Source organism: Anolis carolinensis, chromosome 5, assembly GCF_035594765.1.
Source record: "Anolis carolinensis isolate JA03-04 chromosome 5, rAnoCar3.1.pri, whole genome shotgun sequence".
Lineage (NCBI taxonomy): Eukaryota > Metazoa > Chordata > Lepidosauria > Squamata > Dactyloidae > Anolis > Anolis carolinensis.
Window position 1 is genome coordinate 50834658 of NC_085845.1, and position 243368 is coordinate 51078025.

The 243368-nt window shown below is 40.2% G+C and overlaps 1 protein-coding gene and 2 long non-coding RNA genes across 6 annotated transcripts; 2 read left to right on the top strand and 1 right to left on the bottom strand.

The window, feature by feature from the left end:
• Positions 1–36960: 36960 nt before the first annotated feature.
• On the bottom strand, positions 36961–186824 carry dchs2 (dachsous cadherin-related 2). Of its 3 annotated transcripts, none has more exons than XM_062981158.1 (20): positions 184630–186824; positions 117749–117940; positions 109460–109691; positions 95436–95672; positions 92402–93421; positions 87761–87936; positions 86258–86357; positions 85352–85509; positions 82445–83285; positions 81597–81836; positions 78989–79123; positions 78455–78664; positions 76180–77037; positions 68330–68440; positions 61893–62104; positions 59453–59604; positions 57880–58010; positions 55246–55532; positions 55006–55144; positions 36961–43901 (listed from the first exon to the last, which is right to left on the bottom strand). In XM_062981158.1, the coding sequence occupies exons 1-20, from the start codon at positions 186394–186396 to the stop codon at positions 43873–43875; spliced, it is 7227 nt and encodes a 2408-aa protein (XP_062837228.1). In that variant the 5' UTR covers positions 186397–186824; the 3' UTR covers positions 36961–43872. The 3 variants fall into 3 exon arrangements, with proteins under 3 accessions (XP_062837228.1, XP_016849683.2, XP_016849570.2); XM_016994194.2 differs by lacking the exon at positions 36961–43901 and adding an exon at positions 47328–52629 and having other exon boundaries at positions 184630–186788; XM_016994081.2 differs by lacking the exons at positions 36961–43901; positions 55006–55144; positions 55246–55532; ... (2 more) ...; positions 61893–62104; positions 68330–68440 and having other exon boundaries at positions 76832–77037; positions 78455–78606.
• Positions 64542–75739, top strand: LOC134299171 (uncharacterized). Its single transcript, XR_010006325.1, has 3 exons — positions 64542–64638; positions 66506–66621; positions 75684–75739. It is a non-coding gene; the product is annotated as an uncharacterized LOC134299171 (long non-coding RNA).
• LOC134299170 (uncharacterized) lies at positions 186670–210978 on the top strand. 2 transcript variants are annotated; one of them, XR_010006324.1, is made up of 3 exons: positions 186670–186804; positions 194717–194804; positions 207094–210978. It is a non-coding gene; the product is annotated as an uncharacterized LOC134299170 (long non-coding RNA). The 2 variants fall into 2 exon arrangements; XR_010006323.1 differs by lacking the exon at positions 186670–186804 and having other exon boundaries at positions 188658–194804.
• Positions 210979–243368: the final 32390 nt, after the last annotated feature.

The following is a 243368-nucleotide window of genomic DNA, read 5'->3' on the forward strand; positions in this document are numbered from 1 at the left end:
GATTTGTTTTAATATTGAGTCATAGTTTTCATTGTCATTGAGATCAGCAACCAGATGGGGATTTACTTTGTGAAATTATTTTGTTCAGGTTTGACATAAACTGGATTCTCTCTGTCTCTTTGTATAAGAGACAAAGATGGATGAAACAGACAGCTTACTCGCTGCTTGCAATAATAAACTAATGAGACTTTCTGTCTTTCATATAAAATAATCTGTTGGTTTTCCTAGAAATGACAAATCTCTTTGAGCAAACCCTTTAAGAAGTGGTTAGGCATTCAGGATGCTTAGTTTTCATTTTATCTGGAAGAAACACGCGGTCAACTTCCCACCCCTATGATGACAAACAGCCACTTAGGCACAATGCCCGAGTGCCCAGTTCCAGTCTGAAACACAGAAGGTACAGAGAGGAGTTCAATCTATTTAATATTAGCTGGAACTGGGCAAGAATACTGGAAAACATAATGAATTATGGATTTCCTTTCAGTGGGAAGGGTAAACTGGGAATTATTTGGTCAGCTGTTTCCAGTGCTAACAACGATGCTTCCACAGAAAGCCAACAATTCCACCATTTTAAGGTGATTGATTATGGGTTTTTTTAAGGACATACATAGTAAAACATTGGAAAAAGACTGAATAAGTATATTGAGTTATCTCAGCAAGCCTTCTAGGAAGAGGAGAAAATCAACATGAAAGTCCCGTTTAAGATGATGGCTACATGAGTGTGGTTGCCAAACCACGGAAAGCAGGAGGACCAGAGCTGGTTGTATGAACATTTAGAACTTCAACTGAAATGCAAAATGTCTGATCATTTCAGCATAACTCAACTAGTGCTAATTTTAAAAATATTTTATTTGTTTGAATTATTTATCTGCTTAATGTACTTGTTTGAATTGTTTATTATTCTGAGATGTAATGAACTACAGCATCCTTATTATTTCTCAACGTGTGAGATTTAAAAAAATTGCTCAGGGTGAAGTAACCAGCTACTGTTGTGACTCTGCACGATCACAAACCTTCTGGTGGGTGAAAGTGATCATACTTGTCTTCTGAGTTGGCTGTAATAGTCAAGGGGGTGGTGGGGATGATGCACTGTTTAACCTGACAATATTACTGTTCTATTCTGTGTATTTCTAATTTGTTATCTTCAGACTTCCTCTTGAAATTTAAGTTTACAGGAAGTCACTCCACATGGTAGACTGCATATTTGGATGCTTTCCCATGTTTAACAACACAGGGAAAAGAGAAAAAAGGACCACCATCCCTCTAAGGCAATGGTTTTCAACCTGGGGTCCCCAGATGTTTTGACCTTCAACTCCCTGAAATCCTGACAGCTGGTAAACAGGCTGGGATTTCTGGGAGTTGTAGGCCAAAAACATCTGGGGACCCCAGGTTGAGAACCACTGCTCTAAAGGGCCAATCCAGACAGATCCATAATGTGGGATCTATCTTGGTATTACTGGAGGCATTCAGACAATGCTTTCAGTAAAACTGAATTAATTTGGAACAAACTAGGAATTCCCTGGTTTCTTCTGAATTAATTAAATACCTATTAAGATCTGAATCTAAAGGTAAGTTCTGGGTCTTACCAGGTGTGGGTTCTGTGTCGATTAGGCCTGAGGACCGCTTCACATGACCCCCGGGCCCAATCCACATAGCCATCTTAATTTTTCAAGCTCCAGGAGTCCAAAAAACCAAGAGGCCAATAAGTTAAAACTTATCTGGCTGCCATAACGTTCCTCCTCGCACCCTCCTGGCATGAGGAAATGATGTGCCAGGAGATGGGAGACAGAAGGGATTTTCCTCCTTGCACCCCCCCCCCCCCCCCGTGTCCTAGTGTATCATTCCCTCGTGCCAGGAGGGTGCAAGTCGCAAAGTTATGGCAGCCAGGTACATTTAGCTTTATTTTTTTGGGGTGCTTTGGGGTGGCTGCATACCATCCTGATTGTAATTGGGATGGCATGTAGCCACTCTCCCTGGGAAAGCCCTGTTTTTGGGGGCTTGTGTGAATGCAAAACCATGCCAAAGAGGGTTTTAAAAACCCGCTTTGGTGCGGATTTTTGTCCTTTGTGGAAGTGCCCGAAGTGTACCATGTCAGAGACAAATTTGAACTAAAACTTGTCCTTAAAAATAAGTGTCCCCTTCATGTTCACAGAGGAAGCACTTTATATGAAGGAGCATTCAATAATGTGATTTTCCCTTTACAATTTTGCTAAGGTTCTGCTTTGGCAATACATGGTCCCATAGTCATGTTTCCACCTCACCTGGCTAACTCTTTTACCAGTCTATGCCTTACCCATCATATGCATGCCTTTCAATTTTTATTTACTTTTGCCATGATTGTGCAGCTATGAAAAAATGATAAAATTAAAGAAAGACAAAGGAAAAATCTCATCCAGTTTGAGAATAGCAAGTGGGGAGGAGGGAAATCACACACACACCTCATTACTGCTGAAATATTGGAATTGCAGCGGAAGGAATTGCTTGCACTAGGGGTAGTTTTGGAACAGCAGTGTTAATGAAAAAATGCATTCCACTAATGACTAAAATGCAAAGCAGCAACAGGAGAGACACAACTCCATGATAAGTACCTGCTAAAAATGGAATTATCCTGCAGTAATTGTGCTTTTCTAGCCTTGATTGCTATTCTAAATCTCATCCATTTTAGTGTCTACTCTGAGCATAGATAATTTAATTAATACAGGGTAGCAACTGAAATCATCAGCATATCTTAAAATGGATAATGTATGTTAATTATGTTAATTTACATTTGGCTTGCATATTTGAAAGATTCAAGATGTGAAAGCCATGGGAGAAGCTAGCAGCTGCTTTAAAAAAAATCTTTCATCTGGTATCTCTTATTCACTGGCTTAACCTTGGTGTCAAGGAAGAGAACTTTCATCCATCATCTACTAACCATGTGTTGTGATGGCTGGAAAACCAGAGTCTTGAACTTTGGGTCTATTTGTAGTCTATCAGATAGCTGAGCTCAGTCTTACCATATAATTAATCTCCTTCTGAACCTCTACATTTTGAACATTATGTTGGCCTGTTTCATTTGTACATTGCATCATTATTCTTATCTGTTGCTTTTGTAGTGGATGGAACTTGTGAGTATACTGTTGTTTCATACAGTAATTTTTCCCAAACTACAGTGTTGCAAGGTTTGAAAGACACTCTGTTATTCAGCGTGGTATGAAATGGCAAAACAGTGACCATAGAACTCAATTCAGATTGAAATTTCGCAATTCAGAGAACATGCTTAGGTGTTTAGAGTTTCTGCATCTGTCCACTACCATCCAGTCATATGATTCATGGACTTGCATTTATTTTGTGATGCATACTTAAAATATGCTCATGTTGAGCCTGTCCATAATGGTCTACAGAGGGGATCTGAAACACAATGAAAAAGTAACTAATAAGACCAAATTATTTCAAAGAAAGTGATATAGGGTGAGTCTATGAAAAGCAGCTTTCCATTCAGAGCTACTAATTCAGTCTTGGCAACAATATGGTGGCCTTTAACTGTCACCCTGCAAAATGGAAATGTTCAACCAGCAAAATATAATTTAGGGTTTCGTCTGGCTAAAATCATGGAAGTGCAAAAATTGTTTTCAGTTTGTATTGCACAGCCAAGTGCCATCCCTTAGAGACTATCTAAAATAGGGCAGAGAGACAAAACTCTCCTACTTTATGAAGGTTCTTGATTTTATAATCAATTTCAGAGTCAGTTTATATTTAATTAAAGAAATAGGGATGGGAAAGGACAAAGGTGTTCTTCACAGTATCTCAGAAACTATTCAATCTTTCACTATAGCCATGGAATCAATTTTTTTGAAAAATGTATTTTTGTATTTTTGTACTCAGAGCTCAAAACTGAATGATATCTGTAGGTGTCAAGAAAGAATTTAAAACTTTATTAAAAGAAGAGATACCAGTTTGAGAAATATATATATATATATATATATATATATATATATATATCATTTTGGAAGAATAATGCATATTTTACATTTTCATGTAGACACAATGGCTAGAGCATTTGGTCCAAGTGTGAAATGTAATTTTTAGAAAAGGTCTCGGGGGACTGCATTTTAATAATCAGAAGAACCAAAGGCAAAGAGCGGGATCAAAAATACCAGCATATTTTAGCCTAGCATTCATACTAATACTTCTGTCCTTTCAAATGAGGAAGATGGACCATAGAAAAATTTGGAAGACACCAAAGGATGATATCATGGCCAAGGCAGTGATCATCTAAAGCAGTGATTCTCAACCTGTGGGTCTCCAGATGTTTTGGCCTTCAACTCCCAGAAATCCTAACAGCTGGCAAACTGGCTGGGATTTCTGGGAGTTGTAGGCCAAAACACCTGGGGACCCAAAGGTTGAGGACTACTGGTTTAAAGAATCCCAGGACATCCCAAGTCCTAAACTGCTCACCCTACCAACTGGTCTAATCTAAGCATGAGATGCTTTAAATCTTCTTTAAAATGCATTATAGAACTCTGGTGTTTTACATTCTGGCTTGATGTAAATATGTTTCACTTTCCGTGAATTGTTAGCTCTAAGTGTTTGAAACATCTTGACTCTTTCTCCTCCAACAAGCTTCCCATTTTTTAATGATTAGATTTGTACATGTGGCAATAATATATTACATTTTATAGAAGTTGATTTTCTTTCTCAATCTAGTGGAATTTGTCAGGTTTTCTGTAGAATAAAAAATTACACAACTAGGGGTATTGGGCATATACAGATATTATATGGTTGTTTTTCAGGCCCAGGTTGGAAATTTCTCTGTTTTGGCTTAGAAGGTTAAATACTTAATGTTTAATGTCACGTTAAAGTTCTGCTTTCATTTACAACAATTAATTTAAAATTAGCTTTATCAAAAAGAGGTATGTACAAGCAGTATGATCTTGTCTGGTTTGTATGAAAATTGTGCATAACTACAAAATAAAAAGACACCACAGCTACACTCAAGATGAGATCTAGCGCTAATCTTGGATTTCACTTTATACTACACCTACTTCATCTGCACATGGTTTGGTAACCACACAGTGGCAAACAGGAAGGTGCTTCAAAGGGTCACCACTACTGCACTAAGAGTCATTGAGTGTCTTCTCCCCTCTTTGGAGAAACTATATAGGTCTCACAGTCTTAAGGAAGCTCAGCGCTTTCTTAAGGATACATCTCACCCAGCATATTCCTTTTTTTGAATTATTGCCATCTAGCTGGTGGTACAGGGGGACAATGGCAAGAACAAACAGACTGAGAGATAGCTTTTATCCTAGAGCTGTAGCTATGTTGAACTCCATGGTTTTGCATTGATGTGGCAATGGGGCTGTGTGTTGGTGGTTGGGGTGTGAAGGGATGGGTGTGTTGTTTTGTGGTGTGCGCTGAGGAAGGCATTTAATTTTGTTGTGCAATAGCACAATGACAATAAAGCTATTCTGTTCCAATCTATTCTAAACTTTGGGGTGATATCTGTATTTTAAAGATAAAGAAGGGATTGTTATGAAATTTCACCTTCCCACCAATCCCTAGATGTTTGTAAGATTGCACATCTCCATAGGCATCAATCTTGGAACACATTACCCCTTTTTCAACAGGGATCTCAAGCATATCACTGACAAAACTTGGGCTGGGCTTCATAGCTGGTTAATCACCAGCTGCAATAAATCTTACCAGTTGAAAGGTTGGCAGTTCGAAGCCCAGCTTGAGCTGACTGTCCAACTTTCAGCCCAGCTCACTACTCACCTAGCAGTTTGAAAACAGTTGTGAGTAGATAAATTAGGTACCGTTTAACCAGAGAGGTACTTTACGGCACCATAAAAGAAAATACCAGAAAATGCCTGTGATCAAAAGAAAGGAGGAAGTCTGTGATCAGGGCTCTTTGATATGGAGGATGGAGCGACAGCACCCCCCTGTGTCCGGAATCGAGCACAACCTCCAGGACACCGAAGATGGAAAATGTCTATGTATACCTCTATCTGTTGTTTGTCCTGTCTGTATAATGGCATTGAATGTTTGCTGTATATGTGTTTGTGATCTGCCCTGAGTCCCCTTCAGGGATAAAGAGTGGAATATAAATGTTGTAAATAAATAAATAAAACTTGGAGAAGGGAACAATACAACTGATGAATTTTATTTGTATGGTAAATCCTCCCAGGCATACAGAGCAAACCTCTATTCTGCTTTCTTTTGACTAAATTCGTTTTCAAAATTCACCTTTGAAAATGAGTTGTGTATTTTGAGAAGCTGAATAAAAGTCTTCTATAAATGAAAGTGCCTTACCCATTCTAGAAGGGGTGGCTTTAGAGATGTGAGATCACTACGGAAAAGGCACTTCCTTAAAATACCTCCCCTCTGGATTTCTTTCAAAATGAGCCAGAGTTCTTCTACTCCGAAGGTGTTGCATGCTTATTAGTCCCAAATGTGCACAAAAATGGTTGGGATCTTAATCACAGTCTAAATATCAAGTTTGACCAAAACTGGTTCAGAAATGGGTGTTCTAGAGAAAAACTGCAGAAAGGTGTTTGTTCAGAAGGTACTCAGATGAATTGATGGCTGAGATCAATGAACTAACTGTACCAGATAACATGTTTGACCGACAGTTTAAGAAGCAGTGCTTTAAAGGAGTGGTCATATTCAGAGAGGAGAAGATTATCAACTAGTAATGAGGGCTATTCATTTCTTTCAATATCGCAGACAATATACCTATATTTTTCAATTTTTGGAGAGGTGAAACATGTGTGTGTGCATACATGTGCACATATGGGTGGGTCTAGTGCACTTATGTTTGGGACTTCTTACGGGCAACTGGCTGGCCCCTGTGGGAGAGGAATGGATAGATATTTGTTCTGACCCAGCGAGGTTTTTCTTACATTCTCTACTATTAAATTATTTTGCAAGCCCAGTCCAAAGTGAAATCAACATGTGAATTAGATGCTACATGTAATGACCAAGCTGCCATCTCCAAAAAAGTGGTTTTCCCCAGCAGTCACCATTATTGATATAGCTGCTTGCTTACCATGTGTATGAACATCTGATTCATAATGACATTCCCATACTGACATGTACAGTTGGACAAAATAGTGAAGAAAAGCCTTCCTGGGTCAAACCAAAGGTCCACTTAATCCATCAGCTTGATTCCTACATTAGCCAGCCAGCCATGAATTGGCTATTGACACAGCAATAGGCACATATCCTGGTTCTCTTTGGCTTTAACAGAATTGTAGCTTAAGCCCAAATAGACTGCTTTAGCTGCTTATGATCTTGGCTGACTTGGGACAATTTAGAAGATGCACTAGATCAGAAAAGGTGAGCACACCTTTATTCCCCAAAGAATGTCTTGAGACATGTATATTTCTCTTAGATAACTATTTCACCGTATGAGCCTATATATTTACCCACAGGAATAGGGTTCAACCAATTCTGGATGAAAGTGTAAATACTAGGGTTGGGCAAAAAATTTGAATACTTCTGATGTCGTATCAAATTCGTATGTTTTGTCACTTTTGAACCGTGTTTTGAAAAAGGTTATTCTGTCGTATGTACCCCACGATATCGAACCCTTGATTGCCAATTTTTCGAATGGTGTCGAATGTTTCGGAGGGGGCAAGCATTTGCAAAGGGCTCCTGGACTACTTGACTGCTTATGGGGCACTTTAATCCGCTTTGCAGAACGAGTGGAGAAAGGTCTGGGCGTCCTGGAGTGCTTGGCTGTTTGCAATGGGGCGCTTTAATCTGCTTTGCTGAACGAGCGGAGAGAGGTCTGGGTGTCCTGGAGTGCTTGGCTGTTTGCAATGGGGCGCTTTAATCCGCTTTGCAGAACGGGCAGAGAGAGGTCTGGGTGTCCTGGAGTGCTTGGCTGTTTGCAATGGGGCGCTTTAATCCGCTTTGCAGAACGAGCGGAGAGAGGTCTGGGCGTCCTGGAGTGCTTGGCTGTTTGCAATGGGGCGCTTTAATCCGCTTTGCAGAACGAGCGGAGAGAGGTCTGGGTGTCCTGGAGTGCTTGGCTGTTTGCAATGGGGCACTTTAATCCGCTTTGCAGAACGGGCGGAGAGAGGTCTGGGTGTCCTGGAGTGCTTGGCTGTTTGCAATGGGGCGCTTTAATCCGCTTTGCAGAACGAGCGGAGAGAGCTCTGGGTGTCCTGGAGTGCTTGGCTGTTTGCAATGGGGCACTTTAATCCGCTTTGCAGAACGAGCGGAGAGAGGTCTGGGCGTCCTGGAGTACTTGGCTGTTTGCAATGGGGCGCTTTAATCTGCTTTGCAGAACGAGCGGAGAGAGGTCTTGGTGTCCTGGAGTGCTTGGCTGTTTGCAATGGGGCGCTTTAATCCGCTTTGCAGAACGGGCAGAGAGAGGTCTGGGTGTCCTGGAGTGCTTGGCTGTTTGCAATGGGGCGCTTTAATCCGCTTTGCAGAACGAGCGGAGAGAGTTCTGGGCGTCCTGGAGTGCTTGGCTGTTTGCAATGGGGCGCTTTAATCCGCTTTGCAGAACGAGCGGAGAGAGGTCTGGGCGTCCTGGAGTACTTGGCTGTTTGCAATGGGGCGCTTTAATCTGCTTTGCAGAACGAGCGGAGAGAGGTCTGGGTGTCCTGGAGTGCTTGGCTGTTTGCAATGGGGCGCTTTAATCCGCTTTGCAGAACGGGCAGAGAGAGGTCTGGGTGTCCTGGAGTGCTTGGCTGTTTGCAATGGGGCGCTTTAATCCGCTTTGCAGAACGAGCGGAGAGAGGTCTGGGCATCCTGGAGTGCTTGGCTGTTTGCAATGGGGCACTTTAATCCGCTTTGCAGAACGGGCAGAGAGAGGTCTGGGTGTCCTGGAGTGCTTGGCTGTTTGCAATGGGGCACTTTAATCCGCTTTGCAGAACGAGCGGAGAGAGGTCTGGGTGTCCTGGAGTGCTTGGCTGTTTGCAATGGGGCACTTTAATCCGCTTTGCAGAACGGGCAGAGAGAGGTCTGGGTGTCCTGGAGTGCTTGGCTGTTTGCAATTGGGCGCTTTAATCCGCTTTGCAGAACGAGCGGAGAGAGTTCTGGGCGTCCTGGAGTGCTTGGCTGTTTGCAATGGGGCGCTTTAATCCGCTTTGCAGAACGGGCAGAGAGAGGTCTGGGTGTCCTGGAGTGCTTGGCTGTTGGCAATGGGGCGCTTTAATCCGCTTTGCAGAATGAGCGGAGAGAGGTCTGGGCGTCCTGGAGTGCTTGGCTGTTTGCAATGGGGCGCTTTAATCCGCTTTGCAGAACGAGCAGAGAGAGGTCTGGGCGTCCTGGAGTGCTTGGCTGTTTGCAATGGGGCGCTTTAATCTGCTTTGCAGAACGAGCTGAGAGAGGTCTGGGTGTCCTGGAGTGCTTGGCTGTTTGCAATGGGGCGCTTTAATCCGCTTTGCAGAACGAGCGGAGAGAGGTCTGGGCGTCCTGGAGTGCTTGGCTGTTTGCAATGGGGCGCTTTAATCCGCTTTGCAGAACGAGCGGAGAGAGGTCTGGGCGTCCTGGAGTGCTTGGCTGTTTGCAATGGGGCGCTTTAATCCGCTTTGCAGAACGAGCGGAGAGAGGTCTGGGCGTCCTGGAGTGCTTGGCTGTTTGCAATGGGGCGTTTTATCCGCTTTGGAGAACGAGCGGAGAGAGGTCTGGGCGTCCTGGAGTGCTTGGCTGTTTGCAATGGGGCGCTTTAATCTGCTTTGCAGAACGAGCGGAGAGAGGTCTGGGCGTCCTGGAGTGCTTGGCTGTTTGCAATGGGGCGCTTTAATCCGCTTTGCAGAACGAGCGGAGAGAGGTCTGGGCGTCCTGGAGTGCTTGGCTGTTTGCAATGGGGCACTTTAATCCGCTTTGCAGAACGGGCAGAGAGAGGTCTGGGCGTCCTGGAGTGCTTGGCTGTTTGCAATGGGGCGCTTTAATCCGCTTTGCAGAACGAGCGGAGAGAGGTCTGGGCGTCCTGGAGTGCTTGGCTGTTTGCAATGGGGCGCTTTAATCCGCTTTGCAGAACGAGCGGAGAGAGGTCTGGGCGTCCTGGAGTGCTTGGCTGTTTGCAATGGGGTGCTTTAATCCGCTTTGCAGAACGAGCGGAGAGAGGTCTGGGCGTCCTGGAGTGCTTGGCTGTTTGCAATGGGGCGCTTTAATCCGCTTTGTAGAACGAGCGGAGAGAGTTCTGGGCGTCCTGGAGTGCTTGGCTGTTTGCTATTGGGGCGCTTTAAACCTATATCCCAGGATCTAGTTTCAGATTATCTGATTTAAACTGGATTATATGAGTTCTCTCTGCAGATAATCTGGGATAAGAAGAAAAGTGATGGATCTGGACCAAGCTTGGCACACACCAGCTGTGAATCCTAGGGAGGGTTTTGGATGGTTGACCCAAGACTTTTGGGAATTGTAGTTCATCCATACATTTTCTCATGGGAGCATTCATAAAAAAAAAAAAAACAGAGAGAGACACCATGGTGTAATGTAGTGCAGGGGTTCATAGTCCCTCAGACTGTTGAGGGGCCAGACTGTGGTGAAATAGTCCAAAATTAGGATTGTTGTTGTTGTGTGCCTTCAAGTCATTTCAGACTTAAGTCAACCCTAAGTGTAAAGTTTAGGACAGGGGCCAGGTCAATGGCATTGGAGGGCCGCATCTGGCCAACGGCCCTTAGTTTGGGGACTCCTGGTGTAGTGCATTATGGTTTCCTGAGTCCACCAATTTAACAAAGTTTCAGCCACAAAAACAAAGTTTCTGAAGTAGAACAATGACTTTCAAAGTAAAGACAACCCAATGAAACAGGAAATAAGACTTCCAAACCAGGAACAGATTTCTGCAATTATTATAAAATGGTTTATTATAAAAGCTATAAAAATTCGTCAAAAATCAGAGGATAAGGGAAATGTTCTGAATGTTGGTGAGCTATCAGTGTTAAATGTGTTCTACCACTGTACCAAGTTTGAAGAAGATAGCTGAAAAAATGAGGGGCGGGAGAGACCTGTAAAGTCTCCCCCGTGCTTTTTTTTTGCCACTGCACATGCGCGTCCGCCATTAACGAATTACTTTTGAAATTAACAAATTTTCATTAAATTTCGAAATTTTGGAGGGGCAAAATTCGGAAACGACATCAGAAACGAAACGCTAGCGCCCCCTACTTTTGAAGCGAGTTTAGAATCAATTTTTTCATGGATCGCTCAAGCCTAGTAAATACTCTAAAGAAGGAGAATATGTGTGCCTATATGTGCTGTTGGACTGCAAATCCCATCAACAGTATGGCTAATGTTAAGTGATAACAGGTGATAGTTGGAAAGACACAACTCACCCACATACCAAAGGGTCACATCTGCAGTCTGAGAGTAATCCTAGATTTACCATTGCAGGACTGAATCTGCAACATCAGCTGGGAAATTGCCTATCAGCAGGGCACAGACAAGGTAGGTATTGTGTTGCTGGAGTGAAAGTGGGGAGGAAGAGAGAAGCCTTCTAGTACTTTGATACAGTGCTGTCTTCGTTCCCCTTTCTCTCCACAGGTTTACTTCAGGCAGTTCCGTTGAAATTGTCAGAAATGCTACAATCCCTATCATATGGAGGATATTACCTGCTAAGTAAACAATGAATTCTAGGAGGCTGGTGAAGGTTGATTGGAAGAAAGTAAACTGGGATTTACTGATAGATCTCAATCTGATCTGAAGTAAACCAGTTTTAGACTTTTAACAACAAAGGTCTTCCTCTACTCTCTCCCCATTCCATTAAACTGCTGTGATGAAAAATGCTTGAAGGAAAACAGAAGTTGCCTACTGCGGCTGTGTGAAAAGACTATAGGTGTCACTCTGCTAGTGGCATATATATGCTTCAGTGTGGCTTATGCCTATGTCTCTTTTCAATCAAGTGCAAAGGGTTGTTCTCTAAAGTAGGCCCACTGAAATAACTGGAATGATCAGTTTATTGAATCATCTTTCAACTGTTCATTCAGTGGGTCTGCTCCAAATGGGATTAACAAAGAGGGTTTAGGTATATAATTTAGATATAATTTAGAAATGGTTAGGTTAAACTAGACTTGTGTGGATTCCGTGCTGTATGGTCATGTTTTAGCAGTGATTCCGGCCATGAAAGGTTAATCCTTTTAGGAATTTCTGGGAATTCTGAGATGAACCGTTGTGTAAGATCAAGCCATTGAGTCTTCACATCTGTGAAAGTTATATTAATTTATATATATTTAGCAGAAATATTGTGTCTAATCCATTCTTTTGGGAGGGGGTTGATTTTTCAACAACAGTATTTCGGAATACCTTGGAGAGTATTAACACTACAGAGTTGTTAGCAATTCAGCAAACCACACATGCTCCACATTCTTTAAGCTGGAGTAATATCCATGCTCCAACTCTGTAAAGTCAGGAAAGTTTGACATTTTCATTGATGAGATAGCATTAAGCGCCAACAGTTTACTTTTCATGTCACTTCATAAGTGAACTGTAAATCTCACAACGCACCTTGTCAGTTTTTACAATGTTTGCACATCAGAACTGTCTCCTGATCCTGTGGTTATGCTTACCTGAGGCAATGTTGCATCCTACGCTCAAGCAAAATTATAGTATTAGTCTCACTATTCAAAGTCACAAGCAACATTAGGCCTGCAAATTAACAACAAAAATGTTCCATGCAGGCTTTAAAAATATGATGTGTGTTCCCATCATGACTTGTCATTTTGTTGAACTGCTGAACTTTCGGGCGTATGTGGTAGGGCTTGCAGATGAGCTAAGCAGCAAAATGTGGTAACATAGTAAGAGAGTGAAGTTTAACAAATATTATACAAAAGATAGTTGCAGGGCGTGATCTGAAGATAGGCAAGAGAAGAATCTTGTTAAGATAAGCAGGTCTGTGCTTGGATTGGGGACTGCTTGGGAGTCTCTCTCTGTGCAATGCTATCTCCATTGCCTAGGATTTTGCAATGGAAGAAAATATAAAAGTAGCCAAATGAATAAATTTTATATAAAAAACCCTATAATTTGGGGTTTATCTATATCTATAGGATGGTACCAGGGCTTTGCTGCTGCTCAGTCGTTTTTCTCTTCCTTTTCTCTTCCATTTTCCCCAGCATCGTGATCTTTTCCAAGCTTTCCTGTCTCCTCATGATGTGGCCAAAATACTTCAACTTTGCCTCTGATATCCTTCCCTCCAGTGAGCAGCCGGGCATTATTTCCTGGAGGATGGACTGGTTGGATCTTCTTGCGGTCCAAGGCACTCTTGGGATTTTTCTCCAGCACCAGAGTTCAAAAGCATCTATCTTCCTTCGCTCAGCCTTCCTTACGGTCCAGCTCTCGCATCCATAGGTTACTATGGGGAATACCATTGCTTTGACTATGTGGACCTTCATTGCCAGTGTGATGTCTCTGCTCTTCACTATTTTGTCAAGGTTGGCCATTGCTCTCCTCCCAAGAAGTAAATGTCTTCTGATTTCCTGGCTGCAGTCTGCATCTGCAGTGATCTTAGCGTCTAGAAATATAAAGTCTGTCACTGCCTCCACGTTTTCTCCCTCTATTTGCCTGTTATCAATAGGTGTAGTTGCCATGATCTTGGTTTTCTTGACGTTTAACTGCAACCCAGCTTTTGCACTTTCCTCTTTCACCAGGGCTTGGAAAAGTTAATTTTTACATGACAAAACCCTGAAAAAGTTGTATTCCAAAACCATAATTTTCTGAACTTTGATGTCTACTCGCTGCAAGATCCAATATGGATATGAGAGTTTTCTCTAAGGGCTATTTGTTCCAAAATTGTTTTTTTCTGAGAAAGAGACATAATGCTAAGGGACTGTGATCTATAGTCAAAGACATTTGAAGCCTGTAATCTTTGAGTATCTTTCAATCTTAATGATTCAACATGCTTAAATTCACGCTAGTGATGTTTTCCTTCTCCGTCAGTATTTTTTATGCATACTGACCTCTTATCTAAATGTCTAGCTATGTAAAATGCATCCAACATTCTAAATTTGTTGCAAACGAAAATAGACATCATTTTCCATGCTCATCCTTCCAAATAAGTACTTGAAACTGCAAAAAGCATAAGTTCTTTCTGGGCAACAACTGCCTTTTTTATGCTAATTAGTGCAAAGCTTAGGAAAATGGATCTTATTGGCATGGTCATCCTCAGTGTTCAGGCCAGTTTCAACAACCGATGTGGAAAGTTGGATGTTGTAGGTTCCTTATGAAAACTACTGCAAATTCCTGCTTGCATATCTTTCTAATTGGAGCTGCACACTTTCATAATACCTTGAGAAGTCTTATGACCCCAGATTCATGCTTTTCCATCTGTTTTATAAAATGCATTATAATTTCTGAGAAGCATCTTTAGAATTACAAATGGAGGAACTATGCAAATTAACTGTATTCTCATAACATTGTTGTTGTTGTTTATTCGTTCAGTCACTTCCAACTCTTCGTGACCTCATGGACCAGCCCACGCCAGAGCTCCCTGTCGGCCATTGCCACCCCCAGCTCCTTCACGGTCAAGCCAGTCACTTCAAGGATACCGTCCATCCATCTTGCTCTTGATTGACCCCTTTTCCTTTTTCCTTCCATTTTTCCCAGCATCATTCTCTTCTCCAAGCTTTCCTGTCTTCTCATGATGTGGCTAAAGTACTTGATCTTTGCCTCTAATATCCTTCCCTCCAGTGAGCAGCCGGGCATTATTTCCTAGAGTATGGACTGGTTGGAGCTTCTTGTGGTCCAAGGCACTCTAAGAAATTTCCTCCAACACCACAGTTGAAAAGTGTCTATCTTCCTTCGCTCAGCCTTCCTTAATGTCCAGCTCTGGCATCCATATGCTCCTACAAGAAATATCTTTAACTATGCGGACTTTCATTGCCAGTGTGATGTCTACTCTTCATTGTTTTATCAAGGTTGGCCATTGCTTTCCTCCCAAGAAGTAAATATCTTCTAATTTCCTGGCTGCAGTCTGCGTCTGCAGTAACCTTCGCACCTAGAAATAAAAAGTCTGTCACTGCCTCCACGTTTTCTCCCTCTATTTGCCAGTTATCAATCAGTCTGGTTGCCATCAAATTGGTTTTCTTGATGTTTAACTGCAACCCAGCTTTTGCACTTTCTTCTTTCACCTTGGTTATAAGGCTCTTCAGTTCCTCCTCACTTTCAGCCATCAAAGTGGTATCATCTGCATATCTAAGGTTGTTAATGTTTCTTCCAGCAATTTTAATTCCAGCCTTGGATTCATCAATCCCCACAAGATGCATGATGTGTTCTGCATACCAGTTGAATAGGTAGGGCGATAGTATACAGCCTTGCCGTACTCCTTTCCCAATCTTGAACCAGTCTGTTGTTCCATGGTCTGTTCTGACTGTAGCTACTTGGTCGTTATACAGATTCCTCAGGAGACAGACAAGGTGATTTGGTATCCCCATACCACCAAGAACATGCCACAATTTATTATGATCCACACAGTCAAAGGCTTTAGCATAGTCAATAAAACAGAAATAGATGTTTTTTTCTGAAACTCCCTGCCTTCCATTATTCAGCAGATATTGGCAATTTGGTCAGGACATAGGAATGAGAAAAAAAATTGCCAGAAATGGAAGAACATGTAAAAGTTGTTGTTGTTGTTGTTGTTGTTGTTGTTGTTGTTGTTGTGCGCCTTCAAGTAATTTCTGATTTACAGTGACCCTAGGGGAATCCATAATAGTGTTTCCTGGGCAAGATTTGTTCAGAGATTTGTTAGCCCTTATCTTCGCCTCATGCTGAGAGAATGTGATTTGCCATCCCATCACTAAAATAAGAAACCAAACAACAGTGTGGATTGAAGCATGAGCAACTTTTTAAAAAAATGCTACTTAAATTAACTTTATGTGACTTGCAACATGTAACTAAAGGGGCATGAACCTGGTGTGGATTTAAGCCGAGGTAGTGGCCCTCCATGATCTACCCCTTGGCTTAGTTGGACAAAACACCTGGATCCCCGGATATAGTAAACTTTAACGTTTCCAGGGTGACCCCTCAGGAAAACTTATGAAGAATTCTGCTCCAAATCCAAAGGATTTTATGAAGGCCAGAACTCGCCTTGTTTCAAGGCCATTTTCATTCGTCCTCACCCCAGTTACATAAACACAGGTGAGGGTTTCTGTTCCTGGCCTATGCCACAAAGGGGTGCCTTACTTACAAATGTAAACCTATGGCTGCTTTCCGTAGGCAAGCCTATTTAAAGGCTCATCAATCCCCATTTGACCTCACAAACAGTATAGGGTAGGTGAAAAAAACCCCTAGATTTGGGGGAGAAGGGAGGAAATACTACCCAGCCCCCATAGGTGACAAATATATTATACTGTTAATTATACCCTCTAAGGCAGCCACGCCCCCTAAAATAGTTCCTCCAGAACTATTTTCCAAATGGCTGGCCTCCCTTCAGCATGGATGGCAAAAGGCTTCCCCGCACCAGCTGCATGGGGCTTGGGAAGCAAATGGCCCAAGATCACCCAGTGAACTGGAACTATTTTCCATGGCTAAGTTGGGGTTTGGATTCAATGCTGTTATGCAGTGTCTTCTCTATGTTACCTACATAAAATCTAGCAGGTCTCTTTTTTTGTCTCTGAATTTGCACATTTCTGAAATGATATTATAGACAAATTCAATAATGTGGAACAATTCTAGTATAATTTATCATAGGTTGACAGAAATAAGAAAATTCTGGCTTCTATCTAGATCAAGTATGTGCCAGTTTCCTTCCCTGGGGTCATACTCAGGGAAGGTATGACCCCAGGAGTCACACTTTCCCTGTAACAGCAGAGGCAAAATTTATCTATTCTTCGGTAAAAACTAGATGCAGAAAAGGTACATACTATGTTTCTCAGGCAAAACGTGGTCCTGGAAGCTCCCCCAAAATATTAGGTGTTTTATAAATAAGATAAGCTTTCTTTTTATTTTAAAAAGGACAAATTGTGTCAATACTGCCACTCAGCAATAGGGATTAGGGGACTTCCCGGACAAAAGTGACTCGGGGTCCATTGGCTCATCCCTCCAAGTGGACAGCAAACTCACTCCTTCCCTGCAGCCAATCCAAGGAGCCACACCTGGTTTAAATAAGACCCCAAACATTTGGGATGGTGTGTAGTTATGCTAGTCTTCCTTCCTGTCTCTCTACAGCCTTCAGATGGAGGAAACAGTTTGAATTCCACACAAAAAACAAAAACCAGAAGCAAACAACAACAAAAGAAACACAAAGGTCAGAATATATCCTGGAGATGTAGGCCACCAAACTTTGATGTTTTGAAATAAATGGTAGGTTCCTTACCAGGAAACCACAAGCCATTTACTTTACAACCTTGAAATGGACTCTTGTTAACAAACATTTTAGGTCATACATTTTTCAAAAAACCATTTTTGTTTAATGACATTTCTTATGTTTAAAAGAAAAGGAAACAACCTCGCAGTGTATATAAACATTACCTAGCCCTACTTTCCGTACTTTTATATTTGCCTCACTTTTACAGGCAAATGTGTTTTTAAGCACAACCTCAAGAAATTTTGTTGCCTAATCTGCTGTTATACATCATTCATTGTGCTTCATTATTTGCTATTTTTTCATAGACGTCATCAATGCTATAATATGAAAACAGCCACCAAGTTCTCAATGGGAAGTAAACACATAAATAAATATGCTAGGATTCAACTTCATAAGCCTTCATTTCATGGCTAGGTTTGGTCATAACATTGAATAAAATGAGGCAAGTGCTTCAGGCTACAGATTTTGAGGTGTTAATAATTTTCATGATTTTTGTATTTTTATTGGTGGGAACTGGAAGACAATCTTATGGAATTCTCTGTGCACATAAAAAATGCCAACCTTATCTAGGCCAATGTGTTGTTGAAGACTTTCATGGCTGGAATCACTGGGTTGCTGTGAGTTTTCCACATCTATGGCAGGCATCCTCAGAGGTTGTGAGGTGTGTTGGAAACTAGGCAAAAAGTTATTTCCCCCAACCTGGACTTTCTACAGATATATAAACCCCATTTGCCTAGTTTCCAGCAATTGATGGCTCTTCATAACTGAGCAGCTACTAATAGCCAGGATCTTTAGATAGGGCATGAGGCATGATTCTTACATATGACTCATCCTCTACACTAATAGCAGAAAGGGCTGGAGATGCACTGAGGTGGAAGTATAGAATGTCTCATTAAATTAGGAATACTGTTTTGACTTCTTCCATATTTACAAAGCACTATTTACAAAGCAGTATTACAAAGCACTATTTACAAGAGCATGTGCTATAATTTTTACTTATTCTTGACTATAATGTGCAAAGTATAATATAAGGCAGAGCCAATGTGGTGTAGTGGTTTGAGTGTTGGACTATGACTCTGGGGACCAAGGTTCAAATCCCTGCTCAGTCTTGGTCAAGTCATTGGATTTGATGCTTTTTCTCTGATGTCTCAACCACCTACTCAGGCAGAAGATTCAAAAATATCATCTTATCCCTTCACAATGGTTCCCATCCACTCTGGTATCTCAGCTTTGTACATCAACTTCCTCAGCTGCATGAAAAACTGGTTTTAAAATACTGGGAACTTGTAAAGCCGGGGTGGGAAAGGCCTTTGACCCTGCAGTTGCCCCCACACCTACATCTATGATTTCTTCAGATTCCTTCTGCCTTACATGCATACTTTGGCTGAATGACATGTTAATTTTTCTGTTGATTATGGTGGCTCAATTTCTGTTGACTATGTGTACAAAAACTTCTATGCACCATGTCCAAAAAAGTAAGCAAAAGACTTCTCTCTGACAATTTGTTGTCACAGTTTAGTTAATTGAGCAATGGATTCAAACAACAGGAAAGGAGGATTTCACCTGAATAATAGGAAGCACTACCTGATGTTAACTACTTGGTTGCGGAATATGTTGCCTTGGAATGTGATGGAGTCTTCTTCTTTGGCTATTTTAAAACTGAGACTAGATGACCATATGACAGGAATGGATTCCTGCATGACAGGGGGTTGGAACGGATGGTCCTTGGGTCTCTTCCAAATTTATGATTCTATAATTCTTCCTGGGTAATTTGGGCAGTTCTTTGCACTACCAAACAAACATAATTGTGCAGTTATTTCAGCTTTTCTTTCTTATTGGTTTTCCATTGTAAGATAGAACATGGCAGAAGGAATGGCTGGAAAGCAAAGACCACTACAAAGTAGGCCACATTGTTAGGACCCATCACAAACAAACAAACAAAATAAGATAGGGTGGTTGCTCAATAAATAGCTTTTCTTGTAGCACATTTCTTTCTTTCTTTCTCTCCGACAAAGATTTTTTTTCAACTTTGGTCCTCCTGGTGGGATTGCATCACAGAGGTTTTTTTAAATTTTAGTGTATTTGCTTGGAATTGTCCCCATGTTAAGTTTGTGTCTGTGATGAGAATCATCAGCAAACTGACTACATTATATCACTGGTGGTGGGGTCCCTATGACTTTTTTTGTTCTTGAGCCTTCCAAACCCTGGCTGCTTTGAAAAATCAGTAACTAAAACAGATTCCAGAAGAACTGGTTTGGTTCCTTCTTTCATACTGCACAAATATAACACTTTGATTCTCCTTTAATAGCTATGTCTAGCCTCATCACACTGGAGCATGGATCCACTTTAAATCTGGTTTCTGCCTCCTGCAGAGTTCTGGGGTTTGTAGTTTAGTGAGGCCCAGAACCTTTTTGGCCGAACAGTTTAAGGCTTCTCCCTAAACTACAAGCCCCAGATTTCTGCAAGAAGCAGAAAATGGATTTAAAGTGGATCCATGCTCCAGTGTGATGAGGTCCGCATTTGTAATTTGGTGAAACATTAAAGCTCTTTGACATAGAATTCTAAATATCTCACATAACTACAAATTCAACATATTTTATCATATAACTATGGCAACTAAAGCAAGATTGAAGTGTAGACTTGTACAAGTGCAAAAGAGATCTTGGTCATAAAGTGACCATAATTTATTCCAGTCATTGACAGGAGAGCTGGTGCAGCCCACAAAGGGAACAGAAGATCGCAAAACAGTCTTGTTTAAGACATAGAAGTCATGGAGTGCAATACAAGTAGTATAATCCATGAAAAACCCATGAGAACAGTACCACCTCCTCCTCAATACTATGACTATTCCTCAGAATGAAATAGAAAGCAGATAAAAATCAAGAGCTTGGCATAAGCTCAATATTATATTTATAGCTAGATTCTAATCTTGGTCCTTGGAGTTTCCACTGAAAATTGTTGAATTTCATTTCAAATATTGTTTCCTTTTGCATTGGGCACTTTCATGCTGACAGGACTTATGTTCAGAATCCTAACCAAATTTTATAAAATTCAATATTCCTTCATATACTTTTCCCATGCACATAGTGACTGGGCCTGAAGAAATAATTTGTGAGGGAATGATGATAGACCTGCATTAAATCCCTTGAGGATCACTGCAGTTCAAATTCTGCGTGAAGCGTCTACATGGTGGCAGACTGTTATCTGCTTTGGCCTGTTCTTCCCTTGTGTGGATCAGATGGAGAGGGAATGTGATACACAGTCACCACTATACAAGCACCTCAGACATAAAAAGCAGAATTCACATCATATTTCATTGTAATTTTTATGTGAAACTGAACCAGGCAGAAGATATTAGAAGCAATGGAATAATGTTAGCCCTGTCTAGACACAATAAAAGGCATACACTATAGAACAGTATACATTTGATGACAGGGAGAAACAAAAGACCCAAAGACTCTCTGGTTAATATCTCGAAAACATCTGCAACATACCTTTGTGGACAGGCTTTGATTTACAGCTTGTGTGTGTTGGCCGGTGAGAACGTTCTTTCAGTTTTTGCTGCCATATTTGAAAATGAAAACAAGATTACCTCTTTATCCTGCTAACAATCCTGGCTGATCCAGTTTTTTCGGTGATGAGTGGGGTTAAGCATGCAATTTCCGGGACTAAGCAACTTCACATTTAGAGTTCCTTGACCTTCCATTCAGCCACTGCAGAGGCGGGAGACAACACAGCAAGCAGATGGATCGGACAAGGAAAATAACAAAAACAGGCATGTGCTTAGCTAGTTGGGATAGCATGAAATTATTTGGACCAAGCAATGGAACAAGTGGTGGCTAAATACCCATGGCCCTCAACGTTCACACATTTTCCATATCAGTTTTTGTTTATTATCCTTTTTTTTAAAAAAAAAATGTAGCCTTCCCAAAAGCTAATTGTATTTTGTGCTCATACAAAGAGCTTGAGAATTTGATTGGTATATCTGCTATGTTAACTGATGATGTTTTATTTTGTTATGTTTTTAAATAGTTCATTATGTTCAGCATAATTGATATCTCCAGATTTTATCCTGTTTTTATGGACTGCAAAATCTCCATTCAGTACTGGTATTATGTATATTATTCCTCTTTTTAGATCAAATAAACATTTTTAACAGTGCCAAACATAACTGGCAACTTCCCAATGGCTCTGCAAGTGTTCTGTAGTCTGAAGATCTAAATTATTCCTTGGGTAATGCTGCTAAAATGCCATTTTATCATCTTGACTTGTACTAATAAAGCTTGAACCAGGATGTTGTTTCTTCTACCATACCATGTAATCACCATTACATTGCATAATTGCAGTGCTTAGCATGTGCTGTAAATATAGTTCCATAATTAATGAAAAAAATGTGCCCAAGGAGTAAGTAGGGTGAATTATAACCATCCTTACTGAAAGAGCTTTAAATCAGTGGAGTTGCACTGACTATGACTATGCCCAATTATTCTTGCATTTGGAATTAATAGGCACTAGGTGCTAAATAAACTCACTCAATAAAAATAAAGTGCATAGCTAAGTATTCACATGAACTTTCACTGGAATGCCTATTTTATGAAGTGTATTAAAGTGCACAGTTAAGCAATGAGAAATACTAGCCAGTGTTTGTTGTATTCAAAAATGACGATGGTGTGATCAGATTTGTTGCCTGAGTACAAAATGAATGGAAATTACAGTGATAAGATCAGAGACAAAATGTAAATTTACGATGGTGTTAAACCTATGAAAAATTACCTGTTAGACCATGGATCTTATCACATTGCCTAAGTGTCCGACACCTGGCTTACCTACATTGTTTCAAAGACAATATGGGAAGTCTCCTGTGTTGCTGCAATGGTGGCGTATGCCACTTGCTCTACCTTTTTGGCATAAAGCCTGGGCAGAAATACACATTCGTTGTGTGCCGAAAGGGGGGAACAAGCAGCATACGATGGGTAAAAGTAGCCCATTTGATGAGGTTGGTACTCTGTAACCCTGCTGAGAGAACCTGAAACTAAGGGCCCTTCCACACAGCCATATAACCCAGAATATCAAGGCAGAAAATCCCACAATATCTACTTTGAAATGGGTTATCTGAATCCACGCTGCCCTATATGTGGAAGGGCCTAAGAAGTTCAAGTTGTTTTGCACATGGAAATAGCCCATGTCACTAAGGATAAAGTTCTCTTGGGTTGTCTATTCATTCTGCATAACTGAAGATGCCCTTTGTGTATGTATACATTACACAGTAACAGTATGCTGGTACCATTTCAGCTATTGTATTCTGCCTCCATCGTACAAAATACTGAGAGTTGTAATTTGGTGAAACATTACGAATATCTGCTGGAGAGAGCTCTAGAGCTGCAGTTCACAGGATTTACCAGCACTTCCTAGAAGAGAGTTCTGAATATTATATCAAACTAGAAATCACAGGATTCTGTAGTTGGAACAATCTGTTTTGTTGAAGTATAGTTAGCCCTTTTGTTGTTTCTTTGAGACCTCATGGACCAACCCACGCCAGAGCTCCCTGTCAGCCATTGCCATTCCCAGCTCCTTCAAGGTCAAGCCAGTCACTTCAAGGATACCATCTATCCATCTTGCCCTTGGTCGGCCTCTCTTCCTTTTCCCTTCCATTTTTCCCAGCATCATGATGTTTTCCAAGCTTTCCTGTCTTCTCATGATATGGCCAAAGTACTTCATCTTTGCCTGTAATATCCTTCCCTCCAGTGAGCAGCCGGGCATTATTTCCTGGAGGATGGACTGGTTGGATCTTCTTGCGGTCCAAGGCACTCTCAGGAGTTTCCTCCAACACTATAGTTCAAATGCACCTAACTTCCTTTGCTCAGCCTTCCTTATGGTCCAGCTCTCACATCCATAGGTTACTATGGGGAATACCATTGCTTTGACTATGCAGACCTTCATTGCCAAAGTGGCAAAGTGATCTTAAAATCACTTTGAGATATGGCAAGAAAGGGGCTGTCAAATTTGGCTCATTGTGTTTCATACTGTTTGAGTTCTAAATTATGTCACAACTGCTGAATCCCCTTAAAGTTGACAGCCTTGGAGAAAGCATTGACTGGGGAACTTTGGCTGTCTATATGTAGTCCAGTGTCATGGAACCCAGTTACAGGGCTTTGGTAATTCAGCTCTGTAACTGGGAGTCATAACATAAACAATCCCAGAAGCACCTGGCAGAAGAAGATAGAATACGCCTGGGAACTTGGGGCCGAAAGTATAAACAATTATGATTGGTTTAGTGTGTGAAAATGGTAGTAATGTGATATTGGAGGTGGGGCTTGATGATGATATTTACGTGTGGTGTTACGTAGCATCAAAAGTTATAAAAATAGTTGTATGTAAACATTGAGTCATTCCTGACTTTTCCAAAGTCATGTGTTCTTCAATAAAGATTGGATTTGAGAGCAGTTATCTCTAATCTGCGTTCAGACTGATCCTTTGAAGTGAGCAGGACAATTAAGTCAGGAATGCAGTTCTCACCCTCCTGCAAATCTGCAGTGAAGTGATAATGAGCAGGGAAGGAGATCAAAGCCATGACGGAGCAAAGGGGCCTCCGCTGGGAGATCGGCCGTTGGCGGAAGAGACATTGCAAGCCATAGCTTCCTCTACGGGGTACCCCAAGCCGGACGGTGTGACTCAGAGGATTCCCAGAGGGGGAAGAGGCGTTCCGGCGGCGGCAGAAACCAGCTGGGGATCTGGAGGAAGCATGCCGGAGACCGTGGCCCTGCGGTTATCCATCCTGGAAACAAATTTATCCAGGCTGTCGGAAACCGTGGGGAGGTTGGTGCCACTATTGGAAGAGAATCTCCAAAGGGAGCCCATCCAATATGGCGCCGAGAGAGAGCCAAGTAAAGAAGGAGATTGGAGCCAGAGGGGCCAGCGAGCGTCAACGCGGAGTCCCGTGGCGGCAAGGGACGAGGGGGACGAGGAATACTGGCAGGAACTGCAGTTCCGAGACAGAATGGCGCGCGAAGTGGAGCGCCAGCGAGCTCTGGGAACTCTGAGGCCGCCATCTCCAACAGAGCTCCCAACCCCCCGGATGGGCGTCGGGGTGGAAAGGCCACTGGGGCCAGGGATCGGGTCCAGTGGATTTGCAGACGGAGGCGGAGAGGAGCAGGGGATCCAGGAAGAGGAGGAGGATGTGCCGTACGACGAGGAAAGGCGTGATGAGGGAGCTACAGCGAGGCCAGTATGCGGATGGGCGGAAGGGCCGACAGCAGCGGCAGACTTTCGGGAGCCGCGCAGAATGACCACCGGAGTGGGGCGCGGCGTGTTCCAAGGAGCCACCCGAGGAAACCTGATGCAACCCTTCCCCATGCCTCCCAGACAGCATCAACGGGCCGCAGAATGGATGCCGAGAAGGGAAGATCTCAAACTGGAATACGGAGGGGAATCAGATGAACTGAACTTTTTTCTAATTAGCATCAGAGGATACATGGAAGACAATGCACACACATTCCCCTCCGAAGCAAGCAGGGTTCGAGCCATCGGCAACACACTAAAGCGAGGAGCAGCCAGCTGGTACGTACAACTCCATGCCAGACACGACCCATGTCTGAGGTCAGTACCCCGCTTCCTCGCCGCACTGGAAAACCGGTTCAGAGACCGGCTAGAACAATTGAGGGCTCGAGACCAGCTGAAAGGAATAAAGCAGAGAGACAGAACAGTACCCGAGTACGCAGAGGAATTCCTCCACCTCGCGGAAAGGGTACCAGAGTGGTCTGAAGTGACCAAAGTGGAGTTATTCAAAGAGGGACTACGCCCCGAGATTTTCAGCTGGGCAGCGCACAGAGATGACCCCGAAACGCTCCAGGGATGGATTCAACTAGCGGGGCGCGTCGAATCAACCCTGGCCCAAATAAAGCGCTTCAGAAGCAGCGGCGGCCAGCAAAGACCGGTGGCGAGAGGTCGAGGAGAAACGAGGAAGCAGGAAAGACCCGGAGGGAGACCGGGGATTCCCTCCAGAGGAGACGACAACAAACCTAAACCGGGATGCTTTGTATGTGGGAAGACGGGCCATCGAGCAGCAGAATGCTGGGCACGGAAGGGGGAGCCGCCAAAACCCCCAAAGCCCAAGCCAGCAACCGGGAGGCGCGCGGAAGAGGAGGTGCAGGCCCCAGAACCTTCAGAAAAATTGGTGAGTCGGGACAAACGCATGATAGTAGTGCCAATCTGCCTCTCGGGACTAGAGAATCAGGCCACCTGCAAGGCATTTGTGGATTGTGGTTGTTCTAGAAATATTATAACTCCGGAATTAGCAGGAGCGCTGAAATGCCAGCAGATGGCGCTTGACTCCCCAATTGCATTTTCGCAGCTAGATGGATCAGTCGCTGCTGGGGAAGTATCTACAAAGGAAATACGGGAGGTCCCATGTAAAATAGGCAAATGGGAAGGAAGAATATCCTTTGTAATAGCCCCTATTGCCACATACCACGTAATATTAGGGATACCATGGCTCGAACAGGCAAATCCTGAAGTAGATTGGAGAGGAAAGAGCTTAGCATTCAAAGAACAGCAGACGCAATGGGAGATAAGCAAAATTGCAGAAGAGGAGGACGAGGAAGATGAAGCAGGTGAGATAAACCCACAGCTATTGCCACCTGAATACAGGGACTTTGTGGATGTTTTCAATCAGAAAGAGGCCAGTAAATTGCCTCCCAAAAGGAATATAGAAGTAGAAATTGAAATAACCCCAGGAGCAGACTTACCAAAACCAAAAGTGTATCCCATGTCCGTGCAGGAGAAGGAGGAATTGAGGAAATATATTGATAAAAACCTGGCGCGAGGCTTCATTAAGCCATCCAACTCTCCTCTCGGAGCCCCAGTGTTATTTAGGAGAAAGAAAGACAACTCCCTACGATTGTGCATTGATTATCGAAATTTAAACGCAATTACTAAGGACAATAAATACCCTATGCCCTTAGTAAAGGATTTAATTACCGTATTGAAGAAAGGGAGCATATTTACTAAACTTGATTTAATTGAAGCGTACCATAAATTGAGAATAAAACCGGAGGATACTTGGAAAACTGCATTTTCCTGTGCATTCGGCCATTTTGAATATGAAATTTTGCCTTTCGGTTTAAAAAATGGAGGGGGTTGCTTTATGCAGCTTATAAATGAAATACTACACCCATTGTTGTACAGAGGGGTATTCATATTTCTTGATGATATCTTGATTGTGACTGAAGATAAGGAAAAGCACGTGAAATTGGTCCGGGAAGTTTTGCAGAGACTAAGGGAAGCAAAGCTGTACGCAAAACTGTCCAAATGTGAATTTAATAAAACTCAAATTGACTTTCTGGGGTATCGGATATCTCCAGAAGGGTTAGCTATGGATCCAGCTAAAGTATCAGATGTAAAAGAATGGGGAGTGCCTCAAACAAGGAGGCAATTGCAATCGTTTCTGGGGTTTGCAAATTTTTATAGATCCTTCATAAAAGGCTTCGCGCAAATAACCGCACCCCTTACTGAACTTTTAAAAACAAAAGGGAAAGGAGAGACAGCAAAAGTAAAAGCTCCTGGCGCCAAACTAAGTTGGACGCCAGAATGCCAAAAGGCATTTGAAACCCTAAAAGAATGCTTCACAGAAGGACCCATTCTAAAACACCCCGATATCAGGAGCCCTTTCATAATCCATTGCGATGCCTCAGACTGCGCGTATGGGGCAGTACTATTGCAAAAGGATCAAAATGGGAACTTAAAGCCCTGTGGATATTTGTCCCGGAAGTTCAGCGAAACTGAAAAGAGTTGGCCGATATGGGAAAAAGAGGCACTAGCCATATTAAAAGCCTTAGAATGCTGGCGACACTTTCTCGAAGGAAGCGGAATCCCATTTGAAATTTGGTCTGACCATAAGAACCTCCAGTATTTAAAGTCCCCTCGGAAATTGTCCCCCAAACAGATTAGATGGGCACAATACTTCAGCAGATTCGATTTCCAATTAAAGTTTTTTCAAGGGAAGCAGAATGTCTTGGCGGATGCTCTTTCACGCATGCCTCAACACGAAGGAGTACCCACAGCAAAAGAGGGAACAATATTCTCTGATAAACAATGGGGCTTAGCTGTCAGGACAAGAGCACAAACCCAAAAGGAGAACACTGCTATGGTTGAACTCGACGGAAAAGATAATTGGGGAAACGAACTGAAACAGTCTTATGAAGGAGACCAATGGATCGCGTCCAATGCAGAACAGGGGGAGCAGAAGGGGGGATTTTGGTTTGTGAACAAGAAACTGTATATCCCAGCAACATTAAGGATCAAGATTTTGCATCGTTTTCACAATAACCAGAGCGCTGGTCATACAGGGATTACAAAAACAACCAAAGCAATAGCAAAACATTGCTGGTGGCCAGGGATGAGGAAGGACATAAAAAATCATGTTGTTCAATGTGATGATTGTGCCAGAAATAAATCGAGAGGAGGGAAGCCAATGGGATTATTACAAACAGTAGCAGAACCTACCAGACCTTGGGAATGTGTAGCTATGGACTTTGTGGGGGAACTACCGGTTAGCAAAGGACATCGTTATATTTGGACAGTATTGGACCTGTTTTCTAAACAGGCCCACTTTATAGCACTGACGAAACTACCATCAGCCGAGAAACTAGCTGAATTGTACATAAACCACATTTACAAACTGCATGGATGTCCCAGTAGGGTAATCAGTGACAGAGGAGTACAATTCACAGCAAAATTTTGGGAAAAATTCCTGGAAATACTAGGAGCAGAAAGGAGTTTAAGTTCTGCTTTTCACCCCATGACAAATGGGGCGGTAGAACGTACTCAGCAGACACTTGGGCAGTTCCTTCGAATGTACTCTAACATGAGACAAAATGACTGGTCTCGGTGGTTGGCTTTTGCAGAACTAGCTTTTAATTCGACTATACATTCAGCAACAAATAAAACCCCCTTTGAAGTAGTTTACGGGTATGAAATACAGCCTCTACCCCGGATGCCAAGATGGACAGAGGATGAGGGAACAGAGGCGGGGAAATGGAAAACACAAATGGTGGAATGCTGGAGTCAAGTGACTGCATCATTAAAGGAAGCACATAAAAAGTATAAAGCGTTCGCAGATAAAAAGAGAGTGGAAGGTGATAAATTGGAGAAAGGAGATTTAGTGTGGTTAAGTACCCAAAACATCAAACTGGGGCTACCTTCGAAAAAATTGGGCCCTAAATATATTGGACCATTTAGAATACAGGGTGTTATCAACGAAGTGACTTTCCAGTTGGCATTGCCAAGAAGTTTGGGGAAAATACACCCTGTATTCCATCGTAGCTTACTGAAAAAATATATGGGTACTTTGGACAAAATGGACACATAGAATTATTGTTTTGTTTCAGGTTTGTGATGAAGGAAGAACTGAAGAGGAGGACGAAGAAAAGGAGGGCACCATGTCATGGAACCCAGTTACAGGGCTTTGGTAATTCAGCTCTGTAACTGGGAGTCATAACATAAACAATCCCAGAAGCACCTGGCAGAAGAAGATAGAATACGCCTGGGAACTTGGGGCCGAAAGTATAAACAATTATGATTGGTTTAGTGTGTGAAAATGGTAGTAATGTGATATTGGAGGTGGGGCTTGATGATGATATTTACGTGTGGTGTTACGTAGCATCAAAAGTTATAAAAATAGTTGTATGTAAACATTGAGTCATTCCTGACTTTTCCAAAGTCATGTGTTCTTCAATAAAGATTGGATTTGAGAGCAGTTATCTCTAATCTGCGTTCAGACTGATCCTTTGAAGTGAGCAGGACAGTCCAGGCCTACATATACTACACAGTTTATAGTAGGTAAAAGTAAAGGTTTTCCCCTTACATTAAGTCTAGTCATGTCCAACTCTGGGGTTTGGTGCTCATCTCCATTTCTAAGCCAAAGAGCCATGGTTGTCCATAGACACCTCCAAAGTCATGTGGCTGGCATGACTGCATGGAAAGTCATTACCTTCCCAACAGAGAGGTACCTATTGATCTACCCACATTTGCATGTTTTCAAACTGCTAGATTGGCAGCTAATAGCAGGAGCTCCCCCTGCTCCTTGGATTTGAACCACCGACCTTTCAGTCAGCAAGTTCAGTAGCTTAGTGATTTAACCCACTGTGCCACTGGGGTCTTCCCTAAAACTAGGTCTGCTTTGTCTTCATCAGAAGATGATCTTTCAAGCAGATGCATGACACTGAACCCCAAACCTCTGGACAACCTCTCACAGCATTGTATATATTGAATAACACAAGCGACAAAGCAAAGCCTTGAGGGACAGTACAGGCTTAGTAGCCAGGGTGAAAACACGGTCTTTGTTAAAATTGCCTCAATTGAAGCATTCAAGTCAGAATGCATCTGAACAATTTAATGTGAAAAATGCCATGCTAATTTATAGTAGTATTCCATAATTAAGGGAAAATGTGTAACCAAGGAATAAGTGGGTGAAATATAGCAGTCATTAATGTAATAACTTTAAATGGGTAAACTGACACCCACTAAGAGCAAATCATTCTTCCTTCTACCTAGTTTGAGTAAAATTTTACCCCATGATGTGGACTAGAGGTCTTGAAAACTTGCATAGATTTTTGCTTAACCGGATAAGGTTCTACAATAATATAGATTTTGATACTGAAAAAGGGTATACTGCCATTTTGATGTGGGACATCAAAGCTCATGGCAGAAAATTAATAACTGGATTATAACAATGCTTTCTACTCATGAGCAGGTCTCTAAAACTAAGATGGAAACCAGCCTGCTGCTTCATCTGCATAAACAAGCTGAGCGACTGGGCTCCCTTTGGAACTGGTATCAGATTACTTACAGATGGCTGGAGGTAGATGAAAGACCATACAAAGGTGTTCCTTATTTCATTCTTAAGTCCCCAGACTATTGGACTATGTGCTGACATTTGGATGCTTGTTTTACAATATCGTTTGACATGTGGGATTTATGTGTCAAAATTTCATTTAATGCCAAGAAAATGTCAGTGTAGGCAACCAGCAAAGAGGCTGTGTGTGAGAGTGTGTGTGTGAGAGAATGGTAAGAGGGCCAGAACTGTGGTCAGTGCCAAGTCTTTATAACCCACTACCATGCACACAGAAATATGACTTGACTGCCAGCAGACTCAGATTCCTCTGGTGTGCTCTGCTGAGATTTCATTTCTGCCTTTATCATTACGAAAATACTGTAATAAAAACTGTACCTTTTCTCTGACTCCATTAATACGATAAAGGTGTTGGTCAAGCTCCAAAACCACTGGAGCCACATTTAATTTGCTACTTTTTATGGATTTAAGACTTGGTACACTGGGATGTTTGGTAATATAATAGGAAATTGTAGCCGTATGTTTAAACAGAAGGCTTTGGGAGTGATCAAATGGCTTGTTTACATGGCGACCATCACTGGCATATACGGACAGTCCCCAAGTTATGAACAAGATAGGTTCTTGTTGGTCTGTAGGTTTGTTCTTCAGATGAATTTGTTTGTAAGTCAGAACAGGTACTTTTTAAAGTGTAACTCCAGCCAAAATATATATTTGTTAGTTTTTGATAGCATTGAGAAAGGGTGTTTGTTTTGCTGCCTGTGCCCCTAATTCAGAAGATTTCGCCTCCCTCTCTGTCCCTGTGATAATTGAATTTTGATTAATTTGGCCTGTTGTGGAAACAAGGATTAGAGATAAAGTTTCAGTGGAGACACCTTTTCCCTCATGATAACCTTTTCAGGAGTAACTGCCTATCATATTCAGAATTAAATATGCAACACACACAAAAGCATCAACAGTTGTATTAATGTATCTTTCTACTCTTTGCCTGGAAGTTATATTTTAAAACATTGTGTGTTTTGTACTATAACTCATAGAATCTCCTGACCTTGTTGACCAAGTATGCCAGACACATGTTTTGTGTAACTCACTGCACTCCTTTGTCTCCAAGTATAAAAGCCATTCTACTTAATATTTTATGAAACAATACAGATACTGTCCTATTAATGTGGACTGCTCCCCTTTTACACTAGCAAAAACATAACCCAACAGGATCCAATTTCCTACAAGTGAGGAACCATAATATGTACAGATGAACCATAGTATCAATTGGATGGAGTAGAGTCACTGGGCTTTTACATATTGAGTAATACCAGACCTTGAAAAGTTACCTTTTTGGACTACCATTCCCCATATTCCTCAGCCAACAAGGTCAAGTTCTTGACACGTACACACACACATCTAGATATATTGGAAGGGTGCTTTGCAATTGTGGACTCTGTCTGCCAAACAGCATTGAACTGAACGAACCAGAGGATTATCCTAGTGCAGAAATCACTCCAAGGCTTTACAGAGTTTAGGGTACATCTAAATTATTGCAGTTTGAGATCACATTAAGTGCCATGGTTCCTATGGATTCCTGAGAGTTGTACTGTGGAGATGTATCAACCTTCTTTGTGGTGGATCTGTCTTAAGTTGGAAACATTGGAGGCACAGAATAACATAGAAAAAATGAAATAAAACTGTCATACTCTTATAATCAATTTCTGAAATTTGATGAATAATAGGGAGAAGATTATATCTGAACTTATACAGACAACTAATTATATATACATTTATTTTTAAAGGGTTTCAAAAGACATCCAATTACACTTAGTCTGCAAGAAATCGCATATTATTTATCTTTGTTTCCCCTGTTTGTTCATGTTTCATCAGCATACAGCATTTTTAACGGTAAAGAAGCTAGTTCACTATTCAAAGATTGAAGTTCATATCAGAGTTTTCCCTGTCTTACCTTGTCAAAGAGTGATGCCATGCCATATATATGACATACGGATATGTTTTGTACCAAGGTTAATATCATTATGAATTAGATGGTTTATAACCATTCACATCAATTTGTTTTCAAAATGCTTTGGGTTTTAAGGTGATGGAGTTTTACAATTCCAGGCATGTTCAGGCCTGATTTTACTTTGGCTTCTCGTGGATAATAACATGTCAAATTTTATTCCTCTGATGCTTATAAAGCAGATGGTGGGAGGAACTATGGTCATCCAGATGTTCTACTAAAAATCCTATCCTGTGTCAGCCCTGTCTACATTGGTGAGGCTATTGGGAATTGCACTATAAGAACCAGGAGAACCAAAGTGCCCATCCTAGTTGTGTAGCTACTATTTGATATCAGCTAAACCGACACAATCTCATGTTTCCAAAGCAAAAAGAGAGGCTGCTTCAGGGGCTGCACCTGGAGCTTCTCTTTGAGGGACCTCATCTCTAATTTAATTGCCATGACTCAATGCTATGCAATGCTGGGATTTGTAGTTTGGTGAGACATCAGCATTCTTTGGCAGCCCCCATGACCCCATAGCATTGATTCATTCTACAGCATAGATGCACCCAACATTTTATTTTCCATTGCTGAAAGCTTTGGTGCTCTAACACCTTTGTTTTCAAAGAAGGAATTATAAGCAGACGGCCACTGTAGTGTTGTAATGGCCAAATTATAAAGAGTCCACTTTTTGGCACTGCACATTACATTTACCAATAAATACTTTTTTGGTTTCAGGGTTTTGAAAATTGAGGTGCGCATTAGATTTGATGGTGCAATAGACTTGAGTAACTGTAATTCAGCAATGTCATCAAAAGATGTGTCCACTCAGATGTCTTTTCCAGTCATCTGATGGTCACTTACTTTCACTCACTTCCAGGATGTTCGCTTCAGCTACATTCCTAACTAACATAATAAAAACTAGTGGAATATTCAAATCACCCTAACTGAATTATTTTCACAATCTCTTTCCAAGCCCATTGGACACTAGTCCAAGTTTCCTCTCAGTCTCTTCCATCATGGGATCCAGTCTCTGATATAAGGCCACCCAGATATACAAATCCCACCTCCTGTTCCAAATTCTTTCCATGGACAATATTTTCTATTTTCTGGGCTTCCACCCTTCCTTTGAACCATTTAATTTGAAGGAAGGCTTCCTCCTTCTCTAACAAACTTCTTGATTATGTTCCTCTTTATCCCCAGTGTCCAAGCACATACCATCTGCAAAGCAGAGATTGTTAACCAATTTAAATTGCAATTTTGTTTCTCTTTCTTCTTCATTTGGGGCCAGAATCACGGCGGCTACCATAATCAAATTAAATAGAAACAGAGGCAGAGTGCAATCCCATCTTACTCCAGCCTTGATCTTAAGTCATTTTGTCTGCACATAATCTGTCCTTTCTGCAATTGCAGACGTTTCATAAGTGTTTCCAAACTGAGCTCCTGGAACACAGTTCAGGGTTTTTTTTGTTTGTTTTTGTTTTTCATAAGCCCCTTTGTCAAACATTATCTAAGGCTTGTCTAGAAAGAATTTAATTTCAGGTTGCGGCTTCAGTTGCACCCTATGCATTTCCTTTTATCTTGTGATTTGCTTTAATCAGCTACTCTGTTCTGCTAAATGCTATCTCTTGTACACTTCTGTAGCATCTCCTCTACATATTTGTAAACTTTTCCACTTATCCATCTTCATAAACACCCCTAGAGGGGTCAGGTTATGGCAACAGAATTTGTATGTATTTTTGTATTGTCAAGTTGCCTGTTGATTTACGGTGACCTCATGAATTTCATAGGGTTTTAAAGGTAAGGAATACTCAGTGGTTTTGCCACAATTACTCTGAGATATACCCTAAGCACCTGGTATTCATTGATGGTCCCTAAGGTAACCTTATAATGCAACTCGAAGGTGACCCTCTCACAAGGTTGACTGACAATTCCTAGTATTGGGAATTGGCAGGAGACTTCTAAAAGTTATAGTCCAACTTATCCAAGAAGGGGGTTGGTATCATGGTATGGTACAGCAGAAAGTTCCAGGTAACACCAATGCATATCTAAGGGACTCAAACCAAAAACAAGGGTATACAAATCCAGAAGGAACAATTTAAAGCAAACAACAACAGCACATTGAAAACTGATACAAAAAGGAAGAAAGGAAAGTTGATTGCATATCCATTTTGCTAACACTACTGCGAACTCACACACAAATGCTGCAGTATGTATCAGATAGCAGACAGATGGCAATAAACAACCTATTTGCTAATGGTAAATTCGTGGTAACAACTCTACTGTTGTTACTATTCTTTTTAGCTTACATTCGACAAACTGATTCATCAAGGAAAAAGAGCAGAGAGCACTACAACATTATAACAAAGTGAAAAATGCAATATGTGTGTTTATATATCCTTCAGATAGCTCTCTGTAAAGCTTCCTAATGATGTTGTTTTGTGTTGGGCATGACAAAGCATGTAAAGTTGTTGGAATCACAGACGCCTTAAAGGGCCAGACTTAAAAGTGACTTCAAAACAGAGTCCAACACCGAACATGAAACAGGCAGCAGCAAGACTACATGAAACTTTCCCAATGCACAGCACATGAACGCACACCTTGCCTTCTGCAAAGACTCCTCATCCCTGAACCCACTTCTATCTACAAATCATCATCAGAAGATGAACTGACCACCGCCCCATCACCATCCCCCGCAGCTGCTCCCAGCTCTTCACGTGAATTCCCTTGACTCTCCCTCCATCTCCTGTCAAGACTTAGATCCCCCCAAGAATCAGTTGGATCCCGATTGACAGTCTTCACTCCCAGAGAACCCCATAAAGGTATCACTAGTTGTTGGTGCCTCACAAATAGCTTGCACTTCTCTTATCTTAGTCCAATCCATGGTGTCTCTTTCTTCTCCTTCACTCATTGACCCATCATCCCCAGAGAATCCCTCAAACGACTCTTCATCTGTAGATACTGTAAGTATGTCCCGGATCCTCTTTCTCTGCTGTTCATCATCAGATTCCTGCTCCCGAGTCACCCTTTTCCCCCTTTTGGCACCCATACTACTGTTTGTAACTTTACTCACAGGCTCTACTACAACAACAGTATTGGACCCACATTGACACTGGGCAGTAGAGAAAGCAAACTCCATACTGGTTGTCAAGATACGGGGTTGAGCTGAATAGAACTATGCACCCTTAGGATTATGTTTAGAAAATTGACACAACTCTGTTTATACAATTAGATCTCTTTTCAGATACAAGAAAATGTGTGCATACACTGACTATGTTCAAGTCCTCTGTGAATCAATGGAGGTTCTATGGCAGATGAAATATCATGAGTACAGCTTTGATTTTTCCCCACATCTAAGAATTTCCTTCTTGTCCCTATATGGCAGTGATTCTCAACCTGTGGGTCCCCATGTGTTTTGGCCTACAACTCCCAGAAATCACAGCCAGTTTACCAGCTGTTAGGATTTCTGGGAGTTGAAGGCCGAAACATCTGGGGACCCACAGGTTGAGAACCACTGCTATATGGTACAGAATGAGATCTCTGTGACATTTTATAAACATTTACTGTAAAATACAGGTACTAAGATCATGTTAAAAATAATCTCCATGGAAGGAAATCAATGCATTTGTTTGACAGAAGGGCCATGTAGTTAACAGTTTCCATGTGATGAACAGTTTGCTTGTATGACTGGCTACATTGACTACTTTGTTCCCAGGATTTGAACTATTACTTTCACTAGGAAGAATTCAATTGTGGAGGTAGTGGTTAGGACAAAGTAAATTGTTTGTTTGGTTCTTCCTTTGGTTCTTCACTCACCATGGATTTAATTGCAAAAACATGTGCCCACCCTATCTTTAATATACACTGGAATCTCAGAAAAGTAGGGTGTCTAGTTTATTGTGAGATGAATAGCATGTTACTTGATACATATAAAAAGGGTCTGAATTAAACTAGTTTTCATTTCTATCAATGTGCTTCTTTCCCATAAGTGTGCTTCGCATAATATACAGAAAGTTGATTTAATGAAATAATTCTATTTTGTAAAAAAAAATGTCATAAAATAACATGTCAGTTTTTGTTGGCCATCTTGAAATATATGTAGCCAATTCCATTGGATGCTGGCTGGGAATGATAAGAATTCTGGAAGGTTATAGTTTGGATTTCAACAATTTCAGGTGGAGGTTTTCACTATTGTCAAATAGCAAATACTCATTATTTGAAATGAGGAAAGAACATGGGTTCATTCATTCACAAGATGATAAGATGACCAGATCATGTCTGATCTTGATGCAAAGTGGGATCAGCTCTAGTTAATATTTGGATGACCACCAACAAATACCAGGTGCCGCAGACTCAATTTAGAGGAAGATACAGGCAAAAACACTTCTGAGTATTTTTTGCCTAAGAAACTCATGGGTTGTCATAAGTTGACAAGCTATTTGAAGGGGATATACACATATAGTGTTCCCTCACTTATCGTGGGGGTTACATTCCAGGACCACCTGCAATAAGTGAAAATCCGCAAAGTAGGGACACTATATTTATTTTAATATTTACACATTATATTAGTAGTTAGGTGGCCTTTCTCCCCTTCGCAAGCCTTCTTCATGTGCTTCTTCTTGGCGCCCCCCTCTCCGGCGCCTGCCAGTTCCCCTTTTGCGCATGCACCTACCTTTTGTCAGCATCCAGAGTGGCAGGCGCCACTGCCCAGAAAAAAACTGTGAAACAGTGAGGAGCGAAAAGTGAACCACAAAGTAGTGCGGGAACACTGTACAGCGAGACTACATATCTACTATGGAATATAAAAAGTACTTGTGACACAATTCTGCAGAGCTGTAAAGCTCTCCATAATTCCAGATGCTTTGGAACAAGAGTCTTGTGGTATTGCAGAATATGGGAAACAGAAGAGGAAAGAGCATGCTATAACTATTCTCTGATTTCTTTTGAGCATTTGTTGGAGGAGGGATACTTGGAAAGCAGGAAAATAACTAGATTCCCTTTTCTTATTATTTCAATCTGCCTTACCTGGAGCAAGATCCCAGCCTTAAGGCCTCATCCAGCATGCCCATTATGAGCTGGTAGGGGCCTAAACAGGATAGACAGTTTGCTTGTATTCTACCATCTCTCACTCTGCAACATTATCCTCAGTGTAGAATAAGAGATGTTCTTGCCTCCGCATAGAGTAACCTTCAGCTCTAGGAACATAATGTTCATGGATCCTTCCACTCCCTAAACTTTTGTCCAGTATGGATCCTAAATGCCAAACTAGTGTGATTGTAGTAACTGTATGAGGGAGTAACCTAGTAACTCTATGAAAGAGGGTTACAATACATACCCTCAACAATCAATAGTTCTAGCGGTCATTGAGGAAGATCCATTGAAGTCAAAAGTAGTCTATAGCAATTTGTGTAGCATAGATATGAGACTGTATGGTGTAGTGATTTTAGTGTTAGACTAGGACTCCAGGAGACTTCAGCCATGGAAACCCATTGGTTATTTGGTACATATTCTTTATCTTATTCCTAAAACCTTTGAAAGTGGCTTAAAACAAATGTGTCCATGTTTGCACCATTAAAACTTGGTACTATAAAGTCAACATCCTAGGGAAGCCAAAATACCACAGTTAACTCAATCAGAGAACTCATGACTTGCATTGGGTAAGTCACATTCGCTAGGCCTCAGAAAAATAATAGAATCATAGACTTGGAAGAGATAGTGAGACCCATCCAATCCAACTTCCTACCATGCAGGAGTACATAATCAAAGAATTACAGACACGTGACCATCCATCCTCTGTTTAAGAGGGATAAGGGGACTACACAACACTTCTAGGCAGCATATTCCACTGCTAAACAGCTCTTACTGTCAAGATGTATTTCCTAATATTTGGTAAACTCTAATGACATCAGTGTTTAGCCAAGAAAACCTCATGATAGGCCACTGTAAATCAGAAGCGATATGAAAGCATTTAACAAGTGTTGATATAACCAATGATCTCCTCTTGTTTGACAGGTCACATGTAGGTTATTTTATTTATTAAAATATTAATACCATGCCATATTTCAAGATATCTCAGGATGACTGAGGTTAAACAGGCTAAAAATAGTAAGATTACGTTAAATGAGCTACAAATTAAACAGCATGAGCTAAAAACAGATTTTTAAAAATTAAAAGTTTTTAACATTATAAAAACAATCTTTGAGTTGCATTAATGAGGCCCAAAAGCTTTGGTAAACAGCCAAGTTTTAACTTGGCTCTTAAATCATATGTGTTGGTGCCAGTTGGGCCTCCTAGGTGAGAGCATTCCACCCATCATTATCTGACCTCCAAATGGCATTTCCAATATCTTGGGATTGGCTTGTTTTGGAGAAGTGAGCCCAAAGAATTGCTACCATTATCCCCTCTCAAATAACAGTAAAATATGTTAAGTATATTCGGATATTTAGTTCGCATCACTTTGTGTTTATTCAATTTGATGAAACTTTTTTGCTCATGGATTAGTTTTCCGTGAATGAACATTGCACTTTATTTCAAAAGGTTATTTGGTACATATTTGAAAATTATTTAAAACAAGGACCTCATCACATGGATGAGGTCCCTCAGTATGATTCGCCAGCCTCCATGGTGAATCGGTGGGGCAGCGCAGCAATCCCCATGCCCCAACTCATCCACAGCTACACGTCCCCATCCCACATGGGGAAATGTCACCACTCGGCTTCTCTCCGTGCTGGCCCCACTGTTTTGAAGAGAACATGGGAAGCTTCCCGTGTTCTGAAGGAAGTGTCCTGCCACATTGTCAGGCTGTATGCTCCACGGAGCCATGCTGGAAGTTGCTGTATGTCATGTGATGGGTGGCATGGTGCTCTGAGGAGGAAGTGTCCAGACAGCACTAAAATCACCTTGTGTGATGAAATGGCAAATGTACCAATGCTTGCACCATTAACAGCTTAGTACTATAAAGTCCACATTCTAGGAAGGCCTAAAGATCCCACATTAATTCAATCAAAGAACTCATGGCATTGAGTTTGAAATACCTTCTGATGAATTGGACTTTTAGAGAGCTCTAATTTATATTACTGTCATAAATTGAAGCTAATTTGATGGCAAACAAGAACAAAAGTCTTGCATAGCAATCCATTCCTACTAAACATTTAGCTGGCAATGAAAGTATTTCCATCTCTGTTGTACCTACTTAGATTTTTGTGAAACCATTTCTCCTCTCTATAGTCAACCTCTGATACTGACTGGAAAGGAGCTAGGATTGATTTGAATCCTAAGGCACTAAGCACAGAAAGCTATTTTTCCTTATTAATTATTCTAGCAAACTGATTGACTGTCAAAACAACTTTCACCTATTATTATGAAGTGGTTAGAATTGGGTTTATGGGACATAAAGTGAAAATATTCTTATTAGTTGATGAGCATTGTATACTATACAAAAGGTATTGGAACGGGTCACTAGGTTTCTTCCCTGTTAACTTGCTTCCAGTAGAAGATAAGTAAATAGTGTTCTAACAATATTTTTTGTATAAACAATATTTTTAACAATGTTTGAACTATACAAAACACTGCAGAAACAAGAGGAGGAATCCTGGAGCCTATAAATCAGTGTTTGCTACAAACAAGAGACCTTTGCCAGAAATAAATGCTTTACTATGTGTTTCTAGATAAAGATTAAATAGGCCTACTAAATGTGAAGCTCATATAAACAATGTGAGCAAATCATCTACCATTGATGCTGACTATTTTATAATGGAGACAATAAGCATGAAAATCAAGATAATATACTGCATCGGTTTCACAGACAACACAGATTAGAAACAGAGAACTAACATAGTGTTTTAATTTGGTGGATAAAAATATTTCACTTGTCTCATAGAAACTCAAGTTTATTTTTAATAACAATCAGAATCCATTTCTATTCATCTTCTGAAAGAGTAGAGACATTCTTCATACTGACTGGGCTTCCTATGGCAAAAGAAGCAATTTTCTTAATATTAGAGGTGGTTATAGAAGGTATGCAAAAGCTTTTCTGCACCCAGATCAAATTTACATTTTCGTATCAATTGCTTGCCTTTGGCAAGCAGACTTAGGAAGTCACTGATGAAAGAAAAATAGGGTACACCATCTCCTTTTACCATCCTTGACTTCTCTTTTCTGTTACAGAATAATTATATCTCAAACAGAAACTGCCTCTGCAGACCTTCATTTCTATACATAGGCCCCAAAGTTAAAGATCTTTGTAGGATTTGACTTAAACCAAAACCTGCCATCAAACATCAATAGTTACAGACTCTTGGCAGTTTTTTCTTCTTTGGAATGTTTTAGCCATCTGTATAAACAAACAAAAATCTAACTGTGAATGGTTTTAGGGTATTGTTAAAATAAAATAATTATGGAGTGAAGCTAAAAGATCGACATTTATTTTAGTCCGATTTCATTGCTACAAGAATAAGCACTTTTTAATGCTATGTGGATTAAAAGCTTTTCTTGTCAAGGCTCAGTTTTAATCTATTTAAGGTGTTTTCTATATGCCCTAAAGTGATGGTGCAGATATTAAACTAGTCATCGTCACAAACTTTTTTGTTTCTACAGATGTATTATTTATAGTATCTTTTGTTGGAGACTATAAAGGATATATTCTGTTCTGATATATTAAGACCGTATGCACTAACAACCCCCTTTATGGATAAACAAAGGCAGAACATAGAACCAGTACAAAGAGAAAACTTGATGAAATGTATCTAAAAAAAATTTGCAACAGAAAGAAAGTTGTCCAGGACACACAGCAGAACAGTGGAGGATCCACGGAGACTCAGTGACTGTGACCTACATAAGTCATGCTAGCCTTCCAAAAGAGACAAAACTCTTCATAAAGTCATGACAGTCTTGTTTGGCTACATACTTTTTCCAGCTATATTTAATTCACCAAAAATTCCTCCTAAATTATCTGGCAGTAGATACCCATATCAGTGTCAACATTCCAGCGTTTTTCAATGATGTATCCCGAGGGCTGATTGCTAGAGTAGGACACTATGAAACTGAACTTTGTAAAATGCATGGTCCCTCAGTGTATACCTCTCAAAATCTAAGTATGACACATTTTTATTACAAAACTTTCATGTCCACAAACAGAGCTGATGGGTCTAGACAGTTTTGTAGGCTAAGCACAGAGCTGGCAACCATGAACCTCGAGGGTATAGCTCACATGCCTAGCTCTGATTTTCCCTATGACATATAGTATCTTCAAGTCAGCGTATTGACTACTCTCCGTTACTTTTAATCTATTTATGATTTTAACATTTACTGAGATTGCTCCTCCACCCCTATTTTCGATCGCCCTTATACCTTCTAGGAGCCCTATTCAGAGTTCTACACAATTTTACCCTCTGAATGTTTAGTTATTATTGTTCTGAGTTTTAACTTGTGCTGTTGGGCTTGTCCCCATGTGAGCCACTCCGAGTCCCTTTGGGAAGATAGAAGTGGAATACAAAAATAAAAAAATAATAATAAAAATAATAATAATAATTATTATTATTATTATTATGCCACTGTTCACCATACAAGTCAGTCAGAAGTACATTTACAACTACGCTTTTCTTACTTGCTTAAATAGTTTTATAATTTTCATTTCCTTTGGTGCTATATCTTCATACAACAGTTCTTCATACCACAATTTGTATGACAGGTCCGAAAGACAATGATGTTTGTAAACTTTTTATAAACTCTTATTGCTCGGTATCTCAGGCAAAAATAATAGAAAAACCCATCCAACATGTTTCTCCCAATCTTAGCTACATTTCTCCCAGGATTCATTATTTGTATGAGGTCAGACCTCAAGATGTTGTGCTTTACACACAAACATACACACAAATACGGCCAAGGAAGGGTTGCACAATCACTTGGATGAAGGTCGGTAGAAGGAATGCCTAAATTTCAGATCCCACAAAGGGCACAATAACTTTCACTAGTTCTTGTGTAACATTTCATGGAATAATATACTGTCAACATCTCTTTCTCTAGAGTATTTCTGTATCCTGACTTATAAGAGTTTGACTTGTATTGCCAGAAGGAATTGTAAAGATAACTATCACAAGGAATAACTTAATAGGACAAGCAATTGATTTTGCAGCACATTTGTACGAATGTTTAGGAATGGCATTGCTGGTACACTATGATTTCTCTTTGTTGAAGTAGGAGGGCTATTGTTGATATGCCAACGGCAACCCCATCTTAAGCTAATAGACTTTATATCATATTCCAGTGTGACTACTGTAAAATATTCAGTGTGGGCCTGCCTGATGCTTATGTGGGCCAAGGATGAAATTCAATTGACAGGCCAATTGGAATAGACTCCCCGAGATGCATATATGTATTGACGTATCATTAAGAATTGATTCGCTGGGTCTGATCCATTTATGAATAGCAATTGGGTTGAGGGCTGTCAGAACACCACATACAAACTACACTGAATGCATATTCACTTTCAAGCCGAGTTTGAGGTACCAAGGTTACGTGTATTGTAATTATGGCAATGAGAGCCTATCTACCATAAAAAAAACTCCAATAGCCACTCTAGTTGATCCTCCAGTGAGGTGAACAAGAATAAGAAATGTTGACATTCTAATGCTGCTTCCTTATATATCAAATGTCATCCTAGAAATATGGACATGGGCCCTTCTTTCAATAGACGCAAGCACATTTTTCTTTTAGTCTGCCTTTGAGTTGGTTTCAGTTCTTAATCTTGGCTTTATATTGTTTTAGGCCTTGGTGTTGGCTTTGAGTAGTCTATGTTAATGTATTTTATGATTTATTTTAGCTAATGTTTTACTGTTGGGATGTATTAAGCTGTTTACAGAATTTTAATGTGTTTTTGATGTGTGGTTTATGATATTTCATTAGTTATATTTTGTGGTTTGCAGGCTGCTATAAGGTTTTTTAAAAATTCTGAAACATAACACATTATCCTTAAAATAATAACCATCTACTCCAGTGGTTCTCAACATGTGGGTCCCCAGATGCTTTGGCCTTCAACTCCCAGAAATCCTAACAACTGGTCAACTGGCTGGGATTTCTGGGAGTTGTAGGCCGAAACACCTGGGGACCCACAGGTTGAGAATCACTGATCTACTCAAAGGTAAGTCCTGATGTGTTCTATATTCCATATTTTTGCATATACAATTTTGTAGACTTTTCAAGCATACAATGCACATTTTGAATGAAGAGACAATTTATGTTATGTCCTCAAAGTTCTATCTAAAGTATCTATTTCCACATGCTCCCACACTTTAATAATCAGCTATTACTTTGCTAAAAGGATGTCGAGCACTGAAATTCAAGCAAGAAATATATACCTGATTCTGGACTGATGAGCTTTTCGGAAAAGAAGACCAATCATAGCCCTGCCTTGAGTATATGGGGTTCATTTAAAGACTATAATAAGAGGCAAATTACCTCTGTGGCATCAGCTAAAAAGGACAGCTGAATGACAGATTAGAAGAGACAGAAAAGGAAATGAAGGAGTTGGAAGCAAAATAACCAAGGTCCCAAGTCTAAAAAGAGGAGGATCAAGTTACTGGAATTAAGGAAAGAATGCAATTTCCCAATTATATATGAAGAAAGACTTTTCTGCATAGTCACATAGCATTAAAAAAAATCTACCAAGCTAAAGAACTGCATAAAGTGGATCTAGGGTGTTTTTTATGGCACTTGCTTTGTACTCTTACAGAACATGCGTCGTCGTCGTCGTCGTCATCATCATCATCATCATCATCATAATCATCATCATCATCATCATCATGCGCATAGCCCTCATCCAAAAGCCGGGAAATCTCCCACTCCTAAGATAAACACATATACTCTGCATGTAATTTTATTTCCTAATGACCCAATCTGCCTGCTTTTGCATTTGCGTACAATAGTGGAGCCCTATACAAAAGGAATATTTGTAATCAGGCATTATTTATAATAGGATACCCTTTAGGCTCAATTGGGTGTCTACCTCCTTGCCTCTAACTTTAACTCCTGATTAAAAGCCTTCATTTATAAACAACCACAATAAGGGGTTCTTATTAAACCACAAGCCAACAAATGAGTCCCTCTGCTCAAGTATTGTGTCAGAAATGCCCCCCTCTGCTTGCATTCACATATACGCACACTTCCCTGTGTTAGATTCCAGGTTCTTGATGCCTCTCCCTCTATAACATATTCCCTACTGTTTTATATCCACCACATTGCAGGGGAATCAATTCACTCTTGCCAAATTACGTCACTGTTACTCCATTTCTTCCAGGTGCAGCGTATGGGCTGAATCCAACTCCTGCTGCAATCTGTGTTTGTCCTGGCAGAGTTGGTTTAAACCACAAGAGTATTCCATTTTCAAATTTAAATCAATCTTTCTTTGGGGAGATTTTTTTTTTGAGAAATATGGCCATTTACTAATAAAATAAGCTGAAATTGGGGAAAACGTTTTTTTTTTTGTAACACACAATTTTTGTCAAAGTTACGTTCCCATGTAATATGAAAAATCTTAATAACTGAGGACATTTATTGGAGAAGATAAGAGTCTCTTTTTCAATTTAACCACCCCTCCCCCCCAAAAGCCCCACTGAAACTCGAAGCTCAACCTTCTGCAAAAATTGCAAAATGGATAGCCAAGAAAATTCTGTTGAAACAGAGAAGCTAAGGGACGCAAATTAGGTCTTAATATACCATCAATAATATAACTAAAAAAGGTCTTACCAAACAAGCCGAAATGCTTAGGATGAATAAAAGCTATGCAGGTTCGGTTCTGTCTGGACTAGACCACGATCTGAGAATCCTAGTGGGGAATAGTCATCTATAGGGGCAATGATCCCTAGGTACAAACCCCAATGGAATTTCCCCCCATGGTTTTTGGGCCAAAAAAGTCCTGTTGCACTAAAGTACATGGCCTTTGAGCATGAAAGCTTTATTCAAGGAGCCACTATACTGAAATGATAATTTGTTCTATTGGACCATTTATGTTTTTGACTTTTTTATTGTGTCAGAAGCTAAATGAGGCAAGTTGCTTCTGGTGTGAGAGAATCGGCCGTCTACAAAGACATTGCCCAGGGGACACCCAGATGTGTTACCATCCAGCTAGGAGGCTTCTCTCATGTCCCCGCAAGGGAAACTAGGACTGGCAGACAGGAGCTCACCCCATCTCACAAATTCAATACGCCAACCTTTGGGTCAGCTATTCAGCCGGCACAAGGATTAAACCCATCATGCCACTGCGGCCTCCATATGTTTTCTTCTGATAACCCATCAACCAGGACCGTTTCCAAGAGACACCTTGTTCATAAAAACTAGTCTAGCTATTCTATTGTTTTGTAAAATGAATGTATACTGAAGATTCTCCAAGAGTGGTACTGCTCTATTGGTATCATATACAGCAGCCGTTCCCAACCTGTGGTTCATGGACCACCAGTGGTCCACAAGAACTAAAATATAGTCTGCAGTGTCACCACTACTACAGATAATAGCACAGCCCAACCAGAATTTTTTTCTTGTTGTCTTCATTTTTAGCCCTTTCCTGGGCTTATTTGGGGTGCTGATTCAGAAAATTGCATTAGATAGACCACACAGGGCTGTCACCGGGGGTGTGGGGGGTGTGTGTGTGCGTGTGTGGGGGGGTGTTAAGGGTTCAAACCCCAAAACCTGGTTTACTCATGAATTTTAACTGGCTAACCAATTTATGAGTAAACCAGGTTTTTGTAACCTGACACATTTGGGAGGGGTGTGAACTTTTAACCCCTCCCCCTCCTCCGGCTACGGCCCTGAGACCATATCAACTCTAAATGATTAAATATGGTTTTCTGTGGGCAAGCAGATGGTGACTACTGGATGGCACATGTTCTGTATCAGAAACTAGAACTGATGTGATCTATCCTGTGCAATTTTCTGAATCAGCACCCCAAATAACCAAACCGAATCTAAAGTTGGTCAAAAACTGATTTGTAACCCTTTTGGTACTAATATTGGAGAGTGGTCCCTGGTCAGAGTGATCCCTCGTCAAAAAAGAGAGTTTGGGACCACTGATACAAAATAAGGCCCCTCTATCCACAGGGGATTGTTCTTGGCCATACCATGGTTATCTGAAATTGTGGATACCAACAAACACCATTAAATTCCCTGCCTTTTGATACCAGTGGAAACACACCACAGAATCACCTGGGGGACTGAGCAAATTTCTAGAAACCATTTTTCTCAGGCTGTGGATGAATGAAATTGTGGATATTGGTTTCATGGTTATGGAATTGTTATTATATGGGACTTTTCATTATATAAGAAGTATCACGACTGAATTACATAACTGTATCCATTTGATAGAAGCTGTTCCTGAACAATATTCCAGAATAGAAATCTGTTTCCCTTTGCACTTGATATATAATTCCAATAAGAAGTCCCATTCTTCTATCACATATATACATTGAAATCACCCACCCTATATAATCAGTCAATAGACCTTTTAAGGCAAGTGAAAACTAAACCCACAATAACTTAAACAAATTATATTGTTTACACAGAGAATTTTTTAAAATGGAGGTGAAAAGAGCTGACATATGATTTACTGCAGGCTCGTTCCTTGTATATTCACATTTTTCAGTTCAGCTGCATATGAGACTGCAATACATCTGCTTAATGTAATTCACAGTTTTGGACACAGAATTAGTACATTTATATATATATATATATATTGAGAGGGGAAATGTAGGGGGAAAAGCTTTAACAAAACAACATTTCTTAAACCTGATTATCCCATGCAGAATTTGGCAAAAGGGGAACCAGCTTACAGCTAATGCTTTAGGAAAGACATACACTAGTAACTAGATCCACATTGAGCAGGCTGGCATGGGACAAAAAAAAATACTTGTTTGCTGATCTAGAAAATGGACTATTTTGTTATACAGTAAGGGTGTATAGACAGATACTCTTTTCGGGTTTGTTTCCTGCTTTATTCCCCAAATTAGGGTTGGACAACAGAGGGCACTCTACAAGTTGTTGGACTGCAAATCCCAGCATTCCTCTGTATTTGTTGTGTTGATTAGGGCTGATAAGATTTATAGTTCAACAACATCTGATGGGCCAGACTTTATTCAGTCCTTCCCAAGGCATTGATAACTTTGTAGGAACTTATGAAATTTCACCATGTGTCTTGCAGCAATCTATCATGGCTGGTACACACTTTTAAATGGAGAGTCAGTATGCATTTGCCTACAGAACAAGATGCACACAGTACTGAGTAAGGGCACACAGTAGTAAGTTTTAATGCCAAGATGTTAATTTTGGAAAATAAAATGAACATGGAAAGAAACAGTCATTCAAATGGCACATATGCATGCATAACAATTGTAAAAATGAACTGTGATATGATATGGCAGATTTACAACATCATATATAGGATGTAGGCCATGAGGTATTACATCTTCCGTGCAAAAGGACATGTTCAGTTTGAGTCTCAACTTCATGAGTTAAGTATGATGGGGAAGGTCTCAGTATGAGGGTTTAATGACAGAACACTTGACATAATTTTCAATCATATGTAGCAGAATAATTCAGCCTCCAAAGTTTATTACTTTCAGCTAATATCCTTTCAGATTTGCTGTGGATCCAACAGAAGCAATATTCAAAAGAGCAAAAGCAAGTGGGGATAGAGAAAACAGCACTTTAGCCAAAAGGAGACAGACAAAAGCCAAAGTAGGACTGATTTATTAGTAAATATTAACAATTATACAGCTGCCTGTTGTTTCTAATACTGTTTGGAGATGGGTGACTTAACTGGGTGATTAAATGTTATTATTGCTTCTGAACAAGAGCTCAAAATACCTTGGAATCTTTGTAAAAACAAATAAATTCTGCTTGTGTGTCCCCATCTTTCTTTGTTGATGGGTTGATTTACCTCTCTAGATGTGAATTACTTTCAGTTGAGAAGTCTAGAAAGTTGACTTTCAATTCTGTATATTCCACACCACTTTTCAAAGCCAACTGTCATCTTATTACACAAAATTGGGAGTATGTATAATATGTGTGTGTGTGTGCGTGTAACATATACATACTACAAAGTTACAGCAGTTTGATAACACATTAAATGTTATGGAATGTTGGGAAATTAGAGACATTCCTCCAAAGGATCAGTGCTCTCTGTTTGAATATTCTATGCATCTCACCAACAAAATACCAATACTATGGAAGTTAAAGTTGTCTGGGCTGGTTTAATGGATTAGTGTAGATTATCTCTACATTACTTCCTCCTCTGTTATTCTCTTTCAAGCCTCCTTCTTTTGGTAATCAAAACCATGAGGCCATGTACCACCGAGTTTTTCAGTTCAATATACTGAAAATAAGAGAAATATAACCAAGATTTCACAGTAAAAGAAAATACAAAAATTATATTTAAAATACCGTTACATTATTTAGTAATGCACTTCTATATATCATCTCCTACTGTTATGACCTTATAATTCTGGATGTATTTTTAATTTGAATGCATGTATACATACCTACATGCGCATACTTAAGCATATATATATATTTATTTTTCCAAATGCACAATCCATAAATTAATACTGCTCATTTGGCTTGTCTTCTTTCACAGCATGCAAAACACTGCTATGTGAGAAATTAGTGCAGTAGATCTTTATAAGCTTTGATAATCTTTCAAGCTTCCTGTAAGAAGCCAGAAGTACAACAAAATATCCTGGCTCAAATCCAAAGACATAGAAATGCAGCTGGATCTCATTGCGGTTGTGGAAAGTGAAGAACCAAATGTACAAGTTCTTCCACATCCAACGGTCAGAAAAGTCCTTGCTATATTCATAGGATTATTACCAGATTTCCTTTGACCTCTCGGAAAAATGTCTATGGCAAGGAGAAACTGAAAGAGGGTAACCCAGTGGTCAAGATATTTAAGGCAATCTCAGTGTAAACAAAGATAATATTGCCAGATCTATCAATCCAACTATCACACCAGCTCTCTTCATTAATAAGGAATGTACCTTTGCTTTGCCATCTTAGATGCCTTTTCAATTCTATTTTCTGGAAATGTTTTTTAAAAAATCCTCTCAACATTTTTACTTATGAGTACAAAAAATACAATTTAGACATGGATCCAGATAATCTAGATAGCATTTAGCACCATTCTTCTAACTGCACTAGAGAAAATGAGATATTACAGAGTTTTCTTCCTATTGTTTAGATAACAGTTCTAACTTACCCTGATTGAGGCAATAAAGGTATATTTAAATGCAGAAACATTTATGTTTATATCAAAACGAATAGGAAAACAAATGGAAAATATTGGCAAATATATGCTGCTTTGATACAACAAATGTGCACACTCCCAAATGTGTGTTCGTCAATAAGTATACTTCCATATGCATCGAATACTATATAGCACCAAGTTTTCATTTTCTTTTTTTGTTCCAGCTGAATTGTGCTTGGCTCAGGCATCAGTTTTAGGCAGAGAACAAAAGTGGCATTGTCTGCTCCTGACTGGTAGCACCAGAGTATGTGTTACACCCGCTAAAATACTTTCTCCATGTGCTTCATGGACATTCATCAATCCCATACATACTCTACAATTCACCTGAGTTTAAGAGTGAGCATTATGTGAAAGTTGTATTCCACCTGGGATTTCCCAATATATTTAAAGCATGCAGAATGCAAACATCTGTTGTTGGTTTTTGCAGAGAAAATGTGAGTTTTAGTGCCATTTGTTTAAAAAAATCATGAAAATGCCTGATTGGCCTAGGATGCATTTTTCAAAGAATTATTTAAGGAGTTAAATGCTTGGCTAAATAAGGAATTCTTAGCACATTAAAAAAAAGATACATGGCATGCTATGCTTTTTAAAGAAATATGGTAAATTATTTTAGCCAAAATGTCCAATTTATATTTTAAATCCATGATAAATAATCTATAGTTGAACTTCTTGCTCTGTTGAAAGTTCACGTGCCAGTCGACCAGGGCACATTCCCTTCAGACCAGACTGTGAGGTGACTGGAGACGTTGTTGGTGTCTGCATTGTAAGAAGAGACAGGGAAGGAGAAAAGCTGGGAGTCATCACAGATGAAGGGTATCTCAAGTGATGGATGAGGGGTGAGCGGGGGTATTTCTTAAATGCCTGGCCTGGCAACAGAGTAGGCATCCGTGGGGGAACTGTCTTTAAACCAGGCTGAGCTATTGAAGTAATCAATGGAGGAGGGAAAATGAATGATTTCTTCTCCTTAGGAAAACTGTGCAGTTTCATGCTTTCATCCTCCAGCTCTGCAATATCACTGAACACAGAAGCAAGGGGTTTAAATCTGGGTTCCCAATTTAGCAAGTAATCCCAGCTGCAACTGCCTCTAAGGTCCTCATCAGAGGCTGCCAGGGTGGCCAGAGAGCCGTAATGGGAATTCAGGCCACTGGGTACGAAGACATAGTCTCTTGTGATGTCTTTTTCCTTTATGCCCATCTCTTCAAGTGTTTGGGACAGCATCTTGTTGCAGAAAAGTTTGTCACAATCTCTTTCCTCTCCTCCACTTTCATTTTTGAAGGGGTGGTCTGCCTCTACACTTTGGGAAACCACCACTACATCCGTTTCTCCAGACTGGCATGAAAGCTGGTCAGAGTCTCTAGGGATCCCTGAGTCTGGTATCCGTGAGCCTCGGTCGCTTAAAACTGATCCAGAACCTTTCCTGCAAGGATGCTCATTGATCCTTTGGATCTCCTCATCTTCTGCAGTTTCTCCTTCTGCAGAGCCATGACCACTAGAGTCTGAATGTCTACAAGGATTGCCAATGTCCCTTCTCTCTCTGATGCCAACCAAACTAAGCCATTCAGCTATGTTCCCTGCGGGGAGGGTACTGGTCTCATGGATCTGGGATATATGGGCATCTTTAGGAGTATTCTTGTCACTGTCCAAGTTCAAGTCTCCAGCTAAGGGACATGGCACCTCTTTCTTCACACTTATATTTACTGTATCTTTCTGTCTACATCTAACAATAAGTACTGCAAGGATAATCGCCAGAAGCAAGAATGTTACAGTAGAGACAGCAATGCTGACAGAAACGGTTTGTGCTGGCAACATGGAAAAGCTCTCTGGAGTATTAGAAATGTTCACCAACACTGTGCATGTGCTGGATCTGGAGTTCAGTTTTGGACTATGAGCTTTTATGAGCAGTTCAAGAGTTTTGCCTGTTTTCTTTATGCTGTGTCTTTTCCTGTGAAAAGATCTAGTCAAATAGACAGACCCACTGCTATGGTTCACAGAAAAGAAGGCTGATGGTTTTATCAAAGTGTAGAGAATTGCACCATCTAATCCTCCATCATAGTCCGATGCTGTTACCTTGCCGACCAACTGGCCTGCTTCATTCTTTTCAGGAAAATCAAAAAAATACTGATCTTGGCTAAAAACAGGGTCAAATTCATCTGCACCTCTGACATTCACTTGAACAATAATCGTGGCTGTCAAATCACTTTTGTCTTTTGCTTGAACAATGAAACAATATTTATTCTGATGTTCAAAGTCAAGTGTGTGTTTGGTACAGATCTCCCCCTTCAGAGGATCCATGAAAAACATGTCCGGATCTCCATGATGTCCATGATCAGGTAAACATGATGACTGGATGGAGTATGAAAGGTGACCATTAGGCCCAGTATCAAAATCTAATGCAGAAATTGTGCACACAGAAGAAAAAGGGGGCAGATTTTCAGTCACTCCACAGTCCAGACTGGGAAAAACAAATATTGGGGCATAATCATTGACATCGAGGATGCTAATAAAAACAATGGCAAATGCCACATTTTTTACACCGACTCCTCCATCAGAAGCTCGAACTGTCAAAGTGAATTCCATCGTCTCCTCATAATCCAGAGCTCTGACAAGGTGAAGGGAGCCAGTTTTCTCTTCCAATCGAAAGTGCCCATTATCATTTCCAGACATTATATTGTAAGTGATAGCTGCATTGGATCCAGAATCATAATCACTTGCTGAAACTGAAATGATAGGACTACCTACTGGAAAATCTTCTTTGACATGAACATGATATTCCAAACTAGTAAATACAGGGGGGTTATCATTAGCATCCAATACAGTAATTAACACTGTGGCAGTGGCATTTAGAGGAGGAGTTCCATGATCAGATGCAAGAATTAACAATTGGTGAAATGAGCTTCTTTCTCGATCCAGAGAATTTCTCAAAACAAGATTTCCAACCACTTTATCTGGAGATTCTGGCCCAAGGACACAGTTTTCCACACTGAAAGTATTACTGCCATTACCACCAATAATCGAATATTCAACATAGGCATTTTGATGTGTTCTATCATAGTCAATGGCTGAAAATGTGAAAAGCTTCTCTCCAAGAGAGGCATTTTCATTTATGCTGAGTTCATACGTTGGCACTGTAAACTGAGGAGTATAATTATTCACATCCTGAATCTGTATGACCACCAGTGTAACAGCAGTCAAAGGTGTATTCCCATTGTCACTGGCTTCTATGAAGAGCCGAATAATAGGATTCTTGTCCTGGTACATCAATGGCTTAACAAGGAAGAGTGTTCCTAAAACAAAGAAAAAATATACTATTTTATATCAAACTTTAAGAAGCTAAACGTTAACTATAGTGGGCCCTTGTTGTTCACTTGGATTTGCTTTCAGATCTTATGATTTTCCTTTCTTTCTAAGAGGAAGAATGAATCATTATCTCAATTAAATGTATTTAGTTTGGAAGACTGCAAGAAATCAGGAGGATTTTCTCAGAGCAGACACATATAAGGTGATACTACAAATGTTAAAAAGACACTGACACTATAATGCAGCTTGGAACCATTTTGGAAGGAACCAGCTTTGCTGTGTGGGTGATAAGATTGACAGGTCTGGAACTGATTTGGGGCCAGGTGGGCAAGCCCATAGCCAAGGGGGAAGTTTAGGATTCAAACCACCCCTGAAAAATTTCAGGTAAAAAAAAAACCCTTGTGTTGCCAAAGGCTTTCATGGCTGGGATCACAAGGTTGTTGTATGTTTTCCGGGCTGTATGGCCATGTTCCAGAAGCATTCTCTCCTGATCTTTTGCCCACATCTATGGCAGGCATTTTCAGAGGTTGTGAGGTTCTCCATACCTCACAACCTCTGAGGATGTTTGCCATAGATGTGGGCGAAACATCAGGAGAGAATACTTCTGGAACATGGCCATACAGCCTGGAAAACATACAACAACCCCAAAAAAAAAGCCTTGCTAACTCATGAATTTTAACTGGTTAACCAAATCCCCCTGCCAAGTCTATGAGAAGCAAACATTAGAGATCCTCCAGAACTGCAAGCACTATCTCAACCAAATTTTGATTATTCACATGATCATTACCAACTTTCTACCAATTTACATTGCAATAGCAGCAATACCTAACATAGTGGAAGCAACCATAGTGGAAGCCCTGCCAAAGAAACATGGAACGGGACCAAAGAGAAGAAGCGGTGTCATTGGACTTTATATGAACAAGACTGTTTCTGATGAACAAGTGAAAACTCAATTAGTGCAAAATCCATGGACTACATTGCCAGGATATGTATTTCCTGTGGTTAAGAAGGAAATACATATCTGCCAAACTCAAATGGAGGAGTTTGGGTAAAAGTGGTTATTGGAAGCTTAATGCATAGGTTGTTAAACCATTTACGTGATGGAAAGATGCAATAGAAGTCTTCAATAGACACCAAAAAAAGAGTATGATCAAAACAACTTGTGCTTTGATGAAAACTTCTTGCTAATTCACAGTGGAAAACGTCTTGATGGAACCCATCACCATGCTAAAAGAAATAAGAAGAAAGCAGAAGAAAACAGAAACATCTGCCAATTGTGAAAATTGTCTTTTCTGGATGACAAGAACTGGCTTAAAGAGGGAGCAATGATTCAGGGAGAGATGTGCATAAGTGCTATTGAGGCATATGGGGTGAATAAAGGGAAAGCAACAGGTAAGAGTAGAGGTAATTAATTACCTTTCCAGGGGGAACAATTAGTCCCCTGATGTCCAGCCATGCCCATGGGCACTTTTCAGCAGCCCCATTTTGGAGTCTATAATATGCTTTAGTAGAGGTGGGTGTCCACAATGAGCCCCACATCTTCTGGGCTGATTTTCTCTGAATTTAGGATACTCTGGCGTCTGCTGCAATGCATTATTTGACTGAACTCAGACTGTCCGGTGACGTTTTTGTAATGTGCTGTATATTCTTAAATGTGCTGCACCGTGCATTGGTGGCGTGTGTTGCATGGTCACCAAAATTTCCTGTAATCTCGAAGCTACATTATAGTGTCAGTGCAAATGGAGCCAAAATTGTGTTTGCAGTATAAAATGTTAGTTCTGAGTAGGGAGGTGTATTTTTCCTGTTACACACACATATTTCAGTGGGAAATTAGACAGACAGACAAGCAAACAATGGTGGAGAGATGATATCTGACACGTTTTTATGATTTCGTAGAAGAACGATACATACTTTAACAATGCTGATTTTTATAACACTACAGTAACTGGAGATAAGGATAGGTGGTCAGAGGGGAGAAGGAGGTGTAAAGGGAATGCAATCAGTCTCAGAAAAAGATCTGTGTTCTACAAAGTTAAAATCTGGCAGATCTCTTTTCCTAGTTCTGTTCATTTAATACACGAAAGAGATATTTAAACTTAGCATGACTGCTGTCTTTATTCAAAATCAAGAAAAGGTAATATGGAAGTACAACATGTTCTGCCAATGGGAATCAATGGGATATATTCTCATTTCATGCTGACATGGAATCTTTTACCACACCACCCAATATACTTGATATTACGAGCATTAAGGATGATGAGTAAATGAAAATAAAACATAGGGCACCCCCAAAATATGTAAGTTTGAGGAGCAAACACATATTTTAGGTATGTTTTATTTTTCCAACTATTTTGTAAACTCACCATTGTATGGATCAAGGAAAAAAGAATCAGAAGGAGAAAGAATGTTGTAGGATATTTTTCCATTGTGTTCTGAATCTTTATCTGTGGCACACACAGTCAAGATGGCGGCATCTATTGACCTTAGCTCTGGAATCAACACCTGAAAGAAAGAAATTACCATAGCACCTCAAAAGAACCATGATTAGATGCTTTCGTAACAAAAAGCTTGGAATTATCTACAGTGATGCTATCTTTTCTAACCTGATATATATCCTGAGTAAATACTGGTGGATTGTCATTGACATCAGATACAAGGACTAGCAGTTGTTCTGTGGTTTGATGGACAGAGTCTGAAACTGTGATCAACAATTCAAGCTGAAAGTTTTCTTCAAAGTCTAATGGCTTCACCAACATGACAATTCCTTTGTGTTGGTCAACTGCAAATTTCATTCCAGGATTGCCATCCTCAGCAAAGCTGTAGTGAAGAGGAGGACCCAGATCTGCGTCCTCTGCCAATATTTGTGTAACTAAGAATCCAAGTGGAGCATCTGCAACAATCATGGTTGAAAATGAGCTTAGTCTATCACAGCTGTTTTTACACACTTAGTATAGCATTCACACATCTACAAACTATAGGCAAGACAGGCAAACAACTACAATAATACCTAGAGTTGCTAGAGGTGTTATGAACATGTTAAGCATAGAGCAACCCATGGTTTTGGTCCATGGACTGGCATTGATCAGAATTAGAATACTGTTCCTTGTACATTGGGTTAAGAAATTAAGCCACATCGGATAGCTTAAGAAGCAGTGATGACAGTGAACTAAAGAAGATATCAGTGAGATGCTGCTGTTAATTCCCAACATAAGCATGACCAAATCGCTGAAAACAAAATAAATTTGTTCATTTACTGAATGATGGATTCCCCTAGCTTTCTGAACACAGACAGAAAAAGAGCAGTTATCATCCCTCCCTATATGCTAGCCCTAATCAGACTGACCGTCACACAGGAGTGTAAAACTACACTGCAATCTGACACCATGTTAACTGCTATGGCTCAATGTTGTGGAATCAGAGTTGTACTTTTACAAAGTCTTTAACCTTTTCTGCCAAATAATGCTGGAGCTTCACCAAACCAACTTCCAAGATTCCATAGCATTGAGCCATGGTTGTTAAAGTGATGTCAAACTGCATCAATTCTATAGTGTGGTTGCATGCAAAGAAAATAAACTTTTAACTTTTCCAAATTGAGCCAAAACAAATATCTGAAATAAAATTACCATTGAAAAGCAGAAATGGTTGGGGGCTGCCAGAAATGAAAAATAAAAATGGGACCTAAAAGTTTACTGGATGATGCTATTGTTTCTGATGTCCGGATATTGTGAAGGAATATAATTTTGTCCAGACATTTTCTGATTTGTTTAAATTTGATGCTAGAGTGCCTTATTATTTGGCTTCCAGGTGAGACATATTAAAATCTTATATTCATTTTCCAGGCCACTATGTACCATCATGGTATGTTATTGAATATCTATATACCCGAGTGAAACTGTAAACTAGGAGGGGTTTATGTGCAAGCCAGATACAGATGCTCTGGGCTAGGCTACATCAGTGGCTCTGGTATCTTACTATTGTACCCTTTTGATGGATGAAAATAGAAGTGACACAAATTCCACTTCTGATTTAAATTCTTTGAGGATGATTTCTCAATGGTGGTAGAGTTTGAGTGGCTGCAAAAATGGGCCATGGGTTGTCAACTCGAAGTTGAGATTCTTTTCGAACCTATATCCACTTCGGGGAGCAATTTACTACATTTATTTATCTGTTTATTTAATCTATAGCCCGCATATCCTCCAAAAATTACATCTTTGAGGCAATAGTGAAGTGCAATTAAAAAATACAAACAAAATCAATTAGAAACATAATAACAACAGCACTCAACCAATTTAAACGCCCTTCCTTTGGGCAAAGGGAAAGCTTAAATGCCAAAAGCTTGTCTATAAATAAACATTTTTGCTGTCTGGCAGAAGAACAAGAAAAAAGAAGTCAACAAACCCTCCCTTGGCAGCAATGTTTCAGAGCCTCATAAATTTTTCTATGAGTGAAAAATTGAACATAGGAAGAAACCCTGGGGTACCTTCCCAGCACTATGTTCAGCAACATAGTAGCTTTTGGATTATGTCTCTTTCCTGTGCTGTTTTCTGATGGCAGCAGTTGAGGCCATATGGGAGCAGTAAATGTCCAAACTCCTTTTCATGCCAACTTTGCACCAGTTCCCAGGAGTGGAGATGCAGGCAGCAGAAGAAACAATAACACAGACTCATTCTATGTGACTTAAGCACAGCAATGATGGCTGTCCTACAACAGTTACCATGCCACAAAAGGTAATACTGGAAGAGATCTGAAGGTGCTGGAACAAGCCTCCTTCACATTCCAATACATATTCCATTCCAAAATCTTGAGCTGGTTCTTTGTGAGCTTACTTTGCAAAACATCAGAGCTATGTTCATCAACAATTGCTGCACTGTATAGTTTTGGCTTAAGAATTGTATTTCCCTCCTCACAAAGGAAATAAAAATTGAAACAAAATCTTAGGAATTTGACAGTGGGGTCTCAAACCACTGTCTTTTCACCAATGTTTGGGGATTTAAAGCAATATTGTAAAAGAAAGCTTTAAGTTACTCACAGTCACAAACAGGAGGCTCATAGTTGGCAGAAATGTGCTATAGGATACCTGTCATTCTAAACATTGCCATTTGAGCCAAAATTAATAGGAAATTCAGAAAGCCAGTCCAGTTCAGTATTTTAAAAAAAGGAAATGAAAGAACCATGAAACAACAACTGTCAGACATTTGTTTTGACAACTTTTTTATCCTGAGAGTTACAATACTTACTTTCAGGGAGTTCAACAATACCTAATGGATGAAGAATTGGCACATTGTCATTGATGTCCACCACCTGAATTTCTACTGTGCATGAAGAAGATAATCTGGGAGTTCCTCTGTCAGTAGCTTGCACAAGCAACCTGATGGGTTTTTTAAAACAAAAAAAAAAGAAAGAAAACATAGTCAAACTAGTTTCTTTCTGTCTCAAAAAGCTATGCTGGAAAATAGTTCCATGAGTCTGAATACAAATTTCAACATTTTTATCATGTCAGAAGTGATTTGCAATTCAGTTCTGGTGTGAGATAATTGGCCATCTACAGAGATGTTGCCCAGGGGATGCCCGGATGTGTTACTGGGAGGCTTCTCTCATGTCCCCGGAAGCTAGAGCTGACAGAAGGAAGCTCACCTTGTCTCGCGGACTCAAACAGCAACCTTCAGATCAGCAACCCAACTTTCAGATCAACAGTTCACAAGGTTTAACCCATTACGCCACTGTGGCTCATTATATATACCATTATATATTATCTAATTATTTTGGGGTTTTTTTACCATGTGAGGAACAACATGGGAAACTGAAAATTGCTTCTGGTGTGAGAGAATTGGCTGTCTGCAAGGACGTTGCCCAAGGGACACCTAATGTTTTACCATCCTTGTGGGAGACTTCTCTCATGTCCCCGCATAGAGAGCTGGAGCTGATAGAGGGAGCTCACTTGCTCTCCCCAGATTCAAACCACTGACCTGTCAGTCTTCAGTCTTGCCAGCACAAAAGTTTAACCCAATACACTACCAGAGGCGCCTAACATTTTGTGGTGGGAAAGGAATAGATAGATTAATAAATAATTAGATGGAAAACAAATATAGGCCCTAAGAATTAAGAAAAAAACAAACTCTTGTCTGGATTTTTATTTAATGTATAATAAACTTACATACCCTTTCTCCAACAGAAACATGAGCATAATAGTAGTGACTCACTTCCTTACCACCTGAGGCTCTTTCAGATGCAATGATGATATCCTATGGAATCTTGTGATTTATATATGGTAGGAATTTGGTTCAGAATTCTAAATAATGCTCCTAAAACTACAATCTTAGAATTCCATTAAGGTTAGAGTGGAATACAGCACTATAATTACATAGTGTGAAAGGCTCCTATGGAAAAAAATCAGTTGCCCTCAGACCAAAAACATCAACTCACATGAGAGTCCTATACAATTAATACTGAACATAATATTGTGTTCTGACACATCCAGTCATCCAGATTTTCATTAAAATATGGATAGAAGTTTTAGGAGGATAACTACATTGTAGAAACTAAGCAGACAACATAAGCATATAACAGGAGAACTCCAGAGAAGGGGAAATGGCTGCCAGGCAAGTTAATTTAATTTTTAAAAGGATTTTCTAAGGGGTTTTCTTTTATGTCCTGGTGGCCTGCTGGAAAGCCCAGCAGGGCATGTGGACAACCCCCAGAAAAGCATGCGCTTTCTGGGAGATGTCTGGACTTCAATGCAAGTGCAATCACATTTTTAAAACTCAATTGCATTTGCATGGAAATGTTGTCTGGAATTGTCCATAAACATACCTATATGATGAAATGTCTTCTCGATCTAGTATCGTATTTGTTGAGATAACTCCCTGTGCTGAATCGATGACAAACGCTTCATTTGTGTTACCAGATAAAATTGAATATTCAATTTCTCTGTTGAGTCCATTGTCAGAGTCTGTTGCATAGACCTGTGCAAAGACAAAATCATGAGTTATCAATGATATACTCTGACACAGAAAAGCTTCTGGGAAGAACCCAAATAGGTTGGTGACTTAAGTAAGATACCCAGAGGGCAGTGCTTTGTTTATTGAACTTCTTCACAGAAGAGATGAGAAGATGAGCCCACAAAATGAATATTTTGAAACATTTCATTTGGCTCCCCATTTGCTTGTTTCTGTGCTTCTCTAATGGTTACTATCACATTTTAATAGTTTTGTTATATTAATATGATTTTATAAGTCTTAATCTATGTTTAGTCTTGAGCAGACTTACTGAATCAATAACATCATGTAACATGATTTTTTTCTTGGATTATAAATGTCATTTCCTAATTGGTCCTGTCATAAAAACATGGAAAAAGTTTATTAAACTGCAAAAACTTTGTTTTTACGGGATATCCTACATCACATTTTGCTATAGTTTTTTAATGAATATTTGATAGAGTCTCCACAAATTCAACATAGTTTGTGGCAGCCACAAAAACTAAGTTTATGGAGTACAAGAAGTACTTTCAAAGTAAGTATTGCATAATTAAACAGGAAATAACATTTTCAAAGCAGGAACAGAAAAAAAATCGAATTTTGTTACATAGTGTAATTATACAAGTTTCACTGATACTTTGGGTCTTCTCCAGCTATGATCTGGATTCAGATCACTGTTGTGTTACTGATATTTACATTATAAATATTTTTCAATGGCTCTGTGTTCCTCTTTTGCGGTGAGAGTGTAAGAACTGTGAATGAATGGATACAGTAATAAATGGTGCCTTGCCAAGATGCTGCAGTTAGTCTAGTACTGGAGTTCTGGTTCCATTTATGGGTATTCCAGCGCATGAACATATTTCACTCACATATTAGAGAATTGATGTGTGTATAGTTCAGAAGTAAACCTCATCACAAGCGACCATTCCATTCCATCCTGTGTTTGATGTTGTTGAAAAGGCACATACAGCTTCCCATTGAAATGCGGCAAGCCTCTAATCATGGGTATTTATGAATCATGTGATTCTATGTCAGGAGAATGTATATCTGAGAAAGAAAGTGTGACAAGAGGTATACAATCCTCTGTCCTGTTCTCTAAGCTTATGATCTGGTTTGAATTCAAACCAAGTCCATAGTTTTTCATACATGTTTGACAGGGTTCTTTCTTCACTCCATAGTAGTCATACACCTTTTTGTTTTAATTCCAAATCCTTCAGTCTAAGGGCTGCATCTTAGTGCTACAGCTCATGGATAGGAATAAAATTGTGTATTTGTGTTCTTTTCAAATGTTGCATTTCCTACATTCATTCCCTTTCAAGTTGATTCATCCTTTTCATGAGGTGAAGATGCTCACTCAGTATAAAGGAGAGTGAATAAGGCGTGCCTTTATTTAGTCACTGAGTGGGTTAAATAACACAATATTTTCAAAAGATTCCACCATACCTGGTAGGAGAATTTAGGGCAAAAGTTCCTGGGGCAATCCTTTGTTAGGAGGTTAGCTGGCCCTAATTGATTCTTGTATGGAATTCCCCTGCTTTTCGAAACTTGCTCTTTATTTGCTGTTTTGATTTTAGTGTTTTTTAGTACTGGTAGCCAGATTTTGTTCATTTTCATTGTTTCCTCCTTTCTGTTGAAATTGTCCACATGCTTGTGGATTTCAATGGTTTCTCTGTATAGTCTGACATGGTAGTCAGACAATCCCCTCTCGATGGATTGTCACCTTGTTGTGGTGAGGGGGCTTGTGTGTTCCAATGAACCTGTGGGTGTAACCACCTGAGTCATGCACTCCCAGGAGGGGCCACGGGGGAGGTTCCAGACCAAGCACAATCCGAAGACCTGAAGACCTCAATGGCAGATCAGGTGGAAGATAACATGGTACATGTTACAATGGCTATGAAGGTGGAAGAAGGATGCAACAGTTTGGGAAGCCACCATCATCATGTCAACCACGCCACTGGTTGGGGCCCAACTCTGTGAAGACTGTGTGTTGATTGGCTTTGCACTGACCTCCACATTTAAAAAACCCATGCACAGGTGTCTTCCAAGAAGTAAGTAAGTAAGTAGTAGTCTGATATGGTAGTTATTGGAGTGGTCCAGCATTTCTGTGTTCTCAAATAATATGCTGTGTTATATTAAATAATATGTTTTGTTTTCAGCAATATTATAAAAATGGTGAAGCAAGGACTTTCAATACTGAGCCAACTGGGAAGTATTAGGTCTTTATTAGAACTAACCAAATAGAAAAAAATACATTTTTAACACAACCTTATGGTTACCTGCATGACGTATGTGTTGTAGGCCTGACCTTCCCAAATGGATGTGATGAAACAGTTTTGGACAAACTGAGGTGCATTATCGTTCACATCTTCTATCAAGACTGTCACCCCACATGCTGCTGAAGTTAAGCTGTTTTCTGCTACCACTGCGAAATGCACTTTTTTCCTGACTTCATAATCAAGAAATTCAGCTCTTTTAACTGTGATTTCACCTGTTCCATTTGATGAAAGCAAAGAGAAAAAACACACAAAATAATGATTACATGTTTGGAACCTACAAAGTGTTATATTTGTAATGCACAAACACATCAATAATGGTAAATTTCATATAGCCGGCAAATACAAACAAATAATAGGCAAATACATCTGCAACGAATAGAGAAAAGTAAACACCAATGTCGGTAAAATATTCTCTTTATAACCACTTGAAATTGTAAGTCGATAGAATACAGTCCCTCAACTCATTTTCTATATCAGCATGCAGAAATTAAAACCATAATGGCAATTTGGCAAACACAACCATTCAAAAAAATCTTAATAAAAGTAATCATACCAAGTAATCAACATGAAAGTGGAACAACATCTGCTCTTTATTAGGGCAACTTAAGAATCATAGCAGGCAAATAAAGTCTGATGAAGGGTATCCATATGAGTGCTTGTGGCATATTCTTTATCTTGGTCGATCATTACAACCCTGGTAACCAATATTTACAACGTTTTGCCACAAATATCTGTCTTCACCACTAGCAACAAGTTGACAACAGAATTCACTATCACGAAAGGTGCAATTCAGCTACAGAATTCCATAAATGTTGGATGGGGTTTTGTTTGGATGGACACTGGATTCATTGCAGGTTTTAAACCAGACTTTGAAGGAGTGATCCAAACTCTCTTCCCAAATGGGTGCAGCATACTGTTTACAAAAGCAGAAATGGATCCACTGCCCTGTTGACATTGGAGCCAACAACTGTAACTGGTTATGCTACAATATCCATGTCTGTTTCTTTCATTTTAGCCATAAGAAAGGCCTCTCTGTTAAGTAATTTCCTGGAGAATCAGTTGGTCCTCTCGTGTGCATGAAAACATGCATGGAGTAGGGGGTCTTAATTTTTAACCTGAAAAGATACTTTCTCCAGGACCATCTTATTTAAAGTCAAGCTGTAGAGTATTTGCTCTCTTGGAGTATATCTCTCCAAGTTTTTCCAGCCTTGTGCCCCAATTGAGAAAAACCTAATAGACACAACCATTAATATTTAAAAGCTGAAATACAAAGGATATGCAACTCCTCGTTGATTGAAAATTGTAATTTATGTGGCCTTTACTTGTATTTTCCCCACCATCAAAAACCTCTCAAGTAGTAGGGCTCAGTCCCCATGAATGGTCTCAGGTGCAGCCCCAAATACAGTTGTACAATCCAGATCAACTATCCTAGCTCTTGGTTGTACAGTTGGCCTTCCACATTTGCGGATTTAGGTTTTGTGGCTTTGAATATTCATGGATTTGATTAGTATGGTCTCTCTAAAAACCTCTAGGTTCTCTAATGTGAGTCTATGGTCAATTTCCATGGGAAACGCTGTACCAGAAGACCTAGGGCTCATCTATACTGACCTTATAACACAGTTTGAAGCTAGCTCAAAACTGTGGTGGTTGCTGATGCAGGTTTCAGCATTAAATTAAATAATTTAAAGTAATTTAGGAAAAGTCGGGGTATAATCCAAAATAAAAGTCTTAACGCAAACCATATTGCACGGTGAAACCAGCTCCACAGAATGTGAAACACATTGTAGATACCAGTCCATGTTGAAATATTTTTTTAAAAAAAATCAGAACATGGATTTGAACCAGCAACCATCAGGTCAGCAACTCAACCTTCAGGTCAGCAGTCCGGCTGGCAAAAGGGTTTAACCCACCACGCTATTGTGGCTCCTTGGTGCTGCATCCTATTCAAAGCTCCACAACACAATAAACCACAAGATGAGGTTGTGTACATGTGGTATATTCCGTAAACAGTGTAATCAAACACCCAGCTGATTGTATTCATACTGCAGAATAATAATAATAGCTGCCGTTGCTAAAAATATTTTTTCAGCCCCCTTCCTACTTCTCCCCATGGAATTGGCTCATTGGATGCTCATGAAAGAGGTCCTGATTACTCCATCAACAAAAAGAAGAACAAATACATTGTGTGTGTGTGTGTGTGTGTGTGTGTGTGTTTGTTTCTAATGTTGCTTGATTCAGTTCTATTAGGAATATGATTGCTGAAAGCATCATATGTAAACGTTCCCAAATGTGCTCATGATTTATATTAAACAAGACAGCCATGTTAATAAAATAATTGATTATTAAAAACATACTTGAGGTTTAACTAAGCAGTATATTTCTTTTTCTCTACAGCCAGAAGGAAGTTATGTTTTCAAGGAATCAGCTGGTACTCATTTAGCACACAGCAACTTTACTCATAAATATCAAAGTTATGGATGGTTTATATGAAAATCTTCTTAAAAGACACGCTTTTATGTTTCAATACATTTCCCACAAATAGAGAATATTTTTACAACCTTTTTCATAACAATATTTGTAACACTGAATATGAATATGTTTGATAATTAAAAAGTGATGTGAAGTTTATAATCAGTCTGCCTAATTGAATATACCTTCTGTCTAGCAGATTTTCTCTGAATATGATACTGAAAAGGATAACGAACTCAATCAACATGTTCTAACGTCCATTTTCTCATGGCTTGAGGTGGGTTACAACTTAGTTAAAAACACATAATCATTACATAAAATACACATATCAAAATGTGTAGTTCTACAAAATACATATATTAAAATACACAGAACAATTATTAAAATGGACACAAGACACAAGTTTAAAATTCATGACTAAAACTGACTGGGTAGGCTTGTTGGAAGAGATGGGTCTTCAATTGTGAATTAAATTCCAACAGCTGATCTAGATTTCAAAGCTCTTCCAGCAGATCATTCCAAACTTGGTACAAAGGTAGCCCAATGAAAAGAGCATTGAAGAAGTCCAACCCTGAGGTTACCAGTGTGTACACTATCACCTATAGGTTCTCCAAATCTAGGAACGGGTGCAGGTGGCATATCAGCCAAAGCTGGTAGTACGCACTCCTGACCATCACAGCTTAGTTATTCCTAAGCACTACCATCCGGAACCTGCCTGAGGTATGACCAGAACCACTACAGCACAGTGCCTCCTATTCTCAATCCAACCCACCCCCCATTCCAGAAGGATATCATGGTCGATGATATCAAAGCCACTTTAAGATCTAAAAACAACAAAAGGGACATATACCCCGTGTCAATGTTAGGGTGGAGACCATTTACTAAGGTGACCATAGCAGTCTCAACTCCATCTTCTGCTCTAATGCTGGTCTGAAATGGGACATGGAGGTGTGTATCATCCAAGACTGCCTGGAGTTGGAGGGCAACTGCCTTTTCAATCACCTTGCCCAAAAAAAGAAGATTAGACACTGGTCTGTAATTATAAAGTTCCAGGGGATCTAGGAAGGGCCTTTTCAGTAGCAGTCAAAACTATTGCTTCCTTTAAACAGGATGGAAAAGTCCCCTTTCTGAGAGATGCATTATTTGTTGAATTTGAGATCGAATTGCATCTCATCACTGGATGACCAGCCAGGAGGGGCAGGGATCAAGAAAGCAAGTTGTCCTCCTTACTTACTCCAGTAGCTTGTCCACATCAGCAGTGGACAAGCAGCTTGGCCCACATCTCAAATACCTCCTTGGGTATCTCTTTTCCATCACACTGTGAGCCGAAGTGCCCACTTAGGGAGTTTGCATGAGAAGATACTAAAACCACTGAGAATTCAAAAACCCTCCCAATAGGGTTTCTAGACAAGACAAAGGAACAAATATACAAATTTAAAACAAAATGGAATGAAACTGATAAGACACCTCCTAAACCTAGATGAGACAATCAAAGATTGGGAGACGATAAAGGGATAATTGTGGTCAATATAACTGGCTTTTATGGGATGGGTTGAAACAAAGGATTATTGACTGGAGGAAAAAGTAAGAGCCAGAAACAGATTTGATCAAATTTTAAAGTAGAAATTAGAAAAGGAGAAAGGCCTGATGGGTTTCATATACAAGAAATTAGTTGTAAAACCATGTAGTTTTTGATGCCTATCCTCATTTCAGGATTTTTCTACACAAAATAAGAAAATGCTTACAACTTCACCAAATCCAGAATGCATCGATAGGAATATCTCTATGTAATGAACTTGTTTACAACATTCTATAAAAAGGAAAGATGTATGAATGATAATTTAGGTTGTTTCTTAATTTGTGTGACATAACAATGCAAATTTGCCACTGTTTGCTTGAAGAAGATAGATTTCCAGGGGAGCACCGAGTAATTATTTTTCTGAAAAGAGGGCAGTAGGCCTAATAAGCTTGGGAACCTCGGTTTTAAACTATACCATTTTAATGAAGTGTGAGCCATTTTGGGCCCCTTATGGCGGAAAAGTGAGATATAAATCAAATCAACAATTGACAAAATATAGCAACAGTAACCCCATTAAATCAGATGCTAAAAGAAATGTATATTCTAATTAAGGTATTTTCCATAGCATTTCAACAGAAAGAAGTGTCTCAACAATCAAACATGAAAATGAAGCCACATTTACATCACAATGGCGAATAATAAAACAAAGCAATAAAGAGATGCTAAAGAAATGCTACAGAAGTAAGTAAAATCACATGCTATGCCAAACTGATATATTCCACCACTTGAAGAAGAACTACTTCTCTTAATGGGATTAACAGATTTGATCTGAGCCAGGGGAAAACAATGCTGCTCATATTGTAATAATTATGCAAAGAAAGCACTTGCAACTTTGTTGGATTGGAATTCTTCATTTTGAGGACATCTGAATGTTATGAATGCGGAGTCCACAGGGAATTTGCAAAACAACATCTTGTCCATTTCAAAATATTTCCTCGGTAGACTTTGAATACTTATGCCAGGGGGACAGAAAGACTGATTCCTAAGGACTAGTAGTTTAAATACTTTTCTCACTAGAATGAAGTTGAAAGAAAAAAAGAATTATTTTAAAGTATAACAACTCTTTGGAAGAATGCCAGCATGTGGTAGGGGTTCAAATGTTGGCCTAGGAAACTGACCGACCAGGATTCAACTCCCTGTGTGGCAACAGAAACCCACTAGATGATATTGAGCAAGTCACACTTTCTTGCTCAAAGAACTGGGGGCGGCAACGGCCGACAGGGAGCTCTGGCATGGACTGGTCCATGAGGTCACAAAGAGTCAGAAACGACTGTGTGATTGAGCAGCAGCACACGTTCTCAGCCTCAGTGGAAGGCAATGGCAAACCTCCTCTGACCCAAGGTTACTGAGGGCCCTTCCAGACAGGCCCCAAAATGCGGGGCATTCCAGGCTTTTACCTGAGGTGTCCAAATGACACTTCCAGTAAAAGCGAATTAATTTGGAAGAAAGCAGGTAAACCCTGCTTTCTCTCGAATTGATTTGATACCACATTAGATCCAGGTTTTCCTGAAAGTCTCGGGTCTAATGGGTTGTTGGGGCTTTGGGGACTCACACACGGGTGGTTACAGGACTACCTGGAACTACCCAGGGATGAGTAGCCATTTCCCATCTCACTTCTTTAAGCTTCCAAAAGCCCAGAGGAGCGAGATGGCACGCCCCTCTCCTCGCATCCACAAAGTCCTTAACTTGAAAGAAGGTACCACTGGAGTCTTCCTAGCACATAGGAAGACTGTGGAGTCTTCATGGCATATTGGAAGGGGGGGGGGATAGGAGCAATTTTGCTCCACACCCCCATCTCCTGGTGCATCATTTCTATGTGCCAAGAGGACTCCATCAGTACCTTAATGGTAGCCCAGTAAGTTATTACTTCTTTGAAGGGCTTGGGGAGTGGGTTGGGTGGTCCCATGCCATTCTGGTAGTTACCGGGATGGCATGGGGACACCCCACCAAGAAAGCCCAGTTTTCTTGGGGTGGGGAATTAAACCCACACCGAAGCTGGTTTATTAAACCTGCTTCAGCATGTGTTTAAGCCCTGTCCTGAAGTGCCTTGAGAAAACTGTCATAACAAAACTCCTGCAAACCTAGAATGACCGACTCATTGGCTAATTGGATTTTTTTTTCTTGCTGGGTTTATCTTGGTCTTCTGATTCATCTCAGGTCTGGCATCAGTATCACTGTGGAAGGAAACAATTCTTATCAAGGCTTCATTTTAGCAACACATCTTTGTTAGGTTTAAAGGCCAAAAGCCAGCTTCCCCAGGCACTTAAATAAACTAACACTAACCGCTGAAATAATGTTTATAGAAAGCAATCACAATTTCAGTGTGGAAAATATTTTACCAAAGCCTCAAATGGTTTTAGAACAGATGCAGATAAATAGGCTGTTTTACCCGTGATGGGATGGATGGAGAAAATATCTTCATGTTCACTGATGATTCGGTACTTTAAATTCTTTCCCATCAAACTGTGGTCATAAGCAGTTACAGTAAAAACAGACGTGCCTGAAAAAACAAGAATATATTTTGTAGTGACTAGAAGTTGGACATAAAGCAGCCATTTACTTTCATATATATCATGAAAGGTTGAACGATGAATGCTTAGCTAGCCATTTTCTAACCATTTCTTTTCACAGTGGTTATACGTACCTTGATTTAATATGAACATGCAGTATTATTGTCCATAACAATGCTAGAGAGACTAACAAAGTTTACTCATCAAACTAATTCTTTAGCATTTGCAATCTACATTTTGGCAAATAAGATTCTGGTTTAAAATTTTCACAAGACAAACAAGAGTAACAAAAATTACAAAAGGGTTTCTGATTAACTCCAAAGCATCAGGCGCATAAGTATGGTGGATCTCTATAGTCATCTTTTTGTTGTTCTGTGGGTTTGCTTGAAGAGGCATTCTGATGTACTTTCCTTCTAATTTAAAATTGATTAAGCACAGTCCCCACTGACTCCAATTTTTCTTTCTTTCCACATGTTCTTATTTTCTTATCTTTTACCTCTGTGCAAAATTGATCATTGGTGAAAGACAGCATGTACCATTAATAAGGATAGATGAGCATGAACATACGATTCATTTATTTATTTATAGTAGTATTTATATTCCACTCTTCTCACCGCGAAGGGTGTGAGAAGAGTGAAACACATATAGGGCAAACATTCAATGCTGACTATAACAATGACAAGACAGATAACAGATAGAGGTATATATAGGCTTTCCCATCTTTCAGCATCTTTGGATGCTGTGCATGGTTCCGGCCACCAGGGAGTGCTGTCGTTCCATCTCCTTGCTGAAGAACTTTCTTTGTTCATAAAATTCCTCTTTTTTCTGGTCAAATGGCGAGCCTAAATAACTCCCTGTTTTAATGCGGTTCCTATTTAGCTATTATTTATTTATTTATTTATTTATTTACCCTATTTATACCCTGCCTTTCTCTACCCCGAAGGGGACTCAAGGCAGTTTATATATGGCTTTTATTCAATGCCTTAAAAATACATATAAAACATGAGCTTAAAATATTTGCAAATTAAAAATGAATACAGATTGACAATTAAAAATATACATTCAATTAAAATCATGCCATCCAAAAAACGTAATCTAGAGCCGTTCCATGGTCATTGCACATATTACACATCTCTTATTGCACTGGGCTATTATTCAAAAGCTTGATCCCAGAGTCAGGTTTTTACTTTCCTTCTGAAGGCTAGGAGGGAGGGAGCTGATCTTATATCAAAAGGTGCACTCTTTGTAATATGCCCATTACAGTTACTGCCTGCTTAGAATTCCTTCTTTAAAAACAATTGTGTTGGAACACCAAAGCTTTCAGCAATGGAAAAGAAACCTTGGGGTGCATCTGTGCTGTAGAATGAATCCACTTTGACTGCCTTGGTTCTATGCTATGGAGGCATGGGAGTTGTACTTTTACAAGGCCTTGAGCTTTCTCTGCCAAAAGGTGTGGATGCCTCATCAAACTATTAATCTCAGGATTACATAGCATTGATCTATGACAATTTAATTACAGATGGCATTCCTCAAAGAGAAACTCCAGATGCTCCTGAAGCAGCTTCCGCTATTGCTTTGGCTCAGCACTAAGATTACTGTATTACACAAATCTAATGCACACCCTAATTTTGGCAAGGCAATTTAACCAAAAAAGGTGAGTGTTAGATTCGAGTACATACAGTAACCCGTACTCCACATGATTGGATTTAGACTATCCACACAATATTAGGCCACTTCTGGAGGGAACTGCAAAGTAAACCTGGTTTAACCACATATTGAGAAAAGTCATGAGATGCTCTGGAGTTTGCCTGAAACACTGAGCAACTCTGTGGTTTCTTGGCAGTGTGTAAAGCAGGATCAGGTCCAATTTGGACAGGTCCACTGTCCAGATGGGCAATGAGTGCAAGGAAAAGGGGATGGATTTGACTCGTGTACAGGTGCTCAGACACTGGCACCTGTACAACCAGGAAGAAGCAGGGAAGCTCCTCTGCTGATGTCAGTATGGGATGCTTGCAAAGGCCAGGAGTTCACAGTTTGACATTAGCAACCATGACACAGACAGTTGGGTGACAGTCCAGCAGAGCCAATGTAGTGTCGGTCCAGCTGGACTCTGGCCCACTGCCATTGTAGGTTCAGGACAATGTATGTGTGTACCTCCAGGGCTAGTGTGGGATCAACTGACTAGAGCAGATGAGCTTCCTAATTTATGGAACACATGGCAAATTGCTTTAAAAAAAATTAAAACCAGTGTGTGATGTGGTAATTGAGGCAGAGTTTCAGAATATCATTTTCATAGCCCACAAGTGCCAAAGCTCTGATTTAGAGTGAAAAGGGTGTTCAAACTGTTCAAAGAGAAAAGGTCAAAAATTCTACTAGTTATACTTTTCCAGTGTGGTAAGAATTAGCCTCGAGATGTTTCAAAGAGATAGGCACAGTTTGATACTAACATCAAAAGAAATATTCCATCCACAGAGATCCCTAAATTCATTATGAGAATTGATCTATCATTCCAAAAGCATGAAATAAACAACCATTTTGTTTGCTGTGCAAGTCGGAGCAATAAACAAAACATGAGACATTATGCTAACCAAACACACCACATTGAACTGTGATCAAGCTTTAAAAACATTTACCAAAATAGATTTCATCAAAATTTATCAAGATTAAAGCTTTGAAAAATTTAGTCAGTTGTGAAACCAATTTTGTAACATGGTAATTGATTTTAATCAGTTGTGATGGATTCAGGTTACTGTACATTGACCTTTTCCAAATGAGTTTTTGTTACGGTAAAACAAATATTCAGTAAATACAAACAGACTTACATTTTGAGGGCAGGAATATACTTTAGTTTGTAGCTGGTGTTAAACTGTTTTCCTATTTGCTTTAAGCTAGCAACATAAGCAATAATACCTATAATTGAAGTTACTGCAAAAATTCTGATGTTTAGGTGTGCATGTTACAACAGAAAATGTGGCTTATTTGAAGTGGTACATACCCAAAAATTGACAGGTATACAAACCAGCAAATTAAATATAGAATTATAGAGTTGGAAGAGACCTCTTGGCCCATGCAGTCCAACCCCCTGCCAAGAAACAGGAAAATCACATTCAAAGCACCTCTGACAGATGGCCACCCAGCCTTTGTTTGAAAGCCTCCAAAGAAGGAGCCTCCACCACACTCCGGGGCAGAGAGTTCCACTGCTGAACAGCTCTCACAATTAAAAAGTTCTTCCTAATGTTCAAGTGGAATCTCCTTTCTTGTAGTTTGAAGCCATTGTTTCACGTCCTAGTCTCCAAGGCAGCAGAAAACAAGCTCCCTCCTCCCTATGACTTCCCCTCATGTATTTATATATGGCCATCATGTCTCCTCTCAGCCTTCTCTTCTGCAGGCTAAACATGCCCAAGCCTCACAGGGCTTGTCCTCCAGACCCTTGATCATTTTAGTCACCCTCCTCTGGACACATTCCAGCTTGTCAACATCTCCTTTCATAACCTACAGAAGAGAAGGCTGAGAGGAGACATGATAGCCATGTATAAATATGTGAGGGGAAATCATAGGGAGGAGGGAGCAAGATTGTTTTCTGCTACCCTGGAGACTAGGACGTGGAACAATGGTTTCAAACTGCAGAAAAGGAGATTCCACTTGAACATTAGGAAGAACTTATGTTCTTCCTAATGTTCGGCACTGGAACTCTGCCCCGGAGTGTGGTTGAGGCTCCTTCTTTGGAGGCTTTTAAGCAGAGGCTGGACGACCATCTGTGGGGGGGTGGGGGTGGTTTGAATGTCACTTTCCTGCTTCTTGGCAGGGGATTGGACTGGATGGCCTGTGAGGTCTCCTCCAACAATATCATTCTATGATTCTATGAATCTAAGATAGCCTCAGCAAATATGTAGGGCTACAAGCTCCATCATCCACACCCAGCCCAACTAATATCCATGCTTACTGTGATGATGGATGGAAAGCAACACACTGAGCTATTGTAGATCCTATATTGCAGTAGTTCCCAACCTTTTTTTAACCAGGGACCACTTGACCATGGACCACTATCCAACATTAGTACCAAAAGGTTTATGAATCAGTTTTTGGTCAACTTTAGATTTGGTTTGGTTATTTGGGGGTGCTGAAAATGGCATTGGATAGACCACATCAGCTCTAGTTTCTGATACAGAACATATGCCATCCAGTAATCATCATCTGCTTGTCCACAGAAAATCATATTTAATAATCTAGAGCTGATGTAGTCTATCCAATGCAATTTTCTGAATCAGCACCTCAAATAATCCCAGGAACAGGCCTAAAAACGAAACAGGTGCCTCTGCTTCCAGGTGCCACATGGAATGGCTCCACTCTGGGAGAGGGAGGAGGAGGAGAAGCAGCAGTCAGGAAGCTTGTCACGTCTTTCATGGGTAGTCAGTCTTCCCCCGACATCCTCATTGCCTCTGCATTATAAGAGAGTTTAGCGAGACCAGTCGCTCACGTCGCAACGGTATAGTAACTGTGAGCTAGCGGACCATATTTTAGTTCTTGTGGACCACTGGTGGTCCATGGACCACAGGTTGGGAACCACTGCTATATAGCAGATAGTTGCTATACTAAGTCTCTTTCTATGTTAAAATATAAAAATGTTTTAACGTAGCAAGAATTATTATTTATCCCAAGAGTTCTTGTTTCACTTATTTATATTTATTACTGCTTAGAAACAAACTGTTTCAATTTTTTACCACAACTCCATTTTTATAATGTCAAGGCACAAACTTTACAAGATCTAATTTATAACAGACTGTTTCAGTATCAGATTAATTTACATAATGTTAATCACTGGGTGCTTATCTATGAAAAATCATGTACATAACATCATAAACAATGACGGGAGGTGAACTATTTGTGCAAAAAAGCTGCCATTATTAATGTTGGGAAAACACAACAGAATGTGATGAAAAACTATAAACCTGTGTAATAGAGCAAATAAAGTAGAAGAGGGAAAGAAAGAAGAAACGTCAAAAGCATCTTTGTTCAAATTCAAGGCAATCTTATATTCTTATACTAAGAGAAGCAAGAGGTAGGTTGAAGCAAAAATTGTGTTCAAGTTGTTTAATTGTAAAAGGTAAATGTTTCCCCTGACGTTAAGTCCAGTCGTGACAGACTCTGGGGGTTGGTGCTCATCTCCATTTCTAAACTGAAGAGCCGGTGTTGTCCATAGACATCTCCAAGGTCATGTGGCTGGCATGACTGCATGGAGCACCGTTACCTTCCCGCTGGAGCGGTACCTATTGATCTACTCACATTTGCATGTTTTCAAACTGCTAGGTTGGCAGGAGCTGGAGCTAACAGCGGGTGCTTATTCCACTCCTGGGATTTGAACCTGGGACCTTTTGGTCCGCAAGTTCAGCAGCTCAGCGCTTTAACACACTGTGCCACCAGGGGCCCCTAAACTTACATACTCTAGAGATAATAAAAAACTGGGTTGCTATGAGTTTTCCGGGCTGTATGACCATGTTGCAGAAGCCTTCTCTCCTGACATTTCGCCCACATCTATGGTAGGCATCCTCAGAGGTCTGAGATCTGTTGGAAATTGGGCAAGTGGAGTATATATATCTGTGGAAGGTCCAGGGTAGGAGAAAGAACTCTGGTCTGCCTGAGACAAGTGTGAATGTTGCAATTGGCCACCTTGATTAGCACTGAATGGCCTTGCAAAGTCTGACTGCTTCCTGCCTGGGGGAATCCTAAGAAAAGCTTTCACCAGCTGGTATTAATTATCATGAAGAAACACACAACCTTCAATTAAAACGGCAAAGGTGTGCTGTAAGTGGAAAGACACTGAACAGATAAATTGTTTTCCAAATTCCAACAAATTATGCAATTAAAAGAACCATAGAGTTGTACTTTATATCAGTGGGAGTATTTAAATAATACAAGACATGCAAACCTGCTGCCTGTTTTGTATGCTGAGAGTTTTGTAGCCCAATAAAATGCTAACCTTCAACAGAAAGGAGGAAACCATGAAAATGAACAAAATCTGGCTACCAGTATTAAAAATTCTAAAATCAGGACTGTAAATAAAGAACAACACTCTGAAAACAGGGTAATTCCAGACATGAAACCATCAGGGCCAGCTAACACCTCACAACAAAGGATTCTCCCAGGCAGGAATCAGCCAGGCCTTGAAGCTGCAAGAGAGAATGCTTCTGGAACATAGCCATACAGCCTGGAAAACGCACAGCAACCCAAATGTTAACCTTGTTTATCTAAAATACAAATTCAACTAGTAGTTTCAACTGAACTTCATCCCAAGAAGGCATCTTTACGACTGCAGCCTTTAAGAGCAATCCTAAGTGAAGTTGACAATGATGATATATAGCTAGCTACCAGTAGATAAAACCTGCAGAGCTTTCAGCAGGTATCCAGAAGTTGGAATCACACACTGTTGGCAAAGCACCTCACTATCCCATCTTAAGCACCACCAACCTGTGTACCTGTGAATTCAGATTGCTTTGTCGGCTTCTGTAACTTCGCCTTATAGTGGTCAGGAAGCCTTGCAAATCTATTACCTATGTTGTTTCTACAGAGTTGGAATTTAAGATATATCTATGCAAGTCAAACATGACAAATTATGTGCAACATAATGGTTAACTTGCCTCTGTGTGTGTCTCTCAGTCTCTGTTTGATGTGTTTATGGGCATTGAATGTTTGCCCTATGTGTGTTATAATGTGATCCGCCCTGAGTCCCCTTCGGGGTGAGAAGGGCGGAATATAAATACTGTAAATAAATAAATAAATAAACATATTTGCCATTGATCTGGATCTGAGCAGATGCCCAGGAATATACTTAAGCAACTAACAGAAACATGATTCAGTTTGGATGTTGTTTTGAGAACTCCAGGACAGTGCAAAAGTACATTTCTTCAGATTAAAAAAAATCTATGTGGTGGTAATATCTTTATTGGGCCAACTAAAACACCCCAAAATACTTTGGAAAGATTTTGAAACCAATATTTTCCCCATCAGACAAAAGACACTTATTTAAAAACCAAAACACTGCGGAGAAAGGGTGGAAAAAGGAAGAAATGGCCCAGAGTTACTTGGCTATACTCAGATGAGATAAGAGAAATTGACATGGTCTGTCAAATAAAGCCCCTATGGTCCTCAGCCAACTGGGATCATGAAAAGCCAAAAGGATGAGAAGGGGGAGAGGGGGGAAGTATTCCTATTCTAACCCTGCTACCTTCTTTCCAGAAAATCCAACAGCGCAGATCTGTAGAGGAGACTGGCCTTGCAAAAGAAATTCAAGGTAAGACCCTAACCTCTAATTTAGTCTGTCTTCCTTAAGAATATCTTTGTGACCTTTAACCACTTGCAATATCACAGACAATATACAGTGTTCCCTCACTACTTCACTTTTTGCAGATTCGCTTTCATGGTTTTTCAATAAACTCTAAAAGACTATTATAAATCATAAAAAATTACAATTTACAGCCTAAGGAAGGGAGGAAGGAGAAGCCGAAGTGAGTGAAAAGGAGCGCAAACGGCAACAGGAGGCGATTTATCAACACACGATTGGTTGATAAAGACTTAAAATAGTGTATAACTACTAAAATAATGTATATATATTAAAATAAATATAGCATCCCTACTTCGCGGATTTTCACTTATTGCGGGTGGTCCTGGAACATAACCTCCACGATACGTGAGGGAACACTGTTCTAAATACAAATGATGACTAACAACTCACCTTTTTTGCTATTTTCAGGGACCGTTACTTCGTACTGGGCACGGCTGAATGCAGTCATCTCTCTTTGTCCTTCAGAATGAACAGACAAAAGTGTGGTAGCTGTTTTTGCTGGGACACCTTGATCTGAAGCGGTGATCAATAAATGGGTAGTAAAACCTTCATGGAGTACAGGTTTTTGTAGAGAGATATCTCCTGTTTTTGGATCCAACTCAAACATAGTTTCTGGTGTCAGAAAAGTAAAAATTACAGCCCCGTTTAATCCAAGGTCTCTATCACTGGCTCTCATAGTTACTATTGTATGATTTGTAGGAATTTGTGTGGAAACATATAATTGGATAGGATTTTGTAGGAAAAAAGGACTGTTGTCATTGACATCATCAATATGCACAACAACACTGACACTTGTGCTCCTTGGTCCCAGGATACCAGAGTCTGTTGCAACAGCCTTAAGTATGTATTGAGATTTTATTTCTCGGTCCAGTGGTTTAGTAGTAATTATGGCTCCGGTAACTCTGTCAATAGCAAACATACCAAAGGTGCCATCAACAAGGGAGTATGTGACTTTGCCATTTGGACCCTCATCTGCATCCATCGCCAGTAATTCAAGAACGGTTGATCCTTCATCAATATCTTCGCTGACACTTGTATGATAATGGTTCTTCAAAAACAAGGGGCTGTTGTCATTTTCATCCAAGACTGTGATCTGAAGTTGGGTGACTGAGCTTCTTGGGGAAATGCCCAGGTCAACGCATTCAATAATCAAAGTGAAATTGCTGGCATTCTCTCTGTCTAAGCTGGAAGTGGTGAAGATATCTCCTGATGTCTCATGCATTGCAAAGTAGCCTCTAACGTTTCCACCTTCAAAACAGAAAAGAAAACATTTTTTAAAAATGCACACACAATTTCCCAGCCTGAGCACCCTCATTATGACAATGGTGAGGAATCTTTTTGGACGAGAGCCAACAAGCTGAAATTAAATCCAGACAAGACAGAGGTACTCCTGGTCAGTCATAAAGTGGATCAAAGCGGATCAAGGTGAACAAAATACAAGGCTATCTGGTTGAATATTGGCTCTTGGGAGTCTCACAGGGATCTTCATATTAAGTGACCTAATACCCTGTTTCCCAAAAAATAAGGCATCCCCTGAAAATAAGACCTAGTAGAGGTTTTGTGGAATTGGGCCTCCCCCAAAAGTAAGACCTAGTAAAGTTTTCGTTTGGAAGCATGCCCGCCAAAGAGAACACCAGAGCATGCAGGATTGGTAAATGCATGCACCATAGATATTGTACATGGAAATAATGGTAGTAACAAGAAATTATTGATGGGATTCACAGTTTGTTTATGCTGGATTGTGATGACAACTACTGTACAGTATATAATAAATGTTCATTTTTGTTCAACAATAAATGTGAATTCTTCTTCATGAGAAAACAAGACATCCCTTGAAAATAAGACCTAGTGCATCTTTGGGAGCGAAAATTAATATAAGACACCGTCTTATTTTCGGGGAAACGGTAACTGGAGAAATCAGGAACTAGAACCTTCTCAAAGCAAAGTCATATGTCCTGTCCTTGAGTTATCAGTATGGTCACAGTTCAAAGCATTTATAATAACTAAGATTAAGCTGAGATACACAAAGTGTCTGCAACCGAAGATCTGAAATTAGCTGCACTTTTGGTTGCAGTCCTTTATAAGTGGTCGGTAACAGGAAATCTATAATTCTGAATATGAAATCCCATGAAACAAAATCTTGCACCAACTCCTCCTTAAATCTCTGTTCAAAATAGTAAAAGTTAAAAATAAAGCTCAGAACATAATATAGCCTATTTTTTGAAAACTTCTAGATATTTTAAACTAGCATTTTTGATCTCTAGTCATGCTGAAGTCCAAACTATCAGAATTGTACCAGTCTGGGGAAGAATCGATTGAATGTTAAATTATTATGCTCACAGAATTTTTAAATATCATGAGAAATTAAAGAGGCAATAACATTTTTGAAGGGAAGAATAAGAATTTAACTTTGGAGAACTTTTACAAAGGCAAACCTATTTCTTGGTTTATAGGATAAATAATCACTTAGTTCAAAGTACTGGAGAATCCAAATGCTAAGTTTTGTAAATTTCTGTATGCTATTTATTCAACAGCTGTGGGTCTATGGACCATAATAAGGTTTGTGTGAAATGCTAAGATGGTAAGAGTAATTAAAATGGGTTGTCTTGCTAAGATAAGAAAATTCTAAGTTTCATTTTAAGTGACATAAAACTTTTCATCTTACCAATAATTCGGTATTGCACAGTTCCATTATTTGAAGCATCTTTATCCACAGCCAGCATTGTTGCAACAGTTGAAGGCTCTTGGTTTTCCATAATTTGCATGTCATAGTTTGGAAGGAGAAACTTGGGTGTATGATCATTTTCATCCAGTACTCTAAAGATGACAGATGTTATACTGGATAAAATGGGAGTTCCACTGTCTTGGACCAGCACTGAACAGGAAGGCACACATGAGAGCTAATTTATAACAGCAAGGATAGTGATGCTACCAATCAATCATATGAGAAAATCAAACTCTATATTCTATTCATTCTAAGACAAAATGCAACATTATATTTTCAAACAATATGTGCTTATTTTTTATTAATTTTGCTAATGTCCAATATATGTGGCTGACAATTTCTTCCATGCAGATTTCATTAAAATTTAATTTAAAAGCAGCATTCTCTCACTTGATACATGTAACATTATTAATCTCAAGTCAACAGATGCCTATGTAATGTAAAACTCCTTATGAAACTTCTCAACAGTTTTACCTTTAATAGTAAATAACTCTTTAATCTCCCTGTCAAGGGCAATGGCCGTTGTAATCTCCCCAGTCTTTGAATTTATTTGAAAATTCTCATATCCAGGTCCAGGCAAAATTTCATATTGAAGCAGGGAATTGGTTCCTTAAAATACAAAAGAAAACTCAATAGATTGTAAGAATATCATTAACAATATTAACAGCTTTGGTGCTTGTTTTCTAGATGGATTACTTATTTTCAGTACAAGCGTGACCAAGAATGAATTTTGATTGCTTTTGCAAAATTATTTATTGTCTTTTAGGTATTTCTCCAATTCATAGAATTATTGAATTATTGAGTTGGAAGAGACCTCATGGGCCATCCAGTCCTACCTCCTGCCAAGAGGCAGGAAAATTGCATTCAAAGCACCCCTGACAGATGGCCATCCAGCCTGTTTAAAGGCCTCCAAAGAAGAAGCCTCCACCACACTCCAGAGCAGAGAGTTCTACTGCTGAACAGCTCTCACAGTCAGGAAGTTCTTCCTAATGTTCAGATGGAATCTCCTTTCCTGTCTTTTGAAGCCGTAGTTACATATCCTAGTTTCCAGGACAACAGAAAACAAGCTTGCTCTCTCCTCCCTATGACTTCCTCTCACATATTTATAAATGGCCATCGTATCTCTTCTCAGCTTTCTCTTCTGCAAGCTAAACATGCCCAGCTCTTTAAGCCACTCCTCATAGCGCTTGTTCTCCAAACTATAATTCATGAATACACAAATCAGAAACAGTTACTCTATTATGGCACCAGAGCACCGTTCTCTTCTCTACCTATCAGGCAGGGAAATTTATATACTTGAAGAATTCCTTTTCCTGCTGTATTCCTACCCATTTTGGATATTTGAGGGAATTCTAAGCACATGTTCATTTGAACATGCCAGAAAAATCCCACTGGACAACTAATTCCTGTGTAATATTTGCATGTGCTTGCTATGGGAACAATTCACAAATGAGTCTTCTGGGGGAAGAGTAATGTTGACCACGAAATTGCTGTTTGACAGAAGATAAATAATGTCCCAGTCAAAACCTTTGATTTTGCCAAGACTGGCCCAAAAGTACAACTTCCAATGGGTGTTTCGGTTTGTTTTGTTGCAAATGAAGCTTTAATCACCAACTAGTTATTTTAAATTTTGATGAAGACGTAAATTCCATGAAAGTTAACGGGAAACTAGCAAACAGAACCCTTGCCTCAATTTGTTTGTGCATTTGTTGTTTGGCTTAGTAAATGTTTCATCTCATCTGACACTCTTTTCAGTTTTTGACCTTGGCATTTTGAAAGACCAAAAACACACTTCATTCTGCTACTTTTTATATTTGAAAAGTTCACATACTATCTAGTTCACAATCCTTCTCAGCTTTTCAGAGGAGGGAAAAAACACTGGGATTACAGTGCCCCACTCTGGCCAGATGAAATTAATACATGATTCACATTATTGCCATCGTTTTTTACTCAACCAGTTTTCAATATACATCAATAGCTCAGTACAAATATCCCCAAACAGTGAGAACACCATTACCACAAATACAGAGTGAAGAAAATGATGCTGTTTTGCCTTGCTGTTACACTGGCCAATACACATTTTGTTGCCTCAAATGTGCTTCCTTGCCACAACTTTGTGCTTCTACAATTTTAAAGTCGATCTTTATCTTTTATTGTTCCATGTGAATGTGCATTTATACGTTTTTTGTTATTTATAAAGTACATGTTCTTATTTAAACACACATAACAAAAAAAGGGTGGTTTCCACTTTCAGGTTTCCATTTTCCCTTAAATTGGCCCATGTTCTATGGTGCTTGACTACTGATTGGGATTACTGTCTATGTTTTAAGTTATTTTAACTTTTATAAGATGTGTTATTATACCGTGATTTTATTGTGTTACTGTTTTTATTGATGTAATACTGTTTTGGGCTTGTCCCAGTGTAAGCCGCCCCGAGTCCTTCAGGAGATGAGCGGGGTATAAATAAAGATGATCATGATGATGATGATGATGATTATTATTATTGTGGGGCTGGAATGGATTAATAGCATTTCAACAGGAAAATTGAGATAAAAAGGTTCAGACTTAAGAATATGGTCACGGAACGAATTAAATTCTTAAGTCAAGATATCACTGTATAGAAATTGTGCCTCTTTCAACATGCCATCTAAGCATGAATTTCCATTAGAGAAATGAAAATGTAATAATATGAACAAGGTAAATCACTGTAAAACATTGGCAAGGGTAATAATATAATAATAACAATAATAATAATTTTATTCTTGTATCCCGCCCCATCTCCCCGGGGGGACTTGGGGCGGCTCACATGGGGACCAGGCCCAACAATATACAATAAAATACAACAATATAAAATACATATCAATCACAGCAAAGTAATACATCAAAATTATAAAACACAACATCACAAAATAAAAGTGTAGCCAATGGCCTTGGGTGAGGGTACCTCTTTTAAATCTGCGTTCATTATTTGAGTAAAAAAAAAATCAACTTTGATCTTCAGAACCTGAAGCTATATATATCAATAAGGGAATGCAAGTTTGATTACTTTTGAAAAAAAATAAAAGTGACATTTGAAGGTTACCTGAATCTCTATCTGTGGCTTCAACTTTAATGATAACTCCTCCTGGATCTGTATTTTCACAGATAGATGCTTCATATACAGCTTTTGTAAACACTGGTGCCTCATCATTTACATCAAGGACAATTACTGTCAAACTCTGAGTTGCAGATAGTGCTGGAGTGCCATCATCAAGAGCAACAACTGTCAAATTGTAATATTCTTGGCATTCACGATTCAAAGCAAAGATGGTCACTAGCAATCCTGTTGAAAGAAGAGAAATGGACATTAGTTATCTAAGCAATACGCTACTATCATTAACTTCAAAGATGTCACGTGAAATCTATGAACTCCCAAAGCAGTTGCTATACTCCCAGCTCAAGAACAGGAAATGTAATGTTGGCAGACAGGAAGAGATTTAAAAATGGGCTTAAAGCCAACCTTAAAAACTGGGGCATAAACATCGGGAATTGGGAAGCCCTGGCCCTTGAGAGCTCCAACTAGAGGTCAGCTGGGACCAGCAGTGCTGCAGAATTCAAAGAGGCACAAATGGGGTGCTTAAGGGAGAAACATGCCAAGAGGAAGGCCAACCCTGACTGGGACCACCTTCCACCTGGAAACCGATGTCTTCACTGCAGAGGAACATGCGGGTCAAGAATAGGTATCCACCTACACATCTACCACCAAGACACTACATTTGGAGGGCCATCATCCTTGGGCTACAAGGGATCACCTAAGTAAAGTAAACACTCTTGCTCCCCTTGCAATATTAACAATCTATTTTCAGAGCTCAATCAAAAGGTGAGAAATAACTTAAATTCCAATTTGACAAATTTAGCTTTTTTATATACTGTGCATATAAAAAACTTTACCTGTGTTTTTATCTATAGCAAATCCCTGGCCTTTACTGTTGGATAGAAGATGGTATGTGACCTGCCCATTCCTTCCTTGGTCTGGATCCTGAGCAATTATGTGATGCACAAATGATCCCACTTCTGCATCTTCTCTAATGTACGAAACAGGAGATGAAACAAAGTGAGGAGTGTTGTCATTGACATCTAAAATGACAATTTTGGCTGTCAGGGAACTCTGCCTGCGATCAGTCAAATTTACAGCCTGATCCACTGCAAACACTGTCAAGACAATAGACTGTGTGATTTCTCGGTCAAGGGGAACTGCTGTAATTAAACTACCATAAGAAGGATGGATGAGAAATGGATTTTCAGTGAAGTCTTTCATGTGCATAGAATACTGAAGTTTACTGTTTAAAAAGCTGCCATCTTCATCTCTTGCATGAAATGTATACACCAAAGTACCAACAGGCACATTTTCTTCTATCCCAATTACAACAAAGTCATTCTGGAAAAAGGGTGAGTGGTCATTTTGATCTTCAACATCAATACTGAGAAAAACAGTATTATTCTGTGGAGGACTGTGTGGATAATTATTTACAACAACTCTAAAAAAGTAGTGAGATTGTGTTTCATAATCAAGTTCTTTGGATAGAAATAGATCCCCGGTAGTCCTGTCAATTTCAAACGGAATACTGTCATCTTCTTCAAAGATGGTGAAATGTTGTTTTTCACTGGAATATGGCTTCTGACCAGGCAGTCTTAGACAGCTTAGCATTTGAGCTGGTCTCAAATTTTCAGGTACAACCAAATGTCTGATGTTTGGGGTGAAAGATCTTCTTCGTTTAGGAAGTGGAATTACCTGAAATTAAAGAACAAGATTTGTTTTAAATATATATATTAATATTAGCAATTTTGTAATCTATTTTAATTTTTCTGGGTGAGGACTTTTGGACATGTAAAGGTCCTAAATCCAACTGCTAGTTTCATCTAGTGCAAACTTAAAGGGATTTACATAAGTGCTGACTAATCCGTTCAATTATTGACCTAGCGAATCTATAGACTACAATGCTGTACATATTTAAAGGCATATCTACAGATCACTAATGCTGGTCTTTCCAGCTATAGAATGTAGTGTTTTTTTCTTATCAAGCTGCAACTAAAGAGTCCTGTTCGTATTTTAAAGGTATGATCTTTTTTACAGGCAGGCCCCCAAATCCACTAGACTGCTTTTTGCTGGTACATTTACTCGTGTTCATCACTCTTGAATGTGTTTGTGGCATGTCTCAGTGCTCCAGCATAACTTCATGATACTTAGGCTGGAAGTTATGGCAATTATATGCTTAGGCCTCCAAGCGTCTATAGAAGCATCTGAGGAAATGAGGAGGTGATATGTGGCTGCGGCTAGCACAGCAGGTTAAAATGTCAAGCTACTGAAAATCTTGTTGACCAAGCCGCAGTTCCAAGCCGCAGGTCGGAGTGAGCTCCCACCATCAGCCCTAGCTTCTGTGTACCTAGCAGTTCGAAAGCAGCAATGTAAGTAGATAAAAAGGTACCGCTTTAGTGGGGAGGTTAAAAAGCACCCCCGAAAAACATGTTAGCTAATTTGATCAGGAATGGTGTTCATGGAAATTAGCCTCCTCTGTGTTTAAAATGAAACAACAGCACCTCCCCATGGCTGAATCAAGCAGAGCCTCCAGATGCCAGAGATGAAAAAGTGGGGAGCCTTGCCTCTATCTATGTATTGTCTGTCTGTGTTATTAATTGTGACAGCATTGAATGTTTGCCTTGTATGTATTCTGTAATCTGCTCCGAGTAGTCTCAGGGTGATAGAGCAGAATATAAATAAAGTATATTATATTATTACTATGTGGGAGTGAATCAGCAGCAGGTGAGTGGTAGTGGGACCCTTCCTGGCCAAGGAAGTGTTGTTTCCAAGCCTCTTTTAACTTTGAATCAAACCCTACATTTTCAACCTGCAGCCGACTACTTAAACTGAATGAGTTAAGTTTAAGTAGTCAACCATGGTATTAAAATATACTATCTGTAAGTATCCACAAATTATCTTGAAAAGTATCCCTTTGGATAAGGGGATCTTACTTATGAAATTATGTTCTCTGGTGAAACAGTATTATGGTTTGAAATACATCAAGTAAAATTATGTGCAACATAACACATTTAAGGATTCGGTCTTACTGTTGTTGGCTATTTTATTTGGCTTTTTAAAGAATGAAAGAACAAACCAATAGTCAGGATGCCAAGTGAATGCACTGAGATCAGCAATCAGATGAGAATCCAAACTCCCCCCCCCCCCGCCCCCCAAAAAAAAAATCTTATTGGGCCAGCAAGATCAGCAAAACAATAACTTGATAAAGGTACACACAGATACAGGGTTTGATTCAGATAACCCCATTTAAATGAGGACTCTTTACATTGATTTTAGAAGGACCTGAATATGTATGATGTAGTTTGGTTTACAGTTATTTTTCTGGTGGGTTCAGGTATGTTTACAGTCTATAATTATAAATTGTCCGCTATCTCTTAGTCCTGCTGTTGTTTAAGTCTGCTACTTTTAAGTCTGTTGTTTCCTTATGTGAAATCTGATAAAAAAACATTTTCTGTTTTCACAGAAAAATATTCCTCATGGGGGTACTCCATCTTTGTACCATCATTTACACAAGACGGCTTACCTCAAGAAAGTAATACCTGTTTAACTCAATACCTAAGGGGTCACAGTGGCACAATGGGTTAAACCCTTGTGCCAGGTGAACTGCTGACTGAAAAGGCAATTAACAGAATGGAGAATTACAGTCTGCACATGGGCATCCCCTGGGCAACGTCTCTGTAGATGGCCCATTCTCTTACACCAGAAGAGACTTGCAGTATGTTCTCAATTCGCTTCTGACACAATTTTTAAAAACTCAGTACCTCAACACTGATGGCTGTTTGTCCTTGAAGTGGAGGGATTCCCTGATCAACAGCAGTGACAACCATTTTATAGTTTGAACGCCAACTGTACATGAGAGCTTCGGTGGTTCTTAACTCACCACTGCTGCTGTCAATCTGAAAGTGACCTAAGCTTTCCCCTAGAAGACAGACATCATGGTTAACATAGCTGTGTATTAGGAAAGGATTACGCAAGCAAGAACATCTCTCTTTTTGTAGTGGCTCCCAGTTTACCTCCTGCTCTCTTATCCCATCCATTTTCCCCATGGTATATACTTTGCAGTGCAGAAACATTAACAAGACAGGAAAGAAAATATTACATTTCTAAGTGAGGCCTGCATTCCCATCATGCTGTTTGGCCTCCCATCTTCTCCTTGAAAGAATTCCCTTTAAAGAGCCACTTTAACATGATATCTATGGCTAACAGACAATATTACAAATAGTAATTCACCACAATTTCATCTTGAATGAATGGAAATCAAAAGGAGTCTTCTTTTTGTGGTGGCAACCTCTACATCACAAAGGTCATCTCTGAGAGCCATGGAATTCACTATTGAGACTTGGGTACCATCTGCATTCAAACTGCATTATACCGGCTGTTAGGAATTGTGGGAGTTGAAGTCCAAAACACCTGGAGGGCCGAAGTTTGCCCATGCCTGGTGCAGACTCATATAATGCAGTTAAACTACATTACCGGAATCTACACTACCTATATAATGCAGATTCAAAATGCATTACACAGCAGTGAAGATGGGAACTTGAATGAAGTGATAGTGACAGACACAGCCAAATTATACGTTTCTGCTATGATTGCAGGCTCCTTTCCGCCCAAGATATTTTGATATCATGCACTTTCTTATTTATATTCAACAAAGAAGAAACTTTCACCTGCAGACAGTGAGTAGAGCACTCTCCCATTGTTTCCGAAATCAAGGTCTTTTGCAATTATGGTGGCAACAAGTGTTCCTGCTGGTTGCCCTTCCAAAATCTAAAGACAAGGAGATCAATTAAAATTAGAATTTCCAAATTGCAAGGACAAACTAAATACAAAGTCGCTGTGCTTCAGCCTCACAAAACCTGTCATTTAGTAGTAACTAAATTGGCATAAAATTTAAATAGTTTTTTAAAATAAATATATTACTATTTCTATATTTCTTCATAAATCTATGGCTCTTACAGTCTATTCCTAATTTTCCTGCAAACCTAGCAGTGTGTAATTTAGAGTGTTTAAATTAAAGTCACACTCTGGATGATTTTCCATAGACATGTCAACGGCAGCGCAGAAAGTTGTAAAACTATAAATAAAGCCTTTTATTAAGAAAAGGCCAGAGTATAAGTAAAGTTACTAGAAAACTGGTAGCAAATGCCACACTCTCTTAACTGGAGGCAAGATAAACTTAATTTTAGTTTGCAAACAGATTTACCAACCACCCACATTGCCATAGTTCTATCCTATGGAATCCTGGGATTTATATTGTTGTGGTCTTAGCACTTTTTGACAAAGAATGGTAAATATCTCACCAGACTACAAATCCCAGAATTCCATTACATTGAGCCATGGCACTAAATGTGATGTCAAACCATTATAATTCACTGATTAATGCGTTCTAAATACAGTAGAGTCTCACTTAACCAACATAACGTTGGATAAGTGAAAATGTTGGATAATAAGGAGTGATTAAGGAAAAGCTTATTAAATGTCAAATTACGTTATGATTTTACAAATTAAGCACCAAAAATCATGTTTTACAACAAATAGACAGAAAAAGCAGTTCAGTACGTAGTAACGTTATGTATTAATTACTGTATTTACAAATTTAGCACCAAAACATTGCAGTGTATTGAAAACATTGACTACAAAAACATTGGCTACTAACAAATTGACTATAAACTAAGATAGAATTGCATATAATGAAGTTGCAGTAACAACATTGTCGGAAATTTAATGTGTAAAAAGTTCAGTCCTTGCTGTCTAGAGAAACAGCTGTGGATCCAGGCAGAAGGCAGACTGAATTGGATAATCCAGAATGTTGGATAAGCGAATGTTGGATAAGTGAGATTCTACTGTATGTGTCAACTTGTGCCTTTTAATGTGATTTCCAGTTTAAGCGTATTGCCACAAGATGGTGCTCCAAACAAAATTTAAAATTTATTGTATGCCGCAGCAACTAGAAATGGAGAAGGGTGTTTTCACGCACAAGGCTTAGCAGGCTTTTGCTTACGTTGGGACAGAGCATGAATTTAACACCTATATTGGGTGGAACATACATTCAAATGACTCCCTCTTCCACCCTATAGCTTGCAATAATATGTATGCATTTAATATAAAATTGGCAGAAATAACCTTTTTTTAAAAAAAAAATAATAATATTTACAACAGTTACTACAAACCTTGATATGCGGTGGAATCTGGGGAAAAGATGGGTGGTTGTCATTTAGGTCAGTCACTGTGATATAAGCATTTACGGTTGAATTATGTGGAGGGACTCCATGGTCAGTCACCAGAGCAGTCAGATGATGGTGAGCTTCCTGCTCATGATCCAATGCAACCCAGTTTATAATTTCACCTGGGATAATAAGGACAATGAACAGAATGGAGAATTACAGTCTGCACGCAATCAGTTTTACAAGATTCATACCATATGCCAGAAAGTTATTTCTGTCACTTGATAGGTGTGCTTCATGGAGCCAAGCAAGAGAGTGTCACTTAGTACTTGTGTGCCCTGGGGCCATTATAACTTCACTATCCTCCAAGTGACTTGACTTTATACACAAAAAGCTAACTTTAAAGCCACATGGCTGCTCTAAAGAAACCAAAATAGATTTCTATTCCCTGCCAGCAAAATAAAAGGCTGAAAGATATTTTAGTTGTTGGCCAGCTGGCTGAGACATCATATACTGTGGACTTTCTCAACACAGGACCTGTTGGCAAATACCAAGTAAGAGTTACTTTTTACAGACTTCATTGCAACAGAACTGTGGTATATTTCTTTGAACTCCTCCTTATCTCTTTTAGACCCATCTCTAAAGCCACTTTGCTTTAGTCATTTGCCAGATGGCAAATGATGCAGGCTTTGCGGACAGCAAGTCTCAGATTCCACATCTGTATAGTACAAAGGTTCTGCCAACTAGTTTCATCATTGCGGCTGATTTTCATTCCATATTCCCTTCTGATTGATTTTCAATATTTTATTGTATTGTGCTAAACTATCCTCCTTTATTTACCCTGGGTGATACACACACACACACACACACACTTACCACTAACCTATAGTCACTTGCCTACCCACCTCAGCATTCCAGCCTCCTGTAATGAGACAGACTTTGTATTTCTAGGTGCGAATATTACTGCAGATGAAGACTGCAACCAAGTAAATCAGAAGTTTACTTCTTGGAAGTAGAGCAATGATCATCAATCTCAATAGTGAAGAGTTGAGACATCACACTGGCACCGAAGATCCGCATAGTTAAAACAATGGTATTCCCCATAGTAACCTATGGAGAGCTGGACTATAAGGAAGGCTGAGTGAAGGAAGATAGGCACATTTGAACTGTGGTGTTGGAAGAAAATTCTGAGAGTGCCTTGGACCGCAAGAAGATCAAACCAATCCATCCTCCAGGAAATCAAGCCCGACTGCTCACTGGAGGGAAGGATATTAAAGGCAAAGGTGAAGTACTTTGGCCACATCATGAGAAGACAGGAAAGCTTGGAGAAGAGAATGATGCTGGGGAAAATGGAAGGAAAAAGGAAGAGGGGCCGACTAATGACAAGATGGATGGATGGTATCCTTGAAGTGACTGGCTTGATCTTGAAGGAGCAGGACGTGATGACGGTCAACAGGGAGCTCTGGCGTGGGCTGGTCCATGAGGTCACAAAGAGTCGGAAGCAACTGAATGAATAAACAACATCCACTTGAAGGCCCCAAATGTTAATCGGATATTCCATTTGCAATGTGACATAAGGTTACTTGGCATTTTAAGAAAACTGTCCTTAAAGCATACCCAAAACCACAAAGAGAAGAACATATACATAGTAATCTTGTACAACTCATCTTCTAACACTTCTAAGTTTGAATCAACCTCAGCTCTGTTGGCTGCCAGTGGAAAAACGGAAAGCAGACAAATAAAAATCAGTTGCAGAAGGAAAGCTAAAGAAGTCACGGAAAAGGTTGTGCTGATAAACCAAGGAAAAGTACAGTAAGAGTCCTGCAACTGCAAAACCAATATCCTCAGTTTCACTTTCCCGTACCTGAAGAAAAACAGTATTTCTAGGAATTTGCCAAATCTTCCAGATGATTCTATGGCGTGCATTCCCTAGAAGTTAACAAAGAGTTGTGTTGGAAGATCTAGAAAATTCATAGAGGAAAAATCTCTCTAGCACAAGCTAGATTGTACAATGTAACTCTGTAGTACACTGGGAGTGAAAATCAAAAATCAAATAATTTAATGGTGTTCAGCCATATCCACACTTTCAGGTAACAGTAGTCCAGTCAAGGATGTATTCTCTGCAGATATGGAATCTTATCTATATATATAAAAATGTAATGTGCTGGACCCAATCACACCAAATTTGGTCACAAAAGACATAATCATCTAAAATATGTCTTTCAAACAAAAAAACCTAGAAAAATAAAGTCCAAATTAGAGGACAAGGAAAAGCTGTTTTTTCCCCTTGCTGCCAGTCAGAAGGGTAGGCCCACCCACTTTGTCTCCTAGCAACCCACTAAGCCCCAAAGGCGCCTGGGCCTCTTCACTCAGGCCTCTTCCACACTGCCTATAAAATACAGATTATCTGATTTGAACTGGATTATCTTGAGTCCACATTGCCATATAATCCAGTTTAGTGTGGATTTTATACAGCTGAATAAAAGGGGCCCCATATAATACAGTTCTAAGCAGATAATACAGAACAATACAATCTCTAAAATCAGGACAGTAAATAAAGAGCAACACTCTGAAAGCAGGGGAATTCCAGACAGGAAACAACCAGGGCCAGCTAACACCTCTCAACAAAGGAATCCCCCAGGAAGGAAGCAGCCAGGCTTTGAAACTGCAAGGCCATTCAATGCTGATCAAGGTGACTAATTGCAGCATTCATGCTTACCACATGGAGACTACTCATTGCTATTCAACCTGGCCAACCAAGGATTCCACAAGGTAGAAAGTGGCCAGGTTTGCAAGCAGCAAGGCTATTCAGTGCTGTTCAACCTGGCCAACCATGATTTACCCTAGATAGAAAACCCCAGGCTTTGAAGCCACGAGGCTACTCCGTCCCATTCAACCTGGCCAACAAAAGATGCCCCTATGTAGAAAGCGGCCAGGCTTTGAAGCAGCGAGGCTATTCAGTGCTATTCACACTGGCCAAAAAAACATTTCCGCAGAACGCAAGTACCCAGCCTTCCAAGCAGCAAGCCTATTTCATTGTATTCCAGCTCACCAAACAAGGATTCCCATAAGAAGAAACCAGCCAGGCTTTGAGGCTGCAAGGCTATTCACTGCTATTCCACCTGGCCAAAAAACGATTCCCATAAGCCACAGCAACACGTGGCTGGGCACAGCTAGTTGTATTTATAAGAAACAAGAAGGGACTAAAGCAGATAGTTTCTATGATAGCCAAAGGAGGACACAGAAGGGAAATGATGAGTGTAAACATTCAAGGATGAACATGGGGAAGATGATATCAAATGCTTGTTCATAGCTGAGGTGGTCTGGCTATCATTTGACCTGAAAGATGCTTTCTCAGACCAGTGTTTATGTAACGTATATATAGGAATCTTGTACAACTCATCTTACACTTTACTTTGGCACAAGTTCAAAAACGACAAGTGACAGTGATTTATAATTATCCTTGCTGGTCGTTTTCAACTATATGTCTTGCAATGAATGTTTCATCAGTCTACAAGGAACATGCCTAACAGTATCCATAACTATCATTTTGGACTGTGTTGTAGTTGACTGTTTCTAAGTACCAGACAAAGAATAAACAAAAAGGAAGAGAGTCTGGTGATTCACAGGTGATAGTATCCATTGGTCTAACTATGTTTCATATATTGAGAATTCAATGCAAAAGGATGATCACAAGATCTGCTGTCCATGCCAGCCCAGTTACCATCATTGGCCACACAACCAATTCACACAACTCTGAGAATTTCAGTTGGCTTCTGTAAATTAATGTAGATGTTTATTCAAATTTCATATCATTATATAATTTTTGTCTGACTGCATTGGTTCAATTTATTGAGGTTAGGTTTAATTTACTGATGTTAGGTTTAATTTGAAGTTGGGGTAAGGTAAAGATTCCCCCTGACATTAAATCTAGTCATGTCCAACTCTGGGGGGTGGTGTTCATCTCCATTTCTAAGCCCAAGAGTGCACTGTTACATTCCCGTCAAAGTGGTACCTATTGATCTACTCACATTTCCATGTTTTCGAACTGCTAGGTTGGCAGAAGCTGAGGCTAACAGTGGGAGCTCACCCCTGCTCCATGGATACGAACTGCCGACCTTTCAGTCAGCAAATTCAGCAGCTCAGCGGTTTAACTCACTGCGCCACCAGGGGCTCCAATTTGATGTTAGGTTTTTCATATGTGGGGTTTTTCTGGGATTTTCTGGGATTTTCTGTTGGCATTTGTTTTATGGAGGTATTGAATGTTTGCCATTGTATGTTAGAATCTGCCTTGAGCCCCTCTGGGGAGATAGGGTGGAATACATATAAAGTTTTATTATTATTATTATTATTATTATTATTATTATTATTATTATTATTATTACTATTACTATTACTATTATTATTTTTGGTAGATAAATTCATTAATGGGAAAAAACAGTAATTTAGCTGTTCTTTGGACATCTGTAACTGCTCACTGCTTTCACCCCTGACTCTAGACAGACATTACATTAATATTCAGTCTCCATTTGTCTCAATCTCTATCTCTCTTTCTCACACACAGACATCAGGGTCATTGCATATTTCAATTGCTCTAGATAGCTGAAGGCTAAACATTCCACAAGGACTCTCAGTAAAATGTATTACCTGTATTGGAATTGATTTTAAAATATTTTCCATCTGATAAAAGGAAATAGGAGAGCTGTCCATTTCTTCCAGAGTCCTTGTCCACCGCTGAAATTGTACCAACAACACCTTGGGGCAATGAACTTTCCTCAATTTCAAAGAAATAGTCACCATGCATGAACACAGGAGAGTTGTCATTTTCGTCAACAACACTGATTATTATTGAAGTACTTGAATTCTGTCCTGACTTATCAAGTGGGTGATTAACAAAGGCTTTGAAATTATGTGTCTGCATGTTTTCATAGTCTAAAGGATGCCTTAGGTAAATCACACCTGTTTCAGGATCAATTCTAAATGACACAGAATCTATGCTGTGCTCCAGGGAATAAACAACATCCCCAAGGAAATGCTGATGATCTAGCTTCCGGGCCTGTATCTGCAGAATTCTAGTCCCAATTGAAGATGATTCATTAACGTCCACCTGATACACCAAATTTTCAAAACTGAATGCAGGACATCCCTTTTGTTCATCAATGAACACTCTTAGGATCAACAGAGAACTCAGGGGAGGACTTCCATGATCCTCTGCTTTAATGTGTGCCTCTGTGTCTTCAAGCTGCAAGTCTGCAGCCAGAGCTTTAGCAAGATAAAGCACGCCGAACACTGGATCAATGGTAAACACACTGGACGTATTGCTTACAACAGCGTAGTGGATTGCTCCATTTAGTCCACTGTCTTTGTCTTCTGCGTGAGCTATATAAAGAGCTGTGCCTGGTACTGTGTTTCGTGATATATTTATCTGATCGTGCTCCATCCCAAATACTGGAGGGTTGTCATTGACATCAATCACAGTTACATTGACCTGGGTAGTGCTGTAAACTGGTGAGCTTCCCAGCTGTGACTGCACCGTAAGAACTGTATGATCGTGGGTTTCATGGTCAAGCTTTTTCTTAGTGCGGATGATTCCATACTGTGAGTCAATGGAGAACCTTCCATAGGGATCACCGGAGGAAATTCTGTAAGAAATCACTTCCAAGAAATCTGTAAAAAGGATAAAACAAATCAGTATCAAACAGAAGATAACCAAAAGATGGAGAATGTTTGAGAAATATGTATCAGAACAGTATTTAGTGACTTGATAATGTAAAGCCTCTTTCAAAATGTCTGTCTTTTTCTTCTATAGATTCTACACCAAAGCAGAAAAATGATACTACACAGACTTAACATAAAGACACACTGCTCTATTTATGAGACATGCATTTTCACCTCATAGGTCTGATTAAACTTTATGATGAAATCAATATCATTTCTTCCATTTAAAATATACCACATCTAATACCTTGATATGACCCCTCTATGGCAGTGGTTCTCAACCTGTGGGTCCCCAGGTATTTTGGGCTACAACTCCCAGAAATCCCAGCTAGTTTACTAACTATTAGAATTTCAGAGAATTGAAGGCCAAAACATCTGGGGACCCACAGGTTGAGAACCCCTGCTCTATGGCTTATTCGAAGGACCATATCTTACTATATAAGCCAGCCTGAGCTTTAAGACCTGCAGGAGAGGCAATTTATCTTTGTCCTCCCAGTTTTACAAGTCCACTTGGTGAGAGTGTGGGAGAAGGCCTTCTCTGTGGTCTGCTCCCACACTTTGAAACGCCATCCCTAGGCAATTTAGAATGGTTCCTCCTTTGTGGTCCTTTAGGAGGCAGTCAAAACCTTTTGAAATTGATTTTAACAGAGGGGGTTTCATGGTGCTGTGCTGTTTTTAATTTGTGTTTTCAAGTAGGACTGTAAATGGTTTCAATCCTGTTGTTCTTTACTACTATTTTAATCTTAATTTTCATATGCTTTAACTATATATCTTTTATGACTTTTTGTAACTGTCTTTAGCCTCAGGCTGGGGAAAAAGCAAGATATAAAGTAATGGGTGGATTTATAGGATCTGGGAGGTGTGCAGAGATTTTCCATTTCATCTGATATCATTCATTATTTACTCTTCAACTCTTTGTGAAGAGATGGGTCAGATAAAAAGAAACAGGGCTCTACTGAATCTCTTACAGGCTTTATGTGTACTTGTGGTGCAAATTAATTGTGTCTAACAGGGTTGTGCTTTTGGGGTAAATCTTGACCCGTTTTGTGTCCTGGCTTTCAATGGGGGCCCCGATCCATTTTTGGGGAGCCTCGCAAAATCAGGAAGGCAGATATGTATTTTCTGCAGTACCAAAAGATCCGTTTTCTAATGGCCCATTATGGGGGGGGGGGCTTTCCAGGCTCCCCTTCCCAAACACTTTTAGGAGGCTTCTTTTTACCTGCTGTTTCTTTCTACTCTACAGGAGGCACTCGGTTTCAGACAGTGGCAGGTGCACACGATTTCTGGGCCTGCATGCCACACATGCACTCTCTTTGGAAAGGAGTGTGTGTGTGTAGCATGCAGGTCCAGAAAGCATGTGTGCCTACCAGTTCCTGCAGCTCAGTGCCTTCCCTAGAGTAAGAGGAGGCGCTCGGCTGCAGGCACTGGCAGGCCTGCACACTTTCTGGGCCTGCACACCACATGCACTTTTCAAGACAAGGAGGATCCTCTGCTCACAAAAAGCAGACAAGGAGCCGGGATAGGCTGCCACTTGCTTTTGTGATAAGCAGATTTTCGTACCTGGAGGGGGATTCCCATTACGTGCTCCCAAAGTACTGAAAGAAATGAAGAAAACTGGAGAGACAAATTCCGCACACAACTCTAGTGTCCAATATATCTTTTAAAGTTTGGCTAATATAATATAATTTCTATTTTTTTAAAAAACAACCTGATAATATCTCTGTATATGACTTTTAATGCTATCTCCCCACAAACACTCCATAGACATGTACTTTAATAAAACACTCTAACTTCATTCCACTTATATTTCCTAGATGGATCCAAAGTTTTTTGTGTTTCAGTATGTTTTGTGTATTGAAAGAATGAAATGACACTTAAAATAGTATTGGCTGCAGATGTGCAGAGCCTGCAACAAATCAAGACTGTGTTGGAATCTGCCTGAATAGATTCCAAAGTCACTTACTCAAAGGCTCCCTGGCTTTCACCGTCCCAACAGCAGTTCCTTCAGGGGCATCTTCAGGGATGGAAAAGGTGTAACGTGATCTCTCAAAGACAGTGGGCGCCACCGTACTCTGGAGGATCTTTAGTGTCACGACTGCATTCTGAACAGACCAAAGACCACCGCCATCCCGGGCAGAAACAGCCAGCTGTACACTGGAATGTTCCACATTAGTGAGAGATGATAGCAGATAAACAATTCCTGCAAAGAGGGGGGGAAAAGGTAGAGATTTTTTGAAGAGACATTTTCAAATGTAGGCCAGCGTGTGTCAATGTCAGGTTCTGAACTGGTGTGTTTTATTATTACTCTTCAAAGTTCAGTGAGCTGTTGTGAGAGCAGAAACTAAAGGGATAAAGAGAAACTGTAACCAGTCTATCTAGCTATCTGAGTAGATTTATAACACATCCACAAATCAATGGAATTTTTTTAATTACTTGCAGACTTTTTTTTAAAAAAAAAACTTATGGTGTGCCAACCTATTCATGTCCCAGAAATGAGCACTACTGAACACAACTAGATTCACTCCTGGCCTCTTTAGTTTATTTGCCTCATAAGGCAGATATACAGTTATTTTCACTTCCCATTAAAAGGAGTGATGACTTTTCCCCAAGGCCCTTTATAGCAACTCCAAGAATGAGTTCAGCTTTGAAAGGAGTTTTTTTTTTCCAAATCCCAACACTTACTGCATCCATGGAATCACATGAATGGATCTCATTCCATACATTCTCTCCTTGGAAGTATTTTGTTCAATAAATGCCAAAAAATCTATACTGCCAGACCATTCAGGAACAAATTAGCTTTAGGAAATGCTGATGTTATTTAGTTACATTCAATTATGAAATAACTTGCAGAGTTTGCTTCCATTTTGACACACAGAACTATTAACTTCACTGCAGACCAATGTCAGGGGAGTATCATACAGATCCCAAAAAGAATCAGCTTCAGCAAAGGCTGAAACTCCCCCTGTAAAAAAAAAAAAAAAAAAAGGAAAAAAAAGCGAATACTCTGGAAAACATCACAAGCACATTAATTGCTTCTTAACAGTTTCAGGATATTCAGTATCTATCTCACTTTTAAAAAATGATAATGGTTCACTCATGCTTGACTCCAGGAGGTACACTTTCAAGCCAAATGGACCCCCCTCTTCCAATTTAATTCAGATCAAATTAATATAGTTTTTCTATATTAGAAGATAATTGGGTTTATTCCAACAATATGGGAGAGGAGGGAAGGAAAAGAGCTGCTAGAGCTATTCTGTCAAGAGGTCACAAAGCACTCAAATATATAGGTTCTCCACCTGTTAGGCTCCTCCATGTGCAAAAGGACATGTAAGCAAACATCACCTCTCCCCCTAGGAGCCCCCAGGGGCACAGTGGGTTAAACCCTTGGGCTGGCAGGACTGACAACTTGAATATTGGGTTGCTGACCTGATGGTTGCCAGTTCGAATACAACCTGGGGAGAGTGAGGATGAGCTCCCTCTGTCAACTCCAGCTCCATGTGGGGACATAACAGAAGCCTCCCACAAGGACCGTAAAAATTCAAAACATCCGGGCGTCCCCTGGGCAATGTCCTTGCAGATGGCCAATTCTCTCACACCAGAAGAGACTTGCAGTTTCTCAGGTTATGCCTGACATGGAAAAAAAACCTCTCCCCCTTTTCTTGTGCAAGAGAGTGAGTAGCAGGGCCAGTCCTATGATTAGGTAGAATGAGGCATCTGCCTTGAGTAGCAAATATAGAAGGATGTGAAGCAGAGAGAGTTTTGTTGAAACATATGCCTGCTACCCTTAGGCAAAATTGAGGATCTTGTGCCTCTACAACATTAAATAAAGAATCAACCAGCAATCTTATCATCATTTGGACATAAAATGAGTGACTCATTATGTCTGCCATAGTTAGCAAAATTTCCTGGGAAGGCATAGTGAGTGGAGAATTCCTTCCATGCAAATTACTACTCACTATCTTTAATTCTCATCTACTTCAGAAGATACCATAGTCCACTCCTCTCTCTGAGTGTAAATAATGGGTATGTGGTCTAACATAAACAAAATACTGATGTGTGTTTTGGTTCAAATGCAAGGTTTAACTTTTCGACAGAGGTTTTTCAACAAAAGGCAAGGAAATTCAAAAAAGAACCACACACTAAATAAATAAAAGAGAGGGTTTTTTATCGTATCAGAAGTGACACGCTTTTGTGAGAATTGGCCGTCTACAAAGATATTGCCCAGGGGATGTTTTGATGCTGGGCGGCTTTTCTCATGTCCCCACAAGCTAAAGCTGACAGATGGGAGCTCACGCCTTCTCAAGGATTCAAACCGGCAACCTTCAGGTCAGCAACCCAACCTTCAGGTCAGCAGTCCAGCCAGCACAAGGGTTTAACCCACTGCACCACCGCGGCTCATAAGAGATAGGACAGATTCCTGAGTGCGTATTCAGTCTCCTTTATGTATTTTGTGAAAATCAAAATCAACTTGGATGAAGGGAAAATTTAAAAAATCTGACTCCAGCACAGTTGTTTCATCTGCTAAATTAGTAATGTGGGATAAATTGATAAGAAGGAAAATAGAAGACAGAAAGCTGCTTACACATAAAAAGATCTTCACTTATTTTTTCATTTGACTTTTACAAAAACAAAGGGCCTCTTAAGCCTTTTAAAAGTTAATTTAAAAGATTGTTTAGAATAAAAAAGACAAAAGATCTATGTGTATACCCAGCATGAAGACAAAAACAAAAATAACATGCAGCAATTCAACAGAGATTTTACCAAAAATGCATTATGGTCAGCAGATGCAGCTTCAGGAAAAAAAAAACAATGTATTGTGCCATTTTCCTCAAGCAAGGTTTTTGTTCAAAGTGCCAATGCTCCAAAGAATCCTGACCAGAGCCGGCCCTAGGAATTTTTCAAGTGTAGGCGAACAGAATTTAGGCGCTTCCCCCCCAAACCAATCACTGAAAAATAAAAGCGTTGGATAAGCGAAAATGTTGGATAATAAGGAGGGATTAAGGAAAAGCCTATTAAACATCAAATTACATTAAGATTTTACAAATTAAGCACTAAAACATCATGTTTTACAACAAATCAACAGAAAAAGCAGTTCAATACCTTGCGGAGGCAGGCTGCAGGAGACAGGAGTTGCCTCGATGGCGCCCCCCACAAGATGGCGCCACAGGCAACTGCCTAGTTGGCCTGGTGGTTGAACCGCCTCTGATCCTGACTTATCATTTGCAAGAGCTGTATTATTGCACACTGGAGAATCATTCCTGCCCGGACCCTATTATCAGTAATAGAAACTAAATGGACCAATCTAACATAAAATCTGAACCTCACTAGCTTGATGGTTTGCCATTTCCTTCTTCTGAAAAATAGCCTACAGCACCTGATATCAACTGATGGTCCCCCACTGAAGTTCCCCCAGAGGGCAGACTCTGCTTAGATTCCAGGATCAGATGGGACCTGATGCCTTTAAGTTATTTAGGCCTTTATTTTTATGTTGTAGGACAGATTACAATGAATTTTGTATTTTATACATAATGAATTGCTTCTAGCCTTTGTTATAGATGGACATGCATTTACCTGCTTATAAATCAGCTTATCTCCAGGTAAGTAAAATGCTGGTTGCTTCACCCAGTTAATTACTGTTAGGTTAACCTTTGAGCAAATGGAGAAGTCACAACCCACACAGTCAGATGTCAGCCAAAGGACAACATCTACAGTAATACTTGCAATCAGAATAATGAAGGTCATGGAACTTATTTCACAAATGATGAGTTTCTATCATTTATAAGGGTTTCTCAAGCTGCAAGAGCAGTGGTTCTCAACTTGTGGGTCCCCAGGTGTTTTGGCCTACAACTCCCAGAAATCCCAGACAGTTTACCAGCTATTAGAATTTCTGGGAGCTGAAGGCCAAAACATCTGGGGACCCACAGGTTGAGAACCACTGCACAAGAGGAAGGGCAAGAGTGGAGAACACCAGTACCCACCCTTGCACAAACATCATGACCAATGATTTAGTACAATGGAAACTGTAATCCAACAGCATAATAATAATAATAATAATAATAATAATAATAATAATAATACTTTATTTATACCCCGCCACCATCTCCCCAATGGGGACTCGGGGCGGCTTACATGGGGCCATGCTCGGGAAAAATACAATATAACAAAATATAAAAACAACATATCATAATACAATTACAACAATACAATAAAGGATCATATACAGTACAACACAAAATCCAAAAAGCAATATAACAGGGCGGACCGCATGAATACTCAGTTAAAACTCGGGGTGAGAAAAGGATAAGAATAAAACCACAGGGAACTAGGGAAAAGATAGCAGACAGTCTAGAGGATAAATAATGGGGGGCGTAACAAAAAAGCGTGTAACAGTTACTCTCCGAAAGCACATCGGAAGAGCCATGTTTTTAGATCTTTCCTAAAGTCTGAAAGAGTGGAGGCTTGCCTGATTTCAATGGGCAATGAGTTCCACAAACGGGGGGGCACAGCAGAAAAGGCCCTCTCCCTTGTTCCTACAAGGCGGGTCTGGGATAAAGGCAGTGGCGACAGGAGGGCCTCCCCTGACGATCGCAGAGATCGAGCAGGTTTATGGTAGGGGATACGGTCACGAAGGTAGGTGGGTCCCAAACCGTTTAGGGCTTTATATATGATGGTCTGCACCTTGAATTGGGATCGGAAAATGAACGGTAGCCAGTGGAGCTCCTTAAACAGGGGAGTAGATCTCTCCCTGTAATTCGCCCCGGTTATTAATCTGGCAGCCGAGCGTTGGACCAGTTGTAATTTCCGAGCCGTCTTCAAGGGAAGCCCCACGTAGAGCGCATTACAGTAGTCCAGTCTAGAGGTAACTAAGGCATGCACCACCGTGGTCAAGTCAGACTTCACGAGGTATGGTCGCAGTTGGCGCACAAGTTTGAGTTGTGCAAAAGCCCTCCCGGCCACCGCCGACACCTGAGCCTCAAGCGTCAACGCTGAATCCAGGAGGACCCCCAAACTGCGGACCTGTGACTTCAGGGGGAGTGCAACCCCGTCCAGCACAGGTTGCCACCCAATACCCCGATCCGACGAGCGACTGACCAGGAGGGCCTCTGTCTTATCAGGATTGATCCTCAGCTTGTTCCTCCTCATCCAGTCCGCCACAGCGGCCAGGCACTGGTTCAGCATCTGGGGGGCTTCCTTGGAGTTAGATGGGAACGAGTAGTGGATTTGTGTGTCATCTGCGTAGAGATGGCAACACCCTCCAAAACTCCGGATGACCTCTCCCAGCGGTTTCATGTAGATGTTAAATAGCATGGGGGATAGAATAGACCCTTGCGGGACCCCACAGGTCAATGGCCAGGGGTCCGAGCAGGTTTCCCCCAGCTTCACCATCTGGGAACGGCCCTCCAGGAAGGACCGAAGCCACAGCAGAACTGTGCCACCGAGTCCCATCCCGGCGAGCCTCCCCAGAAGGATACCATGGTCGATGGTATCGAAAGCCGCTGAGATGTCCAAGAGAACCAGCAGGGTCACACTCCCCCTGTCCAGCTCCCTGCGGAGGTCATCCACCAAGGCGACCAAAGCCGTCTCGGTGCTGTGTCCAGGCCTGAAGCCAGACTGCGAGCGGTCCAGAAAATCAGTGTCATCGAGGAACTCCTGGAGCTGCGTAGCAACCACCCGCTCCAGAACCTTGCCCAAAAATGGGAGGTTGGAAATTGGCCTGTAGTTGTTACATACAGATGGGTCTAACGAGGTCTTTTTTAATAATGGTTTTACTACCGCCTGCTTAAAGCAGGATGGAACTGACCCCTGAACCAGGGAGGCATTTATAATAGCCACAAACCAATCCAACAACCCATCTTTGGCTAGCTTCACCAGCCAAGAAGGACAAGGATCCAGAGCGCAGGTGGTCGCCCTCACAGACCCAAGAATCCCCTCCACGTCATCAGGAAGGACAGCATCTGAAGAGTAACAATTAGTCATGTGCATTTGGGACTTAGCTTGTTCCGTTTCATGTCCCGGCTTTTGGCAAGGCCATGATCCATCTTTATCTGACCTCCCAAAATCAGAAGGTATCTTCCATTCATCACTGCTTCCTAGTCCAGGAAGAAATAGTCAATAGCATACCAGAAGCACTACACTGAGTCTGATAGCAACTTTCTGCAAACATCAAAATCAACAGTATCTGCTCTCCCACCAACCCCCATCCACTAGTATATTCTAAGCATATGGGATTTAGCCCCCAAACCAACTGTACAGCCCACAACATTCAACCATGTTTCTACAGCTCTTAATCTGCTCTCTGGATAAATATTCAACATTTCTACATCCAGTTCTTTACTATGGATAGTTAAATGATGATCTGAGTATGCATTTGCTGGTGGTCAAAATTATGTGTGTGTGTTGTGTGTGAGAAGGAACAGTTAGGTCAGTTTATTCAAATTAGCTACGCGACTTTCCACCGAACTCAATAAAAGGCATTAATTTCTAGCCTATTCTAATTAGCAAATGCTGATAGTAGAACAAAACTATGACAAGAAATGGAAAAGAGGGGAGTAAAAAGGAGAAATATAAATTACCTATCTGGAAACACAACATCCAGATGGCTTCCCACTAATATAAAGCGACAGCCAACTCAGACAGCAGCCAGATGGCTAAAAAGGTATGTGCAGTTCATCACCCAAACTCACCTTCAGATCTGGCAGCTGAACCAACTTAACATTGAGGCAGGTCAATACTCATTTCCAGTGACCTATTCAGAATGTGCATGTTTCTCCTCTACAACCTGCCCAAGTTGTCAGGAGTTAAGTATAAGCCAGGAGTTAGGTAAAAATACTACAATCCCTTGGAAAAATGAGCAGAGAGAGCACCCTTTTGCCTGCCAGTAAGATGAAGCAAGTCCCATGTATTTGCTGCCAACTACCACATCATTTCCATTTTAATGTGCTTTTGAACAATAGATCAGTTTGTAATTTTACTGCCCAGTCTTAATTGTTATGCCCTGATCTCCAGCACTTTACTCCCACTCCTGATTTTACTGTCCTGCGGTTTGCACATGCTTGCCCCTTGTAATTTTTAATAGCCCCACCTTTCAGTTCAATACCCACTGATGTATTTTATGATGTTTTATCTTATTTTTCAACTGTTTTAGCTATACTGTTGTTTTAAATTTTATTGGTTTTGACCTCTGGGCTTGGTCCTCATGTGAGCTGCTCCAAGTCCCTTTGGGGAGATGGAGGTGGGTTATAAAAATAAAGTTGTTGTTGTTATTATTATTATTATTGACACAAAGACATAGTATGACACAGCAAACAAGATATATATACTGGATTTCGTATTACAAAATAAAAAGTTGAACACTTCACAAGTGTTAGGACTGTGTGATGTATTATTATTATTATTATTATTATTATTATTATTATTATTATTATTTAAGCTACTAGCTTGGAGACCTGGCAGTGCCCGGGTTATTAAAAGAAGGCATTGTTTGTTTTGGGATGTTAGGTAATCTCACTGAAGTTTGGTCCAGATCCATCATTGGCTGGGTTCAGTGCTGTCTGGATAAGGGTGAATTACAACTTCCAGATTCCAAGGACAATCATCCCCAAACTGTGCCACTATTTACAGTTGGCCATGTTGGCTCTGTGTGCCAAGTTTGGTCCAGATCTGACGTCAGCTGGGTTCAGTGCTTTCTGGATGCAGATAAACTCCAACTCCCAAAATCAAGGTATATTCCCCAAAACCCTTGCAGTATGTTCAGTTGGTCATGGACTTCTCTATGCCCAGTTTGGCCCCAGTCCATTGGTGGGGGCCACAGTTTCTCTGGATGTAGGTAAACTATAGCTACGATAATCAAGGTCCATTCCCACCAACCCCTGCAGTATGTTCAATTGGTCATGGGGCTTCTCTCTGCCCACTTTGGTCCCAGTTCATTGTTGGTGGGGGTCACAGAATCAGTGATGGTACTGCAAGTCCCATTATCCGTGGCAAGTTTGGTCCAGATCCATCATTGGTTGGATTAACAGTGCTCTCTGGATGTAGGTCAAGTTCAACTCTTGTAAATCATGGTGAATTCTCCCCAAATCTCTTGTTCAGTTGCTGATCAATTCCTCTGTTACTGTGTGCCATAGGAAAGGGTTAAGGTAGAGCAAATTAAGGAACCCTGGGATGACCATTGTGGAGGAAAAACAGAACATCTAGAATGAAATTGTCCCTGCTTTCACTTGGGTGGGGGACAGAATGGTGTTTGTGGAGGACACTGGCAGGGTTTGGGCTACATGCTCATGGCACTCACTGTAACTGGCATGTCAGTGGAGGGAGGGCCACTCATGTCTTCTGCTCAGTGGGAACTATAGCTGTTTGTGGTTTCTCACATAATATGCTGAGTCCAGGTAGGTTCATCAAATGCCCTACTATGTCTGACTTCTCTGGTTGAATTAGTCTGTAGTGCCTTTCATGTTGCTTGACTTCAGACTGAAGGCCAGGGTGATAATTTTGGTATTGAAGGCCAGGGTGATAATTTTAAGTTGGGGTATTATGTAGTATTCTACGATTTGGTTACAAAACACACACAGGCAAACAAGGTTATGTGGCAATTCAACATTCTAGCATAGCAAACAATAACAGCCAAAACTAGAAAAAGTTTAAGAAAACTGGAGCTATATAACAAGATGCAGTTCCAGTATAGTGAAATAGCCCCCAGTCACTGAGTTGTTGTGACTTCTCCACAGCCTGGAAAACTCACAGCAACCCAGTGATTCTGGCCATGAAAGCCTTCAACAACACAGCCTCCAGTCAACTGGACACACACACACTGTAGAAATTAAATACATTTGCCCTAACTTGTTATCATTTAGCATCTGCAATCTATATTACTATGCACAGTTACTGTAAATAAGATATGGAACAAATTACAAAAGTACAGAGAGGGTGCAAACTTAGCGTCAGAACTGCAAAGGCCCATCTGCCCTGATCTGATCCATCTCTAAATAAAAAAAATATGGCTATCCTCTCCAGTATCACTTCTGAGGGACCCTAAGTTTGAAGAAAACCAGAGATGTTCAACAGCACTTATCTGGTAACTAGTTTTGAGCTGTGATTCCAGCAGTCAGGGAGGTAAGCTGTTGGCTATTTAGAATAAGTTCCTCAACCTCAAAGGAACTCTACTGTTGGGTAGGTTTGGGCAAGATCAATGCAGTCCCCTACTAAGGACTTTATCACATGAGCCTACTATTTCACAAAAAGTGCATTAACATTGATAATGAATATATGCCAGATTAAGCAACTTCGATATCACACCTATGCTCATTAATGCAAGTCTACATAAGGACCACCAAATGCATTAATGCAATTACACCAATTTGTGGTCCTGCAATTGTAATTATTCATACCCTTATAACTCAGATTTCTTGCACAATTTCTGTTCCTTGTTTGTTTTAGTTTGTTTACAACATTTATAACCTTTAAAAAGCAAATACAGTGTTCCCTCACTTATCGCAGGAGTTAAGCTCCAGGACCACCCGTGAAAAGTAAAAATCCGTGAAGTAAGAATGCTATATTTGTGTTGTTTACAATCTCACTAGCAAATAGCGTCTCTGTCCCCTCCTCATCTCTCAAGCACGTGCATGCCTGCTTCAGCCTCTTTTTCTCTCCTTTCCGCCTCCCCCTTTCCTTCCTTCCTTCCTTCCTTCCTTCCTTCCTTCCTTCCTTCCTTCCTTCCTTCCTTCCTTCAGCTTCTCATTAGGAAGGAAGTAGAAAGAGGGATTTATAATATTATTTTATGATTTATACTATTATTTTCGTGTTTATTGAAAAAACGCGAAACAGTGAGGACGCGAAAATCGAACCGCAAAGTAAAAAAAAACCCTGTTTTACTCATGAATTTTAATGGATTAACCAAATCCCCATGAGTGTCCACTGAAGTTTATCTGTCTTGAGTGTCCACTGGAAGTTTATCGGTGGAGCCTGACTGCTAAATTATGTTGCATTATGGAACTACTCTTCATGAGTCGCTAAAATAAAGTTTCAAACCCCCCCCCCTCCAAATTTTTTTCTGGCTATGGCCCTGGGAACATTGTACGGTTGAGAGCTATTGATGGGTTTTAACTGTTCATAGCTAAGGACAGAAGAATCACAGGGAGGAGACAGACCAGCAGCAGAATGCATATAGCATTGGGAGATTAGGGACTGTCACCAGTTGCAATACCAGTTTGCCTGCATCATGAGATAAAGCCATTAGTCTCACAGGAAGAGTGCTCTGGATTTGGTCCAGGAACCTCTATTGCAAATTCCCAATGGAGCAATTTTAAACCCTAATTGTTTCCAGTCTTTTTCTTCATACCTTGAAATTGTTCCATTCAATCTTACTTACGTTAACGTTTGTGGTGCTTTTTAATGGAAACATGTATCCATTAGTGGCTAGGCTCAGACCACCGATAGGATTTCCTTTACCAAGTGTGTCCTAGTTCTCAAAAGGTTAAAGCCATACAGATTAACCTAGTCCCATTTACATTCAATGGTCTCAATGTGCTATCAATTACTTATGCAGATTGGATGAGAGAGAAAAACAAAAGGGTTTCTTTCTCTTTGAAAGGATGTGGTTTCAGAATGTTCCAAAATAAATTATTCCAATCTAGCAATCTGTCTTTACTCACATCAACTCTTTCATGTGTGCACTGATTTTATTACATACTACATAAAGATGCCACGTGTAGTTTTGAAATTAAATAAGATTAATTTTTCCTGTAATAAAAATAGAATGACTAACATTCACAATGAAATATCAGATTTTTTTCCCCCATTCATAGGAACATATGACATGCTGCAACCATATAAATGGTTATGTGGGAGAAAACCACACTGAAATCTATGAAACTTACTTCTGAGTAGACGCATCTACTCACGATTGCTTTATTAATGATATTTTATTGCTGCCATTTTCCCAAACTGCTACCATAATAGAACTTCTGCATTTACTATCTGACTTTGCTAAATGATTCAATGATATAACAGCCTGTTATTTTTACCTAAAATCCAGAATGCTTTACAACTCAAGTCACCAAAGCCCATTCTCAAACGACCCCAATTTAAATGACTGGTGAAGTTCAAGACTAATTGTGTCCTCATATGAGGAATTTCCTGTTACATGTAGGCGGTCATGACCCACATTCAAACATTTCCAGATAAATTAACTACTTTAGAGACTGCTAGCTTCAAAGCTAAAGTCCTTCAAACTATATTTGTCATATTAATGGCTGCACTCTTCATATTCTGTGTGTACTTTCGCAAGATCATTTTTACCACGTAGTACAGTTTCAGCAGACTGACAGTCTCCTCACAAAATCCAGCAGCCAAACAAGTTCGGTTTATATGTCACATAAAGCCACGGAAGGAGAAAGAGCAGATGTAAAACTTGTTTCCTTCAGCTAAGGAATCAATTTCTAGAGAGGTAGTAGCCATCTTAGTCAACAGAACAAAACGAAAGAATTGTGTGGAACCTGGAACACCTTATTGCAAGAATAGGCCACACTGAACACAATGGTATATAGTTCTGGTTAAAGAATAGTTTAGTTTCAACTATGTTTAACAGTTCAAGCATTGATTTATGTAGTACAATTATTACTGTTGTACAGAAATCTTTAAAAGAAGTCATTCTTTTCAAAATAGAGGGCAAGATCAGTAAGAGGAGAATCTATCATCTCTACCGTCAGTGAGAATACTGACAATAGGATGTCCCCAAATTTAGGCTGGATCTACACTGCCATATAATGCATTATATGGTCAGTGTAGACCAGGCATGGGCAAACTTTTTTGCCTTGGGGCCAAATCGTGGACCCAGCGAGGAGGGCCGGGCCGGGCTGGGCCAGGAGAGAGGAGGGCTGTTTTCGTGCTGGGCTGGGCAGGCCAGGCCTGTGAGGGGTAAGGCCTGTGAGGGAACAGGGCAGGCCCTGGATGATCCTCAGGTTGTCCTCCCAGCATAAGGACAAACCTGCTTGCCACATCCTTATGCTGTGAGGAAGGTGAGACAAACGGTTACTGCCCTGATCCTCCTCCCCTGATCCTTGGGCTGTCCTCTTGGCATTATGCCAGAAGGAAGGCAAGACAGGTGGCAGCTGAGAGTACTCTGGAGGGCTCTCAGCCACCATGCGCCTTCCTTGAGCTGTCCTCCTGGCATAAGGATGGGGCCACTCGCACCAGCCTTATGCCAGGAGGAGGGTGAGACACGCAGTGGCTGAGATTGCTCCAGAGGGCTCTCAGCTGCTGCGTGCCTGCCTCCCCCATCTTTTTGGCATAAGGATGCAGCCAAGAGCAACAAGGAAAATGAGGAAGACCTGAGGTAAGCACCCAGGGGGTCGCATCCAGACTCTGGGCCTTAGTTTGCCCATGCCTTGTATAGACCCATATAATTAACTGCATTGAACTTCATTATATGGGCACACCTTTTCCCCAGGATAAAAAAAAACATATGAATTGGTGGGAAAGTAGAATTTATGATACACCAAACTTATATTTTCCCTAAACTTGATTTATGGCTGAGGAACATACAATGCTTAATTCACAATGAACACAAAAATGTATTGTTGGGCATACTTTAACCATTTAAAAACATAAAAGCCTTGGGTTTGTAAAAGCAAAGCTGGGAGTATATTCTACACCAGTGGTTCTTAAAGTGTGCTCCACTGAAATACTATTACTAATACTAATACTATCCGTTAAAATTGTTCTTCATTTTAAGTATTGTATTGTTCTTTCTTTCCTTTTTTCTTTTTGCATTACGAGTGTGATATCTCAGTGTGCATAGGAATTTGTTTGGTTTTTTTTTCCAATTAGTTCACACAAACACTCTCCAGCCATCTGCCAATAGCCCAGCCCATCTGTAAAATTTTAAAATGCAATGCGTCAGAATGTTTGCTTATGCTTGATATATATATACTGCATTATATAATATATAATATAATGTATACACATTTCTTGGGGTTCTACGAGAAACCTTTGCTTCAAAAAGGGTTCCAGGGCTGAAAATATTTGAGAACTCCTGCTCTACACTACTAAGAAAACTACAAACTACACTAAGCTGCATCATTAAATGTATCTTAATTTTTGTTATTTGAAAAGTAATGAAAACAACCTTGAAAATAAAAGCCACAAAATTGTAATAAGCAAAATAAAGTATATTGTTCAGACAGAAACAGTCTCATGCAGTCGTGATCTCAAGACACTGATTGGTAGCATTTTTGTAAATCTAAAATTTAAGTAAGCACCAAAAATTTTGAAATCACCAATAGTGTATTACTATCATATAGTATAGTAATTGTGAACAAAACTGATCACATTTAAATATTAAACATATATTTGAAAATGACAGCACAAGAATCATTTCCAAAATATTTACTTTTGAATCTAAGCCTTCATTTTTGACATCATGAATTTCAGAACTTAAGACTTGCATAAATTACAAGCTTCCACTATATGTAGAAGAGGATTTTAGATTTCGACGTATACACAAGAACAATTGTTCTCTAATTATTTGCTAATCTTGCAAACTCTCTAACATACTAATCTTCACATTAAGCAATTCCTAAACAAAATCCTTGTCCCCAAGGATTCAATTTTCCCCCATTGGAAAAATGTTTTCAATTTTTTTCCACTGGAAAAAAAATCAAAAAAATATTTTTAGGAAACCAATGGGGGGAGCATGGTGCGGGAAGGAATGGTGGTATCCAACCTGCTACAGATATTAATAGATTTCGTGAAAGACATCCAGTAGCTTGAATCAAGTAGTTCACCCCATGAAGTGCCTGCTGGATTGTATTACCTACTACCTGCATGTAGTCTGTGCAGAAAGTAGGTTAGGTAATATGCAACTCTGCAGCAAAAGTTTCTAATTAGCACTCCAATTTTAGGTCTACATGAAAGTATTATATTCCCTGACTTGCAATAATAGTAAAAATCAGTGTGTAAGTTTAGACTACGTCACATGCACTTGCATTATACCTGTGGAAGAATCCACTGTGAAGAGAGAAGAGAGATCCCCTGGTAGAAGTTCATAAGTCACAACTCCAAATATCCCAGAATCCTTGTCTGTAGCCACAACGTTGATGATTTCTGTTCCTGGCTGTGTATGACTGCTGATACTTGCAATGTACGTTGATGGATGGAAGATGGGGTGATTGTCATTGATGTCTTCTATCTCTATGCGAACAAAAGCTTGGGCGCTTAATCCACCCTATGAAATAAATCAAAAAAATTCCAAGACAAAGGTCAACTATAATAAGGAACTCAGCACATACATTTTTCACTTTGCTAGGCAGGAAGACAGTGTGTTGGCTCAAAGGACCTTTGAGTTGCAATGTGAAACAAGTAGCCCGTGTAAAAATGAAACTTTAGCATATCCATGAAGAATGAATTCTTCACAGTTAGCATCTATGCATAGTCAACATTTTCTATTAAAATATAAACCAAGTAAATGGATCAGATTGCTACTGAAAATATCAATTTCTTTCCAACAAATCTTTTCTGTGAGGAACATCTGGAATGTCTGCTTGGAAAGAAAGAAAAGCAATAGATATTATTATTATTATTGCAATATTAGTTTTGGTTGGTGATGAGTGTGCAAAGTTACGTTCACTTATACACCTAACAAAATTATAAGCCAAACTGGCAAGAATATGCTGTAAGGAAATGAATGTACCAGGTTGAGAATCCCTTATCAGGAATTCCCAAAATCTGAAACTGTCCAAACATTTGATAGTACAATGTATACAAAAAAAAAAATCATGCACAATTGTATTTAAAATTTTATTGTGTAAAATTACCTTCTGGCTATGTACGTATATAAGGTCTCTATGAAGCATAAATAAAATTTCTTTTTAAGACTTGAGCCCCATCTCCAAGAAATTCTGGTGTGTGTGTGTGTGTGTATACACACACACACACATACATATATACATATATACATATACACACACATACATGCAAATATGGATTTTTCAAAATTTGAAATCCAAAGCACTTCTGGTCCCATGCATTTAAGATAAGGGATATTCCATCTACACATACATATAAGTTGGAGGGAAAGTGACAATATATTGACCCCAAAAGACTTTTACATGAGTCATATCTCTATCAATTGAAGCACTGTTTCCAGCCTTTTGGAACACAAGGGTGGAAAAATGATGATAGTGACAACGCTCTGCTGTGACTTCCTTTCTGGGCTGCTCAAAAGAGACAGGTAGTTTACCCACGAGTAAGCAAATGAAGGGTCACTCTACCCACACTTTGCACAGGACCCATTCCACCTCAGCCATTATTATTGTGTTGTGGCCATTACTGTCAACCTCTCCTCAACTGATGAGGTCTCCCACTTCTTCTGGTTCCTTCATTGTTTCTGGCAGTGGTGACACTTATTCTCTGGCCGATATAGCTACTCCAAATCTGCCACTGCTACCCTAACTTGGGAACACAGTTGCCATGACCTCTAGTTCTCAGGCCCACCATGGCTATCTTGCCATCTGGAAGCTGGATGAGAAGAGTGTGCTGCCACTGCCAGAGCTAGAGAAAGGAGCCAGAAAAGTAGTGTGAACGCAGACAAGGAGCAGAAGGCGGCAACAGCTGCAGCAATACATGACACAGGAAGCAGTCTGTGCAAAGACAAGAAGTGATCATTCACTTGCTCATGAGTAAACAACTCATCCTCACTTTGAACTGCCCAGAAGGAAAGGCCTACTCTAGTGAATATAAACATAGTTTGTAATCTAACTGTAACCAATTTGAAGCTCGCCATTCTCAAATGTGCACTTCTACAATGAGAAATAAAGGATTGAGTATAAAAGCACAACCTAGTATAAATGGCTTCATATACTTGGCAGATCAAGAATCATGGAGCCGTACTACATTACTTAGCCAGCAGGTTTCATACACAATCTGTTCAATCAAGTAGCATCACCCAAAAAATTATACTGGATCTTTTGTGTGGGGATTGTTGGGGAGCAGAAGCATCCATCAGCATTATCTCTCAATGATAATGCTTTCATTATTGCAACATTAGCTCATATTGCTGCACTGTCTGTTCAGCCTGGCACTGGGGCTGTCATACTGTAGTTATAAGGAAGCATCGTAAAATGCCTAGAAGAAAATAAAGAGAACTCAAATAAATGGTAACAATTTGAGTTTGTAACTGCTGGGCTGAGCACTGGATAAAAATCTGTTGTATGTGACCAGGAAAAAGAAAGTGAAGCGAAGCAAATACTAATGTTAAAGGGCAAGCAAATGCTAAAGGTTATAAAGATATTACTTCAGAATACATTTTATGCTCTTGTGGAGTTCCCCAAAGGAACTATCTTTTCCAGTCGCACTAACCATTTATAGATGAAGAGTTCAGTGTTAAAGAATGAAACAGGAAATGTGCATTCACCGTTCTTGAAAAATTTATATAATTTATATAATGCAAGTATTAATAAAAATAAAAAATATTTTAGCCACATTAATTAATATGAACATTTGATTTTTTATTTATTCTTTCAAAATGCATATATTTGAAATAGTGTTAACCAAAATATGGGCAACTGTTCGTTATGAAAGAAAAAAAAAGATGTCTTGCAAACCAATTCAAAGCTTGAAGTGGTATATTGGAATACTGGCGGAATGATGCACAATTACTTTTGGAATGGCCCAAATCATGTGGATTATGTGATTAACTGTGAATTTATTATTTTAAATGTTTTAACTGTTTTAATGTATTTTATAATTCTCTTTTCATGTACATTTGAATTGTACACTGTTTTTAAGGCATCAAATAGTTGCCTATTTCTAAAGAACTTTGAGTCCCCTCCGGGGGTTAGAAATGTTGTAAATAAATACATTCTCAAAAATATAATGAAAATATAATAAATATATCTTCATATTGCTATCAGATGTAATCTTTTTCTATGATTTTATGTAGTAGACTGAAAGAGGCCTTCCTGATAATAGAGGAATATTATCAGAGGCAGTAACAGAAGGTATCCCATTTCTTTTATTTTTCAGTTTATCAGAATTCTCTATAAGAAAACCAAAGCTCACCTCTCACACACATGAACACAAAATAAGCCTAATACAAATTTCATTTATTTAGCAATAAACCCAAATTGGTGAGTTTCGATCAGGAGCAGTGGAGCTTGGATAGCTTTAAAAGAACTATCCAAGGTGCTGAAGCCATTTGTGTGCTAGGATTCAGCAAACTAGATGAGTCCTTTGATACTTGGAATAAAATTTGTGGTGGATTCACCAGTCAGCTAACAGGGAAACCACCAGCCACCACTGAATAGCTTTTCCAGAAACTGTGTTTTTATGGGAAACTGGACAACTGCAGCTTCAGCCAAGTGTTGTGGTAAAGTTCTACTTGTTTGTATAATGGTATGTTCTCTGTCAAACTCAAAACCAGTTGGGAGTATGGCAGAGAACTTACCATTATATAAGAAAGCAGTTAAAATGCCTATCTTCATCAAAAGGTAATTGCAAAAGGGAGCAAAGGAAGTGGATAGTTAAGTTCCTATCAATCGACATTGACCATGATTTCTATATAGAGTATTATATTCCTTTCTTTTAATAGCTCATCATCCTTCATTCTATCTTTAGTACTAAAAAATAAAAATTACTTCAGGGATGAAGCAGACTTTATTGCTTCAAATTTCACGACAATAAAAAGCCCCTTCTCTCCTTTGTAAAGTTGGAGGAGAACCTATGGAGCTGGATTGGTAACTTTGTGGTCCAAGAGCAGCATATTAATTTTACGTGGTCCTTGGACTAATTTCATGCAATCTTAATTTAATATTGCCTGTAAAGATGGAGTGGCAGGGAGAGAAAGTACTAGAATACTCTGCCCCTTTGGTTCTGATTCCACCGATTGCCAGTTGCATCCTCCCACTGACTTTTCCCAATGGTTCTATAGCAATGGTTCTCAACCTGGAGTCCCCAGATGTTTTTAGCCTTCAACTCCCAGAAATCCTAACAGATGGTAAACTGGCTGGGATTTCTGGGAGATGTAGGCCAAAAACATCTGGGAACCCCAGGTTGAGAACCACTGTTCTATAGTTTTTCACAAGAAAAGACTTCTGCAACTTCCATCTAAGAGACATGATGCATGGTCAATAACAGAGTCAAATTGGACAAAATCACCTATGCCAAAATCAGCAATATTTCTGGTAAAGAACCTGTGGTTTCTTTTATGTATTTATTTATTTATTTATTTATTTATTTATTTATTTATAGTATTTATAACTCACCCTGAAGGAGACTCAGAACAGCACAATCCAATACTGTGTAAACATACATAAAAATAAACATATACATTAAAAACCATAAAGTTAAAACATCTAAACATTTAAAAACAATGACTAAAACTATACAATCCAAAACCATAATCCAGGAGCCATTCTAGTCATAATTGCACTTATTCCGTATCACTTATTGCACTGAATTTACTGTTCAAAGGCTTGGTCCCACAGCTACGTCCTTAGTTTCTTTCTAAAGGTCAGGAGGGAGGGGGCTGATCTGATTTCACTGGGAAGGGAGTTCCATAGTCGAAGGGTCACCACTAAGAAGGTCCTGTCTCTCGTCCCCAGCAATTGCACCTGCAAAGGAGGTGGGACCAAGAGCAGGGACTCCCCAGAAGATTTTAATCTCCGAGGTAGTTCCTAGAGGGAGACATGTTCAGACAGGTAAGATGGGCCATTGATATACATGCTTTCTTCCTGAAATGTAGAACAGACATTGTTCCATTAGGTTTCATACAAGGCTTCTGTTTGCCTCATAAGTCAACCAGGCATGAGAGCTTTCCCCTGTTCATGTCGACAGTCTGGGAATGAAAAGCGTTTTTCTCATTTTATACAGAGAAAGGCCTTGTCTTGAGGACAAAGAGCATTGACATCTCAAGAAAAGCATTGTGAAGCCCTGACTGTCTCATAAAGGCTGCTGGAACAGTTACTAAATAAATCTATGTAAAGTATGTTACCACTCTGAAACTCTATATAAGTGGCAATAATAAGTCTATCTAATATAAATATAGATAAAAACAGAAACTACTATAATTGCTAATATGAAACCTTTGGTTTTCATACAACAGTATTTGCACAAAGTTAACTTGGCAGGAGCAATTTGGGTAGATCTCTAGTTACAGGAAACAACAGCTGCTATTTCTGCTCTTATAATTGTGACAATAATACTCTGTATGCTGGAAGAAATAGAATAGATTTTTCCAGGATATTAATATCAATTTAGTCTGCAATTCTATACCTACTGCCTTGGGATTAAGGTCCACTAAATACAACAGGGCTTACTCCTGAGTAGATAAGTACAGCATTAGGAATACTTTTGCTTGCAACTGTAGCTATCACAAACTCTTTCAAACTCCAATTGCACATTTTTTTCTTTCTCCTTTAGAAATACCACATCCATCATTTTGTGTTTAAAGCCCAAGTAATTTTTATTCAATCGTTTTATTGATTCATAGAGCTATTAAAAAGAAGATGAAGGGAATAGAACTGAGTACAAATAGGAGTAATAAGAAAACCTTCCTCTTTGAGTTGAGTGCAAAGATCTTTCATTCTTCTAATGTTAGAAAACTGTGACTATAACTAATGATACTGAGTTGAGATTATAGTTCCCCGTGGTTTTTTCCTGTTCTTTACCTGCAACCAATTTGTATAACAAATGAGAAAGCGATGCGTTGCCTCTAAAATACCTTTTCGAATGGGGGGGAAATCTGATAAAACTGACTTAAGAAGTTAACATTTATGTGGACTTTATTTTCCCTCCCTCAAACACTGGTCTTCTCTTCTGTAAATCTAGTTATAAGTATCACATTTTCCATTACAACCATCACATTTGGAAGTGGAAATATTCCATTCTTCAAAACTGGCAAATAATAACTTTTTTTCCTGTTAACTGAAACTGAAGCATTTGGAAAATCAATGCACTGTGAAATTATTTCTATTTTAATAGTAATATAATATGGAGGGGAAAACACCTGCAATGTCCTATCATCTCTTCAGGACACAGCAGCTCTAATATTCACTGAAATAATAATAAGAATATTATCTCACCTTTTCCCAAGTGTAGAACTCAAGGTGGCTTACAAATGTTAAAACACACAGAGCTAAAAGCATTTCACTGGACAATAATATAATTAAATTATCAATACACACAGAAGTCTTTAAAATCAACCATTAAAAAGAAGAGCGTTGTCTTCTTTTGTTCTAAACAGGAACCCAATATGAGTAAAGATCAAGATTATTTGACAACATTTGAAAGAAATGATTAAAAAGTGTTTTTTCTCAAATACTGAGAAACTCTGACAAGAAGAATCTTGGGTTTAAGGTTCAGAAAGTTCTGAACAGACTCGGAAGTGGAGTGGGCAGATCAAAAAACAACCTGGCAAAATGGCACTACCTAGAAGAATCTTCCACCTTGTGCGACTGTGGAGCAGAACAACTTCGCATCTGTATGCTTGCCCACTTTGCTCTGCCTCATGCACAGAGGAAGAACTGGGTTTTTTTTTTCATTTCAGGAGGGACTTGAGAAACCCCTGGCTGCCCAGGGGACACCCAGATGTTTTGATGTTTTACCTTCCTTGTGGGAGGCTTCTCTCATGTCGCTGCATGGGGAGTTGGAGCTCATCTACGCTCTTCCCGGATTCGAACCGGCAACCTTCAGATCAGCAACCCAACCTTCAAGTTAGCAGTCCTGCCAGCACAAGGGTTTAACCCATTGTGCCATTGGGGGCTCCTGGAAGAATTGTTTAAAGCTACAGACAATGTAGTCGCTGTTGCCCGTTTTTGGTCTAAAACTATTTAGCTGCTTGTGATCCCTTTATTTTATCAGTTCTAAACTTATTTTTTTATACAATGCTTTTGACACGAAATAAATACATAATTAATGTTCAGGAATGATTCTTTAACCAACAACAGCATTTTCTGGGGAGATTTTCTATGTAGAAAATGCTGTTTTATGTGTCACAAAATCCTAAGATATAGTGTTTTCTGAATAAGAAACAGAATTTTATGCACAAGAAATTAATTATGTGCAGAAAATGTTGCTTTCCATATATAAACCCGCATACAAATATTGCAAAGAATAAGTCACCAACTATAAGATTTTGTGCAAAAGAAACAACCTTTTGTGTAATAGTATTCCTGTGAACAAAATCCATTTGCCAATCTTGTACAGGACAAATGCCAAACTGCTGAAGAGATTTTGAAAACATGCTATTTCCAAAGACTTTCTTACAGCAGGAAATGTGTATGAGAAAGAGAGGGGCACACCAGAACACTAGTATCTTCCATACTACAGAATTAAAATAAAGGTAAAGGTTTCCGCTTGACATTAAGTCTAGTCGTGTCTGACTCTGGGGATTGATGCTTATCTCCATTTATAAGCCGAAGAGTTGCCGTTGTCCGTAGACACCTCCAAGATCATGTGGTTGGCATGACTGCATTGACCACCATTACGTTCCCACTGGGGCAGTACCTATTAATCTACTCACATTTGCATGTTTTTGAACTGCTAGGTTGGCAGAAGCTGGGGCTAACAGTGGGAGCTCAACATTTCAGTCAGCAAGTTCAGCAGCTCAGCAGTTTAACCCGCTGTGCCACTGGGGACTCCAGAATTACAACACTTTAATTGACATGGTGCTACATCCTGGGAATCAGAGGAGCACTTTCAAATTCTAAATACCTTTTTTAAAAAAACACTCTTCATTACATAGGATAGTCCCATGGCAGTTATGGTGGTTCCAAAATCTTATATTTGTGCATTTTGAAAAGGGCTATGTCTGTTCCTTTGCACTGGTTTTGCTAATTTCATCTTCACAATAATCATGTAAAGTAAGGCCTTTTTAAGAAGTACATTTGGGGGACATTGATGCTTTATTGGCTTGTGTTTCATCCATTTCTGTGCTCTGGCCACCACTTGATTCTGCCACTGAATGAACGGATCTTTAGACCGAAAATAAAAAGGTTTTGTAGCACAGCCTGATAAAAGAATACCTGATCAATTTCAAAACTAATACTGCAAATTAAAGTTCCATTAAACTGTAATCATGTTGTTACAACTGAGCATATCTGCATTTTGTTTTTCCTGCCTATCTTTTTTAAAAAGTCACATTTTGAAGATATGGAATGTAGTACAGGATGTTTTCCTTGCCAAATATTTAGAGAGCCAGTGGAGAATGATGGTATCCTTACCTGTCAAGTTACAGAATAGGAACAAACATTTGCAAGAGTGTCATTATCCAAACACAAATCTTACCCCATCTGTAGCTTTCACCAAGAGATCATAAGCAGATGGATCCTGTTCCCTGTCAATGTCCCGAGACACACATATATGGCCGCTGCTCGCATTAATCTGGAATGCTTTGGATTTCTCAAAGCTATGGAAGCTATCATAAAGAGAGTACTCAATTTGGCCAAAAAGACCTGAATCTCGGTCTGTAGCTTTCACCTGCAATGACACAATGAAGAAAATCACATGAACTCTTCCATCATTATTAATGGAACACAAACACACACCATTAGTCAAATAATATGTACTTTTTCAATGGCTGAGTCTACCATTCAATACACATTTACATTTAAGTGCTTCCAATGAGAAATGCAATGGATTGCATTGTTAGTTTTCAAAATTGGCATGAAAAACTTTGGAAAAATATAAAAAGGATGAAGGGAGGGGCAGGGAAAAAGCACTTCTAGGACTAACAGGGGTTTTTTTTATTATATCATGAGATGTCGTTGATATAAACTTATTTCTTCAGATGCATTGCAGAGGGATATCAGTATAGGGTATTTGTGCCCTTTTGGTTGGCCTAATAAAGGTATTACACCAATAACTAACACAGATACATTTCCTTTTGAAAAACTAATGATTAGTATTAGAATCATTTTGGTATTTTGATCTGACACAAAAACAAATGATTATTTTAACAACTACAATACAAGTAGACCAAGAATGCTGAGAGTGCACTATCAATTGTGATATTCCTCACAGTGATTCCCCACAGTGCACTATCAATTGTGATATTCCTCCGTTACCAATCTCCCTTCCTCTGCACTGTAATCTTTATCCCTTAAAATAATTGCGAAAAGAAGCTTAAGTATGTGCAGTTAAAGGTAAGCAAAAGTATTCATGAGGCCAGAGCAAATTAAAAGCAAGTTAGTATAAATGGCAATAACCTTCACTGTTTTAGGCATATAAAACGACCTATCACTTTTATCTTTCACATTCATCAATATCAGATACGCAAAAATAGTTTTGCCTCTGGAAACTGATTTCTCACCAAAATCTTTTGAAATGTAATGAGCTAATACTCTGTTAGGTCCCTTTTCATTAAAAGGATTGAAAGTCAATCTAATAGTCTGGAAAAGCCACATGGTCCCCTGACATAGCACTGTATTATTTCATTATGCATAACAGCATCTCTTGTGGAAGAAAGTGTTTTGATAGAATTAGTATGTTTTTTATACTGTATGATTTTTAAGTTCATTCTATAAACTGCACACAGAAACTACAGACACTTAATAAATCATTCAGAAGTGATATAGTCCCAAGGCATATTCTGGTACATGTAATTTCCAAATCCAGGTAATGCTTCTTCTTCTTTTAGCCTCCCTGACTACAGCAACCACATGCTTTGATGTATTCTTGAGTTGCTGCTGCTGCTGCTGCTGCTGCTGCTGCTGTTGTTGTTGTTGTTGTTGTGTACCTTCATATCATTTATGGCTTACGGCAACCCTAGGGTCAACTGACTATGGGGGTTTCCTAGCAAATATTCATTCAGAGGGGGGGTTGCATTTGAATACCTTTGAGGTTGAGAAAGCAGGACTTGCCCAGGGTCACCCAGTGGGTTTCTATGGCTGAGTGGAGATTCTCCAGAATCATAGCCCAGTGTTCAAGCCACTACACCATGATGGATCTCTACATCCTTGAGATTCACCCCTACATTTATGAGACCGTGAAATATGTGCACAAAAACTGCAGACCGCTCTGCAAACTATCCCACAGCAGTCCCAAAATTTCAAAAATGAAACTACAAATAAATGGTCAGCACAATATCCCTAGGTAACATTTTCAGCCATGCGGAACATTTTAACTAAAAATTTATTTCTGCAGCTTTTGAAATCATGCAGATACACATTTAAGCCTTTCTAGTGTCTCTACAGAGAGCCACTGCAGGGAAAAGAAAATCTGCAACCTTACAGTTAAGAAATCTTAACAGTTAAGTTGTCGGCTTAAATGAATTTTAGATGCAAGATTTTTAAAGAACAATAGTAAGTAGCCATGGGGAGTCTTATCTTACAAGTGCAGCAGAACCGTAAGAACAGAGTTTGGACTGCAGATTGGGTCTGGCTGGGGTTATCTGCAGATACCAGAAAGGGTTAAGTCTATATCTACATGACTTACAAAGCTAGGGAAAATCATTCAGAGCTAAAACATTATGCACAGCTGCAAATGTTTCCTGGGGGTATTTTACTGACCATTTGGCCATTTATTTGTAGTTTTAGTTCTAACTTCTGGTACTGCATTGGAACATTTTTCACCTTATACTATAGTCCCTAAGTTGCAAACATCCAACTTACAAATGACTTATAGTTGCAGTTGATAGTCATGACAACAGGAAGTGAGAGAAATCTACGTCTTGGAGGAGAAATGAACACTTGTTATTATGGAGAAAAGGTGTATCTGCTGAAAATTTGTCACCTATTCTTGTTTCCTCAACAAGCCATTTTTTTTCAAAATCCAGTTATCACAGAGGCAAAAAGTGAGATGAAAAACAAACACCCTTTCTTATACTATCCAAAGCTCTTGTTCGTAACTTGGGGTCTGAATGTATATGAAACTGTTTGTCTTGGTATTTTTTAAAATAAAAAAACACGAAATCTTCTTGAACACTTGCCTAATTATGATACAGTGGATGGGATGGGGGAAAAAATCCTTAGCCATAAGAAACAATATAAAGAAAAATTTTAATAGCTGACAATTTGCAGTCTTTTCATGATACTCTGGCTAATGGAAGGGATCTCACTTTGCATAAATTTCACTTAATGTATGACCACTAAGATTGTATCCATATGGAATCATTATAGCTGTTTAGTACCATGTTAACAGCCATGGTGCTATCATGTAGGTTCCTAGCATTTGTGATTTGATGGAGTAATTGGAAGTCTATAGTTCACTTTTTGAACTATAGTACTAGTTTTCTGGCAGAAATTTCCTAGGACCTTTGAAAATGATAAATTCCTGGATTCCATAAGATGAAACCAAGTAAGTTTAAACTAAGTGTTAATAATAGTGTGATGTCTATACAGATCAATGTTTTCAATTGGCTCCAGACCATGCTGCAACAATATTCCAGATTTTCAGTTTGATATTTGGTTTTTCATGTAATCATTCATTCTTATTCACTCTGTATAAGTAATTCTTAATGCAAGTAGTTTGCCTTGCATTCTGCATAGTATTTATTTGGATGGACAACACCTGAGTGGAAAGATATAACGTTGTCTACACAAACCTATAAATAACAAAATGCCAATACCAAAGGTATCTACATCAGTATGTTATAATGTTGGCTATCAATTATGAATGAAGCTTTTGAACTCTAATTTACAGTAAAGACTCTAAGTCACAATTCTATTTCCTTAAGCAATAGGGTAAGTGCAGATATAATCCTCTTAACCATGTCTAAGAGACTGGCAGTAAGCCATGGGATCATCTACTTTGAATGGGCTGCCCAGTGTATCTTCTCTGAAAGATCTAACAGTTTTGTGTCTCATTTAGTACACTGAGCTAAAACACAAAATAACTGAGCCATACATATCATGTACCAAACTCTTGAGTGTTCACATACTAACAGCTCCTCCTCCTCTTTTGCATACAAAGGGAGAAAATGGAAAAGGTCTAAACCTAATATCAAATACCCAATTTTCCATTAAGTCTGCAAAGAGACACTCACGCCCATGCAAAAATAATATCTTATAGGAATAATAGTTTAGTTAAAAAAATGATTTCACAGAAAAACTATCACGCTAGTTTGAGATTTTGGAATACCTGTATTTGCATATACATACGTTCCCTTGTGCTTGATGATATGAGTATAAAAGAAGGGACTTCTTTGTCTTACTCTGGTGACCCAAGACTTTCATTTCAAAGTGCTATAAATTTGCAACACATCTTGGTAAAAATGAAGAAACAACATTTGATGATGATGATGATGATGATGATGATGATGATCTTTCTTGGTTTCTTCCTTACTTATCCCAATTTTTTTTAATGTTGTGCAGGAGTGACATGATTGAAACTCTGACATGGCTGCTGAATTTAAGTGGGATAATTAAAATGTTTTGCTTAAAAGAAGTGAAGCCATTCTTACAGTTAGAGGGTGATATATAATGCACTATATCTAATCATGTGTGAATTATACGCATTTCCTTCTGAAATGGCTCTGCATATTCTGAATACCAAGTAGGTTTCTGCTATATTGACATAAGCTGTTGGAACATGTTAGCCATTTATTTATTCAGTGCAATTCCTGAAGGAATATACAACCCATTTGCAAACACTACAAAGATCAATATTTAAGCAGATGCTAAGAACTTATGCTTATTAGCAATATATGCCAATTTCATGCTATCATTGAAAAATATAGACAGCCGTAAACAATCCCACAATTGCATGCTTTCCCTTTTTTGTGTGTATGTCAGGAGCGACTTGAGAAACTGCAAGTCACTTCTGGTGTGAGAGAATTGGCCGTCTGCAAGGACATTGCCCAGGGGACGTCCAGATATTTGATGTTTTACCATCCTGTGGGAGGCTACTCTAATGTCCCTGCATGGGAAGCTGGAGCTGATAGAGGGGAGCTCGGCCCACTCTCCCCGGATTCAAACCACCAATCTGTCAGTCAGCAGTCCTGCCAGCACAAGGATTTAACCCATTGCACCACCGGGGGCTCCATGCTTTCCTAATATTTATTTATTATGCTTTCCTAATATTTATCTATTCTACATATACAAATGAGAATTTGACTTTTCACACTCCAGTGATTCCACATCAAGTATACAAATATAGTGCATTTTCATAATTCTCATTCTACAACAAAAGCCTGTGGAATGTTTGAATTTGTGAATGGGGCAACGGGACAGGGAATCTAGCAGTAAACAAACAAAAACAACAGAAGTGGGGCAAAGGCATGGCTCACTGGCAGTGCACATTCTTCACCTAGGGAAAGTCTCAGGTTCAATCTCAGCCTTTGTAGATAGCATTGGGAAAGAATCACTGTCATAGAATCTTAGGGCTTGTCTACACTGGCCTTATAATCCATGTTGGCCCAGAAGTCACTTCTGGACATCCACACAATAACTAGGGAGTTCTGGTCCATAATATGGGGTAAAATGGGTTAATTCTGTTTTACTCTGGATTACGAGAAGTGGGGGAATACTTAAGCATTCCCCAACGGCAAAGCTGCCGCACACCTTGGAACTAGTGTGAACAGATGGAGTGGCTCTAATCTGAACCGGTAACATGTCCACAAGGCAAGATTTCCTTTCCTTTTCTTTGCACCACATAGTATAAGCAAAAAGTGGGTGGATTGGATCCTTGTTGTCCTCCTATCATTGCAGCAGACCTTTACAGAGCTTTGGAGAGCTCCTGGCTATTGCCTTTGCTGATGTTTACAAAGGTCAACAACGCTGCCCACACAACCAGTGAAAAGGAGAAGAGATTGCCTCCCTCCTTCTCCCTAGTCATACAGGAACCTTTGCTGATGTCAGCAAAGGTGTCAAGCAATGGCCAGCTTTCCAAATCTCCTTGGTGGTCCAGGTGTTGCAGCAGTGGACATCCAAAATAAAGTGACCATCCAGCAGTCCAACTGGACATACTGGAATATGTCCCACCACCACTACAAAACAGAGATGGGCAAAGCTAGCTGTACCTGGGGCCAGTCCATGATATTGCTATTCCAGACCAGCCTTGGATTAAGTGGCTTGGGTAGATGAGTCCTAAGAGTTGGAAGAGGTTATGAGGCCCATCTAGTCCTATACTCTGCCATGTAGAAATACACAAATACAGCACTCCTGAAAGATGTCCATTCAATCTCTGCATCAAGACCTTTGAAAATAAAAAAAGTTTCCTTCTTGCATGCAAATAGAAACTTATCTTCAGTGAAGCAAAGGAAGGGGAAGGACAGCAGGAGTCATCACCTTCTTGTATTGTGCAAAACTGGTTAAATGGCAGTTGAATTTATTTTACCACTCTAAGGTAAAGGTTTTCCCCTGACATGAAGTCCAGTTGTGTCCGACTCGTGTGGTTGGTGCTCATTTCCATTTCTAAGCCAAAGAGCTGCCGTCGTCCGTAGACACCTCCAAGGTCATGTGGCCAGCATGACTGCATGGAGCGCCGTTACCTTCCCGCCGGAGCGGTACCTATTGATCTCACATTTGCATGTTTTCGAACTGCTAGGTTGGCAGAAGCTGAGGCTAACAGCGGATGCTCACTCCACTCCCTGGATTCGAACCTGCGACCTTTCGGTCAGCAAGTTCAGCAGCTCAACGCTTTAACATGTTGCACCACCAAGGTTCCCTTTTTTTACCACTCTAGGCCATTATAAAAAGAAAAGAAGAGAGCAGGTTGCAACCTGCAGTAAAACCAGGTAAGTTGTAAAAATACAGAGTGTAAATCACAACCATAATTACACTGAAAAAACAGGAGTGTCACAAAGCTCAGGCTGTTTCGGTTAATCTTTTTTGACAGTGTGAACGGAAAATTCAAAACACAGCCAACCTCACAGCTTGTCTCATTTATGCAAACTGCTTTTTTTAAAAGCTCTCTCATTTTCTCAACATAAATAATGCTGCTGGCAAAGGCTATTTATTCCAAAACATCTTGGAATCATATAAATTCATTTTCCTTGGATCTTTCCTCCATGACAAACTTCACCTACCTTTGCCCTAGCCAAGCATCACGCACATTGTATCAAACAATGCAAGAGCTGTCAGCCTCATTTTAGAGATAGGCAGTTCTTCAGAACTGAGCTAATGAAGAAAGCATTGAATGTGTCACAAGGCCGTTCTTCCCTTCTGTTTGTAAATGAGGTTTATCTCTGTGGAGCTTCTTGTAACACACAAGAAACAGCTCTTAGATTCTCACGCTTGCACGGCAAGCATGCCTTTGGTGGAGCATGCTTTCAATAACATTAATGTGTGTGGCGCTTCTTTAGCACAACTGGAAAATTGTTTACTCAAGACAATTCAGATTAACTGAGGCTGAATGGGTTTACTGATGCATGCTGTCAGAATCCATTTGTTTAAAAAGAAAACATGAGAAACACTCAAATGGAATAATTACAGAGGTAGCGATGTTGGCCATACAGCAAAATGCAACAAAATCTGAAAGACACATTAAGGTGATACCTTTATTAAAATAACTGAAAGGCACAACATATGTCACACTAGCTCTTGAAGTACACTGGCTTATTTAAGGAAAGATTTTTTAAAAAAACAAACAAACCATAAAGTGGGGTAATATTGATGGTGTCAGTATTGTAGGTCTGCATCTTGCTTCAGATGTTTGCTTAGGAGTTGCTTAAGATAATCTCAATGAAGAATTGATGCAGATAGGAGCAAACCATCTGACTTGTATTAGGGGACTAGCGGCTGTGGAAGTCATGTATTTGTGGCTAGTTGAAGGAGGTGAGGGTCCCAATCCACTTGAAAAGCCCATTTACAGGTTGCAACTCTGTTCTGCAGGCGTTTCCAGGCAGCACCAAATTGCACATTTTAGTCAGGGGCAAAAAATCCCAGGACCTGAGATGAGGTCCACATACAGACCTGTTGGTCCTGGGATTTCTGTCTCCATCGTCAACACTTGCTACTTTGTCCTGGGATTTTGCAGACTCCAAGATGTCCACCATAGGACATCTGCTGGAAATTTCAGTGTTTTTTTTTTTATTAAAAAAACTTAAGATGTGAATATGCAAATCATGATATAAGGTCCATTCCTAGGTTATACAGGCTGTGTGGCCATTTGTGCAGACAAGTTTGTATTTGTGCCTGGGAACTATGGAGTGCTGTTCCTGGGTTATACATGTCTGTTCCTAATTGTATTTATCATAAAAACACAAGTTAATAACATGGCAAAATCTTTGTGTGTCACAAGCTTCATTAAGCGTGTGGAGGATGAAGTTTCTCTTGCCAGGATAAAGTCTCCGCCCCCTAGTCAACTGTTGCTATGTTTTTAGGATACAACCAATCAGGAACCAACATGTATAATCCGGGAACAAACCAACATTTTAAAAATCTCATATTTTCCAACTGTAGGGTCATACAAAGATTTGATTATCAACATTTTCCAGCCAGAACCAGGATATTCCCACAACTGAAAATCTCACGTTTTTAGCACTTTGTAGCAATTCCTCCCATGTTTTCAGGGGACGTCATTTGGCCACCCTTCATTTTGATGCGGGAGCTCCTAGGATAAAGGTGCTGTCTGGACAGGCCCTGGGACAGTTTTTCCTTCAGTGAGTGCCACTTTCCCAAAATTTCATGCACCTTTTTTGCAAGCTTCTCAGGAAAAAAAATCTATGCAAACCTGGAGGAGTAGGGATTTCTCTTTGCCAGAACAAACTAGACATACCCCTACCAGTTTACCTGTCCCTTCCATGATGCTTCCAAATCTAGCTACTGAAAAGTAAAATCTATCAATAGCTCCTTTCTATGTTCCTTCTACTTACCTTAGTATGATGGGTCCCTTCCATTTCTGTGCTGGTGTGGCAGCAGTAAAGTGACTACTTCAGGGAGAAGGATTCACTTCCTCTTTCCTATTCCCTCCCTATTCCCAACCTGGATGTTTTCTTTTTAATATATGTGCACACACACACACACACACACACATACACACACACCAAACATATATTTGCCCCCTTTTCAAATGCTAAAATTATGCAATTGCACTAAAATTAAAATAGTAATAACAAATAAAAAAACCACAGTAGTGAGGGAAGGAAGGGTTATGTGTGTTTAAGTATAATCATGGGGCCTCAGACAGGCAAACAGGTGCCAACTGCACTACTGAGAAGACATGCCATATCGAAGGTGCTCTATGTGGCATATATTCATTATCTATGCTAAGACATCTGTAGCAGGATGGTGGTTTGTTGTGCTATAAAGTCCTAGGACTCTGGTAGACCAGGGTTTGAATCCCAATTCAACCATGGAAACTCACTGGCTGACCTTGGGCAAACCACATTCTCTCAGACTCTGAGTCCCTTCTGAAAAATCTTGTCACAAACACCTTATGATAGGGTTCAGTGTATGTTAAGTTGGAAATGACATGAATGCACACACAAAAAACTGCATTTATACTTTTTTCAGGAATATAAAATTACACAGATTATCAAATAAAACCTGGTGGTAAGGTGGTAGGTTAGTGGCCATTGGTGTAACATGATATGCTCCCTATTTTAACTTCCCTTTGCGGACAGGCTTATGAAGTGACCTCAAGAAGCCACCCTCAGATTTAGCTTTTATTGCCATAAATAACACCTTTCTATACATGGTCTTTGTGAGAATAAACAATATACAGTAGAGTCTCACTTATCCAACATTCGCTTATCCAACTTTCTAGATTATCCAAAGCATTTTTGTAGTCAATGTTTTCAATACATCGTGATATTTTGGTGTTAAATTCGTAAATACAGTAATTACTACGTAGCATTACTGCATATTGAACTACTTTTTCTGTCAAATGTGTTGTATAACATGATGTTTTGGTGCTTAATTTGTAAAATCATAACCTAATGTGATGTTTAATAGGCTTCTCCTTAATCTCTCCTTATTATCCAACATATTCGCTTATCGAACATTCTGCCGGCCTGTTTATGTTGGATAAGTGAGACTCTACTGTATATATGAGAACTGGGCTGCTGTGAGTTTTCCAGGCTGTATGGCCATGTTGCAGAAGCCTTCTCTCCTGACGTTCCGCCCACATCTATGGCAGGCATCCTCAGAGGTTGTGAGGTCTGTTGAAAACTAGGCAAATTGGGTTTATATATCTGTGGAATGTCCAGGGTAGGAGTAAAAACTCTTGTCTGTTTGAGACAAGTGTGAATGTTGCAATTGGCCATCTTGATTAGTTTTGAATGGCCTTTCAGCTTCAAAACCTGGCTGCTTCCTGCCTGGGGAGATCTTTCGTTGGGAGGCTTTAAAGCTGAAAGGCCATTCAGTGCTAATCAAGGTGACCAACTGCAACATTCACACATGCCTCCAACAGACAGGAGTTCTTTCTCCCACCCTGGACATCCCACAGATATATAAACCCCACTTGCCTAAGTTTCCAACAGACCTCACAACCTCTGAAGATGCTTGCCACAGATGTAGGTGAAACATCAGAAGAGAATGCTTCTGGAACATGGCCATACAACCCAGAAAACTCACTGCAAGCCAGTGATTCTGGTTATAAAAGCCTTCAACAACATATATGAGGATTATTTTTATGTGATCTATCAGTGCTCTTATAGTGCAGTTTGCCTGCCCTATGAGATAAAGTCACTAATTCAACACTCAAATCACCAAACCACCCGATACTGCAAAAGTCACACAGTCTTAATGAGTTGTCTTGTTCCTGCTGGAAAAGAAATGTCTGCTCTAGAGTATTTGTTTTCAGATGCCACCTTGCACATTGCCACGTTGCATTATTTGAGCCTTGTCCCTTTCATCAGGGATAAGGTAACAAAGCCTGACAGACTTAAAACATTGTATATGATCAGTCAACACACAAAACTCATGGGATAGAATAAAGATTTCATTCAGATATATCAAACATCCACACCGAATGAAACAGGATCTGTACTAAAAAAAGAGCATCTTTGTAACCATTGTACCTTGGCAGCTGCTCAAATAAGTAGGATTGCCAAGTATCAAATGACTATTGCCAAAAAGGAGATTACAGTAATTACTGCATGGCTCACACTACAAGACTTGAAAAGCTTTATCAGCAAAATAAGAGTCTGATGCTTTTGTTTGCTGTTGAATCAAGCAGAGGAAGACAGAACCTTTTCTATTTCCAGGAAAGATATTTCTTAGAAATTAATTGAAGTGCTTTGAAAAGATATATGCTGTATATTAGATTAATTGAGATGAGATGAAGCATGACATCTCTGGATCCCTTGTAGGATGAATCAGAACCCAATGTGTCCTAAATTAGGCTCATAGACTGAAGGATCTACATTGCTTGCAAAGGCCCCTTCTACGCTGCCAGATAATCCAGGTTGTCAAAACAGAAAATCCACATTATCAGATTTGAACAGCTGTGTAGAAGTGGCCCAAGAAAGATGGTCAGGACTGGCTATTTTGTTCAGACCCATTACTTGCTGAATTTGCTTCGAAGCATTGGATTTAACTTTAAAATAAGACTTGCATGGCCCATACCTTCCAACTGCCCTGATGTATAATCCCATTTAATCCTCCATTGTTCAGCTTTTTTCAGATGCTTTCAAAACATCCCAATTTCTCTCCCTTCTTCTCATATTCTCTCTTTGGTCTCAGCTTACTTCAATTACTGGAAATGGAGTTCAAAGTGCAAAAGTAGTTTTTGTTCAAGTCAGCAAGGGGAAAGGAGAATCCCTTTCTTCCTCTTCCCACCAAAGAATACATTTCTTTCAGAGTACTGTATTAATCATTTCAATATTCAGGCTATATTGTTCTTTGCAAGAGTCCCTGTCACATTATATATAAACAAAGCAAAAAAAATTTCAAACTTGACTGGATAATATTTTAAGGTATTAAAATGGATAGCCTCCAACATTTCACAGATGAAAACCATTATGCCGGTACATGTATCCAAGCAACAAGAGTGGGCTTACGATGGCAAAAAAGGCCGGTTTGTAGCACAGATGGTTAATCGCAAGCAGCAATAGATCACTGCCTCTCGAAAGGTTGGCAAGTTGGAAATTTTATTAATTCGGATTGTTGGATTGAGCACCCGACCATTAGCCTAGCTTACTGTCCACCTATGCAGTTCTAAAACAGCTGAGAAAAATTAAGCACCGCTTAAAAATGCTGGCAATTAAAGAACAAGGAGAGAAAATTCTATGATCAAAAGGGCTCATCGTCATAGCGGATGAAGCGACAGCACCCCCTGTGGCCAGAATCGAGCATAACCTCCAGGCGCCGATGTTGGAAAATGCTGAAATACCTCTATCTGCCAGTCTGTCTTGTATGTCTAAAATGGCATTAACTGTTTGCCTGTATGTATGCATTGTGATATGCCCTGAGTCCACTTAGGGGTGAGAAGGGCGGAATATAAATACTGTAAATAAATAAATAAATATTGATAAGAAAGAACACACAAGCTGGAAGACTACAGCAGTTTGTGTTTGCCTGAGCCTACTTGGAAGATCAAGAGCCCAACCTCTCCTCTCTTCACCTTTCCTCCATGCTGAATTAACTGGACAATAAATGCTCTGGATTGGCCTTGGTGGAGGCCACACACACTCTGTTGTGTGTAGTCACATCCAAGACATGCACACAATGGCCAGGAGCTTGAATGAATCTCTGTGATCAGTAAGGACCTTGTAAGGCTACAACTCATACAATTTCATACAATTGAGTCACGGCAATTAAAGTGGTATCAAACTGTCAATTGTACACTACAGATGTATCTTTTGTAAGGCCATTATTGAGTTTGTGATCAGGTTGCATGTGTCTGATGGTGAAGGTGCTACTTCTCAGTGTATTGACAGAACTGTCCTCACACACATAATTACGATGTCTTCTTTTATTATTCCATAATTGTTTACTTTGCACAGGCTCACTATGCAGAGGTAAGATTCCAGACAAAAATATCTTTATGGAGAGGCCACTTGTCCATGAGTTGAGTACATAACTTGGGCCCCTTCCACACAACTGAATAAAATCCCACATTATCTGCTTTGAACTGGAATATATGGCAGTGTGGACTCAAATAACCCAATTCTGCCTTGACTTTCTGAGATATAGGGCTGTGTGGAAGGGCCCTTAGTATCTTTTTAAAAACTGCATAATATTGACTTATTTAACTAGCCTCAGAAGTGATGCAAACAATAACAGCATGAAAATGTATGATATATTAGGTGGTGTACATAAATAGATACATACATACAAAAGGAAGAGGGAGAGAGATGAAAGAATGAATAACAAAATAGATAGACAAAAACAAGAAAATTTTGCATCACACTTGGCTTTTCTTTCATGCTGTGTATTCCATACCTTTAACAACCTATTCACTACTTTGGGCACATGCATTTGCCAAATCGGTACCATAGTCAATTCTCTTAGACACGCACTGTTCACAAGTTTCAATAAATTATTTCAGCTGAATCTGACCTCAGAACTCAATTACGATTTAATCACACAGCCACCTGCTTCAAGCCCACAAGGGGTTCAGACAAAAGAAAAGAAAATAATTTGGTGGTGTCGGTGTGAAAAGAGACCTCCATTTTACAACAACAACAGCAACATCGTTTTCACGCACTTCTTTCTGAGAATTTGGTTAACATTCCAGATTTATATGAACAGCATTGACAACTCTACCATAAGAGTATGATGGATATAGTGCATTTTCCCAACCATTAAACTGACATAATAAAACAATACAGTAGAGTCTCGCTTATCCAACCTTTGCTCATCCAATGTTCTGTATGCAGTCTGCCTCCCACCCGGATCAACAGCTGTTTTTCTAGGCAGCAATTCTATCTTTAATTGTAGTCAATTTTTTGTAGTCAATTTTTTGTAGTCAATGTTTTCAATACACTGCGATGTTTTGGTGCTAAATTTGTAAATATAGCAATTACTACATAATGTTACTGTGTATTGAACTGCTTTTTCTGTCGATTTGTTGTAAAACATGATGTTTTGGTGCTTAATCATTTGGTGTAAAATCATAACGTAATTTCACATTGAATAGGCTTTTCCTTAATTCCTCCTTATTATTCAACATTTTCACTTATCCAATGTTCTGCCGGCCCGTTTATGTTGGATGAGCGAGACTCTACTGTATTACTTTAAACAGTTAATGTCTTAAAAGTAGTGGCTTTAATTGATGCTTTTGTCACATTATCTGAACTCCAGAGGAAACTGTGACAGATTTACCTTAAGGTCACCATAAGTCAGAAATAACTTAAAGACACACACATACAAAACTTTTATATTTCTTTTTGGCTAATCTGTTTTAAACTGGTACTGTAAGCTGTTTCAAATCCTGTTTGGAAGAAATGCAGAATAGAAATAAAATTAATCAATAAATTCAAAGCAAGACACTCAAAATATAAGTTAACAAAGAAAAAAAAACACTTTTTACCCAAAAACAAATGTATTGTATGGGGTCAGAGCAAAATGTTCTTTAAAGTCTTTGAAGCTTTTTGGACTCACTGTTGATTGCCAGTAAAGTGTTGGTGCATTTAGAGGTGATTAAGAAATGCTTCAAATAAATAAATAAAATGTATCAATATCAAATATCAAGCACAGTTGGTGGGGACGAGGGAGAGAGCTTTCTCAGTGGTGTCTCCTTGGTTCTGGGACTCCCTCCCAAGAGAAATTAGATTAACCCCACCTTGGCCTCCTTCCAGAAAGACCTGAACACTTGGTTATTTCAATGTGCCTTTGACTAATTCAGTTCCAACATGACTGAGTCTTTCCACCTCCACCTTATACCCAGCCTCTGCACTTTATTACTGGCCCATCTTACCAGTGCCTTGCAATATATTGCTCATATATCATTATTGCCCTGCCCAATTCTGAACATGCCCACTGTGCTTGGTGATTGGTTATTGGTTGTTGTTCAGCTTATGTTTTATGATGTTTTATATGTTTTTATGTATTAATTCATTGTAATTGGAATGTATTATTTTTGTACTATTGAGCTTGGTCCCCATGTAAGGGTCCCTGGGTCCCTTCAGGGAGATGGGGCGGGATATAAGAATAAAGTTATTATTATTATTTAAAAATATTCAGAATAAAAGGTAAGAAAATGGCCTGGTTTCAAAGCCATGGGAGCCAGAGATTTCTAAAACAATGTATCTTTGTGATCTTCATTATATTTCAGCTGTGAAAAGCCCCATTAGATGCCCAGGAGCTCTCCAAAATAGTATTGGTGGTAGCATGGGAAGAAACAGCTCCCAAATTGGGTGGAAGAACATTTCACTAGTACAGCTGTACAGCTGTAAAGTAGTTTGAAAGGTTTTGGATGACTCTCACTCTTCAGCCCATAGCAACTTCAGTGGAACTTTTTGAGAGCATGCAGTTACTATTCAGCATGATAACATACTTCTGTTCATACAATCTATATGAAAAGAAAAAAAGTAAAAACTTCCCTTGGGTTTATCTCAGTTCAAGAACTAGAATTACAAGACAATTCTTTTCCTGAATAGTGCTGGCAAACTTGCAAGCCACAAAGTGACTTCAAGTGAAAACAATGAATAATAAAGTACTTTTCAACCTAACAGATTTCTTCAGTTGTTTAACTATAATCAAGGGATATCAAACATTTTCAGAATTTGGTTCAAACCTAGGCATACATATAGTCAACATAGTAAGGAGTCTATGGACTGAGACCTAATCCAATTGCTAGTTCTAACTAAAGAGGATGCTCTGAATCAACTACTAAATTAGCATTGAACTGTTAAATAAATCCCACAGATTGAATAGGTTTGCTTTACTTGACACTAGCAATTAGATTTAAGCCTGAATTATTTTTCAGTTCACCATCAGTATTCACCAATACCTTCTTATCTGTTGCTAGTGAAAATGAGGCTCAAAGACTGCCATCTGTTTCCTAGTACAAGTGAGCATCTGTTTTCAAATACAAATTGAGCATCCCTTATTTGGAAATGTAAAATCCAAACTATTTCAACACCTGTAATTGTCCACATGGATGCTGTCTAATATTTCAGAGTACACAAACTGCATAAAATTATTAAACATATTATTAAAAAGTATTGGAAGCTAAGATAGGTCAGCTCTGGTTAGTGCTTGGATGGGAGACTCCAGGTGCTGTATATTTCAGAGGAAGGAACAAGTAAAACCACCCATGAGCATTGTATGTTCTATGGCAATAGCATTATGCCATGTCCCATTCCCAGGGCCATTCTTTGAGAAAGAAAAATGGCCTCTGGCCTTAATCTATCTCACAGAGCTATGGTGGAGACAATCTTGTATACCACGTTAAGTCATCTGGAGGAAAGCAATCTCTCATTCTTTCCTTCCTTCTCTCAGGCATGCTTACAATCAATAAGATAAGCAAGCAATCAAATGGAACTACGATGTACACCAAGTCACTTTCAGTCCCTGTAAGAGGTTGTAAAAGTTAGTTTCTAGATTACTTTTTGCAGATTTATCCTGGACTGGCCAGGGAGTCTGGGTGCTGTAATAAAAATGAGTTTTTTTCCAAATGTTGCACCTCTTCCCACCCACCACCCACCCCCTCCACCATTTGATAGATTCTCCTCTGTATTTCAAACTCTGATAATTTTGAGATGCCTTTGTAGATGGATGGTCAACTGTTTTCTATAATAATAAAAAGGCAATGTTTCCAAAGTGAGAACAGAAGCACAATAATAATCTGGGGGTGGGCAGATTGGAGAGTGACAGTTCATTATTTTTAGCACACACACAAAAAACCCCAGACACTTCAAGGAAAAAAACTGCTAAGTTAATGTGTATTAAAAAACCACACAGGTTGTGATCCGAAGAATCCATTTGTATGCTCAGCAGGAGGGCATGAATAGGCTGCATGTACAGACTGAAGAGTTTCTTGCTCAAGAAAACCTGTTGCCAAAGAGGCAAGCAACTATTTTCTTTTCAGCAAAAAAAAGCTCTTTATTGGACCCTTCTCTGCACACATATATCTCACTTCTTTGTGTCTTTCACAAAGCAAACCAGCTATAAATTACATGTTACATTAAATAGGCCACCCAACAGATCAACCAAAGAGGCTCTTTTCTATTAATAACTGAACAGGAGGAAGGGGTTAAGAAAAGAACCAGCTGAGGAGGAGGCTTGACAGCTCCCTTCTACGTATATGATCACAGAGGACACATTACATGCTATGTAATTAATATAATCTGTAATCTGGCCCTTATTTTACACCACTGTGGTTCTTTGTCTGGAACTGGTGGTAGTACCAGGCATGGATTATAATGATCTGAACCAGAAACTGGCACTATTGTCTGATCAGGTCACTTAAAAACCTGCTGCTCCAGAAAACGCAGAGGGCAGAGATATGCTGTATTAGGAACTTGTTGACACAGATTGCTTTTATCCTTAAAGAAAAATAATAATGATGATGATGACGTGCACAAAGTTAGCATTACTATATCGAGCTGCAACAATAAACAAATATTTGTATTCATAGTGAACTCTAAAATTATTTTGTCTATCAATTAGGGAAAATGCTGACACAAAGATAGGATTGTTTATGAAAATAGTGCTATTATTATGCTAAATTCTATACAATAGCATGATAGGCATGGTATTCAGTGCAATTTCAATAACAAAGTATATTTTCAATTATGAGCAAGTTATTTGCTCATAGTTATATGCCAACCTCAGTGAACGTTAAGTTTTGGAGTTCGATGCCATCTGTACACAGATGACGTTCAACTCTATCACTCCTTTCCACCTGCTACTAAGGAGGCTGTTCAGGTGCTGTGATGGTCTGGATGAGGGCGAACAAATTGAAATTGAATCCAGACAAGACAGAGGTACTCCTGGTCAGTCGCAAGGCTGAACAGGGTATACAGTTACAGTCTGTGTTGTGTTGGACAGGGTTACAGCTTGGTTCGCAGCTTGGGAGTTCTCTTAGACTCATTGCTGAGCCTGAAACCCCAGGTTTCGACAGTGGCCAGGAGAGCACTTGCACAATTAAAACTTGTGTGCCAGTTGCGCCCATACCTTGGGAAGTCAGACTTGGCTATAATAGTCCATGCTCTGGTTACATCCTGAATAGACTACTGCAACGTGCTCTACTTGAGGTTGCCTTTAAAGACTGCTCGGAAGCTTCAAACGGTCCAATGGGAGGCAACCAGATTGCTCACTGGAGTGGTGTACAGGGAGCATACAACCCTACTGTTATGACAGCACCACTGGCTGCCAGTCTGCTACCAAGCACAATTCAAAGTGCTGGCTTTAGCCTACAAAGCCCTAAATCAGGGGTCCTCAAACCTTTTAAGTGGAGGGCCAGTTCATGGTTCCTCAGATTGTTGGGGGGCTGGGATATGATGAATTAGTCCAAAATTAGGATTGTTGTTGTTGTGTGCCTTCAAGTCGTTTCAGACTTAGGTCAACCCTAAGTTTAAAGTTTAGGACAGGGGCCAGGTAAATGATCTTGGAAGGCCGCATCAGGCCCACGGGCCTTAGTTTGGAGAACCCTGCCGTAAACAGTTCTGGCCCAGCTTACCTGTCTGAACTTATCTCCCTCTATGAACCATCTCAGAGTTTAAGATCATCTGGGGAAGCCCTGCTCTCCTCCCGCCTTCCTCGCAAGAGCAATTGACAGGGACAAGAGACAGGGCCTTCTCAGTTGTGGCCCCCTCCGGCTGTAGAATTCCCTCCCCAGGGATATTAGATCAGCCCCTTCCCTTCTGATATTCCATAAGAGACTGAAAATGTGGCTTTGGGACAAAGCCTTTGGAGAATTGGTACAAGAGACATATATGGAATGATGTGCAACTACCATTGGAACTGCCCGGATTACGCTTGTGGATTACATGATTAACTGTGAATATAGTGTTTTAAATGTTTTAATTGTTTTAATGTATTTCATAATTCTCTTTTGATGCCCATTGAAATTGTACACTGTTTTTAAGGCATCAAATAGTTGTCTATGTGTAAAGCCACTTTGAGTCCCATCCGGGGTTGAGAAAGGTGGCCTAGAAATGTTGTAAATAAATAAATAAATAAGTCTTCAGGTGGCATGGGAAATTCAGTGGTAATGGAAAAGCAGCTGTTATATTTCTCAGACCCTTCCAAACCCTAATTTCACAGTGAGGTATCTTGTTTTACTACGAAAGCGGGTGCATGGTTTCCTCTTTCACAAAAGGACTTGACAAGTTTGCTTGGGAGCTGCCCAGATAAAAACCATTGGACACGCCACAGCTGCAGAGCTCCAGAAGACACTAAGTGGAATTCCATAATAAAAAAATAGCCCTTGATTCTTTTGCTGGCACAGAATTTTTATTTGTCAGGGATTATTCAGTAATTATTCCTTTGTGAGCCTGCACAGTCCATTTTTGGATATTTTACAGCAAGGAGAGGGATGGTTAGAGAAAAACGAGTAGTCTCTCTTTTCAAAATACTTCATCTTACAAAGCTAAGACAATGCAGCTCCTAGCTTCCAAATTTTGCTTTTAGCATTATGATGACTATGTGCCTGCTTTCACTGTTTTTACCAAAAGTGGTCAATATAAGATACATTCACATTTCACTATATATCATTACATCTCAAAGAAGTAGCCCAGACTGGGAATCATATGCCAGAAATCATCACCACCATTACAAACTGAGCAAGGCAGTTAAAAAAACATATTTAATGCCTATATTAAACATAGTTAAATACTTCATAGATTTTTAAAAGTAAGATAGTTAAGGTGCCTTGCCATTGGACATCTTGGGTGGGTTAACTTTCAAACTACCTGGAAGGCCAAAGCTTCCCCAGACCTCTTTTAAAGCAACAAGTGAACATATGGAGCTCATTCTCACACTCAAATTGTATTACCTCAAACTGCATATTTGAAAGCTGAGGATTAGCTTTGTATAATTCTGGACTGGAGTGTGATTTTCAAATAGTCCCACTGAGTTTAATATTCTGCTAGAACAAAGTGCTCTAATGTGTGATTAAAGCTATTCTGTTGGGTATCCATGAGATTAGAACAGAAATTGTGCTCAGTGTTTATGCTTCGTATGGTGTTTCACTTCTTACCAAGAACTCTAAGTAACACTTCTATTGCCTTAATCATCTGAGATGATACTTTAGCATAAACTGGGTGGGCTGAAACAGCAATCCTGTGTGTGTGTGTACAGTATTCAGAAAAAAGGGCATACTGACAAAAAAAGGCATGCTCACAAATAGGTGCTCATAGGTTTGCATCATAGATCAAGCTTGATTCCATGCTTTCTTGGCAGTTTTCCTTCTAGATGGGGCTTGACAAAGCAAGGACTTTATGAAGTCACAGAAATACTGTGGAATTAATTAAGATATTATCCTATAAACCAGCCTTCCTCATAGTAACCTATGGATGCGAGAGCTGGACCATAAGGAAGGCTGAGTGAAGGAAGACAGACGCTTTTAAACTGTGGTGTTGGAGGAAAATTCTGAGAGTGCCTTGAACCGCAAGAAGATCCAACCAGTCCATACTCCAGGAAATAATGCCCGGCTGCTCACTGGAGGCAAAGATGAAGTACTTTGGCCACATCATGAGAAGACAGGAAAGCTTAGAGAAGAGAATGATGCTGGGGAAAATGGAAGGAAAAAGGGAAAGGGGTCAACCAAGGGAAAGATGGATGGATGGTATCCTTGAAGTGACTGGCTTGACCTTGAAGGAACTGGGGGTGGTGACAGCCGACAGGGAGCTCTGGCATGGGCTGGTCCATGAGGTCACAAAGAGTCGGAAGTGATTGAATGAATAAATAACAACAAAAGCCTTCTTTACACCAATGCTTTTCTGTAGTGCAGACTGACTCCCATCTGTCTGGATGTGGCTGATGTAAGATACAGTCTCACACAAGACAAAGGTGTCAAATTGGAGAAAATTGCTGTAGACTTTTTAGCAATTCTGTCATACATACTGAAGATCAGGGAGGAAAGTGTTGGCAGAGAGATGCAGCTGGCAACGTCTGGTCTGTCATCAAAAGCAAAGTCTCCCCACAGACTTTTGATGGGCATCTACAAGATTGGAACTGAAACTGTGTTCAATATTTATGTTTCAGACAGTGTTTCAACCCTCACTGAGATGTCTAAGCAACTTCAATTTATCATTTGTTGGTGTTCAATGACCTGTTACAATCAGAGTTTCGGTTTCAGTAAAATAAACAGACACAAGACAGAATTTGCTGTACGGTAAAACCATTACGAAGTTTCATGGAAAATTATCCATTTTTGTGTTTTGTACATATTGTTTCCAATACATATTGTTTCCATATATACAATGCATTTTAATATACTCATTGTACTAAACCTGAACCTTCTGTTTTCTGTTTGACGAATGCCTCCATAATACAAGGGTGGATCAAAAGGTTTTGCCTCCTGTGTCATAAAAATGTTATGAATGAACATATAACAGCCGGAGTTGCTACAGATCATAGCCTGAACTATCCTCTACACAAAACTACAATTCAGGATTGTCACTGTTAATTTGTACACATTTGTGCCATAATTTAACCCATAATTTTAAAGCTGTTTTAAAACCATTGAAGTCATTGAATCTAAAACCACATAGGTTGTCTTTCAGATGTCCAAAAAGAAAACTTACATAGTTTCAGATTCAATGACCTAAGTTACATTAAAACAACTTTAAAATCGTGGGACACAAAGCAAAATCCTGAATTTTTCAAAATGCCTGGGTTAAACAATGGCTCAAATGTGCACAAATTGACGGTGACTATGTTGAATGGTAGTTTTGCGTAGAGGCTATGATCTGTAGCAACTTCTGCTGTTATATGTTCATTCGTAATATTTCTATGACACAGAAGGCAACACTTTTTGACCTAACCTTGTACTGACTTTAACGGTTTCCATTATTAAAAGCTTAGACTGCAAATAAGAATAAGACATTAGCCTTGATAATGTCTTAGAGGGTAAAGGATCAGATAAAAACAGCAGGGAAATACCTGAGAACAGAAGAGGATTTTTAAAGCCAGTTTCAAGAAAATTGATTTTTTTTCACTTTGGAAAGATAAAATGGTTTAACTCTACCTAAAATATCTAAAGGGAAGACCTTTATATAACACAGTGTACCAGATCAAATCACTGCAATTCCTGGTTTCGTCTTCTTTATTCTTTTCTAACAGAATAGAGTGTTTGATAATTTCTTGACACTATGGAGGACTGAAAGACACAAAATGATTCTCTTTCTTATGCTAATGGTGATAGTTTCTTACATTTTACTACTTTTTTCCCTTGCTACTCATACATTTGTAAAGCCAAAGAGGTTCCTTGTGGTTCTGATGTTCCTTACAGTTCAGAATCTTTAAGATCTATTTGCAACCAAAAAAAACATTTTAAAAGGAAATCCCACTTCTAATTATATTTTAATAGAAACTGTACTTTTAGTATTGTAGACAAAATGATTTTATGCAAAACCAAAATAGACTGAAAACATTATATCCTATTAAAGCAATGGTTCCCAACCTGTAGTCCATGGACCATCAGTGGTCCACAAGAACTAAAATATGGTCCACAGCCTCACCATTACTACTACAGATAATAACACAGCCCAACCAAAAACATTTTTTCTTTCTGCCTTCATTTTTAGGCCTGTTCCTGGGGTTATTTGGGGTGCTGATTCAGAAAATTGCATTGGATAGACCATATCAGCTCTAGATTATTAAATATGGTTTTCTGATCTGATGGTGATTACTGGATGGCATATGTTCTGTATCAGAAACTAGAGCTGATGTGGTCCATCCAATGCAATTTTCTGAATCACCATCCCAAATAACCATACTGAATCTAAAGTTGACCAAAAACTGATTCGTAATCCTTTTGGCACTAATGTTGGAGAGTGGTCCCTGGTCAAAGCGATCCCTGGCCAAGTGGTCCCTGATTAAAAAAAAAAAGGTTGACAAAACACTGTAATAAAGTATCAAAATTATTTTCACTATGTAAATGCCACACATTATTAGAAACGCTTGGCACCATAAGTGTTTTGAATTTTGGAATACAGGATCTGTATTTGCATACAGGTACTAAATGAGATACCTTGGAGATGGGACACAAGTCTAAATACAAAATTCATTTATGTTTCATATGCATCTTAAACACTTACTCCGGAGGTAAATATATACGCACTATTATAAATAATTAAGTTCATGAAACAAGGTTAGTGCACACTGAATCATCAGAAAGCAAAGGGATTGCTGCCTAGGCCACTCATGTGGACAATTTTGCATTTTGGAGTATTGTGGAATTCCTCATAAGGGATGTTCAACCTATACTCAGAATGCAGTTTTCAAGGCAAATGTTGAAAGAAGCTTTCCATTATGGTTTCTTAATTTCCAGAATATTTAGAACTCTGCAAGTATTCCATTCCTCCTCTGCCATAAGTTTCCACTCTCAAATTCTTTGGATACAGAATTCTTCCTGCTTTTGTGAAATGTTGATATGATGGATCCTAAAAGTGAATCCCAAGAGTTAGGAATGCAAAGTAAGGTTTTTGAAATATAAGTATGTGTGTCAAAATCTTTGGAATCTAAGATTCTCTTCTGTGAGTCGACCAGCTTTACTCTTTGGCTACTTACATATTGGAGAATACTGAAGCAGAGTCTTTTCAGACTACACAATTTGAGCACTATTATTCCACTGTAACTGATATGGTTTCATCCTATGGAGATAGGATTCATCATTCAAGAAAGACATTTAGAATTCTTAGGTTCCTTCTACACTGCCATATAAAATCCAGATTATCTGCTTTGAACTGGGTTATTTGGCAATGTAGACTTATATGCAGATTATCTGCTTTGATAATCTGGATTATATGGCGGTGTAGAAGGGGCCTAAATCAGAGAGCAATAGTGCCTTCCCAGACTACAAACCCCAAGAATGCATAGGATGGCTGATGGAGATTTTTTTTTATTGTGTCAGAAGTGGGCCGAAGGTACAAGTTGTAATGAATTTGAAAACACAAACAAAGATTCAAAAATCTTGGCATTATACTAAATGTCCTTTGACCAGTAGCTGGTCACTTGGAAGCGACTTGCAACATGCTGATGGAAATGAGAAGCACAAGCATTTTGCTATGGCACCTACATTGGGAAATGTTTTTGCCTGGGAAACCTGCTTGGCCCTGACACCAGTTTTCTGTTACTAGACTATGACCTGGGTGCATCTACACTGTAGAATTAATGTAGTTTGAACCTACCTTGGCTGCCTTTGGTCAATGCTATGGAATCATGGGAGTTGTAGCTTTACAAGGTCTTTAGACTTCTCTGCCAAAGAGCATCACCAAGCTACAACTCCCATGATTCTACAGCACTGACTCATGGCTATTAAAGTGGTGTCAAACTTCATTAATTCTATAGTGTAGATCAGGGCCATAGTCAGAAAAATAAGGGGAGGGGTGTTGAAACCTTTTTTTTAGCAAATCATGTTGTGCCGTCGCGCCTGGGGCTGTACTCTTAATGAAAGAGGCATGGACGTGACATCTTTCCCCAGGGGATTGCTTCTTGCCCTCCTTTAGGGAAACTGGAACTCCCAAAGACCAAAACACTGTAGATAACTCAAAAACTGGGTTTATTGTTCACAAAGGGGGTAAAAGAAAATATACATTACAGTCTTTGATTGTTTAAGTCCGTGGAGCTTCTCCGGTTCCCTCTTTCTCTGGCTGTGAATGCCGGAGCAAACTCAGCCTCAGTCCAATGACCTATATCTGAAGACAGAATCTTCCTCTATTGCCAAAGGACTGATGTGAAGGCGCTTGAGACTCCTCAACGTTGTTCAGGTTGGCCCTGAACATGAAGTGTGAGTCCCAAGGGTAAGAACCTCAGAATTGGTGCTGAGAGGTAATTTTTCAAGGGCTTTCTGAGCCAAGTCTCTCTCTCACGTCCATCTGGTAGAGAGCTTGCTGGTGGAATGAAAAGGAGGAAACACAGTCCTACTCTAGGAAGAGGTGGAGCCAAACAGTTTAGCTGAGTGAGCAATATAACAGGTACAAACAACATTGATTGACAGATATAAATAACCAATCCAACTACATTTACAGGGTAAGGGCAAAATCAGGCATGATACAATTCAAATCTTGCAACTTATAGTTCAACATATAGATGGCGCCACTCGCGCCGTCACACATGTAGTTTCAAAATGCAAAATAATTTCAAAATCAGGTTCCATTGATAAACTTCAGTGGACACTCATGAGAATTTGGTAAATCAGTTAAAATTCATGAGTAAACCAGGTTTTTTAAAAAATCTGAAAAATTTCGGGGGAGGGGATTGAACCCCTAACCACCACCACCCCCCAGGCTACAGCCCTCGTAGATGCACCCAGGAGTTTTCAGGGCTGTTTATTATATGGCTGTTAAAGTAGGGTCAAACTGCATTGATTGGCTTTTTTCTGATTAGGACTTTTTCTTTTCACTGTTCTGCTGAAAAGTTTAGATGATTATCAGTTACACTTCGACAACAAGTTGCACTCTGTTGTTCAGCTCTTGTTTGTTCTTTGTCCATATGTATGTTGTACTCATGCGTTCAAATGATAGGAATAACCCTTTTTTTTGGTCCCTCTACACTTCCCTGCAAGAGATGGATCTGTCAAAGCCCTTTTCTTATAGCCCAAATATCTTTTTTTATTGTTGTTTTGTCATTTTATCCCACTCCCACCCTCCCCTCCTCCCCTCCTTGTACATACTCTTTATACAACAAACTACAGAAGTTACATTTGAAATATCAATCTCAATCTTAATTTTTCCACTCCACATCTTAGTACATTCTCTAAATAGTTCTTAACTGGTTCCCACATCCCCTTGATTATTGCAATATTTTCAATTTTATCTATATTATTCCATTTGCAATTTGTGATTTCTACATTTAACATATCAACTATATACTTATACCAATTCGTCAGAGTCCATTTTGTTTTATCTTTCCAACCGCTCACTAAAACAATTTGTGCACATGCTATTAATTTGTCAATCATTTTTTCTTTTTGTATATTCTTCACTTCTGTTATCCTTGCATGTAGTACATTTCTATTAACTATTACTATTTGTAGATTTAGCATTCTATTGATTTCTCCTTCAATCATTCTCCAGTATTCTTGCACCCGATCGCACTCCCATATCATATGATTGAACACCCCTCTTTGTTCACAACCATATAGCCCAAATATCACTACAAGTGATATCAATATCGATCATGCAGATATACTTTCTTGGTTTCTTAATTAGATGGCTCACTGAATTGGCAACCCTTTAATAATGATTACATCTCACTGTTTTAACCTGTTTTTTATTGCTATCTTTAGTACTGCTAATGTGTATTTTGCTTTTTGTTTTTAATTTTTAGATTGTTCATTACTATTTGGAGGCTTTTCAGTACTGGCTGGGGAAAGTTAGTCATGTTTAAGTCCCCATAAAATCAATACATTAGTTATGATTCATTGTGCTCTTTAATGTCAATGGGATTAATTATGTCTGGATAGGTGCCACCATTTTGAGTCACACTTGTAAACTGTATTGCCAGCTTTTAGAACAGGAAGGGACATATAAAACTCTAACGACCTCATCACACGGAGTAATTTTCACATCCTAGCACACTGCCAAGACGCTTCTTCCACGGAGCCTGCTGGACGCCATCAGACGACATAAGGCAGCTTCCATCAGGGCTCAGTAGAGGAAGAGTCCTAGGAAGAGTCTTGGAAACATGCTAGGATGCTTCCCTGGTAACATGGGAGGCTTCCTGTGTTTCATAGGGAAGACCAAGGAGATACTCCCCTCTGTGGGGTAGGGTAAGGGGTGCAGCGGGCAATATGGAGTGCGGGGCAACAGTTTCCTCCCATTGCCCCACAGATTTGCCATACTGTGTGGCAAATCCCCCACACTACCCCAGAAATTCGGACCTCAATGTGATGAAGTACTTAAGGACTTACGTAAATAGCACTGCTTGGTGGGACAAAGCCCAGTAGTGAAAGACAGGAAAGAAGAAAGACTTCTCTTGCCTATTTCCCATGCTATCTTTCATGGACCAAAAAGGCTGTCATCTAGTCCAGTGGGTCTCAACCTATGGGTGACCAGATGTTTTGGCCTTCCAGAAATCCTAACAGCTGGTAATCTGGCTAGGATTTTTGGGAGTTGTAGGCCAAAACACCTGGGGACCCACAGGTTGAGAACAACTGATCTAACAAAATTCACATGGTTATCCCAATGAAGATCAGTTTGCCCACGAAAGCTATCTTTATTATGATTGGAATTTGTGAGAGAGGCGAACTGGCCTGATACAGGATAGATCACAAAAGGATAGTACTTATCGCACGCTGCACATCTTCCAAAAATCTTGAGCCCCATCTACATTGACAATTTAATGCAGTTCAGAGCAACCCTCAAACTGTGGTGGCTAGACAAATACACACAAAAGAAATCCCTTAATGTGCATCAGTCCTCTGTGGCTTGTGTAATCACGACTTTCTTCCAATACCAGTTTGAAACAGATTTAAGAGGTCAGTGTAGATGTGCCCAAGGAGGTGACTCTGTAGTGCAACCTACTGCTCTAGCAGTATGTGTACATCAAAATATTTTACATCAACACACATGGTTGGGTTGTTTCCATGACCACTGACTACTTTTATTGAAAAGAGGGTCTTTGAAATCTGTAATTTTGTTATGAACCATGCTTTAAACAAAGCAAAGCTTTACATTGGAACATATGCTTCCCAGATAATTGCTCACTCTTTCGCTTATGCTAAATTATTTGCATACGGAAAGGAAAACAGAACCTTCTTGTTCTAGAAAATTGCCACACTTTTTGGCAGTTACAAAAGTTCCATTTGAATCCCACAAATTTAAAACGGTTACAGCCACTAATGTCAAATACTGATAATATGTCTTTAATTATGCAGTCACTCAGGCAAAGACATACATTCAGCACCTAGACTTTGTTTAAAGCAGTGCATCTCAAGGTATCTGATATAGGTCACCCCCTCCCATATGCCAAAGATCACCACTAAATTTATGTCCACTTGGATGCAATTGTTTGTATTTCAAACATTTTCACCAGTGCCAAGGAGCCAACAGTTCAAGAATCTGAACCAATTCATGGATCACCAGTTTTATTAGCTTTGTTGTAGCACGTTGCTTCTTTTCCCCCAATATAATTTTTATTGGGAACCCTACCTCCTCCAAGGTGAACTGAACCACCTAAACTGGGCTCTACAGGCCAAAGGATACTCCACCACAGACATCAGAAGAGCTGCAAGACCAAGAACAAGCCACGAGAGTAAAGACAAAGATCCACCCAAAGCAAAAGGGTTCTTAACATACAGCAAGGGAAGCATTGACCATATAGGGAACCTGATGAAGAAACACAACCTACAAACTATCTACAGACCCACTAAGAAAATCCAACAACTGCTACGTTCAGCAAAAGACAAGAGGGATCCTCTCACCTCTACAGGAGTCTAACATATACCAGAGGATAAGTCTACACAAAGACCACTAAACGCAGAATTGCCCAAACATGAATCAAGGAACATGAAAGGCACTGCAGACTAATTCAGTCAGAGGAGTCAGCCACAGCAGAGCACCTGAGAATCAACCAGGACACAGCATATTATTTGAGGAGACAGAAATGCTGGTCCACTCTAACAACCACCATGTCAGACACAAAGAAGCCACTGAAATCCTCAAGCATGGGGACAATTTCAATAGAAAGGAGGAAACCATGAAAATGAACAAAATCTGGCTACCAGTATTTAAAAACTCAAAAATCAGGACAGTAAATAAAGAACACAATTCAGAAAACAGAGGGATTCCAGACATGAATCAATCAGGGTGAGCTAACACCTCCCAACAAAGGATTCCCCCAGGCAAGAAGGTTGCCAACTGCAACATTCACACCCTTCTCAAAGAGACAAGAGTTCTTTCTCCCACCCTGGACCTACTTGCCTTAGTTTCCAACAGACTTCACAACCTCTGAGGATGCCTGTCATGTGAGCGAAATGGCAGAAGAGAATGCTTCTGGAACATGGCCATACAGCCCGGAAAACTGACAACAACCCCATAATTTTATTATGAAGATATAGGATATAGTAAGGGGGTGTAACAATAGATATAGAGGAGGGCCTTTTTTCCCCAACAGCTACTCAACTAGCCCACTGCTTCTTAAACCATGGGTCCCAAGTCCAAATGGAGTCCCCTTACTTCAATGTTGGAGTCCTAAAAAGTTAGGCAACAATGAAAGTTTTCCGAATGTCACCTAGTAGCTGCTTGCGACATTTACATGAATCTGTTGTGCAGTATTTACAGTGGATTCTGCTGCAGCAGTACTTCATAAAAAGGAAGATCAGCCTGCTTTGCAAGCCTTGCAAACACTTATTTGTTATCAGTAAATGTTGGATTTTTATACCTATTTTAAAAACTTGAGGTCACGTAAACATTTCTTGAGCGTAAGGGGTCACAAGAGGGAAGGGTTATGAAGCCTGTTCTAGAGTATTGTTTTCAGTTATAGAATAAAATCAATTCTAAAGGAAAAACCATTGTAGCATATTAATTTAAGTTTAACATTTTCAGGTATCTCAAGTTCAGTATTATTGCAACTGTATGCTTGTACAAATCCTGTTCTTTTGTTATAATGATACCTGGGACATTTATAAGTGTGAAACATTTTTTAAAAAGCTGTTCTAAAAGATAACAGATAGCATCCAAGGCACAATGTGGTATGATTTCTACCATCAATACTGTTATTAAAGTGTCAGGAATATGTGGTTTCAACTCACCTATTTATTTATTTATTTATTTATTATATTTATATCCCGCCCTTCTCACCCAACAGGGGACTCAGGGTGGCTTACAATAAAACGCATATAAAAAAATTATACAGTGCAATATAAATCAGTTAAAATTATTATTTACTTATGTTGACCCCATGAATTTCATAAGATTTTCTCAGAAGTGGTTTTGTCAGGTCCTTCTTCTGAAAAATAGCCTACAGCACCTCATATTCATTGGCAGTTGCCAGTTTCCAGCCTCAGGACTTTCCACACAGCCATACAACCCAGAATATCAAGGCAGAAAATCCCACAAAATCTGCTTTGAACTGGAATATATGGCAGTGTGGACTCAGATAACCCAGTTCAGAGCAGATATTGTGGGTTATTCTGCCTTGATATTCTGGGTATATGACTGTGTGAAAGGGCCCTGAATCCACACTGCCATATATTCTAGATCAAAGCAGAAAATGTGGGGTTTTATTCAGCTGTGTGGTTCCAGACAGAAAGTCTGTGCCAACTTGGGTTTAAGAAATCCAGGTCGGGATGGACTGTATCCTTCACACTGCCCCAAAAGCTCGCGCTTTCCGCGGGCATTATCTACATATCGTCCCAGTACTTACTGGGAGAACAGGGAGACACTCAGACCATCTCCTCAAACCCCCTCCCCCAAACCCTTTAAAAATTAAAAGAACTTACCCGGCTGCCATTGGTGTGGTGCCAGAGTGAATTTTCTCCTCCCCCTTTCCTCTGACATGTTATTCCTATGCGCCAGGAGAGCTCCGGCACCACGCTAATGGCAGCCAGGTAAGTTCTTTTAGTTTTTAAAAGATTTTGGGAGGGTTTCGGAGGGGATTGGTTACCTCATTGTTTTCCAGGCTGAATCAGTCTTGAAAAACACAAGACGGATATTCGGATGACCCCCTCAGAAATCCCAGAACTTCTGAAGGAGCAGTCCAGACAGCGGAAATAGTGGGTTTGCCCGTGTCTTTCAAGAAGGTACAGAACAATCCCACTATCAAATAATCTTGACGCAAAGTAGAATTTTCCTGCTTTACGTCGAAAGCATTTGCAATTTCATGGGGCATCATCTGTATTTGCCCCGCAAATATCTGGGAGGGTGCTCATTTTGCGCCCTGTCTGGATGTGACCTAGAAGGGGCCACAAGCAAGGCTGATCTTGCTTAGCTTTCAGCATGGTACCTTTGGGGTATTAAAAACCTTCATGTGCAAGGCATCATTTGTGTATGTGTGTATGTATCTCTATCTCTATCTATATGAAGGTTTGGGTTGCTGTGAGTGTTTCAAGCTGTATGGCCATGTTCCAGAAGCTTTCTCTCCTGATGTTTCGCCCATATCTGTGGCAGGCATCCTCAGAGGCAACCCAGTGATTCCAGCCCTGAAAGCCTTCAACAATATATGAAAGATTCTTTTGGGCTTTATCATCATTTACTTATGTAGTATTAGAAAACTCTTGAAATTCTGCCAAGCAGAAACTAGAGTTCTGGGGAAGGGAATAGCAGAAAAAAACTCCTCATATTTCTCCAGACCCTAAAATATTCTACAAATTAGAACTACTGGTGTTTTATTGAGTTTCATCATTTTAATGTGTCACTTTCTATTGATTTATTACTAACATCAATACCCAGGTGTAGCTTTAGAATATCATAGTTAAGAAAACAAACTTAAGAATATCGTAGTTAAGAAAACATTGCCTGTGTCTGATGAGTTCAATCAATATCTTTTATTAATGCATTACACAGGCTACAGTAAAACACGGTCAATACAAGTTTTACTTAAGCCTTTCTTCTCATGCTGTAGTATGTTCTTTAAAACAATGCAATATAGCAAGTCCTTTCCTAAGTAAGGATATTGAACGAGATTTTGACAATCGCTTCTCATGTTGATTTTTTCCCACAACATATCAATCAGAGAATCATTGCATAAATGTAAAAACAACTTGAAGTAACTCATAGAATATTTTTCCTGCATGGTAGGGGGTTGGACTAGATAGCCCATGTGGTCTCTTCCAACTCTATTATTCTATGATTCTATTAAGAATACAAAGAGGTTTTATTTATGCAAGAAAACATGCTGAAAAGCAAGGTTGTGTTATGTATGGGAAACAGCAACTTCATCTCTCCAGCACTTAATTGAGGAAAAACAGGACACATACAGCCAAGCAATATCTGACTGTAGTCAAGATGGCAAAAGGTATTAATGTGTAAAGACATACAAGTTGAGAGAGGCTGATGCAGTTAACTTTCTTCAAAGCCTACTGGGAAGGGCAACACCTTTCCTCTCTTCACTACTAAATTAATGAACTTCTGTTATTCATTATACTCAGGACCCCTTCTACACTGCCACATTATCTGCTTTGAACTGGATTATATGAGTCTACACTACCAGAGAATTTGGTTCAAAGCAGATAATCTGAATTGTATATGGCAGTGTAGAAGGGGCCTCAGGACAGAAAATCCTACAATATCTGCTATGAACTGGGTTATCTGAGTCCACAGTGCCATATATTCCAGTTCAAGGCAAATAATATGGGATATTATCCAGCTATGTGGAAGGGACGTCAGTCTGTAACAAAATGAAGCTGAGGACAACAGGGGAAAATGGAAGAGAGAAATTGGAGCATTTTAAGAAGTGGGATGATCGAGAATTGAGATTATCTCTGCCACACTGGAACAGCTGGAGGGCATGCCACTTGACAATATTGGATATCTATATTCAAGTCATATTTATAATTTACAGTTATGTTTATAATCATTTTAAACATGCTAGATTAGTGGTTCTCAACCTGGGATCCCCAGATGTTTTTGGCCCTCAACTCCCAGAAATCCTAACAGCTGGTAAACTTGCTGGGATTTCTGGGAGTTGTAGGCCAAAAGTATCTGGAGACCCCACGTTGAGAACCACTGTGCTAAATGAAGGTGAAGTGTCATGTGAAATATCTTCACTCTCTTGTGCTGTATGATTCTCCACAGCCTATTACTAATTTGCTTGGCAGCTTCATGGAGAGAACTGGGATTTTCCAAGTATAACTCTGAAATAAATCTGACGGACATGCATTTTCCATATAGATTCTGCTGAGTATCTTGAAATGTATGTGAGAGTCTATCTGGTAATCCTAGGCTTGATCTACATTGCCCTATATCCCAGGATCTGATCCCAGATTATCTGCTTTGAATTGGATTATATGAGTTTACACAGTGTGAGATAATCTGGCACAAGAAGATAATCTAGGATCAGATCCTGGGATACAGAGCAGTGAAGATCGAACCTTAGATGATGATGATGGTGATGATGATATTATTATAAGTATGACAAGATAGATATGCTGGATTTTGTTTCACAAAATCACGAGTCGAACACTTCCCAAGTGTCTAGGACTGTGTGATATATTTTCGGATGATGCACGCAGATCCCAGTAGGGTGGCCTTTTGCAGTTGGCAGATCACAATTTTGTCAATGTCTATTGTTTCCAAATGATGGCTGAGATCTTTTGGCACGACACCCAGTGTGCCCATCACCACCGGGACCACCTGTACTGGTTTCTGCCAGTCTTTGAAGTTCAATCTTGAGGTCCTGATAGCAGCTGAGTTTTTCCTGTTGTTTTTCGTCAATGCGACTGTCACCTGGGATGGCAACATCAATGATCCAAACCTTTTCCTTTTCCACAACTGTGATGTCTGGTGTGTTGTGTTCCAGAACTTTGTCATTCTGGATTCAGAAGTCCCACAGTATCTTTGCGTGCTCATTTTCCAATACTTTTGCAGGTTTGTGATCCCACCAGTTCTTTACTGCTGGGAGGTGGTACTTGAGGCATAAGTTCCAATGAATCATTTGGGTCACATAGATGTGCCTCTGTCTGTAGTCTGTCTGTGCAGTTTTCTTACAGCAGCTGAGGATATGATCAATGGTTTCGTCGGTTTCCTTGCACAGTCTGCTTTATTTATAGGACGCCCTGTCTCCCCGCTGCTGATTTCAGCTACAACTCCAAAAAGCAGCAATACTGCAAGTAGGCCAGAAAAGTGCTTTTTAAAGATCCATAAGCAAGACTGCTCAATCATGTCCAAAATCCATAAAACAAAATTGCATTGAAGTCAGTCCATGGTTGTGTTGAGAACAGCAGTCTTATCAGACAGAGACACGTGTTTGTTCGTTCCATGTTGTGATTAAGTGCTTTGTGTGAAAACACCTCTAAATGCTATCGTATTTTTTTACTGCCATTGTAAAATGGCAACACCAAACAAATCACATACAGATTGAAGCTATAGTTTTAATTTAGAAAATCCATGGCACTCTCTTGTTTTTGACTTTGTAAATAGAAACCAAATGCTCCAGCAGCCTAGTAGCAGCACAAAATCATTATGAAGCTGTAGTGACGCAAAAATTATACTAAAAAATTGGGACTTCAAAGGCATCTTTTAAAGGGAAACGAATAAACAAAAAACGTTATCCCAGAACACAGAGTTTTGCCTCAAGGATAAGCAAAAGAGAACAAACAAAAGAAAAATTCTGACCAAATATATTTTGCTTTGCATAAATGTTTTGGTTTTGAGCCATTGCAAAAAGAAAAAAAAAAGCTCAAACACGGCTTCGAAGGAAATTATCTGTGTAAAATCAAACCAACAGACCAAAGCTTGAATTAGTTCCACTGTGTAGTTTTTTGGAAAATAATTTCTTTACTTTTTTCTTTTTTTTCCATTGATACATCAAGTTCCTACATGTTGGGAAAAATAGATCAGGTTTCTTTTTATTTGTCTGTGTTACTTCTTTTCTTTTACAGGCAGTAAGTCCCCAAATTATGAACAAGATATGTTCTGTAGGTTTGTTCTTAGTTGAATTTGTTCGTAAGTCAGAACAGGAACATTTTTAAGTGCAACTCCAGTGAAACACACACACAATATATATATATATATTAGGGCTGTACATAATTATTGTCATTCCTTGTAAGTCTGATAAAATTTGTTAAATTTGTACCTATGATGTGATATCTGCCATGTGGGCATGGCCGGCACCAAAAACATAAGAATCGAAACTTACCCAATATTTTTTCCTTTGAATTTTGTAAACGCCAGAAGCTTACCAAAGTCAGTTTCATTGTCAGTGCAAGCAAGCAATCAAAGCCAAAAAGGCTGTCTTTTCTCTTTATATTAAAGGCCTCATGCCAATAGGAGAGGGAAGCAGCAGGGAGAAAGCAGAGTTCTCTGGGAAAGAGACTGAGAAAAGACAGACTTCTGGGAAATGTAATTTGGGAAGGTGAGGAGCCCTATGCCAGATCATTCAAAAGGCCCTGCCCTAAACTATATTCCCCAGAATTTTGTTCAGCATCAGAAAGCCCCAATCAGGATAGGGAAAAGATTTGTCTCTCCGTAGCAGAAGCCAGCCAGAGTTCCAATAAACTGTTGAATCTGCAAAGAGGAGGACTGGACTGACTGATATTTCTAGTAAGTAAATCTCTATGCTGGGCTGGGAAGAAATCCCTACATGGAAATTCTATTGGTTAATATGAGAGACATTCAATGAGATTGCTATTGTGGTTTATTTGTTTTTAAAAAATGTTTTGTCAAAACTTTTTTTTAAAATCCCTAAAAATCAGTAGATACATTAATATTTCTGAATGCTGGGGAGAATGAGCCCCTCTTATCTCGTGTCATTATATAGGAAATTCAAGGGGATAGTTTGTGTAGTTTTAAAAATGTTGTTTATAAAGATTTTGAAAATTCCCAAAACTCCGTGGATAGTTGAACGTTCTGAAACTTGATGAGTCAACAGTGGTAAATGTCTTCTACCATTGTAGCAAGTTTCACTCCAAAAGCTGTAAAAATGAGGGAGAAATGAGCCCCCTACTTATGCAATTACGATAATGAAAAAGTAATGAAATTTTATTACTCTCATAATAATAATAATAATAATAATAATAATAATAATAATAATAATTTTATTCTTATATCCCGCCCCATCTCCCCGGAGGGACTCGGGGCGGCTTACATGGGGCCATGCCCAGACACGACAGCACAAATCAGATAAAACATTAAACCGAGCAGTAAAACTTCAACATGATTAAAAACAGTCATAAAAGTCAATATACACAATAATATTAAAATCCCGATTTGGGTCAAAAGATCCAGGCCAAGGTGCAAAGCAATATCAAGTTATCAGGGAGGGATAATTATACAGCAGGTGTAATACTTAAAGTGCTGAATGAATCCTAAAAACAATCCAGAGGGTCTACTGCTTAATAGGTAAATAACATGATCCCACAAGGATCAGTCAACGAAGGCCTTCTGGATAACAAAATTTATAACAAAATTTTCACTAATGATACTTTAGAAACGAAATGCCGGTGCCCCCTAGTTTGGTAATGAGTTCTGTTTCTCTACGTGAGTTTCTTTGATGTTTTGCCACAAGGTATGTCAGTCTGTCCATGTTTTGTATTTCTAAAATTTTAACTGTCCAATGTTCTATTCTAAGGATTTCATTTTGTTTCCACATTTTGGCGTAAGTAATTCTTGCAGCAGTTGTCATAAAAGTCAAGATTTTTTTCCCTATTCTTATCTAATTTCTGGTTAGTCATTCCCAACAGATAAATCTCCAGTTTCATCTGAAATTTTATATGCATTATTCTTTGAATGTTTTCGTGGATAATTTTCAAATATTCTCTTGCCTTCTCACATAACCACCACATGTGGAAAAATGTTCTGTCTTGTTCTCTACACTTACGGCAGCTTGAATTTACATTTTTATAACATTTTCCCAACTTGTGTGGTGTTATATACCATCTATACATCATCTTTAGCCAATTTTCTTTTAAATCGTATGTGTATGTGTACTTCAGTTTTTGATTCCAAATTTCTTCCCATTCTCCTATTTGAATTGATCTTCCAATATTCTTTGCCCATTTTATCAATCTTTTATCAGTTCCATTTTGGTATTCCATTCTAATAATTTTAATATATATATTAGTTATTGTCTTCCTTTCGGTTTGCATTATATTGTCCCAAAACGTTTCTTTTTCTGTAAATCCTATTTGTTTGTCTTTATTAAAAATTTATTTTAATTGTCTGTATTGGAACCATTAGATTTTTTGTATGTTATATTTATTTCTAGTTGTGGCTTTATGATGAATTCCCTACCCTATTTGTCCAATATCTCTTTGTATTTTGGCCATGTTTCCTCTCCTTTGTGAGGCTTCTAGAGGTGATATCCACATTGGTGTCTTGGCATAGAATCTCGTTTTATATTTTTCCCATGTTTTTATGATGGTCAACCTTACAAAATAGTTACCAAAATTCTTTTCGATCCTTGTCTTTCCATACCACAGGTCGGAATACCTGCCTGTCCTTAGGTCAATGCCTTCCAGGTTCAGTAATTTGATCTTTTCTAGTTTTGTCCAATCTTTAATCCAAATTAATGAGCTGGCCTCTTTGGGAAATCACCCTGGACTACTCAAGTCCAAATGTAGTTAGATAGATGATAGAGTTAGATTGAGGGAATCCTTTCCCTGTTTTCCAAAGCATGCCTAGACAGGCTTTACTGTGTTTCACTCTATCCTGTTTACGTCACATCCCTTACTTTGAAGTTAGTAGAAATGTGAATCTTTAGGGACACTAACTTCCCATTGGTCAGAATGTCTTTTATGGCCCCAATAAACTGGACCATGCGGTTGGAACCATTTTGGTTCTCTTTTTTCTCCCTTTGTTCTTCAAGCTAACAAGCAGCATCCTGCCATCTCTCCTGGCAAGATGTAACTATGTAGATGTTTGTTATTTTTCCTTTCTTATTTTTCCTTAGAATCCAGTCTATAGTAATCTAGACAGCTCCCAAGCCTTTCTATCTACAATGGAGTTCTTTTTACCTAAATAAATACTTTTTGAACTTTTATTGAGACTCTGCAGTCCATTACAATCCTAAAAAGGCTTCTCTTGCTCTCCAGTGTAAGTAACTGTTGCATTTGAAAGCTTTGCTTTTGCTACTCTGCTGTTTTTGGTGGAATCTCCCCCAGAGAGGGTTAAATTGAGTCTAACCGCTCAGAGATTACCACAACAGCCTCAAATAAAGATTTAGATCCAGCATGGCAAATCCTCCTCTTCTTCTTTCACCAGTCAAATTGTTGAATTTTATTCAGGGTTTGTTGCCTTGCCAGACAAATTTTGACAAGTCCCTTTTCTATTCTGTAAAGATCTTTTTATTTCTCACAATTGGTAGATTTTGGAAGAGATATAACATTTTAGGTACTGTGATCATCTTAATGGTTGATATTCTACCTAGTAGAGACAATTTTATCATGAATGAAAAATGCCATTTTGAGTGTCCCACCATAAAAAAAAGCACAGGGTGGGCAGAGGTAGGCTTTTCTCAGAGGTGGAACTCTTGATGCTGCAATATTTTTCCACATGGTCATGCTGAATAGGCTTGATAGGGCCCATAGGGTCAAAATGCCATGTGTGTTGAGTGTTTTGAACTGTTACTCACATAAAGTCTGCCCCCACTTCCAATGCCCAGAGACTATGGGACCTTCCAGATAGGGAGTAATTGGGGGGGGGGGGTCACTCACACCCCTCCGCCTCCTGATACACCATTTCTATGCTCCAGGAGTCCTAATGGCTGCCCAGTAAGTTTTCCCTTATTTTAAGGAATTTGGGCACACCCACCCAGAAAATCTTGAGCTTTCGGCAAGGGCATGAGGACAGCAATGTAGGCGAAAACAGGTTACTTTAACCTGTTTTCAGTTGCATTAAATTAATGTCTCGAAGTGCTCTATGGAAGATGCAGTGCAAAACATGTAGAAAGTGCTTATTATTTCTAACTCAAATCACTAGAGAGACAAATCATTTATCAGGTGTCACTCTCGCTGTTAATTGCTATTAATTCCAGTCCTTCAATGCTTCCCTTCCATCCTGTTCCCTGCACCGCATAATCAAAACGTGTCTGGCTTTGCAAAGGAGAATGGTAGACTTTTTAGCATGTATATTCTCCACTTCTCACTCATTCTTCACTCGCCTGATCCTGACTCCTGGGATCAATGCCTAACAATGGACCTTGCACATTCTCCTACTTCAGATATTCTGCAAGCAGCAAAGCGCACAAGAGATGGTTGCCAGGCAACCGTCCCAGATTTTTATACTCCCCCCAAATACGAAATGGGACCAATCATGCCATTAGATTGAAAGTGAGCATCAACACACCGCTCTGCATCTGCCTAGGTCTTTGCAACACAACCTCAAACCCTGAGCTATTCAGAGTTCAGTGCAATGACGGGGAAGGCTTTTGAACAATTCTATTTAGAGTTATCTGCTCTAAGATCTGGAAGTCTATTTTCCTGTTTACCGGCCCCTTCAAAGCCCTGAACATGCGGGAAGGTTGAATAAAAACAACCCAATGTATAACAGCTTTAAATAGTTTCTGAGCATGGAAATGTACATTGAGTACTTTGGAAATTACATTGAACCATATGCATTTGTTTTGATTGGTAAGAACAATAAAGCATACACAAGTTGTTTGTCTCAAGCATGTCGAGGAGGTTTAAATAACTGCCCTTCTCATCACCCTTTTCCAAGTACCAGATGTAAGTACTGTCAGTGGAAGTGGAGCAGACACAAGCATGACAATCCAATTCTTTGCATACAGGGGAAGAAAAATATGATCTAAGAGCCTTCCAAGGTCAACGCAGGAGACTGAGGCATCTGTCAGCACTGGAAATTCGTCCATTTGCCAGTTCTGTGTATAAAATACAGCCCTGATTCTATTAACAGTTTCATACTTAAAATAATCCAGACTTCAAAGAGAAGCGACGCTTCCAAGTATACAGGTCTAAAAATCTGACTTTTAAGTTTTTTAAAAAAGACATTCAGGCAAAAGAAATCTTAAGAATTAGCAAAAAACTTATTTTCAAAAATTGTTTTGCTTGGCCCACAAAAAGGAAGCAAGAGAGACAAGTCAATTGGAGCTGAATGGTCAAAATCATTTTTTGAATGAGAAACTTTGATAATGAACCAAAATAACGTGTTCCTTAAGAGGAAGCAGTTTTCAAAACTTGTGGTCTTAATTTGCTGGTACGAATCTCTACTGCTGTGATGAAGAAAACAAAGGACTTCCATATTTCTACTTTCAGAGTTTATTGAAACTCTAAGAGGCAAAAAATATGACATTAAAAAAAACCTTTTGGTGCTGGGAGGAAAAGAGGCCCGCTATAGTCAGCATGATACTATTAAGCAGTGGTTCTCAACCTTCCTAATGCCTCGACCCCTTATTACTGTTCCTCATGTTGTGGTGACCCCTATCCACAAAATTATTTTGTCGCTACTTCATAACTGTCATTTTGCTACTGTTATGAATTGTAATGTAATTATCTGATATGCAGGATGGATTTCCATTCACTGGACCAAATTTGGCACAAATACCCGATATGTCGAAATTTGAATACTGGTGAGTTTGGGGGGGTTGATTTTGTCATTTGGGAGTTGTAGTTGCTGGGATTTATAATTAACCTACAGTCAAAGAGGATTCTGAACTCCACCAATGATGGAATTGAACCCCCTTGGCCAGCAGAAAATACTGGAAGGGTTTGGTGGGCATTGACCTTGAGTTTTAGAGTTGTAGTTCACCTATATCCAAAGAGCATTGTGGACTGAAACAATGATGGATCTGGACCAAACTTGGCAAGAGTACTCAATATGCCCAAATGTGAACACTGGTGGAGTTTGGGGAACATTTGGGGGTTCTAGTTGCTGGGATTTATAATTCACCTACAAACAAAGAGCATTCTGAACTCCAACAACGATAGAAATGAACCAAACTTGGCACACAGAACCCTGATGAACAACAGAAAATACTGGGGAGATTTGGGAGGAATTGACAGTGATTAAGGGGAGATGTAGTTCACCTACCTCCAGAGAGCACTGTGAATAAATATGTATTTTCTTATAGTGTTTGGTGAACACTCTGACACCCCCTCGTGACCCCCAGGGGTCCCAACTCCCAGGTTAAGAAACACTGCTATAAGGGGAAAATATAAGATGCCTAGACAAAACAGCAATGCTAAATGTCATTGTCTACCCAGCTCCTATAGTCCAGCAACAAATAAATGTATTTGGAGCACTACTAACCACTGCCTCATCTGTCACACTAAACCTATCCATAATTCTTTGCACAACAAATGCCATTAACCGGCCTTCTAAAATACTCATGTCTGTTCTAAATCCGATAAAATAACAGTAACCAAATCCCCTAATCTCCATTATAAAATTTATGACCTCAATCCTGCTGCTAGTACCAACTAGAGTTAACCCACTGCATCAATGGGAACTTGTTAAGTCAATATAGGTACAAATCCCATTGGTTCAATTGATTTATTGTCACTTAAGACAAATAATAGGCCCATGTTACCAGGTTTTCTGTGCAGAAATTTGCAACACACATGCCACTGTACTACTTCACCATGCTTAGGGAAGTTTGGTTAATAATGTACCTTCAGTATTCCAAATTGCACTCAGAATCACTTCTATATAAAATATATAACAACCTAACTTCTACTAAATCAGGATATAGAAAAAAGTTCCAAGGTTACCTATTTCCAAGAAGAGATTTACCTGTTGAATTTTTTTTGTGCCATTGGAGCCAATTAGATAAAAAAAAAAGCCAGACACTTACTGTATATACCTGAGTATAAGCCTAGTTTTACAGCCCTCTTTTTAAGATTGAAAAAGCCCCCCTCGGCTTATACTCGGGTGAGGGTTCTGGTTGGCTTATATTTAGGTCAGCTTATACTCGAGAATATATGGTACATTTATTTTTCTCTATTATTATTGGTATTATTTATTATTGCATTTATTATTTTTCTCTATTATTGTTGCTACTATTACATTGATTTTACTCTATTTTATTATTAATATTAATACGTTTATTATTTTACTCTGATATTATTATTATTGCATTTATCATTTTACTCTATTTATTATTACTTATATTATTTTCCTGTATTTATTATTATTACATGTATTATTTTACTCTATTATTATTATTAAAAGGATACATAAGCACATTTACATTGAAGAAGATGAGAATAATGATTTGATCAGAGTTGGACAGTCTTATCTTAAATTTGAGCTTTATGTAAATATTCAAAAAACATTTAACCTACTGATGCCTCAATTAATGTAATTTTATTGGTATCTATTTTTATTTCTGAAATTTACCACCCTCGGCTTATACTGGAGTCAATGTTTTCCCAGTTTTCTTGTGGTAAAATTAGGTGCCTTGGGTTATATTCGGGTCGGCTTATACTTGAGTATATATGGTAATTCCCAGCAATCACTGGCTGAATAACATTGATGAATAACATCAACACTGGCTGATGTGCTAACCTGTGCAGAAACAGTACAATCCCAAACTGAGCACCAGTTTATTTGTCATCATTAGCCCTTTAGCCCAAGCCTCAGGACAGGACATCCACTGCCTGTCTGGATTTAGCAGAAAGGATGGCCAGATGTCATCAGCGTATCTGATAGCACTTCCTCTTCCAAGAAGAGCTGCAGTTGATAAAAAAAATGGAAGCCAATTGATGAGGCCAGCCATCAGATCAGCAGAACTGAGATTCAATATTCATCTGTGCTGAATCAAATAAAAATCAAGCAACATGATCTTATTATAGCTTGTTCTTTGAGGCAAATCTCAGCAAATACTTCACCCACCCCAAATACTACACACAGGAAGATCAGGGAGAAGAGATTCTGGGAGAGATGTGCCAAATGTTCCCCATGTTAATATTATTTGTGCAGTCAACTATTCTCCCAGTTCCAAAAACTCTCTGGCATGTAAAGACATTAGCGATAGTTTTTGTGAGTGGAAGGATTGTGACAAGTAGAAGAATTGAGCGCTCACCTGAAAAATCATATTAATTATAGAAATCCCATGTATTTCCTATCACAGTACAAGTTATCTGGAATTCCAAAAACTGAAAGTTTTTGGTACCAGCTCCTCATCCTTTCCCCACAGGGGTGAGAAAAGCAGTATATAAATGCAATCAATCAATCAATAAATAAATAAATAAATAAAAATATGCATGGGACTCAGATAGGGAAGGGCAGAATGCATTAGGCATGTGCGTTAAATTCATTCCTACCTTTTCTACCGTTTCTTATGTGTCTTCCATTTCCTTGGAAGCACAAAATGGGAAGTCCCCTTGCCATACAAAAATCTGCTCAACGCAAAAGCCTGCTTTCATGTGCAGCTGAACTTGCCTCCTTGCCTTGGAAAGAGTGTGTGTATGTTGCAGGCAGGCAGGCCCGGAGCTCGGCTAAAGGTGCTGTCTGCCTTCACACCCCACCACACGCACACTCTCTTTCCAAGGAAAGTGTGTGGTGGAGCGCACAGGCAGGCCCGGAAAGTATGCATCTGTCAGTGCCTACAGCCAAGCACCTCTTGCTCTAGAGTAGAAACAGCAGGTGTCAGGGAAGAACGTATGTCGGGAAGGGGAGCCAGTAGGTGGGAACCCTCCCCCCCCATAATGCTTTGATTTTTCGGGCCTCAAAACAAAAGAACCGAAAATAACCCTCCCAATTTCAGGAGGCTTACAAAAAAACGGATCAGAGCCCCCAACGAAAGCCAGGACAAAAAACAGGACAAGGTTTCCTCTGAATGCACATCCCTAGTATGCATCCCTTTCCGTGTACAAGAAAGAGGCAAGGGTGAGGCCAAAGCACCAAAGGGGGGGAACGATCTTGAGTCAAGCGTCTATACTCCTCCTCTGCCATAACCATTGAGGAGGAGGAGAAGGAAGAACAGGAAGAGGACTTGTTCTCTGTTTTCGTATCATGCTGCCGCTGAGAGGAGTCATCATTACCATTGCCATTTATACCTCTTTCCATGGGCTGGTGCCACTAAGATAAGGTAGTGTGGAAAGGTCTGGGGTTGTTCTGCACTGTCTAGCTTCCTGAAGGAATTCCTTGGCCAGGAGGCAAAATGGGAGCCAGAAGTAATGTGTGCCCCCCCCCCTTCCATCTGCTTACTCTCCTTTTACTCCTACTGTTCCCATGTCTGTGGCCCTACAGCTCCTTCATTCACAGGCTCATGGGGATCTCCTATTCAGCACAGGTACTGTGTTTTTTATATATTTGCAAATACAGTATTCCAAAATTAGAAAAATCCCAAATCTGAAAAGGTTCTAGTCACAAGCAGAAGACACTGAGGCCCCTTCTACATTGCCATATAATCTAGATCAGGGGTCCCCAAACTTTTTAAACAGGGGGCCCGTTCACAATCCTTCGGACCGTTGGAGGGCCAGACTATAGTTGGCCACCGAGCAATAATAATAACAACAACAACAACAACAATAATAATGATAATAATAAAGAGGGTTGGAAGAGACCCCTTGGGCCATTGAGTCCAATCCCCTTCTGCTTTTGTGTACTGAAAGCACAAGCAAAGCACCCCTGACAGATGGCCTCCCAGCCTCAATGTTAATAATAATAATAATAATAATAATAATAATAATAATAATAATAATAAAAAGAGGGTTGGAAGAGATCCTTTGGGCCATTGAGTCCAATCCCCTTCTGCCTTTGTGCACCGAAAACACAAGCAAAGCACCCCTGACAGATGGCCACCCAGCCTCAATGTTTAACAACAACAACAACAGCAATAATAATAATAATAATAATAATAATGAGGGTTGGAAAAGACCCCTTGGGCCATTGAGTCCAATCCTCTTCTGCTTTTGTGTACCGAAAGCACAAGCAAAGCACCCCTGACAGATGGCCACCCAGCCTCAATATTAATAATAACAATAACAATAATAATAATAATAATAATAAAGAGGGTTGGAAGAGACCTCTTGGGCCATTGAGTCCAACCCCCTTCTGCCTCTGTGCACCAAAAGCAGATGCAAAGAACCCCTGAGAGATGGCCACCCATCTATAATAATAATAATAATAATAATAATAATAATAATAATAATAATAATAATAATAATGGTTGTAAGATAAGAAGAGACCCCTTGGGTCATTTAGCCCAATCCCCTTCTGCCCTTGTGCCTTGGGGGCCGGATAAATGGCTTCGATGGGCCGCATCCGGCCCCCGGGCCTTAGTTTGGGGACCCCTGATCTAGATTATCAAATCAGTCCACATGTTCTACTTTGAACTGGATTATGATTCTACACTGTCATACAATCCAGTTCAAAGCAAATAATCTGGATTTTATATGGCAGTGTAAAGGGGGCCTGAGTAACCCTTATCTGAAATGCTTTGGACCTGAAGTATTTTGTATGCTTGTATGTTTACTATTACTACATTGCGTTTCTTCTGTAAGCCACCCAGAGTCCTTCAGGGGAGAAGGGAATATAAATAAAACTTATTATTATTTATTGTTATTTTAATTTTCATACTTTTTTTGGATTTTGGAATACCTCTATTTGCACAAAGGAACATAATGAAATATCTTGAAGATGCAACCAAAGTCTGAACACAAAATTCATTTATGTTTCAGCCAACTCAACAAAGATACACATTGGTCTGAATTTATATTTCAAGATGTGATAAGCCAACTGCTTTTGATTGCCTGTCTCATGGGGAAAGTAGAATGCAGGAAGACAAGCCTTTAAGTCAGTCGCATCGATCATACTTAAATAATTTTTCTTCTTTAAGACAAATGAAGCAGCACTGCCTATTGTCCATTAACCTGACATATTCGCTGCACAACAATAATCTGGAATCCCTCTGGGACCTTCATTTTCCTCCAAATGTTAACTATGAGAGACTCATCATACTTCCTACTCTTCACTTAATCAACTTTCCCTCCTCTTCCTTCAAAACTCTATTTCTAACCATAAATCAAGATTCACAAAGTCAGCAAAATGTTTAATTGACACTGAAAAACTTCATCTTTGGAATACAAATGATCACGTTTTGTAAATACGACACAGCAGCTCTTTGTTTCTGTTATCACAACAACAAAAACAAAAAAACCATCTTGGGAATTCCTTATAATGCTTTTCAACTCTAGAAAAAGATAAACAAAGATAGCAGAATATTCTCTAAAAAAAACCAAAAAGCTCTAAAGCACTTTGTATTCCAAGAAGCACACAAAAACAATAAGGAAGCAAATCAGGCATGTTACGGTATTCTAATACAGGGGTTGGAAAACTTGCGGGGCTAATTCAGACTGCAGGAAAACAGATTCCGCCTAAATAATAGAAAGAACTTCCTGATGGTAAGAGCTTTAGGTCAGTGGAATATTCTGCCAGAGGAAGGGAGGGTGGACTCTTCTTCTCCGGAGGGTTTTAAGCAAAGGCTGTCAATGGTGCTTTGACTGTGTGTGCCTGTCTAGCAGGGGGTAGGGCTGGATGACCCTTGTAGTCCGTCCCAGCTCAAACTGAGATGGGGTGGTGAATAAAAGCTGCGGCACAATGTCACTAGAAGTGAAGAAAGGGGTTTCTCAACCCAATAGTTGCATTCACTTCCCTCCATCTTCACACTTCCTTGGATAGAAATGAAAGAAGCCTCTACCTGCAAATGCCAGTTGTGAACACCAACTTCATATGCTGCTTGCCTTTCTAGATGAGAAAGAGACTAGCATGGAAGTGAATCTTTTCTGTTATCTCTGATTACCAACTAGAAACTACATTGAAGATTCCTCTCCATTGACTACAAAGAGTAAGCTTAAGGGAGAGGACACCTGGAAGCTGCATTCTGACAGTTCACAAACTGGAGTAGACTGGGATTTCTTGCCATTCTAGTATGATGAAAGACTAAATTTTGGTCTATTGAACAATACATATTGCTGTACACATTCACACTGATGTAGATAATTACAAAACTTCTATTCCAACCACTCTTCCTTCCCTCCTTATCCACAGAATTTACCCAGACATGGCATGTTATTTTTTCTATCACAACTCCGGCCCAAATGGAGGTGTCCACAAGACCTGTCTTTGGATTAGGGAAGTCATCTTAATCAATGAAAATGCCCCTGGAGTCTCCAACTTTATGTAAGTTAACTAAAATTCGCCACAAATTGTGTGGTGGCTCAATGGGTTAAACCCATGTGCTAGCTGGACTGCTGACCTGAATGTTGAGTTGCTGATCTGAAAGTTGCTGGTTCAAATCCTGAGATGGGGAGAGCTCCATCTGTCAGCTCTAGCTTGCGGGGACATGAGAAAAGCCTCCCAGCAGGATGGTAACACATCCGGGCATCCCCTGGGCAATGTCTCTGTACATGGCCAATTCTCTCAAACCAGAAGTGACTTGCAGTATGTTCTCAAGTCACTTCTGGCACGATAAAAAACCCACAAAAAAAATCCTAGCTCTAAGAAGTACATCGATCAAATTCCCAATGCCACATTTCATGTCCAAGGTTCATGATATTGGGAATCATGGTGGAAATGCGCATTAACTCCTTTATCAGTATATCACTATAAAGCCCCACTTATTCAATTCATACAGTTGCCAGCCATATGCCTATACCAATCCCACAAAGACATACGTGTATAATGTCACTCTCCCAGCAATTTATAATACATAGAAGTTTTTTTATATGAAAAAGCCCCCTATGCTATGGGGACTTTTAGAAATCAACAAGAACCACAATTTGGCATTAGCATGCAAATTGGTGACACTAGTTTATGGATATAGTATTCAAACATCTGCCAAAAATGAAGTTCTTTAGTTACATGGGCTTTTTACTATCTCTGAGTGTGTGTGTGCATGCTCACATGTATATATGTAATCTTCCAGTGCCAACAAAGTATTTTTGATGATACTGCAGAACTGAGCCCATTAAACTTTGATACCAACTCCTAGCAATTTGACATTTCCCCCAGCCCTTGATCTTAAGTCAGCTTAAGCAGTTTGTGGGCTAGAGCCAATATAATGCATCTATTCTCTCACAGAATTTATTATTCTTAAAATGAACTAAACCAATATTAAAATTCATGTACCATACAATATGCTTTAGTGTGGCCTTCATCCAAAAGCAGCCATATTGCTACATGCTTCATTAGAAGAGGTCTTACTGGCACAAGAGAAATGTGTTACTCTTCGTAGTGTCCCTTAAAAATGCATAGCCTAAACTGAAATGGATAAGATTTCAAATGGAAAATCATTAAAGTCATGTTATTAAGATTGTTCCACGCAGGACTATAGGAGGGGAGAGATTCACAGTGCAGTGCAAGAATTCCCTGGTGCTGCCTTGAATAAATAACCTGCAAGTGTGTGTTATTTAGTTCAAAATTCATTTATTCTAAATCATTCACTGGGTTTTTTTTGTTTTAAAGAAAGTAATCAAAATTGTTTGGTGCTTTGATTACTGTTTTAATTTGTTTGATTTGATACCCTCTTCATGAGCCCTCTGGGTTAAAAAGAAACTATAAATCAAATAAAGAAACTCAGGTTATTTAGACACTTGCATCATTAACAGCACATAGAGCCAGTGGATTGTAATAGTTTGGGTGTTGGAGAAGGATTCTCACAGTACCAGGTGCTCTTGGCTACATTTCAGAGGAAGGAACTGGCAAACCCGTCTCCTAATATTCCTTGCCTAAGAAAACCATATGAAATTCATAGGCTCTCCATAAACTGACAAATTGAAGGCACATACATACACACATAAGTAATTCCTTTTGGGTTTCTGGTCATGCTTTCAATAAACAACACATTTCCAAGATAAAAGGCGACTTATTAGCCCCATTGACATAATTGTTTTTATTAGAAATGTTAATAAGGTTGATTTGCTGTGTTTATGCATACCAACGAATGTCTGAGCTTTCAAAAGAACCAAAATTTTCTGCTCACATTTGGTGCCACTTCTATTTTTTTTTCGAATTCCTCCTTTTATTTCTATTTGTTTTCTTTCTAAAGTGCTGGATTCAATTTTCCTTCCCTGTTAATTCCTTGAGGATGCAACCACTGAGTTGCCAACCCCATTCACCAACTTACCATAGCTTATAACTGCATGTGAAATAGAAAAATGAAATGTTTCTCTGCTATACACAGTCAGCACAATGTGGGCACATGGTTGAATGCCACATTTAATGCTGACTCTTCAGGTAAATAATCTTGGTGTGCTGAAGGGATGAAAAAGACACAGAAGATCCTGAAGAGCTACGGTTGCATGGGGTGACACACAAGGTGTTGTAAATTACTATTATCCACATTAGATAATATCCCCCAGTGGCACAGTGGGTTAAACCACTGACTGCTGCACTTGCTGACTGAAAGGTCAGCGGTTCAAATCCAGGGAGCGGGGTGAGCTCCCACTGTTAGCCCCAGCTTCTGCCAACCTAGCAGTTTGCAAACATACAAATGTGAGTAGACCAATAGGTACCACATTGGCGGGAAGGTAACAACACTCCATGCTGTCATGCCAGCCACATGACCTGAGAGGTGTCTATGGACAACGCCAGCTCATCGACTTAGAAATGGAGATGAGCACCAACCCCCAAAGTCAGACATAACTAGACTTAGTCAGGGGAAAACCCTTACCTTTACCTACATTAGAACTACAGATTTCAGTCAGAATCAAAAATGAATTTTTCATTAACTGGAACTATTTCCAACTGTGGAACAAAAATTGGGGCAAATTCCCTATCCTTTGCACTCCACAGTCATCCCAAACCCTCAGGACCTGGACTAGGAAATGGCTCAAATCGGGTTTTCTGGTAACACACAGAAAGTTGTAAGAGAATGAAGAAGGTGAAAAAATCCTGCAGCCCTAGCATTCTGGCTCAAGCATAACTAACCCTGGATATGAAGATAAAGCAAGAACTTCAACAAACTTTCTTCTTGTACAGATCTCTTCTTCTTTCCATACGTTGGTACTTAAAGAAGAAAAATGCCTTCGACAACACAAGGTACAGTAGAGTCTCACTTATCCAAGCCTCGCTTATTCAAGCTTTTATGTTTCTTTGTCGAACAGTGCTGGTGCCTCACAAGAACGACATGTGTAGTGCCAAAACATATTTGAAGGATATGCTGACACTAATATAAAATCTTCTCATTGAAACACCACCAAGGTAGTTGGTGGCCCCTCTCTCAGAAGGTCAGTAAATCTATTCTGGGCTTTTGTCCAAACTTGAAAAGAGTCAGCAAGAAAAGAGCTGCACTTTATCCTACACATCGTTCCAGGACCTTGGATAGCTCCTTTCAAGTCTGGACACAGAACCATTGCACTCTACATCACAATGACTTACTAAATTTACCATTTCTACATTTAGAACAAAAATGGTGTGAAACAAATCCAACCATGGAAGTTTCAATCATCTTTGGCTAAAACAACAGGACCAGAGTCAGCAAAACATATAGATTTCTGTACGAAGGAATCAATGCAGTTGTTATTTAAATCTGAAATGCACTTTAACCTCAGGGGAAAAAAATGTTAAGTTGGCTGTCTTTTGGTTCCATTTTAAAATGTGTGTTTATCAGGACTGTGGTGACAAGAAAAGATTGGTTTGTAAGCAGAAAACAGAGTGCCCTTGCGAAGGTCATATTACTGCAGCAAATTGAACCTTAATTCAAGTCATGGACCAGGGAATTCAGTGAAATGCAAATGAGTGTGACACAGCATGGAATGAACAATCAGCAGACAGTCCATGTCCTCGCTGGAATCAACGCTGGCTCCTGGTTGCATTACGTTCACCAAGGAATAGGAATCCGGAATCAAGGAATGATGAATCCAATTACTATTCTTCATGGAAGAACAATGGTGGTGGGCTAGATGAATGGAATATGCAGCATTTACAATTAGTCCAAAAGGCTTCAATTTAAAAAGAAAACGGATGTGGGGCGAGAGAACTCCCAAGTGGAAGAAAAAACAAGACGCATCAGAAGAGCAATTTAAACATTATTGCACACATCTATATATATAAAAGAGTGATGTCATCAGGGCAGTGGACAAAACATCAAAAGTACAGGCCCCGCAACCTCGAAATTTGACAACACAACCCATCATCCATGCCTCCAGGTTGATACAACAAAAAGAAAAGAAAAATAAAGTCCTAATTAGAGGGAGAGCAATAATTTTTTTTATCCAATTGCTGCCAGTTTAGAGGGCTAATCTCTGCCCACTTGGTTGCCTAGCAACCAGCCAAGGGACAGCCAGGCTTCAGTTAGGGGACAGGCTGATTTAGGCCTCACTTAGACTTCTTCCACAGATTATCTGATTTTAACTGGATTATATGGCAGTGTAGACTCAAGGCCCTTCTACACAGCTCTATAACCCATTTATAATCTTATATTATCTGCTTTGCACTGGATTATCTTGACTCCACACTGCCATATAATCCACTTCAGTGTGCATTTTATCCAGCTGTGAAGAAGGGGCCTCATATAATCCAGTTCTAAGCAGATAATAGAAGATTATCAATATACAGTAGAGTCTCACTTATCCAACATAAACAGGCCGACAGGATAAGTGAATATGTTGGATAATAAGAAGGGATTCAGGAAAAGCCGATTAAACATCAAATTAGGTTTTACAAATTAAGCACCAAAACATCATATTATACAACAAATTTGACAGAAAAAGTAGTTCCATGCGCAGTAATGCTATGTAGTAATTACAGTAGAGTCTCACTTATCCAACACTCGCTTATCCAATGTTCTGGATTATCCAATGCATTTTTGTAGTCAATGTTTTCAATATATTGTGATATTTTGGTGCTAAATTCATAAATACAGTAATTACTACATAGCATTACTGTGTATTGAACTACTTTTTCTGCCAAATTTGTTGTCTAAGATGATATTTTGGTGCTTCATTTGTAAAATCATAACCTAATTTGATGTTTAATAGGCTTATCCTTAATGCCTCCTTATTATCCAACATATTCACTTATCCAATATTCTGCCAGCCTGTTTATGTTGGATAAGTGAGACTCTACTGTACTGTATTTACAAATTTACCACTACAATATCACAATGAATTTAAAACACTGACTACAAAAACATTGATTATGAAAAGGCAGACTGCGTTGGATAATCCAGAACATTATATAAGTGAATGTTGGATAAGTGAGATTCTACTTTAATATGAAATAATTACTGGGATAGAATAATGCAGAACAATATAATCTCTAAAACCAGGACAGTAAATAAACAGGGGAATTCCAGACAGGAAACAATCAGGGCCAGCTAACACCTCCCAACAAAGTATTCCCATCATCAAAGTCTGGCAAATCCTGTTTTCTCAGGGCCACAGACAGTAGACGCACATAAAATATGGCAAACAACACCACTCTGAAAACAAGGGAATTCCAGACAGGAAAGAATCAGGGCCAGCTAACACCTCCCAACAAAAAATTCACTCAGGGAGGAAGCAGCCAGGCTTTAAAACTGCAAGGCCATTACATCCTAATCATTTTTCCTAATTGCAGCATTCATACTTGCCTCCAACAGACAAAAAAACCAATCAGCAATATTGTATATTCACAACCTTTAGGAAATAATATCCCCTGATGGCGCAGCGTGTTAAAGCGCTGAGCTGCTGAACTTCTGGACCGAAAGGCTGCAGGTTTGAATTGGGGGAGTGGAGAGAGCCCCCACTGTTAGCCCCAGCTTCTGCCAACCCAGAAGTTCAAAAACATGCAAATGTGAGTGCATCAATAGGTACTGCTCCGGCGGGAAGGTCACGCCGCTCCATGTAGTCATCCCACATGACCTTGGAGGAGTCTACGGACAACGCCGGCTCTTCGGCTTAGAAATGGAGATGAGCACCAACCTCCAGAGTAAGACACGACTGGACTTAATGTCTGGGGAAAACCTTTACCCTTGACCTTAACTACCACCAATTCCTCAATACTTTATTTCCCATACCACCAGACTTCGCCACAGCAACGCGTGGCCGGGCACAGCTAGTGTCATATATAAGAGTTCTGAGGACATTTCACTAAAGCCCCCTCCCCTTAATATTTCCAAATCCTTCTCCTGCAGTATGTATGCATGATCATAACTGTAGGAGCAAAGAATTTTGAGTTATAGAGATATAAATGAAAGACAGGTTGTATCATCATCTGAATAATGAAATAAGTGCCGATTGATAAGCACACTGTTCTTGCTTTAAGGCTTAAACATTTCCACACATCTCACATAGAGCACTGCTTCTTAAACTGTAGGTCCTTACCCAAGTGAAATCCATTCATCTTAATGTTGGGATCACAAAAAATCTGGCAACAGTAGAAAGTTTTTGGATGCCACAGAAAGCAGCAATATGCAGGGTTTACGGTGGACTGTGCAGAAAATTCTTCAGCTGTGCTTCACAAAAAGGAAACCCAGTCTATTTCGCAAGCAAGCCTTGCAAAAGATGATTAATTTTCAGTAAATGTTTGATTTTATACCTATTTTATATATCTATATACCTTGGGTCACAGAAACATTTTTCTGGCAGAAATGGGTCACAAGTGGAAAGAGTCCAAGAAGCCTTAACATAAATGATTTGGGCAGGTACACAATCCTTAGAAATTATGACACAATTCCAACTTCACAGGAAACCCCACTTACTAGTACACCTACTAGATGGGCAAAGTACAGCTCCTAGCCCCCACTTGTGTGATCCCTAAAACCTTCCACTGGCACCTCAAATCCTCAATATTTTAAGAGAAGATTCTGCATGAGCTTTGGACCATTTTAACCCTCCCCCCCCCCCCCAAACCATGCAGAAAGCCCCCTGATAATGAGAAAGCATGCAAAAATACTGCTATCCTCCCTTAAACTCTATTCTACCCAATTTTTCCCTGAAGTATTTTTCAAAATGACAACAGGAAATGAAATCCATGAGACAGTCTGCAGTGGAAAATGGATGTATTATTGTTTGGCTGAGATATGCAGCCCTTGGAGGGAACCGACCCCAAGTCCCATGCAGTTGTCCATGGCTTTAGTTCTTTCCTAGCCTTCCATGTTCCCTGAAAACTAACCTTCCAGCTCTCCAAAGAATATTTTTGTCATATAGTTATTCCTCCCTTTCATTTCCACAAAGGTAAATGATGACAACCTGGCTACATGGAATAAGTACGTAGAGTATGATTAAAATCCGTATTTATTGTCATGCTTGAGAGATACCTGCTATGCAAAGTCACCTAGCACCATCTGCTTTCTGTCTGGAGAGGCAGAATTCAAAGGCATGGAAGAGTAAACTAACTGTAGCATCCCAAACTTGTTTGGTTCTTGTTGTTGTTGTTGTTTTTGCATCTCTTGTGTTTTGGAGTCATATTGCTTTTATCAGAACTGCTGATTTTGCTGTACAAGATACTTAGAGAAGGTGAAGATATAAATATTTAAATCAATAAACAACTGTGTTTGTGTGCTTTCAAGTCATTATAATGGGCACCCTAAGACACATGTATGAAATGCTAGGCCCATGGGGCAAATCCAGCACGCCATGTCATTTTACGTGACCCACAAGGCAACATTGTTAAATTTCTAGTCATACAATTACAAACAGCCCTTTGAAGACAACCATTAGGCTGATGTGGCTCTCAGTGAAAATGAATTTGACACCCCTGCACTAAGATGAAGCTTTCATTGGGTTTTCTTGGCAATAGTTGTTCAGATGAGATGCGTCTTTGCCCTCCTCTGAGACTAAGGTTTTCCCCATGGCTGAGTAAATATTCAGACTCAGGTCTCCAGAGCTATAGCCCATCTAGACCAAGTTGGTTTATAATCAAAACACTGCATACATAGAAAGCAGCATATGTTCAGTTGTAGAGTAATCATCCATCAAGAATCTCTATCTGCAATCTCCATAGGCTTTATTTAATTTTTAAAAAATACATTGGTGATTATTTTCTATTAGACTAGCCGGCTTTTTGCAGAGACACGATTTTTCAGCATACTGTGAAGTATGCCATGCTTAACGCTGAGGGCAGGAGAAAATGAAGGTAAGCTGCTTCTCCCAGCCGAGAGTTGCAGGGTTGAATTGCACTGACATCAGGTTCTGGTTTAAGAGGTAATAGCCGCAGGTATTCTAAGTGAACATGAGAGAATGTGAGCTGTCCTTGCACATTTGCTAAGAACATCCCAAAATAAGGTGATGCATCTCCCCCTGCAGTGCTTTTCTCTATCTTTGGCACAGATTACCCCTTCAATTGGACAAAATACAATCCATCGGCTTTGGACATTCAAAATAAATGTAATAAATGCAACACACAAACAATCCAAAGGTGTGCACCACCAATTAGAAGGTGGTTAAAAAGCATAACAGATCTGCAAACCTGGACTGAGATGAGGGTTGATTACTTATTTCCAGCAGTTTTCCTACAACCTACTCAATATTTTGCATCCTAAAATCCCCAGAAACTGTTGGCTTCCAAATCCCGTCATCTCTAACTGGCAGAAAACAAAGGTTGGAAATTATTTAGAGACCCAAGTTTGAGCCTGCTCTAATCTTATGATCCTTGGAAAAGGGCTTCCTTGCTGTCCCACCATCCTCAGAGGTCTATCCAGAAAGGACACATGAAAGGTTTCTTGGTGTCTGTCCCAGGATATGGAATTCTCTTCCCAAGGAAGCTAGACTGGCTCCTCTCTCCTCTCCTTTCACTGACAAGTAAAGATCGTTTCAGCCAAACAGGGATTCAGAGATTAATGGGTTGTGCAGAAGGGTTTTTACTGAGGTTTGTGTGCTTTGTTTTACCTTTACTGAGTTTGTAAGATCATTTCCTACTGCTTAAACTTTAAAGTATCCTTGTTATTACATGTTTTAAAAAAACTGTACTGTAAGACCACGGTTAAACCGCTGAGCTGCTGAACTTACTGACCAAAAGGTTTGCAGTTCAAATGCGGGGAGTGTGGTGAGCTCCCATTGTTAGCCCCAGCTTCTGCCAACCTAGCAGTTTGAAAACATGTAAATGTGAGTAGATCAATAGGTATTGCTCCGGTGGGAAGATAACAGTGCTCCATGCAGTCATGTCGGCCACATGACCTTGTCTATGGACAATGCCAGCTCTTCGGCTTAGAAATGGAGATAAGCACCAACCCTCAGAGTCATACACAACTAGATTTAATGTCAGGGGAAAACCTTTATCTTTACCTAAAACCATAATATCGGCGTGGGATACATTCCTAGCCAGGTTGTGGTTACCTGAACCCTCAGACACAACCAAACACTATTAAATTCTGAGTTGCTGTGAGTGTCTGGGCTGTATGGCCACGTTCCAGAAGCATTCTCTCCTGATGTTTCACCCACATCTATGATAGGCATCCTCAGAGGTTGTGAGGTCTGCTGGAAACTAGGCAAGTGGGGTTTATATATCTGTGGAATGTCCAGGGTGGGAAAAAGAACTCATGTCTGTTTGAGGCAAGTGTGAATGTTGCAATTGCCCACCTTGATTAGCAATGAATGGACTTGCAGCTTCAAAGCCTAGCTTCCAACAGACCTCACAACCTCTGAGGATGTCTGCCATAGATGTGGGCAAAGCATCAGGAGAGAATGCTTCTGGAACATAGCCATACAGCCTGTAAAACTCATAGCAACCCAGTGATTCCGGCCATGGAAGCCTTTGACAACACTATTAAATTCACTTACTTCCGCTTCTTTATATCATAGAGATATGTTGGATGACCTCTAGTGAGATATCCTCTTCAGGAATTTGGTAAGTCTTCCAATGCAACTCTATGATATTATACAATGACCTAGCAATTCATAGACAGATCATTTTTTCTGAGAATGGATAAGTGAAATGATGGTTTTGGGTTCTGCAGTTATGGGGACCTTACTGTATCTTGTTTTAACCTTGTTGAAAACTACTTTGGATCACATCTCAGGACACAGATGGAACATAATTAATTGAACAAATGAATGTACATTTTGTACAATTACCACACCTAACAGAACAAAACACAAAGACTGGTCATACTGTAATTCATTTCAGGCATTCATGCTGAATGCACACTTCTCTTCTTGAGTAGTCTGGATTGCTTGTTGCCTAGAATTCTCAATGCTATTTCCACTCTGAAATCTCAAGGGAGTGAGGCATATCTGTCATACTAATACTGCTGCTTCTACTGTTGCATCACATACTTCAGAATTTGCTGTACAAATTATTTTGTTTTATACACTTACCCACTTGGTTCTTTATGTATCATAACATCATACATTCTGTCTATATGTATCTATCGACATATAAATATTTGAAAAATATTTTTAAAGGATTTCTAATTTCCCGCATATCAATATTTTTTTTTATTATTCTATGGTGTCATCTTCACTATGTTGAACTATTTGATTTCAGGCTGAATGATTTTTTAAAGCTTTTGGATGTGTTTCAAATACAGAGAGAGAGATTGCAAATAGGATTTTCTGTAGGTGATTTCTACAGCACATCGATACCATGATGTTCATCCTGCCCTATTGAGCTACTGAGTCTTTCATTTGGTTTTGCTCCTTCACATTATTGATAACCTTGTTCTTTCTTGAGTACTTATTCACTGAAGGCACTTTCCAGTTCTCCATAAGCAATTGTGCCCCTAATAAATAAAACTGTATAAGACTTTTGTTTAAAGGTCTATGGTCCACAATTGCAAGGGGTCTTTTTTTACAAATTGCAAGGTTTTCTTGCATGATCTGTCAGTTAAAAATACCACTTTAGCAAGGTAGATTTGAGATGAATTTCTTGAATTCATCATACAATACAAGCATAAAAGACATATATACACATACACATAAGATCTGGGAGCATACCTTTTGTACCGTTTTTAAACTTTTGTACTGTTTTTATATTCTGATTTATTATGTTATTTTTATTATGTTTTGTTGTCATATGTCTTGTATGTATTTTATTCTATTTTATTGTAATTGCTTGGACTTGGCCCCATGTTAGCCGCCTTGAGTCCCTTTGGGGAGATGGAGGCAGGATACAAAAAGAAAGTTGTTGTTGTTGTTGTTGTTGTTACCTTTTGTTTGTATCATTGGTCACAAAGAAGGCAACTCTATAGATGTTTATATCCTGGACCGGCAATAAAGTCTGGAAATAGCAGATCTGAAGGCATGCAAGCCAGCAGTCCTGAAGATATTGCCTAGGCCAAGCATGGGCAAACTTGGACCCTCCAGGTGTTTTGGACTCCCACAATTCCTAACACCTGGTAAGCTGTTAGGAATTGTGGGAGTTGAAGTCCAAACATCTGGAGGGCCCATGTTTGCCCATATCTAGCCTAGGTAATCTCTATATTCCTAAATTCTGTCAGTGGCAACCTTTCCAAGATCAGCATCCAGACATGTTCTTACAAATTCCAGATAGAATACAGAGTCAAGGCAATCCAGCAATACTATCAGAGGCCAGGGTACTAGTGATATACCATTAAAATACTTGTGTGGGGGAGGGGGGCTAAGAAAGCTTGTTTATGCTTATCCTTCAGATTAGTGGTTCTCAACCTGTGGGTCCCCAAATGTTTTGGCCTTCAATTCCCAGAAATCCTAACAGCTGGTAAACTGGCTGGGATTTCTAGGAGCTGTAGGCCAAAACACCTGGAAACCCGTAGGTTGAGAACCACTACATGAGAGTAACTAGTAAAAAGGCCCTAATACTGTAACCCATACTATACCATAAACTCTATATTGACCTGATATTAATACTGAAAGCAGAAATTAAAAGCAGTTAAAGACAATCTTAACTTAATATTATACAGTTTTACTATTATTATAAAACCTAATTTTACTGTATTATAAAAATTGATTTTATTTTAATTTTTATTTCAAGTATTTTATTATTATTATTATTATTATTATTATTAAAATAGTTCTCACCTGCTCTACACTAGTAAACAGGAGGACAAGTGTAGTTTAGTGGTTAGAGTGACTGGCTAGGGCTCTGGGACACCAAGTTTCAAATCCCCACTCAGCTTTGGAAACCATTGGGGGATCCTGTGCATGTCACACATTTTCAGCGTCAGAGGAAGACAATGGTAAACCCCACACTGGTCACTTTTGGGTCATCATAAATCAAAAACAACTAGAATGTAATGTGTTGTCGAAGGCTTTCATGGCCGGAATCACTGGGTTGCTGTGAGTTTTTGGGGCTGTATGGCCATGTTCCAGAAGTATTCTCTCCTGACATTTCATCCAGGGTCTGTTGCAAACTAGGCAAATGGGGTTTATATATCTGTGGAAGGACCGGGATGGGAGAAAGAACTCTTGTCTGCTTGAGACAAGTGTGACTGTCGCAACTGGCCACCTTGATTAGCATTGAATGGCCTTACAGCTTCAAAGACTGGCTGCTTCCTGCCTGGGGGAATCCTTTGTTGGGAAGTGTTAGCTGGTACACTACAACAGCAAAGACAACAACCACATATTAGTAGATGCTTTTGAAGTTTTTATGGTGCTGTTTTCATTTTACTAATACTGTATTATTTTGATGTTTTTGTATGAAGGGTTTTGGATGGATCCAACAGTATCCAGAAAGGGAGATCCATGCCATGTATGTATCTGCAGAGGTCTTTTAAGGAGAACAGAGACATGGATCACCATCTTGGACTAAAGACACTGGTTGTTAAGCAGGGTGCCTAAGGCTAGAGTGATCTCCAGTGATTCCCAAAGGTTGTAAACACTCTGGGGCACAGAGCTGTCTTTTTAAAAATGAACTCTGCAAGCTGTTACTATCTGGACAGCACTGTGCAATTGAAAACAGGGCAGAAGTTAAAACATCTGGTTCTTTATATCAATTGCACATGAATCCGTTCTTGACCCCTTGAGACATAAAAGTGATTTCCAGCAGGTGCAGGCTACAGAAACACAACTGTTTCCTTATTAGTCCCACTCTAAGAAAGGATTGCCAGAGAAATGCTGGTGCAGGCACTGCACTACTGTGGGTAGAGTGGCTTACAGCATTATAAAATAGACTCTTGAAGCAGCAGATAGAACAGATTATAGGAAACACCCGAATGAATGACATAGGCGAGAGTGCAACTGAAAACTAATTTTCTGCTTGCTAATTTGCTGTTTTTTGAAGCACTTCTATAAAACAGCATTAATACAGGCTCTGGTAAGTTCCTGGAAACTATGAATATGCAATATATCTAGGTAATCCAAAGTAAGTAGTCCACGGAGGAAATCTTTGAAGGGTGTACTACTTAGGATTAATGTTACTTTTTGGTAAAATGAATTTTTATCAATATACTCAAAATTCAAAGAAGTTACATTTCCAGTGACAAAAACAGTACTAACACGTTAAAAATAGCTCCCTGCCAAAAAAATTGGGGGGAACATAGAGGAAAGGGTATGGTATTTCTTTTTCTATAAGCACGGTCAGCCCTTGGTATCCACGGATTGCATATCCATGGACTCAACTAACCGTGGCTTGAAAATATTTGGGAACAACATTCAAAAAACCAAACACTATGCTAATGTGTAGGGATACCTGCTGTAGCCTCTAGCTATTATACAGATCCTTAGACTCTCCCTGACACACTTTTGAGTTGTTTGTCATGCTACTATACCATTATATAGAACGAGACTTGAGAATCCATGGATTTTGGTGTCCACAGTGGGAGGGGGGTCCTGGAATCAAACCATACTGGATACTGAGGGACCACTTTATCTTTAATTTAAATATTTTTTTTTCTAAATTAAACTTCAAACTCTTACTCCACATGTTTTGGAGAGGGCATGGTCATAATGGACAGAGGCAGAAGGCAACAGCTGCTTGTCATGAGAAAGCAGGGGATCCGCATTGCATGAATAGGCTTCCGCTTGCAGTTCTCTGGATGTCAGCCATAATAGATCTATATCCATCTGATGAACCTCAATCAGGAAGGTTTATAGGTAATGGAACAAAACATACACTAATTGCATGAAATGTTGCACTAGAACAAAAACATCCTCTTCCTTTATTATACTTGTTTTCCTTTTAGTTCTGTATTGAATATATGATATTGCATTTTTCAAAGGCCAGCTTACAATAATGTCTTTCTTCTTCTGCTGGATAATCTGTCATAAGGCCTGCATGATATGTAACTTCATTCATTTTTTATATCACTGTCTCATACAGTTCTGCACAAATAGCAAAAGAAGAATTTGGAACAACAGGAGGATATACACAATATAAATAGTAGAATCATAGAGTTGGAGGAGACCTCATGGGCCATTCAGTCCAACCCCCTGCCAAGAAGCAGGAAAATCACATTCAAAGCACCCCCGACAGATGGCCAACCAGCCTCTGCTTAAAAGCCTCCAAAGAAGCAAAGTAGTAGGTAAACCCTAAAACAAGAAAACAGAGTTTGATCTAATACATACAACGCAATGGCTATATTTGTCCATATGGAGTCCATTGGTTAATTCAGGAAAGTCACAACCAACTCACTGGAAATCGAATGGGAGTTGTCAATATACACATAGAAAGTTTTAAAGGTTCTATAAGATTCTAAATTATGGAGGAAGGAGCGTCCATTTTTAGCATCTGCACTGCCCAAAGGGCAGCATTGACACACCCAACACAACTGGATTGGTTTCATTTTAATCAGTTTTGCAAGATATGTGAGTTTGGGGACCAATCTACCACATCTGGCAGCAGTTTTGAACAATTTTAGACTATATGTCATTTGGCTATGGGAAGGAAGTGTCCAGAAAGCCAAATCAGAGGAGACATATCTACAGATAAATCAAGCCAGCCTAAGTTCAGAAATCAAGAATCCCAAGAAATAACAAGAGCAAAGAGAACACTGGCAGTGGACTAGACTGAACAGTTGTGAACAAGAAGGACCCCAGCAGGTGATGGAAGAACTGTAGGTTGTGACTATGAATGCCACATGCTTGATATAGTCAATGTTTTCCATTTAAGAGATGTTGAGTCCTAGGACACTGTTCCTTCTCTATTTAACTGAAATCAAATAACAGGGGTATCTTTTCAGTGTCCACCTCAGTGGGTCCTTCAGTCAGTCACTTCTCAGATTCAGCAAAGAAGCTATCATCTGGAGCCTGAGGTTCTTCACAATGCTTTGTGCAAAGTTCCTCAGATTCTGGAAGATAAGCTATAACACTAGAACAGTGGTTCTCAACCTAGGGTCCCCAGATATTTTTGGCCTACAACTCCCAGAAATCCCACCCAGTTTACCAGCTATTAGGATTTCTGGGAGTTGAAGGCCAAAAACATCTGGGGACCCCAGGCTGAGAACCTCTGCGCTAGAAGCTTCCGGGGATCACCTAAGGGGTCGCCATCACCCACATACGGCTTGTCTGCTGCATGTTCACCATGTTTGGTCTAAAATATCTACAAAGCATGCTTGATGGCAAAAGGAGAGCGGAACTGGCTGGAGTACACAGAGGAAAATACAATATGTCAACAATTTACAGATAACTAGGAACAGTGCTAGACTGAAGAAAAACCAATTGTTCACAGGATCCACTGGGGACAAAACAAGAAGACTAAAATTAAATGAGTTAGATTTGGAGTGACTGGCAAAGAACACCCCACCACTAAAAACAACCGACCAAGCTTTTCTATTAAACAAAAGAATGCACATGATGATCCATGGTGGATTTTCATGGAAACTCTACATACAAAATACCAATTTCTTGAGGGAGAAGAAACAGGAGACAATTTTTCCAATTTTTCCCAAAACTTGAAGGTAGTTATGACAAATTCATTAAACCTGAGAACACATAGCTTTCAAGACTCTCGAACTCTGGAAAGTTTTAGTCTGTGGTGCTTCACTGCGAGACTTAAAAACTACACTTTAGTAAGAGTTCTTAAAATTAACATATTAAGGAAGTTTTTGTTACATAATTAACTACCTATTAGAGCTCTGAGGCCATACTTAATGACTATTTATTTATTGACATTACTTATGAAATTTGTTTCCATCTTTCCATAACATGGTGCCATGAATACCAAGAAGCCACACTGAGATATCTGAAAAATGCATAAAAATAGGCAGAATGTGGTTCAGAGATCAAACCTGTTATTCAAACTTTCTCCACACAACTAATGTGGTCTTCTATGGGAGAGATATTTCTTTTAGAGTGCATTGCTGGCTTGACTTTCTGCTGTGGCAATAACTCGCTTTAGTTTGGAGTCTCTCCAGTCACATTTATCTGCTCCATCCATGCTGTGGCTGATATAGTTTCTACTCTTATGTATTGATCGGGTGTCTGATGAACCTCTTGCCATCAACATGCTGAAAAGCACTGCCAAGAAGAATCTGCTAGCAAGAACTAAAAGGAAATTAAGGCAGCAGTTTTGTACTCACATGCCTGGAACTAGTAGATCAATGAGATTTCTATCTAAAGGGATAACATGTAAAGGATTACATTGCAATGACCAAGATTAAGAATGACTGTAGAAGGTGTACATAAACAAAAGCATGTCGTTATCATCAAAGCAACAGTAATTACATTTGTAGCCTGGGATGAAGTAAGGCACTTTACTGTCTGACACAGAACAACAAAAGGCTCACCAGCTTTGTAATTCTGGTACATGAGGCAGAACATTCCCCAAACATTTATTTCCAAAATAATAATAATAACCATAAGAAATGTGAATAATTAGTAACTTTGATTCCATTTTGATATGCAAAATTTTCCACCTGAGTAACCACATCACTCTATGAAATGGTACAAAAACCCAGTTAGGAGCAAATGCAGTTGCAACAAATGCACTCACAACATAGGCTTTACTTTCATCATTACAAACATACATGCAGAACTTATCTCTGTGTACCCAGTTTAACAACATAAGGCTCCTGCCTGGTCAATGTAGACTCACATTGCACCTTAACATGGTGATCTTATCCAATAAGTGCTAACTAATCTTCACTGCTAGTATTTTGATTGCCAAACTCAAGAGTGGACAGATGTGATGTGTACAGGAGTGAATTATAACAGGGGTTTCCTATAAATGTGGTACATCTACTCTGGACCACCAAAAAAGCAATGAGTGAATCTAACAGCAAATCAAGCTAACAAAACAGCAAATTAGTAAAACAAAAATGACTAACCTGAGGTTGTCAGACTTTGGACATACCATGAAACAATATGTTTCATTTTTTAAAAGGCCATACAGGCAGATGCTTCAGTCAAGGAAACCACAATTCTGGGTTTTTGAGTCCTGAGCATTCTATTTATAAAAGTGTCCCGCAGATTCGAACCACCAGCCTTCCAGTCAGAAAGTTCTGCAGCTTAGTGGTTTAACCCACTGTGCCACTGTGGCCCCTGTGGTGGAAAGTCACACTCAAATTGGAAAACTGGGTTTTGAGAGTCTGAGTGAAATCTAAAGAGCAAATAAAATTTCCAAAAAACCCACAAAGACTTCATGCAGCTCACAGGTCATATAATTCCCAAATTTGAGCTAGATAGTCAACCATGTCTCCCACAGTAGCTATCTGGTTTCCTAAAGTTGCCTGTAGGAAATTCACAAGAAGAGCATGATGACAGTAGCTATTTCCAAATGACACTCACAAACAACTAATATTCAAAAGCAGTTTCCAACTCTAAATTTGCCAGACACTGGGGTGAAGTATACTGTCTCAAAACTAACAGATCCTGGAGAAATATCCTAAGTGCATGAGGATACCAGCCCATAAGGGACTGCTCCCTTTGGCTGTATCATTCTCTTGCAATGATCCTCTCTTTTCCCAACATGGACCACCAAAAACTTGGTGCTATGAATGGCATCCCTCAACCATGTAATACAAGATGTTTAATACCCTCACCCAGCCAAACAACTTTGGCAGCTGAAGCAAAACATATTGCATGCACCACATCCTCTGTTTATAGTGATGATGAATTAAATAACTATACATTTGCAAACGTTTCATAACCACAAGCCAGGTAGTGCCAGAGACTACTTCACCTTAGTAGGGTCCTTCTTGTACTTCAAGGTTCTCAGTCTCCATATCATCAGAAAATATGTCATTCTGGCAATGGGGCTCCATTATCATGTTTCTTAAGATCTCCAATCTTTCTCAGCTTTTCCTAGCCAACAGCTATTTTTGTCTCGGGCACACCAACAGCCTCTGTTCAGCAGGCTAATAATAATACCTGTGATAAGGAATAATTCTGCTGACTTTCTACTTCTGTAACATTGTTGTCTCAATCCTTGTATTCCATAGGATGGCCCTTTTTCCATAGGGAGGTGTTGAGTGCTTGGCCCCTGGATCTGAGGGACATTTTGACAATGGGACCTGTCCACAGGACCAAACTCCATTGCTACCTCCATTCTTGGCTGGGCTCCTTTTTCACTCCAGTTTCTGCTGCCTCAAAGTACATCAGAAAAACACCAGCAGAGTAAATGATCATCATCATATTGCCTATGCTTGCCTACATTGATAGAACAGCACTGGCTGCCAGCCACAAAATTAATAAAGCATCCACAATAGACAAGATGATCAGTCTGAGATCTCATAAGCAGGCAGATACTACTTTCAAGCTGGATGTTTGCAATGCTGCCTAGAACCCAGAACAGTCTCTGGGAGTCAGCTATTCATGTGCAATTAATCAGCCTCAGCATTTTGTCGGCTGACACCTCAGAGACCAAGTTAACTATAAATACATCCAAAGGCAGAGACTGAATACAGTGGTTGACTGGGGAACTGTGAAAAAATTATGGTCACTGCTTTCCACACTAAATGATCAGATGGTCCGTCATACCCACAGATTCTGCATCCATGGATTCCACATCCACAGCTTGAAAATATTCCTCCTCCCCTCAAAAAAAAATCCTCAAACCACACTTTGCCATGTTGTATAGACATCATTTTACTACGTCATTGTATATAGTGGGACTTGACATCCACATATTTTGGTCTTCATAGTGAGATGCTTCTTAAAGAACTGGGTCTGTTTAGCCTGCAGAACAGAAGGCTGAGAGGAGACATGATCACCATGTTCAAATATGTGAAAGGATGCCATAAGGAAGAGGCTTATTTTCTGCTGCCCTGGAAACTAAAACTCAGAGCAATGGGTTCAAATTAGAGGAAAGGAGACTCCACTTGACTATTAGGAAGGACTTCCTGACCATAAGAGCTGTTCAACCATGGAAGTCACTGCCTGGAGGCTTCTGAACAGAGGCAGAGTGACCAACTTTCAGTGGGTTAGACTGTATGGCTCTTGTGGTCTCTTTCAACTCTGTGATTCTATGATGCCAGTTGAACTGCCATAACTCAATGGTGTGGCACTCTAGTAGATGTGCTTTTACAAGGTCTTTAACTTTCTCTGACAAAGAGTACTGGTGACTCTCCAAACTGCAACTCGCAGGATTCCATAACATTGATAACATTGAATCACAGCAGCTAAAGTGTGTCAAACTGCATGAGAATCACAGAATCCTAGAGTTGGAAGATGCCACAAGGGCCATCCAGCTCATCCTTTGCCATACATTCTCCAGTGTGGATCACATGTGTCAAACTCAAGGCCCACTGATTGAATTCAGCCACATGTCATTCCATGTGGCCCTCCAAATGCTGGACTACAACTTCTGTATTCCTCCTCCTTAGACATTATGATGAGAGCTGATGGAGGTTGCAATACAGGAACACCTGGAAAGCTGCAGTTGATTCTGTTTAGTGGGGTTTGAATTGAAATGCAAGACTTGTGGATATGATGTCCTTTAACCTTTCCTGAATTTCAGAATCGCAAGTGCTGTTGGGTTGCAATTCCCATTCCACTATGTAACACAGTTTTTGTTCCTGGGTTATAAAAGTCATTTCCTTGTTAGTTCTATCATTAAAATATGGGAAAAGATTATTAAATTGCATAAACTTTGTTTTGGCAGGACAACCTGCAGCACATTTTGCTATAGTTTCCCAATGAATATCTCACAGAGTCTCAACAGTAGTTTGTGGCAGCCACAGAAAGGAGGTTTTTAGAGTAATAACTACTACTTTCAAAGTAAGTATAGCACTGGGTTGCTGTGAGTTGTCTGGGCTGCATGGCCATGTTCCAGAAGGATTCTTTCCTGACATTTCGCCCACATCTATGGCAGGCATCCTCAGAGGTTGTGAGGACTGTTGGAAACTAGGCAAGTGGGCTTTTTTATCTGTGGGTTGTCCAACAGACAATAGTTCTTTCTCCCACCCTGGACCTTACACGGATATATAAACCTTGCCTTGTTTCCAACATACCTCACAACCTCTGAGGATGCCTGCCATAGATGTGGGCAAAACGTCAGGAGAGAAAGTTTCTGGAACATGGCCATACAGCCCGAAAGACTCACAGCAACACGAATATTTTTGAACCTAAAATTCTGACTCTGCAATCCTAAACCATCCTGAGGAATTGAAGCTTATGTAAGTTTCTGCTGGTTATGAAGTTTACTTCTGGTAGTCTGCTATACTTGAGCCTAACAGCTCAGATTCCCCAATAGTAATGTCAGGCCTGGGCAAACTTCGGCCCTCCGGGTGGTTTGGACTCCAACTCCCACAATTCCTAACAGCCTACCGGCTGTTAGGAATTGTGGGAGTTGGAGTCCAATCCACCCGGAGGGCCGAAATTTGCCCAGGCCTGCAATAGATGCAACAGAGAGCAGGTGGTGAAGCCTGTGGTTCAACAGACCGCTTGGGACTCACCTGGAGGAGGCACCTGCCCAGCGGGGCGTGCTCGGCGACGCTGCCGTTGTAGAAGCTGCGCTGGAAGCGGGGCTCGTTGTCGTTGGCGTCCTCCAGGCGGAGGCGGACCAGGCAGGAGCCCGAGAGCGGCGGCTCCCCGCGGTCCGTGGCCCACACGCGCAGCTCCACGGCCTGGTGGTGGGCCTCGCGGTCGAGGGCGGCGCGGGTGCTGAGGGCGCCGCTGACGGGGTCCAAGCGGAAGAGGCGGGAAGCGGGCTCCTCCAAGGCGTACCGCACCTCGGCGTTGCGGGAGCCGGGCTCGTCGGCGTCGTGGGCGCTGAGGCGAAGCACCACCGTCCCCGGCGAGGCGGCCTCGGACACGGAGGCGCGGAACAAAGCCTGCGCGAAGGCGGGCGCCTCGTCGTTGAGGTCGGAGACACGCATCGGGAGCGGGAGCGTCGCCGAAAGCGGCGGCAAACCCGAATCGACGGCGGAGAGGAGCAGCTCGTAGCTGGGACGCTTCTCTCTATCGAGGGGGCCTTCCACGCAGAGGAAAAACACGCCCGCGCTGGAGGGACGGAGAGAAAAGGCTCCTTCTCCGCCCTGGAGGCTGAGAGACACGTTTTCCGCGTCGTCTGCATCCGAGACGGAGAGCCGAGCCACGTAGTCCCCTATTTTGGCCCCTTCGGAAACGGAATCCCCGGATTCAGTGAGGAAGAGCACGTGGATCTCGGGGACGTTGTCATTAACGTCGAGGACCTCCAAGGCCACCAAAGCGGTGGCGATTTCAGGGTGAGCCCCTCCGTCGCGGGCTTCCACAGCCACCCGGTGCGAAGGGCGCGACTCCCGGTCCAGTCCTCGCTTCAAGCGGAGCAAACCCGTGTCTTCCTCGACGGCGAAGAACGAGGCTGCGGAGGAATCGCCTTGGCGGCTGCTGAGGCTGTAACGCACCTCGCCGTTTGCGCCGGAATCGGGGTCCGTGGCTAAAAGCTGGCACAAGGAACTGCCTACAGCCAAGTCCTCTCTCACGCGGACTCTGTACTCGCTTTGGCCGAAGGCGGGAGCGTTGTCGTTCTCGTCCAGGACGTGGATTTGGACCCTGAGGCGTCCGCTGAGGCGAGGACTCCCCGCGTCCCAAGCCTCGATGAGGAGTCGGTGCGTTTCGACTTTCTCCCGGTCCAGGCGGCGGAGGAGGACGAGATCCAAGGCTTCGGAAGGGATGGAGTAGCTCAGCTGGAAAAAGGGGCCCTCGTCGTCCCCGCCGCCCTCCTCCCACGGCAGCAAGGAGTAGCCCTGGACGCTGAAGGGCCCGGCGTCGGGGTCCTGCGCGGCGGGGATGCGGAAGACGCTGCCAAGCGGGCTGAGCTCGGAGGCGTCGAGGGTGGCTTCGGGGGAAGGGAAGCGAGGCGCGTGGTCGTTGACGTCCTCCACGGAGATCTCCACCTGCACCACCTCCCCGCGCAGGGTGGCCGCCGCGAAGCTGTACCGCGCCCGCTTCTCCCGGTCCAGAGGCCGCGCCGTGCGGATCAGACCCGTGTCCGTCCGCACGTGGAAGTCCGACAGCAGCGCGGAGTCGCCCCCGGCCTCCGAAAGGAAGAAGCCGCCCGGGTGGGAGGCGCCGGCGGGGAGGCCCGCGCTCAGGTCGCCCACCAGGGTCTCCGCGGGGAGGCCCTCGTCCACGGAGAGGCGCAGGTGGAAGAAGACCTGGCCCGGGACCGTCGCGGGAGAAGGCGAGGCGAAAAGGGCCAGGAGGCAGAGGCAGAGGGGCAGCCAAGGGGACGAAGGCATGACTGCCTTGGCCTAAATGGCGGCGTGGTGGAAGAAGCAGAGACCAACAACATTGAAGGGATGCTCCCCCGCCATCTACTCCGCACGTTGGTCTCCCAAAGCAGTTACTCTACTCCTAAATCAAGAACAGGAACGGTAATGTGGGCTCAAAGCCAACCTTAAAAACGGTGGGAAGCCCTGGCCCTTGAGGGCTCGAACTGGAGGTTAGCTGTGACTAGCAGTGCTGAGGCAGGAATGGAGGGTGAAAGGGAGAAACGTGCCCAGAGGAAGGCACTCAAGCCAACCCTGACAAGACCGCCTTCTGTCTGGAAACTGGGGGTCAAGAATAGATCTCCACAGCCACCTAGGCATCCACAGCCAAGCTACACTTGGAGGACCATCATCCTGGAGATACAGGGGATCCCTGAAGTAAGTATCCTTGCCGCTCTCCGCTCAGGGCTCCATCATTGGAGTTGCCTTCTCGGCAAGTCTAGTCTCCAATCCTTCGCCTCTGCCTCCTCCTCCTTGCAGCTGGACCCTTCTTCTCCCTCCTTGGAGCCTTCCCAGCCAAGGAGCCCTCCTCCTCCTTTGGAAAGTTGAGCTTGGAGAGGAGCAAGTGCTGCAGGAGGAGGAGGAGAAGGAGGCTCTCTGTCTCTCTCTGGCTCGCTTTCTCCGCTGCTGCTTCTGGCTGCTCTCCTCTGATGCCTGCCGTAGAGAGGAAGCTCGGCTGTTTCTCTGCCTCCCTCTCTCCCTGTCACGCACAAACACCTTTCCCGTGTGACAGCCCCAGTCAGAAAGCAGCAGCCGAGGAGCGGCGGCGCAGAAAGGGGTCTGCCTCCAAACACATTCATACATATGCCCCCCTCTTTTGCCTCCCTGGGATTGGCTGGACCGGAGGTTGAAATGGGCGGGGGCGGGGAAAACCCAAGACCCGACACGCACAGAAGGGGAAGGAGACGGTCCTTGTGCAAAAGGAAGGGATTTTTTTTAATTGGGGGGGGGGGGGGGGGGAGGATCCATAAGGCACCCGGACCTGAGAGCAAAGGTATCGGCGAGATGATGGCGGATTTCCATGTTTTGCACTGAAGGAAGGAAATTGCAGAGACTTAACCTCGAATGAGCCAAGAAATCCATCTCTCAGAGTGCCTTTACATTGTAGAATTAATGCACTTTTACACCACCTGGACCCCCATAGCTCAATGTTAAGTGGTTGTGGAAGTGGTAGTTTGTTGAGGCAACAGCATTCTTTGGCAAAGGAGGCGAACGAGTGGGTTGCTATGAGTTTTCCGGGCTGTCTGGCCATGTTCCAGAAGCATTCTCTCCTGATGTTTCGCCCACATCTATGGCAGGCATCCTCAGAGGTTGTGAGGTCTGTTGGAAAACTATGCAAGTGCGGTGTATATATCTGTGGAAGGTCCAGGGTGGGAGAAAAAAAATCTTGTCTGCTTGAGGCAAGTGTGAATGTTGCAATTGACCTCCTTGATTAGCCTTCAGTGGCCTTGCAGCTTCAAAGCCTGGCTGCTTCCTGCCTGGGGGAATCTTTTGTTGGGAGATGTTAGCTGGCCCAGATTGTTCCATGTCTGGAATTCCCCTGTTTTCTGAATGTTATTTCTTTATTTTCTGTCATGATTTTAGAGCTTTTAAATACTGGTAGCCAGATTTTATTCATTTTCATGGTTTCCTCCTTTTTGTTGAAATTGTCTACATGTTTGTGGATTTCAATGACTTCTCTGTGTAGCCTGACATGGTGGTAGGTGGAGTGGTCCAACTTTCCTGTGTTCTCAAATAATATGCTGTGTCCAGCTTGGTTCATCAAGTGCTCTGCTATGATTGGTTGAGTTAGTCTGCAGTGCCTTTCATATTCCTTGATTTGTGTTTGGGCAATGGTGGTCCCTATGTAGACTTGCCCACAGCTGCATTGTATATGATAGACTCCTGCAGAGGTGAGAGGATCCCTCTTGTCCTTTGCTGAACATAGCATTTGTTGGATTTTCTTCATCTGTCTGTAGATAGTCTGTAGGTTGTGTTTCTTCATCAACTTCCCTATGCGGTCAGTGGTTCCCATTGAAATCCACAAGCATGTGGACAACTTCAACAGAAAGGAGGAAACAATGAAAATGAACAAAACCTGGCTACTAGTATTTTTTTTTAAAAAAAACAACTCTAAAATCAGGATAGTAAATAACGAACAAAATTCAGAAGACAGGGAAATTCCAGACAAGAAACAATCATGGCCAGCTAACACCTCCCAACAAAGGATTCCCCCAGGCAGGAAGAAGTCAGGCTTTGAAGCTGCAAGGCCATTCAATGCTAATCAAGGTGACCAATTGCAACATTCACACCTGCCTCAAGCAGACAAGAGTTCTTTCTCCCATCCCGGTACGCTTACATTGTAGAATTAATGCAGTTTTACTCCACTTGGACTGCCATAGCTCAATGTTAAGTGGTCGTGGAAGTTGTAATTTGGTGAGGCGACAGCACCCTTTGGCAAAGAAGGCTAAAGACTTTGAAAGACTACAACTCCCACGATTCCATAGCAGTTAAAGTCATGGCTCCAATGCTATGTCAAACTGTATTAGTAATATAGTGTATATCTACTCTTAGAAGGAAATTGATTGAAGTGAAGTCACACAATACGTTGCCCTGCACATCTATTATTATTATTATTATTATTATTATTATTATTATTATTAATAATAATATTTATTTATTCTCCACTTTATCTCTTCCGAAGGAGACTCAGAGTGGTTTAACATAAAAGCATTCGCATACAATTTGAAATCTACAAATATGCAAACATTAAAACAAAATTAAATATAAATAATATTTAAAAATTCACAGGCTGGAGAATTGATACGGTTTGGCACACCACTTGAACTGCTATGGCTGTGTTGTGGAATATTTCATGTTGTTGTACAAAGGTTTCTGCTTTCTCTGCTAATGAGGGCTGGTACCTCACCAAACTACAGCTCCCAGGAGTCAGTAGCACTGAGTCATGGCAAGTAAAGTGATGTCCAACTGCATTCATTCTACAGTATGGATGCACTCCTCCTGCCCTTGAATATGTGAAAGGGCAAATGCCCAGCCAGGTGAATGCACACACAAAGGGGACCTGCCACCAAATTTGGCAACATGGAACAGATGAGGTGTGAAACACATGAGCCTTTATGTATCAGCCGTCTCTCTCCTCCCTTTTTTGACCACCATCCCCCAGCCATCAGGATATGACACCCGCTGAGTACAATAAATCCTATTATTAGTCCCGACTGGAGGACTTTAATCTCTTAGGATCTGTTGATGAGTGATAAATCAATACTTGGGACTGGCTTTGAATAGGACTGGGGAGGGGACTGGAGTTTGAATCCCTACGCAGACAAGCAAGTCACAGGGTTGCTGTGAGTTTTCCGGGATAAATGGCCATGCTCCAGAAGCATTCTCTCCTGAAGTTTCACCAACATCTATGGCAGGCATTCTCAGAAGTTGTGAGGTTTGTTAGAAACTAGGCAAATGGGGTTTGCATTTGGGGTCTACAAGGGATCGCCTAAGTAAGTATAACTTTATTGACAAACAACTCATCAAAACAATCCTTTGCATAATGAGTATGAAACACCATTGTGGAATCTGTGCTGCAACCTGTATTCATTCAGATTCATCACTGTGTGTATATCTGCCTTCACATCACCCATTAATTTATGATGGCCTCATAAATTTCATAGGATTTTCTTTGGCAAGGAATAATCACAGGACTCTATCATTAGCAGTTTAAACAAACAAATCAAACTGAAGACATTGTATATCAATCTACATTCTATTTATTGCTGTCTTTGAGATTTTTCAATGCTTTTCATTGCATAGGTGTTGTAGATCTGTGTTTTACACGATTGCTTTATACTTCTCTAAACAGTTTTGTTTACTGTTTATATGGTGATTTGTAAGAGGTTTAAATGATGAAAGGCGGATTATAAATCTAATAAATGAATGCAGGTATATCTTGTTTAATGGGGTAATTCTCTTCCTGGGTGTTCTTCTTAGCAGAAAATTTATTAGCAGAAGAAGAAATAACATGGAAAGAATAAGGATACGCTCCTTTCGTAACAAAAAAAGAACAGCTCAGCATGTTTCATCAGACTTTTATGCAGAACTAACAATATGCACATGTGAAATAAAAGATCCAGGTCAGGCAAGCCTTGTGTAAGTAGGAACACACACAGAGAGATACATATTTGAACCTTCTGGAGACTATTGTACTTAGGAGCATCTTCCAAAATGTGTCCAGGGATGACTTTTATTTCTTGAAGCAGCCTCCACTTTTCTTATGATTTACATTTTGGCACCCAGACTCTAAGACTGCATCTGCACTGTAGAATTAATGCAGCTTGACATCACTTTAACTGCCATGGTTCCAAGAAAAATACCAAGAATAAAATCAACTTCTGTGCGTGGCATTCATTGACCTTGCAAAGGCATTTGACACAGTGCTCTCTGGACTATCCTCCAAAAAACTGGGTGCATTGACAAATTTGTGAACATCCTGTGGCTCCTCCGCAACAACATGTCTTGGACAGCGATAGTTCCCAAAGTGACCCATACAAGGTGGAATCAGGTGTCAAACAGAGATGTGTTATGGCCCCAACCTTATTTTTCATCTTCATTGCTATGATACTTCATCTTGTTGATGGGAAGCTTCCCACCAGAGTGGAAATCATCTATTGGACCGATCGCAGGCTGTTTAACCTCAACAGACTGAAAGCCAAAACCAAGGTCACAACAACATCTGTTATAGAACTCCAATATGCAGATGATAACGTAGTCTCTGCACATTCAGAAGAAGACCTACAAGCCATTCTAAACACCTTTGCAGAAGCATACGAGAAGCTCGGCCTCTTATTGAACATCGAGAAAACCAAAGTGCTTTTCCAGCAGGCACCAGCCTAGTCCTCTGCAATGCCAGAAATACAGCTGAATGGTGTAATGTTAGGAAATGTGGACCATTTCCGTTCCCTTGGCAGTCACCTCTTCACAATAGTTAACATGGACACTGAAATACAACACCGTCTGAGCTCTGCGAGTGCAGCATTCTTCCAAATGAAGCAGAGAGTGTTTGAGGATCGGGACATCCGTAGGGAGACCAAGGTGCTTGTTTATAAAACTATTGTCCTCCCAACCCTATTATATGCCTGCGAAATGTGGACTGTCTACAGATGTCAGACTCAACTCCTGGAACAATTCTATCAGCATTGCCTCTGAAAAATCTTGCAAATCTCTTGGGAAGAGACAGGCAGACAAATGCCAGCATGCTAAAGAAGCAAAGGCCACTAGCATTGAAGCGATGTTTCTGTGCCATCAACTCCACTGAACTGGCCACATTGTCTGAATGCCCGATTACCATCTCCCAAAGCAGTTACTATACTCCCAACTCAAGAACAGAAAATGAAATGTTGGTGGACAGGAAAAGAGATTTAAAGATGGGTTTAAAGCTAACCTTAGAAATGGTGGCATAGACACCGAGAACTGGGAAGCCCTGGCCCTTGAGCGCTCTAGCTGGAGGTCAACTGTGACCAGCAGTGCTGTGGAAGAGGCACGAATTGAATAGAGGGCGAGAGGGAGAAACGAGGCAAGAGGAAGGTGCATCAAGCCAGCCCTGACCAGGACTGCCTCCTACCTGGAAACAGATGTCCTCACTGTGGAAGAACATGCAGGTCAAGAATAGAGCTCTACAGTCGCCTACATATCCACCGCCAAGACACTACACTTGGAAGGCCATCATATTTGGACAACGAGGGATCGCCTAAGTAAGTAAGTAACTGCCATGGTCCAGTCCTATGGAATCCAGGGAGTTGGAGTTCTACAAGGTTCATTCCAAAGAGACCTGGTACCTTAGCAAATGACAGCTCCCAGGATTCCATATATGGAGCCATTGGTTTCAAACTGTATGAATCCTACACACCCTTAGATATCTAGAGTAAAAGAAAAAAGAATGGTAGGATGAGCCAGTGAGGCAGGATTATCTTTTGCCCTCCTTTTTTCTGCATTGTGCTCTTCATGTACATTCATTAATAGATTCTGAAGGCAACTATTGTTTATCTTGCTATTGTAAACTGACACTCATAGCTACAATTGAATAAACTAGCATACAATCACATTCCCCCAATTTAAACCTTATTATATTGTTCACTTCAAATGTACTGCTGCAACACAACACTATGTTTCCCCAGCACTCTTTCACCCTCTTCCCAATGCTCAAAAACCTCTTCCAATTAGACAAAGAATAAGGAAAACTTTTGGGCACATAAAAATACTTTGTTAAAAAGAGGTACTTTGTCAGAGTCTGTATAATGGCTTTAAAGGTTCACATGTGTGACCTAGTTCTAATCTTCTTAGAACAACACTATAAGCTAAATCAGTGTTATTGTTTCCAGTATCACAGATGGGAAGAGAGGCTAGGAGAGGGATATGCCTAAGACCCTTTAATATACAGGTGGCTGACTGCAATGGGAGCCGTTTTTACCTCTGTAGCAGAATCCTGCATCTCTATATGTGAATGTGAATTGAAAATTATCAGAAATCAATTTCATCTTCTGTGGTTTCAAACTGATTTGAAACTGATGGATGCTTTATACAGATAATAAAAGTGAAAATTTGTTTGTGTGTATGTGGCTGGGGTGTCCACTTACACAGATTAAGCTCCCACTTACACAAACAACAACATTTTTATATCCCGCCTCCATCTCCCCACAGGGACTCGGGGCTGCTAACATGGGGCCAAGCCAAATAGACATAATAAAACAGAATAAAATACATACAAAACAAAATTATAGCTCGCACTACTCCCACTACTCAGGAGACACCAATGGCTCTCCCTACAGTGACATTGCAGGTTATAATGAGCACCAAGGACATGTCCAAGAGCCCTGCCAATGTCCTCCACAAACACCATACTGCCCACCATCCAAGTAAAGGCTTTCATACAGGGACAATTTCCTTCTCGATTTGATGTGTTTCCTCTACTACAGACATCCCAGTGTTCCTTTCTCTCTCCATTGGTGTGGAATTTGCATGACTGCCTCTTCCATAACCCTTCCTATTCTTTTCTATGGCACATAGCAAATAGAGGAATTAATCAGCAAATGAACACACTAGATAACTTTGGGGAGAATTCACCATGATTTATAGGAGTTGTAGGTACTGGGATGTATAGTTCATCTGCAATCTAAGAGCACTCTGAACTCCACCAATGATGGACCTGGAACTAACGTGGCACACAGAACCCCCTGACCAACAAAAAATACTGGCACTTTTTGGAGGGATTTATAGGCATTGTAGTTCACCTACATCCAGAGCGCACTATGAACCCAAACAATGATGGGACTGGACCAAACTTGGCATGCATACCCAATATGCTCAAATTTGAATATTGTTGAGTTTTGAGGGGAATTGGACTGGACATTTTGGAGTTGTAGATACTGGGATTTATAGTTCACCTACAATCAATAAGCACTCTGAGCTCCACCAAAAATGGAATTGGACCAAACTTGTCACACAGGGCTCCCATGACCAGCAAAAAATGCTGAAGGTCTTTGGGGAAAATCTACCTTGATTTGGGGGAGTTGTAGTTCACATACATCCAGAGAGGATTGTGAACCCAAACACCGATGGATCTGGACCAGAGTTGGTACACATACCTGATATGCTGAAATTTGATTACTTGAAGGATTTGAGGGGAACTGACCTTCCTTTCTGGAGTTGTAGTTCACCCACAACCAGAGAAACTGACCTCCACCAGTGATGGATAAGATGTGAGATGTAAAGCAGTTCCCTATTTTCCTGCATTAATGAATGTGAATTTCCTCCGAACCATGTTTGAATAATGCAGCTGAAGCAATGGATTATAATCTACAAAAACCCATGCTATTAATAAGCCTGTCAGTTTTAGTGATTCTTTGTTGTTCTACTACGAGGTAAATGATATTTTTCTCCTGAGTATGCATGCTAAAAATTACATTTTAGGCTAATGTGTCCTAATTTTTTTTTGTAAGATGAATCTTGGATAAAGCTCCTGTTGAGATGCTTAACTTGAAGGTGACTGAACACATGTAATGGATTGTATCCCTCCCCCCTCCCCATTATTTCACTTTATTGCAATGTTGCTGGTCCTATGATTTTTAATTCTACAAACTATCCATATACACAACGATAATGATCTTGCATTTTTAATAAAACCTCTCAGACACACTGAAGCCAAAGCACTTTACAAATTTTATTAAATCATTGTACAAAGCCATTAGCGGACAAAAACTGCAGCTTGCTCCTATAGTTAAGATCTCTCTTCCTTCCTTTCAAGTGATTAATGTGGCCCAGGTTGCCATGGTTTATTTATGAAAATCCTCGAAAGAAGAACCCATACTAAGCATTGGAAACTGCGCACTGAGGTAAGTGTGATGTAACAGAATTGTTAACTGAATAATAGTCCAAACCACATAAAGAGGATAAATGTTCCCCAGCTGGGATATTACAATACTTTAAAATGAGAGAAGCTCTTTAAAGAGGGGGTGGAGGTTTGCTTGCTTTTCCTCTTGGATGAATACACCATGGCAAAATTATGAATTCCAAAATACTTTTAAGCATCACGTCGCTGTTGTTGTAGGCACTGCTATACTTTTCTGTGACTAATACTTTATACTGGAAAGTTTAAGGATAGTTGTCTCCATCAGCTTTGTAACAGCCTTTGTGGTTGGTCCAACAACAACGGGAGGCTAAAGCTACTCTGCTGTGCCCATTTAAGAGCTAGGAAAGGCACAGAAAGGGAAAACTAACATTATCAAAGGGCTGGAGCAATTCTTCCCTGAGTGTATTCAGAAAAACATCCATGAAACATCCTTCCTCTATATGCTGAGCAAAACGACGGGCTTTCTTTGGTCTGTACCTGTCATGAATACAAAAGTTCTTTTTATTGCAATTTTCAGTGTGAGAGGGTATCAGAGCAACTTTTACACAAAGAACAACACTGGATAAACAGACATACAGATTCTATATAACTACACTGGATTCACAAACAACCTACAGTTCATTGGCTAACAAACAGAGAGGAATTACAGTTTTGCTCTGCATTCACATTACCCATATAAGCATTCATTCATCCTCATGCATACATCACCATTTCTCCTCCTGTCTCTTGGAGGAAAACATCACTTAGGCCAGACTGCTTCCTTTTTAAATTATATATTTTTCTTTCTTATTCTTGATTTTTATATGCTTTTTATATGTTTTTACAATAAACTGTTTGTTTATATATCAGGACGCTTGTGTGGTGCGGTGGTCATAGATGTGGAGTGCTGCATTTTCCACCATAACATGCACCAATTACAAATTGTAAATTAATGTACTTTTGAACCAAGATCATGGATTGTAATTTACACCAATCACAGTAAATGTCTGTTCTTTCTAATTGTATAAAATATCCATGCTTTTAACTGTGGTTTATGCCTGATCAGGGATATTTCCCCTGGCATCCTTCCTTGATTAACAAAGCAATAAATTGACTTCTGGACCTTCCCTCGGTCTTTGCGTGTCTCTATTAGAAATAAATTTGGTCCTGGCACGCTGGAAAAAATTTACCCTGAGATTTGGGACATCAGCAGGAAGAATTTCTTTGCCCTCTGGACTAAGTGCAATGAAAAACTGAGGGTTGGGGATACTGTAGATATACACAACATCTATGTCCAGGCCAGAACACCTGCAGACCTCAACCTTATCCCTCTCTCAAGTACATCAAGATGTCCATATACTAGAGCTAGGCAGTTCTCCAACCCTTAGCCTAACATAAGAATAGGATGTTCTTTCAGTTTTGGTGCAGTGGAAAAACCAACATATTTTACTGCCCAAAGCAGAGCAGCAATGGTGTTCCCCCTTCCCAATTCAGTGCCCAGTTCAGAAAGGAAGCCAGGCTCCCTCAGGTTCCTTTCCAGTTAAATATATAAAAAGAAATGAAACACCTAGCAGTTTTTCAGGGCACCCAAAAACAAATGGTAGAGCCAACCATGACTTTAAACACTTGTGCACCTGCAAATTAAAATGAGTGAAAAGACCAAGGTATCAACTCTACTTTTGTTTTAGCAGGTGTACATGTTTGATTATGGCATATATTGACATTTTAGCATGTACAAGCCTAACTCCATTAGCAATGTTTCCGGTAGTGAAGCTTCTTTTTCATAAAGGCTTTTCACATCCATCTAAAGCCCTCTCATTCCCTCTCTGGCTGGAAGATTTTAATCAGCATCAGCATTGGGAGAATAAACCAATGCAAGGTTTGGCCCTGCCTACATTGCCTGTTTAATGCAGTTTGCAGCTAGCTTTAAACTGTGGTGGCTAGACAACAAAAGCTCATGAAATGATGCCCTTAATGTGCATCGGTGCCCTGTGGTTTGTTTAGTTACCATCCATGCCACAAATTCCAGTATTTCCTAAGTAATCATCTGCATAATGAAACTAGGTTAAGTGGTCCGTGTAGAAATGAGCCTTTGGGTCTGGTAGCAGCAACATCTCTGCAGCAAAAGATGCAATAAAGAAAGCCAGAGATGGGAAAGGGTATGATTCTGCTCTAACCAATCCTACTGTTTGCCCACATAAAACAGGTAAAGTAAGCAGCAGCTTCCTCTGAAATCTCTTTCTGACTATGCCTGAATAGCAAAACAGAAAGAAAAAGAGGGAGCAGATAAGCCTTTCTTGCCAGGTTCCCCCAGTATGCTAAAAGCAGAGATCTATAAGTTTTCCTGCAAACGTAGATGTCATAAGGAAATATAGAATAAAAACATCCTCAGATACATTTTGGAAGAAGGTTCAACATGTTTCTTTATTTATGTTTACCTGACCTGTTTGCTTCATTTTATGTATGCATTTTTTAGTTTCAGATAAATCTTTTGTTGAAATATGTTGTTATAATAATAATAATAATAATAATAATAATAATAATAATAATAACAACGACAACAACAACAACATTTTATTTATATTTCACCCTATCTCTCCAAGGAGACTCAGGGCAGATCACAGTACATATACACAGTAAATATTCAATGCCATTTGGACAGACAGGACAGAACAGACAGAAAGGAGGTATGTTGTCTCAAAGTCCAGTTTCAAAGCCTTGGAGGTTAAGTTTGGATTCAGTCACAGGGGCGTGCTGTTGCTCCATTCTCTATGATGAAGAGACTTCCTCCTTCTACCTTCCTTTTGGTCATTGCATTTCTGCTTTTGTTCTTTATGGTGTCGTAAAATACGCTTCTGAATTTACTGACCAAAAGGTCGGCAGTTCGAATCCGGAAAGCAGAGTGAGCTCCTGCTGTTAGCCCCAGCTTCTGCCAACCAAGCAGTTCGAAAACATGCAAATATGAGTAGATCAATAGGTACCGGGTAGATAATGGCACTCCATGCAGTTATGCCAGCCACATGACCTTGGAGGTGTCTATGGACAACGCTGGCTCTTTGCCTTAGAAATGGAGATGAGCACCAGTCCCCAGAATCAGACATGACTAGACTTAATGTCGGTGGAAAACCTTACCTTAAAATACCTCCCTCACTAATTAGCGGTACCTAAGTTCTCTACTTGCAGCTCTAAGCTGTTTTTGAACTGCTTAGGTGAACAGTGAGCTGGGCTTGAAGGTCGAGTGCTCAACCCGACCAGGCTTCAAATGGCCACCTTTCAGTTGGTAGATTTTATTACTGCTGGTGACTTACTAGCTGTGCTAAAGCCCAGCCCTGTTGACCTGCTCTTGTGTTTTGTGATGTAGAAAGCTATCCCTATTCTTTCCCCATGTTATTTCTGTATTGTCGAAGAAGTAATGCCTAGCACACTTCTGCTTTATTAACTGAGGCATACCTGCATTGACCTTTCAGCAGCAACCCTCGGAGAAAGGAATTCACCATTCTGGGATAGATATCTGATTCACACCCACAAATACTTTAGTTCAGAATCTGTTATTTCTTTTCATAGAGACAGAGTGACTCTGTGGAGAACGCCCATTTTCTTGTCTATAGCACAAACACAGAGAGAAAACACATGTGACAATCCTCTAAGGAAGCAGCCAGATGCCCTTGCCATTTTTACTGTATTCCTAAATCACAGATGTTCGACAGCAAAGCATTTGGATCTCATGGCATCATTGGAGGAAAAAACCCCACATCCTGCTTCTTCCATAATCATTAAGGAAATCAGAGAAACATGTTTCATGTGAGATGTGATCACTACAAGCCTAAACGAAACCATCTGGAAGGCAATACAGGGAGTCTCTCAATAGGACTGGCCTACATTTTCATCTAATTAATACAAATGTAGTGGGTCGGTGCTGAGGAAATATGCTGAAAGGTTGGATTCGATAGATAATCCTGGGGTCCATTAGGACTGATCTTGGTTTTACTCTTACATACAAGTGTCTGGATACGTTTATGCACACCAAAAATCTTTAGGAGACGGAAGCTTTCTCTTAGAGCTGCACTTGGATCCAAGAAACCCAGGTGTGCCACAAAAAGGGGATCTCTCTCATATTGCTATCATCATTGCAACAGAAATTATCAGTGCAAATAGTGTTACCTTGACTTCATGGGATATATTAATTAACAAGAAATGGCAAACCATGGACAGACAAGCATTGGCAAGCTCTCATCATCTCCACTTACCCTCCCTCCTACTTCATTGACATGAGAGTCTGACAACAAACTGCAACCAGCCATTGTGTGTAAAATATCCAAACCAATAGGGAATGATACGGAAAGCACTAGAAATGTAGTAAATGTACTGAGCAAATACACAGACTTCTACTGTATGAACAAACATAAGCCTGAGTTCTACATTCATAATCCATTGTCAGCACTGATAAAAATGTTGACTCTGAGCCCAAGATAAATCAATTGAAGGAATGTCATGTAAAGCCCATTCTGTTCACAAGAGCTGCCAGACCCATAGTCCAGACTTTTTGTCATAAGATGGGTGTGGAAGAGGAGAGGAAACCTGCTTTCTTTGAATGCCTTTGGATGCAAGCCATGGTGACAACATCTGGTTGACACTGAATATTTTACTAGACAGGAAGCTGTTAGAAATTGTGATGACTTTAGTGGGGCATCCTTTAAAAGAATGTTATCGTAACATGTATTTCTTTTTTAAACTACAGTTGTTTCCTAATAATAGAACAATACTTCAAAATAGGGTTTTTAAAAATAATTTGGTGGTATTGTCTTACTGGAAGTCCATTTGCTCTGTAGGAACTGATTCTGATGCAATGTTTTTTTCTAATTACCTTTCTTAATGTCAAGAAGTTATATAAGAGTGAGTTGCTTGTTCACCTTTTTAAAAAACACAACTACCGTATATACTGGAGTATAAGCCTATCCAAATATAAGCCGAGGCACATAATTTTACCACAAAACAAACGGGAAAACTTATTGACTCGATTATAACATGAGGATAGGAAATGCAGCAGCTACTGGTAAATTTCAAAAATAAAATAGATACCAATAAAATTACATTAATTGAGGCATCAGTAGGATAAATGTTTTTGAATACTTACATAAAACCTAATTTAAGAAAATAATAAGACTTTAATCAGATAAGACTGTCCAACTCTGATTACCTATATACAGTAGAGTCTCGCTTATCCAACGTAAACGGACTAGTAAAACGCTGGATAAGCAAATATGTTGGATAATAAGGCGAGATTAAGGAAAAGCCTTTAAACATTAAATTAGGTTATAATTTTACAAATTAAGCACCAAAACATCATGTTATACAACAAATTTGACAGAGAAAGTAGTTCACTCCGCAGTAATGCTACATAGTAATTACTGTATTTATGAATTTAGCACCAAAATATCATGATGTATTGAAAACATTGACTACAAAAATGTGTTGGATAATCCAGAATGTTGGATAAGCGAGTGTTGGATAAGTGAGACTCTACTGTACTCAAGTATAAACCGACCCGAATATAAGCCGACCAGTACCCTTACTTGAGTATAAGCCAAGGGGAGATTTTTCAGCCCTAAAAAAGGCTGAAACCCCCAGCCTTTAGTCATGTATATACAGTAATCTCCTGAGTTCTTTCTGGGACAACATGCATGGATGAATTCATACATAACATGTGAGATTGTTCATTCTGGATCAGTTCAAGAATCATTGAATTGTATCAGAACTGGCTCAGAATCTGAACAAAATAAATTTGAAATAGCCACAAGTTAAGAATTTTTAAAATCTCTTTAACTAGACTTATGCAGCGGCTAGCACCGGATTAAACCTCCAGCTACAGAAGATCTTGTTGATCAGAAGGTTGGCAGTTCAAGCCCAGGTCAGAGTGAGCTTCTGCTGTCAGCCCTAGCTTCTGCTTACGTAGCAGTTCGAAAACAGCAATGTAAGTAGATAAATAGTCCCCTGAAAAACATGCTGGCAATTCAATCAGGAAGACATCCATGTATAACAGGCTCCTTGGCATGGAAAATGAAACAACAGGGAGATAGAGCGGAATATATAAATAAAGTAGATTATTATTATTATTATTATTATTAGTAGTAGTAGTAGTAGTAGTAGTAGCAGCAGCAGCAGCAGCAGCAGCAGCAGAGTCAAGTGAGAATGTCAATATTTCACCCTTTTCTCTCCTTTCCCCTTGCTCAATTAATTGAGCACAAACTACATTGAATTTTGAAATCAGTTTGTAGCAATGGATGTAAACTGAAGACAAAGGGGGAAAGGGAGATGAAGAGAGAAAAATTGGGACAATTTAAAAGTCGCTGGAAAAGTGGCTCAGCAGAAGACCCGTCTGGAGTATCCTTTCAAAATGGAACATTTGGTGGATATGAAATGAAAGAGGAAACAACTTCCAATCATTTTGGAAGTTCTTAGCCCTCTTCTGAGTCTAAAATGCCCTGGAGATATCTAAAAACATATAAAAATACCCCCTATATTCCTACAGGGCTTTTGAGGACATTTTGCTTAAAGGCGTTTATTTTATTTTATTTTATTTTGCAAAGAAGTACAATGTGATACTGGGAGTCTAATGCAGCATGCTGATTAGATTCTTGTCCATCCCTGAATTAAAGGAACATCGCTGGATGTTTTGCTACTCTGCTACTGAGTACGCATGCCCAGTATGGAATACATCTCACCACATTAAAACAGTGGATATGGCTCTTAATGAGACATGCTGCATTATCACAGAATGTCTATGCCCCATGCCACTGGAGAAATTATACTGTTTAGCCGGTATTGCACCACCTGACAACCATCGGGAAGTAGCAGCCTGTAATGAAAGGACCAAGGCAGTGACATTTCCAACTCATCCTCTGTTCAGATATCAGCAAGCAAGCCAACACCTTAAATCAAAAAATAGCTTCCTAAGATCTACAGAGACACTCACGGAAACACCTAAGCAAGCAAGAGTCCAAAAGTGGCAGCCATGATCTCAGCCATTGATTGATTGATTATAATCATGGTTTTAGTTCGCTTCTACCAGGACTCTTTAGTGACAACATTGCTGCTTTTTTTACCAAAGATCTGGAGCTGGGAACATTGACTAAAATTACTGACTTTGACAGATGCTAAAGAAAAATGAGATAACAGAGCACATGCTATCCTTTTAGGATTTTTGTTATATGCCTAAGTGCCTATAAATCTGTACTTTATTAAAAATTAGAATTATTTCTTCCTCTATGAAAATCTGCTCACTCATATAAATTGTAAATTTACTAGACCTTAAAATAGTGCTGGACCTATTAACAAGACATGTTAAATTTCAGGTTGGACTTCCTTAATTGTTTTCAAAGAAAAATGACCTTGGCCCTACTGAAGTTCAAGGTGTAAATAGTCTTCTTCTGACTCATTTTGAAAATTTGTTAGTAATCTCTCATTAACAGATGCTGGATTTGAAAGGAAGATCCCTATCCTACATTGTACCAAATCCCAATGGCTGCGGTACATATTTTGCAGATATCCAATAGCTAATTAATATTCACCCAACATCATTTGCAGTGGATAAAACCTAGCTAGGAAATTTGCTTCCTCTGTATTTCAAATAAGCTTGCCGACTGTTTTGAAGCTGGCTGAACTTTGACAAGAGCCATTCCTTTTTAATTGCCTGTACGCTTTGCAAGGCAGAATCTCATAGTCTTTGCATCTGGAGCTAATGGATGTTTCTTTGATTTGGGCTGCTGTCCAAATCATTCTTAATTCTGAAGGAAGGTCTGGCGCAATAAATGGGGCTAGCATCCAAGGAAATGTGTTGAGTATCAGGCTGCTTTTGAGGGCCAGGTAGCTGACGGATAAAAAAATTTGAAAATACAAATTGAACATCCCTTATCCAAAATTCCAAAGCCCCAAATACTCCAAAGTTGTCCACATCAGTACCAGAAATAGTGACACCTTGGCTTTCTGGTGGTTTAGCATACACACACATTGTACTATGTACAATGTTATTAAAATATGGAGTAAAATTATCTTTAGGCTGTGTGTATAAAGTATCTGTGAAGCATAAATGGATTTATTTTCTTAGACTTGAGTTCCATCTACAAGGTATCTATGTACAGTAGAGTCCAACACTCGCTTATCCAACATTCTGGTTTATCCAACCCATTTTTGTAGTCAAGGTTTTCAATACATCGTAATATTTTGGTGCTAAATTCGTAAATACAGTAATTACTACATAGCATTACTGTGTATTGAACTACTTTTTCTGTCAAATTTGTTGTATAACATGATGTTTTAGTGCTTAATTTGTAAAATCATAACCTAATTTAATGTTTAATAGGCTTTTCCTTAATCTTTCCTTATTATCCAACATATTCGCTTATCCAACATACTGCCGTCCCGTTTACATTGGATAAGCGAGACTCTACTGTACTTATATGCAGGATTTCTAATGCTGATCTTGCTGAATAAAAGGTTGGTGGTTCGAATCCGGGGAGCGGGGCAAGCTCCTGCTGTTAGCCCCAGCTTCTTCCAATCTAGCAGTTCAAAAACATGCAAATGTGAGTAGATCAATAGGTACAGCTCCGGCGGGAAGATAACAGCACTCTATGCAGTCATGCTGGCCACATGACCTTGGAGGTGTCTACAGACAATGCCAGCTCTTCAGCTTAGAAATGGAAATACCAACCCACAGAGTCGGACACGACTAGACTTAATGTCAGGGGAAAACCTTTACCTTTATCTATTCTAAAATCTGAAAAAAATCCCAGATCCAAAATACATCTAGTCCCAAGCATTTTGGATAGCGATATTCAATTCATATTGTAATACACAAAAGCACTTGCACTGTATCATTAGTGTTAATTAGGGTAAAAACCATCTTTTTAAAAATGTCTCCCAAAAGGAATTTAGGCATGAAAAGGTGAAAAGCAACTGTCTAAATTACTGTCGCTTGTTCACTCAGGAGAGCAAAGCAGGTGCTCATAGGCCTTGCTTGAAGTACAGACATACTCCTCTCAAATTAAATACTACTTCTGAATGTATATTTCTACTTTTTAAGGTTTTTTTTTAAATGTACACAATAGCCCTGTTTACTTTTCCCTGGGTATGACCATCTGTGCATGGTGTTATCCGATGTCTTTGCTGCTTTTAACACTTGGCTAACTGTGGAGACAGATGCTACTTTATATTATCTCCTCTTCAAGAGATCAGACTCATTTGTTATGTTATCGCAGCCAGTCAGGGTTATAATACAACTCCCCTTTCTCTTGAGAGCTATATATCATTTACTACTCCCACTGGATTCCCTTAGCTGGGTTCCTCTTGAGTGCTTTTGTTTTTAGTGATCAACATCTATGCTCTTGCAAGCTAAGCCATATTGCAACACCGAGTTTGAGAAATGAATACACAAAGATCATGGTACTATGATCACCAAGTATTCCCTGAAGTTTTTATCACTCGCTCTTATTACTTTCCCGATTGACCCAACCAGTGGTTTTGGACTACAACTTTGGATATCTGGGTTTGTATCCCCACTTGGCCATGGAAACCCGCTGGATGATCCTTGGCAAGTCACCCTGGGTAAGTCACACACTCTCAGTCTCAGAAACTATGATAGGTTTACCTTAGGGTCACTATAAGTCAGAAAATGAAATGAGTTGAAGGCACACAGCAATAACAATATTTTGTATACTACTCGTATATGGAAAAGTGGAAATGTGCAGCATGCAGTTACTCCACACAGACATCCATCCCAGCTTCATAGTCATGAACCATATATTATTCCCATATTCTCTCTCTCTCTCACACACACACACACAGAGAGAGAGAGAGAGAGAGAGAGAGAGAGACAGTATTACAAAGTACCTAATGTTTCCCTGGTTGAAACATTGGGTCAATGTCAAAAGCAGAAAACTCTGCAGAATTTTTAAAAAATCTGGCTATGCAGTCCTACTTGTGATGCAGGTCAGAAGCTTAGTAAAATTCAGATGGTTAAATTAAACAAGTCATTTTATTCACCACGGGGGAAGATAACAGATTCATTAGCATTATTTATTCCCTTTTTAGCTCATGCCTCCTTCAAGGAGTTCAGGGCAGTGTATTTGTCTTATCCCATATACATGCACTGTTATTCTTTCATTGCAATCATGAAAAATCCATTAAGGACAGCTGAGTTTGGGGGCAGAAGGAGAATTGCACTCCCCACCAGCTTTTGCACAAAAGGAAAATACCACTTCTTGACACTATGAGAAGTGTGCTCCTCTAAATAATTTCACTGAAGTAAGTTACACTGGAACTGGGCAAGACGGCTCTATCATTAGGCAGAGTGAGGTAAGTAATAGACATGTGCGCAAAATTAGTTCCTACCATTTCTACTGTTTTTTTCATGTCTTCCGTTTCTTCGGAAGCACAAAACGGGAAGCCCCCTTCCCACACAAAAATCTGCTCGACATGAAAGCCTGCTCTTGTATGCATCCAAACTTGCCTCCTTACCTTGGAAAGGTATCACGGGCATGCAGGCAGGCCTGGAAAGTGTGTGCGCCTGCCAGTGCCTACAATCTAGCGCCTCTTACACTAGACCAGTGGTTCTCAACCTGTGGGTCCCCAGGTGTTTTGACCTACAACTCCCAGAAATCCCAGCCAGTTTACCAGCTGTTAGGATTTCTGGAAATTGATAGGACCAAGATTCCCCTGAATGCACATGTCTAGTAACTAACTCAGGCAATGGATGTTGGGCACAGTCACATCCAGGCGTTATTCCTCTGCTGACCTTTTTGCTAGATTGGAGGATAGAATTGTATACACTGCAACCCCCATATCTGTGGGGGGTAAATTGGAACACACATACACCCTGTGGATACCTGAAACAATAGATAATAGCAAATACTATATTTTGACTACAGTGGGCCCTTGGTATTCACTGCACTTTGGTTCCAGCCTTCCCTTTTCACCAAAGAGATGAAAATCCATGGCTGTTCAAGTCCCATTGTATACAATAACAAAGAAAAATGCTGCCATTTGTATAAATTGAATAAAATCAAGTTTTGGTTTTTGGACTTTAAAAACTATTTTCAAGCTGTGGATGGTTGAATCTGTGGATACTGATGGCTAAGTGTACTTGAACCAGAGGAATACCATAAAATCACACAAGAAAACCTAGGTCTTACAAGCACTTCCAAGGATGATATTTTTGAAATGTGGATAAGTGAAACTGTAGATATTGAATCTATATAATACATATACTATATGTCACACAGTATATAAGGGGACACGTTGGCACTGCTAAGTTACAGAATTTGCTGACCGGAAGGTCAGCAGTTTGAATCTGCAGGACAGGATGAGCTCCCGTTGTTAGCCCCAGCTCCTGCCAACCTAGCAGTTCGAAAACATGCAAATGTTAGTAGATCAATAGGTATGGCTACAGTGGGAAGGCAATGGCACTTCATGAAGTCATGCTAGCCACATCACCCAGGAGGCATCTACTGACAATGCCAGCTCTTCGGTTTAGAAATGGAGATGAGCACCACCCCTCAGAGTCAGACTAGACTTAATGTCAAGGGGAAAGATTTACCTTATGTCACACTATGTCCTTGGTCCCCTAATTTAGCCTGTTATATCAGGTACAACAGTGGACACTATACTATACTATTATCATTATTGAAGTAAAACTGAACTGCTTAACCAGCAACCTATGCTTCTGAAATCAGGAAAGCTTTTAAAAGCAGTTTTAAAAATAGTCCACAAAAAACAGTCAATTCAAGCAGGATTTTAAAATCATCATCATCACCACCACTTCCATTATGATCACCTACTAGTGCAAGTTTTGGAAGTTGTTGCATGAGCCTTTATTAATCTGTGGATCTCCCTTGATGCATCTTGTGTTTATGGTTCAGAGAGACACATTATGCCTGATTACACACACATCGCACCACATCACCTCTGGGACCCGCAGTCTATTCACCAGTCCTCCATCTACTATGACAGATAGTTTCCTAGTATCTGAAAGTAAGTCATTCTTTTGACATGTTAGAAACAGCCATTTTATTATTTAATTCTCTGTGTGGCTTAAATTTAAACAATCTGGTATTTGAGGCTTTATTCTTATTAGTCTCTGCAGGCTGCCTTTTATGCCTTCTAACAACTTAGAGAAGATTTACATTTTAATGAGCCAAATTAGCCATTTTTATGTTGTTAATTGTGCCCTTGGAGATAATCCTCCCACCTACAGTGTCCCAGATAAAATTAACCAGTTCTTCCATTCACTTTTTCCACAGTTACCCCCCAAAGAATAAAACCAAGGGCAACAGAAATTTCCGAAGAAGGTGGCATTGGACTCAGTGATGGTTTATGTGATAATAGCTTCACTGTTATGAGCCTGAGGGCATTTATAGTGTGTTCTGGTTCTTTTATTAACCAACGTTTTAACATGTAGATTAGGAAAGTGCTAAATCTGAAATTTAAGGGAAACAGATATGATGACCAAGCACTTCTAAAAATAGATCTAGCATAAATACCTAATACGAAGTAGGCTGATTTAACATATTTTGGCTGGGATCTTTTTGATGTCTTATGAATGTCTATGTTCCCCAGTGAGGCAAGCTGGACATTTTTATGCAATGTGAATGTCTGCATTCAGTTCAAGGTCATGGAAATATAAATGTGTACATCTTGCCATTGTGAATGTTGATGTGAATTCTTGTCCGATGCCTACATGTCTGCCCCTGTTTGTTTGGATTTAAGACTGGTAAGTGTGCAAATGAGCACACCTACAGTCGACAGGAACTGGCAGGAAAAGCCAGGATGCCCAGCCCTTACAAAAGGTTGCAAGCAGAAGCATGGTCCTTGCAGTTCAAGGTTCAAAGTGAAAAAGTAATCCTGAGCAGAGTCGAAGGACAAGAAGGGAGTTGTCAGAAAGATCAGTCCGAACGTATGTGGACATTGAATTACTGGGCTTGGTCCCCATGTAAGCTGGCCCGAGTCTCTTCAGGAGATGGGGTGGAATATAAGAATAAAGGTATTAAAGTTATTATTATTGTGTGTGGAAAGTCAAAAATTAATGAAGGGAAAATTTTAAAAAATTGTGTCAGAAGCGACTTGAGAACATACTGCAAATCACTTCTGTGTGAGAGAATTGGCCGTCTACAGAGACATTGCCCGGGGGACATCCGGATGTGTTAGTTGGGAGGATTCTCTCATGCTAGAGCTGACAGATGGGAGCTCACTCCATCTCACAGATTTGAACTGGCAACCTTCAGGTCAGCAACCCAACCTTCAGGTCAGCAGTTCATCTGGCACAAGGGTTTAACCCATTGCGCCACTGTGGCGCCTAAGGGAGAATTGAAAGACAGGAATGCATGGGATTTTGGATCTGTTGTCTACAGCAATAAAACGGCTTCCATCAATCAATTCTTCTTTATTTATATTCCATCTTTCTTTCATAATGGGAACTTTAAAGTGTTTTACAAAATGGCCGAAAATACAACAAAACATTCAGGAGTACTTCAACTGTGCATTCCTGTATGGGTTGGACAAGATGGCATGATTTCCACAAGCTAGATGGCTAGACCAGTACCAACTGCTGAAATAGCATAACATCACATGACATTCAGCATTGCAAAAAATATTAACACATGGAGATTAACAAGCTCCATGCAGAGTAGCAAAATGGTGCAATATATATCAATGACTAGGTATCTTTGGCCAATGCACAATGCACAAAACATAAGTCACCACCACAATGCATAATATGCAATGCAGAACTGCAGTGCACAGTGCACAACCACAAACCTCAATGCATAATATGGAATGCACAATTGCCATTTACAATGCCAAGTCATAGAAAAACACAGTACCTGATTCACTAGGTAGGTGCCAGGCTGCTGTTAGGGATGGTGCAGAGTCATCTCAACATGTGTCAGTCCACTTCATGATGCTTCCTCCCTGGCCACCTCTTGCAGTGGAGAACTATTGATCTTTTGGACTTCAGCCAGTGAATGGATTTAAAACTGCACATGTTGTGTCCATTGGCTGGAAGGCAACCCACTCACTTGGCTAGAGTGACCCAGATATGGTCTCCACTCTGATCAAGTGACTCACCATTTAATTTCACACCAGATTGAACTCCAGAAAGAAATTCAGTTCATTCTGAGCTTCATCCCATCCACACTCCCTATGTCTTGTAATGTATTTTACATATTGTTAACTGCTGGTGGCGGTTTGTATAGGTCATGGATCCAACATTTGGTGACCAATGTACTACAGGCATTGGTTGGGTAGATGATTGCATCAGGGGAGTTCGGGGACTGTAGTCCAGAGAAGGGGGGCAAATGTTTGCCAGACATGATTGGCAGTTGAGAGACCAAGGTTAGGGTGACCCAGTGGTTACCTCTCATCAGGGCCATAGCCAGAAAAAAAATTCGGAGGGGGTTTTGAACATTTTGCCCCCCGCCCTCCCCCGACTACAAACCTGTCAATATCTGCTTGAGATAGTGCCTTGAGGGATCTGGCATCAGGGCAGATTTGTGGGCTCATTAACAAGCATGCTGGCCTATACCTCCATCCAGACCCGTGTGTGGGCCAACCCTTATCAACAGCTGCAACCAAATAAAATTGTGACTTTTTTACTCCAAGCTAGGGCATCTACTTTGGTCATTGGAGCAGCATGAGCAGCAGGCTATCAGCAAAATAAGCTCATGGCACAAGGGTGACTTTTTTGGTCCCATGTGCATAGAACAACGTGCACATTTCCAGAATGATTTATGAATTGGTTTATTCCTAATTGGATGGTGACAGCGGTACAATTTGCTGCTACACAATGAAGAGTGAACACATGATAACCAGCTACATTCACTAGTTGAACTGTACGCCACACATGAAATTCAGTTTGGACCTTGCCTCAGCAATTCAGAAAACATCCTGATTCAGCTTAGAATACTTCAAAGGCTGCTCAGTCAGATTCAGATTTGCACCAGAAAGTTGCTTCAGGAAATCTAGAGTTGTGATTCCCTGTTGACTATAACGGGGAAATAAAAACAAATAGCTAGGTTCATCTGCTGTTTTTGAGCACCTAAAGGAGTAATGGCCCTTTGTGAATGAGTCCAATCTTCCAAATTCCAGGCTATCTCTATTTATTTATTTATCTATCATCTATCTAACAATCTGTTTCCAAGTTATTTGTATCTGCTATGATTTGTCTTTTGAAAGCATAGTTGTCCTTTTATCGGAGACAAAATTGTCAAATTTCAAATACACGTACAGATATTTGGTACAAGACTGGGAGAGTTTTAAAAAGATTTGTGTATGCCCCTGTGTTTTAGTTGGCCATGTGAAGGAAAACTTCAACATTTAGGAAGTATCAGCTTTTTAAAATTTTTTCCGCAACTTTAAAGCCGATATGGGAATGGAACTAAACAGTATTGGCTTTCTCTCCATTTGTAGTTTAATGGGCACATTGGTAAGAGTACACCACAGAGCTGCCCCTGAATAACTAACCTGTAAAATTTGAGACGGAGACAGGCAGAAGTTAAGGAGTTGTGACGAATGAAGAACAGTTACAGGAAGGATGATTGTTTTGTTTTCTACACAGTTGACTTCACTAGAGTAAAGGAAACTATATACTTAATGGAATAGAAGGTATTTTTATTTGGTCCTGAGGGTATGATTAAAGCAACACATATGCAGGTTTTATTTACTTTTTAACTAAATAAAAATAGATTTTTTAAAAAATAAACTTTTATTTAAAATGTGAAAATTAATGTTTTATATTTTTAAATAAATTCATAGGGCCAAAATTAACTAACATATGATAAATCAACAAAGCTTGTTAAACATAATTCAGACAAAACAAATTTAGAACATGTGAAGTGGATGAAAGACTTAAGAACATACTGATGATCAATCTATTTGCCCCCAAGGAACTGGGAAGGCTTCTGTTTGATGCTTTGATGTTTTGTTTTTGTCCAATATAACAGGTTGCATTTTTTAAAATTTTAGTTGTTAAGTCATAATTTGTTTTTATAAGTTGGGTTGTCAATTTTCGTTATTATGGATGTATTGTTGTTGTGTTCAGGCACTGAATGTTTGCCTTTTATGTATGGAATCTGCCCTGAGTCCCTCCGGGGAGATAGGGTGGAATATAAATAAAGTTCATTATTGTTGTTGTTGTTGTTGTTGTTGTTGTTGTTGTTGTTATTATTATTATTGCAAATTGCTTCTGGTGTGAGAGAAATGGCCATCTACAGAGACGTTGCCCAAGGGACACCCGGATGGGTTACCATCTTGCTGGGAGGCTTCTCTCATGTCCCCGCAAGCTAGAGCTGACAGACGGGAGCTCACCCTGTCTCACGGATTTGAACATGCAATCTTCAGGTCAGTAACCCAACCTTCATGTCAGCAGTTCAGTTTCCATACTATATGCTGTGCATTCTGTAAAGTGTTAATCTTTCCAATGGAGTGAGGGGGATTTCCCATCCTGAAATCCCATTTTTGGGCAATTTCTTTGAAAAGCCATATTCTAGTACTTAGGGCAAAGTCCATAGGACATGCCAAAGCAAAGCATCAAAGAAAAGAAAGAAAGGTGAGAGATGCCATTTTCAGTAATTTGGACAGTGTCCCACCAAACCAGAGCAAGATTCACATGGCCCAATAGCTTTTCAGTCTGCAAAGCACAGCAAGTTCGTTGCAAAGTATTTAATGAAGATGCTTTGGGTGTCACATCTGGGCCATAGACTGGAGGTTCCCCATCTCTGTTTTGGGTGCATTAACATAACAGGTGAGATAGGCACAGCCAGGGATCATCAGGTATAGGGACATAGCTTGCTGGTGACGGGAAAGGGCTTTTAATAAGGAATTGTAGTTGTTATTTTAAATAGATAAAGATTTTCCCCTTGACATTAAGTCTAGTTGAATCTGACTCTCGGGGGTGGTGCTCATCTCCATTTATATGCCGAAGACCCGTCATTGTTTATAGATGCCTCCTAGGTCATGTGGCCGGCATGACTGCATGAAGCATTATTACCTTCCCGCTGGAGCGATATCTATTTATCTACTCACACTTGCATGTTTTCAAACTACTAGGTTGGCAGAAGCTGGGGCTATCCTGGGAGCTCACCCTGTCCTGTGGATTTGAACCACCAACCTTTCAGTCAGCAAGTTCAGCAGTTCAGTAGTTTAACCCGCTGAGCCATCGCGGCCCCTATTTTTTAAATAGCTATTTATAATCTTTGTTACTTTTAACAGGTATGTTTTAACATTCCTTTTAATTACATTGATAGTTTAATTGTGTTTTATCTGTTATATATCTTAATAATATGTAATTTTATCTGCACCTGTTTCAACTTTCTAAGCGCCTTGAATTTCATGGTTAGGAACAAGACAGGGTATAAAACAACTGCATCGAGTACAACTCATTAGAGGCACTCGCTGCTTTCATGGAAGTAATGTTTTAAATGGGCTTTTTCATTTTTGTTTCACAGCAAAGGAAGTTATTATAGAAAAGAATGTACTAAGTGCAGGTTATTGGGATACACATTATGCAAGGCAGGACAATAATTTAGGTTCAGCACCTTGGAGAATTCCTTGGGCATCTGAAATAAAACCCAGAGACAATTCACTACATCTCTGAAAATGATACTCACTAGCCACCCCGACTGAATTTGCAAAAGTCAAGCAAAGATGGCATGAGTCTTTGGGTTGATCCAGGACAAGAGAGAGAGATAGACTGATAAACTATTTTGGTTATACCCAGGGCTGCAAAAAAAATAGATGCACAGCTAGGGTGCATAATTGAAGGTTTCTCTCCATTTCCTTCTGACTGGAGAGCTTGGTAAGCCTCAGGCAACTACCTGTCCATTATTTGTTTTGAAGCACAGAGACCCCTTACTTGATTTATGCTGGAGGCATTATAAACACAACTGTCTGTATATTGTTTGAACTAGAGATTAAATGTAAGTGGGTTTGCTGTTGTATACCTTTAAATAGTTTCTAGTTTTCTGGGGCTAAGAGTGTGTGGTTTGCTCAAGGTCTCTCAGTAGTTTTCAAACCCTGGTCTTCAGAATTGTAGTCCAACACACAAACCACACTGGTGTAAGTAGAATTTGAGATTACAGAGAGCCATTTGAATTTAAATTATATTATATTGTAAGGGGTGATTTGGGCGTCCCCCAGACATTTATACATTACCCGAGTTCGCCAAGCCGCTATGAGACCACCACTCAAGAGCCCAAAATAGTTGAGGACAAAAACACCTTTATTAGGTAGCTACCGACAGACAGGGCAACATGGGCTGTTGCTGATCCAAACTGTCTGTCCAGAGCTAATCAGCCCCGGACAATATATACCCTACTTGTTTACTACATTTCTAGTTCCCCTTTCTGGACTAGATTTACTGGAAATCCCCCAGTTCAGTTTGTGGTTAGCTAGCTACATCCTGCCTTGTCAACAACTCCAGGATGTGCTAACCACAAGCTTTATCGAAACTGATTCCTGCTAAACTTAGAACACACGCTGCAAAACAGCAAGTTTTATCTTTAATTCAGAGGGGAGACTGATCTAGTTTCCAAGCAGACAAGCATTCTAAATTGGAGTCACTTTGGTGTCTCAGTGACCCCTTCATTCCCCCGTTTTTTCATGTAACCAAGAAAGACAATTTCTTGGTTGCACAGGTGTCCAATTACAGTGGGGTATTCCAAGGTATTCAGCTGTATGTAACATGTTGAACTTCTCTTCAAGCACGACCTGATACATGGCAAAAGAGACAAGGCAAAAATCATGATTAGCAACATGACAAATAATATTTTGATGAGGTCTCTCAGCCACCCAATCCACAAGGTAATCAGCGAACCTGTTCTAAATCCTTCTCCCTCAGTTAGATATCAGGATCATAGCCACGTTTTCATCATAAGCTCTTTTAGGCCTGTTTCACCGGTCTGTTGCCCAATGCCTGCAGGGGCTACTCTCGCGGGTGTATCTCAATATTGGTGGGGACTAGGGTACCAATGGTGCAAGTACCAACCCAAAGTGGAGGCAAGACTTTACCTCCCCACTTCCCACATATCCAGAAATACCCCGGAGGCAATCCTCCCATGGCATGGTTATCAAGCAAAATACCGGGCCTTGGCCTTTCAGGAATTTGGTATTCCATTGGGAAGCTTCCTTGTGTCCGGACCAGATCTTGTCGTGGTGGAGGCTTGCCTCCCGCCGCAGGTGGCTGAGTTGCTGCACGAGGCAGCTCCGACCCGGGCTTAACCACATATCGTGCCGAACGAGAAGGTGGTTTCTTACCATCACCCTCTGGCAAGGAAGCTTGCCTTCTTGATTTTTTTTTTCAGGTGACCATCTCTCTGTGGCTATTCAACTCTCATGAATATGTTGTCATAATATACAGGGAGAGTGAGATTACAATGAGGGTAATCTCCTACTTCTATGAGATTGGCTTGGGGGAAGTTTTTATGATCAATTTCTGAGATCCCATCTGTGAATCTTGCCAAACAAGCTGATGCAGTTGGTGCAGAATCATCATGGGCCAACATAAATTGAGCCGAATCAGTCAACCCCTCTTGGTCAGCATATGTCCAAGGGGTGAACAATTTCCATCCAGATACATCCAGCAGTGGCCCTGCTTTCATGACCCAACCCTCATATTGAGAGTGAGGGCTATGGGCACAAATCCAGCAGTCTTTAACCTCTGCTTCTTTACTATATCTTTAATTAGTTGGTGGAACGTGTTTCTGTCCCAACCCATCTGGGCCTGCACCAATGGCATCATGATCAATATTAAAAAGCATAATTGTGTCCTCATTTTCACACTTGTGTTTGTCCTCAATATTACAGCACAGAGCACAAAAACAGAATACAATACAACCCACAAATCCCCACACCCAAAACCCAGTGTCCATTCGGTCTTTTGGGACACTCTCGGAAGTGTACCCTCCTTCCTTCTTCAAGGCGGTTCTAGGTAACCTGACCTCTGGGGCTAGCTCTAGGTAGCTTCGGGCCCCTCCTCTTCAGGGCAGCTCTTGGTAGCTTGACCCTTAGGGTGTGTGAATTTGAGTGGATTGTCCTTACGCAGGTTTACCTTCCAGATGTCAGGGTCTTTGGTGGTGTAGTCCTTTTTTTTTTTTTTTAATGCAGGTGTAATGTACCCCCGGCTCCACATCGCTTAACTTCACAGTAGTAAGAGTTATTTGGACCACCTCCAGTGGTCGAACACCTCCAGTGGTTCCTTCCACCTTGGCCGAGGGGATCATACTTCCAATCTTTCAGGCAAACCTAGTCTCCTGGTGAGAAAAACATGTAGCGCAGTAACAGGGAAAGGGATAACGCAGCATTCCAGTAAGTTTATACAGTTTGTTTAACACCATATTCAGAATTTGGACCTCTTTCATCAATTCCTGTTTTCCCAATTCATGTATGTCTCATTGCAGAGGTCTAATTCTCAGAGAGGGTCTTCCATACAACAATTCATAAGGTTGGCAAAAGCCTGGTACTTTCATACATGTTGGTTAACAACCTGTCCAAAGATTGGACTTCTTTCCAGAGCCCTGTTCATTCTTTTACCCAAAGATTAGGGTCAATTACAATGCAATTTCCAAGCGGTGCCTCCCACCTGGGCTAGGCACCCAAGGACCTGGTGAACAAAGCCCGCGGGCCTCTGCCACCTGGTGACCAAATGACTGAGCCATTGTCACCCCAATGTGTAGAGCATCCCATGCCCAGGGATTGCATCCCTTGACAAAGCACGCCTGACCTCTACAACTCTTTCAGCGGTGGTTGGAATCCACCCTGAATACTCCAGACCCTTGGCATCTTCGGCGAAATCAACTACTAAGGACTCAAAAGATTTAAAGGGTGTTGTTTACAAATTTCACATCCTGGGGCAGCAGCTCCGGCCAAGGCCTGCAAGCCATCCACCCAGAGCTGCCCCTCCAAGAGTGAAGCTATTCCAATTGCACCTAAATGGGTTTGTCTACTAATTTCTTTAATAATTTCCATCCCAAAGCTTTTGGGACATAAATTTTCTCATTGGGTAAGATAAAAACCTTACCCTTCCATCTTTCCCCTTCTGCTAGGGCCCACTCCTTCTCTTGTGCAGAGTAAGTCATGGACTCTACTACGGGCGTAACATCCAATTGTAAAACTGCTTCTTCTGATGTGCTTTCATCTGCTGCTTTCCTAGCTTGTTGGTCTGCCAGACGATTTCCCTGTGTTACCTGATCCTCACCATACTGATGTCCTTTGCAATGCATGACTGCTATCTCTTTTGGTTCCCATACTGCATTTAAAAGTTGCAAAATTTCTGTTGCATTTTTGATCTGCTGTCCTGCAGAGGTCAGCAGTCCCCTTCCCTTATGAATGGCTCCGTGGGCATGCAAAGTGGTGAAGGCATATTTTGAGTCAGTATAAATGTTGACTCTTTTTCCTTTAGTCAATTGGGGGGGCTCTTATCAGAGCAATCTACTCGACCCGCTGTGCGGAAGTCCCCGGAGGCAACCCCTTTGCCTCTAGGGTCTCCCCATTGCTATTCACCACTGCATACCCCGCTCTCCTTTCGGAACCAACCACACGACTTGACCCATCTGTGAAAAGCACCCATTCCGGAGTTTGTAGTGGCAGATCTTTGAGATCTGGCCTACTTGAATACACTTCATCCATCACTTCTAAACAATCATGCTGCATCAATTCTCCTTCTTCCACTGGCATCAAGGTAGCTGGGTTCAAAGTGGCACACACTGTCAATTTAACCTGTGGATTGTCTACCAACATGCTCTCATACTTAAGCATTCGGCTATTGGTGAGCCAATGGTGTCCCCTTTGTTCCATTAAAGTCACTACTGCATGGGGACATTTTAAAATCACAGGCTGCCCTAAGGTCAGCTTGTTTACTTCTTCCACAAGAACCGCAGCAGCCGCTACAGCTCTCAAGCATGAAGGCCATCCACAGGCCACATTGTCTAATTGCTTAGACAAATAAGCCACCGGCTGAGTCAACACTCCTACAGCCACTCCTTTGCGTTCTCCTACATACATACATACATACATACAATGCTGGGGCAAACATCAAAGCTTTCTTCAATTGCTCAAACGCATCTTGCTGTTCAGTTCCCCATGCCAAGGGGTCTCCTGACTTCCCTTTGGTAGCCTCGTGGAGGGGTTTGGCATATAGTCCGAAGTTCGGAATCCATATACGACAAAACCCTGCCTCTCCCAGGAATTCTCTAACCTGTTTCCTAGTCCGGGGGGTAGGGATGGAGCAAATGGCTTCTTTGCATTCCACCTCTAGCCTCCGGAGACCTTTTTCCCAAACAAAATCCCATGCACTTAACACTGGCTGAGCCTTTTTTCCCAAAACCTTGTAACCTTTATCACAAAACAAAACTATAACAAAGCCTTAGTTCCTCTCAAACATTCTTCTCTACTATCTGTTCTAAGAACACGCAACAAACAAAGCATCTTAGGTTATAATGACACAAAACCACACTGGTCCCACAAAACTCACAAAACACACCTTGAGTCTGGATAGGGGAGGTCTTGCCTTCCCCTTTTCCTTTCCATTAGGATGCCAATTTCCATTTGGGAACCACCTGTAACTATAACTCTATTCCTTCCAGTCATCCCATTGTTTTCTGCCATACACTAACATTCTTCCACCCATTCTGGATCCTTTCGCACAACCTCACACAGATACACAAACTCTTAAAGTGTAAACAGGATCAAGTGAACCTTCGGAAAGTCACTGGGGAGTGAAGGGGAATGAGGGCCACTCTATCTCACGCGACACACGCAACTTGCATGCCTTTATTCCTTTCTATTATCCGCCTGCAAAGCTTCCAATAAGCTATAGTGTCATGCACTTTATGTTCTTCTCATACACACACAAATAACAGCCATATACATTTTCATACAATCATGCATTTTCACTCTTGTAGGGCACAATGCCCCAGCTCCCTTTCTGTTCATTTATATAGATATTCCTGGAAACTCAAATTCATCATCTTCTCTCAGAAAAACCAGCCCATGCTTCATCCAATGCAGGATCAACCAATCCAATTGCAACCGGACCCCTACTGGGCTGGTTAACAGCTCCACGGTTCTGTCTCCTTCCTTTCCAACTTCCACTCCCATTTTGCACTTTCCTATTCTGTCCTCCTCCAAGATCCACCTTACAATCCGCCGCCCAGTGCCTTTGCTTGTGGCACCGTGCGCATTTATTCTTTCCAAGCTCATGCCCTAACACAGCGGCTATAACCTTGGCCCTACGAGACACCGCTGCCTCTTTCCGTTTGGCTTGCACCACCTCCCGGGACAAATAAACCTGGTTTGCAATCTCCAAAATCCTTTCCAAAGTCAAGTGAGCCAAACCAGCATCTTTCTGTAACTTTCTCCGTATGTCTGGGCTGCACTGGCTAGAGAAAACACTCTTCAACACTATCTTTCCTGCCGCCTGATCCCTCTGATCATCCATGTCATATGGAGAAAACTTTTCGAATGCTTCCCTGAGCCTTTCTAGAAATGCTACTGGACTTTCATTCTGCTCCTGCTCCATCTGGTAGATCTTTCTCAAATTTGGAACTCTTGGAGTCCCTTTTTCCAGGGCACAAACATTCAGGTTCTGATACAGCCTCAATGAGTTTCTACCATTTGCTGTATTCAGATCCCCTTGAGGGTCTACTCTCACTGGGAACACTTTCTCTTGGTATACATCCACAACATCCAAACTTCCAAACAGTGCACCGAGCACAAACACAAACCAAATACAGCATCCAAACCTCCAAACACAAACCCAAACCAAACACAGCATCCAAACCTCCAAACAAGGCACCATTCCTGCCTCGGCTGTGTACTCCTTCAATTGCTCAAAGTTATTCAACATACATCGGAGGGGGGTCATTGGCCCTCCTGTCCCTTTCGATTCTTTCCCACCCATTGGGGTACGCGGATTTGACCCTGGCCCGCACAGCCGGAAGATCAACGGTCTTCCTCCGCTTTCCCACTGGACGTGAAAGATTATTTTCCTAGTGGAGTATGTCCCCAGACCGTGGTCGGACCATCCTTGCACGTCTTGCTACTAGGGCCTGCCTCCGGACCTGGTCGGATTCCCCTTGCAGGTCTTTCCCAGAGCTCTCTTCCCTTTGGGGTTCTCTTGGTTCCCAAGGGATTCCTACGGGACCCCGAACTGCTTCTACAATTTAAAACTCTCCCTCCCCGCAATGCTAAACAACAAGCGGTTTTAAGAGGTATACTTGCCTAATTTTCGTTCCGTCCCGCGGCGGCCGGCCGACTTTCCCAGCGGTGGTTGTCTCACAACTTCTGTTTTGGAGGAGAGCACGCCTTTCCTTCGCTCGGGTGCCGCGAAGGGAACCACCGGTCTTTACCTCTATTTAGAGGCCGTGCGCACGTCTCGGCGCGGACCGTACGCAGCACCCCGGAAGGGGAAGTGGACACGCCTTGCTCCCAAGAGCAGCTCTTGAGTGGGCTACAACGGAACCTTGGCAAAACACTAGAAATCCCAAAATTCCGAAATCCCGGACGAGCCCCCAGAAATGTAAGGGGTGATTTGGGCGTCCCCCAGACATTTATACATTACCCGAGTTCGCCAAGCCGCTATGAGACCACCACTCAAGAGCCCAAAATAGTTGAGGACAAAAACACCTTTATTAGGTAGCTACCGACAGACAGGGCAACATGGGCTGTTGCTGATCCAAACTGTCTGTCCAGAGCTAATCAGCCCCGGACAATATATACCCTACTTGTTTACTACATTTCTAGTTCCCCTTTCTGGACTAGATTTACTGGAAATCCCCCAGTTCAGTTTGTGGTTAGCTAGCTACATCCTGCCTTGTCAACAACTCCAGGATGTGCTAACCACAAGCTTTATCGAAACTGATTCCTGCTAAACTTAGAACACACGCTGCAAAACAGCAAGTTTTATCTTTAATTCAGAGGGGAGACTGATCTAGTTTCCAAGCAGACAAGCATTCTAAATTGGAGTCACTTTGGTGTCTCAGTGACCCCTTCATTATGTTCTTGTAAGGTGCCCCCAGTGGCGCAGCGTGTTAAAGCGCTGAGCTGCTGAACTTGTGGACCAAAAGGTCGCAGATTCTAATCCGAAGAGCGGAGTGAGTGCCCGCTGTTAGCCCCAGCTTCTGCCAATCTAGCAGTTCAAAAACATGCAAATGTGAGTAGATCAGTAGGTACCGTTCCGGTGGGAAGGTAATGGCGCTCAATGCAGTTATGCCGGCCACATGGCTTTGGAGGTGTCTATGGACAATGCTGGCTCTTTGGCTTAGAAATGGAGATGAATCCCAACTCCCAGAGTCAGACACGACTGGACTTAATGTCAGGGGAAAACCTTTACCTAACCTAACCTATATGCTCTTGTACATAACTGAAGTATTAATTTGGTGCAGGTCTTCTTGGATTTTGAAAGTTTTCATTGTCTGATGAAAAGGATTGTAGAAGCTATGTTAGAGTCAGGCCATTTTCCTAGCATTTTCAAAACTGTCTTGTAGCAGCCCTAGACTGGACCTGGCCCAGGAGTTTCTGCATGCAATGCACTAATGTCTTTAATTAATCAATTAATTAGCCACAGATGTTTAAAACACGCAAAGTTATTTAAAATCAGTTCTATGTACACCAACCACTCTTTCTTGTTTATATAATTTAATCATTTACAGTTTTACATCCCAGCTCAGCTAGAGAAGTATGCTTTTAATTTCCATTGATTTCAATGGACATGGGAAGTGCTGAAATTTGGCCGGATCATGTCCAGCATGAATGCATAAAGCAGACATTGACAAAGTCAACAGCTACAAATTCTCTTCTGAAGTACTGCCACCTTGTGTTAACTTTCAACAAATAAGTATGCAGGGTCAGATTTTTGTTTGGTTCTGATTGCTCTTTAATGCCTGACTTGGTTTTAAAGTATTTCCCTAGCATTTCGAAGCAATATTTTTTACTTGGAACTATTGATGTATGCCATTTCCTGACTGGTGGGTCAATTTACATACTCATGACATCCACAATGATACACCGATGCATGCACAGCTTTCCATGGAGATGAGTCAGCCTTCACAAAAAACAGAGCCTTTTTGGTCCTGGTCCCAAATGCTGGAATGGCTTTCAACAAAGACCATATGTATAAGGCTTTCATGGCTGGAATCACTGGTTTGTTGTGAGTCTTTCAGGCTTCATGGCCATGTTCCTTAAATTTGATGTGTTGTTGAAGGTTTTCATGGCCGGAATCACAGGGTTGTTGTGTGTTTTCTGGGCTGTATGGCCATGTTCCAGAAGCTTTCTCTCCTGACCTTTCATCCACCTCTGTGGCAGCCATCCTCAGAGGTTGTGAAGTATGTTGGAAACTAGGCAAGGGAGGTTTATATATCTGTGTAAGGACCAGGGTGGGAGAAAGAACTCTGTTGGAGGTAGGTGTGGATGTTGTGATTAATCACCTTGATTAGCATTTGATGGCCCTGTGGCCTCAAGGCCTGACTTCTTCCTGGGAGAATCCTTTGTTTGGAGGTGTTAGCTGTCCCTAATTGTTTCATGTGTGGAATTTCTCTTTTTTCAGAGTGTTGTTCTTTATTTACTGTTCCTCTTCCAAAGTGAACTAAACCACCTAAACTAGACTCTACAGGCCAATGGGTACTCCACCACAGATATCAGAAAAGCTGCAAGACCAAGAACAAGCCACGAGAGAAAAGACACAGATCAATCCAGAGGAAAAGTGTCCTTACCATACATCAAGGGAACCACTGACTTCATAGCGAAGCTGATGAAGAAATACAACCTACAAACTATCTACAGACCCACTAAGAAAATCCAACAAGTGCTAAGTTCAGCAAAGGACAAGAGAGATCCTCTCACCTCTGCAGGAGTCTACCGTATACCATGCAGCTGTGGACAAGTCTACATAGGGACCACCAAACGCAGCATTGCCCAAACACGAATCAAGGAACATGAAAGGCACTGCAGACTATTTCACCCAGAGAAGTCAGGCATAGCAGAGCACTTGATGAACCAACCTGGACACCGCATATTATTTGAGAACACAGAAATACTGGACCACTCTAACAACTACCAGATCAGAGTACACAGAGAAGCCATTGAAATCTACAAACATGTGGACAATTTCAACAGAAAGGAGGTAACCATGAAAATGAACAAAATCAAGCTACCAATATTTTTAAAAAACTCTAAAATCAGAACGGTAAATAAAGAACAACACTCTGAAAACAGAGAAACTCCATACATGAATCAATCAGGGACAGGTAACACCTCCAAACAAAGGATTCTCTGAGACAGGAAGAAGCCAGGCCTTGAGGCCACAGGACTATCAAATGCTATTCAAGGTGATTAAGTACAACATCCACACCTGCCTCCAGCAAACAAGAGTTCTTTCTCCCATCCTGGACCTTACACAGATATATCAAACACACTTGCCTAGTTTCCAACATACCTCACAACCTCTGAGGATATCTGCCACAGATGTGGGTGAAACGTCAGGAGAGAAAGCTTCTGGAACATGGTCATACAGCCCAAAAGATTCACAGAAACCCAAAGATCCATAAGACTTCCTTCTTGTTTGTCTTCAGGGAGGACAGTTAAGAATTTTAATTGCTTTATAGATTGGAGAAAAAAAAGTTAAGTGGGGACATGATATCATGTTTAATATATGAAAATATTTTTTAAAGTGCCCTGAGTGAGTTATGGGATATTGTATGCCATTGGGCAAACCATAGCTCTGGAGGATATGAGCCCAATGACATGGGAAATGCTTCACCCCAACGCATTGCACTGCTTTGAGCAACACATCAAGCTTTTATAGGTTGATAGCATTTCAGAGATAGGAAACTGTCTAAACTGCTCTGAGCATTCCTTGAAGAAGAAAAACCCTGTGAAATTCATGGAGTCACCATCAGTTGGCAGTTTGGACTCACATGCATACACAACAGCAGAGAGCTGGCAAAGGCTAGCAATTCTGTTTAAGAAGTAGAGAAAAAAGAGACTAAGCAAACAATCTAAAGTCATATTGTAACAATTTATTTATTTTCTGCCTTTCTCCTCATACAGGGACTCAAGGCAGTTAACAATAAATATCGGTGCAAACTATGTCTAAGGTTTTGAAGCTAACACTAAAGCAAGCCACTTTCACTTGGGGGAGATGTGAGGGAATAACAGAATGGGAAGAGACAAGCTGGAAAGATCTTTAAGCATATCAGGTCACATTTCAAAGGGGTTAGGATAGGTGGATAAAAAGCTATGAGGCTTTGGGTCTCTGAAAACTGCTTAACAGTATCCCTGCTGCTCCCTCTGAAGACATCTTTAACTCTTTAAGGAAGAGGTCCAGCAAATAAGAAGCAGACAAGAATTTTGTTCTACGGGAGTCTGTTAGCCACATGTTAGGAGTCAGGGAGATTTCCCACTAGAACTGCTGGATTGAAAACTGGTCAGGACTCCTATGTTTTTAAAAGCTGTGTAGAAGAGAGAATTTCAGTAGGTGCTGCTTCTCATGCAAGCAGGTAATAAGCAGCAGTCACTGATATTCCTTTTCTGTGTGCCTTCAAATTGCCTGTTGGCTTGTGGCAACACCATAAATTTCACAGGGTTTCTGTATGTAAGGAATACTCCGAGGTGGTCTTGCCAGTTCCTTCCTCTGTCTGACATGCAGCCTACAGCACTAGATATTCACTGGTGGTCTCCCATTCAAGTTCTAACCAGAGCTTGTGTGTACGTTCCTTCAACTACCCCGTTTCCCCTAAAATAAGACATTCCCAAAAAATAAGACCTAATAGAGGTTTTGCTGAATTGCTTAATATAAGGCCTCCCCCGAAAGTAAGACCTAGCAAAGTTTTTGTTTGGAAGCCCACCAAACAAAACACCATAGCATGAAGGATTGGTAAATGTACATACCAGTTGTATATGGAAATAATGGACGTAACAAGAAATTCTTTACAGAAGTCACAGTTTGTCTGGTTTGGTTATGTTGGTTTGTGATGACACCTACTGTATAAATATTCATTTTCTTGTTCAACAATAAATCTGAATTCTTCTTCATGAAAAAATAAGCCATCCCCTGAAAATAAGACCTAGCGCATCTTTGGGAGTAAAAAATAATATAAGACACTGTCTTATTTTTGGGGAAACACGGTACCCAGAGAATGAATGTTGAATCCCATAAGTTTCCTTGGCAAGAAATAGTCAGAGGAGGTTTTGCCAGTTCCTTCTTCTGAAGTATAGCCTAACAGAACCTTTTGTTGACTATTTCCCATCTAAGTGCTACTAACCACATCTGACCCTGCTTTGCTTCCAAGATCAGACCGGGTCTGGTGCCTTTAATGTACTTATGCTCTCTTCTACATCATCATTGTAGGTCCAAGAGCCTTTCTCAAGTTTTCATTCTCAAAACCCTACTTTCCATCCTTGTTCCTTCACAAGAAGATGCTATCAAGATCTATTCAAAACTATGATTCTTGCAGGGAAGGCAGTAATAGCTTGGGGCTGGAGAGACGAAAAAAAGTGGAATATGGTGAATTGGAATAACTATTTGCTTGACCAGGTCCAATCAGAAATTATTGCAAATGTAACCTCTGAGGATAAGAAGGAAGATAAAATGAGGAAAATTAAAGAGAAATGAACAATATATTCAGATTGGATAAAAAGTGGCAAAGCCAATGTAACTATTGTACAGAAATGGGAAAAGTTGTGCTCATGGATGGAGTTACATTTCTAATGGAATTGTAGTAAGGGGTAGGGGTGGGGGGAGTGGAGGGGGGGAGGGGGAGGGAAGGGGGGGAAATGAATAGAATGATGATATATTAGATATGTGAGTAGACAATATAGAAGGGAAGAGGATGGAGAAATGTGATAATAGATAAATGATGTGTAGATATGAACATTTGTATTAAATGTGCAATATACTCACAACATGAAATATAAGATAATATCAATAAAAATATATATTTTTAAAAAAGATGATGCTTTTTGGACCCCACTGTCTCCTGTGAGCTTCTTGAAGGCACAGAACTAAGATGAGTTTCCTCCAAGTTCACAAGAAGTCTAGCACTTTTCTATCTGTTGGGAGTGCTTTGATTTTATTTTCCTGCATAGCAGGGTGTTAGTCTAGATGCCCTTTGTAATCTCTTCCAACTTTATGACCCTATGATTCTAAGTACTTCAGTTACAATATGGACCCTTCTCTCTGTGCTGTCCCACTCCTGTCTGCTGAGTTTCCAGTGTCTGCCTGTTACCAGGCATCTGACTGCATATACTGCTGCCAGCATTTTTTTTCTCCTCCTCTCTGGCCAGTGGAGCAGCTGGAAGCTTCCCCAAATCACTAGAAGCAGCAGGAGAAGAAGATGACAGCATGGTGTTCCCTGTCACCACTTTACACTGGAACCAAAAAAACCAAGTATTCCTCTGAGCAAGGGGGACAATCTCTCAGTTTTTAAATGGAAAAATGTGACATGTGAAAAATGTGTAAAATGCAGGCATTTTACAACCCTACCGGTGACAATAAGATAATGTGACCCAGGCCCCATCTACACTGTCATATAATCCATTTTCTGAATCCAGATTATCTGTTTTGAACTGGATTATATGGCAGTGTAAACTCACATAAACCAGTTCAAATCATATAATCTGGATTCAGAAACTGGATTATATGACAATGTAGATCCAGCCCCAGTTCTGTATGGGATTCTGCAACAATTACCTCTAAAATATTCCATCCTGTTAACTATCTATTGCTTATTTCCCAAGACGAGCTCCATTTCATTCTCACAAGCAGTTGTGACCAGGAAAGATAAGCTTGTTCTTTCCTTGTAGAGCAGTGGTCCTCAACGTGTGAGTCCCCAGGTGTTTTGGCCTACAACTCCCAGAAATCGCAGCCAGTTTCAGGGAGCTGAAGTCACAGAAACCCGGGGGAGCACAGTTTTAGAAACACGGCTTTAAACCATCAAATATGAAGACTTACATGGCGACCATTGCAATAACTAAGCATGAGAGCTTTCCTTGACATTAATTATGGTGACGATCTAAATGCTCTTGTGACACCTCTGAGAATTTATGCAACTTCTGTCCTCAGTGGATACTACAAATTTATAGTCAATACTGTCACCACAGATACTTTGAATCCAACTCTCAGATAGATAGCATTTCTGAATATCAAAATTGTCTAAAAGCTACTATTTATGGAAGCTAAAATATATCAGATTTTAATTTGTTATACTTAAAATACTACATACACACATATTATTTCATCTCAAGTTAAATCAGACCCTTATCAACCATGCAGTTCAAACTCCCATCTCTCATTCCAACCTTAGTCTAACTCAGTGGTTCTCAACCTGTGGGTCCCCAGATATTTTGGCCTTCAACTCCCAGAAATCCTAACAGCTGGTAAACTGGCTGGGATTTCTGGGTGTTGTAGGCCAAAACACCTGAGGACCCACAGGTTGAGAATCACTGGTCTAATTCAACCCCTCTAAAATCCTTTATGCCCTGCACTCTTCTCATACCCTGGGCTAAATCCCAACTTCTATTCATCAGCTCTCATTCAGCAGAATCATAAAACACTCCACCAGTCAGTATTGACTACAAAACCTCACTCTTTTCTTTATCCCAATGACTCGCTATCTCGTGTTCCAATATGCAATTCATGAACCAAACATTTTCAAATTCAAACCCATGACATTACAGTCACCCAATAGGTTTCCATGGCTGAGCCATGTTCTCCCATAGTTTAAGACTCAACGCCCTACACCACCCTGTCATCTCAGATGCAATTCCAGTTGTATTCAGTGAGACATACTCCTAGGTGTGTGTGTGTGTGTGTGTGTGTAAGATTGCAGATTCAAACTCATCTTACACAGTTAATACATAGATGAATCAGAAGACTCTGCTGAATTGTGCAAAATCACCTCTTTAAGGCTTCTGCACAGATACAGCATACATTCACAAAGTGAGCAGTAAAGAGAAGCAGTGCAGTTTTCCACATTCTAGATTGCAGTTTGAGTGCTGAGAGTATGACTTTCCTGCAAAAATAAAAGGAAAAATGTCATCTAACTCTTTCTCCAGCAAATGGTTAACAGCTGCACATCTCCTGCCCAGGGACACAGTTAGACAGGTCCATAATTGGAGAGGACTCTAGAGATGACTTCAGGCCTGACATTATTTTTCAGCATTCTTTAAAATATCTTCAATTTCATGCAACCAGCTTTGAACAGTAATGTGGCAGATGCCAAACAATGACCCTCTATATCAGTAGTTTCCAACCACTGACTATCTAGATGCTTTGGATGTCAGTTACTGCGAGCCCCAGGCAGCATAGCCAATGACAGGGGAATGTTGGAATTAAACAAAATATATGGGTATCTAATAATTGAAATCCATTGCTAAATCAATTTGTCCGTTATCTCCCTATTCCTCCTACTGTGAACTCCCAGTTAACATGTAGCCCTTAACTCCACAAGACCCAGTATGTTCCTTAGCAACTACCCCTAGTCCTGAGTCCATGGATAATTTATATTTCTGCAATATAATTAATTTATATTTATATAAATATAAATGCAATATAAACACTGATGACCTTGGCTTAACAACACAAGGAAATAACTTTGAAACAGTCAAAAACCAACCTAAAAGATCTCTCCAGCTACTACAAAAATAACCACCTGAATCCTAACCCTGCCAAGACACAAGTGTGTGCTTTCCATCTACGTAATTGTGAAGCCAACAGGAAACTGAAGGCTACTTGGGAAGGCCAAGAGCTTGAACACTGTTCCCATTATAAATATCTCAGTGTCACCTTAGATCAAACACTAACATTTAGGAAACACTATGCATACACCAAGCGCAAGGTGGCTGCATGCAATAACATCCTGTGAAAACTTACTTGCGCATGGAGTGCAAACCCAAAATTAATAAGAACATCAGCCCTGGCCTTGTCTTACTCAACTGCTGAGTATGCCTGCCTCATCTGCAGAAATTTGCCCATGCAAAGCAGGTGAATATAGCACTGAATGAGACATGTAGAATAATCACAGTATGTCTTAAACCTACACCTGTTGATAAACTCTGCAAGCTAACTGGCATTGCTCCCACCTCCCAATGTGCGATGGGAAGTTGCTGCCAATTGTGAGAGAAATAAGGTTGAACACTGTGAAAGCCACCTGTTATATGGCTATCAGCCTTCTCCCAGTAGACTTAAATCAAGGAAAAGTGTCATGAGAAGCACCACTCCTCTAAATGTCCCTCCAGCAACAGCAATAATATCCCTGTGAGAAGCAAAATCAGATAAGCCCAACTGGATGGTCCCCACAAGGGTCTTCCTCTAGAGCAAACCAAAATTGGGCAACAGACTCAGAAGTGGAGTTGGCAGATCAAAAGGCAACCTGGAAAAATGGCACTACCTAAAAGAATCCTCCATCTTGTGCAACTGTGGAGCAGAACAAACAACACAGCCTCTGTGTGCTTGCCCACAATGCCCAGACTCATGCACAGAGGAAGAACAGTTGAAAGCTACAGACAATGCCCATTGTTGCCCATTTTTGGTCTAAAATTATTTAGTAGCTTGTGATCCCTTAAACATTTATTACGCAATACTTTTGACATGAAATAAATAAGAAAATTTTCTGCAATTCCATGACATTGTTGTCGAAGGCTTTCATGGCGGGAATCACAGGGTTGTTGTGTGTTTTCCAGGCTGTATGGCCATGTTCCAGAAGACATTTTACTAAAATTCCATGACATTTTACTAAAACCACTTAGCAATATGTTCACAATATATAAGCAAGTATATAAAGGCACCTATGCATATATGCACATATAAGTAAGAAACAGCATGCATTTCTCCTCACCAGTCTTTCTCAACATGGCCTCTGAAGGGCGTCAAGCAGGGAAGTGCTGAGAACTATACCAACACAGAGGATTTTATTTTTTAGCACAACACACTGTATGTGAGATTCAAAATTTACAAAGTCACTTTTTGGATCTTCGCCTCCAGAAACTTTCTTCTCCCCTGCGGAGGAGAGGTTTTGGAGATTCTGGGAGCTGAGATCCAAAAAAGTAACCTTTCCCAGACTCTGGAGAGTTATTCAAAAACTCCCAATCTGTTTGTATATTACTCTTTGGCTTTGCATAGAGCATACCAGTGGCGAGTGGAAAGGATGCTATAGCAATCCAGGCTGTGATACAAACATGGAAGTGTCTCTGTTACAGCATTCCTTTGGTTTCCAGTGTAGTGATGTGGATTAGATTAACAGACATTTAATAGGAGGGAACAATAGAGCTTCCCAGCTTCTCTCAAATGAGCATTTTAAAAGAGTCTGGTTTTTTTGAAAAACTAAAAGACTGTACTCCCCCATCTAAAAAAGTTATTGTGGAAAATGTCTGGAGCATTTTAATGGCTGAACTTACTGCTAACACTCTATGCTTATTAGGATATCAGTAACTGTTGGGGCAAGAGAGACCCATGATATCTAGGAATGTGGAACAGTACGGCCAGGTTCAGCTTTCATGTCCTTTTTAGCCTCAAGAGTTTCCACTGCCAGAAAGACAAAAGGAGCTCCTGGCTTCAGAAATGGATACTGTTGCAGGGAAAGCTGCAAACAAAAGCCAGGTGCAATTCTATCCCTTCCTTGGATCTCTGTTTCTAAATGTAATAATATTTTAAACCAAACACTACTCTGCCGAATTTGCCATAAGCACAGTGAAGAGAAGGAAGAATGTTCCTTTCCCTGAATGGGAACAGCTCACAGCACTGAACACCTCCAAGAAATATGCACATATAGTGATTTGCAGAACCCTTTTAACCCCAAAAAACTAATCCCAGGTGAGAAGCAAACTGTATATAGCAGTCAAACTATGAACTTTCGGCTATATTTCACCATAGTTTGGTTAGGAGGTTGAGGGACAGCTGGAACCACACCTTAATATAAGGCAGGGGAAAGTCAACAGGGAGTTCGGAAAAAGATTTAACAAGTGCATTCTTTTTTAATGCAGCATCTGCCTCAATTTGTACAAATAATAACAATAACAATAATATAAATTTTATTTATTAATCACCACTACCTATGGCTCAAGGTGGGCACAACATGTTTCAGGACAACTTACTCTTTTAAGCATCTGCAAAGCTCTGATTTTCCATACACACATATTCCTCTTACTTCGGGAAATTTTGATAGAAAGCAAATAGTCACAAACAGAAATTATTGTTTAGCTCGATATTTTATTATCTCATGTTTGGCGCTTTTGTTCAGATTTAACACATCAGAATTAATATAAAAATCAAAGGATTTTCAAAATGAGTTGACTTACAGACAGTATTTAAAACTGTTTTTATGTTGTTTGGTTTCTCTCATTAGTTGTCCTGCTTCCATCTTCTATTACACAGAAGAGACATTTTTATTTATTTTATTTATTGTGTCAGAAGCAAACCAAGGGTACAGTTGTAATGTATTTAAAAATGCAAACAAAGTTAAAAACTTGGCATTATACTAAATGTCCTTTGAGCAGTTGCTGGCCACTTGGAGTGCCTTTGGTGTTGCTATAAGAAGGTCCTCCATTGTGCATGTGGCAGGGCTCAGACTGCATTGTAATAGGTGGTCTGTGGTTTGCTCTTCTCCACACCTGCATGTCATGGACTCCACTTTGTGGTCCCATTTCTTAAGATTGGCTCTGAATCTCATGGTACCAGAGTGCAGTCTGTTCAATGTCTTCCAAGTCACCCAGTCTTCTGTGTGCCAGGGGGGAGTCTCTCATTCGGTATCGGCCTTGGCTTGAGGTTCCAGGTTTTAGCCTGCCACTTTTGGTCTCTCGCTTGCTGAGGTATTCCTGAGAAGAGGCATAACATGTTACAATATGGAGGTAATGCCAAAGAAGAACATTCTCACACAGAAAGCGAAATGGTAACAGCTGGTAAACTGGATGGGATTTATGGGAGTTGTAGGCCAAAATACCTGGGGACCCACAGATTGAAAACCACTGGTTTAACCCATTGTGCCACCACGGCTCCACCCATTAGTTGCTGTTGGGCCAATGGCAGTGGTTAGAGATTATTGGTGTTTTCCATGGGGTGATGAATCCAGGTTTCAGCTAGACTGTAAAGGCGCAATCAAAGCTATGGTAAGATATCCTAGATCCAGATTTGGGAAAAATAATATAGTATAATACAACACATGTTGCTGAATCCTATCCCCAGTAAAGGTTCAGCACCTTGGACAGATCCCTGAAATATGGAGTAAATCCTAGAGGAGATTGGGTGGCATAAGATCCTCCATCCATCAATAACAGGAGAAAGCAGCTGTCAGTGAATTTCCAGTAATCTAAGATGAAAATCAAGTGAACAGTGCAACTCTTAAAATAATTTATACACTCAAAGTCATAGAAGTAGTGTCACCTATTGTCAGACCACACCACACCATTATAAGATACTCTGCTATTCAATATTTTAGAAAGAGATGAGTTAGAAGAAGTATTTGAGGGAGGGGATGATGGATGGATATAACAATGCAATCCAATATATATTGAGTTCATGGATGCACCCAATCTTCTCCTCATAATGATACCTATTTTAGTTCAATGGGACTTATACCCGAGATAGCCATCGTAAGATTGTGGCTGTTACATATTCAAGTATTTATCTATGTAATCCTTCCACATGTATCAAACAATGAAACCACTGATAGACATTTTATTTTCTAACTGCTGAGCAGATGCTGTTTCTATTGGAGACAGAAAGACAGATTTTCTAAAGCCGAAGTCTAGCCATTATTTCATGCTCTTATTGGGGGGAAAAACCCTTGGAGAATTGAATTCATTTTGCCATATTCTGGTTGTATGATAATAACTGAAATGTGTTTTAGCACAGCCAGTCCTCTTCATTTTACTAATAACTGTATTTGGGAGGAAATTTCTTCAAACGATTAACTAGTCATTTTGTGAAATGTTGCTCTGGGTATTCTGAATGTCTGGACCTTATTAAACAGATAAATTATCATTCTGTCACCAAACTATTGTGGAGCTGTCTTTCTCGCTGCAAAAGAACATTAGAAAAACATGCTGTTCCATATTTAAAGACCACATAAAACCCATTTGAATGTAAAACTTGTTAAAGAAAACCACACAGAGAGCCTGCTAGACTGACACGTTACGACTGATCAAAAGTATATTTTTGCAGCTCAGGAAGTGAGACGGCAAAATCTGTCAGCAGTGAATTACAACAATTAGAGTAAACCTTACTCTTGAGCAGGATGGGGAAAACGTTATGCAGGTCTCCCAAATAAAATCTGTTTGTTTAGAAACAAAACTTTTGGAGACTTTTTTGTGATCTAGAGAAGCTGTCTCTTTGTTTGGTCAATGTATTTAAACCTTTTGCTTTCTTCTTACCTGTAATGGTTGCTTTTTTTCTTCTTCAAGAAGTTAGTATCTTGGTTCTCTTTGGGTACAAATATACTGTAGGACTAATGCAGTTTGATACCACTTTATCTGTCATGGCTCTGGATTTGTAGTTTGGTGAGGCTTTAGCATTATTTGGCAGAGAAGGTAAAATACTTCCTGAAACTGCAACTCCCATGATTCTGTAGCATTGAGCCATGGAAGTCAAAGTGGTGTCAAATGCATTAATTCTACAGTGTAGATCAGGCTGTTAGGAATGGTGAGAGTTGAAGTCCAAAACCCCTGGAGGGCCAAAGTTTGCCCATGCCTGGTGTAGATTAGAGATGTGTATTCATATAGAATTGCTGTTTGTTTTGTGTAGTTTCGTTCGTGTCATCTCATTTTCATATTTGTGTTCCACTAACAAAAATGGGCCACCTATACAACATGATTTTTGGTCTGGCTTATGAAAAAATGAAAATTTTCAGACCATTGGTTGCAATGGGAGGACTTCCAAGGCTCACCCCCCCCCCAGCTCGGTTTTTGGGCTACTGGGCTGAAAATTGCCACACATGGAGGGCATTTCGACCCATTTAACCCACCAACTTTTAAAAGGTTTGGGTCTTCCCCAGAGTACTATTGTTATTAATATTATTATTATCAAGACCCATTGATCCACATCGGATGTAATTGGGAGGCACTCCTCTCCCATGCTCAGCTTAGGGTGCCAGAATAATTGCTGTTCTTAATATTAATATAAATATTATCATCAATACCCATGGATCCACATCGGATGTAATTGGGAGGCACTTCTCTCCCAGGCTCAGCTTAGGGTGCCAGAATAATTGCTGTTCTTAATATTAATATAAATATTATCATCAATACCCATGGATCCACATCGGATGTAATTGGGAGGCACTTCTCTCCCAGGCTCAGCTTAGGGTGCCAGAATAATTGCTGTTCTTAATATTAATATAATCATCAATACCCATGGATCCACATTGGATGTAATTGGAAGGCACTCCTCTCTCAGACTCAGCTTAGGGTACCAGAGTAACTATCGTTATTTATATTAATATTATTATTAACACCCTTTGATAAACATCAGCAGTAATGAGAAAGCAGTCCTCTGTCAGTACCTGCTTATTGTTACAGGGCCAAAACGAAAAGAAAATGAAAGCAAGCATAATGATTGTGCAGCTTTTATTTCTGTGTTGCCTTTCATTTCCTACAGAAATGTTGTCATTCGTTTTGTGTAGACGAACGGTCAAAATGAAACTATAGCACGAAGGAAATGAAGGAAAAATTTTCGCGCACATCTCTAGTGTAGATGCTCTTTTGTCTTGAAAGGGGCAGCCATGAACCTCTAATTCCAATAATGGCTGGTTGCTTACATCCACCCATGAGAACCAGCTTAAAAACAAAATATATGGCTAACTTTCTTTGTCATGGATTTCCAGAGAAAATAAGCATTAACTTTTCTTTACTATATAATAGCATCCTGACTAATTATGCCTGTTTGTCCCATGAGTTCCAAATGCGCTGCTGCTATGTGCTTAATGTAGATAGCAAATATTTCTATTCTCTTCTGAGTTCACATACAGAAGCTGTCTGTCATTGTAAGTTGATTCTACTTGGAACAGCATGCCATGTTTTAACAGTAGGCTCATTTCAGGAACTTAGTACTTTGGAGGTATACTCTCCAACAGGAGAGAAACACATAGAAGCTAAGGAGGAGCTACCCGGAAATCACTTGCTGTCCCCAAGCAGCTGCTGCCTGGGTCAGCTATCTCACTTATGGCAGGGATGACCCCTTGAATGTAGTTCTCAGTTTTCTTTCTCACAAGAAACTCAATGGGATTTGCAACTGTCAGTCTTCAGATAACATTACTTCTATGTTGTAGGGTTTTGATTATGAGAACTGCACTGTAGAATGACTGCAGTTTGACACCATTTAAACCACAGTAACTCAATGTTATGGAATCATCCTAGTTACAATTTTGCATGTAGGCTTGTATATTTCAGCTGAACCTTAATCCGTTTCTGCTGTCTGGACACCGGTAGATGCTCATATCTATTTTCGTGCATCACCCTAAAACAGGAGATCAGATGGATGGAGTTTTCAGACCACAGCAGAAAAATACAGCTAGATCCAGCCCATTAGTGGCACCCCTTTTTGTCCTTTTAGGTAATGCCATTGTTTGTCCTTATATCCTTCATTGAGACCTGGATTAAAAAGCATCAGAGTTAAGATATCACTTTCTGTGATCCTTTCCCTTTGGTCTGTGGAGGAGACCTGGGTGTAATGCTTCATTAAAGCTGTTTCTACTCTAGAGGAGACAAGCGGCAGCTTCCCATTAAGGTACAGTAGAGTCTCACTTATCCAACATAAACGGGCTGGCAGAATGTTGGATAAGTGAATATGTTGGATAATAAGGAGGGATTAAAGAAAAGCCTATTAAACATCAAATTAGGTTATGATTGTACAAATTAAGCACCAAAACATCATGTTATACAACAAATTTGACTGAAAAAGTAGTTCAATACGCAGTAATGCTATGTAGTAATTACAGTATTTACAAATTTAGCACCAAAATATCATAATGTATTGACAGCATTAACTACAAAAATGTGTTGGATAATCCAGAATGTTGAATAAGTGAGTGTTGGATAAGTGAGACTCTACTGTATTTTAAGAAGGCTTCCCGCTTCCTGCTTCCCAGTTCCCACTGGGAAGGAAGAGTGATAATCTGGAGTATCCTCTGGGCTTCCTTTAAAAAGCCTTCTCTTTTGTCTTGAATTGCACTGCAGGCCCTGCCTGCTCCCCCCCCCCCCCCCCATGCCTCATGCCTTTCTGCATCAGGTTTAATGTTGCATCAGGTTAAAGCTGACATTTCACCCACATTTATTGCAGGCATCCTCAGAGGTTGTGAGGTATATTGGAAAACTAAGCAAGGGAGGTTTATATATCTGTGGAAGGTCCAGGGTGGGAGAAAGAACTCTTGCCTGTGGGAGGCAAATGTGAATGTTGCAATTAATCACCTTTATTAGCATTGAAAAGTCTTGCAGCTAAAAGGCCTGGCTGCTTCCTGCCTGGGGGAATCCTTTGTTCTGAGGGGGTTAGCTGCCCTGATTGATTCATGTCTAATTCCTCTGTTTTCAGAGTGTTGTTCTTTGTTCACAGTTCTGATTTTAGAGGGTTTTTTTTAATACTGGTAGTCAGATTTTGTTCATTTTCATGGTTTCCTCCTTTCTGTTGAAATTGTCCACATGCTTGTGGATTTCAATGGCTTCTCTGTGTAGTCTGACATAGTGGTCCAGCATTTCTGTGTTCTCAAATAATATACTGTGTCCTGGTTGGCTCATCAAGTCCTCTGCTATGACTGACGTCTCTGGTTGAGTTTGTCTGCAGTGCCTTTCATCTACGGACCCACTAAGAAAATCCAACAAATGCTACATTCAGCGAAGGACAAGAGGGATCCTCTCACATCTGCAGAAGTCTACTGTATACCATGCAACTGTGGACAAGTTTACATAGGGACCACCAAATGCAGCAATGCCCAAACACGAATCTAGGAACATGGAAAGCACTGCAGACTAACTCAAACAAAGTCTATTTGCAAGGGCTTCAGTCTTCTCTGCTAGAGAATGCTACAGCCCAACCAAACTACAACTTCTGGGATTCCACTGGCAGCTAAAGTCGTATCAATTCTGCAGTATAGATACATCCTAGGTTGCAGTTCTCACAATCAAAAGTCTGCAACATAGGAGTAATGTTGTCTGAAGACTGACAACATCTTCACAGATTGAGTTTGTCCCAGATGATGAGAATGATTGTGATTTTTTAAAAAAATGTATGTCAGGTGAGCCTAGCTCACTTCTCTGACTGGACTAACAGAATTTGGGTGAAATAAGTAACATAGGAATTACACATAAGCAGAAATAAGGAGATTCAGTTTTTCATGTGACTGCCTGAAGTTTTCCTGGAGAAGATGAAAGCATTACTAATCCACTAGTTTTTATTGGCCACAATGGTTTTGGATCCTATCCAGTTTCCTTCTCTTTATTGCATACGGGTTCAGTTCACTTCAGAAGAATATTGTTCTCACTTAAAAATGAAGGGACTGCTCTGCTAAGCATATTTTCTTCTGAATAATTGCTATTAAATGTTTTCATTGTGTCACACTGTAAATATGCTTTTACTTAGCGTTCAATAAGGCATTTAAAGTACAATTTCCTGTTGTCACTTTCTTTAAATTGTTTCCTACAAAGACATGCTCATTTAACATAAAAAGGATTTTTACAATCTCCATGAAAACAGATGGCAAAATCCCTCTCCTGCATAATTTTGTGTTCCTCTGAGACAACTACAAAGTCCTTTCAATTTCTTACGGATATTCTGCATCCGAGTCCAGCAGCTACACTTACTTAGCCTAAGAATTCGGACATGTTCAGATTGTTAGTGGGTTGGCTTTTTAAAAAATCAGTACTGTGAGATTTTAGCAAAAATATCTTTCCCAATGTCAAGAATGGTTTACACCCTAGACCAGTTGACAGGAATGTTTTTGCTAAGAATTTCAGAAGCCTAATCAAAAAAGTTTTAAACTTATCTATATAAGGGAGAGAGACAGTATTCTTGAATACAGGAATTCATCAATGTCTGAAGAAAATAGCCCAAATGTTAGAGAACTGAGCAAATAGTACAAGAACCCAACAGTGGGAGGAAACAAAACCTTAAATAAGCAGCTAGGAGGAATGATCCATGGTCATATGGTAGATGAGATGTCTCTAAACCAGAGTTTCTCAAACTGTGGTCCTCCAGATGTTTTGGACTTCAGATCCCACAATTCCTAACAGCTTATAAGATGGTTGGGATTTCTGGGAGCTGAAGTCCAAAACACCTGGAGGACCAGAATTTGAGAAACACTGCTCAAAATGAGTGTTAGACACTTGACTACATAATGCTACTATTCGGTGAATTTGTAATTTTTGTAATGTATTGATTGATCAAAACCAATGGGTGCTCATCAATAGCACCTCTCTCTCCTGGAGAGAAATGAGTAGCAAAATTCAGTCCTGGACTCAATGTAATTCAATATTTTTTATAAATGACTTTGATAAAAGAATAGAGGACATGCTTATCAAAATTGCCAATGACACCAAATTAGATGGATTAGCCAATACCACAGAGGATAGGCTCAGAATTCAAAACTAGCTTAAAGAATTGGAGAGCTGGGTCAAAACTAACAACATACATTTCTACAGGAAGAAATGTAAAGTACTACACTTAGGTAAAAGAGATGAAATGCATAGATATAGAATGGGTGACATCTGGTTTGAAAATAGTACATGTGAAAGGGAGTCATAGTAGACCACAAGCTGAATATGAATCAGCAGTGTGATGCAGGTGAAGGTAAACGTTTTCCCCTGACATTAAGTCTAGTCATGTCCGACTTCTGCGGGAAGGTAAAGGCACTCCATGCAGTCATGCCAGCCACATGACCTTGGAGGTGTCTACGGACAACGCCGGCTCTTTGGCTTAGAAATGGAGATGAGCACCAAACCCCAGAGTTGGACACGGCGAGACCTAATGTCAGGGGAAGCCTTTACTTTTATATTAAATATGGGACAAGCTTGTTTTCTGCTATTTCAGAAACTAAGATATGGCACAATGGGTTCAAACTGCAGGAAAAGAAATTCCATCTAACAATTAAGAAGAACTTCCTGATGATAGAAAATAGTCCTTACTATATCTATATTGTTGGTTCAGCATTGAAGTCTTAGTCCTTTTTTTGCTTTTAGAAACACCCTCACTTCAAGATCATAATATTACAGCTATTGACTTCTAGCCATGGTGCCAAACTGTTGCCCACAAAGTCATTTTTGCTGTTTCGTGTGACCATAAAAGTTCCAGCTGAGTGTTCCGTGTACTAATTCCAGATCCAAATACATTAATATTACTTTATACATAGGCATGTATATTCTATGCAGCTTTTGTCTCTGTCTAACATTTGAGTCACTCAGGTCTTAGTTGCCAGTGATTGTTGGCACAATGAAAATACTGGCACTATTTTAAAACTTGTCATCAAGTTGAAGAACAAAGGACAATTTATGGAACACCATCCTGCCCAAGAGTTTTACACCTCAATATATTCATAACGAAACATGCTAGGCCAAATCAGTAAATGGGAACACCTCTTCCCATTACATACCAACATGAACTCACTGCAAAATGGTTGTAAATTCAACCCAGTCTCAACATTATTTTCTCTGGCCCAGAATACTTCTCTCCATTTAACTGTCTCCTTCAAAATTGTCCTGCTAGAAGGGCAGATTTCTTTCTTAAATTAAGTGTTCATTCTTATGCCTCACAAATTAAGCTTGACAAATACCATCAGATTCTGATTTATTAAACACCAGCATTCTGTAATACCTTAAAGCTTGTAAACTGATTACAGAATGAGATTTTATGGACTCTAGCCCAATACATAAGATGTGTGAAGTGTTCATTCTTACATACAGAGTTTCTCCCTCTTTGTGTCTCATTACCCACCTAACCACGAAACAATTGGACTGTAAGCCATGAGTTAAATGCAATATACTGGCACCAATAATATTTACACTAGCTGTGTTGCTGTGAGTTTTCCGGGCTGTATGGCCATGTTCCAGAAGCATTCTCTCCTGATTTTTTGCCCACATCTATGTCAGGCATCCTCAGAGGATGAGAATGCTTCTGGAACGTGGCCATACAGCCTGAAAAACTCAAAGCAACCCAGTGATTCCAGCCATAAAAGCCTTCAACAAGACCTTCACACTAGCTGTTAATAAAATTACTGCTGAGGTGAAAAACATCCTGGATCTTTGATGTTTTATGACATCAATATGGCTTTGATTTATGCTTGGATTAGAAGGTGAAAGAGACAATCTGTGGAAACTTTCAACATGTGATTGTCAAGCCCCTGGAGGCGCAGTGGGTTAAACCCTTGTGCCGGCAAGACTGATGACTTGAAAGTTTGATTACTGACCTGAAGGTTGCCGTTTCGAATCCAACCCGAGTAGAGTGCGGATGAGCTCCCTCTATCAGCTCCAGCTCCATGCGGGGACATGAGGGAATCTTGCTACAAGGATAGTAAAAACACAAAAAAACATCCAGGCATCCCCTGAGCAATATCCTTGTAGACAGCCAACTCTCTCACATCAGAAGCGACTTGCAGTTTCTCAAGTCACTCCTGACATGAAAAAAAAATGTGAAAAAAGGGGCATGTCTTTTTTTGATTGACTCAATCCATCTGTAGTCTGGTCTTTCCCTTTTTCTGCCATCTTTAGTTCTACTGAGAATTAACTTCTTTTCCAATAAATCATGTTATTGCATTATATGTCCAAGGCATAATAGCCTTTGTTTAGACATTTTGGCTTCTGTGAGAAGTAAGGACTCCTGTGGTGTCTTAAGAATTCTTCTTCAAGTATCCTTTCAAACTCATTTGCTCCACAGTGTTGTCTTTGAGGTCAGTGAGTGCGTGGGAGACCAAAATGTTCATCTACATAATAATAATAATAATAATAATAATAATAATAATAATAATAATAATAATAATAATAATATACTTGATTTATACTCCGCTCTGTCTCCCCGAGGGCAAACATTCAATGCCGTTATACAATTGACAAAGACAGACACTACATAAACAGAGGCTTCCTTCTTTTAACCTCTGGCATCCAGCTGTGCTCGACTTGGACATGGGAAGGTGCTAGTTTTTCATTTTCCATGCCAAGGAACCTGTCGTCCATGGACACCTTTCTTGGTTGGAGTTTTGCCGGTATGTTTTTCAGGGCACCTTTTACCTCCCTGCCAATGCAGTGCCTATTTATCTACTTACATTGTTGTTTTTGAACTGCTAGGTGAGCAGAAGCTGGGCTGACAGCAGGAACTCACCCTGATCTGGATTTGAACTGCCAACCTTACGGTCAACAGGATCTTCTATAGCTGGTGGCTTAACCTGCTGTGCTAGCCCAGCCCATGCTGGGGTATCTGCTGGGGTTTGGTTCCAGGAGACACACACATCCCCCCGGTATGGATACCAAAATCCATGGATGTTCAACTCTTATTATATACTATGAGGTAGCAAAATGGTATGCATTTTATAAAATGGAAAAATCAAAATTTGCTTTTGAGATTTTTCTTGTGTGTGTGTGTGTGTGTGGAATATTTTCAGGCAGAGAATAGCTGAATCCATGGTTACGGAGGGCCATCTGTATTGCTATTTCTAATATCAGATTTGTGCTCATTTACTATTTTTGTGGAGGCCATTCTTTTTGTCCTAGTTAGTCTACAGAAGGGCATTGCTGAGATGGCCTGTATTACACTGGGACACAAACAAGCAAACTACAGATGCTGTGGCTATCACTGGTTCCTGTAATGGTACTGCCAGAATATATATGCTGACAATGTTGGCAGCTGGTCCCAGGACCTGTATCCTTTATTTTGTGGCGTCTTGCTGCTAGTGATTAGTTGTTTCAGACTGGAAGGTCATCTGTTAGCAAACTCAGGCTTACCACCAGAGGCTAGTGGGGGGAACTTTCATTGCCCTGAATGGGCTGAAGCTCACTGATGATATATAGGCATCGTTTCAGCTGGACTTGTGACAAATTGTGTTCTGCTCATTTCTTCCAGGTCTGTTCTATAATGGATACTCCCGTGGCCATGTGAACTTCAAAAAACAAAACCAAACAAAACAACTTTGTGGGGTAGGTATTACTTTGAGAAATGCCTGGTGTAAATCCTTCAGATGTGAATTTCTGTCCAGGGAGACTGAATCTATACAGTTGTATCAAAAGGCTTGACTGCAGACGGAGGATTTTGTGGTGAAAGCTAAAAGCATACCAGTATGTAGGGTCAGTAAGCTTTCAATATAAGGTCATGCTTTTATGTCTATTATTTAGTTGCACCAACAGAACCATGAAACTGAATCTTCTGCATGAAGTGATCTAGGCTCAGGCTTAGAGTGGGGTGAAAGCTATTTGAGCCCTGGCGGAATTTCTGGAGGGGTTCTTGTCTGACATTAATACAGAGGGCATCGGTGAATCTCTGAAAAATACCTCTTTTATGGCAGAAACTGAGAAAGCAAAGAAACTTCAAAGAGAAAGAGAAATGAGAAGTTGTTGAGATATGTCTCCAAGTCTTTATCCAGAGGTTTGAACCATTTTACACTACATATACTAACTAGGTTACCAAGAGACAGGATATTTCACATCAATCACAAAATTCAATTCACAGCCACTCTTGGAGTAATTGCGACTGTCCGTCATTTCTACATTTATTTCCCTTATGACCCCAATGTTTACATCTCTCCAAATTATGTACATATATCCCTTATCTGGAATGCTTCGGACAAGAAGTATTCCATATTTCAGATTTTATTTGAGTTTTGAAATACTTGCATACACATTATTAAATATCTTAAGAGACCCAAGTTTAAACACAAACTTTACTTAAGTTTCATATACTCCTTATGCACATAGATAAAGGTAAAGGTATACCTTTACATTAAGTCTAGTTGTGTCTGAGTCTGGGGGGGTGCTCACCTCCATTTCTAAGACAAAGAGCCAGCGTTGTCCATAGACGTCTCCTAGGTCATGTGGCCAGCATGACTGCATGGAGCGCCGTTACCTTCCCACAGAAGCGGTACCTATTAATCTACTCACATTTGCATGTTTTCAAACTGCTAGGTTGGCAGAAGCTGGGTCTAACAGCAGGAGCTCACCCGCTCCCCATATTGGAACCACCGACCTTTCGGTCAGCAAGTTCAGCAGCTCAGCGATTTAACTTGCTGCACCACTGGGGGGGGGGAGGCTTATGCACATAACCTGAAGATTATTTAATACACAAAGTTTTAAATATTTGTGTGCATAAAACAAAGTTCATGTGTGCATTGAACCATCAGAAAACAATAGTATTACTATTACTATTAATATCTCAGGCAGTCATGTGGACCATTTTTGATGTTATAGTTGGTTGGATTTCAGAATTCTGAATTAGGAATTGAACCTGTATCTGAAATTGTCATTTTATGCATCGGATGAACTACTGCACAAAAGCTAATAGTGTCTGAACTATTTCTGGCACTTTGGGTAGCTCCTTTCAGGGATAAATATGAATGTGAGATTATTTGTAGAAATGCAGTTCAGGTTCTGACAACCACCCCATGCAATCCATTAAGACTGAAAACTTGGGTCTGGACTTGTTTTAGCTTCTTAAATCTATCAGTTGTTAATTCTCCTGTTAAATGAATCAATTTAGCAAGCTCCTGGGAAATCTAGTCAACCCTGGATCAAAATCATATATATTTCTGGTAGTTTGTTTCTAGGCCAGTCTGTTTTGCAGGGCTTTGTGCTTATGCTCCTGGAACTCAAGCTTCTCATCCACCTCCTTGCATTGAATGCCTATCCTCTGTTCACTAGAGTTTTAGTTCAGAGCTTGTTTGTGAAATTATTCTAGGAGATTGGTCACATTGATAATATTTAAATGGACTTTGCAATCTTGGAATACATCCGGCTCTTGGATCTGGGTAAGAATCCCAATAGCAAGTACATCAGTAACTGTGGCAGGACCCATGTCCTCCTTTTATCTCTAGTAAACCACTCAAATCCAAAGTGGAAGGAATCTGCTATCACTTCTGGTTTCATTTTTGGTCTTAATGGGGGTGGGGATTTGAACAGTTTTGTTATTTAATCAGCAACAAAACTGAAAACACATAACCCCAAAGAAATGAGCATCACAACATCTTTCCAAGACAGATTACAACTGATTTCAGTGAATAGATATTTGATTGTAGCATTTTTATAAGTATATATTTTAGTTACAATGAAATAATCATGTTATCAAAACAGCCATGAGTAGCATTCCATTCCACCAATGTCTGTGAAATGTGCAGACACTACACTTCCACAAGCAATTGTAAAGACAGAAAGTACTATGAAATTCACTTATGTTTCCAGTGTTGTAGTGCAGTCCAAATTTTTTGAATTACAACTCCACCATCCAAAGCTAGTGACAATATTGGAGAATGCCACTGTAACGGTGAGGCATAAGATAGCTCTTTCATAAACAGATGGATCTCTTTAGAGCTGACTCAATAGCCTATTTTTTAATATGTAGATGAAGATTAGTTTAATTTGCTCC

Bases quoted from the DNA above. Each gene is read 5' to 3' on its own strand.
- dchs2 (XM_016994194.2), bottom strand. From the start codon at position 186,396: ATGCCTTCGTCCCCTTGGCTGCCCCTCTGCCTCTGCCTCCTGGCCCTT. The intron at 83,286-85,351 runs GTACTGAGTTTT...CTTTAATTTCAG, and splicing joins AAACAGCCATCAGTGTTGAG to GTAATTCCACTTCCTAAACG. The intron at 62,105-68,329 runs GTAAAACAGCCT...CAAATGGAACAG, and splicing joins CTCCATCCATCCCATCACGG to GTGAAATCACAGTTAAAAGA.